General features: G+C 39.0%; 2 protein-coding genes and 1 pseudogene across 2 annotated transcripts; 1 reads left to right on the top strand and 2 right to left on the bottom strand.

The window, feature by feature from the left end:
• Window positions 1-93,801: 93,801 nt before the first annotated feature.
• Window positions 93,802-283,999, bottom strand: PRD1 (putative recombination initiation defect 1). Its single transcript, XM_089396004.1, has 9 exons — window positions 283,426-283,999; window positions 282,618-282,736; window positions 98,111-98,268; window positions 97,707-98,024; window positions 96,644-97,595; window positions 95,741-96,467; window positions 95,290-95,579; window positions 94,464-95,187; window positions 93,802-94,380 (listed from the first exon to the last, which is right to left on the bottom strand). Exons 1-9 carry the CDS (start codon window positions 283,924-283,926, stop codon window positions 94,129-94,131), a joined length of 4,041 nt encoding a protein of 1,346 aa, XP_089252130.1. The 5' UTR covers window positions 283,927-283,999; the 3' UTR covers window positions 93,802-94,128.
• Window positions 99,251-100,261, bottom strand: LOC149266370 (uncharacterized). Its single transcript, XM_089395991.1, has 2 exons — window positions 99,908-100,261; window positions 99,251-99,803 (listed from the first exon to the last, which is right to left on the bottom strand). The coding sequence occupies exon 2, from the start codon at window positions 99,776-99,778 to the stop codon at window positions 99,320-99,322; it is 459 nt and encodes a 152-aa protein (XP_089252117.1). The 5' UTR covers window positions 99,779-99,803; window positions 99,908-100,261; the 3' UTR covers window positions 99,251-99,319.
• LOC149266369 (uncharacterized) lies at window positions 190,933-210,401 on the top strand (annotated as a pseudogene).
• Window positions 284,000-288,358: the final 4,359 nt, after the last annotated feature.

Raw genomic sequence — 288,358 nt, 5'->3', positions numbered from 1 at the left:
TTCAACTGCAACTTCACACTTTTCACGGCTTCTTCTAGGAGATCAAACTTGTGTGAGTGATTATCCACCAAATGAATTGAACACTTTCAATATATAGGCTTTTGGTGAGGTCAAATCACCATTCTTGAGGCCGACTTGGTGTGGAAGTGACATAATTCATTTTTGACTCAAAAATAATTTTTTTATATGATTCAAAATCGCAAGAAGGGTCTATTTAAATGTACAATGACTCTATTGACTTAGAATAAATCCTAGAATTCCTCAATGATAACTTTGACCTAACACATGATGACCCAAGCATGAAACCCATGCTTTAATAAGTCATAATAATAATAATAATAATAATAAATTCTTTTCATTCTTTTTCATAAGTACATTTTATTATGACTCAAATACAATTATGAAGACCAAACCTAGTTACATTTTTCAACACTCCCTCTTAACTAGGGAGGTATCCATCATATACATGTACAAGGAAGATCTCCAACTATGTGAACTATGAAGAGTTTAGGCATGCAATGCCATGGACTAGATTCCTGACCAGGGAAATCTATTCAAGGTCTCTCAACAATTTAGGCACCACGATGCCACGAACTAGATTCTTGACCAAGGAAATCTATCCAGGTGGGACTAAGATGGACTAAATCTTTGAGCCTCTCTAGGTACCATCAAGCTTACTTTCCAATCACCAACCCATGGGTCTAACTGTGTATTCGAGGTCAGAGCTCTATGACCAAAAAGACCCTCCCTACTTTGGGATCTAGACATCAACACATAGTGCCGACCTGATGTTCTCCCAGACAATGCTTCACTCACAAAGCCTCAACAAATCTGATTTTTACAATTAGTAGCAAATCCATCCCAATCAAATAGATCGGTAACAACAAATCTCTCCCGATCAAATTGATCGATAACAACAAGCATGTAAAACATGCTATCAAAACTTCTAAGAGATTTACCTGTACAAACACAACCCCAATCAGTAACAATCTTTCAAATGTACATAAGTAAACACAAACCTCTGGGGTCTTCAGACATATTGATGTTGCTTCTCAACTTTTCACAGTAGGACTTAGAGCTTTCCAAATGAATCTTGATAGAAGATTCCTCAACCATACAACTTCCTTTCCTACTTTACATGCAACAACATATTCTACAACCGAATCCTGCTTTCCTTCTTTCAGTAGCACCTCAAAATGCATTCTCCAATTTCTTATTTCAAAGTAACCATCATGTCTATAGTATGACATCCCTCTCAACTCGAGATTTGTTTCCAAGAGTTATGTGTCCTTTTCTCACTTATGGCCTTTACCGAGACTTATGACTATTAGTCCTGGTCTAGTGCATGACACATGAAGTAGAGAACCATATCCATCACTCCCTCTTAACCAAGGAGGATCTAATCATTCCTATACAAGGAATATACTCAAGCTCCCTCTTAACATAGGGATATCAACTTCTTTTCTACGACATCCGAGAATATTTCATGGCTTCCATCCTTCTCATCAGAGTTATCATGACCAGCATCATTGATTTGATAATCACCCTATGGGTGACCTCAGTTAAAGATTTAATAAATGAAGGTATTACAGACTCATGTGCTGGTGTGTGTCTATGTTATTTAGGCAATGGATCGATCAAATTGCAAATACAAAGACACGTGAAATGGAAAACAACAAAGAAATACAGTAAGCAATTATAAGAACACAAGAATTTAATAAGGAGTTCACCCTATCCTCCAGGGCTACGTCTCCTGTCCAGCTCTCAATGGTGGCCTTCTTTTATTGAGTCTTAAAGCAGAGAATTACAATGAAGGAGCTCAATGTGAGTCTCTTGAAATGGAATTTGCTTGGCAGGGTGGTTCTTGGATGCCCCAAGCCACTAGAGCTCATAGACTCTTTTCCTTACCATATCTGTGACCTTCTGGTCTATAATGGAGAGAGTCCAATGTGGTGCTCAGTTTGGACCGATCCTCTCTAGGATGGCTTGAATCTCTCAAGCTCTCTAGTGCTCGATGCTGCCTTTGGTCAACTCGGCCCTCTGTCTTCCATTCTGCTTTGCTTCACTGTCTTTCCTTTGTTTTCTCTGTCTTCTTACTTTTCCTTCCCGTCTTCCTCTCTGGGTTTCGGTTCTCTTTGTTTCTACTTTACCTGTGCATGGATTTAAGGCCATTTGGTTCCTCTTCCACCTCCATTGGATCGCCTGCTGCAGCTATGCTTGGAGTTCCCTGTTCGACGTCATCATCAGGCTCACAGGGAGTGGCCACATGTCCTCCTGCAAACTGCGCTAGCTTGCTTTGTTGGTTCAATTCTTCGGCTACATCATGGAATGAGTCTTCCGCCACCTTGGCAGTCAAAGCGGACCTCAAATTATTATAAATCGTGGCTTATTCCCTCGTTAAATCCGGTCTTTCCGTTGGGTGCGATGTCAACCGTCATATTTGGATCCCCCAGATCCAACGCCATTCGCTCATTTCGCGCGGTTGACTTGCTCGACCCTTAGTGCGCGATGAGTGGCGGTTTTCTCTCTCCTCTGCTTGCCACGTGTCGGGCACTGAGTGGAATCGCTCTCTTTCACCAAAACTACTTACCTCCCAAAGATGGCCCCGATCAATACCGCTGGTTTCGGAGCGGGTCCCGCCTTTTAGCTTTTAGCCTTTTGTCCCATGGTTTTCCTAACTCCCATGCGACAGAGCGCTCGAGGCCTTCCCATTTTGAGGGATTTTTCCTAGTGGCACTAATCGCGCATCAAAAAATGCCTCTGTTTCCCGATCCGGGCTTCCAACGGGCTAGTTTTGCCTCCTGTGCAGTCTCCATGGGCCTCGGTTAGCGCGCTTTGATAGAGGTCCTCGTCACTCCACGCTGGCTGCTAAATGCCACTGTTTAGAGGTGTTTTTGACCATTTTTTTCTCAACTCTTTGATGTTTGTCCCGACTTGATACAGTCATGGTCTTCCTGACAGTTCTTCATGGATCCCATTTGGATCACTACCTTCCCACTGAAAAAGCTTTTGGACCACCAAAAGTTGGTTTTTAAGCATCAACTAAGTGAGGGAATTGTTTTCTCACTCGCCCAATCTCAATCCACTTTGCACTGCTTGGCTTTAAACCTTTGAGCTCAATCCTGAGGTACTCAACATATCCCCTACATGTTGTCCTCACCTTCCTGTCCAGCACTGTGTCTTCATGTAATTCATTAATATATTCAGGTAGTAGGTCATCAATAGAAGGGAATTGACTCTGCTCTTCAGGGTCCTCAATCATTGAAGGTTCAAACAATCTCAAGCAATCTAAATTTACGACTGAGTAGATGTGCATGTAAGCTGGTAGATTAAGGCGAAAAGCATTTTTACCAATCTTCTCAAGTATCTTGAAGGGTCCATACCTGATAGGCTTTAGCTTTTTACCTTCACCTTGCATCTTGTCCTTGCTGATATACAACCAGACTTAGTCACCAACTTGAAAACTATGCTCCATCCGATGCTTGTCATGCCTAGCCTTGTACTTGGCTTGGCTCTTTTCTAGTTGTTCCTATACTGCCTGGTGGATCTCCTAGATCTGTTCAATGAACCTAGTTGCCATATCCACATCACTGTGTCCATCAACCATGGTATCTTTACCAAAGACAAAATCTAAAGGAGACCTTGGTGTGAAACCAAAATAGGTTTCAAAAGGAGATCTCTGTGTAGAAGAATGTTTTGCTCTGTTGTAAGCATGCCGCACATAACACAAATGTTCATCCCAAAGCTTATGATGTTTGCTGCAATATCCTCTCAGTAACTGGATCACTGTCCTGTTAACTACTTCTGTCTGGCCATCAATTTGTGGATGAAAAGCTGTGCTTTTCTTCAGTTTGGTGTCCATTAGTTCCCACAGACTTGACCAAAACTTCCCCACAAATTGGGTGTCTCAATCAAATACAATAGAAGTGGGTAATCCAAAATGAACCCATACATGTTCAAAGAATAATTTTGCAGTCTGTTCAGCTGTAATCTGTTTATCACAAGGTCAAAATACACATTTTGCTGAACCTATCCACAACAACATATAGATAATCATGACCTTTCCTAGATTTAGGTAGTCCTCCAACAAAATCCATGGAAACAATTTCCCAAGGGTGAGAAGGTACTGGCAATGGAGTGTACAAGCCTAGTTTTCTGTTACTGGGCTTGCTTCTAGCACACATAGCACACCCTCTTACATATCTAGAAAATATCTCATTCATTTTTGGCCAATAAAAAAACCTCTGCAGCTGTGCAACTATTTTACTTACCCCAAAGTGACCTGATATCAACGAAGTATGTGCTTCCCTAATTATCTTTATTCTCTCAGTTTGTGGAATGCAGAGTTTCCCACAATGGTATAAGAGTCGGTCCTTTACATGATAATCCAGTTCTTCTACTCTTTTGCCTTGACTCAAAGTTGCATATACATCTTTAAAGTCTATATCTTGAGCATATTGTTTAATGTAGCTTTCATGTAGCACAAAATTATGCTTAAGTATAGTAGATGCATTTATAATGGGTTTAGATAACATGTCTGCAACTTTTTCATGTATGCCCTTTTTATATCTGATGACTAAATGAAACTGTTGTAGAAAACCAATCCATTTGTAATGTCTTGATTGCTGCAACTTAGTTTGGGAGTGCAGATATTGAAGTGGTTGATGATCGGTATGTATTACTGTCTCTTTGCCCATTAAGTAATGTTTCCACTTTTTCACACTATGAACTAACGCATACAATTCTTTATCATATGTAGGATAGTTAACTACTGCAGGATTAAAAGTCTCAGAATGATAACATATGGGTTTACTGTGTTGTATCAACATTGCTTCCATGGCATAGTCACTGGCATCAGTTTGGATTTCAAATGGTCTTTGCAGATCAGGCAGTGCTAGTACAGGGGCTGTACTAATATTTTCTTTCAAGGTGTCGAAGGCTTTCTGATGTTTGCCTCCCCACTGAAACACCTTGTTCAATCCCGTTAAAGCATGTAAGGGAGCTGCAATTGAGGAAAAGTTAGAAATGAACTTCCTCCAATATTGTGTTGCTCCTAATAAGCTTCTCACTTCTGTAGCAGACTTGGGTTTAGGCCAATTTACAATGACTGCCACTTTAGAGGGATCTATCTTCAATTCACCACCCCCTACTATATGACGCAAGTAGTTTAGAGATGTTTTTCCAAATTCACATTTTGAGAGTTTAACATAAAGTTTTTCTCTTTTCAAAACATCTAGTGTATGGTTAACATTCTTTAAGTGTTCTTTCCACGTTTGACTAAAAATCAAAATGTCATCCAGAAACACAATAACAAAATCATCAAGAAAAGGTTTGAGTACATCATTCATTAATCTCATGAAAGTAGTAGGAGCATTAGTTAAGCCAAAAGGCATAACCAGCCAATCATACAATCCCTGCTTTGTTTCGAAAGCAGTCTTCCATGCATCTTGTTCTGCAACTCTGACCTGATGGTATCCACTGTGCAAGTCTAGCTTGGTGAAATAAACAACTTCCTTCAATTGATCTAAAAGATCATCTATGCGAGGAAGGGGATAATGATTCTTGATTTTTATCTTATTCAGTGCTCAGTAATCAATGCACATTCTCCACAAGCCATCTTTCTTTCTCACCAAAACGATTGGTGACCCACATGGTGATGTGCTAGGCCCGATGAACCCCTTCTCTAGCAACTCCTGCACCTGCTTCTTGATTTCAGCATTCTCTAAGGCTGACAACCTATACATCCCAATGTTAGGAAATGGAACATCTTGCTGCAAAATAATATCATGTACTATTTCCTTTTTGGGTGGCAGACCTTTAGGTTTCTGAAACAAGATATCATATTTTGAAACAACCTTTTCTAAATCAGCTTGCTGCTTAACACTACAACCCTCAAATACATTGGTTTTATCAGGTTTCTTTTCCTTTACAACCATCAGTAAGAATTGTTTGCATGAATTTATCAGTCTTTTCATCTGCCCTGAGTTTATGAGAGTATAATTATTCTTTAGCTCATGAGCTCTTACAAAGTATTCGATTCCATCTTTAACAAGAAAATACTTGTTCTCAGCTCTATAGAAAATAGCCTTTCTATCATACAAGTAAGGACTTCCTAAAAAAATTCCACATATATCCAAAGGAATTATGTCTAACTCCACCTCATCTACAAACGCTGACCCAAAAGAAAACTTAAGTTTGCACTGTCTAGTCACTTGTAGTTGTGCTTTATTATTCAAACATCCTAATGGGTATGGTTTCTTGTGAGGTGTGGTTGCTAATCCCAATTTCTTTACAATTGCTTTAGAAATTAAATTTACTTGTGAGCCACTATCAAACAAAGTATCAATCTTTTGATGTTGGGAAATAACTTGAATATGGAAAAGCTCATGTCTTTTTTTCTCATTTTCCTCATCAATAACAGATTGAGCATAATTACTAGTAGATGCTTCAGAATTCTTACCTTTTATACCAGTGGCTGCAATATTTGTTTCATCTCCCGAGTCTGACCCCAAATCCTTTTGAATAGCTGCAGCAATCTTCTTTTTCTTGCCCTCGAAATTCTTAGGTCTCAGCTCTAGATGTAGAATCCAACAATGTTCATCATCATGCCCATCCTTTTTATAGTGAGTGCAAGAAGCTTTGCTTTTCTATACAGTGTTAGCCTTCCTTGTTTTCCACTTTTGCTTTCTTTTCTCCTTGCTCTTGCTTGCAGTGGGTTGGGATGGTCCCCCAACTTCTGGATTTCCATTCTTTCCTCTAGCTTCTAGATGAGTAGCTTGTACAGATACCTCATCTATATTAGTGGGATTAAACATGAGGATGGTATGCCTCATGTAGCTGTGTAGACCACCAATGTACTTCAAAAGAGTCCCTGGTGAGTCTAATGAGATCCCTAGAATCAATGCTCTCTTTATAAATTCTTGAGTGTACCCTTGAAAACTTTTGCCTTTCAACTGTCGAAGAGTTTGCCAACTCATCATGGCTTGTTGCATGTAGGCCAATGGATAGAACTACTTTTTGATTGTAGAAACAAATTCACTCCAGACAGAGATGGTCTTACCATGTCTTTTCATGTCAGCTTGAGCTCTGCCTTCCCACCAAACCAAGGCAGTGCCTCCTAGGCGTAGGATTGTCAGCTGAATCTTGCTCTTGTCTGAGTCTATGTTCTGTACCCTGCAATAAACTTTAATTTGTGTAATCCAATTGTCCAACTCTTTCAGCATTTAACTCTCCATCATATATATGTAAATCAAATTTAACATCTAGCTTGATCAAAGATGCATTCTTGTTGTGCACATGGCTATTAGGAGGTGTGAGAAAGCTTTCCTCTTTCCCTTTTCCCTTGGAGTGGTCATGGAAGTGAGACTCATCTTCTTCATTATCTTGTTTAGAACCTCATGAATCTTCAACCTTATGTTTTCTAAAGTCCCTATACATTTCTTCTACCATAGACTTTATGGCTAGGAAGCTTTCTATGAATTGAGGGTCTGGCCCTACATAAACTTCTTCTGACATTGTCTTCCGAGGATAGACTCTCCCAATTTCAGGATTAGTTTCCACCAACTCTCCTTCTCCTAATTTGAGCTTTGATCTAGTGAGCATTCAACAGCTAGACCAACACAAGCTTGTCTAACCTTACAGCCTAGAGCTCTGATACCACTTGATCTGATAATCACCCTATGGGTGACCTCAATTGAAGATTTAATAAATGAAGGTATTACAAACTCATGTGCTGGTGTGTGTCTATGTTATTTAGGCAGCATATCAATTAGATTGCAAATACACAGACACATGAAATGGAAAACAACAGAGAAATACAGTAAGCAATTATAAGAACACAAGAATTTAATAAGGAGTTCACCCTATCCTCCAGGGCTACGTCTCTGGTCCAGCTCTCAGTGGTGGCCTTCTTTTATTGTGTCTTAAAGCAGAGAATTACAATGAAGGAGCTCAATGTGAGTCTCCTGAAACAGAATTTTCTTGGCAGGGTGGTTCTTGGATGCCCCAAGCCACTAGAGCTCACTGAATCATTTCCTTACCAGCTTTGTGACCTTCTGGCCTATAATGGAGAGAGCCCAATGTGGTGCTCAGTCCAGACTGATCCTCTCTGGGATGGCTTGAATCTCTCAAGCTCTCTAGTTCTCGATGTTGCCTTTGGTCAGCTCGGCCCTCTGTCTTCTGTTCTGCTTTGCTTCACTATCTTTCCTTTGTTTTCTCTATCTTCTTCCTTTTCCTTCCCGTCTTCCTCTCCGGGTTCCGGTTCTCTCTGTTTCTGCTTTACCTATGCATAGCTTTAAGGCCATTCGATCTCATGGCTATTTGATTCCTCTTCCACCTACGTCAGATCGCCTGCTGCAGCTGTGCTTGGAGTTCCTTGTTCGGCGTCATCATTAGGCTCATAGGGAGTAGCCACATGTCCTCCTGCAAACTGTGCCAGCCTGCTTCGTTGGTTCAATTCTTCGGCTATGTTGTGGAATGAGTCTTCCACCACCTTGGTGGTCAAAACAGACCTCCAATTCTTCTAAATCGCAACTTATTCCCTCGTTAAATCCAGTCTTGCCGTCAGGCACAATGTCAACCGTCAGATCTGGATCCCCCAGAGCCAACGCCATCTACTCATTTCATGTGGCTGACTTTCTCGACTATTAGTGCGCAATGAGCAGCGATTTTCTCTCTCCTCAGCTTGCCACGCATCGGGCGCTGAGTGGAATCGCTCCGCTTTCACCAAAACTGCTTACCGCCCAATGATGCCCACGGTCAATACTGCCGGTTTCGGAGTGGGTCCCGCCTTTTAGCTTTTAGCCTTTTGTCCCACAGTTTTCCCGGTTCCCACGCGACCGAGCGCTCGGGGCCTTCCCATTTCGAGGGGTTAATCGCGCATCAAAAACTACCTTTGTTTCTCGATCCGGGCTTCCCAGGGGCTAGTTTTGCCTCCTGTTCAGTCTCCATGGGCCTTGGTCAACGCACTTTGACCGAGGTCCTCATCGCTCCATGATGGCTGCTAACTGCCACTGTTTAGAGGTGTTTTTGACCACTGTTTTCTAAATTATTTGATGTTTTTCCTGACTTGATACAGTCATGGTCCTCCTGACAGTTCTTCATGGATCCAATTCAGATCAATCATCCATATAAATTTCTTTATCATGTTTATCAAATGAACATCTTCATCATCTTAAAGATTATGTACCTTCATAACTTAGATAGAAAGTACAAACAAATCTATAGAAGCATGAAGTTAACCATATTAGAATCATATAACAATGGAAGCATAATCAGCAAGAGACTTTAATACTATACTTCAACTTCTTGACTAGATTTTGTTACAAATCCTAAATCACATCAACAACTCAAGATGTCAATATCATTATATCTAGGGCTTCAATATTTATTTTAGAGATACGACAAACTCTTTTATAACATATAACAAACCCTAGAGCCTAGTATAACAATGCATCTAACAACTTTCAGAATTCATGTGTTAGACTTCCTACTAGGATTTCATACAAATCCTAGATTTCATACATGATATTCAAAAACCAATCACATCTCAATCAACAACATGACTAGATTTTCATCATCTTAAAGATTATGTACCTTCACAACTTAGAAAGTACAACCAAATCTATAGAAGCATGAAGTTAATCATATTAGAATCATATAACAATGGAAGCATAATCAGAAAGAGATTTTAATTCTATACTTCAACTTCTTGACCAGGTTTTGTTACGAATCCTAAATCACATCAACAACTCAAGATGTCAATATCATTATATCTAGGGCTTCAATATTTATTTTAGAGATACGACAAACTCTTTTATAACATATAAAAAACCCTAGAGACTAGTATAACAATGCATCTAACAACTTTTAGAATTCATATGTTAGACTTCCTACTAGGATTTCATACAAACCCTAGATTTCATACATGATATTCAAAAACCAATCACATCTCAATCAATAACATGACTAGATTTTACTAGGGTTTGGTGTAAACCCTAAATTTTCATTTACTAATTCTCAACAATAATATAATTTTAGGTTTTTATCAACCTTTCATAAATCCCAGATTTGTCAAATCATATACTAGAGAATTTAACTTCTACTAAGGTTTAACTACAAAACCCTAGAATTCACAAACAATATCATCCTAGAATATCAAACTTCGACTAGGGCTTAGTTCCAAACCCTAGGACTTATGACCATTAATAATTAGGTCAACACATATGCATATCTAGGATTTCATCGTCATGCATAAGCATATCATAACAACATATGTGAGGCAAACCCAATGCCACAAACACATTAAAGCCAGACATATAACAAACTTGACAAGATGAACAAACATATACCTGGGGATTCATTCCTAGGTCATAAGGGTCTTGTTCATAAACCATAAATATCTAGGGTTTCAATACATAACATATAAAACACTAAATTACCAAAACTTCAAAGGTTTGGGATTTCAGATATCACCTTTCAACCCTAACAAGTTAGGGTTTTCATAACCATACCAAAACCCCAAACATGACATCATCAAAGCATCAAACATTTTCTTTAGACTTCATCAATAACCCTAAGTAGGCTAGGGTTTCACACATTATCATTGACATACCCTTAAGTTAGGGTTTTACAGAGAACCTCTTTAGGGTTCCACAAGAATAATCAAATATGTGAGGAGGGTATATTTATCTAATGATGAATCACCTAATTCAAGAATATTTATGATTCAAGAGTGCTAGACACAACAATGTTAGTAATGTAGAATAGATTACCAAAAAGAATGAATAAACTTTATCATGAAGAGAACAAAGATTATGGTCTAAGGCACACCTTTGTTTCTTAACAAACCTTGTAATCCTAATGCTTTGTCTCGTGAGGCCTTCTTTCATAATCCTTGAGTATCCAATAAGCCTTTCCTAAAAAAGGAAAATATGATTATAAATGTGATTAGTATTTAATATAAACAATCTTAGATAATTAAGGGAAACCAAATATAAAAGATAATACAAGGAGTAAGATACTTATCTTTGGAAAGTGGTGAGGGCTCCTTCTTAATCTAAACTTGAGGGATACGTAAGGGATAGAGTCCCTAAAAAATAGGTCTTTGACTTTAGATCCTTCCATCTTGTTCTTCTTTGGTGAAACTTCTTCGGCAAAGTTTGCTTGATCCCTGTTCCTTTTTTTATTCCTTGGATTCTTAGGACAATCCCTTTTATAGTGACCATTCTTGTGACAACTGTATCATTGCCCCTTTGGAATTCTTGAAGGTTCCTTTCTTCTCGTGATGAGTGGAAAAATCATTCAAGATTTTATCTTCACTCTCCTTGTTGATTACTAAAGATATACTGACTCCTTCTTGACTCCTTGATTACATGCATTCCATCCACTATTAGGCTCATGGAAAAATCTTTGTTTCTCTAAACTTTGCTTTCTTTGCTTCACTTGATTCATCTGTAGGCTTCTAATTTGTTCTCTCTCTTTATTGAGTTAGAAATTGTATTAAGATTATTCCCTTATAAGGTATCCTTTTATTATTCCTTGATCAACTACTCGAAATTCCTTAGTCTTCTTTTAGTAGACCTTCAAACCACCTTTTTCTTTCTTCTTCACCTTAGCTCCGATACCATGTTAGAAAATTAGAAAGACATAAATATTTTCTTATACTTGATAATTACTTATGATATTATTGTGTTCTTATTAACTTTATTGTGTTCTTATTTTATCTTAGTTCATCAAGCAATTACCAAAACAATAGCACAAAAATCAAGGACACAAGATGTAGGCGGGCAGCCTAGGAAAAACCCCAATCTTGGGGAAACCCCAGTCAACAACTCTTCCTTCAATAGTTTTCGTAAGATAATACAAGAATCTTGACTTAGACACAAACTTCCTCCACACCAAGTCAACCCTTTCCTTTTTCAAAAGATGATCACTTTCCAGTACTTCGACCTAGATGTTGTAGTAGCACTTCGATGCAATAGTATCTTTGACAACTTCGATCTTAATGCAAAAACTTCGACCTTGAAGCACTTCGAATTTGATGTCGTACTTCAACCTTGATGCCGTACTTCGACCTTGATGCCGTACTTCGACCTTGATGCCATAACATAACTTCTTGATGTCGTAACAAAACTTCTTGATGGCATAACCCATAAAATCACATGTTTGAGAGAGAGAGAGAGAGATAACCCAAAACCTTTAATCATGAAATTCTCTTTCTTCCCCTACAACTTCACACTTTTTCACGGATTCTTCTCAGAGATCGAACTTGTGTGAGTGATTATCCACCAAATTAATCAAACTGCTTCAATATATAAACTTCTGGTGAGGTGAAATTACCTTTCTTGAGGCCAAATTGGTGTGGAAGTGACATAATTCATTTTTGAATAAAAAATAATTCTTTTTACATGATTCAAAAGCCCAAGAAGGGTCTCTTTAAATATACAATGACTCTATTGACTTAGAATAAATCCTATAAGTCCTCAATGGGGACTTTGACCTAAAACATGATGACCCAAGCATGGAACCCATGTTTTAATGTCATAATAATAATAATAATTTCTTTTCATTCTTTTTCATAAGCACATTTACATTGAACCTAGTTACATTTTTCAACATGACCTTGATGCAACTTCAACAACTTCGACCTAGAAGAAACTTCATAGCTTTGACCTTGCAGCTTCACATCTTTGACCTTGTAGCTTCATAACTTTGACCTTGCATCTTCACAACTTCGACCTTGAAACTTCACAACTTCCATGAAACTTCACAACTTCTATGCAACTTCATAGCTTCGACCTTGTAGCTTGACGACTTCTATGCAACTTCACAGCTTCGATGCAGATTCAAAACTTCAACCTTGTAGCTTGACAACTTCAATGCAACTTCAAAGCTTCGATGCAACTTCCTAGCTTCGATGCAACTTCAGAATTTTGTCTTGTTGAGTAGTTATAGAAATCCTAACAAAAGAGAGAGAAAGAGAGGCCCAAAACTTCGAGCTTGTTCTTCTTCTCCTTCTTCATCCTTTTCCAGCTTCTATCTTGTGGAGATCAAACTTGCTTGAGTGATTTTCCAAATGAGGTCGAATTCCTTCTTATTTATAGGCTTTTGAGGGGTACGAATTTCTATCTTGAGGCCAACTGGACCTTTGTGCCATGACGACGTCTTGGAGGGTCTTTTGACTCTATTTTGACTCAACAAATTTTTCTTTACAATATGTAACATGCTCAAATGGGTCTTCAATACATGACAATGACTCAATTGAATTTATGACAAACCTAGAAGCACTCAATGGGTGCTTGACCTAAAAATAAATTTCCCTTGAGAAAGAAACCCATGCCTCAAGAACACAATTTTTTATTTTATTTTCTCTTTTCAATAAATACATAAAATCATGATTACATATGTCATTATGAAGACCAAACCTAGTTACATATTTTAACACATCCTTGCACCCTATGTCCTCTTAGCTTCTCTTGAGTGCAAAATTCACTTGGGAAGGCCTAAGATTCATGCCTTCAACCTTCGATAGTGTACCCTATGCCCTCCTTGGTTGCTTGAGTGCAAAACACGCTTCCAAGCCTCAAGTGACCTCTCTTCGTCCTTCTGACCTGCACCCTACACCCTCCCTTGAGCTTCCTCTCCTAGTTGAGTGCATGACACACCCTTGAAGCCTGAAGCACTCAGTCCTCCCCCCTTTGGCAGTGCGCCTTGCACCTAGAATCTTTCGTTTTTCTTCTTGAGCGCACTAATAAATCACAAACATAAAATTTGCATGAGACACATTAGAATAAGAGATTTTTCAGATTGATATTTTCTTGCCATGAGTGATTTTAGTTGTAGGTATTCTAGAACAATATAGAAAAAATGCTTGAAGAGATTGGGAAAAGAGGGCAGTCAAAGGAAGCATTCAAGAACAAAGAACACGTGGTGTAACAGATGAAGAACATATAAATTCTGATGATTGGAGCAACCTAAAAGACTCCATGTGATCAAATAACTTTGGAGGGTGAAGATATCAACAACACAGGAGTTGCATGTGAAATCAAAGACACAAGTGGAAACATTGTCACCTATCAAGAAAGTCCATTTCATCATTCACCATGAGTTTAAGTCATCAATGCTAGGGACTTGTCATGTTCTCACCACATGAATGTGGAAATCATGATGTAATCATGTAATTATTGTAAAGGCAAAGAAGTAGAAGTCCAAGAGTCATGTATGGACAAAAGAGCCATGTAAATAAGTCTAAGAGACATGTAATTCCAAAATTCATTTGGAAGTTCAAGAGTTATATAAGCCCAAAGGTCGTTATGAGTTGAAAAGTCATAAGAGAAACTCAAGAGTCATGAGGATATGAAAGGTCATGCCTCAAGTTATAAAAGGACCCTCATTAATCAAGCAAAAAAAAAAAAAATTCACCTTGGCTTCTCCCGCAAGGCATTAGAGAGATAGAGATAATACTTTTGGGGAGCAAGTAGTGGCTCTAATGCTCCAATATTGGAGCTAGTGATGTTCATTGTACTTATGTACCTTGGACATTTTACTTAATACTTGAAGCCATTCGGCCAACACATTTTCATGCATGGATCATGGATGTTTTAAGATTATTCTTCTAATGTTTATGGTTTATGTTGGATTTCATATGTACTAAAGTAATTGAACTATTTCAATGACTTTGGTGCTAAAATTTTTGGAAATGTGTTGTGATTATTTTAATGATCGTTGCATCTATGTGAACTATTTCACTTGATGTCTAATGATTCTTCCTTGTTTATGTGTGTGCGTCTCCACTAGATTAGTACTATTAATTTTCTTTTAGAGGCTCACTTTTCTTCCTTACAGTGAAAGAACCTTGATACATCTACAATTGAACATTCCACAAGGAACACTCTCTTTCTCATTCAAAAGCACATGCATGCTACTCTCTCATGCTAATTTCTTAAGCCAAGGAAAATATCTAAGTTAATGGCAGCCGAGCCATATTTCCAGATAGGACTCCTACACCAAACAATGTGAGATCTAATTGGGACCTCATATTGGGGAGATCCCTTATATGTTGGCAGGATCCAATATTGTGAACACTTCACTAGCTTGTATAAAGTTCTTGGGATCTATTTTGGATAGAAAAGAAAAATTTGCTTGTTTTGGTGTACTTACCAATCCTCTTAGTGTTTGAACTCCTATATCTATATCGCCAAAAATCTAATTTTATGGATGATACCTTTGCACAAGCCTGGATGGTGTCTTTGGATATTGGTGTTCTATTTCTTCTTGTTCTTTCTTTTACTCTTCCTATTCTTCTTCCTTTTCTTGTTATATATAGATTGTCTCCTATGGATTTTCATTTGTTTGTGACTTTTATTTTTGAGGTATTACTTCATCCACTCTTACATCAATACTTTCTACCACCTTGCACAATATTTTGTTGTAATGTTTGTAGATCTTGCTTCCATATGTATAGCCAAGAAAGACACCATCATCTGTTTTGGAATCAAACTTTCTTAAATTATCTTCATTTATCTTTATATAACACTTGTTCCCAAATACTTTGAAGTATTTGACTGTAGTTGGTCTATATTTCCATAATTCATAAAGTGTCTTGCTAATGTTCACTCTAATTTATGCTCTATTCAATATGTAGATTATTGTGCTGGTTGCTTCTCCACAAAAGGTGTTTGGTAGTTTGGCTTTCTTCATCATTTTCTAGCCATTTCCTATACAATTATGTTATTCCTTTCTACAACTTCATTTTGTTGTGGAGTCCCTTCCATTGAAAAATGTCTCTTGATTCCATGATTCTCATAGAATCCATTAATTTCATTAGAGGTAAACTATCCTCCTTTGTCTGATATTAAGAACTTGATTTTTAAATCAGTATCATTTTCAATTGGGTAGATTAAAGCTTTTAAATTCTCGAATGTTTCATATTTTTCTTTTAGAAATGTAATCCATGTCATTCTTGTGTAATCATAAATAAGCAACATAAAATTACTCTCACGTTTTAAATTTTGTGTTCTTGCTAGCTTGGAGAAGTCTATGTGTACAAGTTACAAAGGCTTGATGTTGAGTAATCCTTTGTTTGGACACTAACTCTTTTTTGCTTCCCATGTTGACATGGTTTGCAAGTAACGTCCATAAGTTTTGAGATCCTTGGCACATCTCTAAATGCTTGTGTTTGGGTGAGTTTTATTAGATGGCCAAAGATTATATGACCCATCCTTCTATGCCATAACCAAATTTCATCTACTTGTCCCACACAACATTTTTCTCCTTTAGATTCATCGAGGACATATACATTTCTCAAGGTTTTGTTTATATTTCCCAACGACTTTCCTTATCTCGCATTCTTTAGAATGAAATGTGAGGTTTTAATCTTGTTCACACATTTGATTGACACTTATAATATTGTGTTTTAACCCTCCAACATACAATACATTATGTGTTTTAGTATTTCCATCATTAAGACTAATCATAACTTTTACAACTATCCTTGTAGAAGCATTATCTCCAAAGGTAACACTACCTCCTTTTTCTTCCTTTAGGGTGAGAAATTTGTTGTGATCCATTATTATGTGCTTTGAACATCCACTATAAGTGTACCAATGGCTTCCTTTTTTTTTATCATACAGTGCAATTCCATATTATTTCTTCTTCTGTTATTCTTTATTCCTTATCCATATCTTCGTGTGTTAGATGTTGTTGTCATTGATGTCAACCTTGGGGTTTGACTTTGACTAAACACCTATCACTAATTTCAAATAGTTAATGAACACTCTTATATTTTTCTGAACTACATCAAGTTGGAAGCTCCATTGTTGGATGGTTGAAATCCCTAGTTCTAGGGTTTGGGTTCCTTGGACTCATGACATCCCCTACATTTGTTAAGGGTTTTGAAGTAACAAAGCATTGAGTTTTTCTTCGAGATCATTGTCACTGAATTCTCCCCGTCAATATGTTTCTGGTGATATGTGGCATGGCCTGTGAGGCCTCGTGTTTTGAGAGATATTCATGTTTGAATTCGAAGACCCCGGTCAATGGGTCAAAACCCCAAGGTGTGGTGATGTGACACCTCATCGTTAAATTAAGGGTTTCTCATCTAGGTTTAAGGATCAATCATCGTATGAAGGGTTCCAAAATGTGTTTGCATCTACAAGCAATGAGCCTCATCAAAACTAAATGCCAAACCCCATCTACAAGCATTGTCCCTCATTAAAACTATATACTAAACCCCAACACCTCAAAGCATATAGCTGATGTGGAAAACTATTTCTAGGCAAGCAAAAACATTAAATCGAGTCCTTGAAGGTTTCAAAATTTAATTTAATTTAAGGGAAAACATCTATCTCCAATACAATGAGTCTCCTAATATAATTCAAGCATTAAAGCCATAATGTTTAACTCCAAACAATTTTATTCCTGGTTTTAATTTAAACAAAATTTAAATATGAAGAGGAAGGATTTCCTTCCTTGAAATACTCTAATGATTTATTTTTCAAGCCCCTTCGATAGCTATAAAAGGAGATATTCTCTTCTTTCAAACCTATGACAAAAATGTGAAATATCTCAAGACCTAGTTTTGAAATATAATTTAGACTTGTGGAAACTATTGAAGATTTGGAGAGGGTTTTCGTTGGGAATATTTTAGTTGTTTTGTTTTGTGATTAGGGATTCATTGGTAGCAAATATTTCTTACAAGTAGAAGACCAAGTCTTTTTGTGTCAAGCCTTATTGATTTTTTTTGTATGACATAAATTATTGTTCAATGAAAATATATCTCTCTACGGTATGGTAAAGGTTCAAGGCATCAAAATTAAGGTCTAATCCTTCGGCCTTTTAAACAGTAGAACATCTATCAATTTCTACAGTCTGTATCAACCTCAGAACCATGCAGATTTTTCTATAAGACCTATGCGAATTTGTCCCTAAATTATGTGCTATATTCTCTACAACCAAGCACTATATTAGGGCATCAAATTTAAGGTACGATCTATGGATTGAATGGTATATATATATATATATATATATATATATATATATATATATATATATATATATATATATATATATATATATATATATATATATATATATATATATATATATATATATATATCTATGTGAAAAATCCACTAAGTAACCTATACCTACGACCCTATGAGGGCACCAAATTTAAGAACTAGAAGTGTGTCATGGGCAGCGAAAATGCCTCAACTATACTATTTATACAGGCCAGAAACATGCATTGAATAAATATAACTTGAGTGTCAATAATGCTTAAAGTGACAAACAATTCTCCATATATGTATTGACTATGACAAGAACTTGTTGTGACAGTTACAAATTAATGTGACTTGATTTATGTTGATGTGATGTTTTAACTTGACTTGACATAGACAATATATGTGACAATAATATTCTTGACAATGATCTTGAAAGCAAACCTTGATGACTGTGAAGTGACAATTTTGTGACTTTTATTGTACTTGACATGAATGTAACAACACTTACTTATCCTTAATAGCTCTTATTGAATCCAAGTCAATAATCTAGACATCTACACAGGGTATGGTACTATATGGTTATAGTGGCTTTATGACAGTGAGTCAATAGTGTTATGAAAATCATCTACATAAGAGAGCACTTGGTATTTGACAGTGTCTTTTGGTACTTAACAATGTTCCTTGTACATGGTAGTTTCTCGATAATAACAATTGTGTGGATGTCATCAAGGGAACTTAGCTCAAGTGGTATGGTTCACGATTTGTGTCCCAAGTAGCATGGGTTCAAGTCTCCGGAGACATGTTGGCCCGTGTTGCATTTATGAAATAGTTTAACTAATGGTGGAATAATGACAACCATTTCTATGAAGTTACCAATTATTCCTAGTGAAAGGTATTCATTACTGTTAAAATAAAATAAAATTGTGTGGATGTTGGATTGATGATATGATAGTACTCGGTGGACAAAGCAATACTATACCAAAATGGAAGTGGATTGTTATTGAACTATGACAATTGGCACAATTGGGTTTTGTATAACAACAATAGTGACATTGTGAATGCAATAGTATTGCGCAATAATTTGATGTGGAAACTAGGGTTTGGTAGTACAACTGATGAAGAAGAAAATTGTCAGTTTGATGTGCAGATTGTGTAGTGGTTTGATTTGTAATTATGATTGAGCAGAGGAAGGTTTGGGTTTGATGATTAATATTGTTTTAGGTACGATTATGTAGCAGTGAATTTGAGCAGAGTTGAGCAGTGACGCTGCCAGGAATTGATAATGATATACATTATGACTAGAGCAACAGGAATTTCATTATATTTTCTTTATATTAATTTTGAGTTTAGGGATACAATTTAAAAATTGTGAAACTTGGTCCACCAGCTGATTAGGGTTGGAGGGTGGCGCAGGCCAGGTGGTTAGAGTCACCTTCAGGTTGGAGCCTGAGAACACTTCAAGGTGGTAGGGTGGTGCTAGGGAAGGTTGTAGCTTGCACAGGACGTTGGAGCATTCGTCCAGTTGCAACTGGTACATAAGGTGTTGGAGCATCCATCAGGTTGGAGTCTGAGATCTAGGGCGTTGGAGCGTCCTCCCAGTTACAATTGGTAAATAGGGTGTTGGAGCCTGTAAATCAGGAGGTTGGAACCTCCTTCAGTTGGAGTTAAAAACTTTATGTAATTTTTTCTAAGACATATATTAAGAAGCACTCGGTGATTTTTGACCCGGAGGGGGTTTTCCACCTAAAAACCTACGTGTCCACTGTCTTGATTATTGTGCATTGTTGAATGGTGTTGTTTATTGTTGATGAATGTTATATTTATTTGATGCTAATGATAATTAAAGCTCTAAATATTAAAATTAACTAATTGGAAATAAATATTGATTCACCACCCTCTTAGTATTTCCAACATTGTGTATTCTTCTAAATGCCTTGTCATAACATCTTCTTCATGTTTTTATTTAGGAGACTTTATTATTTGTGAACTGAGGCTTCCATGAGGAGAGTTGTTTAGATATTGTTCTTCCAGATCCATCACATTAGGATTTATTCCTATCTTCTATGAGGAAATTTATTTAGAGATTCTTCTTCCGGATCCATCACACTAGGATTTATTCTTTTCAACATTTCAAACCAACTAGTGTGGTTCATAATCAAAACTTCTTGAAGATCCATCACATTAGGATTTATTCTTGCCTTCTATGAGGAGATTTGTTTATATATATATATATATATATATATATATATATATATATATATATATTTATTTTTTTTCGGATCCATCATGTTATGACTTATTCCTATCAATGTTTTGAACCAACTAGTATGCTTCATCATCAGGACTTCTTCCACATCCATCACATTAGGATTTATTCTTGTCAATGTGTCGAACCAACTAGCGTGGTTCATCACTAGTACTTCTTCCGGATCCATCACATTAGGATTTATTCCTATAATGGATCCGAAAGAACAACCTCTAGACTTTATTAGGTTGAATCTATGGTCGCGTGCTATGTGTCCATAGTTATTGTACCTATAAAATTTCATATTGTAAACAAGTAAGGGAGCAATGAATTGTAGTTTCTATCAACAAACCCATGAGAACTTCTATTTTTTCTCACATAATCATTCTTTGAGTTCATGTGAGATCCTTTATTTATATCTCTCACATGATCACTTCTTGCATATGCTCTACAATATTTTGCTTTATGACCAAAATTATTTCAAGAAAAACAATAGCTAAGAGATTTTTTTATGGGGTTGTGAAAATCCTTCTTGGTGGAACAACTCTTCTGAATTCATTCTTGTTGTTCTTGTGAGAAGAATCAGGTTTCTGTCGAGATTCATTTTCTTTTTTGTTGCTACTTTCATTATTGATGGATTCTTTGAGAATATTAGCATAGCTTTCAGGCTTTTCTCATTTTCATTTTTTGATGGATTTGTAACCTTAATTCTTGCATCTCCCTCGAGTGTCTCTATTTTTCATCATAGCCAATACTTGTCTTGATGGATGGTGAGCTTTGGTAACTGAGAACATATCTAGGGTTTCAACTCTCTTTCAAAATTTCAAGCTTCTATTCAATTGATCGATTGTTTTCTCTAGTTAATTTCTTAAGGAAATAATTTTAGGCTCTAGATTCTCACAATTTTATTCCTTTTATCTCAACTAGATTTTCACCAATTCTATATTTCTTGCCTCTTCTATTTGAGTCTTTGAGATATTAATTGCTTTTTATATTTCATCAAGATCATGATCCCTTTTTTCATATTGCAATTGCTCTTTTTCCTTTTTATTATTCTCCCAAGCTCATCTATTTCTTCTAAGGCACTAAAGAGTTCTTCTTGAAGATTCATTTTCCCATCAATATCTTCTTCTTCTAAATATGACTTATCTTTCTGACTGTCTTCAATTTTTTTATCATTAGACATTTTATCCATGACTACGAAGAGGAATTATTCTTTGTCAATATCATAAACATATCCATCTCTTTCTTCAGAGAAGTTATTGTCCTCTCTAGAGTAAAAACTCTTATTATCATATTTTCCTCTTTTATGCCTATAGGGTTTTCTTTTATTATTATATTTTTATTCATCGTTACTTTCTTTCCTTTCTGCATATGGACATTTAGCAGTGAAATGTTCTACTATACCATAATTAAAACATTTAAAGGGTAGCTTACCTTTGTAATCTCCATAACCTCTTTTTAGCTTTCTAAAAAATTGTGCTTCTTCTGTATCTAATTCATGGATGACCTAATAACAATATTTGTGTCCTTTTGCCTTCTTTGATGTTTTGAAAACTACTACTTTTTGTCCTGACTTTTCTTTCTCTATCCTCATTTAATATGTAGTGAGAATCCCATGCAACTCATCCATTGCCCATTTCTCTAGGTCCTTCATTTCTCCAGTGACAATTTTCTTGGAATGAAATCTTAGGGAGAGTAATTTTATCACCTTTGTACAATCAATGTTTTTTCAACCTTCTCACCAAGTCCTTCGATGATATTGACACTTTTATGCACGCGGAGGTGATAGGCTGCAACATTTTCTTTGTCTTTCATTGTCAAAATCTCAAACTGTCTTTTATGATTTTGGATCTTTTCCTTCTTCACCTTGCCATTGCCTACATAAATGTTTTGAAGTTTCCCAAATTTGTTTTGTTGATTCATAATGAATTATCTTGACAAATTATGATTTTGATAGACCATACAAGATACCATTCATGGATTTTGCATTATGTTCACTAGCCTTCTTCCAATTATATCTGTTGGAGAAGTTTTTGGGGTTGTATAACCAATCATGATTAATTTCCAAATATCAAACCTAAGAGCCGTTAGAAAATTTTGAATCCTTATACTTTGGAATGCATAGTTTGTTTTATCAAATAATGGGGCCCTGTTTGTGGAGAATCTTCTTGATTGTCTGTGTGTGCTCTCAAAATTTACCTTCCAACAGTTAGGCTATTCTCAAAGAAACCTTCTTTAATAGAAATTGTTGATCACACACTTATGCTTAGGGGGGGGGGGGGAGGTGAACTAGTAATTAGTATAAGACAATTTTCACTTATTTAAATATTCATGTGTTAAATTTTCTGATTGTTCTATACTGTATTAGTTACTTTAGCCCAATTTACTTCTTTATTAACAATGCATCCAATTATTATCAGTATAACCAATCATAAAGGTATTTGAAGAAAGAACAATGTATGCAGTGACAAAGAAGACAATAGCACAACCATAAAAGACAACAGATTGGTCCAAGACTAGGGAAAAACCCCACAAGGGGGAAACCCTTTCAAATATTCTTCTTTAAAAGATCATCATAAAAAGATTTCAGCAGAGAGTACAACGGGCCCAATACATATGTTTGCAGTGGATATTAATAAATCAGATCTACAAATATATATAGCAGTAGAGATATACCTATATCTACCAGATCACTGAAGCCAACTGATAAACCCAAGATCAAAACCCTGGACGCTCTCAACGAAACTGTCTACATGCGTCTGAAACTCTCTAAACGATCTCTCTGCCAATGTGTGAGGGCATCTGTAGCTTCTTAAATGCTCTCAGGAAGACCCTGTCCGTAGGTCCGATGTCAAACCCACCAGATCTGTTAAAAAACCCTCAGACACTCTTCTAGTTTCTATGTTTGCGTCCGAGATGGTTTGGATGCTCTCAAGACTACTCTGTGCGAGTGTCTAGGGACCGACACCTTCATATCTGCCTTTGAACCCTTGGACGCTCCCTAAAGCCTTTGTGCCAGCGTCTAGGGCTCTTTGGATGTTCCCATAAGCCTGTGTGCCAATGTCCAGGGACTAAAATGCCCAGTTCTGTGCCAACATCCAGGGATCAGAAATCCCTAAGTTAGAGTGAACCTTACATCTGTGATTTCAGACCTTTGTACGAACTCTTTCCGTTAAAGCTGTGTGAACCAAGACAAAAGAGAAGAATAGAATATGGATTGATCGTTTTGATGAAATGAGATTGAGGACAATTCTATTTATAGGATTTTAGGAGGGTCCACTTGGGGTTAAGGATGACCTAAGCAGTTACCCATGTGGTTAGGGCCGACCCATTTCATAATGCATGTATGAATAGAATAATTCAAAACTTAACTTTCACTTGAACAAATTGGGTGATCTTTAGGTCGATTTTGGTCCCCTCGAAAAGAGGAATTTAATGCAAGCATCATCTTGGTCATCTAAGCTGTCCATTGTGGAATTTGACCCTAGTTGAAAAAATTAACACTTCTTCTCAACTAGGAAGAATTCCACCTGTCAATATATGTCAGTTGATCTTCATTTCATCCTGTAAGGCTTTGATTGTCTCTGCTCAACTCTATCTACTGAAACTTTCTTAGATCTAAAATAATAAGAATCAGGTAGCAATAGATTCCACCCATACCGAGCAATAGGATAACTCATCATATAGTGGAGCACATCTTCAACCTTGGAATCTCATCGAGGAGCTCATCCTCAACCCAAAATCACAAAAGGGGAGTAACTCTCAACCCAATCCTATTTCCTACCAATCTTCCCATAAATGACTCTCAATAGTCATGTGGTAGAACACCTGCATCATAATCGCCTTGGGTTGTACACCCCAAGTACACTCTCAACTCATTGGCCAAATGAGGAGCGGTATTCCCAACAAGCCTTACTTGTGGGTATGATGCCAACTAGGGTATACTTTACAAAGACCAGACAAGGGAGCAACATTCTCCAACCTTATAAAGCTAGGGGAGAAATATTATTCAACCTTATGGGTAACAGATAGGGGAGTACCATATTATATAGATATGCCTCAACCCCAGGAGCCCTCTATCTCAATTCCTCACCCTGGGAGTTCAAAGAGGGTAGGAAGAGTTGGCTCAGTGTCCTCGATCAACACTGCCCCTTATCCGGAGGGGTCACATCCATCAGTCCAAGCTGCTCTATTTTTTTCCCTTGGAAAAATCTAGGCATATCAACCCCAAAGGGAATATTTTAAAACCCGTTGGCTAGACTAGTAGGGCCTAACCACAAGGGCGTCGAGGAGAATTGACCCTGTGACCTTCCGATCAGCAAGGTACTTAACAACGGGGACTCGACCAACTGAGATAACCCTTGGGGCTTCCAAGCTGCTCTATGAAGACCAAGAAATTTCCTTTTGGTAATGCCTTGGTGATAATATCTACAATCTGTTCATCTGTCGATATGCGATGGAGCCTAACAACTCCTCTCTACACCATGTCTCGAATCTCAATGTGCTTGGAATTGTCATGAAACACTAGATTCTATGCCAAACGGATCCCACTCTTGTTGTTGCATTAGATCAATGTAGTGTCTAGGACCTACTCAAATAGCTCTCCAATGATCTTTCTCAACCAAATTGCTTCGCAACTAGCCATGATAACGGTTATGTATTCTCCTTCGACGGTGCTCAAAGCTACAAACTTTTGTTTCCTTTTCATTTAGTATATCATGGTAGATCCAAGGCTAAAACAACATCCAAATATACTCTTCCTATCAATAACATTTCCAACCCAGTCAACATTAGTGTATCCATGAAGTTGAACATCTCCAACAGAATATGAGTTAGTCCAAGTGTGATTGACCCATGCAAATATCTCAATATGTGTTTGGAAGCTATACAGTGTGTGTGGAGGGGCTCAGTCATGAATTGACTCAATATGTTTACTGCATAGCATATTTCTGGACGGGTGTTCACAAGGAACATCAGAACCCCAATCAGTTTTCTATACTTGGCTGGATTTTCCAAGTTTGGTCCTGTAACTTCTCCACATAACTTCTTGAAGCTCATTTCCATTGGTGTGACCATGGATTTGCTTTCAGTCATTCCAAATCTTTCCAGCATATTCACAACGTATTTTCCTTGTGAAAGGAAAATCTCACGAGGCCTTTGCCATACCTCAAGTCCTAAAAATTAGTGCATAAGAACAAGGTATTTCATCTCAAATTCAGAGGCTAGCTTCCTCTTACACTCGATCATCAGAGGCTCACTACCTGTCAAGAATAGATCGTCAACATATAAAACCAAAATCAATGGCATACCTTGGGCTACCTTGAAGTAGAGGCTAGGATCGACATTGCTTCTTGCGAATCCAAACTTCACTAAGTAACTGTCAATGCATGCATACCAAGCTCAGGGAGCTTGCTTCAAAACATACAGTTCCTTATTTAACCTGCAAACATGTGTTCTTCGATCTACCACTTCAAATCCATGTGGTTTTTCAACACATACTTCTTCCTGTAACATGCCATGAAGGAATCCGGTCTTTACATTCATCTGATGGAGAGTCCATCCCTGACTCGCAACAAGGGAAACTATAGAATGGATGGTTGTATATCGAGCTACGGGAGAAAATATGTCATCATAATATTCTCCCTCTTTATGAGAGAATCCTCGAGCTACAAACCTTTATTTGTATTTCTCAATGCTTCCATCAATTCCATGTTTGATATTGAATAACCACTTTGAAGTCACAACAAACTTCCCATTCGATATAGGTACAACATCCCATAGATCACTTTTCACAATCAATTCGTATTCCTCAGCCATAACATCCTTCCAAATGTGTTCTTTTACAACTTCTTCAAATGAGTATGGTTCGGTTTGAATCATAGTGCTCATGGTTGCAACATATCCTTGATACCTACATGGTTGCTTCCTTTCTATGAATGTTCTATGAATGGGAATATTTCTTTTAGCATTATGTAGAATGTCGCAAAGCCAAAGTGGTATCTTCCTAGTAGGAGGATCAATTGGAGGAGTATCTAACGAATCCATAGGCTCCATGGGATCATCATCAATATCGGACTCAGTTACAGAAGGACCATCTAGAATATCCCAGTCATCATTCTCTTCCTTGGGAGGAGGAGGCAGAGGAAGATCTCTTTCTTTTCCAAGAGCTGCATCTTCATCGAATGTTATGTCCCTGCTAATTTTGACCTTCCTCTGACCAAGAATATATATTCTATATGCTTTAGAATTTTCACAATAACCCACAAACGTACATTTTCTTCCTGTAGCTTCCAATTTGTTCCTTTTTTCCTTTGACACATGAAAATATACAGGGCATCCAAATACATGAAGATGGCTAATATTAGGCTTGATACTTGTGAATATTTCTTCAAGGGTCTTGTTTTCTAATGCTTGATGAGGCACCCTGTTTTGAACATATACAACAGTAGATGTAACTTCGGCCCAAAGGAACTTTGGCACATTTTGATCATGGAGCATGGCACAAGCAACTTCTACTATATACCTGTTCTTCCTTTCATCCAAACTATTATGTTCTGAAGTATATGGCACAATCATTTCCTTCTTGATCCCTTCTTTCTTGCAAAATTATATGAATTCGTTTGACATGTATTCCCCTCCATTGTCAGACCTGAAGAATTTGATTATTTTTCTTAATTGATTTTCGATCAAGGTTTTGAATTCCTTGAATATTTCAAAGGCTCCATCCTTGTGCTTAAGTTAGTATATCCATGTCTTTCTTGAGAAGTCATCAATAAAGTTTATGTAGTAGAGATGACCACCAACATAATGTATAGCCATCAAACCACATATATTGGAATGAATGAGACTGAGGATGTCATTTGTCTTGTTCTTACTAGAGGGAAATGGTCCCCTTGTTTTCTTTCCACTTGCACAACCTGGACAAACTCCATCATGATGAGCTTGAACATCGGGAATACCTGAGACCAATTTCTTCAACTTCAGAAGTGCATCATAGTGTAGATGAGCCAACCTGCAATACCATAACTCACTTAGATGATTGGTATTATGATGGTAATGTTAGAAGAGGTCTTCCGGTGACTCTATATAGTCCTTCAAATATCAATCCTAATGTGAATGCATCTCTCATAAGTGAATCAACAGGCCAGGTCAAAAATTTTCCTTTGATGAAGGAAACCCTCATCCCTTTATCTTCCAATGCAGATATAGATACCCAATTCTTCATTAATCCTGGTACATACATAAAATCATGCAGTAGAACTAATTACACAGAATTCGGCTGAAATTTGATGGACCCAAAGCCTTTCACGAGATGAGTGGAGTTGTCTCCAAGAATGATCTTCAACTTAGTCTCCATCTCTACCAAATTAGAGAGGACTTCCTTGTATCCAGAGAAATGATGAGTGGCCCCACTATCAACCAACCAACTATCCCATGAATATGGTGGAGAAGAACTAGTAAGAGCAGAAATAAGAATGTAATCAAATTTATTTACAACATTACTTTCATACCTGGGAGCCCTTGAATTATTTTGAGGAGGATGATCTTCTTCATAGTCACTTGAGGAGTCTCTTCTTCTTCTTTCATATCTTCTATCACGGTTATTTCTTTGATTGTCTTTTCTTCTTTTGTTATTGTAGTTGCCTCTAGTGTTGTAACATGACCTCTTTCTCTTCTCAGGACAATCACAATCATAATGACCTGTCTTGTGGAAGTTGAATCTTTCAATATGAGATAACGATCTGTCATTCCTTCCTTATGTATTTTGTGAAGGGGACTTCCTTGATGTACCTCCTTTTGCCTTCTTCCTTTTTCCATGAGTGATATATGCAATTTGCTCTCCCTCTTCATGCTTTTGAATCCTTCCTCTTGCTATCATCCTTGACTCTTCTTGAGTGAGCTTCCCAACAATTTCATTAAATGAAAAACGGACATTGTTGTTGCTGATTGTAGTAATGAAGGTTTCCCAAATAGGAGGGAGACCTCTAAGAGTCACAACTAATATCCCCCTATCAAGTACATTTTCTCCAACTCTCTACATTTGATCTCTACGGCGAGAGATCCTGATAATGTAGGATTAAACAAATTCTTCTTTGTTCATCTTGGTGTCCTTGAATTAATATTTCAAGGTGATAATCTCATTCAAGTTGTTGATTTCATACATGTCGACTATCTTGTCATACAGATCATTAAAATTTATTAAATTCCCAACATATGCAAGTAGATGATCTTGTAAACCATCAACTATAATTTTCTTTGCTTTGGACTCACCTTTGTTGTACCTGTTCTTGAGGGAAGCGAAAGCATTTTTTGGAGGCTCAAACATACTTCCTTGAATGTATTCCAGCACAACATCGTTTCTAGCTATGATCTCTGTTGACACCTAATCCTCTGCGATTGGGTGAATTTGGAATGTGAATAGTCATCAAGAAGATGAACTGATCAGTCACATTCATGTATATAACAATAGATACCTAATGAAATAATCAAATCAGTTTTTCTGAGTTTTTCTGCCAAGTCTGGAGTTACTCCTGGCCTGACATGGTATCAGAGCCAGCTCCTTGTTTGAGCTATTATGCTCCTTGTAACTCCTTTGTCCTGACCTCTGCCTCTGCCTCTGCTTTATTCCCTTCCGTTCTGAAATAATCTGCCTCTGCCACTGCGCTCTGTCCATAACACTTGTCTCTGACCTGCATAGGCCTGACAATCTCCAATGTGACTTTCCATGCAACAAAGTTTGATGCATCACCCAAATTTTCATGCTCCTTGAAGGTAGAGGATGACATCTTGACCTTGACTAGGCAATCTGCTTTCTGAAAACGAGGTCTTCAATGCTTGTCCTTTTTGGGGCTTGTCCTTCACCTCAACTCTGATACCATGTTAATATTTATGATTTCTACGTTGTATCCTTTACTTTATCCCAATTTACTTCTTTATTAACAATGCATCCAATTATTAGCAATATAACCAATCATAAACGTAACTGAAGAAAGAAAAATGTATGCAGTGACAAAAAAGACAATATCACAACCATAAGAGACAACAGATTGGTCCAAGACCAGGGAAAAACCCCACAAGGGGGAAACCCTTTCAAATGTTCTTCTTTAATAGATTTTCATAAAAATATTTTAGCAGAGAGTACAATGAACCCAATACATATGCTTGCAACAGATGCCAATAAATCAGGTATACAGATCTATATAACAACAAAGATATACCCAGATTTACTAGATCAATGAAGAAAATTGATAAACCCAATATCGAAACCCTCGATGCTCTTATCAAAACTGCCTACGTGCTTCTGAAACTCTCTGGACGCTCTCTCTGCCACTGTGTGAGGGCATTTGTAGCTGCTTAGACACTCTCAAGAAGACCTTGTGCATGCGTACGGGGTTAAGCCCACCAGATCTGCTCAAAAACCCTTGGATGCTCTCTTCTAGTTTTTCTATGCATGCGTCTGATATGGTCTTGACACTCTTAGGACTACTCTGTGCGAGCATCCAGGGACCGACATCTTCATATCTGCCTCTCAACCCTTGGATGTTCACTTAAGCCTCTGTGCTAGCACCTAGGGCTCTCTAGAAGCCCCCATAAGCCTGTATGCTAGCGTCCAGGGACTAAAAAGCCCAGTTTTGTGCCAATGTCTGGGGATCATAAAACCCTAAGTCAGAGCGAACCTTACGCCTATGATTTTGGACCCTTGCGCGAACTCTTTCCGTCGATACAGTACGAACCAAGACAAAAGAGAAGATTAGAATAAGACTTGATCGTAGTGATGAAATGAGCGTGAGGTCACTTCTGCTTATATGCTTTTCTGAGGGTTCACTTGGTGTTAAGGCCGACCTAAGAAGTTACCGATGTGGTTAGGGCCAACCCATTCCATAATGCATGTATGAAAAAAATAATTCAAAACTTAACTTTCGCTTGAACAAATTGGGTGATATTTACGTCGATTTTGGTCCCCTTGAAAAGGGCAATTTAATGCAAGAATCGTCTCAGTAATCTAAGCTGTCCAATGTGGAATTTGACCCTAGTTGAAAAAATTAACATCATGAACCACAAAATAAAATATATGAGATATATCAAGCTGCGAAACATGAAATAGAAGATTTACATGGAAACCCTTCCGAGAGAAAACCAAAAAACTTATTTTTATAATTATTTGTAAGAAATAACCTATTATTACAAATATTTGCAGACACCATCTACTGGAAACACCAATCCCCACTGCTATAAATATTCCTAGGAACCAACCTACTAAAAACACCAATCCTTATAACTGCAAATATTCATAGGCACCAATCCACTAGAGACACCAATATCCACTATTGTAAATATTCGTAGGAACCAACCTACTTCACTGAGTCTGCTTGTTATTTCTACTATCACCATGTCTACTCATTGCTTCTACCTTCACTAGATCTCCTTGCTTATTCTTCCTTCACCATCTAAACTTGTTGTTTTTAGCCTCTTCCAAATATCTAACTTGTACAACATGCCACATATCCAATTTTGTAATATTATAATTTTTTTACCTAAGGAAATTTTATACGTCCTCAAATTTTTGAAAATTTCACAGTCTAAATTCTTGGAAAATAAGTTAAAACAAAAAAATCCAAGTTGACCTATTTGAAACTGATTTTAGGATCATTTAGAAACCCTAACTTCCACAAGCCATATCTTACGAAGTATAGAGAACCAAAGTCCAAAATTTTTACTGCTATACTCCATAGGTCTCTAAAAATTTCATTGTCTAAAACATCCCATAGTGACAATGCCAAACTAACATGTTTGAAGCTCATTTCAGGATTATTTAGAAACTATAACTTCCATAGCATATCTCTGAAATTATGGCAAACCAAAGTCTAGAACACAAGCACCTAGATATCTCATCTTTGTCTCCTCAAGATTCCATAGTATGGAATATCTCAAAAATAAGTTGTAGGGAAAATTCCAAAATGACTTGTTTGGAGTAGATTTCAAGAGTATTAAGGAAACCTAACTTCCTCAAAGCATGTCTCCAAAAAAATAACAAAAAAATTCCCAAAATTTTTATTACTTGTACACAAAGATCTTGTATTTATCTAATCAAAATTTTATGTTCTGAAACATCCCGGAAGAAAAGTTATAGGGAAATGCTAAGATGACTCATTTACTCCACAAATCACATTTTTGCCTCACCTTAAAAATAACAAGAGTATTCCCTAGCTTCTCTTGCGCACATGAAATCTTTTCTTGCTTGGATGGTCTTCAAATGCACTCATCTATCCTTTATTTATAGGGCTTACGTGTTTACTTATGGGCTCGACTTGTAAAACGGGCTAGGTCAACATAACAAAATATTTATTATCTCCTTATTCTTATGGAGTTAGAGGGAGTGCCATATACCATTGGAAAGGTATCAAAATAAGTGTTTCAACCATACATCTTATGCTTCCTATTTGAGCTACATATTTAGAGTAAAAAGGACTTCAAAGATAGGGTATCCAAACTAGGCATAAAAAAAATTGGAGATTTGTTAAAATTGGAAACTAGGGCCAAAATCCATGTGGGTCATCTTATTTATGGCTGCTGATATTTTTATTGGATCCCTCTCATCAAGAGGTGTAGGATTGATCTAAAGATCATCCGATTCCGAAAAGTATTCATGGAGTTATGAATTTATTTGTGTTATAAGACATATTGTCAAGTCGGACAGCATCTTATGTAGGCTCAGAAGCCCAATAGACATGTCTATTCATCATCTACGTTTTAGTATAAATAGAAGAGGACTCAAAGTAATTTTGACACACACTCTTCATGTGATCTCCTCCTCTCCACGTCTTTGGGTTTTTGGTGAAGGAGAGACACTAAGAAGATACGTTGGGCTAAGTGTATAATGCCCTAGCTGCAGATGATGCCCTAGCTAATGCCCTAGCCATAGTATGATGATCCAACGCAGTCATGAAGACTCATTTATATGCAATCATGAAGAATCTTTATACACAGTCAATGAAGACTCATTTATACGCAGTATTGAAGACTCTTTATATGCAGTCAATAGAGACTCTATATGTAGTCATGAAGACTCATTTATATGCTATCATGAAGACTCTTTATACGTAGTCAATAGAGACTCTATACACAATCATGAAGACTCATTTATACGTAGTCATGGAGACTATTTATACACAGACAATGGAGACTCTATACGCAGTCATGGAAACATTTATACACAGTCAATGGAGACACCTTATGCGCAATCATGGAGACATTTATACGCATACAATTCAGACATCTTTGCAATGAGGTTTAGGATCGGGGATGCCTCTGAAATCTCAAGGAAAATTACAGTGAGTACAGTATAGAGAACTCAGATACTTCTGATGTTTTGAAGGGTAGTTACAGGATGGATGTCGGAAGTTTGTCCACTATATTTATGGCCTCCTCACTGTCTTGTTATAGTTTCAGCCTCCTCCCAATCTTGGTGATCACAGTCATCACTGAAGCAACATTACAGTCTCAACATACTTGCGAAGACGAGGGTCTTGAAGTGACACTCTTTGTCTCAGACTACTTTATAGATAGATTCATAGTCCCGACATAATTATGATGAGAAGGATTCTAGTGATCCCATAGAAATTCACTCTGTCTCATGAACATGGTCATGATCTCGACATAGTGATCTCAGTCATAATGAAGAATGATAAGGATGAACAGTCTCAGATCATGATAACCTACAGTAAGGTGCAGGAATATGTAGAGACCACCTCTGTAGCAATCTCAAAGGGCAGCATGATGATGAATAGGGCTGGATGATGATGGAAGATGCAACATAATGGGCATGTTAAGTAAGGAGCAACATGATGATGAATAGGGCTGCATGATGATGGAAGATGCAGCATAATGGGCAGCATGATGATGAGAGCAAATGAGAGTAGCTTAGTCATTAAGGTCCAGCACTGTGATGGTACAGCATGGTGCTACACGTAAGGTGCAACAAATGGACGAAATGCAACACTACGATAGGTGAATTAGTCACCTTGGAGAATCAGTTGAAGCAATATGTCTTCAACTGATCTCATGTAGATATCAAAAGTCAAAATGTTGACTTCTATTGTAAATGTATTATCTCTCCCTCTCTTTCTCTGTTGAACTATTGAAGAACATAAAAGAAGAAATGATCAAGGGTTTCCCCACATTAGGGTTTGTCCCGCGCTAGCGCCACATCTTGTGTCCTCTTGTCTTGGCTTGTCTTCTGTGATTTATATTTATGTTCTATCTGCAGTTTACTTTAATGCTGATGTGATTGCTAATCTGGAAAAGATATTGAGCTAACTGTGAAAATTGAAATAAATTGCTCTAGCATAGAACATACCCAAAAATTAACATGGTATCAGAGCTGAGGTGAAGACAATGCCCAAGCAAGAGTGAAAGAGAAATCACCGAAGACAGTTGGGAAAGGACAAAAGGATCAATGGGTTCCTCATCTCTCTTCAAATTCACTGAGGTTGAAGTGGAAGCAGAGAATACTATCAGAATGGCGTAGCAGAAGTTTCTGATGGCCTATCTAAAGATCACTTCATTGGGAAGTTTGGATCTAAGTTTGGAAGGAAAGGCAGATGCCTTGGTTTCAACAAGTTCAGCCATTGTGCGAATCAGTGTCTGAATGGTAGAGACACATCTCTTGATGAAATAACAATAATTCCAGGGACATCTTCAATGATCAAAGGAATGACTGGTAATGTAGGTCATCAAGGAAATAGTTGACTCTTCAAAGAAAGCAAGGAACCCCATGTATGAAGAACCAAATGTTGTTTCTGATAAGATAAAGAAGCATTATCCTATATTGGTCCTCTCCTTCAGATTCTTTGGGAATCTGGCTTATTGATTGTAGTGCTTCAAGGCACTTCATTGGATAGATGTGTGCACTCTCTAATCTAGTAGATATGGAAACAATCGTGGGATTATACTTGGAGCCGATTCCACCTATCCTGGAAAGGGTGTAGGGAATGTTATCCCTCAATTGAATGAGGGTAACTCAATTCAGTTACAGAATCTCTTTTATGTACTTGATTGCAAGAAGAACTTGGTGTCCATTCCAGCAATGGAAGTCAAAGGTTTCAAGGTGGCACTCATCGATGGAAAGGTATGTGTTTGAAAATAGAATTTTCAAAGATGTTTTTGAGTTCAGGGTTGTACACTGGGGACCATGTCCATTGACACATAATATCAAAGGTTTGTGAGTTAGATGATGACAGGGATGCCTGAATTCAAAAAGAGCATGAAAGTACATGTCTAAGATGTACCAAAGAAAAATATTACAAGGGGACTGTTATCACTTAAGAAATGATTTCTAAATTCGGAGCATCAGTTCTATTCCAAAGGATTGGTGTTAGTCTTGGTCTAGTCTTTCCATGGTTTCTTTAGTGTCTAAGATCTAGAAAAGAGTCTTGTTGGTATGGTCAAATATGGTCAACACTCCGTTCTTGCCCATCATTGGTCCCACATCATACATTATTTCCATGTGTGAAGCTTGTGTTAAGGTTTAAATTTTACATTTGTTCCTACGTCATAATGCTAGATGCTGGTTAAGTTGCTTTTATGGTTTTTAGAGTCTAATTCATAGGGTTAGAGTCTCATTTCCATCATCAAATAAAGCTCAACAACCTTGTTTTACACTTCATGGATCTCATATCATGTTTCGAAAGTCATGTATTTAGCCATTTTGAATTTTTTTTGAAACTTGCTACGAATCCACGTTTTCGTAGTGCAGACAGTGTAAAAAAATAGTTTTGCGCTACGAAATCACTGAACTAGGAGTTTTCGTAGCACGCTACGAAACCCCTGAAGCAGCTTGTTTCAACAGAAAAACTGTCTTTACTAGTCAACTTCCAGAAGGTTTTCTAAGCAGCTGAAAACTAAATTTTGAAAACTTAAAGAGGCTTTTCTTCCTAACATACTAAAATACAAAATAATCTTTCAGTTTCTTCAAATTCGTTCTGAGGTGGGAGAAATTTATGGTTAAACTTGAGCTACAAAACTATTGTAGGTGCAGTTTTGTCTTCTGGTTTTAGCAGTCTTTTTCAAGATCAGTTTCTGGTTACAAGAAAACTTATTTTGGAATTCCAATGGAGGTTTCTCTTCATCAAATCTCCAGATACAATAACCTATCTCACTTTCTTCATAAGGTTTTTCATTTTGGAGATACTAAGATTTCATTGAGACCCTAATTTCAGAAAACGGATTTTTCCTGTTTTACACGTGTTTTTCAAGGATAGATTCTGGACAGCTGAAGAAGTGTTCTAAAAAAACAAGAGAGGTTTTTGTTCTAGACGTCATGGAATAAAAAAACCTCCTTCAATTTCGAAAAATGTGCCATGGATGAGGAGATAAAGGCTCTGTCCCACGTGCCAACTTTCAAGGATCCTAAACCTAAAAACAGGGAAACATGTTCCTTAATTTCTAGGGTTTGTCATCAACATTCAGGTGATAACGTGGGAGGCTTCATAAAATTCGACTTCATGAGGTTACAATTGTCAAATAATGCATTTAATGTTTAGTTGAGGTGGTTTAATCATAATAAGGAGTTACACTCCTAGTTGTATTAGGTCTCTAGGACTGCTAGTTAGCTGTCAAATGCATTTAAAGGTTTGTTTTATGGTTAGAATAGGTGTCACTGATGGAAAATTAGAATTCCCTTCATGATGGAGGAAGGAATCCAAGATTGTAATGAAATCTATATATGACAAGAGATGTAATGCACTTAGGGTTTTGAATTTTCAAAGAAACAAGCACATTGTGCTATTGTATATGACTGTATGTTTTCAGGTTAATACAAGGAGTTGCTTTCACTACTCAGGATTCAGAAAGGGTTCCAATGCTTGATTTTACTCATGGTTTCCTTCATAGACTTACTTCCAGTGGTATAGACACATGTTACTTAGAATTCATTTTATGATGCTCTAACTTCCTTCATGTGTTTGTAGGTTGTGTTCTCCATATTATATCTCTGTTTTGCTTTTATGTTAAAACCCTCTATGCCCTGATTTCCATGTGAAATTGATCTTGTTGTTGTACTGAAACACACTTTGACTCCATAGCCCAATGGAAGTTTGTTAATTGGTATTTCAACCATTCATATTTTTCACTCGTTTCGTAGAGTTAGCCATCTAATCTTTATCAAAATCTTTAACCTAGTGAGAGAGCCCTCTCAGGTTGAGGAGGCTAAGCCTCAGCCAAAAGTTGGTTTGAAAGAGTTACACAAGGTATTCCTGGGCAAAAGCCTATTAGGGGTCTGATTTTGTGATAACAGGGACCATTCCCCTCATGTAGCAGATCCACAGGTTTGGAACAACCCAAGGGGTTTGAGATTGATGATCAGGAATTTCACGTATGCAGGTGGAAGAAAACCCTCTATGGCTTGAAGCAAAACTCCCTGGGCATAGTATGAGAGGATTGATAGCTGTCAGATGGAGCTAAGATTCACTAGGAGTGAAACTGATCCAAACCATTACCTGAAGGTTGTGGATGATAGACCTCTCATACCAGCACCTAATGAGGACGACCTATTTCTGACAGGTGCAGAACCTCTCATTTGCAGAAGTAAGAGGGAGTTGGATTCCGAATGCGGAATGATAAACTGCAAGCCTATGGCTACCTTGTGGATCTTAATTTTTAGAAGTTATATGGTGGTGATGTCGGACCAGATTTGGGAAATACCTCTGAGTTTCATAAACTCATTCGCGTTGATGTTCTTTGTGAACTTCCGTCCGAACATATGTTTTGCAGTTAGCATGGTGAGCTCATATTTGATTGAGTGTCACTGGATTAATGCCTAGAATCTTTTGAGATATCTTCGGGGCACAATCTCTCATGGATTGGGATACACTGCCGGATTATTTGAATGCTGACTAGGCAGGTAGTGTGAAGGATCACTAGAGCACTTCTCAGTGCTGGTTCTCTTCGGATTCTGCTTTGATATCATGGATGAGTAGGAAGCAGAAGTAAGTTTCTATAAGCACTGCCGAGACCAATACATAGCTACGAGTATGATCTCATGTGACGCTGCATTGCAGAAGCTCTTAAGTGAGCTGTTTATACACATGATGAATACCACTGTGAGTCTCTTATTAAGGAATCCCGTATTGCTCCAACAGATACACATTAGATATTGCCTTATCTGGGATATGGTAAGTTGATGAGCAAGGAGGCTCCATCACACTGAGATGATGTACAAGTCGCTACACTTTGTCAAAGCCCCGGGGAAATATCAAATCTGTGATTTTCCCGAATGACTTGGAGTCGTCGAGAGACCCTTGTAAAAGGGTCTTGCATGTTGCATACATTGAGCTCTGGGAGCTCTGGGGGCTTGGGGTTCTTACTAGAGCAACATATGACCACAGGGTGGCGCGTGATGAACATGATGATTAGTTCTCCTGTGGGCCTAGATGATGTGTTCTCCATGGAGATTGTGGAATAGGATAATTCGTTCTCCTGTAGGCCAGGATGATTAGTTCTTCGTGGCATCCACTAGACAGGATGATTCGCTCTCCTATGGATAGGATGATTAGTTCTCCTGTCGAGGCATCCTACCCATGCAGTCTGGGACTCATGGGAAGTACCTCTCATCTGATCAATGAGCAGGGAAATGAGGATAGGGACCATAGTAGTACTAATGGATGCATCGTTGTATCTACCGTACTCCCTATGCTAGGATGACATTCATTGATCTGGGATCAATGATATTGGTTTGGGACTAGTGAGAGTGGTACACCCTCTAAAACTAACTTCGGGTCAGTAGAGGAATGGTCTGGGGCCAGTGAAAGTGGTACACACTCTGTGACTAACTTCGGGTTAGTGGAGGATGGTATGATACATCCTTGATCACTTCTTCTTCTTCATAGTTCGAGAAGAGCTGAGCAGAGTTGAGCTGAGTTGAGCTGAGCTGAGAAGAGCTGAGCAGAGCAGATCAAAGCAGAGAAAATTAGTGCAGGGCACTGATGGCAGAGATAATACAGTCAGACATATGGATCAATAGATGGAGTTCTCCCTAGTTGAGAGGGAGTGTTAAAATTGGAAACTAGGGCCAAACTCCATGTGGGTCATCTTATTTATGGCAGCTGATATTTTTATTGGATCCCTCTCATCGAGAGGTGTAGGATTGATCTAAAGATCATCCAATTCCAACAAGTATTCACGGAGATATGAATTTATTTGTGTTATAAGACATATTGTCAAGTCGGCTAGCATCTTATGTAGGCTTAGAAGCCCAATGACATGTCTATTCATCATCTACATTTTAATATAAATAGAAGAGGACTTGAAGTCATTTTTACACTCTTCATGTGATCTCCTCCTCTCCATGTCTTTGGGTTTTTGGTGAAGGAGAGACACTAAGAAGATACGTTGGGCTAAGTGTATAATGCCCTAGCTGTAGATGATGCTCTAGCTAATGCCCTAGCCACAGTATGATGATCCAACACAGTTATGAAGACTCATTTATACGCAGTCATGAAGACTCTTTATACGCAGTCAATGAAGACTCATTTATACGCAGCCTTGAATACTCTTTATACACAGTCAATAGAGACTCTATACGCAGTCATGAAGACTCATTTATACGTTGTCATGAAGACTCTTTATACATAGTCAATAGAGACTCTATACGTAGTCATGAAGACTCATTTATATGCAGTCATGGAGACTCTTTATACACAAACAATGGAGACTCTATACGCAGTCGTGGAAACATTTATACATAGTCAATGGAGACACCTTATGCGCAGTCATGGAGACATTTATACGCATACAATTTAGACATCTTTGCAATGAGGTTTAGGATCGCAGATGCCTCTGAAATCTCAAGGAAAATTACAGTGAGTACAGTATAGAGAACTCGTATACTTCTGATGTTTTGAAGGGCAGTTATAGGATGGACGTCGGAAGTCTGTCCACTATATTTATGGCCTCCTCACTGTCTTGTTATAGCTTCAGCCTCCTCCCCATCTCGGTGATCACAGTCATCACTGAAGCAACATTACAGTCTCAACATACTTGTGAAGACGAGGGTCTTGAAGTGACACTCTTTGTCTCAGACTACTTTCTAGATAGAGTCATAGTCCCGACATAATTATGATGAGAAGGATTCCAGTGATCCCATAGAAATGCACTCTGTCTCATGAACATGGTCATGACCTCGGCATAGTGATCTCAGTCATAATGAAGAATGATAAGGATGAACAGTCTCAAATCATGATAAACTACAGTAAGGTGCAGGAATATGTAGATACCACCTCTGTAGCAATCTCAAAGGGCAGCATGATGATGAATAGGGCCGCATGATGATGGAAGATGCAACATAATGGGCATGTTAAGTAAGGAGAAACATGATGATGAATAGGCTGCATGATGATGGAAGATGCAGCATAATGGGCAGCATGATGATGAGAGTAGATGAGAGTAGCTCAGTCATCAAGGTCTAGCACTGTGATGGTACAACATGGTGCTACATGGTAAGGTGCAGCAAATGGACGAAATGCAACACTACGATAGGTGAAGCAGTCACCTTGGAGAATCAGTTGAGGCAATATGTCTGCAACTGATCTCATGCAGATATCAAAAGTAAAAATGTTGACTTCTATTTTAAATGTACTATCTCTCCCTCTCTTTCTCTACTGAACTATTAAAGAACATAAAAGAAGAATTGATCAAGGGTTTCCCCACATTGGGGTTTGTCCCTAGCTAGCGCCACATCTTGTGTCCTCTTGTCTTGGATTGTCTTCTGTGATTTATATTTATGTTCTATCTGTAGTTTACTTTAATGCTGATGTGATTGCTAATCTGGAAAAGATATTGAGCTAACTGTGAAAATTGAATTAAATTTCTCTAGCATAGAACATACCCAAAACTTAACAAGATTTGAACAATATTGCCAATGATCTTTATCTTGCAATGTTTGTCTGGGCATATTTAGTATCCCTTTGTTTTTTCCATGCCAATGAAAACAATATTTCCAACATTTTGTATTTGTAAAAGTAGAATTAAGAAAGGGATTATGAATACAATCTTGTTATAGCACATTCCAAGATATAACAACAAACCTACATTGTAGACCAATAAATAAAATATTCAATAGTTTAATGAGATAAGCTTGTGAAATACCACAAATTGAGCATGGTGACTTCTTACCACAATAGGAAACGAATTAGAAGTATTATATCTATGTTCAAATGGTTGTAAGAAGGAAATAGGCTTCTTGATCAAACCTTTAACTTCTATAATTCTAAAGATTCACTATGAAAACAAGCAGAAGACCACTTCAAGAGCTTGAAATTAGCTCTTGGTGGACTTGAAACTCAAGGAGCTTAATTGGAAGCATTAGTACTATGAAAATCCTTTGTAATGTTCACAAGAATACCAAATTCAAATGAGTAATTGAAAATATATTCAATATGCAAGTTAACTACTCATAAAATGACTCTCAATCACGAGGGTTGAAAATTGACTTAGCCAAAAAGCGTGATCAAACTCGAAAATTTGTTTTGGGAAGTCAATATATGATCTAAAAGCAACAAGTGGTCAAAAGTAAACTGATTTAGATCAAATGTAAAGGATACAAGAAAAATAATCTTGAGTTTCACATATCCCAAGGCAACAGTTTGCCTCAAATTGCCTCTAAATCCTATAAATATTTTTCAAAACATGTTATAAGCCTTGAAAAATTTGGAAACAATGTTAGCACAATAATATTAAGCAAAATAAAGGGGGTCATTTAGCCTTACAGATTTTAGGGCTTCCCAAAAGTAGAATTTGTAGTGATTTATCCAATGAAATAATCAATAAATGGAATTTAAACAAGTTAGTGAAGAAATTCACTATTAATATATGTGTATATATATATATATATATATATATATATATATATATATAATATGTAATTTTGGATGTTTGAAATATATAAATTTTGGTTTTGTCTAATGAGGCCATAATTTCGCCCGGACAACGAATTTCTTATTGGAATCTGGCGATAAATTCTTCAAGAAATTTGACTGTGGGAGTGTTTAAATTATATTTTTAATGGCATACATGGGTTCAACACCATCAAGGACCCTTGGGGTACTAGAAATCTTGATGCTTGACAGTTGTAACCTGGATTTTCAAAAATTTCTGCTGGATTTTCTCAATATCATACCGAATTTCTAATGTTTTTTGGGCGAAAACGTGGTCTGTTTAAACTATACGTATAAATTTTTAGGATTTTTTAATATTTAATGTTAAATACAAATTTACAAAAATACAATAAATTTTAAAAAATAATTTTATAAAGAGTTTAATTATAAATTGTTGGAATAAGGATATGATCCCCTTTTCCATAAGTGTCAAATATAGATAATTATGTCCACTCTTTGATTTGGTATCACAATGTTTGAGGTTTTGATTATAAGTGGAACCACAAGGGATACAAAATTAGCATCAAAACAAGACAACAAATGGAACCAAAAATCCTATTAGGAAGGTAACCCATGAAACGAATCCTTAAACCAACAAATGAACAATTATAGAAGATAAGGTTGCTTGCCATAAAGGAGAGTGCAAAACATGTCCCAAAAGAGAACGACAATGCCTTGTATGAATTAAGAGAATGATGCGAGATAAGCCCTAGACCTTCCTCTTCCAATCCTTTTTGGATTGATTTCCTTTACCTTGTAGTAACTTTGAGTTGCTCCAAAAATTACATTTGAAGAAATTTGATCAACCAAACAAGGGAAGAGCTTTCATGTGTAAACCCTTTTATCTCGCGAAAATTTTCACATTTTATTAGATAACTCAACAAGTTCACAATGGTTTTCAAAGGAGGAGAAGGCCTATATTTATAGATGAGGCTCTTAAAAATTTCCTCAGTATCCCATAAAATAAGTAGCTTTCCATTCAGAAAATGCTTGTACACTAAGTTAAAATTCTAATCTTTCAAATTTACATTGAGTAAACCCCAAATGGAGGCAAAATGATACATATATGTGGCCAAGAGGCACTATTTTGACTCTAAATAACCAAATGTTCCACAAGTGAATGCATGGTTGGATCACTTGCAAAATCATCTCTTCATTGGTGTTCCAATGACTTGATTTTACCATGGTTTGGCCGTCTAACAACTAGGAGAAATGTGGATGACTCCTAAAAAAATAGCTCTAATGAAGGCTCATATAATGCTTATACCCTCCAAGATATGTCTTAAATGAAGGAATATTCCTATACTATAAGTCAAGACACTTCCATGAGGCATGGGAATGATTTTTCAAGCTCAAAAATTGGTCATAAAACCATTAATAAATAAAGTGATTTCAAACATAGAATAAATAGATTTACCCTGAGGATGCAACATTCCCTTGGATTCTCTCTTGATTTGCCTCAAAATAACTGAAATAGCTCTTGGAGGCTACCCTTTATGTATGTCTCCTCTGTTTTCTTGAGAAAGGCTTAACTTTTCTCAAGGGGTGCTCGACCTCCCTCCATGGCCCCAAACTTCCCTACCTTACTTGAGAGAAAATTACTAGGATTTGACATTTAATTTGAAATTACTTTGAATGATTTGGTCGTTGGGTGTTTTCTTCTTCATTTTTACCTTCAACATCTTGCTTGGAGATACTTCTTTTTCTTGATTGGAGAGCTTAACCTCCCTTTCTTCCCTTATAATACTAATGCTAGGTTGATTTGGAGCTCTTTGACCTTTTCTTTGAGTAATTTTGATTTGGAACTTGGGTGATTGGCCCTTGGGGGCTCCAATTTTCACAAATAAACTTCAAAGTCCCAATATTTTCCCTTATATTTACTATTCAATCCATCCAATAGGCTCAAATAAGATCATGTCATGCCCCACATGTGGTATAAATGCTTGGAATAAATTTATTTGAAGTCCGCTTGCTTAAGTGTTGAGTTGATTTTGCTTGGAGATGATACTTGACCTATCTTCTTTGTCCAATTTATCATTTAATTTGAAATTTTGTTGGTTGTAATGCCACATTGAAAGCCTTCTTGCCCCAAAAGTGGGTCCATTGTTGTAACTAGAAATGTGCAAGGGCGTTTTGATTGCTTTGAAAGAAAAGTGGTTCATCTTCAGGTAGAGAATCAAATGGACACCTTCTTTACCTCAAAATATGCAGTATGATCCCTTGTGAGATGTAAATGCATTGAGAACTGTGAAACTATCATGATACATAGCCAAGGCCAAAGGGAAGTGAAAAATACATAAAGACACATGGCACATGTGGAGTAATGGGGGTAAACCTAGATCGTAAGGGATATTGTCAGGGAAACGTAGATATGGTGATCACCCTTACAATATTTTATGATGAAAGTGCCCCCTTAAACCATGAGTCCTAATAGTGTCTAATACATGATTCTCGCAAAACCATCCCAGGATATAAGAATACCCATCAAGGTAGGAAGTTACAACCCACTAAGGGGAAGTCAACATTGCCACAAGGACAAACATACCATGAAGTAAACAAAAACTAGGAGTATCCATGGTTGCTCACACCAACGGGAATCTAAGATTCACTTTCACAAAATAACATACACCCACATAGTTTTATAGGGCCATAAGACACATCCTTTGGGATTATATGGCGTGGCCAAAAAGTTCTAAAGCACACCCACTAAAAGATGAATAAGAGGTTACATTAATTTTTTTTATCCCAAATTGGATTCTTATGTACTCAATTAATTGTCAACACTCTAATCTTTGCTTCATGTGTATTCTCACCAACACATTGGTCGTCATGAATTAGTATCAAGGTCGATCACTACGCACGGGTGCCTATTTTTCTTGAATTTTGAGCTTCTTAACTCGTACTTAGGGTATATTCAAGGAAGTCAATGCTCCAATTCAGAATTGGAGAAAAAATAGAATGTATGTTTAAGATTCAAATAAGTTATTCGAATGAATGAAGAAGGAATTTTAATGACATCCATGAGACAAAGCGGTCTAAGGGACCTAAAGCTCCAAACCAATAAAAAAATCACATTTTAAACTTTCCCTCTACAACAACCCTTTTTCCATGAACCTTAATCAAGAAGTTTTTAGTTTTGTGAAGCCTTTCTTCCTTAAGAAACTTGTTCAAACAATCCACCTTCAGATTGCTTTTATCCTGATTATGAATGTCCTCATAAGCTAGACATTCCATGATGAAGTGCCATTTGGTTTCAACCACTCCTTTCGTACAAAATAATCAGGTTCTTTATTCCCACTCTTCCTTGGTGGTTATCCATCTCCCTGTTTCACATCTAAGATGGCGAGAACCGTTCCTCAGTTGTGCTCTTAAAATTTTAGACTTTCCCTTTATTGTGACACTCAAATAAGTCTTCTCATCATGTGATTGTATTGGGTTGAAATTTTTGAGATATAGTGTTTTTTTTGCCAACATGTTTTTCCCACATGACAGTCTTGAATTTATCAAGCACCTAATTTTTTATCTCCTCTTTAGAGTTAGGAAAATCTTATGAATTAATTACCCATTTTCCCATCCACTTGTTATTTTTCTTCCTACATTTTAGTTCCTTTGCAGCAATCATCCCGGGCCAATGGTTCTCATCCATGCCTTCCACCTTTTTTAAATAACTTAACAAATGGATGGTTGTTGAAGCCTCCATTGGGAACATACCAACCTCAACTAGTAGGATCTCATATGGGACCATTGATTTGACTTTGATGTTACTAGTGATTAAGTGCTTTGGAATTATTTATAATTGTCTCCACTTGTGATTTGACATGCTTCTCCTCGAAACATTACATCCATAGTGGACAACCAAGGTAACCAACACTCCACAAATAGTTTTCTTGGTTTTCCAATCCCATAATTAAGCTTTCACGCGTCTGTTCTAAAGAAGGTAAGACACTCTCCATCCCCTTTGAATCCTTTTAGTTCTACACATCTCCCAATGATCCAGATCTTGGGGGGCCCCAAGATCTGAGGAATTACCTCACCAGGAAAAGAACAAAAGTAAACCAAACTAGAAAATAAATCAGGAACTGACTTTTATTTAATAAAAAAATGACGGTTGCAACTACATTTTGCTGGACAATTTTCCCTCTTACAAAAGGAGGCTTGCTATTTATAACATTTTTTAGTTACATTACCATGGGTGAGTTATTTATAGCCTTTATTTACATTACCATGGTTAAACACATGCTGACACCTATCGAATGTGTTGCAAGTGTTATTCCCAACTCTTGTTGAAGATAAGGATCTCAACTAAATAAGCAACCACATACAAGTTGGTGAAGGGATGTAAGATGTCATCCATTAGCCTCACAAAGGTAGCAGGGGCATTTGTCAACCCAAAGGGCATAACCAACCATTCAAAAATGCCTTCCTTGGATTTGAAGGAAGTATTCCATACATATGTGGGCTCTATTGGAGCCTGCTGATAGACAGACTTCCGATCAATCTTGCTGAAATACTCGCCCCCCTTGAGTTGGTATAGAAGGTCATCAATCTGTGGGATTAGATACCTGTTCCTAAAAATGATTTTGTTTAGTGCCTGATAATCAATGAAAGTCCTCCAGGTCCCATTCTTCTTCTGTACAAGTACATTCGGGCTCCCACAAGGTGAGGAACTTGGTTGGATGTGTCCTTTTTGAAGCAACTCCTGGATTTACTGCTTGATCATTTCATTTTCCAGAATGGAGCAATGATATATTGGCCCATTGGGCAGAGGTGCTCCGAGAGTCAAATTGATCGAATGCTTAACCTGACAGTGCAAGGGTACCCCTGTGGTTGAGGAGATGTCCATGTATTTTTCCACGACCTTATCCACCTGCTTCTTCCACGTGGAGGAACCCTTCTTGGGGGCCATGGATGTGGCCACAATCTTCCCCTTACTTTGAGAGCAAATAAGAAAGAAAACAAATTTCCTAGTCTGGGAGATGATCTTACTGCATTGCTTATCAGAGATCAAATAGATGGCGGTAAGTGGGGCTACCTCCGGTATCCTTTATAACTTATTACCCAAAGAAATAATAACAGTGCAAGGACTCAACTCATACACAACATGACGCTTCCACAAGTATGGTTGGCCTAATAATACATCACAAACTTCAATAGGAGCAACATCACACAATACCTCATCCGTGAAGGGATTGATGATCTAGGGAAGGTAACACTGTTGGGTGATGAAAAGATCTCGTCCTTGGTGAAGCCACCCAATTGTGTACAGTTGCGGGTGTGGTGTGGTCGGTAGGCCCAACCACTTCATGACCTCTACTAAAATGAGGTTATTTTGGCTCCAACTGTCGACAATGAATTGCGGTGGTGATCCCTTCACCCACATATGTGAGTGGAAGAGATGCTCCTCCTCCTCTGGATCTTCGGGCTCAATCTTCTAGATCTTTGTGGTGGCAACAGTGGCACTGGGCTCCACATCAATAATCTGCTTCCCTTTGTCATTCCCCTTGTTGGTTTTTGACTCAGAGTTGGAACATGCATCTGATTGTGAAGCCTTCAACTCGACCACTAGTGATTGCTTGGCTTGACACTCATTTGTGTTGTGAGTGGGGATCTTATGGAACTCACACCACTTTCCTGTGTATTCTTTATCTTCGTGGTGTTTTTATTTACTTGCGGCTTCGATGATTTGTCTTGGGTCACCCCACATTGGATTTGTTCTTTATTCTGTGGTTTGGGTGAACCTTTCCCTTGCTTCGGATTCACAGATCCAAAGTCTCGCTTCTTCTATTTAAACTTCTGCTCAATCTTGAAAACGTATCAGTAGGTGACACCACGCAAGGATATGTCTAATAAATCCATCTCATCCTAGATGTATTTGTGTAGACAAATGTGGTACTTGAGTACTAGATGCCGCTCAAAATCCTTGACACCCAACTTCGTGCAAAGGATATGAAATATAATTGTGAACTCCGACATGTCTTGATCCCTTCTTTGCCGCAGTTTGGTCCATTTTATGTACTTATCTTCATAGCTCCCAACAGGGTAATGCTTCTCCTTGATGGCATCTCGGAAAGAGTTATAAGTGGGTGTGGTTGAAAATAGTGAGGGTTCCCTCTTGTCCTTATACTCATAGTAGGTTTCCCACTAGTCCTTGACGTGGGGGCAACTTTGAGGAGTGAAAAAGTAATCTTTTCCCTATTGGAAAAATCTTGAACTAAAAATACCCTTCCAATAGATTTAACCATCTATCTATGGCGTATGCATCTATCTGGCCTTCAAATATAGGAATTTCAAAGTTGATTTGTACCTTGGAGTGGTGCCTCTAGAGTGGCTTCCAGATGAAGATGCGTCGCATGTGGGCATCTGCCGAAGGATCTGGGCAAAGTTGTCCATCATTTCGTTCATTTGTCACTTGAGGGATTCTTCGAGAAATATTTTGAAGGGATCTCCTACTCCCTCATCTTTCTTTTCTTCCACCATGAGATGTCATTAGAGTTTTCGAGGTTGGTCTTATAAAGGTTCAACCAGTTCAAGACCTAACTCTTTATACCCTAACCTTGTTGAGGACATGCAAAGAAACATAGAAAGAGCAGACCACTCTGATACCACTAATCCAGACTTATGTAGGAATGCAACAAAATACATATATAAACATATACATAGAAATAAAACTTAATTTCATTAATATCAAAGAACTGAAATATGCTTACACACAAAATGGAAATAAACTAGCTCGGGCGATGTTAGCTCATCTCTGAGAAGAGATGTTGCGGCTACATGCCTCTGAATTGTGTTCCAACGAGGCTCGAAGGCCTATATTATTGAGTAACAATGGAAAACCCTAAACATCCAAAAAACTAACCCTAGGAGATGAAGCACCAAAATTATGGGCCCCATTGGGGTAAATTGGTACATCAACTTCCTAGGGTCATAACTTTGGCATACGATCTTTATTTGATGCGCACGATACCTCATTATAAATATCTATCTAAGTAATATAAATTACAACTGCAAACATTTATTAGTCACTCACATTTTCCCGTTTTCCAAAAAAATGTTGTTTAGGGCCTCAAAACGGCCCTGGAAGTTCAAGACTCGAAAAACTGCCAAAAATAGTAAATTGTGCTACAATTATGAAAACTGAAAGAAATAATGGTACAATGGTGGGGTTCAAAGTGGAATAGGTGGGTGGACACCAATATCCAACTGGATCAATCCTCCCCCCTTAGGAAGCAATGAACCCCATTGCATTGAGTGCCTCCATGAGATGGGGAAAATTATGCTAAACTTGGTCCCTAGTGAGCCACTTGCCTTGGTGCAGGAGCTGGGCAGATTTGACAACCCAATGCAATTGGATCTTTCGCTGGCGAGTGTTATTGATCTTCATGTCCATGACTCGATCAGTTGTGGCCTATTCCATACAATTGTGATTTATCTCTGTTGGTGTGAGTTGTTCTACAATGTCTGATGTGTCGAATAATGGTGGAAAGTATGGCCGAAGGTGGTCCACATTGAACACTGGTTGCAAGACAAGGAATGGGGGAATGCTGAGCTCAAAATCATTGTCTCCCACAACCTTGGTAATGGATTAAGTCCCATATCGAAGTGCTTTGAGCTTTCGATGGGCTCTGGTAAGGGGTTCATTCTACAAATGCAACCAATGTTGATCATGCCGCTACTTGTACCAGGCATTGGACTTCTCCAAGATGCCGTGAACCTGCTGGAAGATGTGATGGATAAGTTCAATGAATCTAGTTGTTTAATCAACCTCAAATAGTACATGCCTGGATTTTGTCTGTTTAGTCACATGACGCATGACAACATCAATTAGACACAATGTTTGAAATCCTAGACCCACTTGAAAGGGACTACGATCAATCGAGCTATGGAGAGCTCTACTATAACTCTGTTGCACATAGGAAAGACTCTCATCCCAGGTTCGTGGATGCTTGGAGTTGTACATGCAGAGTATGTGCATTATCACCCGGTTGACGACCACTATCTGGCCATCAGTCCGGGGATGAAATGTAATCGACTTAGTGAGCTTAGTGTCCAATAGCGTCTAGAGGCTTGACCAAAATGTTCTCACAAACCTGCTACCCTGATCTGATATAATGGTCTGCGAGATCCCAAAATGTACCTACACTCATTCAAAGAAGAGTTTGGTAGTGTCCTCTTTTGTGATACTCTTCTTGCAGGATGCCAATATAGCCATCTTAGAAAATCTGTCCATGACCACAAATACACAGTCATTACCATGCTTGGTAGAAGGAAGGCTAGATAGATAGTCCATGGAGATGGATCCCAAGGCTGGCTGGGAGTAGACCAAGGAGTGTACAGACCTTGCTTCTTGATGGTTGGCTTGGCGATGGCGCAGGCAATGCAGGATCTGATATATTTCCCAACATCCTGTAAGAGTTTTGGATAATAAAAGTACTTTTGTAGTACGACCATAATTTTCTCCACACCAAAGTGTCTTGCCACCCAACTATAATGTGCCTCCAAAATCATCTTATCACGCTCGCTTGAAGGAATTTTCGGCCTCTAGTGTAGGTCTGAAATTTTTGGCCCTTGCAACAACTACTGCTTCTACACGTGTGAGAAATTCTATGGATTCCAAAGCTTCCTTTAACCTTCACTTGGGTTTCTTCTCCTTCTAGGGCTTTTAGGTGACCTAATAGTATTTTCTTCGACCTTCTTTCTGCAATTTCCTCAACTTCGACCTTATCACATCAAAACCCTAGCCTTTCTTCTTTGCATGTCTGTGTGTGAGAGAGAGAGAAATAACCCAAAACTTTGTCCTTTGTCCTTCTTTGCTAGCCTTCTTCTGCTTTTCATTCGCGTAGATGATGAGAAGTGAGTGAATTTCCATAGGAGGTCGAGTTCCCTCCTATATATAGACTTCAAAGGAGGACGACGTGCCCTAATGAGGTCGACTTCTTAGTTGTCAGGACGACTTGGTGTTGGAGGGTATTTCGACACTTTTAAATACAAAATAATTATTTTGATGTGTTATAATGTCCCCAAAGGGGTCTTCTGCATATGAAAATGGCTCTATTAACTTCTTGACCCTAGGAGAAACCCTAGAAGCACTCAATGGGTGCTTGAAATCTAAATAAAATGACCTTGAGCATGAAACCCATGCTACAAAAATAACAATAATAAATTTTCTTTCATTTTACTATATATAAGAATGAATAGTACATTTCATATCTATGAAGACTGAACCTAGTTACACATTTCAACACTCCCTCTTAACTAGGGAGGTATTCGTAATGGTACATGGAAATTCTCAAAATAAAGAGATATCATAAAAAGAGTCAGATTGGTAAGCCATCTCATAAGCTATCAATTTGGCTTATCTCTTTGCATCATACCAACCAACATTGTCACATAGAAAGGCCTTGACTAACCACTTTATCTCTCCCCAAGGTAATAGCACAATGTTGGCGAGACCAATGGCTGATAGACAACATCATCATTGTCTCTCAAGGCAGATACCCCACCTAGGTTTCCATAGGGTATGTCATTTTAGGACAATTCCTATCTTGGAATAACACATTCTCAAGGAATTTCCTCTTCGACTACTCTTACCTTTAGATTCCCTACCTCATCCTCAAAGAGTATCAGAAGCTAGAAGCTTACCCAATCGTCCATTCTTTCTTCACTAAGTGAAGACTAGAATGATATGTCTATCTCTCCCTCTCAACTAGGGAGGATATATCAACCAATCCAAGCTTGTCTCTCAAATACTCAAGCTTCTTATTAGGAAGAGATTTTGTCAAAATGTCAGCTACCTGCACATTAATGGAGATATATTGTAGCTGCTCCATCTTGCACTAGCTTTCGTATGTAATGATACTTATTATTTATGTGCTTTGTCTTTCCATGGAATATTGGGTCCTCAGACAACCTTATACAACTGGTGTTATCACAATGTATCATTGTAGGGTCCATAGATCCTTCAAATAAGTCTAACAACAACTTCCTGAACCAGACAACTTCTCTACTTACTTCATAGGATGCAATCTACTTAGCCTCAACACTACTCAATGGATCTATGGATACAATGATACATTATATATCTTAGTATAATGATACATTATATATATTAGTATATGCTTGGATGTCATCCAATCATCATGCTTGGACTCCGCCTAGAAATGACTGAGAATATTCACTGCAAAACAAATGTTGGTTGAGTATTCACCAAGTACATCAGAGAGCCAACCAATTGTCTATACCTTGTCGGATCCACAAGGCTTGAATTGGAACTTCTCAATCTTTTCAAATTTGTGACCATAGGGGTTGTCACAGGTTTGTAATACGTCATGTCAAACCTTTTCATCATCTCAATCATTCCTTGACCTAGATATATCTCATCAGGTCCTTGCCACACTTCCAACCCCAAATAATAGTGAATAAATCTTATATCCTTTATATCAAATTCTAATGCTAGTTGCTTCTTGCATTCTTGAATATGACCTTCCACACCTATCATGAGAAGATCATCCACATATGGAAGAATGATTAACATCTCATCCTTCACAACCTTGATATAGAGTTTTGGATCAGCAGAACTCTTCGAGAAGCCCAATCTTTGCAAATATGTGTCCATTCTAACATACTAAGCCCTTGGTGCTTTCTTAAGGCCATAAAGTTCCTTTTTCATCCTGCATACATGAGTCTCTTTATCCTTCACTTCAAATCCCAAGGTTTGGTCTATATAGACTTCTTCATCGATAGTTCTATTCAGGATGTTTTCTTTACATCCATTTGATGTATGTTCCATCCCATTGATGTTTCCAAAGAGACCAGTGACTGTATCGTTGTATACTTAGTTGTGGGTGCAAATGTCTCTTCATAGTCGATGTGTTCTTGTTGGGAAAACCCCCTAGCCACAAATCTTGCCTTATATTTGTCAATACTTCCATCTGTTGCATGTTAATCTTATAGAGCCACTTGGAAGTTACCACATATTTGTCTTTAGGCCTAGGAACAATTTCCCAACATCTATTCTTCATTATTGATTGATATTCTTCATTCATAACATCTTTCCATTCTTTATGTTTAACAACATCTTCAAAAGTGGATGGTTATGCTTCAATTAATTTTGTCATATAGGATATGTTGACCTTACCACCTACACATACCTACTAGTTAGTGAGAAAAACCTTTAACCCCACATGGTGTGGTTGGTGGCAAGGAACCTAAAGAAGGGGCTATCACACTAATCCCAACTCTCTCTGTTTAAGCTATCTCCTAGGTTAGCTAAGGGGGGTGGTCCCTTAAGGAAAATTAAGTTAAAGATGTGAGTTTTTAGGAGAGTGTTATAGTGTTATCGATTACTCTTAGAGATTTATAAGAAAATGTGATATGAAAAATATGACATCAAATAATTATGAAAACCATCAATACATGAGATGAACATTCAACAATGCCTTCAAATAATATTTCTCTAAAATGAAACTTTATTTTCTTAAAGTAAATTAAATGTTTCCAAAATAGAAAGCAAGAATAACCCTAAAAAAAAGTGAAACAAAAGAGTGTTAGCACAAGATATTGCAAGATACAATTTTTTTTGAGATAAACAAATCTATGAATCAAAGCATGTGAAACTATCTTGCCATAGTTCAAACAATTAGTAATCTACTTTGGAAAGAAAAAAACTTAAATGCTAAACCAAGTTAACAATATGAAATTAGATTTGCAACATGAAAATGAACTCATATATATATATATATCATCCACAAGCATACTGAATCTCAAGAAGATACATGCAAATGACATTGTAAAGGGGTAAGCCAATTTTCAAGTACAAAAGAATTACTTGTTGAAAAATTAAAAGAAATACAATACTTGCCTTTAAAATGTTTCTTTAAATAGAATTTGCATATGAAAACTCAAACTATCAAGATAACAAAAATTTGAATATTTTGCAAGTAAAGTAAATGTGATGAAATAGTGCTCTTGGTTAATTTTATTAGTTAGCTCTAAAACAATATTTCAATTTGAACTCTTGATCCTTAGAGCTCACCCTCGCCCAAAGCTTTGGGTCTCACAGTGAGGAGTCCATAGAGGTAGAGGGTCCCTAAAATGTCTATTCAACCAACTTAAGTTGGAGGTTAATTTTAGTGAGGCTTGGGGCCTTCTATGCTAATATGCCTAAATCAGATGCAAGTTGTGTTAATTTCCCAATTAAATGCTAACTGCAATGCTTCAAAATAGTTCTCATCATAAAATTGCGGTAATGAATTAAATTTGAGAAAATAAAATGGAAATTAGCTTTGCATATATTTCAACAATTTACATAAAGTAGACAAGCTAAATGAAATGAGACACATAAATTGCTTAAGATAAAATTACTCCGAGTGAAGTGTAATGTTTCAATAAAACATGTAACATAAATTGACAAAATAATGAAGCATATATGAAACCGTTAAACAAGTTAAGTGAAAATAGATCAAAACTTGCCAACAAAAATAAAGTGCATATACATAAATGAGATTGTTCAAGATTGCAAATTTTGAAACTTAGGCATGCAAGAACTTAGATATTAGAATTAGCAAAATGAAATCTGAAGTGAGGTTATGTTAACTTAAGCATGCAAATGAGATTAAGTGTGAAAAAACTAGAAAAATGAGAAACAAAATCAATCCACCCACAAAGGTCATTCCTCTAAATGAGGAAGGACGATGCCATGGAACAAATCCAAAGCTCACACAAGTAAAAAAATTGATCTTTTATTAATGGTTACAACGACTGGAAAAACCTCTAAGAGGGTTGCCCAAAGATGAAGGGGAACTTTACAAAGTAAGAGGTTAGCAAAGCCAGAGTCTCCTAAACAATGTCAACCAAATGGCAAATGGAAAACTCTCAAAGTCCAAAATCTACAAGCCCTAAAAGGCCCAAGGCCTAGCCAATTTGCAGTTGTCCTCTAAGGCTCACGACATTCTTGAATTTGATCTTCAATTATGTTGGAGGTCCTGCAATAAATGGTTAGAAGTTTTCCAATATTTCTCTTCAACACTTTTTTTGGCCAAAGCTCCAACGTGGGATGCAATACAAAACAAGACAAAATGTTAGTGGAAAAAGAGAACAAACTAAACAAAAATAAATTACAAATTAATATACAAGACACTAAATCAAGTAATGAGAGTGACCCCCCATACTTGTTTAGCTTAGGAAATGCTCTTGAATAGTTTATATAACCTTGAAAGCTCTAAAATAAAAGAAATACAAAAAAATTAGATGATCAAGTAGATAATGAGTAAGAGAAACTCCCATTTTTCTCTTTTGTAGATGAAAGACTTGGAGTGGAAAATCGATGAGTCTTGATTTACTTTGAATCTAGGAGTGAGTTGATCTAATTGAGATTTCTCCCACACTCAGATGAATTCTTGCACACAAATTCAAATAGATTTTTCCCCCACACACTTGAAACAAATATTAATTTGCGAATTGATTAGAGCAACATAATGAATAAGATAGACCAAATATTCCTCCAAAAATAAATTGGAAAACTCATTCCTAGAATGCTACTATAAATCAAAGATATGTGCAAGATAGCTTGCACATAACAATCCAAAATATATGACAGATATAAATTAACAACATTCAATTATGTAATAAACCTAAAGCATAATAACAAGATCATGGAAGGATATCACTTCAAAACGCCAAGAAAACACCACCAAAATTTCCCCAAAGTCTTTGGTTATATTAACAAAATGTGTGTACAATCCTGCAGCGTGTCCTCAAGCTTAATAGCTCGTATTACATGATTCAAAATGAGAGTCAAAGGCTCATTTAAATAGAATTGTGGGAGAAAATCTCAATTTAGAATGCATCCACAAGTGGCAAAGGATTGACAATCCCAATTCCAAAGTCAAATCACAAGTGGCAAAGATGACTATCCCATGTGTTTGCAAACAACTCTAGGTGGCATCCTTCACTGGCATCGTACACTTCTAACTATTGTGTGTGTTTCTCTTGAAGATCAACGTGCCATCTTTCTATTGACATGTGTGAGTATGAGTGGAGATAATGGGGAGCTTAAGTCCCATCAAATTCATGGCAACCCCTTCCTATTTCACACATGTATAATCAACTGTCAACTGGATGCTAGATATTCCTGCGTATTAGCTTTAACTGGTTGTTGCATATTTCACCAACTGATATGTTAATCTGAGCATTAATTCTGATTAGATGTCTATAGATATCAGTGGGAGACAAGTGAAATCAAGTGGGGGACAAGAACTTTCCCATGTGGCAGTCTTGTCCCCGCTCACCCTTTTACCAATCCATGAGTTATGGAAGCAGAAAAATTCTTGTGTACCTTCTTAATTGACTGCCAACTGAGTAGAGTTTAGTGGGGACAAGAACTGCCTTGTCACTTTTATTGTCCCTCTTTAATTTTGGAACCTTTTTAACGTGTCCACCTTTAGTCTTTTGGAATTTCCCATCCCTTTTTTTGACTTTGAAATAAATCACCACTTTTAACAATGCAATGTGCCTCATAAACTCAATGTGGGCCCTCTTTGACTTTATTGACTTAGAACTTTGACTTTGACTTGTTGTACCTTATTTGGTAGACCCCACATGGTTGCCACATTATCCTTTGCTTATCCACATAATTTTCATGTCAAAGTTTGACTTATTTTGACTTTGTAAAAATTTCTAAACTTTTCCAATTATTCATTTTTTTCCCTCATTTTTTCCACTAACATTATAAAAATCGGCTTTTGAACGATTATAAGTCATTTTCTGACCCTCAAAGTGGGTCCTAGGATAATTTTGGGCCTTTGAGGATGAATTTCGAGTAGTCATATGCCCTAAGGCCAATTATTTACATCATTACATAGATATTAATTAAAAAATCTCGTTTTGCGAGAAATTTTTAATTATTAAAAAATCCTACTTAGACCTAGTAAAATTCAACGAAATTTTAGAAATGACCTAGCATGTTAATATACATTGACTCTAAACACTAAGATGCATTAGGGGCTCAACCTTCAAGCTGTCACCCCGGATTTTGGGTAATGTAGTGAGTGAAAAAACCTAGAAAATTATTCGTTGCTAAAAAGCAGGAATAATTAACCAAGTAAAAATAAACACTCCAAGGTGTACTCGCTTGTTGATTGAGTCCCAAAACCCCATGCATGTTACATGGATTTATTCAGCATGCTAGTGACATTTATACAATATCCCCGTAGGGCTGCACAATCTGAGGACTGAAGAAGAAAATAAAAAGAAGAAGCTAGAGTCGAAAAACTCTAGTAATATGATGATCTCTGGTGGTACAAGTAGCCTTTGGTACATCCTTGGGCATGGAGTCGTCAAAAAATATTCATGTGCCACTCTAGTGGTCAAAATGCTACATACCATGAATATATTTTGGGCTTCTTTCTTTTCCTAAACGTACCTTTGGCTGCTCCATGTCCCTCTCCATCTAGAAGAGTAGAATTTAAATAATTAGGCCTCTTTCTACTCTTGGGGATGATGATTTGTTGCACAGGTTCATTGGGACCTTCTTCTTCATGATTTGAATCCTCTTCCTCCCTAGTGCATTCTTATTTGAATATTGGAAGTTCTTCATCATTAGAGTCAATCTGGAGGTCCTTTGATTTCTTGAATGCAATACTTTCATCAAAGATCACATCTCAGATTACTTCTATTTAATGCCCTTCCTTTATGTAGATACTATATGCCTTAGAAGAGTTACTATAACCAATAAATACACTTGTCATGCTTGTAGGATCCAACTTCTTTCTCTTATATTTCAGAATGTGAATGTAGACAGGACAACCAAATATTCAAAGATGGTCTACACTTGGTTTCTTCCCAGTGAATGTTTCTTCAGGATTCATGTTTTCTAGAGATCTGTGAGGACTTTGATTTTCTCCCCACAGAAATTACGACAAGTCTTGATCATGCATCATGGCTCTAATACTTTCCTCAATCGAGTGATTCTTTCATTCTGCTACTCTATTTTTCTCCGGATTATAAGGGACTATCAACTCCCTCTTAATTACAACCTCCTTACATAAATATATTAGCTACTTTGAAATGTATTCTCCTCCATTATCAAATCTTATTACTGTTATCCTCCTTTCTGTAAGATTCTCTACTCCTGCCTTGAATTTTGAAATATTTCAAATACTTCATCCTTGCTCTTTAGCAAATAGATCCAAGTTTTCCTTGAGTGGTCATCAATGAACTTTACATAATATAGATGACCTCCAAGATACTTTGTAGACATAGGACCACATACATCAGAGTGAATGAGATCCAGGATTTATTTTGATCTTGAAGCACTACTTCCAAATGGTTTCTTAACATTTTCCCCTAATGCACATCCCTTGCACACTCCTTCATGATCCTCCTTCAATTCAAGGATGCCATTCACCATTGAATTTAGATTTGGTAAGATTTTATAGTGAAAGCGTCCAAACCTTTGATGCCAAAGTTCACATAAAATTACTTCAATGTGAACCAATGCTTGAGAGGGAGGTGTCGATAACCTGTAGAGTCTTCCTTCACGAATCCCAATGAATTTTTCATTGTTGATGCTAGTCTTTATCCCATACCACAACCTTTCCATCTATGAAAGAAAATCTATCTCCCTTATCTTCTAGACATGAAATGGAAAGATTTTTTTTGGAAACCTGACATATGTCTAGATGCTCCACTTTCAATTACCCATATATTTCATCTTCAAACGTACTAGTAAGTGCTGAGAAAAATCCTTCTTCTTTTTTAGTGGAAGTCTTGGTCATACGATTATTTATAGAGAATAGGAGATTCCAAAATGCTTTGATGCCTTGCTTGAGGTGGCTTGCTATCATAGAGAACTGCTTCAACGACTTCTTTAACGAGGTAGTGATCTTCATCATGCCCTTAGTCAACCTTAGCTCTGAAACCATGTTGAGAAATCTATAAGGCCGCAATTAGGGTGATTTCTCTTAAACTTGATAACTGCTTGTGATGTCCTTTTACATTTCTTAATTATTAGTTTTTTTCTCTTATTATTATGTTGTTATTATGATCAAACAACTACCAAAATAAGAAGATCAACAGTACACAATAACACAGGATGTAGGTTGTAGGCTAGGGCCAAAACCTCTCCACTTGAGAGGAAAACCCACAAATCTCTTCTCTTCTTATAGATTCTTCAAATGATGAATTCCAAGACCTCTAGACGAAGACCAATACCCTTCTAAGATCAAGCTAGACCTTCTGGATGATGTGCTCCTTCTATCCAAGTCAAACCCAATCAAATCTCTTCCAAGTGCACAACTTTGACCTCCAGCTACAAAATTTTGTCCTCTACTACAAGTCTAAAATTTTCGACCCCTACAACAACAACTACTTCCACATGTGTGAGCGATTCTAGGGCTTCCAAAGCTTCCTTTGACCTTCACTTGGGTTGCTTCTCCTTTTAGGGGTTGTAGGTGACATAATAGTCCTTTCTTCAACCTTCTTTCTGCAATTTCCTCAACTTCAACCTTGCAGCATCAAAATCCTATTCTTTCTTCTTCGCATGTGTGTGTGAGAGAGAAATAACCCAAACCTTCGTCCTTCATCCTTCTTCCTTCTTCCTTCTTCGCTAGCCTTCTACTTCTCCTTTGCTTAGATGATGAGAAGTGAATGAGTGTCCATAGGAGGTCGAGTTCCCTCCTATATATAGGCTTCCAAGGAGGACGACATGCCCTAATGAGGCCGACTTCTTAGCTGTCAGGCTGACTTGGTTTGGGGGGTATTTCGACACTTTTAAATACAAAAATAATTCTTTGACATGCTATAATATGCCCAATGGGGTCTTCTTCATATGACAATGACTCTATTGACTTCTTGACCCTAGGACGAACCCTAGAAGCACACAATGGGTGCTTGATCTCTAAATAAAATGACGTTGAGCATGAAACCCATGCTACAAAAATAACAATAATAAATTTTCTTTAATTTTATGATGTACAAGAATCAATAGCACATTTCATATCTATGAATATCGAACCTAGCTACACATTTCAACAAGGGATTACTTTTTTCGAATGGAGATTTTTAATTTTTCATAGATGATGACTTATGGATGGGTGGAAGCTGAAAAGCAAGAATCAGACATCAATTATTTTAACTAGATTGAAAATTCAAAAAATATATTATCTAAATAATATTTGAAAATGAAAAGTATATATTAGAAAATTAATAATTATATATACCAAAAATCCATTATCGAAGGGAAAAGAGAAGGAGGTTCTGAGGTTCTGTAATGGGTAGAGACAATCAATGATACTTATTTTATTACGAAAAACCAATACTTTTCCAAAAAAAAATTGTTATGGTTCCCAAAAATTTATAAAACAAAAAAGGAGAGCATGCAAGAGGAATTGGAATGTAGAACAAATACACAGACTTCCCTGTACCATTGTAAGCTGATTATTGACGTCTTAATTCAAATTCCACTACTTTACGAACAACCATGTACTACTGTGTGCTCGATCTTGACTTCTTAATTCGAATTCTACAACTTTGTGAACAATCCTCATGCATTAGATATGACCGTGACTAAACCAATGAAAACTTAGAAGATGGCAAGAACACTATTGAATATTTAAATAGACACGGCAATACAACTCTTGAATTTTTAAATAAAGATGAATTATTCTTTTGTGACCACTTGTTCAAAAAAATGGGGGCCATTTTCTCCAAAGTAATCCCAATACCATGAAATATGGGCAAACGAAAGAAATCAACTTTTTTACACCAAATGGGGAGGGCGAAATAACTATCATAAATATGTATTCTTGCAAATTGGGGCAAATGGAAGGTTGTAATTCCTAATTTCAAGGGTTAAAATTATTTTTTTTACCCTCTCCCTTAAAATAAGGTGGGCTAACATCCATACCTAATTTTTTATAAAATAAATTTAGAGGGATTTGTAATAATGTACGATGATACAAAAAAATTGGCCAATAAAAATTTAAAACCTCTTAATTATGCCCAAGTGCGAAAATTCGCCCCTAAAATTTCAATGGTTACATTTTCAACACTCCCTCTTAACAAGGCAGGTATTCATAATGACACAACAAGATACTCTCAAATTGAAATATTTTCATAAGAAGGGATTCAAATTGATAAGCATCTTCATAACATCATAACCAACATTGTAAAAAATAACAATGCTTTGACTAATAAGCTCTATCTCTCCAATAGATCAGAGCACAATGTTGGGAGGCATAAATTTGGACACCACCACCGCCTATCTTTAGGCACGTACCCTATCTGGATGTTCACCAGGTATGTCCTCACAGGACTATTCTTATCTTGGATACCCTATCCTCAAAGAATATCGGTCCTCAAGACTACTCTTATCTTGGATATCGTATCCTCAAAGAGTATCAGTCCTCAGGACCACTCCTATCTTGGATACATTTCCTTGAGAAGTATCGATCCCACATGCTTATCTAATCCACCATTCTCCCTACCAGCAGGGAAAATTTTAAGAAATGGGCGAATCCCCATGATACATAGGAAAAATGGGAGGCGATTTTATCAATAATATAATATGTATATATAATTTTTTTGTCGAATATCTCACCATGTTATATTATCTTGTAAAGTCATGGCGAATCTTTCACTGAATTATAAAATCTTGTAAGATCGCAAATCTTTCACTGAATAATAAAACATTGTGAAGTCTTGGCAAATATTTTGTGAAAGTATGAAACCATATATGATATTAGGAAAACATATTCATTAAACTGTAATATACTAACATACATGTTTGGAAAAAAGAAACATGATTTTCTCTTCCTACAAACAATGTTGCAAGTTTTAGTGGCCGTGTTTGTCAAGGTTCTTACTATACACTCTTTCATATCCTTCTATTAGTTTTGATAATATTCCACAACAAAGTTCTTGTAGGTGTTGATCTTGACCACCAATTCTGTCAAGGTAGGAGAGATTAATCTTTTCTCTACCACTTTTGTCAAGCTATCAAATTTCTTTCTTATTCCATAGACTCCAATTGCGAGACCAAAAAAAAACACGTCAAGTTTGTTTACCCAACACGCCAACAAGTAGCAAGCCCCAACCATCTAATATAAGAAAGTAGTAGGTATCCCAAAGGCCTGAAGGGGATCTAATGGAAAGAAGTGACCATTGTGAGAAGTCTTCCAATCAATATATAAATATATAAAATTATTATTTTAATTGGAAATCTTCAATTAAATAATAAAATTTAATTACGTCTCTCCCAATCTAAATTGCTTATTAGCATAATTCACTACTTTCATACCTCTTTTTTTTAACAACGTTGTAACATGTGGATTAATTTCATTTTTGGTGCATAATCTCCGCCTTTTAGGACAATATGGTGCAGTGGCCCAACCCCTACAAATCATTACGACAAACTAAGAATAACATAGAAGATGAAAGGTTGTACAAACCAACATATTTTTCAAACAACTAATCCAACATCAGTACCTTAACTTTTTCATGAAGATATCATATTGAGAACGTTTGAAAAATGGTGGGAAATCTGGGCAGCAAGTATCTCTCTTCTGTGAGGGTGATGCAGAAAGAGTGATAAGATTTCATTGTTTTGAATTTTTTTTTAGTTAAATCAGAAAAACCAATATTAATGGAGATATTGGTATTTTTTACTAAATTTTGTGAAGTGACTAAATGTAGCTTTAACCATTCACCTTAAGATGTTTTTTACAATATAATTTCCTAAGTCTATTTAATATCTTCATTATCATAAAAACCAACATATATCCATCTTAACTCCACATCTACCACTCTTAGAGGGATGAAATCTATTGAGTGATAAGATTTCACTGTTTTGATTTTTTTTGTTGTTAAATCAGAAAAACCAATATTAATGGAGATATTGGTATTTTTTACTAAATTTTGTGAAGTGACTAAATGTAGCTTTAACAATTCACCTTAAGATTTTTTTTACAATATAATTTCCTAAGTCTATTTAATATCTTCATTATCATAAAAACCAACATATATCCATCTTAACTCCACATCTACCACTCTTAGAGGGATGAAATCTATTTAGACTTGGAATTAAGATGGTTCTAAGCTGATAGAATTTCCCCTTTAAATAGTCTATGCTCACATGAATACCATGGTATTACCATGGGTTATCATAAACCTAGAGCTTAAAAACTACTATCAGTAATTTATAAAAATTAATAAAATTAATAATTATTTTTTTCTTTTTTCAAGTTAAAATGTTTAAGTGACATTAAATTACAAGATCCATTTTTACTCTTGATCTACCAAGCCCCAAGAGGGATCAAATATTTTTTCACTCTATGCTAGTTTGCATATCACGATATTTGATCCCTTTTGGCACTTAGTAGATCCAGAGTAAAGATGGATCTATGCTGGTTTAATTCCCCCCTTTAAATAGGCTACATTCCACGTGAATACCATGGGTCAATACCATGTGCCATATTTATTTTTATTAATACTAATATTAGGGTTAATAATTTTGTCTTTGAGGTTTCTGCGAGTTTCTTGATTCTGTAGCATATCTTCCGGATACATCACATTCATTTTTTTTATAGTCGACATTTCGAACCAACAACGATGGTTCATCATCAGGATGTGAAAAATTATTGAAAGACTAATCTCATTTTTTTAAATAAATAGAGATGTGTGAGATGTTCGCCGATAGTTATAATTTTACTTGTTTTATTATATTTTGTTAATTTTGATTGTATTTGTGAAATATAGGGTTTTATTATTTTATTTTTAATGGTTATGGTTATATTATTTTGATTAATTTCGTAATTATCTAAATTAATAATTTAATTTTGATTATTTTAATTAATTATTTATATTGATTATTTTTAATTATTTAATTTTATTAATTATTTATTTTAATTAAATTTCTTTTAATGAATTCTTGATTTTAATTATTCTAATCATATTTGTTTTAATTTATTTATTAATTATATTTATTCTAATTATTTATTATAGTTAATTATTTATTTATTTATTTATTTTTATTTTTTTTCACTATTATTTTGTATTTGTATTAATTTTAATTATGTCAAATAATTAGAATAAATTTTTATGTTTTTGTTCTAATTATGGTTATATGAATTGAATTAGTATTAATCTTTAATTACATTTCTTTTAATTATTTTGATTATCTTATTTCATTAATATTTTGAGTATTTAATTTTATTAATTATTTGTTTTAATTATTCTTTATTTATTTATTATTCTTATTATTAATTTTTATTTTTTATATTTATTTTTCTATTTGTTTTTAATGTATTTGTTACTTATTATTCTCATTATTTGCTATAGTAAATCCTTAATTTTAATTATGTTTAATATTAATTAGAGTAACTTTTTATGTTTCATTGTAATCATGGTTATATCAATTGAATTTGTATTGATCTTTAAATATATTTATTTTGATTAATTTTATAGTTATTTTAATTGATTATTTAATTTTAATTATTTTAATTTTAATTATTTTAATTCTAATTATTTTAATTACATTTATTTCACTTAATAATGTTTTTTTTTTTTTGCATAATATTAATAATAATTTGGCCCATAAGTTTCACCTAAATATAACGCATTTTTTTAATGTTCATAAATATAAGGTGACTTATGGAGTAAATATAAAAAAATGTTTTATTTATTTACCATACCTCTCGTTTATTTATATTTTTGTTAATTTACCATACCTCTTTTTTGAGCCTTCTTAAATAGAAAGAGTGTTATGGGCTAAATATAAAAAGAAGTTTTATTTATTTATTGTACCTCTAGTTTATTTATATTTTTATTTATTTACCATACCTTTGGAGTAAGTATAAAAAGAGGTTTTATTTATTTACCATACCTCCGCCTTATTTATATTTTTATTTATTTAAACCCTTGTGTGTTCGTAAATACAAGGTGACTTATGGAGTAAATATAAAAAAATGTTTTATCTATTTACCATACCTTTGGAGTAAGTATTAAAAGAGGTTTTATTTATTTACCATACCTCCACTTTATTTATATTTTTATTTATTGGGACCAAATACAACCTCCCAAACCAGAAAATAGGTGATTGCAAACGAATTTAACATTGCAAAGCAAAAAATCGCGCGATTGTAATGGAATATAACCTCCCAAACTAGGCGAATTGGGTCAAATAAGTGTTTTCATATTTTATCCACCCTTTTTTTGGGCTAAAATGAAAAAAGTAATTATTTTTTAAATAAAAGTTGGGCTAAATATATGAAATGGGTGCTTTATAAAATTCGCCCCCTCTAAAATCAAAAACCCCTTAAATTTCGCCCTTGGGCTAAAATTCGCCTCTAAAATTTACCATGCCTACCAGTGCCTTCACTAGGCTCGCTAGGCTTACGATTGTTAGTTATGGCCACAATGCATAACACATGGAGAATACAATGTCCATCCTCACTTTCTCTCAACTAGGGAGGAAATCCTCACTCCCTCTCAAATAGGGAGGAATAACCACAAGCCTAAGCTTGTTTCATCAATGCAACAACTACTTGTTCTTTTGTGGATATCTTCTGTAGCTTCTCGACTCCCATTTGCATCATACTGTCAAATCATAAAACACTTTGACATCTTCCTAGTTCTTTGACAATCTTCATATTGAATCCCACATGTCATCAAATAGTTCATCAGACACCTTATGGAGTTAAACTTCTTCATAGTTGATCGCACAAGACTTCATATCTTCTTTCTTTGTAACAGGGTTCTGCTTTCATGCTCTTTCAAGAAATTATATCAACTTCCAATAGTAATCTCATCAGTACTGTCAACCCAATCAATGTGTTCCTGGATCAAATTAATCAACTATCATAACTCTCAGTCATCTGCTCCTTTTGATCACAAGCTTCTCTAGGTTTTCTGACACACTGCAATTATTATTGTATCCATCCAAGATCTTATAGCTTTGAATTTCAAGTTGTAAGATCCTTTGATTTCTGCCTCTAGCTCCCTCTATCAATATGTTATTGAATTGAACCAATCAGAGCTTTCTCTTTCCAGATGAGGAAGGTGAACATCTAATTGAATTTTTCTTCCTACTTAATCTTCATTCTTTGCCACATTCTTCCAAATCTTCTAACTGTTAGTCAATCTTGGATAATCCTTCTTTTGACCTACAACCTTTGTTAGAATGCTATGAAAGAACAAAAAGAACAAAGTATAAAGATAATAAAAATAGAAGTAAACAAGATGTAGGGTACTTATCTTTTGAGGAAGGTCAGGTCCCTCTTAATCTTAGACTTGTTCACCAGCCTTATTTCCACATCAGCATGATGTCATACTTGTCATTCTCAATAGCTAGGTTTTTCTTTTTACAACATAAATGATTAGTTAGGGTTCCTATTTCTATGGTTTTCTAACACTAATATTTGCTAGGGTTTACAAACCTTAGATTCTCCATAGTCATCAACACCTGCCATTCAAGAAATGCAAAATTATACATGCATACGAGAGAATTAGCTACAAAAACCTTAGAGATATTATTGACAAGGCTTTTTATCCATTTCATTTCTTGATCACAAAATCTAGTCTTTATATGCAATTAAATACTTGATGTGCTAACATATCAACAATCTCTTATATGTCATTGTCTCTAATCTATATTTATGCATGTTGAGAAATCTAGGGCATCGAGATTAGGTGATTTCTCTTCTACTAGTAACTCCTTGTGAATGCTTTTTTATTTAGATTAGGATCTTATTTTACTTATATTATTATAGTGTTATTATTCATTAAACAACTACAAATGCATAAACCATAAAGAGACAAGAGACACAGAATATAGGCTATCAGCCAGGGCCAAAACCTCTCCTACTTGAGAGGAAAACCTAAACAAATTCTTCTTCTTATAGAGACTCCAATTGACGAATACCAAGACCAAGATCAAGACCCTTGACCACAACCCTCCAAGATCAAATCAACCTCTTTGCACAAAGAAAACTCACAAGCCTTCCAAATATGATGACTTCTCCTTCAACGTTCTTTTCATACCTGCAACCTCTTGTATGCACTGCAGAAACCCTAGATAATCCATGTAGTCAAAGTAATGGGAAGAATGCCTTCCTTTCTTCCTCGCTTGATGAGATACATTTAATTCAACTCCTCAGCCTCCAAGATTACTCCTTCTCCACTGAAATTCAACCTTCTATGGTGATTATGATCCTTGCTTCTTGACAGCCGAGAAGTGTGCCCTAATTACAGATCAAATGTATGGAAAACAAACCCAAACAATTCTTCTTTTCGTCCTTTCTATCCTTGTTGTTCCTTCTCTATAGACCGAGACTTCTTCTCCTTGCTGGATCAAACTTCTGTGTTGTCTTCTACGTGTCCTTTGAGAGAGGTCAATTTCTCTTTATATAGGATTTGTTGGGCTTCCAAAATAGGCCGACATCTCTTGGCAGGCTGACTTGACTTGTGGTTTGTATCCTTGACCTTGGAGGGGTTTCCTTTACAATTTTAGGCTCACATTGACTCAAACAAATATGTAACATCCCTACGAAGGGTCCTTCATACATGACATTGACTCAATTTGATTTTATGACCAATCCTCAGGGCTCACAATGGGATCCATTACTAAAAATAAAATTCCTTGCTCATGAAACCCATGAGACAAGCATTACAATAATACTTTTTTTTCTTCTTTACATCAAATACATAAAATCACAATTTACACATGTCATTATAAAGACCGAACCTAGTACACTTTTCAACACTCCCTCTTAACTAGGGAGGTATTCATAATGGCACTTGGTCATTCTCAATCTGAAGAATTCTTATAAGAAGATTCGGATTGGTAACCCATCTGTTTAGCATCATATCAACCAACATTGTCGCATAGCAAGGCCTTGACTAAAAACTCTATCCCTCCACAAGATCTGAGCTCAATACTAGCGAGACCAATGATATATATGCACCCTCATCATTGTCTCTCTTGGAACATACCCCATCCGGGTTCTCAAGGTGTGTTCCACTATGACTATTCTTATCTTGGATTCCCAGTCCTCTACGACTACTCTTATCTTGGATGCCCTAACTCATCCTCAAAGAGCATCATATGCCAAATGTTTACCTAATCCTCCATTCTGTCTTTCCGCGTGAAGACAATAATGATGTGTCTATCTCTCCCTCTTAATTAGGAGGACATATATATTCCAATAAAGGAATGTAATCATTCCTTCGAAAGGAATGTACCTAAGCTCCGTCTTGGCTTAGGAATTTTGCTTTCAAGTTTCTTCCAAGTAAGAAACTTGTTTTTAGACTCCCTCTTAATTAGGGACATATGACAGCTCCTCAGGTGGAGATGATGGGGCAATCAACTACTTGAAGAACTCTTCCTCATGATGTCATGAACTTCTTTTCGTTTATTCAGGAATCTTCATGTTTGGGACTTCTTCATAGGGCACAAACCATCCATCACTTTTATCCATGAATCAGTCATGTCATCATCGGAAAGTGATCCATTAGTTCATATCCGACCTTCCTTCATGCCATGCTGCCTTCTTAATGCCATGTTTCTTTAAGGATCTTTCATCCTACTACATGGGCATCGATGGTTGAAGACATCCATAGATTTTCCCTCGGCAGCCCTGCATAAGCCCATCCAAATATTTTTTCAAAAATAAGAAATGAACAGTTAAATCAAAATTACCTTTTTGATGGTCTTTCATCGTGGCATCTTCTAGTTTGCATCAACATCCTACATACATATTGACACATCTCCCATATATATATATATATTGTCAAGGGCGTCTTTTCTTTTTCCAGACTCCATTAGAATCGTCATATCTTTCATAGAGATATCTTAGTAAAATATTCTTGGTCTTTTGGATGTTGATTTCGTTTACCATGGTTGCATATTCCACGATCTCATCCTTCCTTTCTTCACACATTTCATTCCCAGGAACTTCCAATCAGAGTTCTTCCAATTAATTTCAACCACCTCATACTTCATATGAGGACATATTATATTGATTTCATCTAGTGAATGTGTGACCCATGCATTCCTGCATCCCTTCGAGGGAGGAGATCCTACCTTTTGATTATGCTCTCAAGATAGAGCATTGATCCATGTTACCTGCAACCATTGACATGACTCTACAATATCAAATGTAATCATACATACCTCACTTTTCTTTTGGATCATACAGACTTCCTGCAACAACTTCCTTGATTGAAAGAGCTTCAATCCCTTGATATACTTCACCTTTTATGTCATCATAACATCATCTCATGAATTCCACAAGTTTGGAATTCTTGATGAAACACTTGCTTCCTCTCTTGATCGGTGAACCTTTTAATGAAGATTCCATCAGAGAATCTTGAGGATCTAGAGTATCCCCATCCATCAGATGTTTCCTTTTGATAGATGTATGATGAGCCTTGTACTAGATGACCTTTTTCTTTCTCTTCCATAAGTGCCACCTATGTTACAAATGAGGTTTCCAAGAGATATATCCTTCCATTGTTCACTACCATACTTCGACCATATTTCATGCCTTTTCTATGTTGATGTCACGAGCTCTTGCTTTCAATGCTTCTATAATGCCTTGATGCATCCCATTATTTGTCTTAGTGAATCATGATATCCATATCTTACAACAAAATACTAAGGAACTTGAAAAGAACGTATGTGAGGAAGACTATCTCATTTATAATAGATATCTCTCACATCCTCCTTCTTGGACTTCTTCTTTTCAACTTCCTCCACTTCTTCTGGGATATGGGCTTCTTCTCTTCCTCTTTTTTTATTGTCCTTCTTGAGCTTAGGACAATCTCTCCTATAATTTCCATATTCTTGACACCCATAGCATTGTATTTTAGCCATGTTCTTCTTCTTTTTCTGAGGACCAAATTTTCCAATTTTCCCCTTTCCTTTTGTCATGGTAGCATAAGCTTGATTTTGCTCACCTGCTCCCACATCAAATTTGGCCTTTAATCTAGATTCTTCAATCTTGCACAGAGACCATAAATCCTGGAATGGAGTAGCTTCTTTCTTCCCATAAATACTTCAAGTAAAGTTATCCCACTCCTTCGGTAATGCATTTAGTACAATTGTAGTCATTTCCCTATTAGACATGACTTATCCCTTATCTTGAAGTTGATACTGGATCTCAGATATCCTCATAAAGTATGAGGCTATTCCATCTTCTCTTGACATATTCAACTTGTAGAGTTCTTGCCTTAATGAGATGACTTCTCCAACATTGCTTACAAAATATAACTCTACCAGTTTGTCATAAATTTCTTTTGATTTTTGAGTTTAGATACATATGGGATGACGGGATCCTTGATGTATTCTATGAGAATCCTTTGAGCCCTAACTTCCCTTTTCATATACTTGGCAATATCTTGAGCATCTTCTTTCTTGGTTTAGTGATAGATCCTTTGACATGTTCCATAACCTCATTTTCAATGAGATTCAGATCTGTCCTTTTCTTCCATGCAAGATAGTTTGAAGCCCCAACCAATTTGTTGCTTTGCTTGCAAAAATACATTTTGACATATTCAGAGGTGGATATAAATATACTTACTTGATAGGACGCTCCTTCTTCTTGTTGCTTCCTTGATGTTGATGATGATATAGAGGATATAAAACTTCTCCTTGATAAAGGTAGTTTTCTTTAAGATATATTTAATAGATGTAGGGTTTTGGCCTTCTTTTCTTGATGATGATCCCAATACTTCTTTGTAGATTCCTCCTTCGTTCTAGGGTTATAATGCTTCCTTTGTAGATCTTGGCTTTAAGATGATCTTTGCTTTGATGTTTTTCTCGATATTTGATCCTTGAGTGTCCCTTGATAAGATGCCCTTCCTTGACTTAGTCACCTTAGCTCCGAAATCATGTTGAGAAATATAGGGCATCGAGATTAGGATATTTATCTTCTATTAGTAACTACTTTTGAATGCTTTTTACTTTAGATAAAGATCTTATTTTACTTACATTATTATAGTGTTATTCTTCATCAAACAACTACCAATGCATAAACCATAAAGAGACAAGAGACACAAAATATAGGGTATCAGCCAGGGCCAAAACCTCTCCTACTTGAGAGGAAAGCCCGAATAAATTCTTCTTCTTATAGAGACTCCAATTGACGAATAACAAGACCCTTGAACAAAACCCCTCCAAGATCAAATCAACCTCTTTGCACAAAGACAACTCACAAGCCTTCCAATGATGATGTCTTCACCTTCGACCTTCTTTTCGGACCTACAACCTCTTGTATGAACTGTAGAAACCCTAGATAATCTGTGTAGTCAAAGTAATTGGGAGAATGCCTTCCTTTCTTCTTCGCTTGATGAGATACCTTTAATTCAACTCCTCGGCCTCTAAGGTTACCCCTTCTCCACCGAAATTTGGCCTTCTATGGTGACTGTGATCCTTGCTTCTTGACAACCGAGAAGTGTGCCCTAGTTGTAGATCAAACGTATGGAAAACAAACCCAAACAATTATGATTTTCGTCCTTCCTATCCTTGTTGTTCCTTCGCTATAGAATGAGACTTCTTCTCCTTGCTGGATCAAACTTATGTGTTGTCTTTTGCGTGTCCTTTGAGAGAGGCTGAGTTCTCTTTATATAGGCTTTGTTGGGCTTCCAAAATAGGCCGACATCTCTTGGCAGACCGACTTGATGAAGTTTCTAGGCCGACTTGACTTGTGGTTTGTATCCTTGATCTTGGAGGGGTTTCCTTTACAATTTTAGACTCACATTGACTCAAACAAATATGTAACATACCCAAGAAGGGTCCTTCATACATGACATTGACTCAATTTGACTTTATGACCAATCCTAAGGGCTCACAATGGGAGCCATTACTAAAAATAAAATTCCTTTCTCATGAAACCCATGAGGCAAGCATTACAATAATATATATATATATTTATTCTTTACATCAAATACATAAAATCACAATTTACACATGTCATTATGAAGACTGAACCTAGTTACACTTTTCAACAATGTTATGAAACCAGCTCACAAAAAGATAGAAAAGATAGATCAACGCCTTAGAATTCAACCTCTTTGAGGGGGCAACCTCCTTTACATTACATAAATGAACAATTCTTGGATGATTCAAATGACAAAACCTTCTTTCTATATATAGGATTCTAAGGAGTCACAATATAACCCAGCCGACCTAACAATAATAATATAAAGCCACAAAAATAACAATAGATGGATTCTATTGGGCACAGTAATAACAATATGGGGACAATAAGGGCACAACAATATTAATAAGGGATACAACTACAATAGTAATGGGGTAATCACTAGTATTATAGGGACCTAACATGCCCCTCTCCTTCAAAAAAAGTGTTGTCCTCAACGCTTGAGTAGTTCTGGATGCTTCTGTATAAAATTCTCATCCTCCCATGTGGAATCTTCAGCGGATAAGTTCTTCCACTTGATGAGATACTCCAAAATTGATCGATTTGTAGCTGTTGAGTTCTTGTTTTTGTGACTGCTTCTGGTTCCAATATAATTTTTCCTTCCTCGTCAAGTTCTGGCAATATTGTTTGAACTGGGAGCTTATCGCCTATAACCTTCTTTAAACTTGAAACATGGAAAACTGGATGCACTCAAGAAGCTACAAGGAGCTCCAATTTGTATGCCATAGTACCAATCTTTTGCGACACCTTGTACGGACCATAATACTTTGGTGATAATTTATTATCCTTCTTAGCTTGCTTGAGGGACATTTGTTTATATGGTTGTAGTCGTAGGAATACCCAATCACCTACATCAAAACTTCTTTCACTGCGATGTTGATTTTCCTGTTGTTTCATTCTATTCTGTGCCAACACGAGGTTATCCTTTAAGAGTTGGAGGACTTGTTGTTGATATTCGATGTGATGTTCCACTGCTTGAACCTTGGAATTTTCTCTTAAATATGATGTGATGGATGGTGACTGATATCCATAAAGTGCCATAAATGGGGTCATTTTTGTTGTTGTATGGAAGGAAGTGTTTACCACCATTCAGCCAGAAGCAACCATTTGACCCATTGTCTATGTTTATCAGATACAAAGCAATGAAGATATCCTTCCAAACATTTGTTTACAATCTCAGTTTGCCCATCAGATTGAGGATGATAAGATGAGCTATGAGCTAACTGAATACCAAGACAAGACAATAATTCTGTCGAAAAATTTCCAATGAAAATGGGATCTCTGTCACTAAAAATAATCTTTGGGTTTCCATGTGGCTTTTGAATTGTTTCCATAAATGCAGTAGAAATTGTACTAGCTTTAAATGGATGTGATAATGCACAAAAGTGTACATACTTGGTAGGTCTGTCAAATACCACCATGATGGCACTCTTTCCCTCAGACTTGGGTAAACCTGTGATAAAATCCATTGAAACCTCCTCCTAATGTTGGCTTGGAATGGATAAAGGTTGTAATAGACCCGAGGTCTTAATTGTTTCAACTTTATTTTGTTGGCAAACCAAACATTCCACCACAAACTTTTGAACATCCGATTTAAGGCCATCCCAAAAAATTCCTTCTTAACCCTGTGGTAAGTTTTTAAAAATCCTAAGTGCCCTCCTAAGGGAGAAGTGTGCAATTCCATAAGAATATTTTGTTTGAGTTGGGAATTCTTACAGAGGTATAAGCGATCTTTGTACCATAATGAATCATTTTTCCAGCTAAATGTATCAGATGTACTGGAATCTTGTTGTAACTTTCGAATAAGTGCCCACACTTATTCATCATTCTTCCATTCCTCCCTTGCTTCGTCTATCCAATCTGGTTGGATAATAGAAATGGCACACAACAATGCTTCCACATCCTCATCCTTTCTTGAGAGTGCATCTGCTACCACATTTTGCTTCCCTTTTTTGTAGATGATTTCAAAGTCATAACCCAACATCTTTGTGACCCACTTTTGTTTCTCTTTAGAGGATAATCTTTGTTCTAAAAAGTATTTAAGGCTATCATGATTCGTTTTTACCTTGACGTGTCTTCCCATTAGGTAGGGTCGCCATTTCTTAAGTGCATGTAGTATTGCCAACATTTCCTTCTCATAAATAGCTTTGTGTAAAAACTTTCCCTTGATTGGACGACTTTCAAAAGCAATGGGTCTTTCATCTTGCATTAAAATAACACCAATTCCATTTCCTAAAGCATCACATTCCACAATAAAGGTTTTTGTGAAATCTGGTGTAGCTAGGACCGGTGCTTGGCACATTGCCTCTTTAAGATGTTCGAAGGCCTTTGTTGCTTCTAGAGTCCATAAAAATGCATCTTTCTTCAATAATGTTGTTAGAGGTGCTACTATTCTCCCATAATTCTTAACATACTTGTGATAATACCCTGTCAACCCAAGAAATCCTTGTAGATGCTTTATGGATGTGGGGATTTTCCATTCCTTAATGGCTTTAATTTTGCTAGGGTCTACCTTAACTCCTTCTTGAGATACAATATGACCCAGATATTCCACCTCTTGTACTCCAAAGAAACATTTGGATCTTTTTGCATATAATTGTTTCTCCTCCAATAGTTGTAGCACCTCGTCAACATGTTCAACATGATCCTTCCAAGACTTGCTGTAGATTAGTATATCATCAAAAAATACTAACACAAATTTTCTAAGGAAGGGTTTGAAAATGGAATTCATCAAACCTTGAAATGTAGAAGGTGCATTGGTAAGGCCAAAAGGCATGACCAAAAATTCATAATGACCCTCATGAGTTCTAAATGTTGTTTTCGAAATGTCTTCAGTCTTCATTATGATTTGATGATATCCTGAATGAAGATCCAACTTGGTGAAGTAAATTGATCTATGCAATTCATCCAGTAATTCGTCAATGACCGGAATGGGAAACTTATCTTTAATAGTGAGTTTGTTGAACTCCCTATAATCCTGACACATGCACCATGATCCATCCTTCTTGTGCACCAATACTATTGGAGCAGAGAAAGAACTTTGACTAGGTTGAATTATACCAACCTCTAGCATTTCTGCAACCATACGTTCAATTTCACTATTTTGGGCATAGGGATATCTGTACAGCCTTATGTTTGGAGGAACACTTCCTAGAATCAGATGAATAGCATGATCATGATCACGAATAGGTGGGAGACCTTTGGGAGTCTCAAATACCTTGGAATGATTGTCTAAGAATTTTTGGAGATTTGGAGAAATAGATGATTCCGATGTGGAAACATCTAGCGAACATAATTGTGCAATTACACCTCTTTGTTCCTTTTTTAGAAGCTTTGTCATACCGTTAGAGCTGATTATCTCTCCCGGTTTCCCTGCAATACCCCTTAATTCAATTTCCTTTCCTTCCGCAGAAAATTTCATGAAAAGTTCTTGAAAATTAAAAGCTATTGTACCCAAGGATTGTAGCCATTGGACTCCTAGTACAACATCAGCACCTCCCATTGGAATGGAAAGAATTGGGCTAGTCAATACCTATTCTCCCATGGATAGCTTGATATTATGGAACTTTCCAGAGCAATTTATCATTCCTCCATTTGCAACCATCACTTGACACTCTGGTGTTGGATATAAGAAGCAATTCAATTCTCTTGCTATCTTACAATGAATAAAACTGTGGGTACTTCCTGAATCAATTAATACTATTACCTTTTTCTTATTGATTTGTCCTTCTATCTTGATGGTTTGAGGAGTGGTAATTCCCGCCAATGCATTACAAGATATGGTCGGATTCATTTCTTCTTTATCTAGGCTTTGTTCCTGGAGTATATCCTCTTCTTTTGACCTTTATTGCTCCTTTTCTTCTTCCTCTTCACAATCTATGTAGAATAATTTCTTCTCAGCACACTTATGAACTTTAGTGTATTTGCTATCACAACTATAACAAAGCCCTTTTGCTCTTTTTTCTTCCAATTGTTGTGGTGTCAACCTTATAGGTTGTGGAATACTAGGGGCAACAACATTTCCATCTTTATAGTTGTGAGTGGTATGCTTCTTAGTTGCCATAATTTTGCTTTCCATTTTTTTTGCTAACCTGAATGCCTTCTATAATGAATCAGGTTCCCAAAGGCGAACATCATGTTGGATATTATCCTTTAAAGTCCCTATGAACACATCAATCCTATGCTCCTCTGGAACATTTTTTACCCTTATGTTCAATTTTTGGAACTCCTCAATGTGCTCCATTATTGAACCCTTTTGTTTGAGACTTATCAATTGGCTAAAAAAAGTTTTGCTTTTTGTATCCTCATAATGTGCTGTCAATTCTTTCGTAAAAATTGCCCAAGTGATAATTTGTTTACGAGAGTAAAGCCACTGATACCATACAAACTGATTTGGTTCCAAATATAAAGTTGCAATACGTACATTTTGTGTGTTTTGCACATTATTGAGATTGAAAAATTGCTCCATCTGTAATATCCATGTTGCGGGATCCTTGCCATCAAACTTCCTCATATTGATTTTTGGAATATGGTGGGTCTTCGGTCCAACATTAGAGTCTATGAAATCATGATTAACATTTCTTTTGTTCTCATCGTGAGTTTCCTTTACTACCCTTTCACCATTAGTAAGCATTTCTTGTAGAAACTTTGTCAAATCTGTCTTCAAATCTTCAGTGCATGTCTTCAAATCGTCCATATTAGCTTCCACGTCATTCATCTTAGCTTCTATGCCTTTCTTTAAACAATCCATCTTAACTTCTACACCTTTCTTTAAACCATCCAAATTAACTTCTACATCTTTCTTTAAACCATCCATTTTAGATTCCGTTACTTTTTGTGCAAGTGACACTTGTTGCACTTGGTCTCGTAATTTTGATATATCATGTTGCATTTCTTCCTCTTCTTCATGAGTCATGCTAGAGCTTTCAGGTTGCTTACTAGGTGTTTGCATTTTCTTTCCTCAGGGCATTAATTACCAATAATAATGCTCTACTATGCCCTTTGAATTCCTTCAAACTAATTTTTCAAACCAAGCTTATGCAAAAATTTAAAAAAACTACACACCTTTTTTCACTTTGTAGGAGTTGGATATTGAATCTGATGTATCTCTGTAATTTCGTATCATCTAGTTTTGAAATTGCGACTTGCAGTAGCCCTCTGCGTCCTCTTTCCAATGCCACCAGTCTGATCCAAATTGGATTCTCCAAGGAAGAGTTATGTGAAATCTCCCACAATGACCTGATTATAGACTAGTTTAGTAGAGCGAACTTGTACGACGTGCCACGAGTCATTGTTTCAACCTTTGGCTCTGAAAAATATATACAAGAAACTACACTCCGTGCTCTTTTTGTACCTTCTTACGAAATTTCAATCCAATGCTCAGAGAGAAAGTTGTGACGATTTTCCCCAGGTCACATGTTTGGAATGTAATTCAGGAGTCTGCAAAAAGACCAACTTCCTCAGATCATATATCCGCAAATATAGTGCGAAATACTCTGAAATTCGGACTCGAGGTTCAGTGCGATTTCATCTCAAATGGTTTTTTTTTTTAGCTTCTGAAACGTCGTAGAAAAAAAAGTTATAGTGAAAATTCCACGATGACCTATTTGGAGCAGCGAAACCCTAGAATCCAAAGCTCTGATACCAAATGTTATGAAACCAGCTCACAAAAAGATAAAAAAGATAGATCAACGCCTTAGAATTCAGCCTCTTCAAAGAGGAAACCTCCTTTACATTACATAAATGAACAATTCTTGGATGATCAAATGAAAAAACCTCCTTTCTATATATAAAGTCTAAGGAGTCACAATATAACCCAACCGACCTAACAATAATAATATAAAGCCACAAAAATAACATAGAGGGATTCTATGGGGCACAGTAATAACAATATGGGGACAATAGGGGCACAACAATATTAATGAGAGATACAACTACAATAGTAATGGGGTAATCACTAGTATTATAGGGACCTAACAAACAACGCAGACCCTTTTACGATCTTTCAAATGGTCATCACCATGACCTAGGGAACTTAATATAATTGAAATAGATCATGAAATGCACACAAAAATTATACATACCTATACAACCTTACCTTATCTCTTCTTTTCAAAGATTTGGTCCTTTGTATTATCTTTAAATGCCAACATTCTTCAACAAAGGTGCCTCAACTCCTCCAACCTCAGAAATTTTGTCGAGTTGCTTGCTTTGTCTTGGTTCCTTTCAAATGATTCCTTTCAAACAGGTTGGCTTTATTGATGTGGTTATTCCTTCTACATATAGAAAGGAAGTTATATGTAGTACAATTGCTTCATACATTTGTGCCTAAGAGATGTGCTCCAAATATTTCAGATTCTAGTGATGATTTTGGTTTCTTCCATAGAGTTTCAAACCCTTCCACCATACCATAGACAAAGTGATCTTTTAATCAAAGAAAAAAGTTATAGTTTTGTCCTCCATGAGGATTTGTAACAAGGTCAACTTCAGCATCAATTGTAAGTCTCAGAATCTTAATGACAAACTTATGTTCTTGTACTAAACCTCCAGATTAGACCTGAGGACTTTACACTAATGAAAGTATTCCGGATCACACAATGATGAATTTATATTGTCCCTTGTATACAATGCCTCTGAGTTCACATTCTTTATTTGAGTAAGCTTCGAGTGCTTCAAAAGAGTGTTGCCATCGAGAATAATATAGAGTATATGGTTGTGAGAGAGATCAAATGTTATGCATGTTGTTGACACCTAATCATAAGGATTCGGTGAACAATTGTAATTAGTGTAAATAAATAATAGAGAAAATGGAGAGTCATCGGGAGATGAACTAAACAGTCACTCCCTCTTGTATATAATAATGAACAACCTGAATGAATAATACAATTACATTTGAGGAGTTACCCCCTGGCCTGACATGGTATCAGAGCCAACTCTATTTTCGGTATTGCAGTCTGCCATTGTAACTCCCTTCTTCCATTTTTCAGAAATTTGTAGTCTGCCATATTCTTCAGTTCTCTGCCCTCTGCATAATAATATAGTGTAACGCTTGAAATTCGTCTCACTCCACACAATTGTTTCAATATCATCTCATGCTCTACATTCCAAGCCTCCTTTCCAATTTTGTTGACTATGGAATCCCTGTTTTCAAACCAATAACCCACCGTGCAATGTTTGTTGGGTAGTCCCTTTGCCCTGAAAATGTCTTGTTGCATCACTAATATCTTGTGACCCAACACTGTAGAACATCCAGATTTGAAACGTTGCTGGCAATGCTGCTCCCTATAAAAGCTGCTCTCCATACCTCTCCACACTACCTCCAATATGCTGGCAGCTCCAATATGCTGGTTGAAAGAGCTGCTCCCTCACATCAATACGTTGCTTGAAAGAGATGCTCCCTTACATCAATACGCTGGTTAAAAAGAACGTTGCTCCCTCACATCAATACGCCGGTTGAAAGACCTGGTCCCTTGCATAAATAAGCTGGTAAAAAAAAAAGAGTTGCTCTAGTAACCACAGTGGGAGCCCTTGCACAATAGTCTTGGAGGTTGAAGTTACATTCATCGAGACAACATCTGTATCTTAAGCCAGGGCTGGCAAATTGTTTGCAAGCAGAGCATTGGTAATCGGTAGGGAGAATGTCAATGAATAGTTGGCTGTCATGTAAAAATAAATAAATAAAAAAATCTGCAATCTCATTTAGATCTCATTTTCCTCCATACTGCTCCAGCGTCTAGTGAATGCCCAATATCACAATTTTTTTTAATATCACATTGCGCCTCCACCACATAACCCCTCCCTCATATATATATATATATATATATATACCTATGTTATATATATTAATTATTTTTAAACCAGAAGTGCAATTTCTTATAGAGTATTGGCAGCAGAAGTATATTTTTTTTACAGTACACTGTTTTTAAAATGCATTCATTGATATCTATTGTGGGAGTGGTTCTCACCGGCAAGGAGAACTATCCAGAATGGTCACGCAAAATCAAACACACTCTCATTTTTAATGAGCTATGGAAAGGAGTGTGTGTTGGAAACGGAGACAAAGAGCCAGAACAACCTACCTCAGATAAGGAATTTGCCATTTGGGAAAATAAGAACAACAAAGCTTATGCATTGATTGCAACATCAGTAAATGAAGAGGTGAGTCGCCATATTTCACCATTTTCAAATGCTTTTGAAGCCTTACAAAATATGAAGGAACTCTATGACTCACACTCTGCACTTGAATTTGTTCAACTCATGATTAAACTATTCACCCTTGAATTACAAAATGATGATCCTCTTGCTCTTGCATCAAAAGTAAAATCTATTATGCATGATATCATAGTCACGAATGTTGAACTGGATATTCCTCTGATAGCTTTTCTCAAGGAAATTTATCCCACTTACTCAAATTATCTTGAGTCATTGCAAGCAAATGGAAACCTCAAAGATATTACCTTTGACTCCCTTGTGAAAAAATTTGCTGAAAGAGAGAAAGCTTTTGGGAAGAAGACAACTCCTCAGTCTTCTGAAGAGGTTGTGTGCCTTGCTCATAGAGAAAATAATCTTACTCAAGATTCTTCCAGAGGAAGAGGTGGTCGAAGAGGAAGAGGAAGAAATTTCATAGGCAGGGGGGGCAAACACTCTAAAGGAGAAAAGTCAGATTTGCATTGCATACGCTGCAAAAGAGATGGATCACATGATGCATCCACATGCAAGTTGCCTTGGGACAGAATTGAGCAGGAAAGAAACCAACCCAAAGGTAAAACTAATGACAAAGAGAAAGGTAAAGCACCTGAATCCGCTCACTATGTTGTGGCACACTATAATATTGGAGTAAATGAAGGCTTATTTAATGCTTCACTTGCTTCTTGGAAAAATGATTGGTTTCTTGATTCAGGAGCAACTTGCCACATGACTTTTAGAAGAGATTTTTTTGAAGAATTTACTGACAATGTTGATGGAGCAGTATACTTTGCAGACAAATCAAAAATCAAGCCATCAGGGCTTGGCACAATCATGCTTAAATTGCCTGGTCTTCCAGACTTTCTTCTGCATCATGTTCTATATCTCCCATAGCTGAGGAGAAACTTGTTGTCCTTGGTCCACATCCGCCAGCAAGGACACTCCATTCATATGTTTTATGGCAAGATTGAGGTGAGAAAAGCATCAGACCACTCACTTGTCATGACAGGGATAGAAGAAGAAAGGCTTCTCAAGCTACAGGGTACCTCTGCTCGTGCACAAAATCTCTCATACAGTTCTCATTATGAAGAAGGTACATTTCCATCAAGTTTATTATGGCATGCTAGATTTGGACACTTGAACTATGACAACCTCCGATTGTTGAAGAAAAATGGTGTTACTGGTTTGCCTACAATTCTTAGGAAACTTAAGTAATGTGATGCTTGCATTCTAGGAAAGCATATCAAACAGTGTTTTCATGATTCACATTCCAGAGCACATAGAAAACTTGAACTCATTCATTCAGATTTATGTGGTCCAATGCCTATTCCTTCTACAAATGGAAATAAATATATGATGACATTTATTGATGACTACACCAGAATGTGTTGGGTTTATTTATTGAAAAACAACTCTGATGTTTTTCAAACACTCAAGAACTTTCATACATGGATTGAAAATGATGCACAATCTCATATTGGCTCTATTCACACTAATAATGGAAAAGAATACACTTCAAATGAATTTGAAAACTATCTTTGCCAACATGGGATCAAACATCAAACAACTATGCCTTATAATCCCCAACAGAACGGAGTAGCTGAAAGAATGAATAGGACAATCTTAAATATGGTGCGCTCCATGATGTTTTTCAAAAATGTAAAATTGATGTTTTGGGCTGATGCAGTTCTATGTGCTGTATATGTAAAGAATAGATGTCCATCTAATGCTATTAGAAACAAGACTCCTTATGAAATGTGGTATGGGCACATTCCTTCGGTAAAGCATCTCAGGGTCTTTGGTTCCACATGTTATGCCTTGATACCAAAGGTACATAGAAACAAACTTGGTGCAAGAAGTCGTAAGTGTATCTTCCTGGGGTATTCAAACACCTCCAAAGCATACCGTCTCTATGATGAAGTCAATAAAAAGTTTGTTGTATCTAGAGATGTAATCTTTCTTGAATCATCCAAAACTGACAATGTTGTTGAGCGGCAACTTGATCGCTTGGATAGATTCACAAATGAAAAATCATTTCAAGAATTTGATAATCAGATTCCACATCTTGAAGGGGGGATTCCTATACTAGATCAACATGTGGAATCTTCTTCTGAAGCACTCTCTCCTCCGCATGAAACTCCAACAACGGATGATACTTTGAGTGACGTGATTGACAGAATTGAGAGACTCAATCTTGATTCAGTCCCAACTCAATCAACGGAGCAGCCTGGACCATCTGAGAAAGTGTTAAAATTGGAAAGTAGGGCCAAACTCCATGTGGGTCAGCTTATTTATGGCAGCTGATATTTTTATTGGATCCCTCTCGTTGAGAGGTGTAGGATTGATCTAAAGATCATCCGATTCCGATAAGTATTTATGGAGATATGAATTTATTTTGATTATGGAATTATTATCAAGCCGACCAGCATCTTATGTAGGCTCAGAAGCCCAACCGACGTGTCTATTCAACCTCTACGTTTTTAGTATAATTTAGAGAGGATTTGGAGTCATTAGTGATACACATTCTTCATGTGACCTCCTCTCCACGTCTTGGGTTTTTGGAGAAGGAGAGACACTAATGAAGGATGCCCTAAGATAATGCCCTAATTCAATGCTAGAAATAAAGACACTTAGCCACAAAACGAGGAAGACATTATTACTATGTTCATGGAGATCTATATACCGTTAATAATGTGGAACTGCACGCTGTTCACGCTAGAGACTATTACGTTGTGAATAGAGACACATATACGTTGGCAACAATGAGGATATGTATATATCTGCGGTCAATAGAGATATATACGCACAACATTCATGATACAGTCATGAAGGCAATATATATACGCACAGTTATGGAAACCCTATACGCTGAGCCGACAATGAAGACATCCATGCAGTTCATACCCTATCCAAAAGCCCTAACTCGTAGTCAAGTTATGAACGCAGTCAAGGGAACATTGTCTAGAAGCAACCATAAAAGCACAAAACTCATATTCAGATGGTTCTGAGATTGGAAGAGGAGCCGCTGTGATATGAAGGAACCCACAGTCTATACACACTCTATCACTGTCTTGAAGACTTTAATACGCAAGGCATAAATACGCAATCATAAAGACCTTTCTACGCAGATAGACATTGATACACAGTCAAAGGAACTCCACACGCAGTCATGGAGCAAACGCACAACTACAGGTGATAGCAAACGCAGAGCTACATGAACCCTAATCCGTTGTATATATGCGTTATGAAGAATGTCATGACCATGTGCGCACAACACTATGTCACGATATAACGCAGTCTATACGGGAAACGCAGTCAGTGCATGAAGACTCATGACCTTGAACACTTGATGGGTAGTAATGTTGATATAGCAGTCAATGGTATGACTGTAACAATCTTCAGTGGAATTGTGTCAGCATATTCATTGACATGGCATGGAAGACACACTATGTATAATATGGCAGACAACATATATGGCATGGGCATCATCATGAGGTAGATCAAGCATAATGCAACATAGAGATGAGATCATGAGCAGCATGATATATATATATGGGCAGCATGATGTATGAGATCATGTGCATGGACAACATAATGATACATGGAGCATGGACAACATCATGGTGAATGTAATCATAAGCATGGGCAGCTTGATGATGAATGAGACCATGGAAGATGCAGCAAGATGAGCAGCATGAAGATGAGAGTAGCTCAGTCATCTAGGTCCAGCACTGTGATGGGGCAGCATGGTGCTCCACGGAAAGATGCAGCAAATGGACGAGATGCAGTACTATGATAGGTGAAGGAGTCACCTTAGAGAATCAGTTGAAGCAATATGTCTTCAACTGATCTTTGCAGATATCAAAAGTCAAAGTGTTGACTTCTATTGTAAATGTACTAAATCTCTCACTTTCGCTGCTGAACTTTGAAGAAACATAAAAGTAGAATTGATCAAGGGTTTCCCCACATTGTGGGGTTTGTCCCTGGCTAGAACCAAATCATGTGTCCTCTTGTCGTGGCTTGTCTTTTGTGATTTATATTTATGTTCTATCTGCAGTTTACTTTAATGCTGATGTGATTGCTAATCTGGAAAAAATACTGTGAAAATTAAAGAAATTGCTCTAGCATAGAACATACCTAAAATTAATAGAAAGGTCCCCCAAAGTGGCTGACAAAGACACTTGAAAGTGTTCATCCTGATGAGGTTGGAAAGATAAGAACTAGAAATTCAAATTGGCAAAATGGAGGTGATGTAGATGACTCTGATTCACCTGTTGATATGGATGTTTCTTATGATTGTGAATTGAATTTGTCTACAGATTTTGAACGAACTTCTTTCAAAGAAGCTGCTTCTCATGATGAATGGAAAGAAGCAATGTAAAAGGAGTATGATGCCTTAATAAATAATGGCACTTGGAAGTTGGTGATCCTCCATTAGGAACCAAACCAATTGGCTGCAAGTGGGTCTACAAGAACAAGTATAAAGCTAATGGCTCACTTGACAAGCACAAAGCCAGGTTTGTGGCAAAAGGTTTTGCACAGAAGGAAGGGGTCGATTATGAGGAGACTTTTGCTCCCACAACAAAATGGGCTACCATTCAGACACTCTTTGCCCTAACAGCTCAAAACGATTAGAAAGTCCATCAAATGGATGTAAAAACTGCTTTCTTGAATGGAGATCTAAAAGAGAATGTTTTTATGTCCCAGCCTGAAGGATTTGCTGTGAAAGGACATGAACATAAAGTATGCAAACTTGTGAAATCCTTGTATGGCCTCAAACAAGCACCGCAAGCCTAGTATGAAAAACTAACTGAGGAAAGGTTTTGAAATGACTGATTTGGGCTATGTTCATTACTATCTTGGTATTGAAGTAACTCAACATCCGAAGTCCATATTCCTTTCTCAAAAGAAGTACATTGGAGATCTGTTGAACAGGTTTGACATGACTAAATGCAATCCTCTGACTACTCCAATGGAAAAAAACTTAAAGCTCACATCCATATAACGAAAAGAATTTGAGGATGCAACAAAGTATAGACAGCTTGTAGGAAGTCTCAACTGCCTAACTACTACCAGAACAGACATTTAGTTTGCTATTGGAATCCTCTCCAGGTTTATGCAAAAGCCTTGTGAGGGACATTGGTCTGCTGCAAAAAGAATTCTAAAGTAATTGAAAGGAACTCAAGACTTTGGAATCAAGTATACACAGGTGGGCGACTTCAGCTTGATTGGATACTCTGATTTAGACTTCGATGGAGATAAAGAAACTGGGGTATCTACTTCAAGTTATGTTATGAATCTTGGATCAGGAGCTATCTCCTGGAGATCACGCAAACAATCAGTTCTAGAAAATTCCACAACAGAGGCAGAATATGTGGCAACAACTAAGGCAACAAAAGAAATTGTGTGGCTCAAGAAAATTCTTGAAGATTTGCAGGTAAAACAAGTACAATCGACTCCACTCATGATTGACAATACCTCGGAAATAAAGTTTGCCAAGAACCCAAAGTTCCATGATCGAACGAAGCACATCAATACAAAATATCATCTCATTCGACATCATGTTGAGGCCAAAAAAATCCATCTTCGCCATTGTTCTACTAATGAGCAAATTGCAGACATCTTCACCAAAGCGCTTGGAAGAGAAAAGCTTGAAAGATTCAGAACGATGCTTGGACTCACCAACATCCCTTCAGATTAAGGGGGGGAATGTTGACACCTAATCATAGGGATTGGGTGAACAACTGTAATTAGTGTAAATAAATAATAGAGAAAATGGAGAGTCATCGGGAGATGAACTAAATAGTCACTCCCTCTTGTATATAATAATGAACAACTTGAATGAATAATACAATTACATTTGAGGAGTTACCTCCTGGCCTAACACATGGTAAGTATCAATGCAAAGATAATAGGATTTCTTGTTTGGTTTCTATACTTTTGATAATGTTCATATTGTTTGTTCACCTCAGAAGTTCCACAGAGTACAATGCACATGATGAGCATTCATGACACACTTTTGTCCTTCATACAAACTTTGTCCTTCGTCCCTTAGAAGTCGCATATAAAAAGAGATTTGGATGCCATTGCAATAGTGCTATAGTAAGATTTGAAAGGTCCATGCCATTGACTTTATCTTCGTTGTTCTGGGTAAGAATTTCAGATGCAATAGATATTCAAGAATATGTTGCTTCAAATACTTCAGGGAAGTGCCTTAGAACCTTTTGAATTGAGGAGCAGTGCTTGTATGGTGATATTGCCTCATAGGTCTTAATCCAAGTTGAAGAGGAATGATGCCATGTCATACTGATATAGTGATGTTTTAGATAGCTTGTAGAGGAAATAGTGCAAAAAAAAACTAAGATGTATATCATCATTAGTACCCCAAATAATTTGCATGTGTGCCTCACAATGGTTCGTATTGTTACCTCACGAGTCTTGCATCATAGAGAGAAAATATGGCATGAGAACTTTGCTTTTATAGAGATATGATATGCCTTGAAATGATGCTACTAAAGATACATTCTTTTAATGCCTTAGATATAGACCCAAATTATTCTTACAAACTTCAACTTTCATCCACAAAGGTCAGATAGGTGCTTCACACGAGAAATGATGCCACAAAATCAGTGAATTCATATGTCTCTTTTCCCAAACAATCCTTCTTTCATTGCTTTGATATAGAGAGATATAACTGTTGCAAGGGTGTCCTCAAATGTAACTACAACAAATGTGTCTTGAAAAGGAGATAGTCACTGTAGGAGTAACCTAAAAAATGCCAACTAGATGTGACCTTCAATCTGCCTTCCTTTACCTTAGCTCTAAAACCATGTTGATAAATCAGGAAGCTTGTAGATTAGGGTGATTTCTCTTACTTGTTAATTACTTGTGAATGTTTGTTGGATTTTATTTCTTTTATTATGTTCTCTTCATCAAGCAATTACCAAAATAAATGAAACTTGAAGATCACAGGAGACAAATAACACAAGATGTAGGTTCCAAGCCAGGGAAAAACCCCATAAGGGGGAAAACCCAAAAAAATCCTCTTCTTATAGAATCAAATTGAAGTGAGATATCCAAGACCTAATACCAATACCAAGACTTCCACAAAGTCCTAAGTCAACCCTCCTCCAAACCATCTCCATCAAGTCATAGTCAACAAAATTCAACATGGTCACATCTCTGAATTCTAGTCAATCCCTTAAATTTCGGCCCCTAAAATATCGGGCCTGCAATACCAAAAAAGTTGCCTCATAAAACTTGCATGTGTGAACATAAACTAGGGCAGAAATATCTTCATCTTCTCTCTCCTTTGACTTCGCTAGTTTTCCTTCTTGTCTTGGCACAAAAATCAATGTACATGATGAATGAAAAATGAATGATCTCTAAAGTGGTTGAGTTTCCCTCTATATATACACATCCAAGAGGTCGAATAGTTGCCCCAAGGGCCGACTTGGTCTTATGGATGAAAAAATTGAGTTTTTGACTCGAATAAAATGATTTTTCTTTTTTTGTTTTTACAAATAGTCCAAATGTGAATTTGACTCAAGAATATTTCTTTGACTCATGAAAAAATTTCTTTTGATTCAAATAACCCTACAAGCATGAAGATCATGCTTTGACTAGAAAATAATAATAATACTCATAATAGATTACTATAATAATTATATCAATAGTACATTTGAATTTCATTATGAAGACCAACGCTAGTTACAGTTTCAACATCGACCTCTTGTTGTCCTTCCTTGGCTTCAACAGAACTTCGATCTTTTTTTAACTTCATCAAAACATTGTTAATTCCTCTTGCTAATCTAGGGTTGCAGATCTAAAATGAGGCTACTCTTACACCATAACTCTGATTCCATGTTGATTTTTCATAGGATCTTATAACTAATAATTACATCTTATGATTTCTTACATTAATATTTTTTGGCATTCATATTCATCTTAAAGCAATTACATAGAAGAGCTCAACAAAAGAAACAAAATGCTAGTAAGATCATAGAGAGACAACCAAACAAGAGACACGAGAGTTTATCCTAGGAAAACCCACATGGGGGAAAACCCGACAACCTTTTCCTTGAAGAAATTATTAAGTTCCACAGAGATACATCTATTTCTTCTAGCCAAGAGCAAGGTCAAACTGACCAGCAATATCACTATGGTCAAACCTGGTCAAACTACCCTTAAGTCAAGTCACAAAGATGACCAATCAACTCGGCCTAGTATAACTTGTCAATGTTGAAGTTCGACCTCCCAGAATTTCCAAGAAACTCAGCCTTGCTGCTGCCTAGAAACTAGGGTTTCTACCCAAAAACTGTTGCCCAGAAAACCCTCAAAAACTCACATGTGTGAGGTCAAACAAGAGAGAGAATGCATGAGATATCTTTATCCTTCTTCTTCGTCCTCCTTGTCTTCTTCTTCATTTAGATACCCAAAAAACATCTTTTTGTGAAATTTCAAACTAGAACCCTATTGCAGCAACTGATATTATTTCTCCTAATTGTTAATAATTAACAGTTTATCTGCTACGAAAAATATCAAAGTAAATACATTGCAACCTTCACAAATAAAATTTTGCAGAAAATTAATACACTAGAAGCTGAGAAATGCTAGCACACACACATAAAAAAAAAAAAACACAATTATTGTTGGACAAAAGTCCCTGGAAAAACCCAACTTGGGAAAACCGATGCAACAATGAGGGTTTTATTATTATGCAGCAGTGATAAATTCTGAGTACAACTGGATGCCAAAATTTGGCAATCCTACAAAGAAAAATACTGGCAAAAATCTAGTAAGGAATTTCCTCACCCCACAGGCAATCTCCGACACAACTTGCCTTCAGAAACTCAACCCTCTGACCCTCTACGTCAACCTCTGCGCTGCTCTGTGTAGCCTGTTTGACGTCAAGCCTCGCATTGGTCTCTGATGAAGTTGTTCTGCCCTCTGTTGGCTGGAGAGATGCTTCTCTGACACTCTGGGACTCATTCCTGGCCTATGGAACTGAAGACGTCTTTCCCTCTCAGCAAATCAAACTTGCCTCTAGAAGTTGTTGCGCTGCCCCTACGTCAGCTTCTTTGTGGCTCTTCTGCCTCTCTGCAAATGCACTCACTAGATCTGGAATACTTCCTCCAGCCTCACTGTCTCTGCCCCTCACTCACTACTTCGATCTCTAGCTCTCTCCAACAACTGACTATTGATACTCTGGAAATCGATCTGCCTAGAAATCAAACTACTCAAGTGCATTCTCCATCACCACATCGACCTCCTCTTATAATCCTCTGTTGGAGCACCAACAACCAAGATTAAAACATAATCGATGGCTGGGATCATCTCTGGATTGATCCGTGTGAGTTTCTAGATCATTCTCGCCATAACTCAATTAATATTGATTAATTAACCATACTCCCTAAGTTTAGACTTAGGAAATATTTAAAAAATGGTTAATAATCTTATTGAGACACTTCTAGGAAAAATTTCCATAAACGATTTATGGATTTTGGAGATCTCATGTATTCTAGCCTCTTCACCAAAATTTGTGGCTAGAACACATTTGATGATACAAAAACTAAGACTCCCTCTTAGCGATGAATGTGTTCTAGTGTTGCACTTCTTGCCACAACACTCTATCTCTGTATCATCTCATGTCACACTGTTGATGTCTAGTTGCTGCTGCTCATAAACTACTGCGCAACTCTGATATACGCTGCATTTGTGCTGCTGTTGACTCTGATGTACTGCTGCCAGCACTACATCTGCACTGCATTTCCCTCTCATCTGTTGTTGTTGCAACTGCAACATCTGCAACTGAAAAGCATCCAAAATACTGAATCTGTGTTCAGTATGATGCATCTGTCTCCCGAGTCTCTGACTGCTACTAGCATCTGCACTGTCACTGAAGAATCTGCGTTGTTGCTGACTCTGCATTGTGCCAACTACATTATTGTCAACTCTGCACTGCGCTCCCCAACATCTGACTGCTACTAGTCTCTGCAACTGTCACTCGGTCTCTGATTGCATCAACTACCACTGATCCATCCTGCTACTGAATATTGTGGGCCCCTATAGCCAGGTAATGATCCATGAGGTGGACTCCTCAAGGATCCTACCCAACTGTAGTGCTTTGGGGCTACAACACCAAGTCACCCCACCTCACTCCCGGAGGTATATCGGCGAACATAGTGAAGTATCTCTCCAACCTAGAGGAAAGCCTATCAATCTCTAATGAAGTTGCTTGTTGGTCCTGCTTCTCCTCATTGTCTTTCTTCCTGAGAGAACACTAGGTACTGTAGTGGCCGAGCTCAAACCACCTAAAGCACTTGACCTTTGACAGTTCCTTCTTCTTTCTCTGCTCCCCCTGTCCCTGACTAGGACCCTTTGATGCGAGGGTCACATTCTACTCCTTCACCGTCTTTGATCCACTGCTACTGCCATTGATGGAGTTTTTTAACAAAGCTTGTCTCAACTCCTCCGACTGCAAATCAGCCCACATTCTATCCCTGTTTGGTAGCCTATCTCTGCCCAATATGCTTTGGACGAAGACCTGCCAATCTTCTGAGACACTGTTGAGTTCCAATCACACTAGCTTCGTGGGTTGAGGCGCTGCCCCAACAACTAACAGCTGGTCTCAGACCTCCCGAATCCTATTAAGGAAGGGATCTATGCCTTCCCCCTTCTACATCCAAATGCATCTCAACTTCTCCTCAAGGTACATCTTCCTCTACTCGGAAGTACCCAGATATAACGTGGAGAGAGCATCCCACGTCTGCTTGGCAGTATCTTTGCCAACTATATGTGAGACAACATGATCCCTGACCCCATCTAGGATCAATTGCTTCACCCGCGTCATCTCTTTCTTGTATTCTTTCTGTTGATCTGCATCTTGAGGAACCGCCACTATTGCATCAATATAGGCTTTCATGCCATATTCATCTAGAAGGAAGGACATCCTTGCCTTCCATATGACATAGTTGGAAGCTCCATTCAACCTGTCCTGATCACGAAGCCTAGCAATGGCCACCTCAACAAATTGTTGAAAAATTCCTCTTTCCTTCTGCTCAACTGTTGCTCTGTTAGTCACACTCCCTTCTGGAGTGAGAAGATCTGTTTACAACCACTCTCGATCTACAAGGAAAATCGAACTTCTTGAGACTATAAGTTCCTTGAGGAAAATTTTCCCTCTGTGTGTGCTCTTCTCTCTTCCACCCTGACGCTGGTTCTGCTCTAGCAAACTACTGCAAAAACCATTGTGTCCAGCTAGAGATCTGACCAACGAAAGTACTGAGCTGCTCCCTCTGCCTCTGGAATCACTCGATCTAGAAGGATCGAATTTTTCTGCCCCTCTCGGAAAAATCGATCTTTCCTTAAGCAACTCGACCTCTTGGCAAAATACTGCACCGCCCTTGGGAATTTTGGCCCGCTGCCCTTGCTGAGCAGCGAAATTCCTTTCCTTCGTTTTTTTGAGCTCTCCGACTGATCAACTACACTCTGATACCATGTGAAAATTCCAAACTGGAACCCTATTGCAACAATTGATATTATTTCTCCTAATTGTTAATTAATTAACAATTTATCTGCTACGACAAATATCGAAATAAATACACTGCAACCTTCACAAATAAAATTCTGCGGAAAAATAAAACATTGGAAGCTGAGAAATGCTAACACACACACATAAAAATAACACAATTATTTTTGGACAAAAGTCCCCGGAAAAACCCAACTTGGGAAAATCAGTGCAGCAGTGAGAAATTTTGATTACAACTAGATGCCGAAATCTGGCAATCCTACAGAGAAAAATATTGGCAAAAATTTAGTGAGGAATTTCCTCATCCCACAGGCAATCTCCGGCACAACTTGCCTTCAAAAACTCTTCCCTCTAACCCTCTACATCAGCCTTTGCACTGCTCTACGTAGCCTGCTTGACGTCAAGCCTTTAAGTGGTCTTTGATGAAATCGTTCTGCCCTCTGCTGGCTGGAAAGATGCTTCTCCAACACTCTGGGACTCCTTCCCAGCCTGTGGAACTAAAGACGTCTTTCCCTCTCAGCGAATTGAACTTACCTCTAGAAGCTGTTGCGCTACCCCTGCATCAAGTTCTCCGCAAATGCACTCACTAGATCTGGAATACTTCCTCCAATTTCACTGTCTCTGCCCCTTACTACTTCGACCTCTAGCTCTCTCCTGCAACTGACAACTGCTACTCTGGAAATCGATCTGCCAAGAAATCAAATAGCTCAAGTGCATTCTCCATCACCACATCAACCTCCTCTTACAATCCTCTATTGGAGCACCAACGACCGAGATTAAAACATAATCGATGCCTAGGATCATCTCTGGATTGATCCGTGTGAGTTTCTAGATCATTCTCGCCTTATCTCAATTAATACTGATTAATTAACCATATTCCCTAAGTTTAAACTTAGGAAATGTTTTAAAAATGGTTAATAATCTAATTGAGACACTCTAGGCGGAATTTCCATAAACAATTTCTAGGTTTCAGAGATCTCATGTATTCTAGCATCTGTTGATTTCTGGTAGCATCGGATGTGCTCTAAACCTCAAAATTTGCAGGGAGGCTTGGACACACGTATTCCACAATACCATGAATCGTTTTGGGAAATTCTACCCGAAGACAGTTTTATTAAAATAATTAATTATTTTTAATGGGTGCCTCATCTAAACTTAGGAAATTAAAATAATTAAAGGGTATTAGCCTAACTGTGGGTGAAATTTCTAGAAGAAGATGAGGATCAAGCTAAAATGATCTAAGCCATTGATTAGGATCTAATCTGGGTCATTGGTTCTCAACAGAAGGATTATAAGAAGAGGCTTGATGGGCATTTGGAAGACACATCGAGTGGGAGATCAGAAGATCGAATTTCTAAAGCAGAGCAGCTGCCAAAGAGAAATTTAAAGTGATCTTTTGCAGTGAGGGGCAGGGATAGTTCCAGTTGGAGATTTCTCCTGATCCGAGAATACTCAACAGAGAAGGCAGAGAGAAATCCAGTAGAGGCAACAGAGACTGAGAGGCTAACGCAGGGCCACGCAAAGGCAACGCAAAAGCCCAGAGGGAATCCGTAAATTTGTTGGAGAATCGACTTCCAAAGCCAAAAGTCGGGGTGTGAGACCGGGAGGGCAAAAGTCAAATTCTCAGAAGCAAATCGATCAGTCAGGAGGAGTGACACAGGGCATATGCAGTGATTGCGTAGAGACTGTGCAGAGGCAGCCAGGGGTTGGCCATTCAGTGGCTGGATCAGCCAGGGTCTCCAATGATAGTGTGAGGTAATCTCACTCATCTCTCTGTCAGTGATATTCTCTATACTGGATAGCCAGGAAGGCATCCAGAGATTGTATTTAGAATTACTACTACATAATAATAAAACCCTCAGCTGCTGCAATGGTTTTCCCACACTGAGTTTTTTCGGGGACATTTGTCCAAAAATAACTGTGTAGATGTGTGTAATGTTTATTTCTCTCCTGTGTTGTATTTAGTTTCCGCAGTTTTATTTGGTGTAGGCTGCAATGTATGTATTTCAGTGTTTGCCATAGAGGTCTGCAAATAACTTGTTCATATAATTTAACAAGTAGGAGAAATATAATCAGTTTGCTGCAGTAGGAATCGGGAAACTGATTTTTCACAACCTCTCCACCAAATTTCGTGGCTAGAACACATTCGATGCAACAAAACCTAGCACTTTTGTCATGTGTGATCTCAATTACCCAAGAGGAGGAGGTCGAATGGCATATATATAGTGATTTTGGCTGGCCAAATGGGTGTCTCTCTACCTGGGGTCAAATTGACCTTCTCTAGAGCCAAAAATTCAAAATTTCTCTTTTGAAACCGACATGAAGAACATTTCTTATATTAATTATATTTCAAGGTCTTAAGTTAAAATGACATGAAGAACACGTCTTACATAATTCAAGGGCTAAAATATTAATTATGAAGACCGACCATAGCTACAAAATTCAACAAATATGACATGTGGAAAACTTTGCAAAGCTTTCAACTCAAGCTAAAATAAAAATCCCAGCCTTTTAATGGTTTCCAAACGTGGAACGTACACAAATTAGGGGTCCATCTAAGCAATTTGTAGCAGCAAGTCCATCCTGGTAGTTTTAGAAAAATGTAAATGATCTACAGAATTGTTCCTAGGTAAATAAAATTGAAATGGGTAAATTCAAGTGCTACAAAAGCCTTTATAGATCTTATAGAGTACATCATGCAGTTTATTACTGCATAGGAAATCTTACCAAGTGCAATCTGGTGGCTTATAAACCTAAATGTACCAAATGCAAGCTTGCATATGGCATCACCTAAATGTTATCTTTCCGAATTGAATTTGCCTAAAATACAATGAGCTTATTTAATCTCTTCCTGTCAAAATTTTAAAAAAATATTAACAACTGTCATCAATACTTAACAGAAAATGAGTTTATAGTAGAATTATAGAAACAGTAGACTTTCCACAATTTGAGTATACACAATTTCTTTGTCACTGTCTTATTATCTGCATACATAGTTACTGTAAATATTACTATGCAGCCCCTATAAAAAGCCTAACTTTGTTTAGCTTACATGCCATTGATAAGTATGGCATCCCCTTAACGTACCAGTTTGTCCATAAAATTTCCAGGCAAAGAAATAGATATCGAATAGTGTCTTTCCTACTCACTTATTACCCCCATATTTGGGGGTTTCTATTTTCGTTTTCTAGTGTACATCTCTTTAGTGCCCTACAAAACCATGATTATGTCATCACTGGAGTCAGAAGCAAGAACCTGATTCCTACCTCCCAAACTCATAACTGACTTAGCTCAACTCTACCTAAACATATGCAGTCGACTCTTGTAGGAATTTGTCTATTTCTGCTACCAATCTCATCAAATTAGTTTTAATTTCTTTTTTTCCATCCTGAAATGTATTTGTCTGAAAGCCAGTGATAGGATCAGTCTCCAGAGACATAATAAGATCAACCATCATCTTATTGCAGTTCTGCCCACTGTATCTCCACTTCTCTGCATGATTCTCATTGAATTGGTCCGGAGGATTCTCTACATAAATAGATCTTCGAAATTCCTGCAAATTTACAGAGTGAATGTAAAACCTTAACTGAAAAAATTCACAGTTGTGTACCAGAAAATGATTTTGGCTTCACTGACCTGAAATAGATGATGAAGTTTACTGATGTGGTCAGGTTCCATATAGCCACTACATAAAAGTGTTCTGAATAAAAGCACAATTTCTGGACCAGGTTTTTGGGAAGAGAAATTCTCAATGATACTTGTGATGCACATGGGACTAAAAGCTACTCTGGTCCAGGCAGGAGGGGAGGATAATCTTAACAAAGCAATTGCTACATATGCTGCTGGCTTTTGTTTTGCACTGGGTGTCAAAGAAAATGAAATTGAACTTGGAGTCGCCAAAGACAATGTCAACTCCTCCAGAATTAATCTATACCAGTTGTTACCTGCAATTGCTTTCTGTTGTTCAACATTGAAAAATTCACACCCTAGAAGCCAATATAGACAAGAAGCCGCATTCTTGGCTAGAAAGATATTATCTTGTAATACAAAACCTTGGAGAACCATTAAGACTGATTGCAGGTAATGAGGTGAGCATTTCAATTCCCTTTTTGAATTGTTATCAACTGCTCTCTTTTTTGCAATACATGAGAACACCTCTGCTAGAGAATATGAAGCCACAAGCTTTACCATAGGTGAGCCAAAATATAGTAGCTGGCATAATTGGCGGCATTGGATTTTTATTGTAATCGAACCATAGTTATTGGTGCAGATGTCTGAAGGCAAAGATTGATCATGTTGTAAATCATCGACGAAAAAGAATTCTTGAAAGTATATATCCTCCTGCAAAACAACAGGGACACTGTGAAAAAAGAATTAGGCTTGTACTGCTGACACCTCAATATCAAGATTCAAAAGTCCTCTCTCTCAGGACCAAAAAGAATCTAAATATGACTTAACCTACCGCCTTAGCCAAATGAGATGATAAACCAGTGCAGATATTAAAATTTGCCCACTGCTCGTTTTTTCACTAAGCTGAGCTAGCGCGGCGCCTTTTGCACAAGCATTTTCTACTATATTCTCCACTGCCAATCCCAGATGACTATTTAAAACTATAGCTCTCAACAATTCCAAAAGAAACCCTTCTTTGGGTTTGGACTTCTGCAACATGAGGGAAAGAAGACTGAACAGGAGTACACTTTCATGGCATATAGAGTTTCGATCTTTCAGCCTGCCAACAAGTATATGCATCACCTAAAATACAGGAAAATGATTCAGGTTTTGTTTCTCAGGAAACCACTGTCCACTGAATATCTTTCACATGTCCAAGGCTAGCATGTTTGTAAGATGTTTATAGGAACTGAATATGTTAAGAACCATTACTGTATAGTACTGAAATAAATGACCAGATTTACCTGGTAAGAAATCCCAAGCCAGAACTCTTCTTCTGTCAGAACTTCGATGTTGGCAAAATAGAGTATGATGAAAACCAGCAAAGTAACAAAAGCCAACATTTCCGGGGAAGTGGTAGCAAAGTAAAATTGGTGGAGAGCAGCTATTATACCATTTTCAAGGAAGCGATTTGAAGCACCTGGACAAATTTTAATCATTCTCATTAAGAGGTGCAACAGTGCCCTCAGATCATCTTCCACGTGTCTATATACCATCTGGCTGAGCATTGATACAAACAAAGCTGTACCGCAATCTTCTTGCTCTATCAATTCCGTAAGTACACTGATATTGACATGCAGACAGTTATTGTTTCTGTTGTGTGAATCATCTTCTCTTTCAAATCCTAGTTCATTATCTTTTTTGACATTACAGACACATCTACACAAATTGAGAATCTGTACCATAAGAAATTCTTTGATCTCATTTTGATGGAACAACCATCTCAAGACTGCCTTAGGCATCCTGGCAGACAAGAAATCACAACTACACTCTGCTATAATTCCTAGAAGCAGCTTCTCTGCTTCAGAACTGTATGATAATGTAAAATCCATGCTTGTCTCCCGAATAAATGCATAGAGATCTAAAAGCTGTATTAACGTTGTAGAATTAGCTGATCCGCATAGAAAATTGGAGCCATTCACAAGGATATACTGTTCTAGAGAAGCCAAAACGTGGTTGTCATCTGCAAATCTGCAAACAGAATAAGCAATGTACATTTAATTTCAGATTCAGCTTAGTTAAAAGAATGCTGCTTCTTTATAATTTGAACTGAAACTAGCTTAACACTGGATCACTATTTGCAGTTTCCTTTTATTCGGAAGTAGTTTTAAAACAATTTTTGCAGGAAATTCTGAAGAAGATAATACCTGTCTCCATATAGATAACTTGCATACAAAATTGAGATAATAGCAGATTGACTGCAAAGAAGTTCTGAGTTACAGGAGCTTTTTTGCCCAAGCAAAAAGAGTAAATCAGCAGGATCAGAAGGTAAATTACTGGAGGCCTCCCGAACAGCCTCTCCCGACCCGTTTCCAACAAGCTGGTCAATAAGCAAACTGAAGATGAGGAAAATGTCATTCCTCACATCATTTGATGGATAACGGGCTAGAGACTCAAATGAGCAACTGAACCATGATGAAACCGCTAATTTTTCTGCAAGATTTGTGGCTTGAACCACTGATTTCTCCTGAAGAATGCAACAAAATGTCTTCAAAAATGCATGTGCTGTTTCTTCATTTTCACTCATCCTGGTAACTGAAGGAAGCAGGTGAATTTCACATATTTCTACAAGGCTTTCCTTGGCTATTTCTATATCCGGGTCTTCTCTATCACTTAGTGTAAATATAAACGCCTCTCTGAAGAAATCAAGGGAATGTAATATGTTCTCTTCATGTTTACTATCTGAAGCAGATGACATCACATTCTTTAACAATTCATGGATCGAACTTGCAGCAAAGCCTTTGATTGCACGACATGAAGGTGTCTTCAGTAAGAATCCAAAGACTGAACACGCTGCACTAAATGCATCTGATGACAGACCAACAGCACCAATAGCATGTTGATTTAGCATTTTAGTTAATATTAATAGAAGGTCCTCTGCTTGAGCTGTAGAAATAATGCCTGGACAGTTGGATAGACATGTTGAAATCAGCAGTAATGTGTCTACTTGAATAGGATGAAGGGTTATTTCTGCTGCATAGCCAAGAACTTTGATTACTGTTGGAAATCCTACTGAAAATCGCTGTGTGAATGCTGGTTCCGCCACTGATAATAAGCTCAGCACACGAATGCACCATATGACCAAAGGCTCCATGTTGTCTGTGAAAATTATTGAAACATTATCTGAACTTAAGTTATCAATCAAAATACATTTGGACATAGCCATGAAATGTACCAAATGCTACCATTTATTCTTGTTTGAAGGTTTACCTGATAATCTTATTATCTCAAAGATATAGTCCATAGTTCCCTCTTCTATGAGAATACATAGTTCTTTCGTGATGTCTGTCATTCCAATTTGACAAGCATAATATATTAGTTCTAGAGTACTAATCTGAACTTGGACATCTGAGGAGAGCAATGGCCCTTTGACAGCTTCAGCAAAAGTTCTGACAAAAGAGCCCTCTATGCCTTCCTGCGACCATGTCATTCCTGCAACATGTTCTGCTTCCATAGAATTCCCTTCTTCATCGAGATTTTCCAAGGAGATGTTGAAGACTTCCTGCTTGGCCAGCATTGTCAAAAACGCTGGACAGAGAATGAAGATCAGTTTCAAGAAATTTAAACAAACAGTCAAATTGCCTACAAAGAGGATTCCAAAATAGTGCTCAGACCTAAACAATTTGTTCTGAGCTCGTCTCTTTCAGTCTTCACAAGAGCTTCTACAGACAGATGTATTAATCGTTGACAAAAAGGCAGCAATTCCTCCAGTCCATCTTCAAGATTCAGGAACTTATATAGCACAAACAGTATCTCACCACGTACTTCATCACTGATTTATTCAAACCAATGGAATATACCCTTTTATGTAAATCAGATAAGCATTCAAAAGCAACACAATTATCAAGTGAATATTCTTTATACAAACTGTTCTTGCATTACATAAACTCAGTGAAAAATAAAGCTGTGGAGATACACTTCCAAAGTAAATGCCAGCATTTGCGGTGCATCAAACGTCCTTACACTATAAGTTTAGACTTTAAAATTTTGTAAACTCAACCAAAAAATACAGTAAAAAACACCCTACAACTTTTAAATCATGGATCATGCAAAAATATAAAATAACAGAAGTTGAAGGGAAGGAAGAAATATAGTGGCCTCACTGAAAACAGATATTATGAAGATAGTTATTAATAAAAGGAAAATAACTTTAAAAGAGCCATTACAATATATAATTATTCACGACAATAATATGAAATTATATGTGTAAAAATGCAATATTTTCAATGTATTTTCTAATGGTTGTGAAATAAGTATACTAAACAAATATCAAGAAATGTCATAAGATCTTTCTAGAAGATGATCATAGACACTGTTACATGCCCAAAATTCCTTGTTTAAGAAATAAATGTTCAAGCCTCAATATGATTTAAACTTAAAACTATGAAATGATAACATTATACCAGAAACTTGATTTCAAATCAAGACATAATTAGATCAAACAAAGCAGTGTGGAAAAAGTCGAAGTCGGGATTAATTCGGCAAGGGTCCAAAAGTTGAAAAACTCGGCAAAGTCGGGAGTTTTTCAAAAAAGTCGGCAAAATTAAAAAAACACAATATTATTCATTTTTTTTATTTTTTTTTGACATCTAGAGTGTCCACAACATCAAATAAATGCATTTCCACATAAACATGTAAAGAAAGCTAATATATAATATGTATATGAAGTCTAGTGCTACATCACATATCAAAATAGTGAATCCACTCCTGAATTTTGAGTCCTGTCTGAATCTCAACTCTCAAGAGTCAAAATATCAACAAAAAATATAATAAATGTACATCATGAGTCATCTAAAAGTCATCAAGTAATCACTAATCAGTCACTAAGATCCTCTTCCCCTTTTACGGGAATAGGGAATGGCTTTGCCTTTTCCTCTAGAGGAAGAAGACCCTGCCCCTGGGGATACAAAAGGAAATGGACTCAATCGTCCTCTAGAAGCTGATGGAAGAGGTGGCCTCTGTGCTACGCTGCCGCTGCTGCTGCTGCCCACCCTAGATGGTGTCACCTCCTCCTCAGCATCCTCATCCAGCTCTGCTATTGCCTCCTGACCCTGATGTTGCTCCGCCTCCTCCTCCTCTATCTCTGGCTCTCCCTCCTCTGCAACTGCTACATCCTCTAGATCCACACCTAACCAATCCGGGATCGTGTCCAAGATTGGCCTCTTAGTCTCGACTCTCCATGCAACGGTGGTATCAATATTGTCCAATGAGATGGCTTCCACATCAGTAGGTTTCTGAAGCTGTCTCACCCACAATCGAAGATTGTAGTAGACGTATACCATGTCATTGAGGCGTCGGGATTCCAATCTGTATTAGGGTCATAGATTGTAAATTAGTACTTATAAAATTTAAATATTAAAATTAATCAAACGAATTCAAAAAATTTAATTTGAAATCTTTTTAGTTTTTACCTGTTGCACTTTTTGGAGTGTATTTTGTCAAATACACTCTAGTTGCGCTCACACCCAGAGGAACTGCATGTTTGGCTGAGCACTCGAATGGCAAGCTTTTGGAGATGGGGTACTCTGGCACCATAGCTTGTCCACCAAGCATCTACAAGTTAAAAGAAAAATGATAAAGTTAGAAACATAAAAAAAAACATTGAAATTCTAAACTTGAAAGTTTGAAACAAACTAAAGCTTACCTGGCATTTTGGTCGTCCTATTCTTAATAGCCATGTTAAAACCAAATGTGCCACCTCCCATCCTATAGACCTCCATTTCTTTAGAAATCTCCTCACGTTCTTGCTCAGATGACACCATCCTCTCGACACAAGTGAAGAATCCATCCATCACCTCGGCATCAAATCTGAAACCACAAGCATAAGAAAATGTAGGGTTGAGGTAGACACCTGCAGCATGAATGGGACGATGGAGGGTATTGTTCCATCGCTGATCAATCACTCTCCATATGACCTGTTGTTTCTCTAACCCCTCGTCTCCCTTATCTGCATAATAAGCACGGATGGCTTCTTTGGTCCTATCCATGGCCTCATACAAGTAGCCCATTGCGGGCTTCTCTCCATCAACCAACCGAAGAACCTTTACCAAAGGTTCTGAAATGGCACACACCTCCTCTACTCCTGCCCAAAAGCTCTGATCATATGAAACTAGTCTGCATATGCCCTCTCCCTCTGGTTTGCGGCTAATAGATAAAGAACGCCAATCCGCTGAGAGAAACATGCTCTTCACCTCCCACATAGAATTCAACAGAGACTGAAGAGATATGAAAGTAGTGGCAAATCGTGTAATGGCAGGCCACACCAACTCTTTGTTGTTGGTGAATTTTCTCATCAAGCTAAGCACAGATGAATGATTATAAATAAATTTTGTTATGCTCTTGGCTGATTCAACAATATCCCTCACAGTAGGATTTTTACCTATATCCTCCAACATCAAGTCAATGCAATGAGCAACACAAGGTGTCCAAAACAAGTTAGGATACCTCTCCATAAGCATCTTGCCAGCGGCAACATAATTTGCAGCGTTGTCCGTTATGACTTGGACAACATTGCTTGGGCCTACTTCCTGAATGAAGAGGTCCAACAACTCACATAATAAACGTGCATCTTTAATGTGGTCAGATGCATCAACAGATTTCATAAACATTGTCCCCTTGGGACAACTAACCAAGAAGTTAAGAAGGGTCCTACCCTTCTGGTCAGTCCAACCATCTGACATGACTGTGCATCTAGTGTGCTCCCATGATGCCCTAAACTCTGCCAATCTAGCAGTGCACTCAGTCTTTTCATCTTGAAGAAGAGGCCCTCTCAATTCTGCAAAGGTGGGGGCTTTGTACCCCGGGCCAACGACAGCAACAACATCAAACATAGGTTGGTAGAATGGGTTTGTCTTAGCAATGTTGAAAGGAACATCACTCCATAGAAGACACCTACTGACCAACTTGTCAGCTTCTGCCTTTTCCTTTTTTTTCATTGATGATCTGATCCCAGGTTGTGAACCAGTTGTTGTTCTAGGAACAAAAAAAGATGAGATAGAAGGATGAGTACCCATGGGTGAGGAAGGTGATGCTGTTGTAGAAGCACTGCGACTCTCAATTCCCCCCACTCTTGAGCCCCCTACAAGTTGTTTTGTTATTGCTGCCCTGGTCTCTTTTCCCTCCTCTTTATCCATCAATGATTGAGTGGCCCGTCGGATGATTTCTGGAGTTGTGTTTTTGCAAAGTTCAACATTTTGCCCCGGAATTTGCCCCAAATGGAATTTTAATCTGTTGATGCCTCCTGACATATGCTTGCCACACAACTTGCAAGTCAAATACATTCTATTGACCCCCCCAGTTTCGGGTGTAGCATCAGGCTCACCAAACTCCCACATAGAATCCAAAATCCTCGGCATTTTGTTTTAAACTTTGAGCTGGAATTTAAAGTTTAAACCTGGGCACAATAAAAATTGAAACAAATTCAAATCAGCAAAATATAATTAGTAATTTCAATTTGTATTGCACTCAGAATTTTCAATTTAGAAACAAATTAATAAATTTAAAATTTAAATTACAAATTTACAGTGATTTTAAATTTTAAATTTTAATTTTAATTTTTTTAATTTTAATGTTAACACTGGCTGAATGACCTTAAGTGATAACATGACTCCTAAATATTAGTACCTTGATATGGTAAGTGACGTTGTTTGACATGGCAATAACCTTGACCTTGTTTGATTTGGCAATAATTTTGTTCTGTTACCTGTATGGCAATGATATATAATATATATATTATAAACTATTAAACAGTGACATAAGACAGAAATTCCTATGCTCATGTGAACGATATGTAATGACAAAATGCTCTCACGAGTTACGAGTCACAACTGTGGTATATATCAGTGAAACTTAAGTTACTTAACAGTGAAGTTTGAACACTGGTGACTGAACAGTTATATAATATACACTGTACAGTGTACACATTGCACGCAACACAATACAATTACATATACGCTGTTAATGGGCCATGGCTTTCCGCTGCCCGCAGGGCCGCAATGCTCATTGCGCATAGCCATATATATTATATGTAATAATTTAATAAATATGAAATATATATTATATATTAATCATAATATACGTCAATTTTAAGTTTTAAGTTTTAACATATAACAGCGTATGGTGAATGGTCTACCGTCTGAGGCTCTGAGCAGTGAACGCTGCATACCTTAACCTTGAGGGCCGAGGCTTGCGGGCTCCTGTTGGCAACGTTGCAACTGGAAAATGCACACCGAAAACCTATAGGTTGAAACCCTCGGGCCTCGATTCTCCACAGCGCGGATCCGGAACAAGCAAAAAGACAGTGAAAAATTAAATGAATGATTTCCGGCTTTTTATGCCCGCGGCGAAAATTTTTATAACGCAGACGATTTTTTCAATCGACTCCCGAAAAAATCGGGATTAATTCGATTTTATCGCGATTTTTTCGTTTTTCAAAAAATCGTCAAAAAGTCGGCCGATATAATCGTTTCGGCCAAAAAATCGCATTTTTAGGAATTAATCCCGATTTTTTCGGGACTTTTTCCACACTGAAACAAAGGGTTATAGAGCATACAACTCACTAATAGACATAAATATATACTTTTATCGATGAATGAATGATGTTTGTACATAGAAGGGCCCCTGGCTTATATATTGCCTCGGGTGCCTCTTGGCAAAAGGGCATCTTCTGATCATGCCCTTTTGCCTAATTAACCTATAATTATAAACTTATTAAATTTTTACATAACATTGCCTTCCTCTCGAAAAGATGGGTGTTGTTGACGAAACATTTACATCTCCCAAGAGGCTTCTTCTTCTAGTAGGTTCTTCCACTTGATAAGGTACTCCTTAATTATCGAGATCGTAATTTCCTTTCCCTCGTGGTAACAATTCCTTCTGGTTCTAAAACGAACTTGCTTTCATCATCTAACATCGGAAGCGTTGTCTGTGCTGATTGGTGTTTGCCCAATGCCTTTTTAAGACAAGATACATGGAAAATGTTGTGAACTCGACTATTATCTGGAAGACTTAAGCTGTATGCTACTTGGCTGATCTTTTTGTTAATATGGTATGGTCCAAAAAACTTTGGCGCCAATTTGTTTTTTCCTTTCTGCTTTAGGGATAATTGTTTGTAAGGCTGAAGTTTAACAAATACGCATTCTCCAAATTCAAATTCTCTCTTTGTCCTATGTTGGTTGGATCACTACTTCATGTGATTTCTTGCAATATTTAGATTTTCTTGTAACGCTGGAAAGACTTTTTGGGTTTTTTCTAATTGATCCTTAACTGTTGGAACTTTTGTCTCGATGATGGCTAAGTCCTTCCATTTAGGAGGTTCATATCTGTACAAAGCTTGAAATGGGGTCATTTTTGCAGAAGTGTGATAAGTTGAATTGTACCACCATTCAGCGAGGTGTAACCATTGAGCCCACTTACGTTGTTTGTCTGCTGCATAACAACGAAGGTAAGCTTCTAAGAATTTATTGACAGTTTCTGTTTGATCGTCTGTTTGAGGCTAGGTTGCACGAAACGGGGAAACGGGTATGAGTTTCCGAAACGGGAATCGATACGAAACGCGACCTCCTCAAATTTTGGAAACGGGGAAACGCGAATATATATATATATATTGAAAATATTTAAATATATATATATATATATATATATATATATATATATATATATATATATATATATTTAAATATTTTCAATATATATATATATGTGCAATCATAAAGCATAAATGATACATTATAATTTATTACACTTAAACATTAAGATTTAATTTACATCACATTTACTTATGAATGATCACATAATGAAACTAAAAATATCAGAATATCCAAAAGCAACCTTTATTATATATCCAAATCTCAAAATCAGCGTTTATTTATATTAATATATGAGGTTGCAAGTACAATAAAGACTATAAGGCTGCAAAAGAGAGATCCAAATCAAGATGTTATGCATCCACATCCCATTCTTTAGAAGGACCACTGTTGAATTGGGAGTCTCCTCCTACATAGTCGAACGACCTTAGTGCTCTTGATTAAATACAAGTTTCATACCCTAGTAGGCTAGTACCATACATGATCTTGATTATTGGGAGTTTCCCCTGCATAGAGGGCTTGGTTCTCTTGATTAAATACAAGTTCCATACCCTAGTACATGATAAAATCCAATGGAAACATTGCAATCCCCCCAATCTTGAAATCCTGAAAAATAGATAAGTCTGCTGGATTTTGAGTGAGATCTAAAATTCTACTTTCTCCATATGAAATCCAATGAGGGTGAAACCACTCTCAAACATCCTGAGTCATTTCATGGTAATGTTAAAAATTTAAGTAAAAGGATGAAAATGAAAAATAAAGGAGAATATCACTTTTACTTTAAGAATTTAACATTACCATGAACTGCATATGCCTCAAACTTCCTGATGAACTGCATATCAACACTAGGGAAAAAATTCACTTTTATAACTTTAGACACGCATCTAGAAGCAACTAGAAGTCACTAACATACCCTAGAAATAAATTTAAAAACAAATTTAAAAAAACACAAGTTAATGAGGAAACGTGGGTTGTACAGCCGTGAAATGCATTTCTGGCCGTACTGGCCACGTTTCCATTTCGAGAAACGTGGCAGTACGGCCGTACCAAACGCGTTTCCGCGTTTCATACCAGTTTCCGTACGGAAACAAACCTCTGTACCACGTTTCCTGCAACATAGGTTTGACGATGATATGCGGAACTCATATTTAGGTATGTTCTGATATGTTTGAAAAACTTCTTCCGAAAATTCACCTTAAATTTAGCAGCTCTATCACGAACAATGACCTTGGGAAATCCATGTAATTTGTAGATATTCTTGCAAAATATCTCAACGATCTCTTTTGTTGAATCTAGTTTCTTCATTCCAATGAAGTGTGCATACTTGGTGAGTCTGTCTATACTATGGGAATTTTGTCCTTGTCATTAGACACAGGTAATCCTTCGATAAAGTCCATTGATATTTCCTCCCATTCCCGATTTGGAATGTTTAAGGGATGGAGTAATTTGATTGTCCTAATGTTCTCATTTTTATTCTTTTGGCATGTATTGCATTCAACTACATATTTTTGAATATCATTATTCATTTCCTTCCAGAAAAAAGACTAACGTGCGTTATAGTAGGTTTTAAAGAACCCTACATGTTTGCCTGACAATGAGTCATGGGACTCTTTGAGAACTTTAGCTTTAAATTTAAAATTTGGACTTAGGTAAATTCTATCCTTGTACTACAGAATATCGTTTTTCCTCTCAAAACTTGCATTTTGAGGAAGGTTATTGATTATAGCACTTGTTTATGGATCTTTTGCATGCTCACTTCGAATTTCATTAAGCCATTTTGGTAGCAACTGAAATTGCCAATAATGATGATTCTTTGTCTTTTCTGGACAAAGCATCAGCTACTACGTTGTCCTTCCCTTTCTTATGTAATATATCCATGTCAAAGGTGACAATTTTTTTTATCCACTTTTGTTGTTCTGTGGATAGCGTTTTCTGCTAGAGGAGGTGCTGAAGACTATTATGGTATATTCGTATTAAGAACTTACTTCCCAAGAGATAGTCTCCACTTGGCTAATGTGTGCATAATGGAAAGCATTTCCTTGTTATATGTAGAATTGAGACATTCTTTCTTGTTGAGCTTCTTGCTTTCAAATGCAATTGGGTGACCTTCCTACATTAATACTACTCCTATGCCAAAACTTGAAGCATCACATTCAATTACAAACAACTTTGAAAAATCTGGAGTTGCTAATACAAGTGCATTAGACATAATTTCCTTCAAATCTTCAAAACACCTTCGTGCTTCATCATCCCATTGAAATGAGTTCTTCTTTAGAAGGTTCACTAGGGGTGCGGTTACATGGGCATAGTTTTTAATAAACCGTCGATAGTACCGAGTCAAACCTAAGAATCCTCTCAACCTGGACATGTTAACTGGCTTGGGCCGTTCTTTTATAGCCTTGATCTTATTAGGATCTACTTGTTGAAGAATCTAGGGCAATTAGAGTTAATGTGATTCTTCTTAGCTTGATAACTATTTGTGAGTTGTTTTAAATTTTCTTCTTAGCATTATTATTAGATTGTGCCTTCTTAGGTCATCAAATAGCTACCAAAACAAAGAGACAAGAACACACGATGTTCGCTTTTTACCAAGGCCAAAACCTCTCCTTCTCGGAGAGGAAAACCCGAACAAAATTCTTCTTATAGAGATTCCAATTGACGAATACCAAGACCATGATCCTTGACCTACTATGCCACTCCAAGACCAAGACACCAATCCTCTTCTTTGTCACTACTGAGATCATCATCATCATTGTTGTACCATGACTGCTCCTTCAGCTAGATCACTGTTGTACCATGACTACTCCTTCATTGAGATCTTCATCACTGCTGCAACCTTCATCGAGATCTTGACCTTATCTTTATTATGATCATGACTGATATGAATGCAATTATGCCGAGGACATGATTATATCTGGGATGTATGCTGCACTGAGATCCTCATTAGATCACCATCGAGATCATGATTAAATTGGGATTATGACTGAGTTTAGAAGATATGTCGAGACTGGTTGATCACAAAGATCCTCTACATCAAGACTGCAAGACAATGATGTTTATGTCGAGACAAAGTATCACTGAGATCCTTCTTCTGACATGAGACTAGAACTGTGTCTTCTCCTATACTTTCACCGAGACTGTCACTAAGTTCTCCTTGCACTAAGGTCTGTTGTAGCTATGCTGAGACTGTATCACTGTGACCTTGTAACTAGGTCAAGACTTTTGAGATATATGCAAGGATATTCCTGTAATGATCACATAGATCTCAGATATATGTGAGGATATTCCTGTAATGATCATTGAGATCTCAAAGATATGTCGAGATTTTGTCCTCGTCCGAAGTTGCAAACTTGTCCGAGATTTCTAAGCTTTTGTGGTGACCCTAGCTAGGTATATATAGTTGTCACGTCTCCATAACCGGTGTGTCTCTATTTTTGAGCCGACTTGTCATCTATATATGCTTTGAGGCCGACATGACTGTCTTTCATATTGTGTTGCTGGCAGACTTTTTCTTGGAGGATTGTGCTTGTCTTGGAGTGCTACTTGACATTTCTATAGACTCATATATTTTTCTCATGCTCAAAAAGAGCTTCTTAATACATGACATTAACTCTTTGACTTATCCTAAGGCTCTCAATGGAAGCCACTACTAAATAAATAAACTTCTTGCTCATGAAACCCATGCAGAAAGGTATAATATTAAATTCATTTTTCTTGTTTACAAAAATCAATGTCATGAAGACCGAACCCAGTTACACTTTCTTCAACACTACTTTTACTCCTTTCTTGGATATTACGTGTCTGAGGTACTCTACTTCTTCTTTTCTGAGGTGCATTTGGACATGTTTGCATAGAACTGATGTTCTTCTAATATAATGAGAACTTGCTCCACATGTTGTAGATAATAATATCGTCAAAGAACACTAACACAAACTTCCTTAGATATGAACAACATACCTCATTCATGGTGGCTTGGAAGGTTGATGGAGCATTAGTTAATCTGAAGGTCATTACCTTAAATTCATAATGACCTTCATGTGTTCGAAAAACAGTTTTTGCTATGTCTTCCAACCTTATCCTTATTTGGTAGTACCCTGATCTCAAATCTAATTTTGAAAAGTATTTAGCTCCATGTAGTTCATCCAACATTTCATCGATAAAAGGAATTGGAAATTTGTTCTTAATTGTTATCTTGTTTAGCCCTCAGTAATCTACGCATAGTCTAAATGACCAATCTTTTTTCGAACTAATACAACTAGAGCAACATATGGACTTCTACTTTTTGTGATAATACCACATTTTAAAAGATCATGGACTAATCTCTCGATTTCGGTTTTTTGATGATGTGGATATTGATACGGTTTGATGTTGACGAGATTTGATCCTGATTTGACTTCAATTGTGTGCTCGATTTCTCTTTTAGGAGGCATCTTCATTGGAAGGTCTTGGAACACTTTTTCGTGCTTTTGAATTAGTTCTTGAACTTCAAGTGACTCTTTGTTAACTAGATTTGAAGTTAGCATCTCTAATTGATGACACTGCACTAAATAAGCTAGTGCTCCCTTCCGGATCATTTTCATCATCTGGGATGATGATATAATTTGATTCTCAGGGGTTTGGAACCCATATAACTTGTATTTCTGCCCTCCCATTTAAATCTTATAAATTTCTTTTGATGGTTGCCAGAGTAAGTGCCTAGGGTTTGTAGCCATTGGATACCTAGGACCACATCCACTCCTCCTAATGGTACAATGTAGAACAAAGATTCTAGATTATAGCCTTGAATCTATAATTAGAATTTATGACATTTCCCTACTTTTTCAATTTTCTTACCTCCAGCTACCACAACTTTCATGTTGAGCATGGGAAATGCAAAAATGTTGAGCCTTTTCGCCATAGTTGAGTCCAAAAAGTTGTGGGTGCTACCGATATTAATTAGAACCATTATGTTGCTCTTTTTGATATGTCCTTTTAACTTTAATGTCTGGGGCTGCGATATACCTGTCATGGCCGATAATGACACTTGCAAAATATTCTCGTTATCTGGTTCTAGAGAAAATTGTGGAGAATCTTCAATTTCTTCTACGTCTGATTCTTCACTGTCTGAATCATTGGTTGCTTCACATGTATACAGGTTCTTGGTTTCTTTTCCCTTAGCACATCTATGTTTAGGGTCCCATTTTTCACCACAACATTTGCACTTACCTTCTTTCATTCTTTTCATTTCCAAATTAGTTTTGTCTCCTTCACGAAGATGTGGTGGAACATATTTTGTATTATCTGTGTTCGCAGTTTGGGGAAATCTTTGTCTCGAATATACTCTTTCAACTTTTGGCCATTGCATCTTTTTGTGCTTCTTTTCAACAACTTTTGCTTTCTGTCTTGCTTCTTCTATAGAAGTGATGTCATGAAGCTCAAGCTCAAGCTTAGCCTAGAGATGGGGTTTAAGTCTCGTGATGTATGATTGAATGAGACGAGTTTCTAATAATCCAGGTACTCGTGTAGCTAAATTTTCCCATTCTCGAGTGTATTCATCCACATCTCTTTTTTGTCGCAGTCTGGTGAGTGTTGAAAATAATTCTTCTTTGACACCTTGGAACCTCTTAAGGAATGCATTTTTGAATTCCTTCCAACTGATAGCAAGTGTTTTCTTCTTCCACCACATATACCAATTATATGCTTCGCCTTCCATTTGCATGGATGCATGCCTGATATTTTCATCATCATTGTCAATACCGTAAATCTCGAAATATTCTTCTACTTTATTGAACCATGTGACATTGCATTTCTCGTTACCGTCAAATTTGGAGAGCTCCAGTTTTGCTCTTCGTTGATATGTAGCCACTGGTGGAGTGAAGAAAGGGTATTGATTCGAGAACTACATATTTGAGTATTGATTCCAAAGCTACATATTTTGAAACTTCGTGTTACTGTTTTGTTGATTGGGCGTGGACGATGCTTTTGGAGGCTCAGGGGTCTCATGTGAGTTTGATGAGTTTGATGTATCCAAAGAATTTGGATGTTAAGTAGCTTCAATATTCTGGGGTATTTGATCAGGTGTAATCTTCAACTTGTCACAAATACAGGGTAACATTGCCATTGCTCGATCATGAGCTATTGATGTTGCATTATGATTTCGATCCACCTTATTTGAAAAGATTGCATGATCCTTTTTAAATTCGTTATGATTCTGCTCGAGTTGATTCTCTATTCTCTTTGTTGAATTCGGGAGTTCCTCTATTTTTTAGGCATGTCCAATGACCTTAGTCTCAAGATCTATCAATATTTTATTAAAATCGGCCATCGACATTGAGGAAGACATTGATCGGGTATGAGGTGGAGTATACTTATCCAGCTTAACCTTTTTTCTTAACATGATCCTAATTTTATTTTTTTAATACAAAATTACTCTTTTTTTTAATTAAATCTCTCTTCTTCTTTCTGTAATAAATTTATCTATTTTAATTTAACAATAATAATAATAAGTTGATTAAATATATGTAAATATATAATCAAATATAATTATAGTATATAGTTCTTAAATATTAATTAGTTATATAATTATAAATTATATAACAATTAATATTGCAAACTACATAACAAATAAATATAACTATATATATACCCACGATGCATTAAATAACCAACGTAGTGCGTTTGAACAAGTTCGATGCCAACAAAATGGACGCGACTGTCGAGGTCAACGAAGGATTGATCAGTGACGAAAGAAAAGATATATCATGACCAGATGTATAAAGGTTAGATGGGATGTATACGACCGCAAGGGCATAGGATTGTCGAGGTGGTGACAGTCGAAAGAGATGGTGGGAAATTATCGGGTGAACGACGAGAGGGATGGATAGATGGAAAATGATGGATGCAAGGAAAGACAGAAACAACAGAAGAAAACGCAGGTGGTGACAAGGTTGTGCAGCGATTTTGTCGAAATATCAAACTTGCTCTAATACCAAATGGAGCATACAACTCAGCAATAGATATAAATTTATATTTTTATTGATGAATGAATGATGTTTTTACATAGAAGGGCCCTTGGCTTATATATTGCCTCGAGTGCCTCTTGGCAAAAGGGCATGATCCTTTTATTGTGTCCTTTTGCCTAATTAACCTATAATTACAAACTTATTAAATTTTTACATAACAGGTTATGTACCTGTTGTTGCAAAATCTAGCAGGCCTAGTGCAAAGCTTCACTAGGTGGGGCTAGACCTTATGGCAATAAGAGAAAGGGTTGCCACTATCACCTCAACAACCTTTCCCCTGCTCTTTAGTGGCATTTGACCACAAGGGAGGCTTCCCTAGATCACCTAAAGGATATTGTAATGTTAAGGCTCGAGGTGATGGACAATAGGTCTATAATATATCATAGAGTACTAGCAAAGATTAGAGAGGCCTACATATTCTATTCCACAGCACAAGTATCTATTCATAGACCAAAGTTAAGGCTGAAATAAGTTAGGGTTTGATTGATATGCAATGATAAGGCACACAATATCATATACCAGCCAAAGAAAAGGCATTCCAATGATAATCAACAATTGGGAACAAAGGCCTTCTTATGGACACTAGCATTAGTGTTAGGAAGTTTGTCTTTGCAGCTAAAAGGTATGTGTTACTACGAAATCTAGCAGGCCTTGGAAAGGGAAACCCCACAAGACAAAGAGCTAGACTAAGTGTCAACAATGGGACAATGGGCCACTGTCACCACAACCAAGGTCCCCTGCTCTTTAACGACTTTCACCAATGGGAGGAGTCTTGGTAGGATATAATCACTAGTGAAAGGTATTCTAAGGGTTTCAGATATGAGGTGATAGACTAATACCTCTCAAGAAAGACTCAAAGATATGATATGATGCTTTGAAAGGTACTTTCCTTTCTATGAGAGACCTAATGATAAGGAGCATGAGATCTAGGGTTTCGTGAATTTATTGTGGTTTGAGGCACTCCCAAGATCAAGGCAATGATGGGAAAAGGCTTCTTATGATATACTTCAACAAGTACTAAATACATACAACCTTCAAAAAAGCCCCCAAGTTGAGGAAGAATAGCTAGGGTTTCCCTCTTAGGGCAACACCTAGGGAAAATGATTTTATGGAGTAAACTTAAGTGGATGCCCTCCAAGCTTGGAGAATAGGTAGCATAGACCCTAGGCTTGATGTTTAGGCTCTCAAGTCCTCATAAAACCTCTCCTTAGGAAATTTGCTCAAAGCCCTAGTTAGACGTCCTACCTTAAGAGGACCAAAATTTTAGAGAGAATTTATAGATAAGAAGCAAGGTTGACCATCAAGGACTTGGATTAATGCCTTGTCCTTTGGGCATATGGAGTCTAGGAGGATTTTGATAAGCTATATCCTTTCTAATGAGGCTAAAAATTGATGCCCTAGGTATCAGTTTCTAGCATTTAACCACTTCTAAATAAAATGGAGTTTAATGGAGAGATTTAAGATTTCCTCCACTAGGAACATTCATTACATGTTGTACAATTAACATATTCAATACTCAACTAGATAAGTTTTCAAAAATTAGGGCACAATTTAGCACATTCTAGAAGCAACAATTCCATACATTAAACAATTTCAAGAGAAAAAATTCATCAACATTAAGCACTTACAAGACAACATGTAATATATCCATCCATTATCCAAGAAGTAGCTCCAAAGACAAGATCGAATTAGCTTCTAAACATTGAAATGCATCCAAAATATCTCCAATAGCCAAGAAGAAACAAGTGCGAAATTCTTCTAAGAGGTCGAATTGTCCAAGAGTTCATGATGAAAGACTCAAATGAGGTCTCTCTTATTTATACATGTCTTATGATGTCTAATTTAGCCTAAAAGGCCCTATTAGTTGTAAATTTATGGGCAAAACTTAAAACAAGTTGAGGTTACAAGCCAACCTCATAGCCAATGTAAAATCATAAGAATCAACCCACAAGAGGGCCAAAATACTAACGTCATCAATGCACGGGCCTCTTGGAGGCATGTGTTGAGCTCTTCAAATGGTAAAGTGAAGAGGGCTCCAAAAATCATCCTCTAGAGGTTGGCCCCTAGATCTCTATGCAAATCATCATGTGGACCCTAATTTTGTGTTTGGGTTGCAAAATGGGTCTCATGGGTTTCCTGGTGATAGAATAGCCTGGATCTACTCTAACGTTGAGGGCTTAGAGAATGGTGCTAGCCCTCCCATGTCTCAAGGGTTGAGACAAACCTCATCTGGGCTTCGAATCAACTGCCAAACTGTGTGCACACTGATCCAAGTGCATCATCTCATGAATAGTGTGGGGGAAAAGTATAGACTGTTATGGTGTTAAAGGTGCCCATAGAATGGAATGATGCTCTGCAAGTGATAGGAGTCCCATGGCTCTCAACTCTTCACTTATAGGGTGTCATATGCTCCTCTAGCGGACTTAGGCCCCAATTAAGTGGCCCAAACCATAACGAAAACCACCTACCAATCACACAAGATGTCCAGTGCTGCATCTTCAACATTAGGTATAATTAATCATAGTGCATCTAAGTGAACCAAGCTTGTTAATCAAGGGCAAATCGACACTTCATACGGGGCTTCTCTTCCACATTTGGGGCTTCGATCACGTAATAATGTTACCACCCTAGGTAGGAGAGGCTGAAAAACGACCATATTAAGTGTTCCCATCCCCTAAGGGGAAAGACATGTCTCTGGTACATCCTTCAATCAATAGGTGGCATGTGAATAATGATGGAACCGAATGGGGATGAAGGGGTTTCAGGGCCAAATGTCATGGAAAAGTGGTAGCAATAATGAGTAAGTCCACATATTGGGTGTGCAAATGCGAGGAGATAGTAATCGCGGATGCATGAGTTACCCCAACCTTTGTTTTTCCACCCCTTTATTTTCCTTTTTCCTTTTCTTGATTATTCTTTGTATTACTGCTCGAAGCTCTAGGAAATGAGAGCATGTTGTGAATGATGTATAGTAGTTATTACCCCTTAAAGGTGGGGCAGTTTCTGAAAATTTCTAACACGAATATCTACTGCAATAACTGATTTATTTCTCCTACTTATTTTCCACAATAAGTTATTTACAAAACCCTTCAGTAAACATCAAAATAAAGTCTACCTCAATTGTCACATAATAGCGTAGAGAAACAAGCACAATAGTCAATCACATCAACACAGTTGTTTTTGGACAATAGTCCCCGGAAAAACCCAATGTGGGAAAATCAATGTAGTAAATGAGGGTTTACTTATTATTATTCAGAAACAATCTCTTTACAAGGAATGATTTTGCAGAACATAGAGAAACCTCTGAGAAAACACCTGATATAATTTTCCTCTTATCTTTGGAGAAATTCAGACACCCCAGAGACCCTCCAACCTTCACTGCATCACCTCTACGTCATCTCTACGTGAGGACTGCGTCCCTTGCTATGCTTCCTCTCTGAGTTGTCCCTCTGCGCTACCCCTCTGATGCTCTGCGTCACCTCGTCCTCAGTCTCTAACTGATGTTGACGCCCTCCTCTTCCTTCACCCTGCAACTCTCCCTCTAAAATCGAACTCTTACTCCTTAAGAATTGATTTCCCTCGGGTTACTGAGTATTTGCCCGGTGTGTCTCCAAATGACTCTCAAGTCTTCCTTTATACTTTTCCTATTGAAATATCGACAGCCATGATCTAATCTCTAATCAACGACTAAGATTAAAATAGACTTGATCCTAGACTCTTAGAAGCTTCTCACCCATATTTCATTAATACCCATTAATATTTTAATTTTCCTAAGTTTAGACTTAGGAATCCCATTAAAAATATTAACTATTTTAATAAAATACAATCCCAGTGGGATTTCACCAAATGATTTCTGGGTCTTGGAGATCACGTGTGTTCTAGCCCCTCCACAAAATTTCGGAGCCAAAGCACATTCGATGCTAGCCAAAAAATCACACTCCCTCTTAGCGACGAATGTGTTCTAGCAATACTTCCCAGTATAAGTATCACATTGATCCACGACATCGGTCCTATGCGCTACTAATGCTCGCCCTGATGCCCTTCATCCACTGCGTTGTTGCAACTTGTACTGCTGCCCATGACACTGCCACTGTCGCTGCTACATCTGTACTGTAGCTCCCTCACAATATGTTGCATCATGCTACCCATAGCACTGCCACTGCTAACTGCTGCACTGCAACTCCTTGCACTATCCACTTCTGCTACTGAAATGGATTCCCAATCATCCCCATCTTCTCCCTAAAATAAACAAACTTTTTTCTTCCTAGAGCCATGGTGAGAATGTCTGCCACCTGTTCTCCTGTCGGAGTGTACTATAACTGTACTACCCCTCGTTGGACACAGTCTCTGATAAACTGACACATGATGTCAATGTGCTTCGACTGATCATGAAAAACTAGATTCTCAGAGAGGTTAATGCAACTCTGATTATCACACAAAACATTGGTCACTTCCATCCTTCTCCTAAATAGATTCACAAGCAACTTCCTAAGCCATACGGCTTCACACGATGCTGTGCTAGCTGCCATATATTCAGCTTCAGCTGAGCTCAGAGCTATGGATTTTTGTTTCCTACTACACTAGGAGGTCATTCTTAATCCAATGTTGAAACAGTACCCAGTGGTACTTTTCCGATCTACTGAACTTCGAGCCCAATTTGCGTTAGTGAACCCACTCAGCTTGATGTCATTGCCTTGGGTGTACATTAATCCATGCTCGACTGTTCCTCGTATATATCTGAGAGAATTCTTGGCTGATGCTGCCCAGAGCACCCTCTTTGGTTCTACCATGAACTAACTAAGGGTGTTGACAGCATAACAAATGTCTGGCTTGGTATTGACCAGATACATTAAGGACCCTATGAGCTGCCTGTACAAGGTGGGATCGACTTCTTTATCTTCAGACGCATCAATCTTCTTCCAATTGGTAATAATTGGAGTAGCCATAGGTCTACAGTCCTGCATTCTGAACCTTTTTAAAAAATTTGTAGCATATCTCCCTTGTCCAAGGAAAATTCCATCCTTACTACCAAACTTCCAACCCCAGAAAATAATGCACCCGTCCCAAATCCTTCATGTCAAATTATGTAGCTAGGTTTTCCTTACAATCTTTGATGAGCCTGGATGAACCTGTTAGAAAAAGGTCATCCACATATAACACCAGAATTAGAGGCTCATTCTCTACAATCAGATAGTAGAGGTTGGGATCTGTGTCACTCTTGATGAATCCCATCTTCTGCAAGTAACCATCAATTCGACTGTACCATGCTCTAGGCACTTGTTTAAGCCCATACAAGGCTTTCTTCAACCTGCATACATGAGTTTTCTTCTCATGTGTCTCAAAACCCTTTGGTTGTTCAATGTATACTTCTTCTTCTATCACCCTGTTCAAGAACACAGTCTTGACGTCCATCTGGTGAATCTCCTACCCCATCTGTGTTGCAAGGGATATCACGGATCTAATAGAAGTATACCGGCTTTTGGGGCGAAGGTTTCTTCATAGTCTATCCCTTCCTTCTGAGCATACCCCTTAGCCACGAAAATGGCTTTGTATTTTTCCACACTGCCATCTGCAACATATTTGACCTTGTAGATCCATCTCGAACCTACAATTCACTTGTCCTAAGGCCTAGGTACCACTTCCTAGACATTATTGACCATTATGGAACTGTATTCCTCCACCATAGCATCTACCCATACATGATGTTGAACAGCCTCCTGAAAACTAGAGGGTTCTCCAACCTGAGCCACCAAGCCTTGGTATCTATCAAGTTGTCTACGCTCCATTTTCTCATTCCTAGGAGCCCTAACAAAGTCCTCTGCATCCCGCAGTATCTGTCGAAGTTCTCAGCTCGTTCTTCCACTGATAGTGGGTAGATCTATTTGCTCCTCCTCCTGAGACTCCACTCGCTATGATACCTCTAGATTCTTGTCTTTTGGAGAAATATTGGTGTTGGTTTCTGCTGGTCAAAGTGACTGGATCAATGGATCATCCTTTGACTTCTCTTTGGAAGGCATTTCTCAAGATTTCTTGAAAGCTTTCTCCTCCATGAACTTTACATCCCATCGTACTACAATCTTCCTATTTCTCGGAAGATAGATTCTATATGCCTTAGCATTCTCACTATATCCCACATGATATCCTTTTTCTATAGTTTGATCCAACTTCTTCCTCTTTTCTTCAGGTATATGGTAGTATGACAAACTCCCAAATATTCTGAAATGACTCACCTCAGGCTTCTTGCCGGTGAAGGCACTCTCTGGAGTAATCTTACCTAATGCCCTGTGAGAAGTCCTGTTCTGGACATATACTGTTGTGTTGTGTTGTCCTCTGAGATGACTCTAGGTGAATTAGTCATGCCAGAGCATCTAAAATATTCCGGTTGTTTTTAAAAAAATTTGGATGACCTTAGTTATGAATGATTTGAAAACAAGTGATTGAACCTATTTACTTGCAGAATTAATTAAAGTGGTTGTTTATTTTTCCAAAATAGCAATTTGATTTGAAGTGCATGACTAGTAGAATTTGCTGAAGTATAACTTGTTAAATATCCAAACAGAATATTTAATTGGCCATAAGAATGAATATAAGTAACCAATGTTTACTTACACAACAAAATATATTTAAGAAAATTCAAAGGGTGTGGCAATTCATAGATAAAGGGGAGTTTACAATAACAGATAGGTTCATAAACTAGTCCCTGATTAATATTTATAACTCCACAGGGGATTTAAGATTGACTGGAACTCAGTTTGATGTTACCCAGGTATTTGCATAAAGAATTAAATATATGAAGAAAACATTATGAAATATCACAAAGAAAAACTCATAAGAAGAACAAGCTATAGAAGGCAAATTCAGAATCCTTTTATTAATTGCATCAAATCTCCAATTCAATTACAATTCTTCTCCAAAGTTCATACAAGGGTTCAACCCATAATAACTCAAATGAGGAGCTATTTATACAAAACTAAATATCTATTAGAGATATTTCTTACAAAATTTTACAAAAATAGTACAAAATAATAGAAATTGAAAACTGCTAAGTGGTGGCACTGTTCTTTAGGATCCAATGATGACTAATCCCAAAAAAGTGTTGCCCAGTTGTCTATCAATTGAAGATGAAAGTTACTCAATTACTTCGCAAAAGTGATCCCATATTTGTCCACCTGGTATGGTGAGATTTACCAACTTCATCTACTTCTGTGTATTTCTCAAATGTGGGCTTATTTATAAAAAGCTATTTTATTTCATGCTTAATGGTCAAATCAAAATCTAAAGCTTCCAATGGTTGCTTCCCTGTAATGTGCCCTTTTATGCCTGCAAAAATCGATCTATCAGTTGCTATGCTGTAAAGTTTTTGGCAATAATCCTCCAAACTGATAAGCCTATCATTTGGAGCTACTAGTCCCGGCAATCCTCTTTGATTAAGTAAATTAAACTTAAAGTGAAACCTTTGAATAGAGGTCCTTAATGCTTGACAGTTAGTTTCTAATTGTGTCATGAAGTTCTTCTTTTGGAGAACCTTCTTGATCTCCAAAATGGTTTCTGTTCTGCCTAAATCTGTATTTGCTCCAACTCTGTCCTGCTCTTTGAATTAAGAACTCTGATCATATCGGTAGCTTCACTTGATTTATCTTTAAGAAATTGTTTCACTTCATCAATGGCTACTTGACATTTGTTGATGAGTTCCTCCTGCTCGAAAACGATTTGAATGGATGGCCATATTTAAGTTATGGCTTGACTAATGTCTTCCCAAATGCTTTCCTTGGCTTGGGCCAAGGTCTGTGCCATCAGTGACTGACTCTGCAACTCTTCGATCCTTTTGTTCTACCTGTGTTTTTTCTACATTTCCTCAACATACAAACTGTGATTCTTTACTTTCTGTGCTTCCAAAGTCTAGAATTTCATATGGATCCTTTCATTCTCTTGCTTTTGATGAATGAGTTCCTATGAAAATTTGTTCAAATCCTTTATTGTCGACGTAGATTCCTGTTAATTTATGGTATGTTCTATGCTTAGAGCAATTTACTTCTCTTTCTTATTATTATTCACAGATTAGCAATCACATGTGCATAAGTGCAGATAGAACATTAAACGATCAACAGAAAACAAGCCAAGACAAGAGACACAAGATGTGGCGGCTAGCCAGGGACAAACCCCAATATGGGGAAACCCTTTGATCAAATCTTCTTTTATCTTCAATAATTCAGCAAAGAGAAATAGTACAAAAATATGATTTATATCAGCAGTAGCAAACCCTAGATCAGCAGCATCAGCATTAGCGGCTTCATCATCAAAACTAGGGCAGTCGATATCTCGCAAACCGACCGTCGGATCGGCTTGATTCCACCACCAAAAAATGCGGCCTTCAGAGGAGGTCCAGATGGACCTACAACACAGTTTTGAGGAGGGAGTCTTCTAGTCAACACTGGTCAAACTTTGGTTCTGCAGTTGCAACACTAAATTCTGCGTCCTTCCTTCCACCTGTGTGAGAGAGAGTCACCTACTGCGCAGGAGAGAAGAGACTCTTTACTGTGCTGGAGAGAGAGAGATGTGATGAGTTGAGTGAGTCCAAATGAGGAAAAGTCCTCCTGTATTTATACACATCTGATGATAATTGAATAGATGCGACTGTTGGGCTTTTGAGCCTACATGAGTTGTTGGTAGGCTTGATAATTATTCCATAATCAAAATAAATTCATATCTCCATAAATACTTATCGGAATCGGATGATCTTTAGATCAATCCTACACCTCTCGACGAGAGGAGTCTAATAAAAATATTATCAGCCATGAATAAGATGACCCACATGGAGTTTGGCCCTAGTTTCCAATTTTAACACTCCCTCTCAACTAGGGAGAACTCCATCTGCAATCTGTCTGTCGGTTGCTACTATTCATCCATCAAATGCACTGCCCTGTACAACTTGACCCTTGCCCTGCTCTGCTCTATTCTGCCTGTTCTTCTTTGTCTTGTTCTGCCCTATACTGATCTGTATTGTTCTGCTTTGTTCTGTTCTGCCCTGTACTAATCTGCACAGCTCTGCTCTGTTCTGCTCTGCTCTGCTTTGTTCTGTTCTACTCTGCTTTTGTCCGAATTATGAAGAAGAAGAAATGATCGAGGATGCATCATACTAACTCAAAGTCAGTCTCAGAGTATGTACCACTGGTCCCAGACCAGTCTCAACCAACCCGAAGTCAGCGTCATAGTGAGTACAACTCCTACCACCGGTCCCAATCCAATATCATCCTCCACTGACTCAAAGTCAGTCTCAGAGTGCGTACCACTGGTCCCAGACCAGTCTCAACCGACCTAAAGTCAACGTCATAGTAGGTACCACTCCAACCACTGGTCCCAGATCAATGAAGGTCATCCTAGCATAGGGAGTACGGTAGATACATCGATGCATCCATCGATACTGCTATGGTCCCTAACTTCATTTCCCTGCTCATTGATCATATTAGAGGTACTTCCCATGAGTCCCTGACTGCATGGATAGGATGCCTTGACAGGAGAACTTAATCAATCCTGTCCTCACAGGAGAACTAATCATCCTTCTACAATTGTCATGGAGAACACATCATCCTGACCTCACAGGAGAACTAATCATCCTGCTACATAGTCGCCACGGGGTGATACAGGGAAAATTTTGATTCTTTTACCCTATCGTCATATGTCGCTCCAAGAAGTACCCCACGCCCCCCCCGGAGCTCCCAGAGCTCAATATATCATACAGGACCCTCATCAAAGGGTTTCTGAACGACACCAATTCGTTCTCGGAAAGTCAAGAATTTGACCTTTCATATAAGCTACTAAAACGTTTTTTCCCAAAGATAGTTCTCCGCCTACCGTAGTCGCACCATCTGCCAGAATTTGTCCCTTCTTTACACATTCCCCTTGATGAATTTGAGGTTTTTGATGCGTACAAGTATTGGTATTAGAACGTTGATATATAACCGATTATGTTCGTACAGTGTCTCCATTAACCGATGAAGTTATATTTACAGCATCGATATACTCGATCCTTCCCTCTTGTAGGGGCTTTGTTAGAATGTCGACGACTTGTTCATCTGTACCGATATGTTGGAGCCTGATAGCTCCCCGCTGCACCATATCTCGAATAAAGTGGTACTTGATATCGATATGCTTGGAGTGATCATGAAATACGGGATTCTTTGACAAACGAATCCCACTCTAGTTGTCACATAGGATCACGATGGTATCCAGTGTAAATCCAAACAGCTCACTGAAGAGCTTTCGCAACCAAACTGCCTCACAGGATGCCATGCTAGCAGCAATATACTCTGCCTCATCGATGCTCAAGGCCACCGACTTCTGCTTCCTACTCATCCAGGATATCGAAGCAGATCCCAAGGAGAAACAGCACCCGGAAGTGCTCTTACGATCCACCACACTGCCTGCCCAATCAGCATGAGTGTATCCAAGTAGTCTCACATCTCCGACAGTGTATCTTAACCCATTAGTGATTATGCCACGAAGATATCTCAACAGATTCTTGGCACCAATCCAATGTATGTGGTGAGGTTCAACCATATGTTGACTCAACGTGTTGACTGCGAAGCATATATCTGGACAGGAGTTCACTAAGAACATTAATTCTCAGATGAGTTGACAATACTCGGTGGCATTTTGTAAAACAGGTCCAACATCGCTACCGCTTAGCTTCTTAAAGTCAAGCTCCATCGAGGTAGTTATAGGCTTGCAGTCTACCATACCAAATCTTTCCAATATCTTCACCGCATATTTTCCTTGAGATAGGAAAATTTCCCTTGGCTTTTGCCAGACTTCAAGTCCTAGGAAATAGTGCATCAGTCCTAGGTCCTTCATTTCAAATTCAGAAGCCAACTCCCTCTTACATTTGTGAATGAGAGGGTCTGCACCTGTTAGGAAGAGGTCATCCACATACAGCACTAGTATGAGAGGTTTGTCATCTTCAACCTTGAAGTAGAGGTTAGGGTCGGCTTCACTCCTAGTGAATCCCAGCTTCATCAAGTAGTTGTCGATCCTCTCATACCATGCTCGGGGTGCTTGCTTCAGCCCATAGAGAGCTTTCTTCAACCTGCATACATGAGATTTTTGATCATGAATCTCAAATCCTTCGGGCTGCTCCACGTAGACCTCTTCTTTGATCGAACCATGTAAGAATGTTGTCTTGACATCCATCTAATGTAGATTCCATCCTTGTGAAGCCACAAGGGCTATGATTGAGCGGATGGTGGTATATCTGGCAACAGGTGCAAATATCTCGTCATAGTCTATACCTTCCTTCTGAGAGAAGCCACGAGTGACAAAACGAGCCTTATATTTTTCCGTACTTCCATCTACTGCATGCTTTATCTTGTAAAGCCATTTAGAAGTGACAATTGTCTTGTCCTGGGGTCTAGGAACTACTTCCCAGACATCATTCTTCATAATAGACTCATATTCTTCGTTCATAGCATCCTTCCATACTTGATGCTTGACGGCATATAAGAATGATGAAGTCTCATTTTGTATGATCATGCTCATGATGGTCAGGTATCCCTGATACCTGTTGGGTTTCTTACTTTCACGGAAGGTTCCTCGAGGTGCAGTGTGTCCTTCAGCATCATCGAGTAGCCCCCTGAGCCAAGAGGGCCTCTTCCTGGAAGAGGAGGGTTCAAGTGGATCAATAGGATCCATGGGTTCTTCCACATCAGGGATTATTTCATCATCCTTCTCTTTCGGTTCCCTGGTGTTGGCTTCCTGAGAGTTCTTCAAAGTTGGAAGATTGTCCACCTTGCTGAGGGCCATATCTTCGTCAAAGGTGACATCATGACTAATCACGACTTCCCTTTGACCGGCAACATAGATTCTATAGCCCTTAGTATTTTCACCATAGCCCACGAAGATTCCTTTCTTTCTAAATGCACCCAATTTATTCCTTTTCTCTTTCGGCACATGGAAATATACAGCGCTTCCAAAAATTTTAAAATGAGATACGTCAGGTTTCTTACCGGTGAACATTTCTTCAGGAGTCTTGGAACCCAATGCTTGATGAGGGCATCGGTTTTGTACATATACGGCGGTGTTTGCAGCTTCAGCCCATAGAAACTTCGGCAGTCTTTGACCATGGAGCATGGCACGGACAACTTCCACAATTGTACAGTTCTTCCTTTCCGCCACACCATTTTGTTAAGGAGTATATGGTGTAGTAGTCTCCCTCTTGATGCCAGCCTCTTTACAAAACTCATGAAACTCGTTAGACTCATATTCAGTATCATTATCAGTCCTTAAGATCTTGATCTTCTTTTCGATTTGATTCTCAATCAGAGCTTGGAAGTGTCGAAACCAAGAGAACACTTCATCCTTCCTTTTCAAGAAGTATATCCAAGTCTTTCGAGAATAGTCATCTATAAAAGTAAGATAATATAAATATCCTCCCAAGGAGTTCACAGGCATCATACCAAATATGTCTGAGTGAACCAGTTGTAATATATCAGAGGTCTTGCTTTGGCTTGAGGGGAATGGTCCCCTTTTGAGCTTTCCTTCGGCACATCCCGGACATACACCTTCTTTCTCTACTCGGAATTCGGGCATCCCTATTACTATTTGTCTTACATCGGGTAGAGCTTTATAATGAAGGTGGGCAAACCTTCGATGCCAAAGTTCAGACTGAATAGATGTGTCACAAGACATGACACCTAGCAGACTTCCACCGACCTGATATAATGAATCAACTCGAAACCCAAGAGTGAAGGCATCTTTAACATTATTTTTCCATATATGTACCTTGCCATCGCTGAAGTTCACCTTGTAGCCTTTGTCTTCCATTGTTGAGATGGACACCAGGTTCTTCTTGAGGTCAGGTACATATAATACATCCTATAAGTGGATCGTATTTCTTTGATTCAATTTAAGAGAGACATTGCGCACACCTTTCACGGGATATTTCATATTATCTCCAAGGACAATTTCCAGGTTAGTTTCCTTCTCTATTAGATTATGGAGAACTTCTTTGCAACCAGTGAAGTGCCTAGATGCACCACTATCAATGAGCCAAATTCCCATTGAGTCCGAAGGAGCAGAGGTAGATAGAGTAGCTGGTAAATAATATTCATCTTGCTTATTTTCAACAATGTTGGATTCATACCTGGAATTTTTATCCTTCTTGAATGGTTGTCCTCCTCCTTGATTACTAGCACTCGTTTTACCTTTGCTATTAGATTTCCCATTCCTCTGATTGCCACGAGAGGAATTTTGATCATCGTCCAGGTGTGAGATCTTTCTATCAGGGCACTCCTTTGCATAGTGACTTGGTTTATCGCAAATGTAACATCGTCCTTTTCTTCCACCCTTACGTCGAGCCTTTCTTTTTTATTTAGTCCCGGAATTATTCCTTTTCTTAGCATGAGAAGAAAAGGCAGCAGGAGGACCTTTAGGCATGGGCATTTCTTTCTCTTCAACGCTTGTTTCTTCTTGAATGCATCTAGCCATTAATTCCTCGAAACCAGGAATTACATTATTGTTCAGAAGAGTAGTCCTGAACACGTACCATTCGGATGGTAATCCTCCAAGAGTTGTGAGTGCCATTTCCCTATCAGTAATAGTCTCCCCAATAGATAGGAGATCGTTCCTGATCTCGGTGATCCTTAAGAAGTATGCTTGCATACTCTCATCTTTGCCCTTCTTAATTTCCTTCAGCTTATTTCTAAGAAACAGAACTTGATTTGCATCATTAACTTTAAATAAACTCACCAGTCTATCGTAGATTTCCTTGGAGGTGTTCAGATCGAAGATGTAGGCCACCAAGCGCTTGTCGATAGAGTCCCGGATGATCTTCTTTGTTTTGACTTCGCCAGTTTTCCATTTGTTCCTCGCAGCAGTGGGTGCATTTGATGGAGGCTCAACAATATTGCCTCTCACATGGTCCAACACTCCTTGATCTTCTAAGGTTAGATCGATAGACATCTTCCATCCGTGATAGTTAGACTTCTCACAGAGCTTGTCTTCGGCAGGGAAGAGTGTTGAGGACCCCATCGCTCTTTAGGATAGCCTTGCCAATCTTCTCTTCGGTGATTGCTCTCGCTCTTGCTCGGGCTTTGTCTTCACCTCAGCTCCGATACCATGTTAATTTATGGTATGTTCTATGCTTAGAGCAATTTACTTCTCTTTCTTATTATTATTCACAGATTAGCAATCACATGTGCATAAGTAAAGTGCAGATAGAACATTAAACGATGAACAGAAAACAAACCAAGACAAGAGACACAAGATGTGGCGGCTAGCCAGGGAAAAACCCCAATATGGGGAAACCCTTTGATCAAATTTTCTTTTATCTTCAATAATTCAACAGAGAGAAATAGTACAAAAATCTGATTTATATCAGCAGTAGCAAACCCTAGATTAGCAACATCAGCATTAGCAGCTTCATCATCAAAACTAGGGCAGTCGATATCTCGCAAACCGACCGTCAGATTGGCTTGATTCCACCACCAAAAAATTTGGCTTTCAGAGGAGGTCCAGATGGACCTACAACGCAGTTCTGAGGAGGGAGTCTTCTAGTCAACTCTGGTCAAACTTTGGTTCTACAGTTGCAGCACTAAATTCTGCGTCCTTCCTTCCACCTGTGTGAGAGAGTCACCTACTGCGCAGGACAAAAGAGACTCTTTACTGCGCTGGAGAGAGAGAGAGATGTGATGAGTTGAGTGAGTCCAAATAAAAAAAGTCCTCCTGTATTTATACACATCTGATGATAATTGAATAGATGAGACTGTTGGGCTTCTGAGCCTACAAGAGTTGTTGGTAGGCTTGATAATTATTCCATAATCAAAATAAATTCATATCTCCATAAATACTTATCGGAATCGGATGATATTTAGATCAATCCTACACCTCTCGACGAGAGGAGTCTAATAAAAATATTATCAACCATGAATAAGATGACCCACATGGAGTTTGGTCCTAGTTGCCAATTTTAACAATTCCCCTGTGGCTGATGAAGATGTAATGGGAATAGCTGTGATGGGGGCTATAGATAATTGAGTAAATTGCTCTTTTTCTTTAAGCAACTTCTCAATATGTTCCTCCATGGTTTTAATCTGTACATTTTTCTCAATTATTAGTTTGAGCATTTCTTCCTTATGTTGTTCGGTCTCTGCTATTTCCTTAGTCTGGGGGTCCTCTGTAGAAGGCATTTTCAACTGTTTTCTCAATGCTGCAATATTTATGTTCTTCCTTCTGATTATATCTTCTGCTTCTTTTACATCAGTAGGGTCATATCCTATTTTAATGACTAAGTCCTCCAATGACTTAACCCTATTGTCCTTAGCTAGAGATGATATTTTCTCAATTTTCAATTGAGACTGCACATTTGATAGAGCAGTTTGAAGCTTTGACAATGCCATGGTAGTGTTGGTCATGGTTGAGAACAATATTTCACCAGATTGCCTATGCATGTCCATTTGGTCAATTGGATGAATCTGATTGGCATCAAATGAGAATATAGTTTTCTTATAATCAGAAGAACCTTTGGGAAAAGGTACTTGAGCCTGCAGAAAGGCCATCTGCATTCTTCCCTTCTCGCTGTCAAACGCTGTTAGTAACCTGTGTTGTGAAGTGGAAGTCTGCTTCCAGAACTGTGCATAGACATTAGCCTTTAAAGCTTCATTCTTCTGCTTGATCTCAAGAAAGTTAGTGAAAACATTTGACTCCTCTATTTCACTTGGTCCAGTAGACTGAATAATTTCTAGCAAATTTTGTGAAGTAGAAGAGGACGAGGGAGTAGTAATTACAGGCTCCTCGGTGCCTATAGATACCTGTGAATCATCCAAATTGATGACAATAGGCTCCTTTTGACCTTGAGTTGCAATAGTAGTAGTACCCTTTGATTCAATCCTTGGTTTCTTCTGGTAGTGGATGAATTCCTTTTCTCCAATTGCTGATGATGATGATCCTTCCCTAGTCCTTTTGGCAAGCTTATTTTGAGAAACTGGCGTCTGATGAGTAGAAGGAGGCAAGACTTGTTCCTTTGCTTCTTGAAGAGTATTCTCTTCTCACTGTTCTTGATTTCTAGATTTCTCAATCTCAGGCCTAGGTGTGTGATTATAAGGAGTAGTCTTAAGCTCCACCCTTAAATCTGAAATAATGTTGAATGGATCATAGGACCAAGTGAAGCTGGGTTGAAAACCCATCTGTTTTAGTATGGCATCTTCCTCTAAGCCAGTTGATCTAGTGTTGCAAATGAATGACCCAACCTGTGCTTTAACCTTAAACTATGATTTTCTCTTTCCTGAGATGAAATGTAGCTCATCCATATTCATCATTTGCTTGATATACTCCAAAGAGAAAATTTTCACTGGAGCATACTTTGGCAACTTATATGGAGCCAACCCACACCCATATACTCTGATCTCTGTGTAGTTCTGGTAGAGATACCAGTCTCCTGTTCTGACTTCATCACTAAGGCACAAGATCCTCTTGATTTCGGGACTGGCACTTGGTTCACTTTGACTGGTGAAAAGCTGTGTTATTGGGTGAATGAAACAGTGTATGAAATCTGCAAATCTGAACTCAGTTGAGTTCTTTCTGATCAACGAGGTCCAATGAATAACTAATTGATCTTCTTGCTGCTCATCCTTCTTGTGCAAAACAATGGGCAATTTGTCTCCCTGCTGAAAAATAAACATGTGAAATAAGACAGAAGAGTATTTGAATACTCCTTCAGTTGTGATATTCATAAGCTGCTCATGCATAGCATCAGCCAAAAATTGACTGTAGTTATACATGAAGGTAGGCTTGTTTTCTTTTGAAAAGATAGACAAATAACCTAAGATAGCCTCGTCTACCCATTAATCTAATGGGTAGCCTAACAGGCAGGAAATGAGGGAAATAATTTGCTTGGCTCTCTCTAGAAACATGGATGTTGAGTAAGGAGGATTTTTCTTGGGAAGCTCAGTATATTTAGGGAGAAAAATCTCAAATATCTGAGCTCTCTGAGGGAATGTAAGTTTATGATATAGGTCAATCAGAGTTGCAGGGGAGAAAAAGCTGAGGGAATCACTCTCAGGTATCAAAAGCATTTTGTTTATGGCTTCAGCAGTGATGGTTATCAGAATGTCACCATTCTGAGCCACTATTGTTCTTTGCAAGGGATTATACTTGGATTGACACCAAATAACCAAATCAGGGAAAGAATGAGCTTGGGGAAACATGTACAGAGGAAGGTTTGATTCCCAGAGGTTTATTTCATCCTCTGAATCAAGGTATGTTTGCTTGAGCCAATTGTGCAGTTCGAGCATGTCAAATTCACACTCAGTATCTGTGATTTTGAAGTATTGATCGGCTAATGGGATATGGTCCAGGTCAAGAGGATCGGGAATTTGCGGGTTTTCCTGTACTGAGGAAGAACCAGCGGAAGATTTTTCCTTCTTCTTAGAAGCCATAATATTAGACAAAAATGGTAATTTGACCGAAAGCTGCAGGGAAAGCTGAGAAATGATTCAGGTCACAGACTTGGCTCAATAGCGAATTTGCAGGAAACTGAATAATTTAGAAGCAATGGAACAGTAAGAAAAGCAGTTGTAATGAGGACACTGAGTATTTATACGGAAATTTAAGCTACCATTACAATAGAAGCCGTTAACAACAAGCTAATCGTCAAATTAATAACTTAACGGGAAAGGATTGTAGCAACAGATAAAGCATTTACAGTGCAACGGGAAAGCATTTATTCGGAAATGGATAAAGCATTTATTCAGCAACGGATAGCGAGAACGGTTAACGGGAATAGTTATGAAAATAGGTGGAGGGCATGTGGCACATAAGGATTGGACGTTGGTGGCGCAGAAGAATTGGACGTTGAGGTGGTATCGAAAGATGCGAGAGTGAGAATAGCGGATTTCGGGGGGGGGGTAGTGGTAAGCAGTTTAGAGCGGGATGGGGGGGGTGCGAAGTGTTGAGAGGGTGACACGTAGGTGGGGGGCTCGGGTGAATGAAACCACTTTTCACACCCCCCCTCGCCGTTATTTCATTTTGAAGCAGGGGGGTGCGAAGCGCTTCCCTACCGTTGATCTGAGCGGGAAGACTGGTAACCGTCGATTTGGAATAGAACTTTAGCACTTGCCGACAAAAGATTTTGTCGTATATGAATTTGATCATAAAGCATTAAAACATGTTTAATTACAATAGATAATCACTGCTTAACCGGGGTAATTAACGATAAAATGAAAATTAATCTAATCATGGATGCGTTTAAACTAGTTGCCCTTTATACATTAATCAACTATTCTTAACCTAATCTAATCATTACTTAGGCCAAAATTGAAGCATATTAGGCCTTTTATTTATCCTAATCTATCCTAATTTCTGATTTTCAACCAAGATTAAACTATTTGGTTGAATTTATTCTCTAATCTAATACAAAAATTTAAAATGATATGATCAAGATTAAACAGTTTGATTCAGATCAAAAGAAAAGGTTGTGGCATAAAAACGAACTGCACACAAAACCTTTATTACAAAAATAAATTTATTCATTAAGTGGCATTTAAACAAGCAAACTTATGCAAATCTTTTGACTTTCTTTTGATGGGGTTTTATTTCATTTTTATTTTTTTTTTTTTTTTTCAAATATTCATTTTTCTTTATTTTTTAAAATACCCTCTTTTGTAAAATAAAACTAACTTATCAAAAATAAAGCATGTTACAACATCGGCTCCAACTAGGGACTTCTTCCTCCTGCAAGATACAGAGAACTTACAGATCCATGTGCCTTCTCCTCGGGCTAATGGGGTCTTCTGTTGAAACAAATACACACTGCACGTAAAATAAAACACTCCGGTAAAATACAATGATGATGGAATGAAAACCTCTCAATACTGAATATAATGTTTCAAGTATCTCCCATTGACAGGCAATGAGGAGTATTGTCCTTCCAAATTCTATAAAATGAAAGAGTTGTTTCCCTTGACTTGAGCAATACTAAATGGTCCCAACCAAAGGTTGTCAAACTTGCCATGTTTCCCTTTTTCTTCTCTTCTAGCATACCATCTTAGTACCAAATCACCTTCTTTAAAATCTCTTTCCCTAGCCTTTCTGTCAAACAAGCTTTTCATCTTATTCTGATATTTCTTAAGATTATAATGAACTTCATCCCTGTCTTCATTTAGTTCTATTATCTAATTAATCCTTCTAGTAAAATCATCTAGTTCCTCATTGGATTCTTGCAAGAACTTCATGACAGGAAAAGCTAAATGTGTGGGAAAGATTGCTTCCTTTCCATAAACAAGTTGAAAAGGAGATTTACCTATTGATCTTTTGGGTGAAATCCTGTTGGCCCAAAGTGCATAGTTGAGATGGCTGTCCCAACTCCTTTTATGATCCTGCAACACCTTCTCTATTACCTTAACCAAACTTTTGTTTGAAGACTCTGCCAGTCCATTTCCCCGTGGATAGTATGGAGTCGAATGACGCAACAATATTTGATATTTTTGCCAAAATTCAATCATCTTGACACTGTTGAATGTCACTGCATTGTCAAACACTATCTGCATTGGGAATCTAAATCTAGACAATATATTCTCTTCGACAAATTTGATGACAACTGTATCTGTTGCATTTCTTACTGGGATGGCCTCTACCCATTTGGTAAAGTAATCTGTGGCAGTCAATATCCATCTATGCTGACTGCTGGATGGAGGATGAATTTCACCAATGAAATCCAATCCCCATTGAAGAAAAGGTTCTTCAACCATCACTGGAACCATTGGAAGTGTTGCTAATCTCTGTTCACTGCAAACATTTGACACTGAATACAACTCCTAACTTTGGCTCCCACTTGAGAAAACAAAAGAGGCCAATAGAACCCTGCTCTTAGAATTTTATAAGTTGTTATTCTCCAAGCATAGTGTCCTCCACATATTCCTGCATGGAATTGATCAGTGATGCCTTCAGTTTCATTTTTTGTTAGGCAAAGTAAAAGAATATTAAGAGGATCCTTGCAATATAAATTGGCACTCACAATACAGTGCTTTACAACCTTCAATTTTAGTGTTTTACACTGGTTCTTAGTGAATCCAGTTGGACATTCAAAATCTCTAAGAAAGTTCACAATATTAGAGTACCAATCTAATAATAAAAATTTCTCATCAATGTCAATAGGAATTGATTGATTTGATTCAGAAGGTTCTTAGGATTCTCCTGTGTTGGGCTGTCAGAAGGTTCTTGTGGATTCTTCTGATTTGGGATTTCAAAAACAGAGTTTATTCCCAATATCTTGCAATTGGATTCAGCTAAGAGCTTGGCTAGGCCTTGACCTTTTACCAGTTTGGTAGTCTTGATGATAAGATCATACTCTAAGATTTTAGTTATCCATCTTCCTCTCCTTCCATCAGTTTCTCGCTAAGTTAGAACATTTTTGACAACACTATTGGGTACATAGGCAATGATAGAAGAATGGAGGAGGTAAACTCTAAAGGCTTTTAGAGCTTGGACTAAAGAATATGCTTGCTTTTCAATAATATCATACTTAAGCTTTGCATCTCGCATAACCTTGCTAAAGAAGGCAATGGGTTGGTCATCTCCATCTTTTTTCTTTTGCAGAAGAACAATTGCTAGGGTGGTCTCAGAAGCAAAAGAAAATATACTAAAAGGCTCAGAATAGTCTGGACTAGCTAAAATGGGGGCATCTACAATAGCCTTTTTTATTTGATCAAATGCATATTTGGCAGGAACAGTGCACTTGACTTCATGATTTTTCCTCAGCGTATTTGTAATATCCTTAACAATTTCAACATAGTTAGGGATAAACCTTCTTCAAAAATAATTTTACCAAGGAAAGCTTGAATCTCCTTTTTGTTCCTCGGTAATGTGAGTGCTTGTATGACTAAGACTCTCTTGGGGTCAATGACTACTCCTTCTTTAGAGATGATGTGACCAAGTAGTTTACCTTCTTGAAGTACAAACAATGACTTCTTGGGGTTGAGTGAAATTCCAAATTTTCTGCACCTGTCAAAAACTTTGCTCAAATGTTTCAAATGCTTATGATCAGAATTGGAAAACACAGTCAAATCATCTAAATAAATAACAACAAACTTATTGATCTTACCTACAAATTCCAGATCCATAGCTCGTTGAAATGTTGCTCCAGCATTAGTTAGACCGAATGGCATCCGGGCATACATAAATGTGCCCCAAGGAGTAGTAAAAGCAGTCTTTTCTCTATCTTCTGGACTAACCATTATCTAATTATATCCGGAGAAACCATCTAACATGGAAATCATATCAGCTCCAGAAACTTTCTGAAGTAATTGATCCATCTTAGGCAATGGATAATTATCTTTCAAAGATGATTTGTTCAAATTTCTAAAATCTACACACAATCTAATTTCACCATTCTTTTTTCTAACAGGAACTAAATTAGCCACCCAGTCTGAATATCTTAATGGAACAATTATTTTGGCATCAAGTAGCTTCTTAAGTTCTTTTTCAATAATAGGAAGTAGAACAAGATTAATTCTCCTCAACTTTTGTTTGAAAGGTTTTGCTTCTGGTTTTAAAGGAATTTTATGCTCAATAAGAGATGTGTCATATGTTTTTAATTCATTATATGACCAGGCAAAAACATCCTTGTAGGCCTTAAGGAGAGCTAAATATTTGTTCTTAGCTTCTATGGAAAGTGATGCAGAGATTTTAACCTCTCTGATATCTTCAGAACTTCCAATGTTACAGATTTCAATATTTTCTTCAGGTGAATTTAGTAGTGGTTTTCTAGGAACATCGTTATGATCAAAAATATTCTCAAGAGGGATTAATCCCTTTGGAATAAAATTGTTAGACAGTTGTATAATGCTATGATCAGCAATTTTGGTTTCTAATTGAGATGTTGGATTTTCATTGTCTGCTTCAAGATGGTCAAGTTGTTCTTCCTCAACTTGTAAGTTTGAAAATTCATTAATGACTTGAAGAAAGGATTTAAGTTGTTCATCGTCATAAAAAATTTGCCAGTGCTTAATGTTGTCAGGAATAGAAGGTCTATACTTTACTTGAATCTAGTACTAGACAAGCATTGGAACAGAGACTTTATTGGAACTGGCAGGAACTGCCAAGGAGTCTGCATGTATATTTTGGTCTCTAGGAATAACAGAAATATTAAATGCTGCAAAGAAATTTTCAATTGAATCCTAGATTTCATTCCTATAAGACCTAAGTCTAGGGTGCTTTGCTTGGCATTGATTTCTAGCTTGTTTAACAATAAGTTCAAAATTAGAAAATACACTTAAGTTTTGATCCTTTAAACTTCTAGCTAATTCTAGGCCTAGCAAGAAAGCCTCATACTCAGCTACATTATTAGTTACATCAAATTCAAGCTTTTATGATTGAGTTATATTCTCTTTATCTGGAGAAATTAACACAATTCCAGCTCCTACTCCATCCTTTGAGTAGGAACCATCAAAGTATAATTTCCAGATATCAGTCTTAATGGTTTTAGGCTTGTCAACAATGTTTTCTATGGTTAACTAAGTATTCTGTGAACTATCCGGTGATAACTCAAAACATCCAAAATCTTGGTCCACTGCATATATGGGATGATTCCTTGCTTGGTCAGATTTACAAACAATATGCATAAATCTAACCTCTCTATATAACCTAAGATGTTCACCTCCAAAGACAGGGATAGTTGCATATGACATGTCCATTTGTAAACTTCCTCCTAGCTTTGCACAACAGGATCTTGACAAGAACATGCCAAATTTAGGAGGAATGTATGTGACTACTATGTCTAGCACAACACTTTTGACAGGAATCTGAGCTAATGTGACCACTAGATCCTTTATCAATCCAAGACAGGGTACTTTCTTGGAATCAAAGGTATAGAGATTGTGATAGGTTCTAGTGACTTCTAAATTTAACTGGTCCATGATCACTTTAGGCATTAGATTATGGGAAGCCCCAGAATCTAACATACAATTGTATAACAGGAAATCATGAATCTTAAGAGTCACATAGAATGGTGGGACATTCTCATCTATCATATCAGAGTTAGGGCCAAAGACTACTGAAGGTTTCTCGTCCTGCAAACTAATTACATCCCCTTCAGCATCTACACTGGATGACTGAATCCACTTAGAGACTTGGTTTTTGTAGCCAGGTTTTTTTGACAGTTCAGCTAGGGGAATTGGTATTTTGACTCTTTCCAGCTCTTTTTCAACATTAAAGGTTGTTAAGACAGTTTTATCAATTTGGCTTGTCTCGACTGTTTGGTTCAATGGTTGAAGGATGGTTGTCTGAGTTTCAGGAGTTTTAATGTGAGGTTCATTTATTATGGGATTTTTTGGAGGCCTACCAGGCCCTGCTCTCGGTCTCAAATCATATCTCCTATTTAACTCTGCAATTAAGAACTCTTAAAAAGCCCGATATTTAGAAAATTGAGAATTTTCATGATCTAAAGAAGATTGATTTGAAGGGAGAGAAATAATAGCATTTGGTGAAGACAAATGATCTACATGATTAATTTCTTCATAAATGAAAGGTTCATTATCATCTGGTGGTTGATCATCAATTAACAAAGGGGGTTGAATCTGTTGATCAATATTAGGTCTCTGCAAAATCTGAGTTTGAGGAGCTCTTCTAAACTGACCCTGTGGTCTAGTAGCAGTTTGTTGTACAATTCTTGGTTGGGTTTCTATCTTAGAAATCCTATTAGAAAGGTTCCTAAGTAGAGATGTGATTTCATCAATTTTTTTATCATCATTTTTTGTCTTGGAGGAAGAACCTTCCTCCTTAACCTTCATCTTTCTTTCATCCTTTTCAGCTTTAGCCTTTAGTTTAGAAGATGTTGATCTATTGGCTTCAACCTCTATAGTGTTAGTCTGCATATCTTGCAAAGTACGGGATGTTCTTTCTCTGAGCATGACTACAAAGTCATCATCAAAGGCTTTGGAAAATCTAACTTTGGTTGCTGGTTCACCAAGGTTTCTTTTTAATTCTTCAAACTCAATTAGATAATAGACCGGATCTTTCTTGACACCGCATTGGTTTTTGAAAATGGTGATTAATTCATTCCAAGAATGAATTGAATCAATTGCTAATTGCCTAAACCAAATTCTAGCATTACCTTCTAATGACTATACAAACAATCGCATATATACATCCTCATGCTCTATATTCATATTATCTGCAAAATCTAAAAAGGCAACTAGATGATCTTCTGCAGTCAAACCAGTTTCCCCATTAAACCTAGGCAGATGTTTCAAATATCCATCGGGAAAATTGTTGAGCTGGTTGGAAAGATTCAAGGCAGCATATCTAGCTGGAATTATAGGTTGAAAGGCCATATCTAAAGATGAAGATGAAGTAGTAGGAGATGTAGGAGATGATGTAGTAAAGGATGAAGAAGAAGGTGGTGAAGCTGTTGGTGAAGATGGTGGTGTTATGGTAGGAAGGGGAGGATGAGAAGGAGGAGGATCCCTAAAAGTTTTAAGAGGTGTTTTAATTACCAACTTCTGAAACTCTATTTCAACTTGTTCTTTATTTTCAAACAGGGGGTTTGAATACACAGAAAAAGTTTCCTCAGATTGTACAGAAGTGGATGGAAATGTATAATGAGTGGGGGAGATAAAATCTGTGGGTTTTAGCTCTGGTAAATGTACATCTAGCTCCTCTTCTGACTTAGGAGAATCTGAAAATATTTCAGGAAGCTTGTATGATTCCAAGGATTGGACTAAAAGAGTTGATTGCAGATCAACTCCTTTGTTCAAAAGATCTAGAACCCTAGGTGTTAAATCTGCCAGATTTAATTGGGATGGAACAATCCTAAAGGGATCAGATGCTGAAATTTCTTCAAGTTGTAATGGTACAAAAGAGGAAGCAAAAGCTTCTAATCTCCTTCTAAATGAGGCTTCTCTAACCAGTCTTTCTGGATCAGATAGTAGGGAAACTATGTGGGAATCAGAGTTAGACATGGTATGTTTTGAAGGAGCCATCTTGGTCAGTGGAGTTGCCAGGTGAAAGATTTTAACCTACAGTTTCTTTATTCACCTTAAAGAAATAGTTTCTTAATCATTGTCCCAAGGAAACTAATCAATTTCACTCCTCGACAATGGTGCCAGCCTGATGTTGTCCTCTGAGATGACTCTAGGTCAATTAGTGTTAAGTTATGGTATGTTCTATGCTTATAACAATTTACTTCTTTTTCTTATTATATTCCACCGATTAGCAATCACATGTACATAAAGTAAAGTGCAGATAGAACATTAAACGATCGACAGAAAACAAGCCAAGACAAGAGACACAAGATGTGGCGGCTAGCCAAGGACAAACCCCACAATGTGTTGGGAAACCCTTTGATCAAATCTTCTTTTATCTTCAATAATTCAGCAGAGAGAAATAGTACAATAAATCTGATTCATATCAGCAGTAGCAAACCCTAGATCAGTAGCATCAACATTAGCGGCTTCATTATCAAACTAGGGCAGACCATATCTCACAAACCGACAGTCGGATTGACTTCATTCCACCACCAAAAGTTTCGGCTTCCAGAGGAGGTTCAGATGAACCTACAGCGCAGTTCCAAAGAGGAGATCTTCTAGGCCACGCAAGTCAATCTTTACTTCTGCAATTGCAGCTTCAGTTTCAGCAGTTTCTGGCTTCAAACTAGGGCAGTCGATATCTTGCAAACCGTTCGTCGAATTGACTTCATTCCACCACCAAAAGTTGCGGCTTTCAAAGGAGGTTTAGATGAACCTACAACGCAGTTCCAAAGAGGAGATATTCTAGGCCACGCAAGTCAATCTTTACTTCTGCAGTTGCAGCTTCAGTTTCAGCAGTTTCCGGCTTCACATGTGTGAGAGAGAGAGACCCATTTCAGCGCAGTAGAGAAGAGACTCATATCTGTGCAGTAGAGAGAGAGAGATGTGATGAGATGAGTGAGTCCAAATGAGGAAAAGTCCTCTTATATTTATACACAACGTTGGTGGGTGAATAGATGCGACTGTTGGGCTTCTGAGCCTACATGAGTTGTAGGTCGGCTTGATAATAATTCCATAATCAAAATAAATTCATATCTCCATGAATACTTATCGGAATTGGATGATCTTTATATCAATCCTACACCTCTCGACGAGAGGAATCTAATAAAAATATTATTAGCCATGAATAAGATGACCCACATGAAGTTTTGCCCTGGTTGCCAATTTTAACAATTAGTCATGCCAGAGCATCTAAAATATTCCGGTTGTTTTTAAAAGTTTTTGGACCTTAGTTATGAATGATTTGAAAACAGGTGCTTGAACCTATTTACTTGCAGAATTAATTAAAAGGGTTGTTTATTTTTCCAAAATAGCAATTTGATTTAAAGTGGATGATTAGTAGAATTTGTTGAAGTATAACTTGTTAAATATTCAGACAGAATATTTAATTGGCCATAAGAATGAATATAAGTAACCAATGTTTACTTACACAACAAAATATATTTAAGCAAATGCAAAGGGTGTGGCAATTAATAGATAAAGGGGAGTTTACAATAACAGATAGCTTCATAAACTAGTCCTTGATTAATATTTATAACTCCACAGGGGATTTAAGACTGACTGAAACTCAGTTTGATCTTACCCAGGTATTTGCATAAAGAATTAAATATATGAAGAAAACATTATGAAATATCACAAAGAAAAACTCACAGGAAGGACAAGCTATAGAAGGCAAATTCAGAATCCTTTTATTAATTGCAACAAATCTCCAGCTTCAATTACAATTCTGCTCCAAATTTCATACAAGGGTTCAACCCATAATAACTCGAATGAGGAGCTATTTATACAAAACTAAATATCTGTTAGAGATATTTCTATCAAAATTTTACAAAAATAGTACAAAATAATAGGAAATTGAAAATTGCTAAGTGGTGGCACTATTCTGTAGGAATCTATTGATGACTGGTCCCCAAAAGTGTTGCCCAGCTGTCTCTCGTTGAAGATGAAAGTGTTAAAATTGGCAACCAGGGCAAAACTTCATGTGGGTCATCTTATTCATGGCTAATAATATTTTTATTAGATTCCTCTCGTCGAGAGGTGTAGGATTGATATAAAGATCATCCAATTCCGATAAGTATTCATGGAGATATGAATTTATTTTGATTATGGAATTATTATCAAGCCGACGACCGACCTACAACTCATGTAGGCTCAGAAGCCCAACAGTCGCATCTATTCACCCACCAACGTTGTGTATAAATATAAGAGGACTTTTCCTCATTTGGACTCACTCATCTCATCACATCTCTCTCTCTCTCTACTGCACAGATATGAGTCTCTTCTCTACTGCGCTGAAATGGGTCTCTCTCTCTCACACATGTGAAGCCGGAAACTGCTGAAACTGAAGCTGCAACTGCAGAAGTAAAGATTGACTTGCGTGGCCTAGAAGATCTCCTCTTTGGAACTGCGTTGTAGGTTCATCTGAACCTCCTTTGAAAGCCGCAACTTTTGGTGGTGGAATGAAGTCAATCCGACGAACGGTTTGCAAGATATCGACTGCCCTAGTTTGAAGCCGGAAACTGCTGAAACTGAAGCTGCAACTGCAGAAGTAAAGATTGACTTGCGTGGCCTAGAAGATCTCCTCTTTGGAACTGCGCTGTAGGTTCATCTGAACCTCCTCTGGAAGCCGAAACTTTTGGTGGTGAAATGAAGTCAATCCGACTGTCGGTTTGTGAGATATGGTCTGCCCTAGTTTGATAATGAAGCCGCTAATGTTGATGCTACTGATCTAGGGTTTGCTACTACTGATATGAATCAGATTTATTGTATTGTTTCTCTCTGCTGAATTATTGAAGATAAAAGAAGATTTGATCAAAGGGTTTCCCCACACATTGTGGGGTTTGTCCTTGGCTAGCCGCCACATCTTGTGTCTCTTGTCTTGGCTTGTTTTCTGTCGATCGTTTAATGTTCTATCTGCACTTTACTTTATGTACATGTGATTGCTAATCGATGGAATATAATAAGAAAAAGAAGTAAACTATTATAAGCATAGAACATACCATAACTTAACATGGTATCGGAGCTGAGGTGAAGACAAAGCTCGAGCAAGAGCAAGAGCAATCATTGAAGAGAAGATTGGCAAGGCTATCCTAAAAGAACTATGGGGTCCTCAACACTCTTTCCTGCCGAAGACAAGCTCCGTGAGAAAGCTGACTATCACGGATGGAAGATGTCTATCGATCTAACCCTTGAAGATCAAGGAGTGTTGGACCATGTAAGAGGCAATATTGTTGAGCCTTCATCAAATGCATCTGCTGCTGCCTGGAACAAATGGAAAAATGAAGAAGTCAAAACAAAGAAGATCATCCGGGACTCTATCGACAAGCGCTTGGTGGCCTACATCTCTGATCTAAACACCTCCAAGGAAATCTACGACAAACTGGTGAGTTTATTTAAAGTTAATGATGCAAATCAAGTTTTGTTTCTTAGAAATAAGTTGAGGGAAATCAAGAAGGGTAAAGATGAAAGTATGCAAGCATACTTCTTAAGAATCACCGAGATCAAGAACGATCTCCTATCTATTGGGGAACCATTACTGACAGAGAAATGGCACTCACAACTCTCGGAGGATTACCATCTAAATGGTATGTGTTCAGGACTACTCTTCTGAACAATAATGTAATTCCTAGTTTCGAGGAATTAATGGCTAGATGCATTCAAGAACAAACAAGGGTAGAAGAGCAGGAAATGCCCTTGCCTAAAGGTCCTCCTGCTGCTTTTTCTTCTCATGCTAAGAAAAGAAATAATTCTGGGTCTAAATCGAAAAGAAAGGCTGGATTTAAGGGTGGAAGAAAAGGACGATGTTTCATTTGCAATAAAGCAGGTCACTATGCAAGGGAATGCCCTAATAGAAAGGACTCTCACCGTGACGATGATCAAAATCCCTCTCATGGTAATCGAAGGAATGACAAATTCAACAGCAAAGGTAAGAGGAGAGCTGGGAATCAAGGAAGAGGACAAGCATTCAAGAAGGCTAGAAATTCTAGGATGTATTAAATGCACCTGACCTCAAAAGGAACCTAGTGTCCATCTTGGCAATGGAAGACAGAGGCTACAAGGTAACCTTCAGCAATGGCAAGGTATGTATATGGAAAAATAATGTTAAAGATGCCTTTCCTCTTGGGTTTAGTGTTGATTCATTATGCCAAGTCAATGGAAGTCCGCTAGGTGTCATGTCTTGTGACACAACTCTTTAGTCCGAACTTTGGCATCGGAGGTTTGCCCACCTTCATTACAAAGCTCTACCTGATGTAAGACAGATGGTAACAGGGATGCCCGAATTCCAAGTAGAGAAAGAAGGTGTATGTCCGGGATGTGCCAAAGGAAAGCTCAAAAGGGGACCATTCCCCTCAAGCCAAAGCAAGACCTCTGATATATTACAATTGGTTTACTCAGGCATACCTGAGGTTGGCATTAAGAGGGAGACTTCTACACCACATACTCCTGAGTAGAATGGTGTGGTGGGAAGGAAGAACCACACGATGATGGAAGCTGTCTGGGCCATGCTACATGATCAAAGACTTCCAAAGTTTCTATGGGCTGAAACTACAATCACCGCCGTATATGTACAAAATCGATGCCCTCATCAAGCATTGGGTTCCAAGACTCCTGAAGAAAAATTCACTGGTAAGAAACCTGATGTTTCTCATTTTAAAATTTTTGGAAGCCCTGTATACATTCATGTGCCGAAAGAGAAAAGAAATAAATTGGGAGCATCTGGAAAGAAGGGAATTTTCGTGGCCTATGGTGAAAATACTAAAGGCTATAGAATCTATGTAGCCAGTCAAAGGGAAGTCATAATTAGTCATGATGTCACCTTTGACGAAGATATGGTTCTCAGCAAGGTGATCAATCTTCCGACTTTGAGGAGCTCTCAAGAAGCCGACACCAGGGAACCGAAAGAAAAGGATGATGAATCAATGCCTGATGCAGAAGAACCCATGGATCTGATTGATCCTCCTCCATATGAGCCTTCCTCTTCTAAGAAGAGGCCTTCATGGCTTAAGGGGTTACTTGATGATGCTGAAGGACATGCTGCACCCCGAGAAACCTTTCGTGAAAGTAAGAAACCCATAGGTATCAAGGATACCTGACCATCATGAGCACAATCATACAAAATGAGCCTTCATCATTCTCAGATGCCGTCAAGCATCAAGTATGGAAGGATGCTATGACCAAAGAATATGAGTCTATCATAAAGAATGATGTTTGGGAAGTAGTTCCCAGACCCCAAGACAAGACTGTTGTTACTTCCAAATGGATTTACAAGATAAAGCATGCAGCAGATGGAAGCACGAAAAAGTATAAGGCTCGTTTTGTTGCTCGAGGTTTCTCCCAAAACGAAGGTATAGACTATGATGAGATATTTGCACCTGTTGCCAGATATACGACCATCCGCTCGATCATAGCCCTTGCCGCTTCACAAGGATGGAACCTACATCAGATGGATGTCAAGACTGCGTTCTTGCATGGCTCGATCAAAGAAGAGGTCTATGTGGAGCAACCCGAAGGATTTGAGATTTATGATCGAAAATCTCATGTATGCAGGTTGAAGAAAGCTCTCTATGGGCTGAAGCAAGCACCCCGAGCATGGTATGAGAGGATCGATAGCTACTTGATGAAGTTGGGATTCACTAGGAGTGAAGCCAATCCTAACCTTTACTTTAAGGTTGAAGATGACAAGCCTCTCATACTGGTATTGTATGTGGATGACCTCTTTCTAACAGGTGCAAACCCTCTCATTCACAAATGTAAGAGGGAGATGGCTTCTGAATTTGAAATGAAGGACCAAGGACTTGAAGTGTGGCAGAAGCCAAGGGAAATTTTCCTATCTCAAGGAAAATATGTGGTAAATATATTGGAAAGATTCGGTATGATGGACTGCAAGCATGTGACTACCTCGAGGATCTTAACTTTTAGAAGTTATATGGTAGTGATGTCGGACCAGACTTGGGAAATGCCTCTGAGTTTCAAAAACTCATTCGCATTGATGTTCTTGGTGAACCTCCGTCCGAACATATGTTTTGCAGTTAGCATTGTGAGCTCATATTTGGTTGAGCCTCACTAGATTGATGCCAGGAATCTTCTGAGATGTCTTCAGGACACAATCTCTCATGGATTAAGATATACTGCCGGAGATGTGAGACTACTTGGATATACTGATGTTGATTGGGCAGGCAGTGTGGTGGACCGTAAGAGCACTTCCGGGTACTGTTTCACCTTGGGATCTGCTTCGATATCCTGGATGAGCAGGAAGCAGAAGTCGGTGGCTTTGAGCACCGCCGAAGCAAGATATATTGTTGCTAGCATAACCTCATGTGAGGCAGTCTGGTTGCGAAAGCTCTTCAGTGAGCTGTTTGGATTTACATTGGATACCACTGTGATTCTCTGTAACAACCAGAGGTGGGATTCGATTATTGAGGAATCCCGTATTCGTCAATTGCTCCAGCAGATAGACATCATCTGGGATATGGTAAGTCGATGAGCAAGGAAGCTCCATCACATTAAGATGATGTACAGGTTGATACACCTTGTCAAAGCCCTGAGGAAAGATCTAATCTGTGATTTTCCCAAATGACTTGGAGTCGGCAAGAAACCCTTGTACAAGGGTCTTGCATGTTGCATACATTGAGCTCTGGGAGCTCTGAGGGCTTGCGGTTCCTACTGGAGCAACATATGACCACAGGGTGACTCACCTTCCCCTGGTGGTGCACACTAGAACAAGATGATTCGCTCTCATGTGGGACAAGATGATTCGCTCTCTTGTGGAACAGGATGATTCGCTCTCCTGTGTAGCAGGATTGATGTGTTCTCCTGTGAGGCCTGGATTGATGTGTTCTCCATGGCAATTGTAGCAGGATTGATGTGTTCTCCTGTGAGGCCTGGATTGATGTGTTCTCCATGGCAATTGTAGCAGGATTGATTAGTTCTCCTGTCGAGGCATCCTACCCATGCAGTCTGGGACTCATGGGAAGTACTTCTCATCTGATCAATGAGCAGGGAAATGAAGTTAGGGACCATAGTAGTACCGATGGACGCATCGTTGTAACTACCGTACTCCCTACGCTAGGATGACCTCCATTGATCTGGGATCAATGATACTGGTCTGGGACCAGTGGTAGGAGTTGTACCATACTATGACGCTGACTTCGGGTCGGTTGAGACTGGTCTGGGATCAGTGGTACATACTCTGAGACTGACTTTGAGTCAGTGGAGGATGATATTGGTCTGGGACCATTGGAGTTGTACTTACTATGACGCTGACTTTGGGTTGGTTGAGACTGGTCTGGGACCAGTGGTACATACTTTGAGACTGACTTTGAGTCAGTATGTACATCCTTGATCATTTCTTCTTCTTCATAATTCGGACAAAAGCAGAGTAGAACAGAACAATGCAAGAGCAGAGCAGAACAAAACAAAACAGTACAGATCAGTGCAGGGCAAAACAAGACAAAGCAGAACAGGCAAAATAGAGCAGAGCAGGGCAACGGTCAGGCTGTACAAGGTAGTGCATTTGATGGATGAATAGTAACGACCGATAGACAGATTGCAGATGAAGTTCTCCATGGTTGAGAGGGAGTGTTAAAATTGGAAACCAGGGCAAAACTTCATGTGGGTCATCTTATTCATGGCTAATAATATTTTTATTAGATTCCTCTCGTCGAGAGGTGTAGGATTGATATAAGGATCATCCAATTCCGATAAGTATTCATGGAGATATGAATTTATTTTGATTATGGAATTATTATCAAGCCAACCTATAACTCATGTAGGCTCAGAAGCCCAACAGTTGCATCTATTCACCCACCAACGTTGTGTATAAATATAAGAGGACTTTTCCTCATTTGGACTCACTCATCTCATCACATCTCTCTCTCTCTACTGCATAGATATGAGTCTCTTCTCTACTGCGCTGAAATGGGTCTCTCTCTCTACTGCATAGATATGAGTCTCTTCTCTACTGCGCTGAAGTGGGTCTCTCTCTCTCACACATGTGAAGCCGAAAACTGCTGAAACTGAAGCTGCAACTGCAGAAGTAAAGATTGACTTGCGTGGCCTAGAAGATCTCCTCTTTGGAACTGTGTTGTAGGTTCATCTGAACCTCCTTTAAAAACCGCAACTTTTGGTGGTGGAATGAAGTCAATCCAACGAACGGTTTGCAAGATATCGACTGCCCTAGTTTGAAGCCGGACACTGCTGAAACTGAAGCTGCAACTGCAAAAGTAAAGATTGACTTGCGTGGCCTAGAAGATCTCCTCTTTGGAACTGCGTTGTAGGTTCATCTGAACCTCCTCTGGAAGCCAAAACTTTTGGTGGTGGAATGAAGTCAATCCGACTGTCGATTTGTGAGATATGGTCTGCCCTAGTTTGATAATGAAGCCGCTAATGCTGATGCTACTGATCTACGGTTTACTACTGCTGATATGAATCAGATTTATTGTACTGTTTCTCTCTGCTGAATTATTGAAGGTGAAAGAAGATTTGATCAAAGGGTTTCCCCACACATTGTGGGGTTTGTCCCTGGCTAGCCGCCACATCTTGTGCCTCTTGTCTTGGCTTGTTTTCTGTCGATCGTTTAATGTTCTATCTGCACTTTACTTTATGTACATGTGATTGCTAATCGGTGGAATATAATAAGAAAAAGAAGTAAACTGTTATAAGCATAGAACATACCATAACTTAACAGAAAGTTACTCAATTACTTCGCAGAAGTGATCCCATATTTGTTCACTTGGTATGGTGAGATTTACCAACTTCATCTACTTCTGTGTATTTCTCAAAAGTGGGCTTATTTATAAAAAGATGTTTTATTTCATTCTTAATGGTCAAATCAAAATCTAAAGCTTCCAATGCTTGTTTCCCTGTAATGTGCCCTTTTATGCCTGTAAAACTTGATATATCAGTTGCTATGTTGTAAAGTTTTTGGCAGTAATCCTCCAAACCGATAAGCCTATCATTTGGAGCTACTAATCCCAACAACCCTCTCTCATAAGTAAACTAAACTTAAAGTGAAACCTTTGAACAGAGGTCCTTAATGCTTGACATTTAGTTTCTAGTTGTGTCATGAAGTTCTTCTTTTGGAGAACCTTCTTGATCTCCAAAATGGTTTATGTTCTGTCTAAAATATGTATTTGCTCCAACTCTGTCCTGCTCTTTGAATTAAGAACTCTGATCATATTAGTAGCTTCACTTGGTTGATCTTTAAGCAACTGTTTCACTTCATCAATGGCTACTTGACAGTTGTTGATGAGTTCCTCCTACTCGAAAACGATATGAATGGATGGCCTTGTTTCAATTATGGCTTGACTATTGTCTTCCCAAATGCTTTCCTTGACTTGGGCCAAGGTCTGTGCCATCAATTACTGACTCTGCAACTCTTTGATCCTTTTTTTCAACCTGTGTGTTTTCTGCATTTCCTCAACATACAAACTTTCATTCTTTATTTTTTGTGCTTCCAAAGTCTGGAATTTCTTATGGAGCCTTTCATTCTCTTGCTTTTGATGAATGAATTCCTATGAAAGTTTGTTCAAATCCTCTTTTGTCGATGTAGATTCCCCTGTGGCTAATGACGATGTAATGGGAATCGCTGTGGTGGGGGCTATAGATAATTGAGTAAATTGCTCTTTTTCTTTAAGCAACTTCTCAATCTATTCCTCCATGGTTTTAATTTGTAAATTTTGCTCAATTATCAGTTTGAGCATTTCTTCCTTATGTTGTTCGGTCTCTGCTATTTCCTTAGTCTGGGGGTCTTCTGTAGGAGGCATTTTCAACTGTTTTCTCAATGTTGCAATATCTGTGTTCTTCCTTTTGATTATATCTTTTGCTGCTTTTACATTAGTAGGCTCATATTCTATTTTAATGACTAAGTCCTCCAATGACTTAACCCTATTGTCCTTAGCCAGAGATGATATTTTCTCAGTTTTCAATTGAGACTGCACATTTGATAGAGCAGTTTTAAGCTTTGAAAATACCATGGCAGTGTTGGTCATGGTTGAGAACAACATCTCACCACACTGCCTATGCATTTCCATTTCTTCAATTGGATGAATCTGATTGGCATCAAATGAGAATATAGTTTTCTTATAATCAGAAGAACCTTTGGAAAAGGTACTTGAGCCTACAGAAACACCATCTGCATTGTTCCCTTCTCGCTGTCAAATGGTGTCAATAACCTATGTTGTGAAGTGGAAGTCTACTCCCAAAACTGTGCATAGACATTAGCCTTTAAAGCTTCATTCTTCTGCTTGATCTCAAGAAAGTTAGTGAAAACATTTGACTCCTTTGTTTCACTTGGTCCAGCAGACTGAATAATTTCTAGCAAATTTTGTGAAGTAGAAGAGGAAGAAGGAGTAGTAATTACAAGCTCCTCAGTGCCTATAGATACTTGTGAATCATCCAGATTGATGACAATATGCTCCTTTTGACCTTGAGTTGCAGTAATAGTAGTACCCTTTGATTCAATCCTTAGTTTCTTCTGGTAGTGGATGAATTCCTTTTCTCCAATTGTTGATGATAATGATCCTTCCCTAGGCCTTTTGTCAATCTTATTTTGAGAAACTAGAGTCTGATGAGTAGAAGGAGGCAAGACTTGTTCCTCTGCTTCTTGAAGAGTATTCTCTTCCCATTGTTCTTGATTTCTAAATTTCTCAATCTCAGGCCTAGGTGTGTGATTATAAGGAGTAGTCTTAAGCTCCACCCTTAAATCTGAAATAATGCTAAATGGATCGTAGGACCAAGTGAAGCTGGGTTGAAAACCCATCAGTTTTAGTATGGCATTTGCCTCTAAGCAAGTTGATCTTGTGTTGCAAATGAATGAACCAACCTGTGCTTTAATCTTAAACTGTGATTTTCTCTTTCCTAAGATGAAATGTAGCTCATCCATATTCATCATTTGCTTGATATATTCCAAAGAGAAAATTCTCATTGGAACATACTTTGGCAACTTATATGGAGCCAACTCACACCCATATACTCTGATCTTTGTGTAGTTCTGGTAGAGATACCAGTCTCTTGTTCTGACTTGATCACTAAGGTGCAAGATCCTCTTGATTTTGGGATTGACTCTTGGTTCACTTTGACTGTTGAAAAGTTGTGCTATTGGGTGAATGAAACGGTCTATGAAACCTAAAAATTTGAACTTAGTTGAGTTCTTTCTGATCAACGAGGTCCAATGAATAATTAATTGATCTTCTTGCTACTCATCCTGCTTGTGCAAAACAATGGGTAATTTGTCTCCCTACTGAAAAATAAACATGTGAAATAAGACAGAAGAGTATTTGAATACTCCTTCAGTTGTGATATTCATAAGCTGCTCATGCATAGCATCCGCCAAAAAATTGATAGTAGTTATACATGAAGGTAGGCTTGTTTTCTTTTGAAAAGATAGACAAATAACCTAAGATAGCCTCGTCTACCCATTGATCTAATGGGTAGCCTAACAGGCAGGAAATGAGGGAAATAATTTGCTTGGCTCTCTCTGGAAACATGGATGCTGAGTAAGGAGGATTTTTCTTGGGAAGCTCAGCATCTTCAGGGAGAAAAATCTCAAAGATCTGAGCTCTCTGAGGGAATGTAAGTTTATGATATAGGTCAATCAAAGTTACAGGGGAGAAAAAGCCGAGGGAATCACTCTCAAGTAGCAAAAGCAATTTTTTATGGCTTCAGCAGTGATGGCTATCAGAATGTCACCATTCTGAGCCACCCTGTTCTTTGCCAGGGATTATACTTGGATTGACACCAAATAACCAAATCAGGGAAAGAATGAGCTTGGGGAAACATGTACAAAGCAAGGTTTGATTCCCAGAGGTTTATTTCATCCTCTGAATCAAAGTATGTTTTCTTGAGCCAATTGTGTAGTTTGAGCATGTCAAATTCACACTCAGTGTCTCTGATTTTGAAGTATTGATCGGCTAATGGGATATGGTCCAAGTCAAGAGGATCGGGAGTTTGTGGGTTTTCCTGTGCTGAGGAAGAACCAACGGAAGATTTTTCCTTCTTCTTAGGAGCCATAATATTAGAAAGAAATGGTAATCTGACCGGAAATTGCAGGGATAGCTGAGAAATGATTCAGGTTACAAACTTGGCTCAATAACGAATTTGCAGGAAACTTAATAATTTAGAAGCAATGGAACAGTAAGAATAGCAGTTGTAACAGGGACAATGACTATTTATAAGGAAATTTAAGCTACCATTACAGTAGAAGTTGTTAATAACGGGCTAATCGGAAAATTAATAACTTAACAAGAAAAGATTGTAGCAATAGATAAAGCATTTACAGTGCAACGAGAAAGCATTTATTCGGCAATGAATAGCAGGAACGGTTAACGAGAACAACTATGAAAATAGGTGGAGGGCATGTGCCACGGAAATATTGGACATTGGTGGCACGGAAGGATTCGATGTTGAGGTGGTATCGGAAGACACATGATTGAGAATAGCGGATTTTAGAGAGGGGGTATGGTATGAAGTTTAAAGCAGGGGCAGTGTGAAGCAGTCAGAGGGCGACACGTAGGTGGGGGGCCCGGGTGAATGAAACCACTTTTCGCACCCCCCCTCGTCGTTATTTTATTTCAAAGCGGGGGGGTGCGAAGCGCTTCCCCACCGTTGATATGGGCGGGAAGACCGATAACCGTCGATTTGCGATAGAACTTTAGCACTTGCCAACAAAATATTTTGTCGTATATGAATTTGATCATAAAGCATTAAAACATGTCTAATTACAATAGTTAATCACCACTTAATGGGGGTGTTAGAGTCGGTCTAGTAGCCCTCCACCAGAGATCAAAACTCTTTGCATTTCATAATTAGGTGTCTCATCAGTGTGATCATGTTGCATCCCGTTAGGCATGCCATAACCCTGGTGGAGAAGCTTATGTCTTTTATTCCCCTCTTGTTTGGCACTGCTGGATCATGTTTTCTTGAGTAAATAAAATCTTCACAAGGTCATTTCCCTGTTTCAAATGTCAAGGTCTTAGGTCTAGGGTTGAGTCAAGCTTTGTCTTGAGATGTCATAAAGGACCAGCAGGCCAGAGGGATGTCCATCATAAAGCATCATTTTAATAACTCTTATCATTGTACAGCTAATTTTTACCTTGTTTTCAAAAACCCTGTTTTTGAAGACAAAGGTCATTATCTCATTTTTGTAAAAATTTGTAAAAAGTTCAAATTCTCCGAAAGTTGGCATGCAGCCTTGGTCTCCTTTGCCAAGACATCTCAGAAGCTATCCCTGCAAAAATTTTCAAGAGAAATCATCATTTCAACCAATTTATTTTGAAAAAAGGAAACTAGAAGTCAGCAGCAATTAATTTTAAAAAGTGTCATTTCAAAAACATTATAAAGTGGGCTTTGGGCAAATTAAATTCAAAAGTGAGCCTATAAAAGCCCCTCCCTCCTCATTGGTAACTCATTTGCCTCTCAAAACTTCAAGAGAATACTTGTCAAGTCGATTTCAAAGTTCATTGGGCGAATTGGGCAATTACAGCGGCGCGCTACGCATCAGAGGAGGCGCGCTACGCGTTGGGGGCGTGCTACGCATCAGCGCGCATTTTCCAGTGCAAATTAACTCAGGCGCTACGCGTTGGAGGCGCGCTACGCATCAGGCTGGGCGCGCTACACGTAGGGTTTCTTGCTCAGGAAATCGCCAGCAAGCCACCAAAACTACTTCTCTCTCAAAATCTTTTCAGGTAGGCCTCTAATCCATGGTGATTTTGGTTTGGCTAAGATGAATGAGCAATGAACATGCAAAAAATGCCATGCTAATATGGAGTAAAAACCCTACCTTGCTGTGTCAAAATTTAAAAATGTAAATGTGCTAGGGTTTCATTGAAATTTGCTGCCCAAGGTTACCCATTTTCCATTCCTCTTTTCCCATATTTTCATCACCATTTTCCTTGACATTTTTCCATGCAATCATATGATTTCCCTATTAAAAATCATTAAAATCCCTAAACCCTACTAATTCCTAAAACCCTATGTAAATTTCCTAAACCCTACTTCCCATTAAAATCCCACAAATTATGATTGTATATGTTCCATGTTCCTTTCCTAAAATTTCCTTTCACATTTGTTTTCCCTAATCCCCTCAATGTTCCCTTTTCCCTAACATTTCCCATGTGTGTTTGTCCCCTTGGTAACAGCATTTAAACAAGTCAAAACAGCAGTTCATTGGGTGCACAGTCAGCATTATTTTTCAGTCACTTACCTCCAAAACCATGTCAGAAACTGAAACAGATTATGAGCAAAGTGATGACCGTGAATCAACACCAGAGGTAGAGGTGCCAAGGAGGCATCACAGGGGTGGTAAAGGTGGTCAGCATGTCAGAGAGGAGCCCACCTCTTTGGCTTATCTACAAGCTTGTCCACTTGCAGTGACATGTTTCCGATACCAATCATGTTATGAATATTGCGAGAGAATCTCCCAAATTCAACACCACAGGGAATTGGTCCACTTGTTTGTCCTACATTTGCACAATGGGCATGTGAATCTTGCAGGAGTGGACTTCACATTGTCACCCGAGATTGTTGCTCAAGCAACAGGGATACCCAATATTGGAGAAGAGTGGAACAAGCGCCAGCAGTTGGACAGATTTCATTATGAGACATATATCAAACCTGTATATATGAGGCACCTAACTGCTGTTTTTCCCTTCAGATTCTTAAGATAAAAGTATGCACCTTTGATGAGGATCATCATTCGCTATTTCACTTGCGAGGGCAGATTTTCACGTTTATATTCGTACCATATCCGTTTGTTGATGCATTTCACACGGGTACGAATGATGAACATTCCATTCTTCATGTGCCGAAATATAGAGAGGATGGTACCCTTGGTGCAAAGAAAGAGCCCAGCACAGCAACACAAGAGCATCTATCATTATGCACTGATCAAGATTGTGGTCATGCATCAGTTGGCACAACAGGGTATTCCATGGGAGGATTTCATTTCTCGTGACTTGTTCACAGTGCCACAGCCACCTCCTGAGGTTGTCCGTGATGAGGGAGGGTCTTCACATCAGTTTGACATTCCAGAGCCCGAGCATGTCAGCTCCCCTCCATTTGTTACATATCAGAGAGGCCACAGGGCCTTATTTGCATCTGCACGGCGAGTATTATCTTCACACCAGGTGAAAGGGGTCTCGCCTTCTTCATCAACACAGCGAGTGTTATCTCCACCTCATGTGGAAGGGGCCTCGCTTTCGACAGCAGCACAGGTACCGGAGAGAGGCAAGCAGCCCATGATTGAGGAGGGACTGTCAGGTGATCCAGACATTGACATTATTGACCTTGACATCAGTTCTCCTAGCTCGGAGCTAAAGGAGATCATTCAGCAACAAAAGGCTGAAAATCGCTTGTTGCAGCAAAAGTTGGAAATGGCAAATTGGACAATCACCTACTTAGAGCAGCACAACAAGCAATTAGAGGATGAGCACACTCTTGATGAGTTGCGGAGGATCCATGAAGACCGCAACTTGGCTCGCAAGAGACCCGGTGATTTGACACCCATTGAGCGAGAGGCTATGCTCATCCGGGTCAATACTCATTTGGAGAAGTTGCTGGCCAAGGCAAACATGGAAAAAGACATGCTCCGACACATGAAGAATCACTATTGGGCTCGAATGCATGTGTGTAAAGCAAGAATGAAGGTACTCAAAGGACGGTTGGCCAAGGCACTAAAACAGAGAAAAAGGCCCGATCCCCTTCATATTTTGGCTGAGGCTTCCTTGAAGGAGCATGGCACTAAATGACACACCTTCAGCTCAAATTTTAGAGAATTTGGAGCAATTTTGGTCATTTTTGAAATTTTTTTGATCAAAAAACAGGTTTTTGCCCGTAGCGCGCCGCGCGCTACCCTGAAGATGGGTAAGTCCATTTCTCAAAAACTCAGCATTTTTGGATTTGTCATGACAAATTACACTTGCTCAGCAATTGCCAAGACATTTCATCAGGTTTTGAGCTCTCAGAAGGTCAAAAAACATGCAAAAAATGACTTTCTACCACTTTTTGGACACACAGGAAGCAGTCTTGGGAGATTGCAATTTTGGAGGGGCAAATGGACACCAAATTGAGAAATTCCACTTGGGTTGGAAAGTAGACATCCAGACCTTTCCAACAAGCCTACTTTTGCCTCATTTGGATGCCGGGAAGTGCCTCAAAAGTTGGCTCAAAGGCGCGCTATGCGTAGAGAATTGGGGCACTACGCATCAGGGAAATTTGCCAGATTTTCACCTGCAGCTCAGCAAAACGCAGACTTGACTAGTTTTGACTTTTTGGAGTGATTTTTCATCCTCCTTGATGTAATTGATGTAATTTTATGATGTCATGGCACTTATTTATCTCTTCTAGAAGATTCATTCATAAAAAGTCAAATTTAATTAATGAATTGGTTTCCTAGCTTATAGAGGCAAGTTGTTTTGACTGCCTAGATTTAGTGCTCATTTTAGAATTGGTTGAAACAGCTCCTAGAAAGATGAGCTCGACCCCTAGAGGCAACGAAAGGTGTTAGCTTGCCTATATTATGTATTTTCTTAGTCATTTTCATGGTTGGACTCTTGAGGGATAAGCTTCTATTGTATTACACTTTGTATCTCTGCAATTTTGGTAAAGGAAAGACCAGGGTTTTGCAACCCTCTTTGGGATTCCTGTGGTTACTTGTGTTGATGGTGTGCTTCTCTTATGTACTTGTAAGTTTTATTATGTGTATCATTTTCTCACTTTTCCTTCTACAAATTAGGCAAATGAAGTGATAAGGTAGAATTCATGATTGTTATGCTCTGCCTTTAAGTTTACTTAATATCAATGTTTTCATCTGTTTAAGGAGAACTCATGGTGATTCTTGCTCTCCTTAGCTCCTCACCAATCATTCCTATCCACCCAACTCTTTCAAAGGCATCAAGACAGTCTCCTACCTTGCCCCAAAAAGACCTCTGCAAAAGCTGTGTCCCATCCCCGCACCCAAAATTGCTTTCCCCCTGTTTTCCACCAAAACCCTAAAAATCTGAAATCAAACCTTCTCTATCAGTTTACTAGCCTAAAATCAGTGTTCTTTATTGGTTATCTCTGCCCTTTGAAGATCTTTGCCGAGATAGACCCGGAGAGAGCCCTCTCCTGTCCTCGTAGGGCTAGCTACGAGGCTAAGTGGTTTGATGTTGCCTTGGATTTTGCCTTCTTCAACCTGAGGCCAGATTCGAGCGCTAACAGGGGGTATTAACGATAAAATAAAAATTAATCTAATCACAAGCGCGTTTAGACTAGCTGCCCTTAATACATTAATCAACTATTCTTAACCTAATATAATCATTAATTAGGCCAAAATTTAAGCATATTAGGCCTTTTATTTATCCTAATCTATCCTAATTTCTTATTTTCAACCAAGATTAAACTATTTGGTTGAATTTATTCTCTAATCTAATACAAAAATTTAAAATGATCTGATCAAGATTCAATAGTTTGATTCAGATAAGAACAAAAGGCTATGGCATAAAAACAAACTGCAAAAAAAACCTTTATTATTACAAAATAAAATTTATTCATTAAGTGGAATTTAAACAAGCACACTTATGCAAATATTTTGACTTTCTTTTGATGGGGTTTTATTTCATTGTTTTTTTTTTCAAATATTCATTTTTCTTTATTTTTTAAAATACCCTCTTTTGTAAAATAAAACTAACTTATCAAAAATAAAGCATGTTACAACATGTTGCATGCTTCTGCCCATATAAATATGGGCATATCCTGATCATACAACATTTCCCTTGTTGCTTCAACAATAGTCCGGTTCTTCCTCTCTGCTACTCCATTTTGCTCTGGATTATATGGAGTTGTCCATTCTCTTCTAATGCCTTCCCTTGCGCAGAAATCAGTGAAGTCCTTATCAATGTATTCTCCACCATTGTCTGAGCGCAACACTTTTATCCTCTTCCCTGTCAGATTCTCAACCAGAGCCTTAAACTCTTTGAATCTATCAAAAACCTCATCTTTGGTTTTTAGAAAGTAGATCCAAGTCTTCGTGGAATGGTCATCAATGAAGGTGACAAAATATTCGGCACCACTAAGAGCTTTTGTGGACATGGGTCCGCAAATATCTGAGTGTGTCAATCCCAGAACACTTTTTGCCCTATTGTTACTTCTGGAATAAGCCGCTTTGGTGTACTTGCCTAGTACGCAACCTATGAATACATCGTCTCATTTGGGTCTTAATTCTGGAACTCCTGTGACGGTTCTTCTGGGGATTCTTAGAACCCCATGGTGTAAGTGCCCCATCCTCTTGTGCCATAGTTCATTCAAACCTTTTTCCTCACTGCTACCTATCAGTGCCATTGGAGATTCTAGCTATAACTTATACAGTCTGTTACTTCTAACACCAATTTGGGCCTTCTTCTTCCAACTCGGATGTTTGACATATACTTTCTTCCCAATGAAGAAAACATGATTGCCCTTGTTTTGTAACTGAGATACAAAGAGTAAGTTCACCCCAATCCAGGCACATGCAACACATTGGTAGCTCGAAGCCGATACCCTGCTTCTGTTTGAAAAACTATAGTACCTCTTCCTACGGGGGTACATTTTGACTTATTTCCCATGGTGATTTGGAAGTTCATTTTTTCTTCTTGATAGCTCGAGAAACATTCTCATATTCATGTCATGTGCATAGAAGCTCCACTATAAATATACTAAACCTCAGAGGAAGCAGAACTTGCCAAGCAAGCGACTTCTTCTAGTCTGGAAGCCAACATAGAATAGTCGTGATCCATTATGTTCTTCGTGCTTTCCTCTTTCACGGGAGAACTGCATGAATCCCTTGTTGCTCCAACGTCATGCTCCCGATTCATTACAGATTCTCTAATCTTATTGCCCGATCTCTGCTCTAATACTGTGAAAATTTCTAAACAAAAATTCTATTACTGCAGCAACTGAGTTATTTTATCTAATTATTTCTCAATAAGTTATTTATGAAATCCCTTCAGTAAATATTAAAATAAATTCTACTGCAGATGTCACACCATTATACAGAAACAAATATATGCACAAGAATCAGACACATTAACACAGTTATTTTTGGACAATTGTCCCCGGAAAAACCCAATGCGGGAAAACTAGTGCAGCAGAGGAGGGTTTTTATTAATCTTCAACAACAATCGCTTTTACAGAAATATTTTACATAGACACTGGGAGAAAACACCTGAGACCTTTCTCCAAGACTTTCTGACACCCTAGAGGACTTTCTTTCTTAACTGTGTCAACCCTGCGCCATTCTGCTTGGCTCTGCATTGCTCCGTCCTTCACTGCATCATCCACTGCGTCCCTGATCTGTGTCTCCCTCTGTGTTGTCTCTCAGAGCCCCTGCGTCACCCTTTCTAAGCTTCCTGACTACTGCTAGTCACCCCCTCTTCCTCCACCCTACAACTCTCCCTTTGAAATCGATTTTTCTTCCTCTCTGAGAAAATCGATTTTCCTTGGGATATTGAGTATCTGCTGGTGTGTCTCCAAATGACTCGCAAGTCTTCTCTTATAATTTTCCTATTGATGAATCAACGGCCAAGATTAAGTCCCTAATCAACCGCTAAAATTAAAATAGTCTTGATCCTCGTCTCTTAGAAGCTTCTCATCCTTATCCTTATTAATACCCATTAATATTTTTATTTTCCTAAGTTTAGACTTAGGAACCCATTAAAAATATTAATTATTTTAATAACTCCTCATCTGGATAGAATTTTCCAAAACAATTTCTGGGTCTTGGAGATCTCATGTGTTTTAGCCTCTCCACCAATTTTTATGGCTAGAGCACATATGATGCTACCCCAAACCAACACTCCCTCTTAGCGAGGAATGTGCTCTAGTAATGCTCCACCATTGAACATTAGCTTGATCATCCGACACCAGTACCTGTGCTGACGCTTGGCCTGTTGTTCAACATCCTCTACACTATTGCCTCCTGTACTACTACCCATGGCTTCCACCACTTCCACTGCTACATCTGTACTGCAACTCCCTCTGCATCCATGCTGCTGGTGGTCCTTCCTCCCAACACTGCATTTGCACTGTAAGTCTATTTCAAATGCTGCATCATGCTACCCATAGCACTGCTAACTGTTGCACTACAACACCTGACACATATCCATTTCTGTTACTGAAATGGATTCTTTATCATCCCCATATTCTCCCTGAAATAAACGAACTTTGTTCTTCCAAGGGCCTTGGTAAGGATGCCCACCACCTATTCTCCTGTAGGAGTGTAGCTCAATTGTACAGCTCCTCATTGGACACAGTCTCTGACAAAGTGACACCGAATATTAATGTGCTTTGACTGATCATGAAATACAGGATTCTCAAAGAGCTTGATGTTACTCTGATTATCACACATGATCTGGGTCGCCTCCATCCTTCTTCTAAATAGGTTCACAAGCAATTTTCTAATCCATATGGATTCGCACGAAGCTATGCTAGCGGCCATATATTCTTCTTCAGCTTTCTGTTTCCTACTGCACCAAGAGGTCATCCCCGATCCAAAGTTGAAACAATACCCAGAGGTACTTTTCCGATCTACTGAACTTCCAGCCCAATCTGCATCAGTAAACCCACTCAGTCTGATATCATTACTTATATCATTACTTCTAGTGTACAAGAGTCCATACTCAATTGTTCCCTGTATATATCTGAGAACATGTTTGGCTGCTTCCCAATGCGCCCTCTTCGGTTCCACCATGAACTGACTGAGGGTGTTGACAGCATAACAAATGTCTGGCCTGGTATTGACTAGATACATCAGGGACCCTATGAGCTGCCTGTATAAGGTGGGATCAACATCTTTGTCTTCTGATGCATCAATTTTCTTCCAGTTGGTGATCATTGGAGTAGCCATAGGCCTACAGTCCTGCATCCTAAATCTCTTCAGGATTTCTGTAGCATATCTCCCTTGTCCAAGGAAGATCTCACCCTTCTGCTGCCAAACTTCCAACCCCGGGAAATAATGCATCTGTCCTAAATCCTTCATGTCGAATTCTGTGGCTAGATTCTTCTTACAGTCCTCAATGAGCCTGGATGATCCTGTCAGGAAGAGATCATCCACATATAATACTAGGACTAGAGGCTCATTCTCTACAACCAGATAGTAGAGATTGGGATCTGCATCACTCTTGACGAACCCCATCTTCTACAAGTAGCCATCAATTCGACCATACCATGCTCTAGGTGCCTGTTTGAGCCCATACAAGGCTTTCTTCAATCTGCATACATGAGATTTCTTCTCATGTGTCTCAAAGCCTTCTGGTTGTTCAATGTATACTTCCTCTTCTATCACCCGTTCAAGAATGCCATTTTGACATCCATCTGATGAATCTCCCACCCCATCTGTGCTGCAAGAGATATCACGGTTCTAATAGATGTATACCTGGCTACTGGGGCGAAGGTCTCTTCGTAGTCTATTCCTTCCTTCTGAGCATACCCCTTGCCCACAAACATGGCTTTGTATTTTTCCACACTGTTGTTTGCAAAGTATTTGATTTTGTAGATCCATCTTGAACCTACCACTGATATGTTCTGAAACCTAGGTACAACTTCTTAGACATCATTCACCATTATAGAGTTGTATTCCTCCACCATCGCATCTATCCAAACTTGATGTTGAATGGCCTCCTGAAAACTAGAAGGTTCCCCAACCTAAGCTACTGAGGCTTGATATCTGTCTGGCTGTCTTCGCTCCCTTTTACTATTCCTGGGTGCACCAATGAAATCTTTTGCATCCCGTAGAATCTGTCAGAGTTACCAGCTCGTTCTTGTTCTGGTAGTGGGTATATCTGCTAGCTCTTCCTCTTCTTGTGATTCCTCCTATACTAAGAAAGAATTTCTGGTACTTGCTTCCGCTGGTTGAAGTGGTTTGACCAACAACTCATCTTTTATCTGCTCCTCAGAAAGCATTTCTCGAGATTTTCTGAAGGCCCTATCCTCCATGAACTTCACATCTTGCCGAACTACTACCTTCCTGCTCCCTGGAAGATAGATTCTATACGCCTTATCATTCTCGCTATATCCCCTAAGATATCCTTTCTCTGCAGTTACATCTAACTTTTTCCTCTTCACCTCAGGTATACGGCAATATGCTAAACTCCCAAATATCCTAAAATGACTGACTTCAGGTGTCTTCTCAGTGATGACCTGCCCTGGAGTAATCTTGCCCAATGCCTTGTGAGAAGTTCTATTCTGGACATAGACTGTCGTGCTGCATGATTTTGCCCACAGGAATTTTGGCATATCTTGATCATACATCATAGCCCTAGCTGCTTCCACAATAGTCCTATTCTTCCTTTTTGCTACTCCATTCTGCTCTAGATTGTAGGGAATTGTCCACTCTCTTCTGATGCCCTCCCAACGCAAAAATCAGTGAAGTCCTTGTCGACATATTCTCCACCATTGTATGAGCGCAACACTTTTATTTTCTTTCCTGTTAGATTCTCCACTAGAACCTTGAACTCTTTCAATCAACCGAAAACCTCATCCTTGGTTTTCAGAAAATAAATCCAAGTCTTCTTGGAGTGGTCATCGATAAAGGTGACGAAGTATTCAACACCACTAAGAGCTTTTGTGGACATCAGTCCACAGATATCTGAGTGTATCAATCCTAGTACACTCTTGACCCTATTTCTACTTCTAGGAAACGTTACTTTGTCATACTTTCCTAGAGCACACCCTCTACATACATCATCTCGTTTCATACTAAGATCTGGAACTCCTGTTAACGTTTTCTTGAGAATTCTCGGAGCCCCATGGTGCAAATGTACCATTCTTCTATGCCATAGTTCATTCAAATCCTTGTCTCCATTACTACCTATCAATACCATTGGTGATTCTAGCTGCAACCTGTACAACCTGTTACTTCTGATTTCGATCTATACCTTCTTTTTCCAACTCGGGTGTTTGACGTATACTTTCTCCTTAATGAAGAAAACGCCATAGCCCTTGCTTTGAAGTTGAGATACGGAAAGTAAGTTCATCCCCAGTGCTGGCACATGCAGGACATTGGTAGCTCGGAACCACTCTCTTGTCTCTGTTTGAAAAACTATAGTACCCTACCCTACTGGAGTACACTTTGCCTTGTTCCCCATTGTGATCTGAAAACTCATTCTTTCCTCCTGATAATTTGAGAAACATTCCTGGATTCCTGTCATATGCCAGGAGGCTCCACCGTCTATATACCATACCCCTGACAATGCAGAGCTTGCTATGCAAGAAACTTCTTCTTCCAATCTGGAAGCCAGCATAGAGAAATCGAAATTTCTATCTCTTGTGCATTCTTCTGAAAATTTGCACGAGTCTCCTGACGTGGATGCCTCTGCATCATGCCCTTGACCCATAACTGATTTTCCCTTCCTGTCTCTGAATCTTTGCTCTGATACCATGTGAAAATTTCTAAACAAAAATTCTATTACTACAACAACTGATTTATTTTACCTACTTATTTCTCAATAAGTTATTTATGAAATCCCTTCAGTAAATATTAAAATAAATTCTACTGCAGATGTCACACCATTATACAGAAACAAATATATGCACAAGAATCAGACACATTAACACAATTATTTTTGGACCATTGTCCCGAAAAAACCCAATGTGGGAAAACCGGTGCAGTAAAGGAGGGTTTTTATTAATCTTCAGCAACAATCACCTTTACAGAAAGATTTTACATAGACACTGGGAGAAAACACCTGAGACCTTTCTCCGAGACTTTCTGACACCCTAGAGGACTTTTTTTCTTAACTACCTTAGCCCTACGTCATCCTGCTTGGCTCTGCGCTGCTCCGTCCTTCACTGCGTCCCTGATCTGTGTCTCCCTCTGCATTGTCTCTCAAAGCCCCTACATCACTCTTTCTGAGCTTCCTGACTGCTGCTAATCAACCCGTATTCCTCCACCCTGCAACTCTCCCTCTGAAATCGATTTTTCTTCCTCTGAGAAAATCGATTTTCCTTGGAATACTGAGTATCTGCTAGTGTGTCTCCAAATGACCCGCAAGTCTTCTCTTATACTTTTCCTGTTGATGAATCAACAGCCGAGATTAAGTCCCTAATCAACGGCTAAGATTAAAATATACTTGATCCTCGTCCCTTAGAAGCTTCTCATCCTTATCCTTTTTAATACCCATTAATATTTTTATTTTCCTAAGTTTAGACTTAGGAACCCATTAAAAATATTTATTATTTTAATAACTCCTCATCCAGATGGAATTTTTGAAAACGATTTCTGGGTCATGGAGATCTCATGTGATTTAGCCTCTCCACCATTTTTCATGGCTAGAGCACATCCGATGCTACACCAAATCAACAGATACATCGTGAAAATTTTGTAACACGAAATTCTACTGTAGTAATTGGTTTATTTCTCCTACTTATTTTCCATAATAAGTTATTTACAAAACCCTTCAGTAAACATCAAATAAATTCTACTGCAGTTGTCACATAATAGCATAGAGAAAAGAATAGTGAAATACAAGCATAATAGTCAATCACATCAACACAGTTGCTTTTTGGACAATAGCCCTCGAAAAAACCCAATGCGGGAAAACCGGTGGAGTAGATGAGGGTTTATTTATTATTCTTCAGCAACAATCTCTTTACAAGGAATGATTTTGCAGAACATAGAGAAACCTATGAGAAAACATCTAAGATAATTTTCCTCCTGCCTTTGGAGAAATTCTGACACCCTAGAGACCATCCAGCCTTCACTGCAACCCTTGCTGCGCTGCCTCTCTGAGTTGTCCATTTGCATTGTCCCTCTGATGCTTTGCGTCACCTCCTCCTCAGTTTCTGACTGATGTTGATGCCCTCCTCTTCCTTCACCCTGCCACTCTCCCTTTGAAATCGAACTCTTACTCCTTTAGAATCAATTTCCCTTGAGTTAATGAGTATTTGCCCAGTGTGTCTCCAAATGATTCTCAAGTCTTCCTTTATACTTTTTCTATTGAGATATCAACGGTCGTGATCTAATCTCTAATCAACAGCTAAGATTAAAATAGGCCTGATCCTCGTCTCTTAGAAGCTTCTTGCCAATATTTCATTAATACCCATTAATATTTTAATTTTCTTAAGTTTAGACTTAGGAACCCCATTAAAAATATTAATTATTTTAATAAAATACAATCTGGGTGGAATTTCACCAAACAATTTCTGGGTCTTGGAGATCTCATGTGTTCTAGCCCCTCCACAAAATTTTGGAGCTAGGGCATGTTGATTTGGGGTGGCATCAGATGTGCTCTAGCCACGAAAATTGGTAGAGATGCTAAAGCACATGAGATCTCTAATACTCAAAAATTGTTTGGGCAGGTTCTAAAGAGTTTGGGAGATATTAAAATAATAAAATATTTTTAATGGAGTCCATAAGTCTAAACTTAGGGAAAATAAAATATTAATGTGAATTAATATAAACCTGTGTTAGAAGGGTCCAAAAGTCATGGATCAAGCCAGACTTAATCTTAGCCGTTGATTAGGGACTTAATTTCGATCGTTGATTTGTCAACGAGAAAAGTATAAGAGGAGGCTTGAGAGTCACTTGGAGAAGACACTGAGGGAGACCAGTCAGTTCAATTTCTCGAGCGGGGTTAGCTGAGAAATTCGAACTAATGGTCTGGTGGGCAGTCAGGAGGCAATAAGTACAAAACAGAGAGATGGGATCAGGCACTAGAGACCAGCGCTGAGGCAGGAGAGGCAGACACAAGGCATTTCAAGCAGACACAGAGGCAACAGGAGACTGCGTAGTCACTAGAGGGCCTGCGAGGGTGACGTAGAGAGGCCAAGGGCTGACATAGTCAAGTAGGGGCTGACGCAGAGTGTCTAGTAGTCACGCAGAGGTCAACCAAGCTGACACTGGGACTGGGAGAAGTGATGGAAAAATTTTCTCTCTGTGGGTAAACCAGTTTGGCACCCTGTTGTACTGAAGGATTGCTGAATAATAAAATCCTCCCTTGCTACACCGCTTTTCCCACATTGGGTTTTTCCGGGGACTGTTGTCCAAAATATCTATGTCAATGTGTTGATTCTTGTACATGTGTTTGTTTCTGTATTATGGTGTGATATCTGCAATAGTTTTTATTTTAATGTTTATTGAAGGAATTTCATAAATAACTTATTGAAGAATAAGTAGGAAAAGTAAATCAGACGTTGCAGTAATAGAATTTTCACAGAGCACATCCAATGCTACCCAAAATATCAACACTCCCTCTTAGCGAGGAATGTACTCTAGCAATACTTCTCAGCAGAAGTATCACACTGATCCACAACATCGGTCATCTGTGTTGTTGATGCTCGACAGGCTGCCCTTCATCCACTGCGTTGTTGCATCCTGTATTGTTGCCCATGACACTGCCACTGTCACCGCTATATCTGTACTGCAACTCCCTCTCAATATGTTGCATCATGCTTCCCATAGCATTGCCACTACTAACTGTTGCACTGTAACTCCCTGCACTATCCGCTTCTGCTACTGAAACGGATTCCCAATCATCCCCATCTTCTCCTTGAAATAAACAAACTTTGTTCTTCCTAGAGCCTTGGTGAGAATGTCTGCCACATGTTCTCCTGTTGGAGTGTACCGTAACTATACTGCCCCTCATTGGACACAGTCTCTAATAAAGTGACACCTGATGTCAATGTGCTTCGACCGATCATGAAAAATTGGATTCTTGGAGAGCTTGATGCAACTCTGATAATCACACGAAACATTGGTCACTTCCATCCTTCTCCTAAATAGATTCACAAGCAATTTCCTAAGCCATATGGCTTCACACAATGTTGTGCTAGTTGCCAGATATTTAGCTTCAGCTGAGCTCAGAGCTACGGATTTTTGTTTCCTACTACACCAGGAGGTCATTCCTGATCCAATGTTGAAACAGTACCCAGTGGTACTTTTCCAATCTACTGAACTTCGAGCCCAATTTGCATCAGTGAATCCACTCAGCCTGATGTCACTGCCTCAGGTGTACATTAATCCATGCTCGACTGTTCCTTGTATATATCTGAGAACATGCTTGCCTGCTAACCAGTGCGCCCTCCTTGGTTCTACCATGAACTGACTGAGGGTGTTGACAGTGTAACAAATGTCTAGCCTGGTATTGACTAGATACATCAAGGACCCTATGAGCTGCCTGTACAAGGTGGGATCGACTTCTTTATCTTCAGACACATCAATCTTCTTCCAATTGGTAATCATTGGAGTAGCCATAGGTCTACAATCCTGCATTCTGAACCTTTTCAAAAAAATTGTAGCATATCTCCCTTGTCAAAGGAAAATTCCATCCTTCTGTTGCCAAACTTCCAACCCCCAAAAATAATGCATCCATCCCAAATCCTTCATGTAAAATTTTGTAGCTAGGTTTTCCTTGCAATCTTTGATGAGCCTGGATGAACCTATTAGAAAAAGGTCATCCACATATAACACCAGAATTAGAGGCTCATTCTCTACAATCAAATAGTAGAGGTTGGGATTTGCATCACCCTTGACAAAGCCCATCTTCTGCAAGTAACCATCAATTTGACCGTACCATGCTCTAGGCGCTTGTTTAAGCCCATACAAGGCTTTCTTTAATCTGCATACATGAGTTTTCTTCTCATGTATCTCAAAACCCTCTGGTTGTTCAATGTAAACTTCTTCTTCTATCACCCCATTCAAGAACACAGTGTTGATGTCCATCTGGTGAATCTCCCACCCCATCTGTGCTGGAAGGGATATCACAGATCTAATAGAAGTATACCTCGCTATTGGGGCGAAGGTTTTTTCATAGTATATCCCTTCCTTTTCAACATACCCCTTAACCACGAACCTGGCTTTGTATTTTTCCACACTGCCATCTGCAACATATTTGACCTTGTAGATCCATCTCGAACCTACAATTGACCTTCCTTGAGGCCTAGGTACCACTTCACAGACATCATTAACCATTATGGAACTATATTCCTCCACCATAGCATCTACCCATACTTGATGCTGAATGACCTCTTGAAAACTAGAGGGTTCTCCAACCTGAGCCACCAAGGCTTCATATCTATTAGGTTGTCTACGCTCCCTTTTCTCATTCCTAGGAGCTCCAACGAAATCCTCTGCATCCCGCAGTCTCTGTCGAAGTTCCCGGCTCATTCTTCCACTAGTAGTGGGTAGATCTATTTGCTCCTCCTCCTGAGACTCCACGCACTGTGATATCTCTGGGTTCTTGTCTTTTGGAGAAACATTGGTGTTGGTTTCTACTGGTCGAAGTGGTTGGACCAATGGATCATCCTTTGACTGCTCTTCAAAAGGAATTTCTCGAGATTTCCTGAAAGCTTTGTCCTCCATGAACTTTACACCCCATCGTACTACGATCTTTCTATTTCCCAGAAGATATATTCTATATGCCTTAGCATTCTCGCTATATCCTACAAGATATCCTTTTTCTGCAGTTTGATCCAAACCCTTCCTCTTGTCTTCGGGTATATGGGAGTATGCCAAACTCCCAAATATTCTGAAATGACTCACCTCAGTCTTCTTTCCGGTGAAGACACTCTCCAAAGTAATCTTACCTAATGCCCTATGAGGAGTCTTGTTCTGGACATACACTGTTATGTTGCATGCTTCTGCCCATAAAAATTTGGGCATTCCTGATCATACAACATTGCCCTTGTTGCTTCAACAATAGTCCGGTTCTTCCTCTCTGCTCTTCCTCTCTGCTACTCCATTCTACTCTGGATTATATGGAGTTGTCCATTCTCTTCTAATGCCTTCCCTTGTGCAGAAATCAATGAAGTCCTTATCAATGTATTCTCCACCATTGTCTGAGTACAACACTTTTATCCTCTTCCCTATTAGATTCTCAACCAGAGCCTTAAACTCTTTGAATCGATAAAAAACTTCATCCTTGATTTTTAGAAAGTAGATCCAAGTCTTCCTGGAATGGTCATCAATGAAGGTGAACATGGGTCTTCTTCAATGAAGGTGAACATGACTCCAATTTGGGCCTTCTTCTTCCAACTCGGATGTTTGACATTTACTTTCTTCCCAATGAAGAAAACATCATAGCCCTTGTTTTGTAACTGAGATACAGAGAGTAATTTCATCCCCAATCCAGGCACATGTAGCACATTGGAAGCTCGAAGTTGATCCCCTGCTTCTGTTTGAAAAACTACAGTACCTCTTCCTACGGGGGTACATTTTGACTTATTTCCCATGGTGATTTGAAAGTTCATTTGTTCTTCTTGATAGCTTGAGAAACATTCTCGTATTCCTGTCATGTTCGCAAAAGCTCCACTATCAATATACCAAACCTCAGAGGAAGCAGAGCTTTCCAAGCAAGCAACTTCTTCTTCCAGTCTGGAAGCCAACATAGAATAGTCGTGATCCATTATATTCTTCGTTCTTTCCTCTTTCCTGGGAGAATGGCGTGAGTCCCTTGCTACTCCAGCGTCATGCTCCCGACTCATTGCAGATTCTCTAATCCTGTTGTTCGATCTCTGCTCTGATACCATGTGAAAATTTCTAACACGAAATTCTACTACAGTAACTGATTTATTTTTCCTACTTCTTTTCCACAATAAGTTATGTACAAAACCCTTCAGTAAACATCAAAATAAATTTTACCACAATTGTCACATAATAGCATAGAGAAAAGAACAATGAAATACAAGCACAATAGTCAATCACATCAACATAGTTGTTTTTGGACAATAGTCCAGAGAAAAACCTAGTGCGGGAAAACCGTTGCAGCAAATGAGGGTTTATTTATTATTCTTCAACAAAAATCTCTTTACAAGGAATGATTTTGCAGAACATAGAGAAACCTCTGAGAAAACACCTGAGATAATTTTCCTCCTGCCTTTGGAGAAATTCTGACACCCCAAAGACCCTCCAGCCTTCACTGCATCATCTCTGCGTGAGGACTGCATCCCTTGCTGCACTGTCACTCTGAGTTGTCCCTCTGCGTTGTCCCTCTGATGCTTTGCGTCACCTCCTCCTCAGTCTCTGACTAGTGTTGATGCCATGCTCTTCCTTCACCCTACAACTCTCCCTCTGAAATTGAACTCCTACTCCTTGAGAATCAATTTCCCTCGGGTCACTGAGTATTTGCCCGGTGTGTCTCCAAATGACTCTCAAGTCTTACTTTATACTTTTCTTGATGAGATATCAACGACCGTGATCTAATCCCTAATCAATGACTAAGATTAAAATAGACTTGATCCTCGTCTCTTAGAAGCTTCTCACCCACATTTCATTAATACCCATTAATATTTTAATTTTCCTAAGTTTAGACTTAGGAACCCCGTTAAAAATATTAATTATTTTAATAAAATACAATCTGGGTGGAATTTCACCAAACGATTTCTAGGTCTTCGAGATCACATGTGTTCTAACCCCTCCACAAAATTTCAGAGCTAGAGCACATCCGATGCTACCAAAAAAATCAACACAGTTCATTGCCCACCAGGGGTTGGGACATGCATGGGTTCCTTTAATGATGTGATGGGGCAACTAGTGGCCCTAGTAACCAAGGTGATGGGCATAATGATAAGGGCTAGAGCTCATGCCTGGTTTTTTCCCACTTGCTATATTACATGTCCCGACCATCTTTTGAATTTTATGATTTTATTTTCTTTTGTTTCTTGCTTGTGGCCATGATATGCTTTTAACTTTCTTTTAGTTGCATCAACCTCTGGGGCAACATTTCCAGGCCTGACCTGTTGATTCCTAGTAGCATCAAATGTGCTCTAAGTCTCAAATTTTGCAGAAAGGCTTGAACACATGCATTCTCCGATACCCATAAATTGTTTTGGGAAATTCCACCTGGAGACAGTTTTATTAAAATAATTAATTATTTTTAATGGGTCCCTAAGTGTAAACTTAAGAAATTAAAATAATTAATGGGTATTAATCTAAACTGTGGGTGAAACTTTTAGAAGAATGTGGAGATCAAGTCAATATGATCCTAGCCATTGATTAGGATCTAATCTGGGTTGTTGATTGATCAACGAGAAGATTACAAGAGGAGGCGTGATGGCCACTTGGAGAACACACCAGAGGCAAACACTTAGTTACCCGAGTAAGATCGATTTTCTCACTGGTGGAAATTCGACAAGAGAAAATCGAATCAAAGGGAGAGTTGCAGGTGGAGAAAAGAGTGAGGGTAATCAGCATCAGTCGGGAGTGCAAGGGAAGAAGACGCAGAGCAGAGGGAGGACAGCGCAGAAACTGTGACACAGGGAGAGACAATGCAGGGGAAGTTTGACGCTGGGACTGTGTGGGCAATATGACTTTGGGACATCATGGGAAGGTTGATGTTGGGAGGCAATGAGACGCGGAGGGAAGAGAAGCACTTCTCCTGGATCATAAACTTGTCAAGAAGCATCTGTAAATTTTCTCACAAAAAATCCTCTTCTATTCTGCTGGTTATAACTTGTACATGAGATTTTTGTTGAAGAATAATAAAGAAACCCTCATCTGTTGCACTGGTTTTCCCACATTGGGTTTTTCCGGGGACGATTGTCCAAAAATAACTGTCATCGTGGTTGTATTTGTGCCAGTATTTTTCTTTACATTTACTATCTGCAGTATTTTAATTGTGAAGGTTGTAGTGGAATTTATTTCGATATTTGCTGTAAGAAAACTGTGAATAACTTATTTCCGAGTTAATAAGTAGAAGAAATAATATTAATCACTGTAGTTGGATTTCTATCTAGAAATTTTCATACAACCTAAATATGTGGATAGGGGGAGGGGGGTGTGTCAGTGCCCTGTGGACCCAGAGAAGGGAAATGGTGGAATAGGGCTTGTAATGTGCAGAAGGGAGTGAAAATGTCGAACAGGAAAATGGGACCACACTACCAAAATCAAGGTTTCCCAAGTAGTGCCCTTCCTAAATCCATAGGCAATTAGGGGATATCCCACGGGACTAGGGTTGAAGATTAAACCCCCATTTAAGGTGAGGGAAAAAAGCCACGATCAAATTCCTTCCTTCTTACAAGTCACCCAATAATCCATGCCAAAGATGCCCAAATAAAAAACAAACATAAGCACCTGATTGCACAATGAAAAACACACCCATTGGATCGGATTCCGCACCTTTTAACATGTGCTCTCGAGAAATGGGTGAGGAAACATACAACTGATGCAGGTGTTGGAGATAAAGCGGCACATTCGCAGCAACTACAAATTGGTTGTTAAGGGTTGTTGGTTGTCCGCTAGAAGAAGAAGAATAGGAGAAAATCGCTCCTTATGGGTAACAATATGCATAAAGCGAAGTGTGACATCAGCCCTAAATAGGAGGGATTAACCATGCAATATGCTAGCTCTTGCTTTTACGTATTTAATAGATGCAATTCCTAAATTATGAGCCACAAACTCACTTTCTAGGCATAAATCTGCCCTAAAACCCTAACGACTAACCCTAGACATCTAGGAGCAAGTAAAAGAGAAGGAAATTTAACAAAGTTTATGGATGATCAACACAATAATGATTAGTATTGTATCCTACAAGTGTTTAATGGAGTCTTCTAGGGCCAAAATTTCATGGAAAGGATTTGAGTGAGTAAGGGGGGTAATAAAAGCATTCACTTTTAAAACCCTAACTATTTTTCTTCTGAGGGGAGAAATTAAATATAAGGAATGCACTATTAAAGTTTCCTTATATGCTTCAAATAGAACAATTTTGCTTGCAATAGTGGAGCATGATTTCAACATAAATTTAGCATTTAATCATGGTACAAGTAGAAACCCTACTTCACACATACAATGTGCAAAATATCAAAGATAAAGCATGAAACTTACCAAATTCTCCAAAGAAGCACTTCCTTAAATCCCAGAAAAACATCTCCCTTCCTTATAAGAAATTCTCACCATAGAAAATCACATCTTGCCAAATGTAGCTAAAGAGACTAATTCACACTCTTAGAAGAGAAGAGTGATAAAATGTATAATGATGAAATGAAATGAGGGGAAGCCTCTATTTATATGAGACTTAACACTCATTTTAACAAAAACAAAAGTAAGAGCCCTAATCACAAGTTAACTTCAAGTGCTCCACAAGTGTGAGGTTACAAGCCAACCTCATAGCTCAAAAACATAAAAAATAATGCCAAAAATGCCCACACTTCTGGGAGAAAGACATCCTCCCCTATGATGTCGTCCTCCAAAGGGGCTCAAAATGCCACAAGAAAGTGTCAAATGGGCCAATGAATGCAACATACTCCAAAAATGTATCTCTCTGTCCATGGGCATGCCTCCAAAGTGCCTCCAAACCAAGAAGTCATAACCAAAGCGCCCTATGTCATTCTCTAAATGTTAAAATTGGCAACTAGGGCCAAACTCCATGTGGGTCATCTTATTTATGGCATCTGGTAGTTTTCTTGGATCCCTCTCATCGAGAGGTGTAGGATTGATCTAAAGATCATCCGATTCCGATAAGAATTCATGGAGATATGAATTTATTTGTGTTAATGGGACAATTCGTCAAAGTCGGCTAGCAACCAAATAACGCCCATGTGTGCTCAACATTTTAGTATAAAAGGAGGTGACTTGATAGTCATTTCTACACACTTCACTCTTGATTTCTCTCCACTTGTTCTGGGCTTTAGTGGCAAGAGAAATCTAGATGATGAATCCCTAGACACAGGAGGAAAGGAGACTAAGGGAGCTGCCCTAGAGATGATGCCTTAGCAAAGAAAGATGCAGTCATGTTGTGAAGAAGGGATGCCCTAATCCTCTACGCTATCAAGGAAAATTGCCCTCATCTATACACTGTCCCAAAGGTGATCCTAAGTTGTCTATAGGACGCCCTAACCACAGTCAACAGAAGTGTTGATTTGGGTAGCATCGGATGTGCTCTAGCCACGAAAATTGGTGGAGAGGCTAAAGCACATGAGATCTCCAATATCCAGAAATGGTTTGGGCAGATTCTAAACAGTTTGGGAGAAATTAATATAATTAATATTTTTAATGGAGTCCCTAAGTCTAAACTTAGGGAAAATAAAATATTAATGTGAATTAATATAAAATTGTGTTAAAAGGGTCCAAAAGACATGGATCAAGCCAGAGTTAATCTTAACCGTTGATTAGGGACTTAATCTCGGCTGTTGATTTTTCAATGAGAAAGGTATAAGAGATGCTTGAGGGTCACTTGGAGAACACACCAAGTGGATCAAGATTTCGATTTTCTAGGTAGGGTTTGCTGAAGAAGTCGAAAGAGTGATCAGAGTTGCTACTGAGGGGCAGTGAATACAGAAGCAAAGAGGCAGAGATAGTACCAAGAGGATCAACGCAGAAGCCGAGAGAGAGGGATGCAGAGCCAGCCAAAGGTTCATGCAGAGCCAGCGAGGGCTCACGCAGAGGCAGCCAGGAGTTGCACAGTGCCTCAGAGAGCTAGCGTGGGCGACACAGAGGCTCTAAGGGTGACGCAGTGCCTCCAGAGGCTGACGTAGGGCGAGCTAGGGTGACGCTGGTCCAGAAAGGGCTGACGTAGTCCCTAGAGGCTGACGTTGGGGTTTTCGTGGGGCAGATTTGGGCTGGGAGTTGTCGGAGTGTTTATCTGGGGTTTCGGCCAGAATATCTACCTCTGAAGGAGAGGTACTACTATTGAGATTATTCTCTATTTGGTGAGCTGGTTTTGGCACCCAGATTGTATTATGAAACTGCTTAACAATTAAAACCCTCAGATAGTTGCACCGGTTTGCCCGCATTGAGTTTTTCCGTGGACATTGGTCCAAAAAAAGCGGTGTCACTTGTGTGCTTGGTTTGTTTCCTTCAATTGATGATCTGTAATGTGTTGAGCAGGTACTTGTATTTATTTTCGGTATTTACATGGTAAATAACTTGTTAATTTAACGAAACAAATAGCCAGAAATAAATCAGAAAGTACATGAAGGGTTTCTAACAGTTAGACTTAGAAATTGCAACATGGTATCACAGCGTGGTTGCAGATCACAGGAGAACTAAGGACATCAGTCGAACAGAGCAACAACAACAAAAAACAGCTATCCCGAGTGACAGAAGTTGTTCCTAGCAGAGAAACAGCAAGGAAGGGGTGACGCAGTGCCTACGTCATCAAGTTTGAGTTGGAAAGAGGATCAGCACAGTGGCAGAGGGGAGCAGACTCAACCTACATAGTGCCCGGTCATCATTCTCTGTCAGGAATGATTGACACCCATGCTCAAGAGATGGGATTTTGTTGGTGCCAGGATTGCGTAGAGCCTAGAAACTCTAACCTTCAGTTTGTTGGGGCTTAGGAGGTTGTGGGTAAGTTGCAGAGTGAAGATGGTGGGGTAATGTATTTAGAACAGTACCAAACAGGGCAAGACCAAGGAGGAGGGAGTTGCTTTCGAGGATTTCTAGCCAAGAAATCTGGATCAGTGGTGCAGCTGCACTAACGATCGAAGTGGGGGCATCTCGACATTGGCAGAAGGGTTTCTAGGAGGGAAATCGAGGCTCAGAGGGAGTCACACCAAGAACTTCCAGGAGGGAAGTAGAGGAGCAACGAGATGGCAGTGAACGGGATAAGAGACCAGGACAGACTGGACAGAGCCTCAAACTTCATAGTCTAGAAGGCCAGAATCTTATCCATTCTACACAGGAACCATCTCAAGCAATTCGCTTTGAAGACAATAGCGATCCCAGTTGACCCGGTTGATAACGATAGGTACGAGGATGCAATGGCGAGGGCCAAGAGCATCATCCTTGATGAGGTCAAGGACCATGTAGTACCACATATTACCGAGAAGAATACGACAAATGAGATGTGGGAGGCCCTAACAAAGTTGTATCAGCATACTTCCGTGCAGAGGAAGATGCTACTAGAAATCAGTTGCGGTCGTACCAGACACAGAAGTGAGAATAGATCGACACCTTCCTCAGTCGATTGAAGGAGATCCGGGATTAGCTCACTTCCATAGGGGCCACGCCGAATCAAGAATTGATGGTGAGAATAGCCCTGAATGCAGTCTCATAAGACTGAGAGGTGTTTGTCCAGAGCATACTAGGCAGGGTGACCCTTCTAGATTGGGAGGAAATGTGGGCAGCTCTTCGCCAAGAAGAGATCAGAAGGCTAACCAAGGAAGGAAGCAACAGCAAGGGGGTCAGAATCAAGAAGGAGGAGGAGGTGGATGTTGCCCTAGCATCTAAGTGAAAGCAGAAGAAACGGAAGAAGAAGGACCTCTCCAAGGTCAAGTGCTTCCACTGTGGGGAACCGGGTCATTATGCGACCCAATGTCCAAGGAAGAAGAGCAAGGGAGAGGCTTCTAAGAACAAGGCTACGCCAGCAAGGCAGAGAAGGAAGTGGAGATAGATGATGACTGTGCCATGAGTGCTCACACGCCACTTGAGCGAAAGTGGGGAGACATCAAGCTGTAGTCAGACGAACTACAGGCGATGAGGGGCAAGATCCTCGAGGTACCTAGCCTCTTGGATTATACCTTGCTACGAGAGCCCCGAAGAGGAGTAGTAGTACTGGCGGATGTCAATAGAGACGGATGCGGATGGAGCGAAAAAGGGAGCTGCAGTGCAGGATTCCCAGGACAGCGTGAGGCAACAGTGCGAGATGCATGGAGTTGCTGTAGCAATGCAAAGATCAGAGAAGGGGCACTTGTCAGCGACAGAGGGAGTTTCAGCGTCAAGGGTGGCTCTAGCCTGACAGAGATGTCAGATTTGGGAGATCAGTTACTTACTTCTCAGTAACTGAGTTACAGTGCAGCAGTTAGCAATGGCAGTGCTATGGGAAGCACGATGCAGCATGATGAGAGGGGATGTTGTACAGATGCAGCAATGGCAATGGTAGGGCCATGGGTAGCACTACATGATACAACAATGCAGAGGATGTTGGGAAGCAGGCCTAGCATCAGCACAGGGACCGATGCCAGATGATCAGGGTAATACTCAGTGAGGAGTATTACTAGAGCACAATCCTCGCTAAAAGAGAGTGTTGATTTGGGGTAGCATCGGATGTGCTCTAGCCACAGAATTGGTGGAGAGGCTAAAGCACATGAGATCTCCAATACCCATAAATGGTTTGGGAAAATTCTAAACAGTTTGGAAGATATGAAAATAATTAATATTTTTAATGGAGTCCCTAAGTCTAAACATAGGGAAAATAAAATATTAATGTGAATTAATATAAAACTGTTTTAAGCCCCATGGGGTAGGCGAGTTGGTAATCGCGTTGCGATGTAGTTCGTCTGTAAAGCGAACTCCGTATTTGAGGTCACGAGTTCAAATCCCCGGACTTACCTGGAGCTGTGTTATAGCGGGCAGGCACAGTTCCCAAGGGTTATAGTGGTGGCAGCCAAAATTGACCCCGTGTTACGCGAGTTGTGAGGCTGTCCCAGTGGCTGATTCCCCTGTCAACAAAAAAAAAATATAAAACTATGTTAGAAGGGTCCAAAAGTCATGGATCAAGCCAGAGTTAATCTTAGCCGTTGATTAGGGACTTAATCTTGACCGTTGATTTGTCAATGAGAAAAGTATAAGAGGAGGCTTGAGGGTCACTTGGAGAAGACACCGAGTTGATCAAGATTTTGAATTTCTGGGGCAAGGTTTGCTGAGGAAGTCAAAAGAGTGATCAAAGTTGGCGCTGAGGGGCAGTGAATACAGAAGCAGGGAGGCATAGATAGTAGCAGGAGGATCAGTGCAGAAGCCGGGAGAGAGGGACGCAGAGCCAGCTAGAGGTTCAAGCAGAGCCAGCCAGGGCTCACGCAAAGCCAGCCAGGAGCTGCGCAGTGCCTCAGAGAGCCAGCGTGGGTGACACAGAGGCTCTAAGGGCTGATGCAGGGCGAGCTAGGGTGACACTGGGCCAGAAAGGGCTGACAAAATCCCTAGAGGCTAACATTGGGGTTTTCGTGGGGCAGATTGGAGCTGGGAGTTGTCGAAGTGTTTATCCGGGGTTTCAGCCGGAATATCTGTCTCCAAAGGAGACGTACTACTGTCGAGATTATTCTCTGTTGGGTGAGTCAGTTTTGGCACTCAGATTGTATTATGAAACTGTTTAATAATTAAAACCCTCAAACAGTTGCACCGGTTTTCCCGCAATGGGTTTTTCCGGGGACATTGGTCCAAAAATAACGGTGTCACTTGTGTGCTTGTTTTGTTTCTTTTAGTTGATGATCTATAATGTGTTGAGCATGTACTTGTATTTATTTTCAGTATTTACATGGTAAATAACTTGTTAATTTAATGGAATAAGTAGGCAAAAATAAATCAGAAAGTACATGAAGGGTTTCTAACAGTTAGACTTAGAAATTCCAACAAGAAAGTCTTAGCGGCAGCAAAGGAAGGTCTGTTTCATGGGTCTTTTAGAGGGTCGAGTTGCTGTAAGAGAGGCTGAGGTAACACCCTAAAGGGCCGAGATAAGGGCAGACTGTTTCAGGGCTGCGTAGAGGTGTCCTTGGGTGCATAACTCTTGGTGAAGGGCAGTGTAGGCTGTTGTGGGTATGTCGCAAACCCTATGAGCAGTTTGGAGGGAAACGTAAGGTGTATTGAGTGGGCTGTAGGAGGCAATGGAGGTCTGTGGTAGGCCGCAGGCCTAGCCACTCCAAAACAAGGCAGCGTGGAGGTGTATTGAGGGTTGTCTATGCCCAGAACAACAGTGAAGGGAGCCACCACTTCTTCAAGGGTAGGCCGCAACTAAGGAGGGTTGTCTTGGTGACTGATTAGAGGCTATTACAGTAGTCAAATATACCCTAACCAGTCATAGTCATAACAGCAGCAAGGTCACATTGTGCAGCAATGATACATGGGACAACAAGGTCACATTGTGCAGCAATGATACATGGGACAGCAAGGTCACATGGTGCAGCAATGATACATGGGATAGCAAGGTCACATGGTGCAGCAATGATACATGGGACAAAAAGTACTTGGTGCAGCAAGTACATGGTGCAGCAATGGTTCATGGTGGATACATGGGATAGTAAGTACACAGTGCAGCAATGATTCTTGGTGGAGCAATGGTACATGGTGCAGCATTGGTACAACAATGGTAGATGCAAAGAGTACATGTTGTACAGTGTAGCACAGTGCACATAGGAGCAGCAATACATAGCATAGCTCAGCATAGTACAACAGTACAATGATAGGTACAGTCATGATTAGTGAAGCATGATGAGATGCAGCATAATGATGATGGATGCAGCATGGTGCAGCACAGTAAGGCACAGCATGATGATGAGGAGAAACACAGTGAAACGTGCAGCATGGTGATGGAGTCACCTCGGAGAATCAGTGGAAGCAGCATGTCTTCAACTGAGTTCAGCTACCTCATGTATCATCTTATTAGAGATGATCGATGCTCTTATTTAGATAAGTCAAAGTGTTGACTTTTGTTGTATATGTACTATCCCTCTCTCTCTTTGTTGAACTATTGAAGAACATATAAGAAGAATTGATCAAGGGTTTCCCCACACATTGGGGTTTGTCCCTGGCTAGCGCCACATCTTGTGCCCTCTTGTCTTGGCTTGTCTTCTGCGATTTATGTTTATGTTCTGTCTGCAATTTACTATTATGTTGATGTGATTGCTAATCTGGAAAAGATATTGAGCTAACTATGAAAATTGAAATAAATTTCTCTAAGCATAGAACATACCGAAAATTAACACGGTATCAAAGCTGAGGTGAAGACAAAGCCCAAGCAAGAGTGAAAGAGCAATCACCGAAAACAGTTGGGAAAGGACAAAAGGCTCAATGGATTCCTCATCCCTCTTCAAATTCACCAAGGGTGAAGTCAAAACAAAGAATATTATTAGAATGGCACAATGGAATCTTCTGATGGCCTACCTAAATATCTCTTCAATGGGAAGTCCGGATCTAAGGGTGGAAGCAAAGGCAGATGCCTTGTTTATAATAAGTTCGGCCATTATAGTGTCTGAATGGTAGGGACGCATCACTTGATGATGATAACAATCATTCCAGGTACTTCTTCAATGATCGGAGGAATGACAGGTAATGCAGGTCATCAAGGAAATGGCCGACTCTTCAGAGAAAGTAAGGAACCCCAGGTATGAAGAATCAAATGTTGTTTTTGGTAAGATAAAGAAGTATTATCTTATATTGGCCCTCTCCTCCAGACTCTTTCGGAATCTGGCTTATTGATTGTAGTGTTTCAAGGCACTTCATAGGATAGAAGGGTGCACTCTCTAATTTGGTAGAGATGGAAAAAATCGTGGGCTTATACTTGGAGTCAATGCCACCTATCCCGGAAAGGGTGTAGGGAATGCTACCCCTCTATTGAATGAGGGTAACTTGATTCATTTATAAGAATCTCTTTATGTACCTGATCACAAGAAAAACCTCGTGTCCATTTCAGCAAATGGAAGTCAAAGGTTTCTAGGTGGCATTCATCGATGGAAAGGTACGTGTTTGATAATAGAATTTTCAAAGATGCTTTTACTCATGGGTTCAGGGTTAGCAATTTGTAACAAGTTGCAGGAAGTCCATGGGGACCATGTCAGTTGACACATCTCATCTATAGCACTGGAGGTCTACTTATTATGGGGCCCTACCCAATGTGAGTCACATGGTGATAGGGATGCCTGAATTCAAGAAGAGCACGAAGTTACATGTCTGAGATGTACCGAAGGAAAATCATACAAGGGGACCATTCCCCTCATGTAGCAGGTCCACAGGTTTGGAACAACACGAGGGGTTTGAGATTCATGATCAAGAATCTCATGTATGCAGGTGGAAGAAAGCCCTCTATGGCTTGAAGCAAAACACCCCAGGCTTAATATGAGAGGATTGATAGTTGTCTAACGAAGTTGAGATTCACTAAGAGTCAAGCCGATCCAAACCATTGCTTGAAGGTTGTGGATGATAGACCTCACATACTAGCAACTTCTGAGGACGACCTCTTTCTGACAGGTGCAGACCCTCTTGTTGACCACTACCGGTCAACTACCTATGCAGTACCCCCCCTTTTCTTGGCAGAAAGGGGTAGCACCTGATCGACGTGTCTGTGCCATCCTGCAGTCATCAGCAGCTTGATCATTTTAATTGTAAACCCAGTCTGCATGTATGAATTGTAAATAATCTTAGCAGATATGAGTCGTGTATGTAAAATTGCCTAGGTGGACCTAACTTTCTAATGATAATCTACGTCCCGGAAGGTTTTTCGTCTCACCGATCTATGATCGGCAGAGTTTTCCTTCAGCCTGACCCCAAAGCCGGGATGCATTTTGTCATTAGAACTTTAGGAGAATCCTAGTGTGTTGATCTGCTAGATTATAGTTGTGTCGCAGAACTGGGTGGTTTATGAGGGTCTATGATAAAGGGGTTTTCCCCTTAAGATGTAAATTGTAAAAGTCATGATGTAATGTGTCTTGAGGGTTGGAAAATGTTTTAAATCCCCTCTTGAGTCCTAAGTCCTAGGTCCTAGGTTATGTTTCCAAAGGCTTAGATCGATGATCCATTTAATAAAATAAATAAAATAATAAAAAATTAAAAAAATGAAATAAATAAAAAATTATAAAATAAAGCAAAAACCCTAAATAATAAAATAATAATATTTTGAGTGAATGCATGCAAAATATTATTTTTGATAATAAGTTAACAATTTCGACGGATGAGATTAAGAGATGTCTTGATCCTCATCGACAGTCGAGATCCTTTCGACATGGATCACTCGAACTAGCCGTTGGGATCATTTCCTTTAAATAGGGTGCTAGGGGTCATTTCAGATCATTGGATCTGTGAGTCTTTTACCGAAGAAGCTCTCTTGTAATCTGTTCTCTGGTTAATAAAAGAAGACTTTGGGGTCCAAATCTTGCTGGTGTTACTCTCTGGAAGTGCTGTGAGCTAATTTAGTTTCTGCATATTTTATGTTTCAGCCATTAATAATAGCTTATTGTAGAGTATTGTGAGCACAGGTATCTTGTTCACTTGCTAGGGTTTGAGTGGTGTTAGGGTTTCTGAAGTAATGGCAGGTATCTCCATTACTTTTTGAGATCTAGCAACATTTTTTCCCTCTTTACTGATGGTTGAAGTGAGTTGTGTAGGAAAACTCTTACTGAAGAAGATTGTCGGGCGTTAGGGAAAGTTCTCGGCTGAACCAGACAACTCCCGCAAGCATTTTTTGCTGAGCCCAGTTGGATTTGATCCTAGGTCTATCATTCAGTTTATTTTTCTAATTTGCATGAGAGATCTTATGAAGTTCTTCACAGTGAAAACCTGAAGTTTTTATTCTTTAAAATATTTATGTGCTTATTGCTGAATCTGGCCGTTAAGGGGCCAAAATCTGTAAATTAGTCAGGTTGTTCTAGAGCTGCAAATTTTTGTGATTCTAGGTTAATTTTTAAGGGTTTTACTTTGAGGTTTTGCATATATCTATCGGGTTCTTGTTTTTTGTTTTGCAGGGTTATCATTGCGCAATCTAGGGTTTTGCAGTCTCACGCACTTCTGATCTGAGGCTGTAAAACATGTGCTAAAATTGTGTTGGGCATCATTTCATGCATCAGTGCATTAGTTGGATAAAGGAGAACGCATTCAATCCATCTGTCTATCACTATACTCAGCAAACCAGAGGTGGGAATTATTGCGTGGAATCTTCAAGCTAACCAAGAAATATCTGAAAAACATCATAGGCTCTCAAAGACCCACGTTGCTGCTACAGCCAAGAAACTTGTTCATAAAAGCCTCCGCCATTTGATATCAGACTTCTCAGTCCCAGCGACAAATAAGGATTTTAATTCCAAATTTTTTTGAGGATCATCATAGATTCGGGATACGCCTGGGTTTATTACTGAGAAGTTAAGCTCCTGAATGGGATCTGCATGAGAGATCAAGCCGCCTTGCTATCTGATGTCGTCCATTTGCACAGTTCATAGATCGCATTACCTGCGGAAGGAATACTCGGAAGATCTCAGGGCGTCAGTTGACAACGAATCCATATTTTCACGCGCAGAGAGCAAGTTTTATAGTGTGGGGAAAACAACGTATCTCAGGCAGCCGACAAACAGCCTCAGCATTCTCCAAAACCGCAGAAAGATCCGCCATTACAGATCCCTGAGCTCGAGCCATCGTGTTCACGCTTGGGTTACGATATCGTTTTTTTGCATTACCTTTCAGCGTTTTGGTTATACGTTTCTTTGACTACTTAATGCTTGATGATATACGATTTTCAGCTCAAGGTCTCCGTCAGTTTCGTTTCCGGACCAGGTATTCCCTTGAAGTGTCTACATATTGTTTTCTCCAGAGAGAGCCTCCGGCGATTTTTCTCTTGTTAGGTATCGTTTTTCGTTTACTTTTTTTTTTTATATGTATATAGTTGCGTAGGTTAGTTTTAGTCTAGGGTTTAGTTCTAATTTCGATTTCCCTAAGTTTTTCTTTTATGAACCTATAAAAAATCAAAAAATCAATTTTTAAATTTTTGTTTGTAGTTGAGCGTAAGTGTTTTCTTGTTTGGGTTTTATAAAAATTAAAATTCCATTATCATTTTTTTTTTTTTTTTAGGCTTTGTTTTCATGCACAAGATTGACTTTTTATTTAGTTTTAAATTTATTTAAAAAATTTTAGGTTTTAGTTAGCATAGTTAGTTGTATATTTAGATTTGATTTTTTATGATTTTAGTGTTAGCTTAGTTTAACTTTAAGCTTATTAAAATTTGGTTTTAGATTAGATTTAATTTTATTCTAACTTTTAGTTTCATTCTAGTTTAATCTTTATCTTTTAATTTAGTTAGTTTAAAAAATTTTAAAATTTAAAGAAAAAAATAATAATAAATAAATAAATTTGAAAAAATATATGTATTGTGGAAATTTTTCCTTTTTGCCAGATTCAATTATTCTCGGGACATTATCACGTTTTATTTCGAGATTGAAATTTTCAATTTATGCAAACGAATGACCATCTTAAAAGTGATATCCGGTTAATGATTTATGATTTGCGCGATTGTTTAAAGCATTTATTGAAATTTCCGTAAATTGCTGATCATTGTGGTTTTACTGGACATCTTGCATCGTTCAGGTTATTTGATGACAAATGATTGTTGTTCATGGTTTATATTTTTTTACATCGTCTAGCAAGTAATCGTTTAAACATCAATCTCATGAGGCACTGGTCTTTTAAATTCTAAATCCATTCAGTGCTTTTCATATCGTGTCTCCCAGCCAACTGGTCGACAGTTGGTCTTCATCACCTCATAGGGTCTACCCCCCTTAGCCGCGGGAGACAGGCTTAAACGGAGAGATCGGGGATCAGGGTGACAGCCCCCGGTCTGAGCGTTGTCGTGTCAATCTGCGCGACAACATTTTTTGGCGCCGTTGCCAGGGACATTTTATTCTCGGCGTTTCAACGACAATCATCCTTCTCATTTCTTATTTTTTCATCTGTCCCGGCAACGCCAACATTTTTTGGCGCCGTTGTCGGGGACAGAGTTTTTCTGTTCCTGGAGTTTCATCGACATTCATTTTCTCATCTTTCTCATCTCTCATTTTGAGCTGGCAGATTCAACCTTTCGGGTTATCATTTAGATCTTTTATTGCCTTATTTTTCGTCATATCAGTAGCATCTCTTCGTTTTGTTTCTTGTTTGGGTGGCGACTCCATTTTCTCATTTTTCCCAGACAAGAAGCTTTCCTCATATCTGCTTGTGGTTAATTTTTGGATCCTAGAATCAGATTCATTGTTCAAGTGGCGACTCCACTTCTTTCATCTCTTGATTTTCTTGAGCAGAGATCTATTTCTATCATCCATCTGATCCCTTATTATTCATCATGGATTATTCATTTAAACCATGTCGTTTTACTGACCGTTGCCATGATTTTCCGGAGGAGGCCATTTCTAAATTACCTATTTTCTCGGGTGGTGATTCAATCGCTGTTAGAAGGCATCTAGGCTTGTTTACTCGCATAATGATCATATATTGTAGACCCCCTCAGTTTAATCATGAAGATATCAAGATGCGTCCTTTTGTCTTTTATTTAGAGGGTGAAGCTTTGAATTGGTTTAACAATTTTCCTAAGGATTCTTTCACTTCTATACAAGACATTGTCAATGCTTTCAAAGATAGATATGGTTATCCAAACAGCTTTCCTTCTGCCTCTAAAATTGTGCAAAAGGAAGAAAGTAATCCTATTAAAGGTCCAGCTCTTGAAGAAAGATTTCAAGATCAGAATGTGTCATCCACCAATACTATTGCAGATCAAGTCCATGATAGTGGAAAATCAGGGACAAATGACAATGAAAAGGAAGAGCAAAAGCAAATTATACAAGAACTAATGATGCTGGTAAAAAATATGGAGGCTAATCAAACTAATTATGTCAATGATGTGAGAACTTTGTGCACCCACCTGGAAAAACGTAATAGGGAGATAGAGATTATGCAAAATCAGCATGCTAAAGAAATTGAGACCATGAAGACTAATCATGAAACAGAATTTACATTCGTGCAAAGCAAAATGTCAAGCTTAGAGGAAAATATGACGACCATGAAAGCTGATCATGATAGGGAAATTAATTCTATGCAAAACAAGTTATTAACTATGGATGAAGAAATGACTATCATGACGTTCAATCATAATAATCAGTTGGCCACCATGCAAGCAAATCATAAAGAAGAAATAAACTCCATGCAGTATTGCTTGATGGACATAAAGGAAAAGAACGATAAAGTAATAAAAGATATGGAAGAACGCCATGCCAGGCAAATCAGTGATATAAAGGTTGAACACTCTAGTCAGATGGATGCCATTAAAATACAGGTTCAAAAGTTTCAACAATGGTCAGAGGATAAGAGAAACCAGGGGACATCAACAGATCAGGAGCCTTCTCATTTGTCGCAACAAGTTCCATCTTATTATGAGGAGGTCATTGGTTCGATTGAAAGATGGTTAATTGAAGGTGATCCAGATAGACTTAAAAATGATAAAGATCAGATGCAGGATAAAGAAAGACATGTCACGCATATCTTACATACTTCATCTGATAGCTTTGAAACAGAAAGTTGCATATCATCAGTAATACAACCTGCCACAAAGAAAAAGCGCAAGAGAAAGAAAATGAGAAGAAGATTTGATGCATCAGACGGCCGTGAGCAGCTTGATTTTCGGATAGGAAAAAGTCCTACCATATGTAGAATTGGACATGGCACATCCGACAAGCAGTCGACAGATTTGCCTGAAAGCAGGCAAATGCTCAGTATACACTATATTGAACACATCTGATGCCATGGGGCATCCTTTGTATTGTATTTCTAACCCTACTCCTTGTTTTTCCGCATTTTCATTTATGTTTTAGGATTAGATTTGCTTTTCTAGATTAGTTAATAAATGAAGAGCTTATATATTTCCTGTGCTTAAAGTTATATGATGATTTTTGGACGGACGCTACTTATATTTTATTGTGTGTTGCGTGGATGCAGATTCTGGATTCTCACATTCCTACAGTGCAGCAACGTGTCCCCAAGTAGAGCCAGATGTTGACCACTACCGGTCAACTACCTATGCAGTACCCCCCCTTTTCTTGGGAGAAAGGGGTAGCACCTGATCGACGTGTCCGTGCCATCCTGCAGTCATCAACAGCTTGATCATTTTAATTGTAAACCCAGTCTGCATGTATGAATTGTAAATAATCTTAGCAGATATGAGTCGTGTATGTAAAATTGCCTAGGTGGACCTAACTTTCTAATGATAATCTACGTCCTGGAAGGTTTTTCGTCTCACCGATCTATGATCGGCAGAGTTTTCCTTCAGCCTGACCCCAAAGCCGGGATGCATTTTGTCATTAGAACTTTAGGAGAATCCTAGTGTGTTGATCTGCTAGATTATAGTTGTGTCGCAGAACTGGGTGGTTTATGAGGGTCTATGATAAAGGGGTTTTCTCCCTTAAGATGTAAATTGTAAAAGTCATGATGTAATGTGTCTTGAGGGTTGGAAAATGTTTTAAATCCCCTCTTGAGTCCTAAGTCCTAGGTCCTAGGTTATGTTTCCAAAGGCTTAGTTCGTGATCCATTTAATAAAATAAATAAAATAATAAAAAATTATAAAAATGAAATAAATAAAAAATTATAAAATAAAGCAAAAACCCTAAATAATAAAAGAATAATATTTTGAGTGAATGCATGCAAAATATTATTTTTGATAATAAGTTAACAATTTCGACGGATGAGATTAAGAGATGTCTTGATCCTCATCGACGGTCGAGATCAATTCGACATGGATCACTCGAACTAGCCGTTGGGATCATTTCCTTTAAATAGGGTGCTAGGGGTCATTTCAGATCATTGGATCTGTGAGTCTTTTACCGAAGAAGCTCTCTTGTAATCTGTTTTCTGGTTAATAAAAGAAGCTTTGGGGTCCAAATCTTGCTGGTGTTACTCTCTGGAAGTGTTGTGAGCTAATTTAGTTTCTGCATATTTTATGTTTCAGCCATTAATAATAGCTTATTGTAGAGCATTGTGAGCACAGGTATCTTGTTCACTTGCTAGGGTTTGAGTGGTGTTAGGGTTTCTGAAGTAATGGCAGGTATCTCCATTACTTTTTGAGATCTAGCACCATTTTTGCCCTCTTTACTGATGGTTGAAATGAGCTGTGCAGGAAAACTCTTACTGAAGAAGATTGTCGAGCATTAGGGGAGTTCTCGGCTGAACCAGCCAACTCCCGCAAACATTTTTTGCTGAGCCCAGTTGGATTTGATCCTGGGTCTATCATTCAACTTATTTTTCTAATTTGCATGAAAGATTTTTTGAAGTTCTTCACAGTGAAAACCTGAAGTTTTTATTCTTTAAAATATTTCTGTGCTTATTGCTGAATCTGGCTGTTAAGGGGCCAAAATCTGTAAATTAGTCAGGCTGTTCTAGAGCTGCAAATTTTTGTGATTCTAGGTTAATTTTTAAGGGTTTTACTTTGAGGTTTTGCATATATCTGTCGGGCTCTTGTTTTTTGTTTTGCAGGGTTATCATTGCACTGTCTAGGGTTTTGCAGTCTCACGCACTTCTGATCTGAGGCTGTAAAACATGTGCTAAAATTGTGCTGGGCATCATTTCATGCATCAGTGCATTAGCTGGATAAAGGAGAACGCATTCAATCCATCTGTCTATCACTATACTCAGCAAACCAGAGGTGGGAATTATTGCGTGGAATCTTCGGGCTAACCAAGAAATATCTGAAAAACATCATAGGCTCTCAAAGACCCACGCTGCTACAGCCAAGAAACTTGTTCATAAAAGCCTCCGCCATTTGATATCAGACTTCTCAGTCCCAGCGACAAATAAGGATTTTAATTCCAAATTTTTTTTAGGATCATCATAGATTCGGGATACGCCTGGGTTTATTACTGAGAAGTTAAGCTCCTGAATGGGATCTGCGTGAGAGATCAAGCCGCCTTGCTATCTTACGCCGTCCATTTGCACAGTTCATAGATCGCATTACCTGCGGAAGGAATACTCGGAAGATCTCAGGGCGTCAGTTGACAACGAATCCATATTTTCACGCGCAGAGAGCAAGTTTTATAGTGTGGGGAAAACAACGTATCTCAGGCAGCCGACAAACAGCCTCAGCATTCTCCAAAAGCGCAGAAAGATCCGCCATTACAGATCCCTAAGCTCGAGCCATCGTGTTCACGCTTGGGTTACGATATCGTTTTTTTGCATTACCTTTCAGCGTTTTGGTTATACGTTTCTTTGACTGCTTAATGCTTGATGATATACGATTTTCAGCTCAAGGTCTCCGTCAGTTTCGTTTCCGGACCAGGTATTCCCTTGAAGCGTCTACATATTGTTTTCTCCAGCGAGAGCCTCCGGCGATTTTTCTCTTGTTAGGTATCGTTTTTCGTTTACGTTTTTTTTTTATATGTATATAGTTGCGTAGGTTAGTTTTAGTCAGGGTTTAGTTCTAATTTCGATTTCCCTAAGTTTTTCTTTTATGAACTTATAAAAAATCAAAAAATCAATTTTTAAATTTTTGTTTGTAGTTGAGCATAAGTGTTTTCTTGTTTGGGTTTTATAAAAATTAAAATTCCATTATCATTTTTTTTATTTTTGTTTTAGGCTTTGTTTTCATGCACTAGATTGATTTTTTATTTAGTTTTAAATTTATTTAAAAAATTTTAGGTTTTAGTTAGCATAGTTAGTTGTATATTTAGATTTGATTTTTTATGATTTTAGTGTTAGCTTAGTTTAACTTTAAGCTTATTAAAATTTGGTTTTAGATTAGATTTAATTTTATTCTAACTTTTAGTTTCATTCTAGTTTAATCTTTATCTTTTAATTTAGTTAGTTTAAAATTTTTAAAATTTAAAGAAAAAAATAAATAAATAAATAAATTTGAAAAAATATAAAAAATATATGTATTGTGGAAATTTTTCCTTTTTGCCAGATTCAATTATTCTCGGGACATAATCACGTTTTATTTCGAGATTGAAATTTTCGATTTATGCAAACGAATGACCATCTTAAAAGTGATATCCGGTTAATGATTTATGATTTGCGCGATTGTTTAAAGCATTTATTGAAATTTTCGTAAATTGCTGATCATTGTGGTTTTACTGGACATCTTGCATCGTTCAGGTTATTTGATGACAAATGATTGTTGTTCATGGTTTATATTTTTTTACATCGTCTAGCAAGTAATCGTTTAAACATCAATCTCATGAGGCACTGGTCTTTTAAATTCTAAATCCATTCAATGCTTTTCATATCGTGTCTCCCAGCCAACTGGTCGACAGTTGGTCTTCATCACCTCATAGGGTCTACCCCCCTTAGCCGCAGGAGACAGGCTTAAACGGAGAGATCGGGGATCAGGGTGACAGCCCCCGATCTGAGCGTTGTCGTGTCAATATGCGCGACAACACCTCTCATTTGCAAAAGTAAGAGGGAGTTGGATTCCGGATTTGGATTGGTGAACTGCAAGCTCGTGACTACCTCGATGGAGCTTCACTTTCAGAAGTTATGTGGTAGGGATTCCGGACCTTATTTAGGAAATGCCTCTATATTTCACAAACTCATTCTAGCATTGATGTTCTTGGTGAACTTCTGTCCAGATATATGTTTTGCAGTTAGCATGTTGAGCTCATATATGGTTGAGCCTCACTGGATTGGTGCCAAGAATCTTCTGAGATATCTTCGGGGCACAATCTCTCATGGATTGAGATACATTGTCGGAAATGTGAAGCTGCATGATTATTCGAATGTTGACTGGGCAAGCAGTGTGGAGGATCGCAAGAGCACTTCTGGGTGTTGGTTCTCTTTGGGTTCTGCTACGATATCCTGGATGAGCAGGAAGCAGAAGACGGTTGCTTCAAGCACCGCTGAGACCGAATACATAGCTACGAGTATGACCTCGTGTGAAGCTACCTAGTTGGGGAAGCTCTTCAGTGAGCTGTTTGTACACATGATGGATACCACTGTGATCTTTTGTGTCAACCAGAGGGGAAATTCGAATATTGAGGAATCTCGTTTCTATGATCTCTCCAAGCATATAAACATCAGGTACCACTTTATCTGGGATATGGTACATCGATGAAAAAGAAGGCTCCATCGCACTGGCACTGATGTGTAGGTTGCAGACATTCTATCAAAGCCCCGGGGCAAGGTCAGATTTGTGAATTTGCAGAACGACTTGGAATCGTTGAGAGACCCTCTTATGAGGCTCCTGTGTGATGCATGCATTGAGCTATGGGAGCTTCGGCGGGCTTGGGGTACTTCTTGGAGCAACAAGCGACCATAGGGCGACTCACCCTCCCCTAGTGGTGCGTTGTGTACAGGGTGAATGGTTCAGCCTTCCCCTATGATACCCCGTGGCGACTTATGGACAGGATGAGTGGTTCTCCTGTCAAGGCATCCTACCCATGCAGTCTGGGACTCATGGGAAGTACCTCTCATTTGGCCAATGAGTAGGGAAATGGGATTAGGGACCTGTTGAACACTAGAGTGGCACCTAATGATTATATGAAGACTCCATGCCCAAGGATGAACTAAAGGACACTTGTACCATCAGATATCATCAGTCAAAAGAGTTTTTTAACTCTACTACTATTTTCTCATCATCTTTATTGTACCCAGATTCCACACCCTGTGGGGAGTTTTAATAAGTGATACTAGTAATGATGAACTTTGAGTCTGTAACAGGCCTAGAATGTTGGGACTCGATCAACAAACGAGTACACCTTGGAGCGTTTTTTTTATCTAGTTAATTATCCCTTCGTTTTTAGAGGTAGATAATTTTCTCGGCTTTTTCACTCACTTTTACCCCAAAGTCGGGGTGACGGTTTGAAGGTTGGGCCCCTAACACATCTTAGTGTCTAGATTCGATTTATATTACCATACTAGATCACACAAAAAATTTCGTGGAATTTGGTTAGTTCTAGGTAGTCATTTTTTAATTTTTTAGATTTCCCTCAGGTCAAAAATTGCAAATAAAATTGTATTTAAATTGTAATAAGTGTAGTCTAGAGAAGTTGTATGGGGTATGAGTAATCAAAATTACACCTCCCACCCTCAACTTTCTATTATGACACACTTTGAGGGGTTAATAATGTGTTTTGGACCCTCAAAACCCACTTTTCCTAAGTTTAGTGGGAAATTTGGCAATTAATTAAGCCAGAAATTAAATAAATGGAAAAAAATAAATACCCACACATGCTAAATGTTGTGGAAATGAGGTGGAAAATTATTGGGGAGTTAAAGTGAAGTCCCAAGGTGATGTGAACTCCTAAAATCAAGGAAAGGACGTGTGCTCAAATAAAATCGAATTTCTCGCATTAAATGAGAAGGCTTCTTACTTGGAAATTCGAATTTGTGAAGTTAATGCACATCTGGGAGGATTTGGGAGAATATTTGGTGGATATTTTTGTGGGAAATTGTCCCCATATGGGTTACCACCCATCTACACTTGTCATTCTATCATAAAATTCGAATTTGGCACATAAGGGAAGAAGAAAATGATGTCCACTTGCCAGAATTCGATTTTTACACATGGCATTGGAGCTCCATTCAACAAATTTGAATTTCTCTTTGGGATTGTCACCTCATGCCACTTGTTTAATCACTTCTACATTGGGATTGGCTCCAATGCCATTTGTCATTGTCATTCTTCGTTGGGATTTGCTTCCAACTCTCTATATAATAGAGCCATGCGCTCTCATATTGTATCATGTAATACGAGCTATTGTGTTTGAGAAGACTCTGCAGGATTTTATTCACTACTTGCAATATAATACAACAGCCCTTGGGGTAAAGAGTGATGGTGTTCTTCTCCTTGCATGTGTGGTAAATTCTTGACTTGTTGTTATGCTTCTATTTATTTCGTCATGTCATTATTGCTTTCATGCTTGTTTCAAGTTATGTTAGTTTGTAGCTATCTCATATTAGCATAAAAATTAATTATTTGTTTTAGGAAAATAAATCTTCTAGTGGATAATAAATGCATCTCTATCAATTTTTTCCATTGCACTTATTTAGTTTCATGTCGATTTAATGATTTGTGGTGAAGTTTTGTATTATTTGGTCAAGTTTTTCAAACGTGGGGAAATTCTCGGAGGAATCAACCCATTCTTGAAAATATTCAAAGAGAACCCACATGTTTTGAATTCCAAAGTCTCATCTATATCTTATTTGTGTCTTGCATGGATTCTTTCAAGTTTCCTAAAGCTTTTATTTCTTGCATCAAAATATCAAACTTGGAAAAAAAAATATTTTTTATGTATTGTACTTCATTTATCAATATCTAGGTATTTCAACGAACTAAGTCATGGCTAGTCAAAGTAGAGAGTCTGCTCATACTCTTTGGCCTAGCCTCTTGTAAATTATTTTTGTAACATCCTTTATTGTCAACTTGGTCTAACATTTGAGTTATTTTCGTATCGTTTTGAGCAAGATAGTTTCCATGCTTTGATTTGTAGACTTATTCATGTTGAAAGCATTTATAATATCTTGTGCTAACAATTTAGTGTTTCACTTTTCAGGGTTATTTTGGCTTTCCATTTGAAAGCATTTCACTTCATTTTAAGCAAAATACAATTTCATTTCTTAAAGAGCAAATACTTGGAAGGCATTGGTTGTTTATGTATTTCATGCTTATCTTATGATGGTTATTGCTCATATCAATTTTTTGCTTATAAATCTTAAAGAGATAATCTATTTAATTCAAACAATTCTCCTAGAAATCACATCCTTTTTAAATTAACTTTTCATTAGGGGCCACCCCCTTTAGCTAACCTAGGAGATAGCTCAAACGGAAAGAGTCAAGATTGGTGTGACAGCCCCTTCTCTGAGTTCCCTACCACTAACCACACCTTGTGGGGTTGAAGGATTTTCTCACTGACTTGTAGGTAAGTGTAGGCGGCAGGGTCAACAGGACCATAATAGTACTACCGATGGACGCATCGTGTATCTACCGTACTCCCTATGCTAGGATGACCGACATTGATCTGGGATCAATTGGAATTGACTTCGAGTCAGTAAGAGTGATATAGCTCACTCTCTTTTGGCACTGATCTGGGATCAGTAAGAGTGATATAGCTCACTCTCTCTTGTAACTGATCTGGGATCAGTATGAGTGGTTTGAGACACTCTCTTTTGATATTGATCTGGGATCAATGAAACTGACTTGGGGTCAGTATGAGTGGTTTGAGACACTCTCTTGTGATATTGATCTGAGATCAATGAAACTGACTTCAGGTCAGTAAGGGTGATATAACTCACTCTCTTTAGGAATAGATTTGGGATCAGTAAGTCGAATGACACACTCTTCATATGGGACTGACTTCGAGTCAGTAGAGAATGGTATGAGACATTCTCGATCAATTCTTCTTCTTGACGGTTCAGCAGAGCAGTGCAGGGCACTGATGGCAGAGATAGTACAGTCTGGCAGATAGATCAACAAATGGAGTTCTCCCTAGTTGAGAGGGAGTGTTAAAATTGGCAACTAGGGCCAAACTCCATGTGGGTCATCTTATTTATGGCAACTGATATTTTTCTTGGATCCCTCTCATCAAGAAGTGTAGGATTGATCTAAAGATCATCCGATTCCGATAAGTATTTATAGAGATATGAATTTATTTGTGTTAATGGGACAATTCGTCAAGGTCGACCAGCAACCAAATAACCCCCATGTGTGCTCAATGTTTTAGTATAAAAGGAGGTGAATTGATAGTCATTTCTACACACACTTCACTCTTGATTTCTCTCCACTTGTTCTGGGTTTTAGTGGCAAGAGAAATCTAGATGATGAAGCCCTAGACACAGGAGGAAAGGAGACTAAGGGAGCTGCCCTAGAGATGATGCCCTAGCAAGGAAGACACAGTCATGTTGTGAAGAAGGGATGCCCTAATCCTCTACGTTATCAAGGAAGACTGCCCTCATCTATACGTTGTCCCAAGGGTGATCCTAAGCTGTCTATAGGATGCCCTAACCGCAGTCAACAGAAGGTCTTAGATGCAGCAAAGGAAGGTCTGTTTCATGGGTCTTTTGGAGGGCCGAGTTGTTGTAAGGGAGGCCGAGGTAACTCCCTAGAGGGCCGAGATAAGGGCAGACTGTTTCAGGGCTGTGTAGAGGTGTCCTTGGGTGCCTAACTCTTGGTGAAGGGCAGTGTAGGTTGTTGTGGGTAAGCCGCAAACCCTATGAGCAATTTGGAGGGCAACGTAAGGTGTATTGAGTGGGTTGTAGGAGGCAGCAGAGGTCTGTGGAGGCAGCAGAGGTCTGTGGTAGGCCGCAAGCCTAGCCACTCCAAAACAGGGAAACGTGGAGGTGTATTGAGGGTTGTCTATGCCTAGAACAATAGTGAAGGGAGCCACAACGTCTTCAAGGGTAGGCCGCAGCTAAGGAGGGTTGTCTTGGTGACTAATTAGAGGCTATTACAACAGTCAAATATACCCTAACCAGTCACAGTCATAACAGCAGCAAGGTCACATTGTGCAAAGGTCACATTCTACAGCAATGATACATGGGGCAGCAAGGTCACATGGTGCAACAATGATACATGGGACAACAAGGTCACGTGATGCAGCAATGATATATGGGACAGCAAGTACTTGGTGCAGCAAGTACATGGTGCAGCAATGGTTCATGGTGGATACATTGTGCAACAATCATAGTGTAGCAATGGTACTTGGGACAGCAATGGTACTTGGTGCAGCAAGTACATGGTGCAAAAATGATTCTTGGTGGAGCAATGGTACATGGTGCAGCATTGGTACAGAATGGGAGCTGCAAAGAGTACATGTTGTACAGTGTAGCATAATGCACATAGGAGGAGCAATACATAGCATAGCTTAGCATAGTACAACGGCACAATGATGGGTACAGTCATGATTAGTGAAGCATGATGAGATGTAGCATAGTGATGATGGGTGTAGCATGGTGCAACACAGTAAGGCGCAACATGATGATGAGGAGCAGCACAATGATAGCTGCAGCATGGTGATGGAGTCACCTCGGAGAATCAGTTGAAGCAGCGTGTCTTCAACTGAGTTCAGCTACCTCATGTATAATCTTCTTAGAGATGATTTATGCTCTTATTTAGATAAGTCAAAGTGTTGACTTCTATTGTATATGTACTATCTCTCTCTCTCTCTGCTGAACTATTGAAGAACATATAAGAAGAATTGATCAAGGGTTTCCCCACATTGGGGTTTGTCCCTAGCTAGCACCACATCTTGTGTCCTCTTGTCTTGGCTTGTCTTCTACAATTTATGTTTATGTTCTCTCTGCAATTTACTATTATGTTGATGTGATTACTAATATGGAAAAGATATTGAGCTAACTGTGAAAATTGAAATAAATTGCTCTAAGAATAGGATTTACCTTAAATTAACACTAAACAGCAAGAGGGGTGAGGTGGTACCAATATACTCAAGCGTTGTGGTCAAAAACTGATGTGTGATCCCTCCCCTGTCATCTCAAAGATAACCATCATCATCTGAGCTCTAGAAGAAGCAATGACCATCAAACAGTGTCAAGGCTGTGAAAATTCCTTAAAATCTAGCAATTGGAATTAATTCTCCTAACTATTTATTCAATTTATTAATTTTCTGATTAATATCGAATTAATCACACTATAATTTCTTCACAAAATAAAATAAATGTTGTGGAAATAAAAATGATGGAAACTGAGAAACGCTAGCACACACACATAAAAATTATCACACCGTTATTTTTGGACAAATGTCCCCGGAAAATCCCCATATGGGAAAATTGGTGCAGCAGTGAGGGTTATTATTATTATGCAACAATAGAATCTCCGAGTACAAAAAAATGTTGCCAAACTGGGGATTCTATCTGAGAGAAATATTGGCAAAAATGTCTGAGGGAATTTCACACTCGCTCCAAGCAATCCCTATTAGTTTTTGGTAGCATCGAAAATGCTCTAGCCTTGAAAATTTGGTGGAGAGGCTAAGGCACGTGAATTATAAAGAACCCAAAAATTGTTTGGTGAAATTCAATCTGGATTGTATTTTATTAAAATAATTAATATTTTTAATGGGGTTCCTAAGTCTAAACTTAGGAAAATTAAAATATTAATGGGTATTAATCAAAAATATGGGTGAGAATGATCTAGAAGGCGGATCAAGTCATGTTTTAATCTTAGCCGTTGATTAGAGACTTTATCTCGGTCGTTGAAGACTCAACAGGAAGAGTAAAAAATGGAGGCTTGGGTTCATTTACAAACACACGGAGAGAACGAATTGATCTGGAGTTCGATTTCTGGGGCTAGGAAGCTGAGAAATCGAACTAAGTGATCATTCTGCAGCAGAGGGGCAGGGATAGTTCGGGAGTACTGACAGAGAGGCAAAGAGACGCTAGTGGAGGCAGCGCAACAGCTAGAAGGACTAACGTTGGACCAATCTGGGCCCACGCAGGCCTAACGCAGAGCCAGAAGGGCCAGCGCAGAAGCAAAAGTTTCCCTCACGCAGAAAGCCGAGACTATCGGGGAACTGTTGGAACAGCCGAGAAGGTTGACGCAGTAGGTAGAAGAGACAGCGCGGTGCTGACGCAAAGCCTATAAGGTTGACGCAAGGCCAGCGCAGAGATAGCCAAGGTTAGCCAGTTCTGCTGACGGATCAGTGGGAATCTGCCGGGTGAAGTGAGGTAAAACTCACTCAGTTTTCCGCCATTATATTTTCTCTATCACTGGATTGTCGGGAGGGAATTCAACATTGTATTCAGAATTACTGCTTAATAATAGAAAACTCTCAGAGCTGCTACACCAGTTTTCCCACAATGGGTTTTTCCAAGGACTATTGTGTCCAAAAATAAGAGTGTCCTATGTATCTTGTTCTTTTCTCTATTTTTTGTTTCATGAGATCAAATATTTAATTAGTGGAGGCTGCAAAAGTAATTTGCTTCAGTATTTAGAATAACTTGATGAATGTAATTTTAAAATCAAGTAGGTGAAGTAGATTTAGATTCGCTGCAGTAGGGGTTCCTAAAGTGTAGGAATTTTCACATGGCATCAAAGCGTTGATTTTGAAATAGGAAGAGCAGATCCAGTGCTGAGTAGTGAGGCCGAAAGCTACATTTGGCAGCAATTCGAATCCCCTTGAAGGGATTACGCAGTCCTTGCTGGAAAGCAAATCCGAGGAAATCTCTCTTTGAGTGAGATGATAGAGAGGTACGATTTCCAGTTCGTGAGGTTGCAGAGGCAGAAAGCCTCAGTGTAGTGCTTGAAGGGCACAGTTTCTGCCAGGGCAGAAATCTGCTCGAAAAGAACAAAGACACGTAGAAGGGGAATTTTTTCCTCAAAGAAATTTCTACCAGAAAGTTTGAATTTCTCACTTGCTGAGCAGCTGAGCAATGCTAAACAGTGACTAGAGGATTTTGTTCAACAGTTGGGTGAAATGGCATCACATGGGCTCATATCAGGATAGGTTGGAGGCTTATGTCTTCTGGAAGACCAGAATCTTAGTTGTTCTAAAGGAATATGATCTCGACGCCTACGTCAAAAGTGTTGTAGTTGTTCCTGCTGACAAAGATCAAAAGAAGAAATACAAGGCCGAGCAGGGGAAGGCAAAGAGGTTCATTCTCGATGGAGTTTGAGATCATGTGGTCTCACACTTGCAAGGCAAGGATACAACCCGGGAGATGTGGGAAGCCTTGTCATCTTTGTATGAAGGCTCTTCCGAACAACAGAAGATGTATTTAGAGTAGAAGTTGCAGCGGACCTTGATGCAGAAAGGAGAAGAGGTGGACCTCTATCTTCAACGTCTTCAGGACACTAGAGACCAGCTTGTTGCAGTGGGATCCACTCCTCCATCAGCCACGATGGTGAGGATAGCCTTGAATGGAGTCTCGTATGAATGGCAAGTCTTCTTCCACAGTGTATTGGGCAGGGAAAGACTACCTTCATGAGAGAAGATGTGGATGGCTCTTCAACAAGAGGAGTTAATGAGGGACTAATGAAGGTCAACCTCAATGGCAACGGTGGGAGTGGCACAAAGATGGAGGAGGAGGAGAACATAGCTCTAGCATCGAAGGGACAACAGAAGCAAAAACGAAAGGAGGACATTTCGAAGGTGAAATGTTTCAGATGTGGCGAGACGGATCACTTTGCATCTCAATGTCATTTGAAGAAAAAGGATAAGGAGGAGAAGCATGATCCAAAGGTTGTAGCCGCGAAGATAAATAAGGAAGAGTATGCCATGAGTGCCCACGCATCTCGAGGAGGGAGATGGGGCAATATTGAGTTGTAGTCGGGAGGACTACATGTGGGCAGGATCGTTGAGGAGTCCACCTCTTGGATCAATTCCTTGCTACGAGAGCCCAAGATTCAGCAGTAGCGAGATGGACTTAGTGTCAGATGATGCAGTGGAGTGCAGTGGACTCAGTCTGACCTCTGAAAAGCAAGTCGTCCAAACCTTCTACACAAGCCCTATAACGCAGCCCAGAACTATTGTAATCAAGTCATCATGCCTGCTGCTTACTGGGAAAATGTCTCTTTGGCACTCTAGAAAATCCCCCCGGCCTCTGGAACTGCAAATGACCTTCCCTTTAGCCAAATCAAACTGCCTACCTTAAGGCTCTACACCGCCCCTGTGCAGCCTCTTGGAGAATACTTTTGGCCTCCTCTTTCTGACTCTCTGGAACTGGAAACTCCTCCAAAATACCGCTATGCTACCCATCTGCCCGCTACTACTCACCCACTGGGTCGACCTCCATTGCTAAATCACTCCTGCTACTGGGAATTTGAACTACCTAGGACACTAACTATTTGCAATGGTGTGTTCTCCATCTACCCATCGAACTCTTCTTATAATCCCCAATTGGGACTCCAACGACTAAAGATTAAAACTTCATTGATGGCTGAGATCATCTCCAAGTCGATCCATGTGAGTTTCTGGAGAATTTGCACCTTTCTCAATTAATTACTATTAATTAACCATTTTTCCTAAGTTAGTAAATTTTTAATGATGGTCAATTAATTTAATTGAGCTATCTCTAGGTGGAATTTCCAAAAACAATTTCTGGGTTTTGGAGAAGTCATATGTTTTAAACCTCTCCATAAAGTTTAAGACTAGAACATCATCAGATGCTACAAAAACTAACACTCCCTCTTAGCGAGGAGGGTGTTATCTAGCATTGCACTGCTACAACCCTTTGTCCCTACATCATCCTCCCATACACGTTGCTGATGTCTGACAACTATAGCTACCTTCCATTGTCCACCAACAACTAAGCTAACTCTGATTCATCTGCCACTTACTGTAGTTGAACCAAACTGTTGCATTTGTGATATTGTTGGCATTGCACTATACAACCTGTATTACTGCCAACTCTACATTTGCACTACAACTCCCTCTCACTGTTGTTGCGGCTACTACAACTGAGAAGCATCCAAGATACTGAATCAACTGTCTCTGTGTTGCAACTGTCTCTTGAGCATCTGACTGCTACTAGCCTATGTATTGTCTATTGAGAAACCTGCGTTGTTGTTGACTTTGCTACTGAGCCTCCTGCTTTGCTAGCAACACTGCTTTGCGCTCCTCTTGACTGCAACTAGTCTGCAATTGGCACTCTGAAACTGAATGCACTGATTGACATTGATCCTCCTGCTACTTGTTGATTTGTGGTAGCATCAGATGTGCTCTAGACATGAAAACTGGTGGAGAGGTTAAGGCACATAAGATCTCCAAGACCCAGAAATCGTTTGGGGAAATTCCACCCAGTTGGAGAGATATTAAAATAATTAATATTTTTAATGGGGTTCCTAAGTTTAAACTTAGGAAAATTAAAATATTAATGGGTATTAATATAAAACTAGGTGAGAATGTTCTAAATGACATGGATCAGTCCAAATCTAATCTTAGTCATTGATTAGGGACTTAATCTCGGTCGTTTAAGACACAACAGGAACAGTATAAAAGGAGGCTTAAGGGTCAGTTGGAGACACACCAAGATTGATCAGTTAGTGCGATTTTCTGGAGCGAGGTTTTGCTGAGAGAATCAAGCTAGTGATTTGTTGCAGCGAGGGGCAGTTCGGCACGAGGCCGAGAATACCTAGAAGAGAGGCGGAGATAGTGCCAGAGAGATAGCGCAGACCCTGGAGAAGCTGACGTAGAGGCATCAGTAGTTGTGCAGAGGCTAGCAGTGTTGACGCAGAGCCGAAAGGCAGCGCTGGGTGATTTTCGTGGGGAAGACTAAGTGCTGGTGAGCTGGGAAGGGTGATGCAGTCCCTGTAGAGTGGCACAGAGCAGTGGAGAAGCTTGGAGCAGCTTTCGCTGTCTAGCTAAGGAGCTGCCATAGTTGTTGTGGGATCATTCATCCGATGACTGATCAGCCAAAATATCTGTCTCCAAGAAGAGGCATTATTGTCGAGGACAATTTCTCTTGGGTGAGCCATTTCTAGCACCCTAGTTGTATTCAGCAACTGAATAATAATAAAACCCTCATATCTGTTGCACCAGTTTTCCCGCATTGGGTTTTCCCGGGACGATTGTCCAAAAATAACGGTGTCCCTTGTGTGTTTGTCTCAGTTATTTTAGTTGTTGATCTATATATGTATTAAGGCTGCATTTGTGTTTATTTTCAATATTTATATTTATAAATAACTTGTTAATGAAAAAACAAGTAGGAGAAAACAAACCAGATAATGCAGTAGGGATTTTTGACGTGTCAAACTTAGAAATCTCAACACTACTGAATATTGTGGGCCCCTGTAGCTAGGGTAATGATCCATGGGGAAACACCATTCGATGCTTGCCTCACTAAATCCTGCCAAAATCTCTGCACAACTTTGGGACTAAAGCTCCACATCGCCCCACCTCACTCCTGGAGGTATAACTGCAAACACGGAGAAATCTTCCTCCAATTTGGATGACAACTTGTATATCTTTGTGGATGTTGCCGCCTGATCCTGCTTCTTCGACTTGTCCTTCTTCCTCTAAGGGCAATGAGTATTGTAGTGGCCAAACTTGCCACACTCGAAGCACTTAATCTCAAATAGATCCTTTTTCTTCTTCTTCTCTCACTGCAAGCCTTGTCCCTGATTGGGAGCTTTTTCTTTCCCCTTTGATGCAAGGGCCACATTGTCATCCTCCTTCACATCTTCTGATCACTTGTTTCTATCGCTGCTGATGGAGATCTTCACTAGAGTTCATCTCATCTCTTCATGTTGTAGGTTTGACCACATTCTGTCCCACCCTAGTAATGTAGCTCGTCCCAAAATGCCTTGTATGAAGGTTTCTCATTCCTTAGAGACATTGTTCAGGGCCAAACGTATAAGCTTTGTATTTTGAGTCACTTCTCCTATAGCTGCAAGCTCATCCCGGATATCCTAAATTCTAGTGAGAAAGGGATAAATGCCTTCACCCTTCTGCATCCTTGTGTTCCTCAGCTTTTCCTTCAGAAACTTCTTTCGTTGGTTTGAAGGATTCTGATATAGCCCTGAGAAAGTATCCCATATCTCTTTGGTAGTTTTCTTGCCAGATATATATGAGACTATATGGTCCTAGATGTTGAAGTTTCTAAGTCTACTTAGTTAGAAACCCTCCATGCACTTTATCTTATTTATTCCTACCTACTTGTTATGTTACTTAACAAGTTATTTACAATGTAAATACTGAAAATAAAGACTAGTGCATGCTCAACATATTACAGATCAAAAACTAAAGGAAACAAAAACAATCACACCATATGACACCATTATTTTTGGACCAATGTCTCCAGAAAAACCCAATGTGGGAAAACTGGTGCAGCTATCTGAGGGTTTTCTTATTAAGCAATATCAGAGTACAATCTAGGTGCTGAAACTGGCCTACCCAACAGAGAATTTCCTTGGCAGTAACACCTCTTAGTTTGAGACAAATCTCTTGGCTAAAACCCTAGATAATCCTTCTGGCAGCTCCTTAGCACCAATCTGCCCTAGAAACCCCAACATCAGCCTCTCTCTGGACTACGTCAGCCCCTCTGCCTAGCGCTGGCCCTGCGTCACCCCGGATGGGTTTGTGTTAGCCTTAGGAGGCCCTACGTCAGCCCTCTGCGTCAGCAACGCTGGCCTCTCTGAGGCTCTGCACAGCTCCCCGCTGCCTCTGCATGGTCGTACGTGAGCCCTGGCTGGCTCTGTGTTACTCTCCCCGACTACTGCGCTGCTCTCCCGACACTATCTCTGTACTCAATGCCCCTTAGCTGCAACTCTCAATCATTAATTCTATCTCTTAGCAAACCCCGCTCTAGAGAATAGAATGATTGATCACTCTAGTGTACCCTCCAAGTGACTCTCAAGCCTCCTCTTATACTTTTCCTAATGACATATCAACGGCTAAGATTAAGTCCCTAATCAACGACTAAGATTAGATCTGGCTTGATCCTTGTCTTTTGGACCATTCTAACACAGTTTCATATTAATACACATTAATGTTTTATTTTCCCTAAGTTTAGACTTGGGACTCCATTAAAAATATTAATTAATTTAATATCTCCTTAATTGTTTAGAATCTGCCCAAAGCCTTTCTGGGTATTGGAGATCTCATGTGCCATAACCTCTCCACCAAATTTTGTGGCTAGAGCACATCCGATGCTACCCCAAATCAACACTCCCTCTTAGCGAGGAGTGTGCTCTAGTAATACTCCTCACTGAGTATTACCTTAATCATCCGACATCGGTCCCTGTGTTGATGCTAAGCCTCCCTGCCCAACATCTTCTGCATTGTTGTATCCTGTACTGCTATCCATGGTTCTGCCACTGCCACTGATGCATCTGTACTGCATCTGCAGATGCTGCTGCTGGTCCTTTCTCCCAGCACTGCATCCACACTAAACCTCCTCTTATCATGCTGCATCGTGCTGCCCATTGCTGCACTGCAACTCAGTTACTGAGAAGTAAGTAACTGATCTCCCAATCTGACCTCTCTGTTGGGCTAGAGACCCTCCTGATGATGAAGCTCCCTGTGCCGCTGACAAGTGCTCCCTCTCTGACCTCTACGCTACTGCAACAACTCCCTAAATCTCGCACCGTTGCACACCTCTCTATGCCATTGTGCACTGGTGCAACACTCTTGTGCCTCTCGCACTGCTGCAACCCGCTAGCCTCGCGCTGTCTTGGGACTCCTGCTTTGTAGCTCTCTCTGCCGCTCCATCTGCATCCGTCTCTACCCAACTCAACCAGTCCTGCTACTCCTCTTCGGGGCTCCCGTAGCAAGGTCTAATCCAAGAGGCTGGGTCCCTCGAGGATCCTTTCCCTCATCACCTGTAGTCCGCCTGACTACAGCTCGATGTCTCCCCACTTCCGCTCAAGTGGTGCGTGTGCACTCATGGCACAGTCATCGCCTGTCAACACTTCCTTCTCTGCCCTTGCTGGCGCTGCCTTAGTTTCAAAAGACTCTCCCTTACTCTTCTTCCTTGGACATTGAGTCGCATAATGACCCAGCTCCCCACAATGGAAGCACTTGATCTTGGAGAGATCTTTCTTCTTCTACTTTTCCTGCTTTCCCTTAGATGCTAGGGCAACATCTTCCTCCTCCTGCTTGACTTTGATCACCTTGCTGCTGCTACCCGTCTTCAACTACCGTCTGATCTCTTCCTGGCGAAGAGCTGCTAACATCTCGTCCCAAGGTGGGAGAGTCCCTCTGCCTAATATACTCCAGACAAATACCTCCCAGTCTTTTGAGACAATATTCAGGGTTGTCCTCACCATCAACTCCTGATCCAGTGTGACTTTTAGAGGAGTCAATTGATCTCGGATCTCATTCCGTCTTTCGAGGAAGGTGTCAATCGGTTCTCCCATCTTCATCTGATACGACCTCAACTGATTCTCAAGTAGCATTCTTCTATACACAGAAGTATGGTGGTACAATTTCTTGAGAGCCTCCCACATCTCATATGCCATTTCCTTCTCGGCAATGTGTGGTACTACATGATCCTTGACCACATCAAGGATGATGCTCTTGGCCCTCGCCATTGCCTCCTCATACTTGTCATTATCATTGGGGTCGACTAGGATAGCTATTACCTTCAAGGCGAAGTTCTTGACACGATTTTTTTCAAGTACGAATAAGATTCTGGCCTTGCAGACTGTGAAGTTCGATGCTCCGTCCAGTCTATCCTGGTCTCTTACTCCGTGTAGTGCCATGATGCTCCTTTATTTCCCTCCTGGAAGTTCTCTATTCGACTCCTCTGAGTCTCTACTTCCCGTCTATAAGTTCTCTTCTGGACTCCCTCTAAGTCCCGATTTTCCTCCTAGAAATCCTTATGCCGCTGTCGAGATGCCCCCTACTCTGATCGTCTTGTGCAACCGTACCACTGATCCGGGTTCCTCGGCTAGAAACCCTCGGTAACAACTCCTCTTGGCCTTGCTCTGTCAGGTACTATTCTGACTACAGTACCTCACCAGCTCCACTCTGCAATATTCCCACAGCCTTCTAAACCCAAACAACCTGAAGGTGAGAGCTCCTAGGCTCTGTGCAATCTCGGCACTAGCAACCCGGCCTCCTCAGCGAACTGCATCAGCCCTCCCAGCTTCTGCGTGGCTCTACATGAGGCTCCCTTTGCCTTAGTCTTTGTGTTGCCTCTTCCTGGCTCACCCTTGATGACGCAGGCACTGCGTCACCCTTCCCTTGTTGCTGTTATGCTAAAAATAGCTTTTGTCACCTCGAGACAGTTTTTTTCTGCTGCTATTGCTCTACTCGGCTGATGTCCTTAGTCCTCCTGTGATCTACAATCACGCTCTAATACCATGTTGAAGTTTCTAAGTCTACTTAGTTAGAAACCCTCCATGAACTTTATCTGATTTATTCCTACCTACTTGTTATGTTACTTAACAAGTCATTTACAATGTAAATACTGAAAATAAACACTAGTGCATGCTCAACATAGATCAACAACTAAAGGAAACAGAAACAATCACACCATATGACACCATTATTTTTGGACCAATGTCCCCAGAAAAACCCAATGTGGGAAAACTGGTGCATCTATCTAAGGGTTTTCTTATTAAGCAATATCATAGTACAATCTAGGTGCCAAAATTGGCCTACCCAACAGAGAATTTCCTTGGCAGTAATACCTCTCAGTTTGAGACAAATCTCCTGGCTGAAACCCCGGATAATCCTTTCGGCAACTCCTTAGCACCAATCTGCCCCAGAAACCCTAGTGTCAGCCTCTCTCTGGACTACGTCAGCCCCTCTCTGCCCAGCGCTGGCCCTGGATCACCTTGGATGGGCCTGCGTCAACCTTAGGAGGCCCTACATCAGCAACGCTGGCCTCTTTGAGGCTCTGCGCAGCTCCGGGTTGCCTCTGCATGGCCCTGCGTGAGCCCGGCTAGCTCTGCGTCACTCTCCCCGGCTACTGCGCTGCTCTCGCGGCACTATCTTTGCCTCTCTGTCTCTCTGTACTCAATGCCCCTCAGCTGCAACTCCCAATCACTAATTCTATCTCTCTTAGCAAACCCCGCTCTAGAGAATAGAATGACTGATCACTCTAGTGTACGCTCCAAGTGACCCTCAAACCTCCTCTTATACTTTTTCCTGTTGACATATCAATGGCTGAGATTAACTCCCTAGTCAATGGCTAAGATTAGATCTGGCTTGATCCATGTCTTTTGGACCATTCTCACACAGTTTCATATTAATACACATTAATATTTTATTTACTTAGGGACTCCATTAAAAATATTAATTATTTTAATATCTCCTGAACTGTTTAGATTCTGCCCAAACCCTTTTTGGGTATTGGAGATATCATGTGCCCCAACCTCTCCACCGAATTTCGTGCCTAGAGCACATCCGATGCTACCCCGAATCAACACCGGACTCCATCCAAGATCATCTGCTTTGCCTTGGCCATCTCTTTCCTGTATTGTTTCAGCTGATCTCATCAGTAGGTCCTGCCAAAACGTTATCTGCACAGGTTTTCATGCCATGCTCATCTAACAGGAAGGACATCCTGGCCTTCCAGTGATATAGTTGGAAGCTCCCTCCAACCTGTCCTGATCTCTAAGCCTGATTGTGGCCATCTTTGCAAAAACTCAAACTGGGATGGAAATCTCCCTCTTTCACTTGCTCGGCTGCTAATTCTATTATTTGCACCCCCTTCTAGTGTGAGAAAAATTGCCTGCTGCTACTGCCTACTACAACTGGAAATATTGGATTTTTGAACTAGAAACCCTCTGAGAGAAATCTCCCTCTGTGTGTGCACTTTCTCTTCCACCCGGTGATGATTTTACTCTAGTAACCTGCTGCAAAACCCTTCTGCGCCCAGAAAAGAAATCTGCTCAACGAAAATAATGAGATTCTACTCCCTCTGCCCGTTGGAACCGCTTTTCTGAACAAATCGAACTTTCCTACAACTGCAACAGGAAAACCGAACCCTTGCCCAACAATTCGCACTACCTGGCTAGGCATTGTGTAGCCCCGAAAATTTCGGCCTGCTGCTCCCTCTAAACAACAAATTTTATCTCTTCCACCTCTGAGCCTCGTGCCTGTCAAATATGCTCAGATACCAAGTGAAAATTCCTTGAAATGCAGCAACTGAAATTAATTCTCCTAACTAGTTATTCAGTTTATTAATTTTCTTATTAATATAGAATTTAATCACACTACAATTTCTTCGAAAAATAAAATAAATGTTGTGGAAATGAAAATGTTGGAAACTAAGAAATGCTAGCACACACATAAAATTAAGACATCGTTATTTTTGGACAAATGTCAGCGGAAAAACCCAATGTGAGAAAATCAGTGCATTAGTGAGGGTTTATTATTAGGCAGCAGCATAATTAAAATACTGAACAAGAAAGAAATACAATCTACGCAGTTATTTTTGGATGTCCGCCAGCTTTGAACAGTAGTAATTTCTGAATACAATCTCTGGATGCCTAACAATCCAGAGAAATATCATTGACAGAGAGATAAGTGAGGTTACCTCACACTATTACTGGAAATCCTACCTGATCAAGCCACTGAATGAACTGCCTCTGCACAGTCACTGCGTCAGCGCAGCGTCACACCCTCTTGGGACTGCATCACTCCTCTAGGCTGATCGATTTGCCTCTGAGATTCTGATTTCTTCTCTCCTAGTCTCACACCCTGGAATCCAGCTACAGAAATCGATCTCCTCAGCAAATTTTCGGACTTCCTCAAGGGTCTACGATGCCTTTGCCTCAACCTGTGTTGCCTCGGCGTGGCCCTGCGTTGTTCTGTGTCAGCCTCTCTGGCTCTACACTGCCTCTGCTGGATCTCTCTCTCTCTTCTCTGCTGAGTATTCTCTGACCAGGAAAGATTTCCCTTCGGATACTCTCCCTGCCCCTCATTGCAAAAGATCACTATTGAAAATCTCTCCAGCAGCTGCTTTGCTTCAAAAAATTGAACTTCTGATCTCCCCTCTATGTGTTCTCCAAGTGCCCCTCAAGCCTCTTCTTATATATTTATGTTGGACAACCAATGACCCAAATTAACTTCTAATCAATGGCTTAGATCATTTTGGCTTGATCCTCGTCTTCTTCTAGAAGTTTCACCCACAATTAGATTAATACCATTTAACTATTTTAATTTCCTAAGTTTTGACTTAGGGTCCTGTTGACCACTCCATGTCAACTACCCCATAGCTATACATCTTTTCGCGCATGGATTTCCATCATATCCAAGCACTCTGATGATCCACAGATTCATCATTATCAGCTATATGTACACTGGAGTTTTGTAAACCCATGCTGTAGTTTGTAATATAAATGATCCTAGTAAGACAAATGTATGTAACAACCTAGGTAAGTTTATTTTTCTAATGATGATTTCTATCCTCAGAGGTTTTTAGTCTCACTGAATCATGTGTGTTTCTAAACATAGATGATTGGCAGAGTTTTTCCCTCCAGCCTCACCCCAAAGCTAGGGTGGATTTGTCGTCAAGATTTTAAATGAGTTAGTGTTATTTATCAGGTCTCTGTAAAAGTGATTTGGGAATAATTCTAGATATTTGGTTAGATTATTTTATTACAAGTCACTTAGTTTACTAGATCATATTTTGTGTCGCAGAAATGGATAATTATTGAGGGTCTATAACAAACGAGTGTCCCCCCTTAATGGGTTAGAAATGTAATATTTCATGTAAAAAATATTCAGTGCATGGTCCCTCATAGTTAAACACCATGGCTAAATATTAAAGGGTTGGAAAAATTAAGAATCCCCTCATGAGTCAATTATTTAAAATTTCTGGCTAAAATAAATTAAAATGCTAAAGCCAGAAATTTAATTAATTTAGGTCCTAGGAAAAACTAAATTCTTCAACATTTAAAATTCGTGGGTTTAAATTTTTTAATTTTTTAAGGTCCCTGACCAAGGGAATATTGAAAATTTCAAGATATTTTGAACCATTGGGCCATAGTAGTTAAGTCAAAGTCAACTTTTTGCAGGAATTAACTCAAAATAATCATTTTTGAGTTAATTAAAAGTGAAATTCGAATTTCCTCAAAAAGTAACTTTATTTAATGGTGGTGATTAAAAGATCATTTGATTTCATCAACAATTGAGATTTCTTTGACAGGGATCAAGCTAACTAGATTCAAGGATAATTTTCAGCTAATGTTTAAATTTTTTAAACCCAGTGGGCAAATATTTTGTATCATAGTACATTTTTACAAATCACCTCAAATAGTATTTTAAGGCAGAGGGTAAAAAAGGTAAATTTAGCCCTTGAAATGAGGACTTACAATTCCATTCGCCCATTTTCAAGAATAGTTTTATTTAAGTGAATCCATTCTTTCAAGAATAGTTTTATTTAAGTGAATCCTATGGCCAAATACCATATTGAGGTATGGTAAATTAATAAAAATATAAATAAATGAGAGGTATGGTAAATAAATAAAACATTTTTTATATTTACTCCATAAGTCACCTTATATACATGTAAGGGTAAACACATAAAATATAAGAAAGTGGAGGTATGGTAAATAAATAAAATCTTTTTATACTTACTCAAAAGGTATGGTAAATAAATAAAATATATAAACTAGACGTATCGTAAATAAATAAAACCTCTTTTTAAATTAGTCCATAATAGTTCTATTTATGAAGGCTCAAGAAAGAGGTTTTATTTAAGTGAATCCTATGGGCCAAATACCATATTTGTAAAAGAGGTATGGTAAATAATAAAAATATAAATAAACGAGAGGCATGGTAAACAAATAAAACATTTTTTTATATTTACTCCATAAGTCACTTATATTACGAACACTCAAAAATGGGTTCTATTTAGGTGAAACCTATGGCCAAAATACTATGGGACAAATACCATTGACTAGATTGTTATTAATACCATGAAAAAAACCATTATTAACCCTAATATTAGAATTAATAAAAATAAAAATGGCACATGGTATTGACCCATGGTATTCACCAAAATGGCACATGGTATTGACCCATGGTATTCACCTGAATGTAGCCTATTTAAATGAATTAAACCAGCATGTAGCCTATGCTAAGATTCACTAGGACTTTACAAAGTTTTATTATTTAGTGAAAGACTCGCCAAGATCTTACAAGATTTTATAATTGAGTAAAATATTCGCCATGCCTGGTGAGAGATTCGCCAAAAAATTATATATTTAATTATATTATTGATAATATCGATTCCATTTTCCTATATACCATGGAGATTCGCCCATTTATTATATTTATAAATTTAGGGGTTCTTAAAATTTTCCCTGCGTTGGAGAATTTTTCTATAAATGAGAGGTCTCTCTCCATTATTTGGATCTGATCTTTGAATCGTGTACTTCCTCTAAAAAAGCTCTTGTAACTTTTTCTGGTTAATAAAACGCAAAGACTTTGAAGAAGAATCACAAAGTCATATAACTATATGCACAGCAAATTAACACACAAAAATTAAACTAGCGGAAAAAGCAGAAAGCCATCATGTGGTTTCTCGTGCTCATGTAATTCTCATTATTCAAATAATTTAATAATACATTTAAATACATGAGTAAGTGGTCTTAAGATAGTGCGTCTATCTTAGATTCACTTGGTTGAGACAATTTCTCAACTTACACACTAATTTAGGAGAGCTAGTTGGAGAGAATCTCTCATCCAAACTAGACTCTTTAGTTTGAGGAATTCTCATGATTTTATTTATTTAATTTAATAATTGGATTTATTATTGATTTTTAAGAGAGTAAGGCTAACATTGCCCCCAATGATAAATCCAAAACGAACAAGGAACCATATTCCAAGTTCTCAAGTTGATTCTCAAAAAACATTTGCCTGAAAAACCGCCAAAGCTGGATGTTGAAGAAACTACAATATGAAGAGACCATGAGTCAGCTGCATGACTGATTCATCTCTGAATGTCGCTTGACAACTCCATCATGTGCCAAGCCACAAAAGGATCCAACTATCCTTTGCTTGAAAACAACATCTGGTGTCCACTGACACAATTTGATGAACGCCCATTGGCGTATTTGCTGATGATGATCGCCCACTGGCTGATGAAGATGCCCATTGGCTGCTTCGCTGATGTTGTCGAGACTTTCAGTCTGACAACCACTTGTCAATTTCATTGACATTTTCCCCCCTTTGTTAGCTGAAAGGAGAGGCAATCTTCTCCAAATTATATCTGAACTCCCCCTTGTAGGTGGAGGAGTATTTCACTAGTGTACTCCCCCGTTCAACAGCACAAGAGTACTATCTTCATTTGATTGTTGGCTGCAATATATGTGAGTCAATTCAATTGTAAAACTTACACAATCTTCTGGCTGTGGATGACCATTCCCAGGGATCAATCCATGAATAATTTATCTTCAATCTGGTTGACTGTCGTTGGTTGCAACATTTCTCTGATGTATGATTTGACTTGCCGCAATGGCTATAAGTATGGAGATCAAAACACTTATCTTCCAGATGACCGGCTCTTTGACAATGAGAACATGTCGGTTTGTCTGCAACTTGAGTTTGTGTGCAATTTTGTTTGTCGGCAACTTCAGTTTGTGTGCATTAACGTCAGCTTGCGAGTTGCTGAGAACTTGCTGAGGTGATTTGTTCAAGTAATCCAACACTGACGAACTGAATGGGCTTTGAATAATCAGGTATATGTAAGTTGTCATTATCTTTGACATATCCTAAGTCGCGTCGATTTCGATTACTTTGAATTTCTTCCCATGGCTTGATGATGGATTTGGAAGAAAGGTGAACTGGAACAACTTCAACACTTGAAGTTGGTTAGATCAATGAATTCGAATGATCAGTTGTCTCTAGATAGGTCAAAGACTTGGAAGCAACACGCTTCTCTTGCAACTCATTTCTCTACAGTTGCGACTCCAGTTGAAGGAACTCAATCGTTTCATGTGCATGTTGAATATGCACTTGAATGTCGACAAGAGTGGTTTTGTTGATTTGTACCATGTCTTCAGCAGTTGAGAGGATCAAATTGTTAAGAATCTTTAACAACTGAATGCTTTTCGCCATGTGAACTTGTTGGAACTCACGCTCGCTTGCTTTTAATACTTGTTGGATTTGTAGAACTCGCTCGCTTGATGTTTGATTGATTGTTGCACGCTCGCTTGAACTTGTTTTAACAATTGATTGTTTGAACTCACACTTGCTTGCTTTCATGCTCGATTGATGCTTGCTAGATTTTCACTTGCTTGAACTCACACTCTTGATTGATCAAAAAAAGGGTGTCGAATACTATCGAAAATGCACCCAAGAGAAATGCTTACAATGATTTGAATGACTCAGTTAAAAAACAATGGATTCACTTGGTTTAATTGATTCCCTATCAATTCAAAGCTTGGGTGTCGGTTTCAACCAAGAATGTACCCTTACAATTCAGTGAAAAAATGTATATCTACAAGTGATACAAAAAGTGTTGATGATGTTGATGTCATTAGGCTTGAAGTGCTTGATTTGTAGCATCCTTAATTTGATGGCGTGAATTAGCTATTGTGAAATGTTGTTGCAGAATATTACTTTTATCAATTCGATGATGTGACGCTTTGTGCTTATGAACTTAATTGATTATGTGCATGCAATTCGCTAATTTGTTGTGTGCTACATGTGTACCATATTAAAAGGATACCACATGAAGGTTAGTGTCAAAACTAGACACAAAACAAAAACAATATCAAGTAGCATGTGCCATCACAAATATACACATGGTGTACCTAAGATCCCCTTAATCAATTTCGGGCGGATCTAGGACACAATCACCACCAAAAATCTATGTTTTTATATAAGTATGGGAGTACATCAACCTTCACCTTCACAACATTGTGAATGAAATTTCACAAATAATGAAAATGCCAAGCTCACAAATTCTTGAAGCAGCTTGTCTTCAAAAATAAAAGTACACTCTACTAAAAAACTTTCTTCAAAATACAACAATGAGCTTCCTTTTAAAAATCCTCACTTATCACTCCAAATTTAAAAAAATGCCGTATCTCTCCAAAATAAAAATTAATGCACCTAATGCACAAATCCTTTTTCTTATGTCACTGGATCTTCAATGTATCGGGTGCATTCACTAAGTCTCCCATGCTCTCAATACGAACAATTTCATTCATATTTAATTCAATATAAAGTATGCAATCTGATACAAAAAACTCCATTGCTATCCCTTTGAAATCTAACAATTCAAATTCCAAGCATTTGATGACCCATCAGATCGATTCTTGCTCAACCATAAATACCCCATTACCATCATATTCCCTTCCAAATCGAACAACAAAACAAGTATTAAAACTCACAAATAAATACTCTATTCCCACATCCTTCAACTTAATACGTTGAACAGAACTGGACTTGTATAAACTAATGAAAAGCCAAATCGTAGAGCTATAACCTTACCAAGCTGCATTTCTATTGAATGAATTTTTCCTCTGTGATTTTGCAACTCAAATCTTGACCATGCCTTATCACATTTTGGTTGTTGAGTGATCCGAAGAACCCGAGGCTGTCAATTTCATCATCAGTTCACCGTGATCTCAATAATCCCCCGCTCTTCCATCCTTCTCAATGTCCTCCACGAAATATTAATAGGCCATTGCCCTAACAATTTAAGGGCGCTTTCAAACGATGCATCCTCTTTCTTTGATCCATGAAGATGTGAAGCCGAAGCCCACACAGACAGGCTCGCAACAGAAGCACACCGAGGAGGAGAAAAAGACGACTCATGACATCAAAGACGATCAGACTCGAGTTCTGCAAGCGGCGCTTGAACATGTGCCAAATTTGGGATGGATAGAGGAAGCGATGGTAGCAGGCGCGAGAGAGGCGAGTCTCTCACCTTCAATCGCGGGTGCATTTCCCAGGAAGGAGGTTGCCCTTGTTGAGTACTTCATGGATGATTGTCTGCAAAGGCTACTGGGGGAGATTGAATCCCGTGAAGAAGAACTATCCCATCTGGTGCTTCATGATCGCCTAGCCAAAATCATTTGATTTCGTCTAGAAATGCAGGTCCCCTACATTTCTAAATGGCCTCAAGCATTGAGCATTCAGGCAAATCCACCCAATCTTCCAACAAGCTTTAAGCAAAGGGCTATTTTAATGGATGAAATTTGGCATGCTGCTGGTGACCGCTCAACATATCTTGACTGGTATGCCAAGCGTACCCTTCTAGGAGGAATTTATGTAACCACAGAACTTTACATGCTAACAAATTACTCACCAGAATTTAGGAACACCTGGACATTTCTAGATCGTCGAGTTAGTGATGCAGTTGATTGTCGTAAAACTGTTCAAGAGGCAACACAACTGGCAACAGCTATTGGTGCAGGCATAGGAAATACAGTGCATGCATTTCTGCGGAGACAAACATGGACAGTTCAGAAGAGTGATTTTGTGGCCCTTGTGGGCAGCCAATTTCACTGCGCAGGAGTTGCTACTCCTAAACAACACACACAACCAGCAATCTTGGCTCTAAACAGCTCGCACCAACGAGAAGACTTTGCCTCCGTCTCCTTAAAATGCAACAAGAAACTCGACTTGTCTCCTTAACATCTTTGTTAACTTGGCTCTGATACCACATGAAGAAGAATCACAAAGCCATATAACCATATGCATAGCAAATTAACACACAAAAATTAAACTGGCGGAAAAGGCAGAGAACCATCATGTAGTCTCTCATGCTCATGTAATTCTCATTATTCAAATAATTTAATAATACATTTAAATACATGAGTAAGTGGTCTTAAGATAGTGCATCTATATTAGACTCACTTGGTTGAGAAAATTTCTCAACTTACACTAATTTAGGAGAGCTAGTTGGAGAGAATCTCTCATCCAAACTAGACTCCTTAGTTTGAGGAATTCTCATGATTTTATTTATTTAATTTAATAATTGGATTTATTATTGATTTTTAAGAGAGTGAGGCTAACATACTTTGGGGTTTCAGATCGTGGTGTTCCTCTTTTAGATTTATGTGATAATATTGTTCTTAATACTTGTTGTTTCTGTTTGCATTTGTTGGTTAATAGTCTTTGAGATTGATATGTGTACAGGTATCTTGCACAAATTTCTAGGTTTTTAGAATATCATTTTAATTTGATAGAAGTAGCAGGTATCTCTATTTCTTGATGATTTTATGATCATTTTTAAATCTCTATTAATCTAACAATCAGATCTAAGTGTGCAGAAGTTATCATTCAAGATTTGGGCGTTTGGAGAAGTCCTCAGCTGGACCAACTGACTCTCAGTTTGCAGAATCTAAAAGAGCCCACTATCTTTTTAATTTCTAAAGTCATTTTATAGAATATCTTACTTACAGGGTTTTTCTTGGGCTTGTGCCTCTTTAAAATTTAAAATTTATTTCTAAATATTGTGCAAAATTTGTTTAAATCTGTCTAATAGAGGGCTTTGATTTGCAGATCTACTAGATCTATAGAATATTATTGTAGATTTGTAAATAGAAAATTTATAATTCATTGGGGTTCTGGTATTTCATATTTTTGTATATACATGCTTTGGGGTTTCTGTCTTTTATTTGTGCAGGAAAAAATCTGAAAATTGCAGGTGATTTTTGTGGATTCCGGAGAGAGATCTGAGCCCTAGTGGGCATCTCCATTTTGTTTGCAGGTTGAACAAAAATTTCAGAAGGATCGTGGGAAAAAAAAAAATTAGGGCCTTGAGGCCCAGCGCTGGCCATCTCCAGCCTCATTCTCAGCCTCTACCATTCCACCCTCAGGCCTCTTATCTTTGCAGCCTTCTTCACCATAACTTTCTCACTAAATTTTTCTTAAAATTTCCCAAAAATTTTAACAAAATTTTCTGAGTTCAGCATTTGCATTGGATAATTTTCAGTGACTTGGGTAGCCCATCTTCAAGTGTCTTCAAACCCCTAGGGGCTGACTAGTGCACATCCTCTAAACCCTTACCTCTTTTATTGATCTAATTGAAAGCAAAATTAATATTGACATAAACTTTTAGTTATCTAAAATTTAGTAGCAAATTAATTTGCATCTTTCACTACATTACATTTCAAAAATATAATTACTTTCAGAAACTTTTGCATGCTATTTTATGAATATTATTCCACTGTTTATTTTTAGTAATTTTCTGAGTTATTAGATCAAATACATCAATAGATCAGAACGAATTAAACTATTGTTTGTGAAATTTACATTTTTACTATTGTTTAATTGCAGAAATAAAAGTTAGTTTCAGTAACTTTTGTAAACAAATTTATGAAAATTGTTTTACTTTTTTTTTCAGTAGTTTATTTCTGAATTTTTTAGATCAAATACATCAATAGATCAGAATGAATTGAACTCAAAAATTTTCTGAATTGTAGTTATCAGTGTGTCATTTAAAATTTTCTGTTGTTATACATAGAAATTTATGAATATTGCACGGTTACTGGACTGCTGATTTAAAATATATTGCTAGTATTAACACTTGTTTTAAAAGCAGATTTCTAGACTGATGTTTCATTGATGTAATCTAAGTTTAAGCACTTAGTTTAATTTTGGAAATACATTTGTTTTTTTACATGCTCATGCGAGTTTTACTTATGCATCTAATGATCTTTGATTGAGTATTTCATACAAATGAATTTTTGAATTTAAAAGTGTTTTATTCCAGCATTTTACATTTCAGTCCATTGTGCATTTTGCAGTGCTGGTATAAGTACCTGCTTTCACATTTAGATCACCACCTTTCTGAGCCTTAAGTTAAGTAACATTTAAGACATATTTCAGAAATAATTTTAGGCCCTCATTTAACTAAAATTAACCAAGTCCCTGCATTTCACATAGTTTTAAATTTTGCATTTGCATATGAGACAGTCGAGTCTTTTCAGTAGTAGTTTCCCATCCTTTACTTGAACCTTATTTTCTTCACAAGATAGTTGACTCCACAAGGCACTGGTATCATTTTCTTCAAATCATTTTGAATCCTTAAAATCTTGCACAATCTAAAACAAGTATTGGTTGCTTAGCTGTGTCTCCCAGGTTGGTTGGTTCCCAACTAATTTTTCCTTTTTCCATTTCCATAGGGTCTACCCCCCTTAGTCTGCTATTGGGAGACAACTCAAACGGAGTGATTGGGGATCAATGTGACAGCCCCCGATCTAAGTCATTGTCGCGATGCCCAGACATTTTGTGCGACAACATTTTTTGTCGCCATTGCCGGGGACATAGTTTTTCTGTCCTTGGTCCTCACAATATTTTTCTAATCATCTAAGCTTTCATCATTTCTTATCCCATCAACGCCACGTTTTCTAGCGCCATTTCATCTCTTCATCTTTTCATCGCCTTATCTTTTTCCTCTCACTAATCCTCTCATCTTCTCTATATGCACCTTTGGCACCTGGACATTTCGTTGGTTTCTTGTTTGGGTGGCGACTCTACATATTCATCTATTATTTATCAAATAAGAAACCCTCCATGATATCCAGTTGCTTCTCCCGGACTAACCTTTTGATTTTTGCCTTTTGGATCTTGGAGCTAGATTCATGTTCAAGTGGCAACTCCACTTCTTTCATTTTTTTCAAGAATTTATGCGAGAAGCTCACTTCTTGTGAATCTATTGATTTTCTTGAGCAAGGATCTCTCTCTCTAGCATCTATTTGGCCCCTCCTTCTCCCTTTGAGCAAGACATCATGCACTTGTTCACCCCTTGTAACTTTGCTAACATTCAAGGTTATCCAAATGACCTCCTAACAATGGCCTTGAAAAGTTCACTTATTTCCAAGGAAATAATGTGGTTAGTGCTACGACTCGCCTAAAAGCTTTTAGCTCTTAGTTGCGTAATATGCTGGAGGTGCTGACTATAATCATGAAGATGTGACAATGAGCCTCTTTGCTCTTTCCTTAAACGAAGATGCTCTGAATTGGTTTTTAGAAAAGCCTGATAATTCGTTTAATTCATTGCAATCGATTATTAATGCCTTTAAGGACAAGTATGGAGACAAAAGAGAAGAAAGACATTTGGTTAAAGCTATCAGCATCATAGAGAAGGAAGAAAATGAAATCGTAGAGGAATTTAATAAGAGGTTTAATGGTATTATTAAATAATTACCTCAAGATTATAGACCTCTTGCCAAGTCTCTTTTGGATTTTTATGCTGGTGCCTTTGATGCTGATACTTCTTATGAGGTGAGGCGAGCTAAAACTAATGATTATATGGTTGCCCAGGTTTTCGCTGAGGAAATTGAAAAGGATAAGAAAGCATCTGGGAAGATTGAAATTTCAAGTTTTGATGAGGGTCTAAGTAAATCGAAAGAATCCAATGAATCTGATGATGACCCTATGCAAATACTGAAGCAGAAACTTGAAAGCATGGAACTTAATCAAACAAATTTAATATCTAATAATGCTAAGGAAATAAGTGCCATGCAGGCTAGGTTGGTCCAAAAGGAAAGATCTCAAGCACAGAGTTTCCAACCTAGAAATAATAATAATGTCTGGCATAATAAAGGCCCATCTAGTGAGCAGAGACCACCAAATGCACTTGAGTCTGCCAATCTTCTGGATGAGGCTCCGCCTTATTGTAGAGCCTGTGATGCTATTCAAGAAGAGGCTACTTGCCTTGTTGTCAAAAGAATCATAGATAGTAGAATGGCAAGGACGAGCAATCAAATTAATGTTGTTGGTAAGAAATATCATTTGCCTATAGAAGATCATGAACATCCTCAGACGATTAAGAACAGAAAACTCAATTATACACAAATGATTTAGAACATTGAAGTTAACTAGATCAATCTTCAAAATAGGAAAGAAGCCATGGAAGCAGATCATGACAAAGAAAGGACTTCCATGCAAAATTGTTTACTTGTCATGAGAGCAAAACATGCTAAGGAAATGGAAACCATTAAAGCTAATCATGACAAAGAAATGAGCTCTATGCAAAATTGCTTGATGACCATAAAAGCAAATAATCACAAAGCAATAAAAGATATGGAAGATGGTCAGATATGTCTTCAGAATAAGTTATTGACCATGGAGGAAAACCATGCCAAGGAAGTCAATGCTATGAAGGTTGAACAGTCTAACCAGATGGATGCCATAACAATTGAAAAATCACTCTTCAGAATAAGTTGCAGGTAATGGAAAAGATACAGATACAGGGATTTCAGCATGGGTCAAAGGATGAAAGAAACAAGGAAACATCAATAGATCATAAGGAGGTCATTTGTTCCATTGAAAAGTGGCTAATTGAAGGTGACCCAGATAAAAGGGAAATTGATAAGAACCAGGTTGATGCTTGCGAGGTTGATCCACCAATCTGTTGTAGCAGCTACAACCACCCTCCAAAATTTTTCCTTAGCCTATTTTGGAGCCTCCCCTACCAACCTTACACAACAATTTGTCTTGCTTCATCAAGTACTCAAGCTTCAGTGTTTTCCTCGCACAAAGGCAGCCTGTCGATCATAGTCGATCCATTCCCCTCACGGGTTGCATACCCGAACTTGGTCCAGCTGCAAGCTGAGCAGCTTCCCCTTGAAAATTGCGCATTCTTGGAGGGCAACTAGCCTTCCCTCCAGGAATTGCGCAATCCTCTTTGACAGCCTACTAGTCTCCAGGATTGCGCAATCCTACCAGCCAACCCTCCCAGCAGGATTTGCACAATTTTTCCCATCAACAAGTTGTTCAGCCCAGGATTTGCGCAAATCTGGGCAGCAGTCAACTGCTTTGCCCAGAAATTGCGCAATCCCCTTGGGCAGTCAACCCAGCTTACAATCAGGAATGCGCATTTTTCCCAAGCAGTTGAGCACTAGCATGCATGGACAGTCCGGTTGACTAGTTCCACCCGGGACCAAGGAAACTTGACTTGCATGCATGCATGACTTGATCTTCCCGGAATAGCAAGAGACAACATGCAAAAGGCATCCCATGATTTAGGGAGCTATTTTTAACAATCAGGGGTTACATGCAAAGTTGTTTTAGAAGTTTCCCTCCAAGTGTCGCTTTTTCCTAGATTTGTGGCATGCGTGTCTTGAGACCAAACTTATTTATTCAACGCATCAAAGCTCATTCATTCACATCGATCTTGGAGCTCTGACATCCCATAGCACATCCAGGACTCTTCGACACATCCGGCTCAACTATTCACGAGTAAGTGGCCTCAACTTGTCTTTTTTAGCATTTTTGTCGCTTTTTGTGTATTCGCTTGTGTGAGTGTTGTTTGCTTGATTTCTTTGAATGCTTGCCGTCATTTACATATATTCTAGCTTGTCCTAGCTCTGTTTCAATTTTTGTTGCTATCTCACTGTTGTCGCATGCATGAAACTGTTTTGCACGGATGTTCGCCCAACCGGCAAATGACCTCACCCACATGCATGTTGATCTGTTTGTTGAATCTTCCATTCATGTTTTGCATGCACTGTTTATCACTTCTGCTATCACTTAGTGTCGCCATGCATTTCATCGACTTACTTGATTTCAATTGCCCACCGACGAGCTTTCAGTTGCCCACCGACGAGTCGGGCCAACCTTGGCTCGGTCTCTGCCTTCACCAAGGCTGCATTGCGCAATCTGGAGAAGGAAGGTTCACCTTCCTCTCCAAATTTGTGCATTCTGGCCCAACACTGGCCTCCTGGACTGATTTGCGCATTCCTGGAGGGCAATGGCTGCTTGGCCCAAGAATTTGCGCAAATCTGTCCCTGGGCCAGCAGTCCTTCCCAACTGGGATTGCACATTGCGCAATCCCAGCAGCCAACTGCCCAACTAGATTGCGCATTTCACAGATCCAGCAGCCAGTCCAGCCTCCCAATTAGTCCAGACTGCCTTTTGTGCAGTTCTGGCAGCCAATCACTCAGCCTCCCAGTGAAATTTGTGCAATCTTGCTCATCAGTTTCCCAGGTATGTGTTGTGTCCTTCCCCGGATTTGCTTTGTTTTCACTGACATATTTCTTGCCATGCATGCTGCTTGTTTCCAAATCTTTCAGGTGTTCATCTGTCTCAATGGCTTCCAAGAGAACAGGATCTCAGGACACTGATGGTATGGCAGCTGAGCAGGTGTCCTCTGGTCTGCCGATCTATGAAGATACGAAGTTGTATCTAGAGAAGGACATCAAACTGAAGCGGCAAGAGGTGAATGAAACATTCGCAAGTACTTTTGGGGAAGACCTTGAAGATCTTCAGGTGTACGTAAACATTTGTAAATCCAGCTTGTACCGAATTGCATGCAGATACCCCACGTTCCCATGCGTGGACATGATTCACTAGATCGTGTCTCACACTAACCCTAAGACGATGACCTTGAGCAGTGTTAGTGGGATGAAGCTTGCAACCTTCTGGGCACGAGATTACGATGAGATGTATTAGATGACTGAGCCCATGACTGTCATGACTCCCTCGTTCAGCTTGCCCAACAGCAGAGGCCACTCCAGAGACATTCTGAAGGATTGGGTAAAGGAGCCAACTCGTTTCAGGATGACCCCCAATCAAATCTATAAGACGAAGATATTGAGGAAGGCATACCAATACTTGGTCATATTCGCATGTCGACTGAGTGGCCAAGCGAGCACTGAGACCTTCCCTCAAAGTTGGGTGGTCGTGCTGGACCAACTAGCTAGAGAAGGAAGACCGTGCAACTGGTCCAGCATACTGGCTCATCAGCTGAAGGAGAAAGTCACGAAGGCTTGACAGTCACCCAAAGGCATGCATGCAGAGATTTACATGTCCGCCTACATTCTAGATGCAGTATGTGCCCGACATGAGTTCCTGGGCTTAGAGTGGGCATGGTCACTGGCGGAGACTGTTGTGAGCACATATTTCAAGTTATTGTCCAAGTGCAGCTTCAGAGGAGCGGTTGTCCGACCATCTTATCACCCTAGTGTACAGGTTGATATTCGAACAGGATCCACCCTGCATGTCAGAAGAAGTGATGAAGGCATTGTTAGGCATTACAGATTGGTATGCCTCACCGGACAGCACGTTCATCCGAGTGTTCAGTGCGGAGAAGCCTCCGCATGTTCTGCCAAAGTTTGCTTTGGACATGCTTGTCATGCAGGAAGTAGCGTATCATATCTCAGCAGGATTAACAGCTAGGCTGCAGCGGAAGAAGAAGGCACCTTGGCCCACTCTTCCATTGTGGATTGGGTTATACGAGATCCGGAGCATCAAGCAAGCAGATGTCGAAGCTGAACAGATGAAGAAGTACATGTTCGACCTCCGAAGCTTCAACCCGTATGACCCACATTGCATTGTGAAGGATCACTACATGAGAGTTCAGTTCAATTGGATCCATGGGGCATGTCAATGGGCCAAGGAGGACTCGTGGAGGTATTGCTACAATTCCTCCAGACCCAATGAACAAGTCGGTTTCGTCGTAGAGTGGTTAGCACAGCGGCGTGAAGCAGCATCACAGAGAACACCAACAGTAGCAGCAGTAATAGAAACAACATAGCCAAGCATACCTGCGCGCGACAAAGGGAAGAGAAAGATTGTCGACCGCATGGAGGAGGAACAAAGTCGCAAGTTTCGAGCAGATCCACTTGTAGAACCAGCAGCTACGGCTATTCAACAAAAGAGGCAGTAGCGCGACAAGTGAATCACGCGAAGGTAGAGGGATAAGAAGAGAATAGAAGAAGCAAAGAGGGAGTTGCATGAGCTGAGGGAGAAACTCCAAAAAGAACAAGACTGCGCCAACATAAGAAGAAAGCGCAACAGCAGCAGATTCAACAAGGGGCGCATCATGTGCAGACAGACGAAACAGCACCCGTACAAGTAGTTGATTCTTCTGAACAGCTAGTATCAGGCGAACAGGGTGAACCCTCACAGGGGCAAGACTTTGCTCATGAGATAGAACAGGTTCTTGAACAATTGGATGTAGACATGGAGCAGCAGGAGTTGGAACAGGACACTGACCTCATGCCTCACCAAAGAGAGGTCGACTCACCTGCTTCAATGCACCCAGACAGTGAGCAAGTCTCGGATGACCAAGGAGGCACTGAGATCCTTAGTGGTCAACCGGAAGTAGAGATGCACAACATCTCCTTTGACGAATCTCATCACAGAGTTATGCAGTCTCAGAGATTACCGACTCCGGAAGACAAAACATCCCCTGTGCAATTTGAAGAGAAAGTGATCGTGACTGATGTGCACAAGCATCCAGCTGCATTGGCCGATGCAACTAGAGTGTATGCTGAAGCCACTAGCTCAAGTGTTCGTTTTCTCATAGCTGAGAATGAGTGAATGGCGAAGGAACTACAGGTGGCCAAGCAGGGAGGAGACTTGGTGACAATGTCTGCCCGAGCTGAACTGAAGAAGCAAATACTGGATGAAGTGTTGTCCTTGGACACAGTTATGCAAGCATTGTACTCCAAGTTTAGTACCGTGCATCAAGCAGTCGTTCATCTGGCAGCAACGATGTGCAAGAAGAGTACGCATCTTGAAAAACATACATACTGTCGTTGATAACATGCGAGCATGGACGATGAAGTACAAGGGAGCCCCGCTTCACTTGCCAAAGATGATGAAGGCTAATGCGGTCGAGCTGCAAGCACGTATCCGGAGTCAGATCCGAAACTATGAAGACCTACCGCAACTCATCACTAGCATACAAGCTTCCCATGCACGAGTATTCAAAAGCATGGAGGTTATAGTGCACACTCATACAATCCCATCACTTAGGACCCTGACTCAGGCGAAGACCAAGAAGCAAGTCCAACAGGAGCTTGCTTCGTACTTTGACGAGTTTATGCACACCGCCCTTGCCTATCAGTGCAGACATCATGCGCAAGTACATTGCTGGTCCGGCTACACTAAAGACAATGATGCACATGCTCACAGACAAGTTGGACAGAGGAGCCCGAGCAATGTACCCAGATGCTATGGAGGCAAGATTCAGGTTTGAGACGGATGTCATAGCAGAACACGCGGACACTCTCAAGGACTACCAATCTTGGCATCAATATGTCACTGTTGATCAGCATGAGGATGTCGAGCAGTTGGACTTCTATGGTTGTCAAGGTCCGAATGATGTCTAGTTTGGCTTGTCCAAGCCATTATTCACATGGGTACATGTGCATTGTAATGTTGAGTCATGTCAAGTGTAAGTCAAGTGTCAAGAGTGGATGTAACAGCCATAAAGTAGGTGAAGAGTCATGAGGGTAGTTGAATGGTCACAAAGGGGAATGTCAAGGGTCACCCCACACTTTGCTATAAATAGTCCCTCATAACTCATTGCATAGGCTTTTGGTCAGCCAAGTTTCTACTAAGACTATCTTAAAGAAGGCTTGGATACTATTGTAAGCCTTGTCTTCTCCACTGCACGGAGCTAGTACATCTCTTTGGAGGAGCAGGCAGATGTGGCTGTAATGTTCCACTATTGGGGCTAGCAGGTTTACATGGATGTATTGTATGATTGTGACTTACACTTATTTATATAATAAGAGCCAGCACATTTTCATCAGGGTTGCACGAAACGGGGAAACGGGTACGAGTTTCCGAAACAGGAAGCGATACGAAACGCGACCTCCCCAAATTTTAGAAACGGGGAAACGGGAAACGTGAATATATATATATATATATATATATATATATATATAGGACATTTAAGAAATATGTGCAATCATAAAGCATATATGATAAAATTGTCAATTGTCAATGCATAAACTATAAGTATCTAAATTTACATCACATTTACCCATGAATAATCACATAATGAAAATAGAAATATCCAAAATCAGCCACAAGAAATTTCTAATTTTTTGTCTCGTGCTTGATTGGGAGTCTCCTCCTACATAGTCGAATGACCTTAGTGCTCTTGATTAAATACAAGTTTCATACCCTAGTACCCTACATTCTCTTGATTATTGGGAGTCTCCCCTGCATAGAGAGCTTTGTTCTCTCGATTAAATACAAGTTCCATACCCTAGTACATGATAAAATCCAATGGAAACATTGCAATCCCCCCAATCCTGAAATCCTGAAAAACAGATAAGTCTGCTGGATTTTGAGTGAGATCTAAAATTCTACTTTCTCCATATGAAATCCAATGAGGGCGAAACCACTCTCAAACATCCTGAGTCATTTCATGGTAATGTTAAAAATTTAAGTAAAAGGATGAAAATGAAAAATAAAGGAGAATATCACTTTTACTGTAAGAATTTAACATTACCATGAACTGCATATCAACACTAGGGCAAAAGTTCACTTTTATAACTTTAGATAGGAATCTGGAAGCAACTAGAAGTCACTAGGCTAACGTAAGAATAGATTACAAAACAAATAACAGAAAAAAATAATAAAAAAACACAAGTAAATGCTGAAACGTGGGTCGTATGGCCCTGAAACGCGTTTCAGACCGTACTGGCCACGTTTCAGTTTCGTGAAACGTGGTAGTACGGCCTAAAACGTGTTTCAGGGCCATACCAAACGCGTTTCAGCGTTTCGTACTCGTTTCCATACGGAAACACCCTCCTACCCCACGTTTCCTGCAACATAGATTTTCATGCATATGTTGTTATTCTAGTTAGACTATTCCGGTTTCCTTAATGATATATGTTGTTTAACTTACGTACTTCTGTATGAACTGATTTGTATGCAATTATATGAATCTTGTTGTTAATGTGTCGCATATGTTATTAACGTTGTCACTGTCCGTGTTGACTGCTCTGCCAGACATCAGACAGACCTTTCTCATGAACCTTGCTATATCAACCAGTGTTGAAAATATCGGTATCGGCAAAATATCGGCAAGGGTCCAGAAAATATCTTATCGGCAATATCGGCAAAATATCGGCAAGCATAAAAAATAATTTTTTCAAATTTTTAAATATAGCCGATATTTTGCCGATATTTTCAAAATATCGCGATATTTTGCCTATATTTTCCGATATTTGCCGATATTTTGAAAATATCGCGATATTTTCTCGGCGATATATCGTTTTGCCGAAAATATCACGATATTTTCAAATATCGCCGATATTATCAACAGTGATATCAACCATCACACTTGTCTCGAACTGATCCGTGAGCGTTGTTCGTGTTATCTTACCTTGTATGTTGTGACCGCCGCATCTGAGTGGACTGCTCCGCCGGAAGCTGTGCATGTCCTTTGTGTGGTGTCTTCCTAGCCGAGTTGGGACTAATCCATTTCAACCTGAAACTCATATTCACCTTCCTCTCCCTTCGAAGTGTTGGAACCTCTCGTACACATTCCTTGACTCTCTGCATCAATCACACCCTTGCTACTGACAGAGTTATCTTACTTGCCTTTGTGTGACATCGCGTTCAAGGCATTACCTTACGACCCACTGCTGGGACTCCTACACCAAACGGTCTGAGGTCTAATTGGGACTTATTACCGGGAAAGCCCCTTGACATGTTGGCAGGTCCAACACCGTCAACACAGTCATAACAAATCAGGTTCATGAAAATAAAGAAGTGCAGGTCACAGAAGTCTTGAACATTCCAAATTTTCCATATGAGCATTTTTTGAATCAAGAAGGAAGCTGCGCGCCGACCACATCGTCATCAACATCACATCCTAAAGATAGCAAACGTACAAAGCGGAAGAGAAGAAGGAAGAGGTTTGATACAACTGATGGCCGAGAAAAACACAACATTGGGATAAGTCAGAGTCCTTCAATATGCAGGATTGGGCATGACACATCAAAGAAACAACCCATTGACCTACCTGAAATTCGGTAGATGCACAGTATGCACTATATTGAACACATCTAGTGCCACAAGGGCATCCTTTGTATTGTATCTCTAACCTTACATCTTGTCATTTTAGCATTTTATTTATGTTTTTAGATTAAGTTTACATTCCATGTTTGTAGAATTGTTACAGAGCTTCTATTGTATATAATGTTATTTGATGATTTTTGGATTATATTTGGATGGACACTACTTATGTCATTTTGTGTTTTCTTTGGGTGCAGATTCTGGATTCTCACATTCCTTCTATGAAGCAACAAGTCCCCAAATAGAGCCAGATGTTGACCACTCCATGTCATCTACCCCGTAGCTATACATCTTTTCACACATGGATTTCCATCATAACTGAGCACTCTGATGATCCACAAATTCATCATTATCAACTATATGTACACTAGAGTTTTGTAAACCCATGCTGCATTTTGTAATGTAAATGATCCTAGTAAGACAAATGTATGTAACAACCTAGGTAAATTTATTTTTCTGATGATGATTTCTATCCTCGGAGGTTTTTAGTCTCAACGATTCATGTCTGTTTCTAAACACAGATGATCGGCAGAGCTTTTCCCTCCAGCCTCACCGCAAAGCTAGGGTGGATTTTGTCGTCAAGATTTTAAATGAGTCAGTGTTATTTATCGGGTCTCTGTAAAAGTGATTTGGGAATAATTCTAGATATTTGGTTAGATTATTTTATTACAAGTCACTTAGTCTACTAGATCATATTTTGTGTCGCAGAAATGGATAATTATTGAAGGTCTATAACGAACGAGTGTTCCCCCTTAATGGGTTAGAAATGTAATATTTCATGTAAAAAATATCTAGTGCATGGTCCCTCATAGTTAAACACCATGGCTAAATATTAAAGGGTTGAAAAAATTAATAATCCCCTCATGAGTCAATTAATTAAAATTTCTGGCTAAAATAAATTAAAATGCTAAAGCCAGAAATTTAATTAATTTAGGTCCTAGGAAAAATTAAATTCTGCAACATTTAAAACTCGTGGATTTAAAGTTCTTAATTTTTGGAGGTCCCCGACCAAGGGAATATTGAAAATTTCAAAATATTTTGAACCGTTGGGCCATAGTAGTTAAGTCAAAGTCAACATTTTGCGGCAATTAACTCAAAATAATCATTTTTAGTTAATTAAAAGTGAAATTCGAATTTCCTCAAAAAGTAACTTTATCTCAACGGTGGTGATTAAAAGATCAATTGATCTTCATCAACTGTTGAGATTGTTTTGACGGGAATCAAGCCAACTAGCCGTTAGAGAATTTTTCTATAAATGAGATGCCTCTCTCCATTATTTGGATCCGATTACTAAATGGTGTACTTGCTCTAAGAAAACTCTTGTAACTTTTTCTAGTTTAATCAAACACAAAGACTTTGGGGTTTCAGATCGTGGTGTTCCTCTTTCAGATTTATGTGATAATATTGTTCTTAATACTTGCTGCTTTTGTTTGCATTTGCTAGCTAATAGTCTTTGAGGATTGATCTGTGTACAAGTATCTTGCACAAATTTCTAGGTTTTTAGAATATCATTTTGATTTGATAGAAGTAGCAGGTATCTCTATTTATTAATGATTTTATGATCATTTTTAAATCTCTATTAATCTAACAATCAAATCTAAGTGTGCAAAAGTTATCATTCAAGATTTGGGCGTTTGGGAAAGTCCTCAACTAAACCAACTGACTCTCAGTTTGCATAATCTAAAAGAGTCCATTGTCTTTTTAATTTCTGAAGTCATTCTATAGAATATCTTACACGGTTTTTCTTGGGCTTGTGCCTCTTTAAAATTTAAAATTTATTCTAAATATTGCGCAAAATTTGTTTAAATCTGTCTAATAAAAGGCTTTGATCTGCATATCTGCTACATCTCTAGAATATTATTGTAGATTTGTAAATAGAAAATTTCTAATTCATTGGGGTTCTGGGTATTTCATATTTTTGTATATACATGCTTTGGGGTTTTCTGTCTTTTATTTGTGCAGGAAAAAATCTGAAAATTGCAGGTGATTTTTGTGGATTCCGGAGAGAGATCTGAGCCCTAAAGGGCATCTCCATTTTGTTTGCAGGTTGAGGAAAAATTTCAGAAAGATCATGGGCAAATTTTTTTTAGGGCCTTGAGGCCCAGCGCTGGCCATCTCCAGCCTCATTCTCGGCCTCTATCATTCCACCCTCAGGCCTCTCATCTTTGCAGCCTTCTTCACCATAATTTTCTCACTAAATTTTTCCTAAAATTTCCCAAAAATTTTAACAAAATTTTCTCAAAATTTTATGAGTTTGGCATTTGCATTGGAGAATTTTCAATGACCTGGGCAGCCCATCTTCAAGTGCCTTCAAGCCCCCAAGGGATCACTGGTGCACATCCTCTAAAGCCTTACCTCTTTCATTGATCTAATTGAAAGCAAGATTAATACTGGAATAAAATTTTAGTTATTTGAAATTTAGCAGAATAATAGTTTGCATCTTTCACTGCATTACATTTCAGAAATATAATTACTTTTAGAAACTTTTGCATGCTATTTTTTGAGTATTTTTTCACTGTTTTTTTAGTAATTTTCTGAGTTATTAGATCAAAAAGAATTAAACTCATAAATTTTCTGAATTTAGCAGCAGATTTAATTTACATTTTTATTGTTGTTTAATTGCAGAAATAGAAGTTAGTTTCAGTAACTTTTGCAAACAAATTTTCTGAAAATTGTTTCACTGTTGTTCAGTAGTTTATTTCTGAATTTTTTAGATCAAATACATCAATAGATCAAAAAGAATTAAACTCCGAAATTTTCTAAATTGTAGCTATCAGTTTGTCATTTAAAATTTTCTGCTGTTATACATAGGAATTTCTGAATATTGCATGGTTATTGCATTGTTGATTTAAAATATATTGCTGGTATTAACACTTGTCTTAAAAGCAAATTTTTAAATTGATATTTCATTGATGTAATCTGAGTTTAAGCACTTAGTTTAATTTCGTAAATACATTTTTTTTTACATGCTCATGCGAGTTTTACTTATGCATATAATGATCTTTGATTGAGTATTTCATACAAATGAATTTTTAAATTTAAAAGTGTTTTATTCCAGCATTTTATATTTCAGTCCATTGTGCATTTTGCAGTGTTGATATAAGTACCTGCTTTCACATTTAGATCACCACTTTTTTGAGCCTTAAGTTAAGTAACATTTAAGACATATTTCAAAAATAATTTTAGGCCATCATTTAACTAAAATTAACCAAGTCCTTGCATTTCACATAGTTTTAAATTTTGCATTTGCATATGAGACAGTCGAGTCTTTGCAGCAGCAATTTCTCATCCTTTACTTGAACCTTATTTTCTTCGCAAGATAGTTGACTCCACAAGGCACTGGTATAACTTTCTTCAAATCATTTTGAATCCTTAAAATCTTGTGCAATCTAAAACAAGTATTGGTTGCTTAATTGTGTCTCTTAGTTTGGTTGGTTCCCAACAAATCTTTCATTTTTCCATTTCCATAGGGTCTACCCCCCTTAGTCTGCTATTGGGAGACAACTCAAATGGAGTAATTGGGGATAAAAGTGATAGTCCCTGATCTGAGTCGTTGCCGCGATGCCTAGACATTCTGTGATAAAAACCCATTGGTCTAATCGCTCCATTACATACTTAGGTTCTTCACTTGTCTTCTGTGCAGACAACCAACTCGCATACCACAGGTCCTAGCATGTGACAAACCTGATATATTCAACGTACTACCTTCTAGCGCTACGTCTGTGCACTGGTGGCAACATGCTTGATTTATGCAACTTAGTCGTTGTTGGCCAATCGGGTTGGTCACCGGCACCCTGCGAGATCCACGTGTGCTCAAAAGATTTACTCCCCAGTCGAGTCGCTACCCACGTAAACTTAGAAATCAGAATGAATAGTGTTAAAAGAGTGCCTCAATTCAGTGATTGAACTCAACAAATTGATATCGTCTTTAGCTCGAACACGATTCAGCAGAGAACTCAAGCTACGATTCGAACGATTCGTCTTTTCTAGAAATTCAATTCAAACCCATGATCTGATAACTTGACAGTGCAATTCTGGATGTCTCGCAAATTGGTATATTGTTCCGATTGATTTGTCAACTTGCGTTCAACCCAAGTCACACCCTCACGATTTTCCCCACACACGCAGCATTCAGTAATTCTGCAAAGTCTCGTGCTCATTTTCCAACTATTGATGATTACTTCTTTGAATTTGATCCTAGCTCCTATAGTTTCAAATAAAGTTGTTTGTCGGATACGTCGATCTTCTCACATATATGATTTGGTTTCGGATGGATTAAATTGCCCTGGCAATTGGAGACATCAAATTCTAGTGGCGTCAATCACAGCGTATGGAACACAATTTTCTAGAGTCAACAATTAATACCGATCCCTTTTGCGTGCAGAGTCAACAATTAATACCAATCCCTTTGTCATGTGTTCATTCGTGGGGAGTAGTCGAGCTTTTCTAGAACAACAAGAATAATTCACTAGTGCAACTACGTGCCTTTTTAATAAACAAAACACCACTGCCAGAAGCACAATTCTATAGAGGGTTCAAACACGATTCCAAGAAGTCCACAAAATTTTTTGTCTCACTTCTTGTTAAAACAACATTTGACGACTTTTCATAGCAATAAGTTTTGATGACAATTTGGCCAAGAATTGGCACATGATAATTTGAGCCCTCCAAGAATGTCAATCTAACCTTCAAGGGTTAAAACGGTCCTTAGGAGCAATTTATCAAACTAATATTAACTTTGATGCCTCAAAATTAAGTCAAATTACCCTCAGGTTAGCAGGATGCACAACTCTGATACCATTGTAATATCCCGAACAGGATATTTGACTAATTTTGCAGAAATTTAACTCAACAAAAATTTCACCATAAAATTACTATTCAATTAACAGAGGATTGTCATGTAAAATATAACAAGTAGAGTGCATGCAATTCGATAACACAATGAGCAGACATAATCTCAACTTTCATTATAATAAATAACTAAAAGAGTGTACACGATGATATAACTGAAATAGCTGAGATAGATAATCTGGTCTCCAAAATTGACATGCTGCAATGCTAAAGTCGACACTCCCAAAACTGAACTGAAATCAATCATTGCACATATGAATTCTAGCTGAATCCACCAAGGAGATGAGGTGAGTTTTCGTCCACTCTCACCAAAATCACCCAAGGGTTTCTGTCTTGGGGCTACCAATGAAGTAGAGAATCGGGTTCTCAACCTCTCATACAAGAAGAAATATGAAATGCAAGATGTCCCCTAATGGCCTCCTCTTTTATAAATCTGATGGACCCCTCTAGAACCTCCTATTATTTTAATCACGGAGCACTTTTCCCTCTTTTATTTCAATTAAAATATTATTTTTAATGTGAGAAAAGGGTAAATTGGCCACCATGCCTCCTCACATCACTGAAAATTACTTTTCACCATTCCATCTTGTAGATCTTCTCGTTCTGGTTCCAACGAGCTTTTACACTAAGGTGTTATGCCAAGTATTCCTCCCAAAATGCCACCTTAAGCGTAATTAATTGAGTCAGACACATTAATAACTCTGTTTTTTAAAAGTTATCGAAATGCAACAAAACGAAAGGCAAATTGTGTGGATGATGGAATATACAAAGCGAATGCCATTGAACCTCATAAAAACTCCTCAAAGCCCCTCCAAAAACCCTTGGGCCCGCTGAGGATGCCAACTTGCACCTGTGACATCTCTGCCCCCAACTCTGAAAGTCCATCCTATCCATGCCATAAGGAACACCAGAAAAAGGAACATCACAAATCCCAATGCTCCTTCATGCAAATTTGAATTTCCCAAGTGGCATCAAGAATCCCTCAAGAAAAATGGAATTCCATGATGAAATGACAAGTGTAGAAGAGTAGGGACCCATGTGGGGAAAATTTCCCAAAAAAATCTCTGCCAAATATTCTCCCAAATCCTCCCTAATGTGCATTAACTCCACAAATTTGAATTTTCCAAGTAAGTGGCTTCCTCATTTATTGCCAGAAATTCGATTTCCTTGAGTCGAACATGTATTTATGATGCAAGGTGCCAAATTATCCTCCACTTGTCCTTTGACTCACTCCTTGGACTTGAGATAATTTCCAAGTCATTTCCATGTCATTTTGTCACATGGAGCTATTTATTTTTCTCAATTTAATTTATTTATGGTTTAATTTATGGCCAGATTTCCCACTAAACTTAGGAAAAGTAGGTTTTGAGGGTCTAGAACACATTTTTGACCCCTAAAAGTGGGTTATAGTAGAAAATTGAGGATGAGAGGTGTAATTTTAATCACACATACCCCATACAACTTCTCTAGACATCACTTATTACATTTCATATACAAAATTTATTCCAATTTCGAGCCTGTTGTCGCTCAGATTGTATAGGCACCGCGACAACGTGTTGGAAAATGTAACTATGTTCGGTCTTCATTAATGTACTTGAGTCATCATGTAATGTACTTGTCAAAAGAATAAAAAGAATTTATTATTATTATTATTATTGTGACTTATTAAAGCATGGGTTTCATGCTTGGGTCACCATGTTTTAGGTCAAAGTCCCCATTGTGGACTTCTCGGATTTATTCTGAGTCAATAGAGTCATTGGACTTTTAAAGAGACCCTTCTTGGGCTTTTGAATCATGTAAAAAGGTTAAGTATTGAGTCAAATATGAATTATGTAACCTCCACACCATGTCGACCTAGAAGAAGATCAAGTCGCCCTAAGGACCTTATTCGACCCCACATGAAGCCTATAAAAGCAAGCTCATCAAATTCATTTGGAGCATCATTCTCTCACACAAGTTTGAAATCTCTTGTAGCTGAAAAAAGTGCTAAATTCTCTTATAGCTGGAAAAGAGTGTGAAGTCTGTTGTCGGGAAGCCGAAGTGAATGCGAGTTTGGGAAGTCTAAAGAGAAAGGAAAAATCGAAATTTTGGTGCCTCTCCCTCTCTGTTTCGTGGTCTGGATTGGGAGATGGAAGTCTCCTGAGTTTCGTTGTTGCCAGAAACTACCTATTGCCGAAAGCTGCAACCTAGTCGAAGTTGTTGGAAGCGGTCAAAGATCTGGGAGGATGACTTGGTGTGGAGGGAAAGTCTGGTCTTGGTCTAGAGTGAAGAGTCTCAAAGAATAATATTGAAAGGAAGAATTACCTTGACTGAGTTTTCCCCTCAAGGGAGGTTTTCCCTGGCATGTGCCTATATCTTGTGTCTCTTGTTTTGTGATCTTCATACACACATATATGGTAATTGCTTGATTAAAGATAAGATAATAAATAAGTAAAAGAAGCCAACACACTCACAAGTAATTATCAAGAAAGGAGAATCAAACCCTAATATAATTACTTTGATTTTCCAACACAATGCTCAGGACAAGGGCTATCACTTTGATCCCCACCCACTTTGTTCTAGTTGTCTCCCAACAGCAGGCTATGGAGGGTAGTCCCTATGGAATGAGGTGAAGGAAAACAAATTCGAAACCAACTTGTTTGGGAGACACGAATGAGTGGCCTAGACACTTGGTTGAATTTAAGCAAGATTATTATTTCGATTAGCTTTTTAAGTATGAGACCAGTGCCTTAATGGAGTCACAAGTTCTTGTTTATAGTAAATTGGAACCAAATGATCGGATGGACACCCACTGCTTGAGATGATTAACTAACCTAAATGATGTGCAAGTCCTATGACCTATGTGTGATGTAGTGATCTTAGTTATTTTTAGTTATATGCCTAATCTAAATGTAACCTTACCTTAACTATTTTGAAGTTGGGCTCCAAGGTAGGTTGTGGGAAGGAGGCCAACATGAAGCAGGCTAGGGCTTGATTAACGATACCTTCTGTTGTGCTCCTATGCCCTGATGTCTCTGGCGTTGCATAAATTGTGGCTCTAACGACTGCAAAGTCACTGTGTTAACCAACAAAGAGTTGTCGAGGCCCCTCAAGCTAGATGAGAACGGTTGCCCTATATTTCTATCAATCTAGCTTATGCTAGGAGGTAAATTATTAATATAAGCTAGATCTAGAATGCTTAATGCAAGATGACGAGTGGAATTTATCTTGAGTTAAGATTGTTTAAGTTACTTAAGTAATTAGTGAGAATTAACTTATTACAAGAGTACTTGACAATGATGATAAGACAATCTTGAACAAGATAAAGTGTTTTAGAGATACAAGTGCAAACTTCAATAAATTCCCACTAAAGTCATAACCAATTAGATCAACTTATCCACAATCACAATAATACCAATGCGCAAAACCACTTTAGATCATCAATGAGAAAAGAGTCAGATGTGGAGTGCTTTTAGTGCAAAATTAAAAAATCTTTGTAAACCAAATAAGTGTTAGATCCAATAGTCAAATCAGCAGTATCACTTCAGAAAATTCAGCATTCGTTAATGTTATGACAACAGTAAGGAAATGTTAAATCAATAATGCTTATACTTGCTAGAATATGTCTAATTTCCAAGTAAACTTAATTAACTGAAAAACCAGATGAATTAGCCTTCTTAAGATGTATTCTTCAGCAAATTTTCAGATCTAAAATATTAATTACAGTAGTAAATAACCACAGATCAGCAAGCTAATGATACCAAAAATAGATTACCAGTATGCCTAAAAATAGCCAAAATGCACTAGAACTTGAAAAATTCAATTTTTTTGGCTTTGAAAGAGTATGATTTAGAAAAATTTCAGAATTTATATGTTTATTACAGCGGTAAAACAGTGACAGATCAGCATGCTAGTCAAGCCTAAGACAATGCCCAATATGTCTAAAAATAGCAAACATTCACCGAAACGGAAAATTTTTAGATTTTTGACCTTAATTAAGTGTGTTCTTCAGAAATTTCAGATCTGAAATTTTCAGTATGCAGTAAACTCCAGCAAGCATAAAATTTAGATCTAGGTCAAATCCAAGATGCCCAAGAAGCCAAAATTCATGAAAATCTAGATTTAGTAATTTTGACCAATTTTGACCATTTAATATGTGATTTTAGGGCTTGATCATTAATGATTTAACTGTTGTAATAAAACAGACATTAGACTAGGGTTTAGAGGTCAAACCCTAGGCTTTAAGCCTTGAAGAAGCACTTGTCCAAGTGACCCAAAATTTGTGGATGAATATGCCACATGAAAATTAAGATTTTGGAAACCAAATACCTGCAAAACCACCGAGAGATCAATCTCAAGTGCTTCAGAAATGGACAAGGGCCAAACTAGGGCTAGATGAAGGCTCAAAGCCAAGGAAAATGCCAAGGAAGACCATGGAAGAGGCAAAGATGACAAGAAAGGCTAAAGTCTTCTTGAGGAGACCTAGGAAGGCTAGGAAAAGGGAAGGCCCTAGAGACCTAGGAAAGGCCCTAAGGCCTAGGGCCTGTGATATTCCGTCTTAGCAACATTGCTGAGGGAAATATCAATTTTGCCCAGTTTTGGAAAAAATCACACTAGCACTTAGGAAGTGTGGGTTTAGAGGCCCCACATGTATTTTGATTAAAGTGAGCCCAAACATTAGAGGATGAAAGAGGAAACTCGAGCCACTATTGGTACATGGGAGCCACCCATAGAGAAATGCAGCCCACAAGGGAAACACGCACTCATTGGAACATGTTTGATGAGGTAAAGTCGAGCTAGGCTCACATGGGCATTTTGGAGGCTCTTTGACAAAAAGAGCAAGAGGCACTCATTTTGGTCATTCATGAATATTTGAGAATTTGTCTTAGACTAGCACGCTTGAGCTGAAGCCAAGTCTGCAAGTGTTGTTCAGCACAAGAGTGTTTCTGAGCGGAAATCTCAACATTTGCTTCGGTGGACTTCAACTGCTAGCCCAAGGAGGAAGTCCCATCCATTCCAATTCGAACTAGCAACAGAGAGAGCGAGTTTGTGGAGAGGTTCCAACAGCAACAGCACAGGAATTGCGCAGTTCTTGGAGGAGTCACACTTGGAGGTTGAAGAGATAAGGGAGTTTGGGGTTGAAACTTGAGGAGGAGTCCGAGGGAGGTCTTTTTTTTGGTGATTGCAGCCATTTTGGGGGCTTTTTGCAGTAGGATGGACAGGTGGTTCAAATTACCCAATGTGCAAATACGAGAATCCCCGAATCACTACTGCAGCAAACTGGTATTACTTCTCCTACTTGTTAATCCATGCAAGTTATTTACTGTGTTCTACTGTAAATATCAAAGTAAATACCACTGTAGCCTTCACAACTTTAAATAATATGCGGAAACAAGAATCTGGACAAGAATCAAATAACACACACAAATGATACCGTTGTTTGTGGACCAATGTCCCTGAAAAAACCCAATGTGGGAAAACCAGTTCAGCCGCTGAGGATTTCAATTATTAAGCAGTGGTTTCTGAATACAATATTTGGATGCCTTACTAGCTATCCAATATAGAGAATTTGGTTGGTAGAGAATTAGTGAGAAATACCTCACACTATCACTGGTGATCCAATACTAATCCAGCCATTGAATGGCTAGCCCCTCGCTGCCTTTGTGCAATCATTGCATTGCTTTGTGTCACAGTTTCTGGAAACTGTGTCACTCCTTCAGGCTAATCGATTTGCCTCTGGAACTTCGACTTTCTACCCTTCCGATCTCACACCCCAGCTTCTGGCTCTGGAACTCGATTCTCTAGTAAATTTTGGATCTCCTCTCAGGCTCTGCGCTGCCTCAGCGTGGCCCTATGTTGCCCAGCGTGGCTTTGTGCTGCCTCTTTTGGATCTCTCTCTGCCTCCTCTGTAATGTATCCCCGGATCAAGAAATCTTCCTCAGGAAACTATCTTTTCCCCTCAATGCAAGAAATCACCTCGATCACTTCTCCAACAATTGTTGTGCTGCTCTCTTCAGAAATCAATCTCTTGATCTCTCACTCGATGTGTTTTCCAAATGCCCATCAAACCTCTTCTTATAATCTTCTCGTTGAGTAACCAATGGCCCAGATTAGATTCTAATCAATGGCTCAGATCATTTTGGCTTGATCCTTGTCTTCTTATAGAAGTTTCACCCCCAGTTTAATTAATACCCCTTAATTATTTTAATTTCCTAAGTTTAGACTTAGGCCTCCATTAAAAAAATTAATTATTTTAATAAAACCTTCTCCGGGTGGAATTCCCAAAACAATTATGGGTATTCTAGAATACATGTGTCTTAGCCTCCCTACAAATTTTGAGGCTTAAAGCACATCCGATGCTACCATAAATCAACACCCAGCAGTAGTGCCATTGCGAAAAAATAGAGCCGAAATTCCAAGATCAACCATCGGCAAATTCCTTCGTGGTTTTTCTGGGTACTTGGTGGAGAGCCTGGGGTTAATTTCCTGGAATTTTCTGAGCATCGGAGGAGGCCCTAGCAACTATTCTACACAGCGAGCAGCTCATTTTCTATTCATTTCAGCACAAAGCCAAGGAATACTAGCGAGTCTGCTTGGGGGAATTTCACATTCATCTTTTGGGCTTAGCTTACTTGTCTTGGGCAAGCCCAGGTGCATACTTTCCAAGCACCCATTGTACTTCATGCTTAATCAATAAAATGGCTCAGCAGCGCAGTTTTCGGCTCTATTTGGTGAGCTGATGTTTGAGTAATTTTTATGTGTTTATGTCTACGCATGCTTTGTTTATTACTGTAAATTTTCCTTAGGGATATTATAGTGGTATCAGAGCTCATAGTCTTGGCTCAGCCTGTGGGGAGCAGCATCAGTCTATGACACCAAAAGACCAACAAAATGTAACTTGCAGGAGGCAAAGGTACAGAAGCAGAGAAAGACAATTACAAATCACCCAAGATCTAGATGTTACTAAACCAGAGGTCGAAAGGCCAAACATAGGGGATAACATGGGAGACAGGGGGGTAAAGAGGAGGATTTTGCCCAAACTCTTCTCAAGTTCGTGCAGAATTTGTCCAAAGGTATTGAGGAGTTGAGGCAACAAAATTGCAGCAACAACAGGGGCAAAGGGATTCAAGGGGAATTTCAAAATGGTGAGGACTCTGGTACTTCGCATCACCAAGGAGGTCATGGCCCCAACGCATACCTCATTCCCAACACACCACCTAGGTCCACCATTCCTACATTTATAAAATTCAATGCTAGAGGGTTGCAAGGGCAAGAGGAGATGCCCATAGGGAACTATTTTATAGAGTATCAATCATATGGGCCTAACTTTAGAGAGGCCATTACCTTCAGGGACTTTTGTCAGCTGAAAGGTAATAACAAGGGAAAGGGACAAGGTGGAGGAAGCTACACTCATGGCACCGATCTACAACGCACCATGGGGAGATTGTTCCTCCCAACTTTCGATGGGGCTTCCAAGAGTTCAGCAAGAGCGTGGGTGGAGAAGCTAGATGTCTATTTCCAGCTCAATCAGATGATGGAAGGAGAGGCAATTAAAATTGCCACTTTGCATTTAGAGGGAGAAGCCCATGATTGGTGGTTCCATGGGCTAACCACGATGGGGCATGTCGGAGTGGCAACCTATGAGGAGTTCACTAGGAGGGTGTTGGAGTGTTTTGAGAGGAGAGAGGAGAGAAGCATTTTGGGGTGCTGACAAAGCTCAAACAGACGAGAAGCATTGAGGCCTACATTTCAGAGTTTCTAAGGTTGTCAGTGATGGTGCCTGATCTATCAGAGGCCAGGAGGGTCTTCGTGTTTGTAGAGGGGCTAACAAAGCCACTGAAGGGACTGGGGAGGTCCAATAGGCCAACTACCTTGAAGGACGCAGTGGGGAGGGCCCAAGATTTACAGGATGCCATACCCAGGGTTAGAGCACCATTTCCACCTAGACAGGGATTCTTACAGAGGGGAAGAGACACGAGGGCTCCACCATCAAGAGCCAACCAAGGGCGAGGACAGCTAGATGAGGAGACCAGGAGGGACCTCCAAAGGAGGAAGTTGTGTTTCACCTGTAAAGAACCATGGGCACCAGGCCATAGATGTACAGCAGGCAAGGGCCATTACATCAAGGTCTTTTCCGATAGTGACCTAGAGGATGAGGTAGAGCTGGAAGTGGGTGGAGATGACAGTGTAACACATGTGAAGAGGGGACCACCACCACCGGGGGGGAGCTCCTTTCACACCAACAGGAGGGGTCCTTGCATCTTTGTGAAGGGTACCCAAGTTTTTGAACTTGAGGATCAGGGGCACGGTGTAGGGGCAGCACATTTCAGTTTTGGTGGACAGTGGGACTACCCACAACTTCATCGATGCATAGATGGTTCAGAGGAGGGGCATCACAACCGAGGAGTTTGAGGGATTTTCAGCTCTTGTGTCGAGATAGAGAACCATGCAGTGCACTCACTATGTTCCCGCCTTGACAATCACCATGGGGAACTATTCAGTGACACACCACTTTTTTGTGGTAGATGTACCGGACACCAACGTGGTGATGGGTGTCCAATGGCTCTATTCCCTTGGCCGAGTCACTATAGATTGGAGGAAGTTGGAGATGGCGTTCACAGGGTTGGATGGCAAATTAGTTTTGCTAGGGTTACGCACTCCTACCCTCCACAAGTTGTTTCAGCCCACAGGATGGAGGTTGATCTGAGGCACGGTGATATTGAGTGGGTCATGGAGTTGAGGGTTTATGAGGCTAGGGGTCAACCCAAGCCACCACACCGAGACATACAAACTATTTTGGACAGGTACCCAGTGGTGTTTGGGGACATACCACCCGAGCAACCTCCTAATCAGGGCTTTGAGCATACCATTGAGTTGGAGCCGGGGGTACAAGTTGTGACTACACCATATAGACATCCCAAGGCATACAGGGATGAGATTGAGAGGGCCATCCATGAGTTGTTGGAACTTGGGCACATCAGGCCTAGCTCCAGCCCTTTTGCTTCATCAGTTGTTTTGGTGAAGAAGAAGCATGGGTCCTTATGCATGTGCATAGATTATCGGGCCTCAACAAGAAGACCATGAAGAATCGTTACCCCATCCCACGCATAAATGAGCTGATGGATGAGCTGAGGGGGGCTAAGTTCTTCTCGAATATTGACTTGCACTCGAGGTACCACCAAATCAAGGTGGGGGACCAAGATGTCCCTAAGACAAATTTCAGGTGCCACTATGGGCACTTCGGGTTCTTGGTTATGCCCTTTGGGCTGACCAACACACCAGCCACCTTACATTCTTGCATGATGTTGGAAATACTGGGGGGGTGAATTAGTATTCCTAAGCAATTAACACTTTTAAATCTTTTCAAAGCATTAGTTAATCTTCAATTATTATTAATGTTTATGTAGTGATAACAGTAAATAAAAGAACGCAGTAGGCACAAAAATTTTAGAAAACCCCCTCTGGGTAAAAAATCACCGAACGCTTTTCTAATAAATTCTTTAATCTTCAGCCCCAACTGAAATGAAAGCAACAACTCCCTAGAATTCTAGAAAAGCATTATTCTCTAGCTCCCACTAGAAGGACGCCCCAATGCCCTAGTTTCTTTAGTAATCAACTGAATGGATGCCCCAACACCCTAGCAAGCCACAACTCGCCCTAGCACCACCCTACCACCCTGAAGTGTTCACAAGCCCCAACCTATAGGCGACTTCATGCACCAGCCTAGCACCTCCCTGCCACCCTATAATGACTCGAATGAGACAAGAGTTTGGATTCCCATACCAGGGACAACGATCCACAATACAATATGATTTACAATGATTTTGACCGAACACCCAATCACACTATGACCTACAACCCAACCATGAGATCATCCCAATAGAGACTCCTATACCTCCCAATTATGCCTTTTCGACTCTAGGCAGATTGACTCTTTTACAATAATGACTCTTCCAATGATGACACTTCTACAATTACTCTTTTACAACTTTACAATAATGACTCTTGGCCTTGACACTTCTTCACAATATACAGATGGTTGTCATGTCTTCAAAGGATGTTCCCCTACAATGCTTCCTTTGATTTGATACTTCTACTCTTGAATTCTTACTTGAAGTTGTACTTCAATCTTCTTCTACCTGCATGCAAAATTTGTCTGACGAAACCAATCCCAAAACAAAACAAAATACCCTTCAACTTACCTCTGCCTGCAAAACACATGTAAGTGCATAATAATGAATAAATACAAATTAAAATTACAATGCGTACCTGAAGTGTGCTTGTCACTTTTGTTGTTGACTACTTGCATCGGTAGACAAAGACTCCCACTCTTGATATAGGTCTAGACTCTATGCAAGACTATATCCAAAACTGACCTAAAGATATATACAATAAAAACTAATCACAGACCCTAGACTTGTGATGGACCAAGTTCTAAGTACAACAACAGAGACCATTATATCAACTATGACAAGACAAGTAACATGAACTTACAACATCATATAGATTTAGCAGACTTGGTGTAGCATCAAGAATATGTAGCATCAAATGTGTAGTATCAAGAATAGGACATCCGAAATGTGGTATCAAAGCTAACTATGACATATAGAGACAGAGATATAACCGAGACCCTGTATGTACTTACGTTGTCCTGCAAAAACATATGTCAGAGAAGATACTGGTATTTCAAATGTAAACACTAATCATACATACCTTGCTGTAGGAGACTTACCCTTGACTATTCATGTGTAGTCCTTACTGCAGTGATCCTTGAATGCATGATTTTTCTTGCCTTCTAGGAGCTCGATATTGAATCTGTTGTATCTATGTAATTTCGGATCTCCGAGGTCTAAAATTTCGTCCTATGGTATCCCTTTGAGTCCTCTTTCCAACCCCATAGGTCTGATCAAGATTGGATTCTTCAACAAAAATTTGTGCCCAATCTCCCACGATGACCTCATTATAGACTAGTTCAGTAGAGCGAACTTGTATGAAGTGCCACATGTCATTGTTGCGAGCTTCGGCCCTGAAAACGCTACTCAAAAAACTACAGTCTGTCCTCTTTCTGTGAATATTTATGAAATTTGAATCCAATGCTTAGAGAGAAAGTTATGACGATTTTCCCGACGTCACATGTTTGACATGGAATTCGGGAGCCTGCAAAAACCCTAACTTCCTTAGATCATATCTTCGAAACTATAGCGAACCAAGATCTAAAATTCGGTCACGAGGTTCATCAAGATTTTGGCTCAAATGGGTTTTAATTTCAGTTTCTAAAGCTTCGCAAAAAAAAAAAAAAAAAAAAAAAATTAAAATTAAAAAAATAAATAAATAAATAAAATAAAATAAAATTTATAGAGAAAATTCCATGATGACCTATTTGAAACGACAAAATCCTTACTAGAGGAAGATATGAGGGTCATTATTTATATGAATGTTGAGTTGAGAGGGTCCTCAACAAATAAACGTTGCAGGGATTTTAGGAGAAAAAGAATATTTATTAATTATTGATTATTCAATGACCACAACCAATTATGAGTGCCATGCCACAACCCCATAGGGTTTTAGCCCACTAACTGGGGTTACTAACTTCAAACATAAATATCTCTCAAACCGTGAAGAATTACTTGGTGTGCCATATATCAACGGAAACATCTCGACGAGTAGAATCCATCTAGAAGATCCTTGACTCAGAATAGAGTAAGTTGTCAATTCAAAATTTCCATGCAAGATCGGGGTAGCCCCTGGTGCAGCTTGGGTTGACATCAATGACAACCATTGACCAACAATCTCCCCCTTTGGCATTGATGGCAACACAAGTACTCCCCCTATGATCATGACACCTCTTCCTGCTGTCTTCTCTCCCCATTTGTCATCAATGGCAAAGGGTAACTCCCCTTGACAAACAGCCATTCGGCAGACTTGTACACACCTCCACTCGCCCTTTCTACTCGAGTGGATAAGAGAAAGAATCTAATGAAAACCTAGGAGAATCCCAAGCTTTTGGCGAAGATACTCAAATGCTTCACGAGGTAATGGTTTGGTAAATATGTCAGCAATTTGTTCCTTTGTGCCAACATATTCAAGCTTGATATTCTTTTCAGCGACCTACTCTCTAACGAAATGATATTTAATCGGAATGTGCTTCGTTTTGGAATGCATCACAGGATTCTTGGAGATACTGATGGCGCTAGTGTTATCGCAAAAGATGGGAATAGGTTCATCGAACTTGACTTGAAGATCTTGCAAAGTTTGCTTCAACCAAAGAACTTGATTACAACAAGTTGTTGTCGTGACATATTCTGCTTCTGCTATGGATAACGAGATTGAAGACTGCTTTTTACTTAACCATGAAACAAGACAACCGCCTAGATAGAATGCTGCTTCACTGGTACTCTTACGATCATCAACACTTCCTGCCCAATCTGCATCTGTATAAGCTTGGATGACCAGATCAATTCATTTGGGATACCATAGACCATATTTCGTTGTGCCCTTAAGATATCGAAGAATTGTTTTGACGGCAATAATATGAGATTTTTTTGGTGTTGCTTGGTATCTTGCTACTTGTCCAACTGCTTACACCACATCAGGCCGGGAGGTTGTCACATATAAGAGACTACCAATCATGGATCTATACAACCTTTGGTCCACATCCTTTGACGAATTTTCTAAGCTTAACTTGCAACATGTTACCATGGGGTTAAGGACTGGCTTGCAATCTTCCATCTAGAATTTCTTGAGCATTTCTTTGATGTACTTGTTTTGATATATGAATATTCCTTTATCCTGCTGAGAAATCTAAAGCCCTAAAAAGTATGTCAGTTCGCCAATCATAGACATTTCAAACTCACTTTGCATTTTTGTGGCAAAGTCTTTACTTAATCTGTCATCACTGCTTCCAAAGATTATATCATCCACATATACTTCGATATTGTTAGGTTATCTCAATCCACTTTCACATAGAGATTGTTGTCAGCACTTCCTTTCTTGAATCCCTATTGATGTAGATATCTGTCAAGACAAGCATACCAAGCCTTGGGAGCTTGCTTGAGACCATACAGAGCCTTCTTTAATCTGCATACGTAGTCTTCTTTGTCAAACAGCAGAAAACCTTCGGGTTGTTCAATGTAAACTTCTTCCTCCAATTCACCATTTAGAAAAGCTAACTTAACATCCATTTGGTAAACCTTGATTTTTCTCGAACAGGCATAAGCAAGAAACATCCTGATAGCTTCCATTCTGGAAATGGGAGCAAATGTTTCTTCAAAATCGATTCCTTCAACCTGTGCATATCCTTTGCAGAATAATCTTGTCTTGTTCCTGGTAACCTGTAATCCTTCAATTGTTTTTCTCCCCACCTGTAATGAAACTGCCATCTTGTTCAAACTACCTTCTTGTCAATCGTAGACTTGTGCCATATACTGCTGCATAGACTCCTCCTCTACAAACATTAAGGAGTCAACAAGCCAGATTGTTCAAAATAGTGAGTCACCTAACGGGCCATCTTGACTTGAGTCATTATCTAAAGCAACTGCTAATTCCTCATGACCTTTTGCTTTTACAAATCCTGAAAGCATAATTGTTGAAACCTTGTTATCTTCTTTGTCTTCCTGTACCTGTTTCTTTTTCCAGACCTTCTTATTCTTGCAATCTCAAGCCATGTGCCCATAGTTATGACACTTGAAGCATTCAATGTTGTCCATAGGTGATTCCATCTGATATCTGCAACCGTGAGCGCTATGGCCATAGTTATGGCATTTGAAACATTCAATGTTTGGCCCATCTAGCACGTATTCTCTTCTGACAAAATCATCGTGGAACCTATCTCGTGATCCTGCAAACTTGCTTCTAGGGTTTTGCAGATAATGATTGTACCTGTCAAAAACTTCACAATCCCTAGCCATATGTCCATAGTTAGCACATAAAAAGCAATAACCATTAAATAAATGTGTGTACCTAAATGGTTCATTCGGATGCGATGGTCCTTGATAGTTGTACCTGTCAATAACTTTACAATCCTTGGCCATATGTCCATAGTTAGCGCATGAAAAACAATAACCATTAAATAAACGAACATACCTGGAAGATTTTTCATTCTTATTTGGAGGCAGTGTTGTAGTTTGTTGTGGTCCTTTGTTCTTGATTGCTTTGGTCTTGTTCTTTGGAGTTGCAACATTCTTCTTTGGCTTTTCACTTTGATCAACTTCCTTCTTAGAATCATCCTATGAAGATGTGGAGCTTGTACCTTCATCAACTGAAACTTTACCATCTTTAATTGCCTTCATTTTTGCTTCTTCATCTGTCTTATCTTGTAAGTGTTCTTTTTGCGATCCCTTGAGTTTGTTGATCTCATCACGGGTAACATCAATTTCTTCCTACTTTTGAGCAAGATCTTCTTGAAACCATCTTTTCAAGATCTTCCTTCTTTTTTCTGCCTCCTCAACCTGTAGCTTGAGAAGAGTGGTCTTCTCTACTTCTTTGTTGAGAACATGTATATGTTCCTTCTGCTTCTCATTTTCAATCCTAAGCCTGCTTTTTTCTACTGAAGATGTTTCTAATTCCTTTTGCTATTGGTCAACAATAGATATGTATCTTTGATCAGATTCCTTCCTTTCAATTTCTACTTCTTGCATCTATTGAGTGATCCTGCTAATCTCTACAAACGTTGTGTTGAGTTTTTGTTTCTTCTATTGGACTTCTCTCTTGAGGTCTTGTGTCGTTGTATTCTTGATTTCTTCCAATTGAGTTCTAAGACTACTAATCATCTTCTCAAACTCTTCATTTTCTTTGATGAGTTCTTTTGTTGTCTTCAATTCTGCTTCCAAAAGTCTTGTCTTTTTCTTTTGACTATTGAGTTCCTTTATCAACTTGATACTTGATTTTGAAACTATGTTTTACTCATTTCTCCCATTTCTTCATCATAATCAGAAAGATTTGAATTTTCAATAGCATCTTGACCTGATTGCTTTGTTGAATAGAGATTATGAAGCTTTTCCCAAAGAGCTTTAGTTGTTGAACATTGACCAACTTTTGTTTTCACAGAATTTGGCAAAACATTCAAAATTACATTCATGGCCTTCGAATTGTACCTTTTAGCTTCGTCGGTACATGTGTCTCCAGAAAAAATTGATTCCCATACTTCATGTGCCTACAAATGTACTTCCATCCTGGATTCCCATATCCAATAATTATTTGCATCAAAATCAGGGGTTGGTACACAATACTCACTTTTTCAAATTTTGTTGTACATGTACTTCCCTTTGAAATCCTTGTAACTTGCTTCTTTGACTTTCCCATCTCTATGCTCTAAAAACTGACTTCCAGCGGTTAAGTTGTTACTAAAGAAACCAAGCTCTGAAACCAATTGTTGGAAATATTGAAAGGCAGGGTGAATCAGTATTCCTTAGCAATTAGCACTTTTAAATATTTTAGGAGCATTAGTTAATCTTCAATTATTATTAATGTTTATGCAGTGATAACAGTAAATAAAAGAACACAGTAGGCACAAGAATTTTAGGTGGAAAACCCCCTCCGAGTAAAAAACCACCAAACGCTTTTCTAATAAATTCTTTAATCCTCAGCCCCAACTGAAATGAAAGCAACAACTCTCTAGAATTCTAGAACAACATTCTTCTCCAGCTCCCACTAGAAGGACACCACGATGCGCTGGTTTCTTCAGTAATCAACTGAATGGATGTCCCAACACCCTAGAGAGCCACAACTCACCCTAGCACCACCCTACCACCCTGAAGTGTTCACAGGCCCCAACCTGTAGGCGACTTCATGCACCATCCTAGCACCTCCTTGCCACCCTATAATGACTGAAATGAGACAAGAGTTTGGATTCCCGTCATAGGGACAATGATCCACGATACAATATGATTTACAATGATTTTGACCGAACACCCAATCACACTATGACCTGCAACCCAACCATGACATCATCCCAATAGAGACTCCTATACCTCCCAATAATGCCTTTTCGAATCTAGGCAGATTGACTCTTTTACAATAATGACTCTTCCAATGATGACACTTTTACAAATGACTCTTTTATAACTTTACAATAATGACTCTTGGCCTTGACACTTCTTCACAATATACAGATGGTTGTCATGTCTTCAAAGGATCTTCCCCTACAATGCTTCCTTTGATTTGATACTTCTACTCTTGAATTCTTGCTTGAAGTTGTACTTGAATCTTCTTCTACCTTCATGGAAAATTTGCCTGGCGAAACCAATCCCAAAACAAAAAAAAATACCCTTCAACTTACCTCTGCATGCAAAACACATGTAAGTGTATAATAATGAATAAATACAAATTAAAATTACAATGCGTACCTAAAGTGTGCTTGTCACTTTTATTGTTGACTTGTTGTAGAAGTAGACAAAGACTCCCACTCTAGGTTTGGACTCTATGCAAGACTATATCCAAAATTGACCTAAAGATATATACAATAAAAACTGATGACAGACCCTAGACTTGTGATGGACCAAGTTCTACGCACAACAACAGAGACCATTCTATCAACTATGACAAGACAGGTAACATGAACTTACAACATCATATAGATTTAGTAGACTTGGTGTAGCATCAAATGTGTAGTATCAAGAATAGGACATCCTAAATGTGGTACCAAAACTAACTGTGACATATAGAGACATAGAGATATAACCGAGACCCTGTATGTACTTACGTTGTCTTGCAAAAACATATGTCAGAGATGATACTCGTATTCCAAACGTAAACACTAATCATACATACCTTATTCTAGGAGACTTACCCGTGACTGTTGATGTGTGGTCCTTACTACAGTGATCCTTCAATGCATGCTTTTTCTTGCCTTCTAAGAGCTCGATATTGAATCTATGGTATCTATGTAATTTCGGATCTCCAAAGTCTGAAATTTCTTCCACTAGTAGCCCTCTGAGTCCTCTTTCCAATCCCACAAGTCTGATCAAGATTGGATTCTTCAAGAAAAATTTATGCCTAGTCTCCCATGATGACATAATTATAGACTAGTTCAGTAGAGCGAACTTGTACGAAGTGCCACGTGTAACTGTTGCGAGCTTTGGCCCTGAAAACGCTTCTCAACAAACCACAGTCCGTCCTCTTTCTGTGACTATTTACGAAATTTGAATGCAATGCTTAGAAAGAAAGTTATGACGATTTTCCCAACGTCACATGTTTGACATGGAATTTGGGAGCCTGCAAAAACCCTAACTTACTCAGATCATATCTCTGAAAATATAGCGAACCAAGATCTGAAATTCAGTCACGAGGTTCATCAAGATTTTGGCTCAAATGGGTTTTAATTTCAGCTTCTGAAGCTTCGCAGAAAAAAAGTTACAGTGAAAATTTCATGATGACCTCTTTGAAGCCACAAAATCCCTACTAGAGGAGGACATGAGGGTCATTATTTATATGAATGTCTTGAGTTGAGAGGGCCGTCAATAGGTGAATGTTGGAGAGATTTTAGGAGCAAAAAATATTTATTAATTATTGACTATTCAATGACCACAACCAATTATGAGTGCCATGCCACAACCCCATAGGATTTTAGCCCACTAACTGGGGTTACTAACTTCAAACATGAATAGCTCTCAAACCGTGAAGAATTACTTGGCTTGCCATATATCAACGGAAACATCTCGACGAGTAGAATCCATCTAGAAGATCCTTGACTCAGAATAGAGTAAGTTGTCAATTCACAATTTCCATGCAAGATTAGGGTAGCCCCTAATGTTGCTTGGGTTGACATCAATGACAACCACTGATCAACACATGAACCACGTATTTCGTGAGTAGTTGCGGAAGTTCATGTTGGTGTTCTTCGATAACATACTGATCTATAATCGGACCTGGGAGGAGCACTTGCAGCATGTAGAGACAGTGTTGCGTATTCTGGAGGAGCAGCAATTCTATGCTAAGTTGTCCAAGTGTGAGTTCGGTTTGATAAAGATGCTCTATCTAGGGCACATTATTGGAGAGGATGGTGTGAGATTTCATGAGGAGAAGATCAAGGCCATCCAGGATTGGCCAGAGCCCTGGAATGTGACGGAGTTGAGGGGTTTTGTGGGCATTTGCAACTACTATATGAAGTTCGTGAAGGGATTTTCATAGTTAGCAACTTCTCTCACTGATTTGATGAAGAAGGGGGCATTTGAGTGGACAGATGGGGCGCAGGAGGCTTTTGAGCGCCTCAAATAGGTCATGAGCAGTTGCCCAGTGTTGGCACTCCCTGATTTCGCACAACCCTTTGTGCTTGAGTGTGATGCATCAGGGGAGGGTGTAGGAGCAGTTTTGATGCAAGGGGGACACCTGATAGCTTTCGAGAGCCGGAAGCTACTGCCCCACAAGAGACTGCACTCCATTTACGATAAGGAGATGCTAACCATCATGCATGTGCTAGCCAAGTTCAGGCAATATTTGGTGGAAAACAGGGTCAGAGTCAAGACAGATCACAACAGTCTCAGATTCTTCTTAGAGCAGAAGCAGTTGCAGATGCAACAAAAGTGGGTGAGCAGATCCAGGCATACGACTTTGACATTGAGTATGTCAAAGGGAGCACAACATGGTATCTAATGCGTTGTCCAGGAGGTCAACTACCCTTTCATTAATGAGCATTGCATCGGATTGGCGGGCACAGTGGCTGGTAGAGTATTCCAAGGACCATTGCATGTGAGGTCTTTGACGGTGCAGTGGTGGATGATCAGTACCGAGTGATGAACAAGGTGATCTACTTCCGGAACCGGATTTATTTGGTACCCAGCTCCCAATTGAGGGAGAAGATCTTGCAGGCAGCCCATGACTCACCATTATCAGGGCATCAGGGGTTTACCAATATTTACAAGACCGTTAGGGACTGCTTTGTAAGGAAGGGCCTCAAGGCTGATGTTCTGAGGCATGTTCGGGAGTGTGACACATGCCAGAGGAACAAGGGTGAGCAAACACACCCTACTGGGCTACTACGGCCTCTTCCTATTCCTAAGGGGAAGTGAGAGAGCGTATCGTTGGATTTTATCACTAGATTGCCCATAGCGCAGGGCAAGGACTGCATGTACATGGTGGTGGACCGGTTGACGAAGTTTGCACACTTTTTTGCCATCTCAGCCCGGTCCTTGGCCTCACAAGTGGCCGAATTATTTTTCAGAGAAGTATTTCGACTTCATGGTCTTCCAAAGACCATAGTAAGTGATCGAGGCAGCAGGTTCATGGGAGGATTTTGGTAGGATCTGTTTCAACTAGTGGGCACAGAGCTCACTCTGAGCACCACTTATCACCCCCAGATGGATGGGCAAACGGAGATTGTCAACAAATGGTTGGAGGGTTACCTGCGTAACTACATCACAAGACAACAGCGTGCATGGATACGGTGGTTACACTTGGGCGAGTACTGCTATAACACCACGTATCACATGTCCATGGGTATGTCCCCATTCAGAGCTCTGTATGGTTACGATGCATTATCTTTTGCTGAAGTGATGTTTAGGACAGCAAGGCCCCTAGGGCCAAGGATTGGATACAGGAGAGCCAAGATATCTTGAGGGATCTCAAAGATAACTTGCAAACTGCGCAGAACCAGCAGAAGCTCTACGCAGACAAGGGTTGAGTAGAGAGGCAGTTTGAGGTTGGGGACTTAGTCTTCTTGAGGCTCCAATTGCACAGGAAGTCATCACTCAAGCAGAAGGGGGACAAGAAGCTCAAGCATCGCTTCTATGGGTCGTATCGAGTCACTAAGAGAGTAGAGGAAGTAGCATATGAGTTGGAGCTACCCCCGAGGAGCCGAGTACATAATATTTTCCATGTGTCTTGCCTGAAAAAGGCACTGGGGCAGCAGGTGACAACAGCTATAGAGCTACCACCTATGGATGATGAGGGGCACTTAGTTCTAGAGCCAGAGACTATTTTGGACACCCGTGAGAGGCACTTGCAGAACAGGGTCATCAAGGAGTTTTTTATCAGATGGAAGAACCTACCAGATGAGGATGCCACTTGGGAGGGGGAGCAAATACTTCAACATCCTTCATTACAGTTGCTTGAGGACAAGCAATGTTTTGGCGGGGAGGACTTTGATATTCCCTCTTAGCAACATTGCTAAGGGAAATATCAATTTTCCCAGTTTTGGAAAAAATCGCACTAGCACTTAGGAAGTGTGGGTTTAGAGGCCCCACATGTATTTTTTATTAAAGTGAGCCCAAACATTAGAGGATGGAGGAGGAAAATCGAGCCACTAGTGGTACGTGGGGGCCACCCATAGAGAAATGCGGCCCACAAGGGAAACACGCACTCATTGGAGCGAGTTTGGTGGGGGAAAGTCGAGCTAGGCCCACATGGGAATTTTAGAGGCTCTTTGACAAAAAGAGCAAGAGGCACTCATTTTGGTCATTCATGAATATTTGAGAATTTGTCTTAGACTAGCACGCTTGCGTTGAAACCAAGTCTGCAAGTGTTGTTTAGCACAAGAGTGTTTCCGAGCAGAAATCTCAACCCTTGCTTCGGTGGACTTCGACTGCCAGCCCAAGGAGGGAGTCCCATCCATTCTAGTTCAAACCAGCAGCAGAGAGTGCGAGTTTGTGGAGAGGTTCCAGCAGCAGCAGCACAGGAATTGCGCAATTCTTGGAGGAGTCACACTTGGAGGTCGATGAGATAAGGGAGTTTGGGGCTGAAACTTGAGGAGGATTCTGAGGGAGTGTTTTGTTGGTGATTGCAGCGATTTTGGGGGCTTTTGCAGCAACATTGACAGGTGGGTCAAATTACCCAACAGTAGAGCCATTGAGGGAAAATAAGGTCGAAATTCCAAGGTCAACCATCGGCAAATTCCTTCGTGGGTTATTCTGGGTATTTGGTGGAGAGCCCGGGATTAATTTCCCAGAATTTTCTGAACAACGGGGGAGGCTCTAGTAATTATTCTACACATCCAGTAGCTCATTTTATGGGTATTTCAGCGCAAAGCCAAGGAAGACCAGCCAGTACGCTTGGGGGAATTTCACATTCATCTTTTGGGCTTATCTTGCTTTCCTTGGGCAAGCCCAGGTGCATACTTTCCAAGCACCCATTGTACTTCATGCTTAATCAATAAAATGGCTCAACAGCGCAGTTTTTGGCTCTATTTGGTGTGCTGAGGTTTGAGTAATTTTTCTATATGTTTATGTCTATGCATGCTTTGTTTATTACTGTAAAATTTCCCTAGGGATATTACAGAGCTACAAGCCCTTAGAGAGTTGTGGCTAAGGGAAGAGTGGGAGAGGAGACCGAGAAGGGAGGTCGGGGGAGGACGGAGGAGAGACGAGGCCTAGAGGACGAAGAGGGCAAGAAACCTAGACGGTGAGGGCTAAAGGAGAGACGCTGAGGCTTAGGAGGGAAAAACCAGGGCTAGAAGCCCTAAAAATTTTGAAAAACCTTGCTCAAAAAAAAATATGCTTCCACTCTTTGATTTTCTGAAAATTCTTTCGTTGGTAGCCCTGCAAATTTTTCATGAGGCTAGATCTTACCCTCAAGGTCCTAGATCTAGCTCTTCTTCCACTTGATCCCTTGATCCAACCTGCAAAATGAAAAATTACAATACCCAAACCCCAAATATATACAAAATAAATCTAAAAACCCCAACCCAAGTTATAAAAATAATTTACAATTTAAATTATAAAATTATTTTACAAATTATACAAGGATTTTTGAATGAATTTTGAGAGAATAGTTTTTATAATACTTTTCCATTGAAGAATGACTAGAAATGCTTCAGAAAATTTATGCTCACTAGCCTTAGCGAAGACTTAATCCACTATATAAAAACTAGAGATCCAAGCAAAATGTTCATTGCCCACATTCTATGAGACCAAGGATTTAGTACCTGCAAACACTATGTATTATCTCAAAATAATCACATGAAGCACAACATAGGAAGCTCGTAGTCAATATATACCACAAATCAACGAACAAGAACACCTCGAGTTGCACCCCAAACTCTTTTATTATAGCAGAAAAAAATTGTTCCCGGTGGGACAATAGTTTACAAAAATGCTTCAGCAACAATATTCTAGCCAGAGATTAAGATGCCTAGAGACTCAAATGAATCTCTAATTTATAGATAAATCCTCCAAATGGAAAAATAATGGATAGTTTTTTTTATCCTTGTCAAAATAATCTTGGTCATTGATAAACACTTCAAGATCTTTTAATATTGGCCCTTGATTTTTTATTTTTTAGGAATTTTTGAATTTATCAATTAATTTCATTTTAATTAGCGCAAAATTAATTATTTTGAGTTAATTTCCTCAAATCCGACTCTGACTTAACCACCAAAGTCTAAGGGTCCAAATTTTCTTGAAATATATAATATTCCCTTGGTGGAGGACCTTTAAAAATTGACTCTTTTAAGACTCACAAATTTTTCCATTTAGAGAATTTATTTTCCTAAAACAATTTAATTTGACTCTAATTAATTAATTTTCTGACTTAGGATTTAATTTTATTTTGCCAAAAAATAATTAATTTACACATGAAGGGATTTAATTATTTTTCCAACCCTCTAATACACAATATTTTTCATTGATGAGACTCAATGAGGGAATACACATTTGGCTTAGACTCTCAAGACACATAACCCATCTGCGACACAATATGATCTAATAAACCAAGTGATTTGTAATAAAATAATTAAGCCAACTAGCTTAAATTATTCCCAAACCACTTTTACATTAGACTCGACTAAAAACACTAGGACTCACCTAATAATTTGACAATAAATTTCACCCTAGCTTTGGAGTTTAAGCTGGAGGGAAAAAATTATTTTGATTAGACTTGTTTAGAAACACAAGGAATCAGGGAGGTTAAAAAACCTCCTAGGATGAAATTCGTCATCAAAATTATAGGCTTACCTAGATTGTTACAAAGACTCAAGTTTTTGCTAATATCATTTACATTACATAACTTGTAGAATGGGATAACCATGACACATGGACTGCTGATATGTGATCCGATCTTTGTTGAAAAAATTGGTACTTCCGCTTCCCTGGAACTTTCACAATTTGAGTGCAACATCTAGCTCCATATGGGGACACGTTGCTTCCAAGAAGTAACGTGAGAATCCCATAATCTTGCATCCAATGAAACAAAATTCCATCAAATAGATATCCATTCAACATCGAAATCATCATGCATATATATAAAATACCGCTGGATAGAAAAATCTACTCTAACAGACTAAAATAAAAAGACAGTATAAATGCGTGAAATAAAACTTACTAATAGCATGAAATAAAAGGGAGTAGGGTTAGAGATACTATACAAGATGCCCTGTGGCATCAGATGTCTTCAACATGGTGCATATTGAGCATCTGTCAACTCTCCAACAACTCTGTGGGTTGTTTCTCAAATGTGCCATGCTGGTTTCTAAAAATGCTTGGACTATGACTCATCTGAATATCAAGTTGCTCTCAGCCATCAAATTCATCAAACTTCTTCCTTTTTCTTTTCTTCTTGGTGGGTTGTGATGTCAATAATGAGACCACTGTAGATTTCTTGTTCTAATTCTAAGAATGTCTGGATGAAGGATCTGAAGAATCTGAAGTATGCCCAATCTTATTATGTATGTACTCTGTCAAAGGTGACACATAAGCTTGACCATTCTTAGCTTCTTTTCCAATTTTGGTACTTCCAACTGACTTGTATTGAGTGGGGCAAGTAACCTCCTTGCAATGAGATGAGAACTGCTCTAGCGGACTGAGAGGGTTGTGATATGTCGAAGGCTCTTTGTTTCTTTCATTATTTGATCTATGTTGAAGTTCTTGTAGCTGTATCTTTTCCATTATTTGTAATTTATTCTGAAGAGTGATATTTTCAATTCTCATGGCACCCATATTCTTAGAATGTTCATCTTTCATAGTGTTAATCTCTTGGGCATGGTTTTCCTAATAAACCAAGTGATTTGTAATAGAATAATTAAGCCAACTAGCTTAAATTATCCCAAACCACTTTTACATTAGACTCGACTAAAACACTAGGACTCACCTAATAATTTCACAATAAATTTCACCCTAACTTTGGAGTTTAAGCTGGAGGGAAAAAACTCTTTTGATTAGACGTGTTTAGAAACACAAGGAATCAGGGAGGTTAAAAAACCTCCTAGGATGAAATTTGTCATCAAAATTATAGGCTTACCTAGGTTGTTACAAAGACTCAAATTTTTGCTAATATCATTTACATTACATAACTTGCAGAATGGGATAACCATGACACATGGACTGCTGATATGCGATCCGATCTTTGTTGAAAAAATTGGTACTTCCGCTTCCCTGGAACTTTGACAATTTGAGTGCAACATCTGGCTCCATATGGGGACACATTGCTTCCAAGAAGTAACGTGAGAATCCCATAATCTTGCATCCAAGGAAACAGAATTCCATCAAATAGGTATCCAATCAACATCGAAAACATCATGCATATATAGAAAATACCGCTGGATAGAAAAATCTACTCTAACAGACTAAAATAAAAAGACATAGTATAAATGAGTGAAATAGAACTTACTAATAACATGAAATAAAAGGGAGTAGGGTTAGAGATACTATACAAGATGCCCTATGGCATCAGATGTCTTAAACATGGTGCATATTGAGGATTTGTCGACTCTCCAGCAAGTTTGTGGGTTGCTTCTCAAATGTGCCATGCTGGTTTCTAAAAATGCTTGGACTGTGACTCATCTGAATATCAAGTTGCTCTCAGCCATCAAATTCATCAAACTTTTTCCTTTTTCTTTTCTTCTCGGTGGGTTGTGATGTCAATAATGAGACCACTGTAGATTTCTTGTTCTAATTCTGAGAATGTCTGGATGAAGGATATGAAGAATCTTAAGTATGCCCAATCTTATTATGTATGTACTTTGTCAAAGGTGACACATAAACTTGACCATTCTTAGCTTCTTTTTCAATTTTGGTACTTCCAACTGACTTGTATTGAGTGGGCAAGTAACCTCCTTGCAATGAGATGAGAACTACTCTAGCGGACCGAGAGGTTTGTGATATGTCGAAGGCCCTTTGTTTCTTTCATTATTTGATCTATGTTGAAGTTCTTGTAGTTGTATCTTTTCCATTATTTGTAGTTTATTCTGAAGAGTGATATTTTCAATTCTCATGGCACCCATATTCTTAGAATGTTCATCTTTCATAGCGTTAATCTCTTGGGCATGGTTTTCCTCCATGGTCAACAACTTATTCTGAAGACATATCTGACTAGCTTCTATATCTTTTATTACTTTGTCATTATTTTGTTTTATGGCTACTAAGTGATTTTGCATATTGGACATCATAACCTCCATATTTTTAGCACATTTTTCCTCTATGGTGACTATCTGATTGGAGCGATTAATTTTCATGATCTTTAGCTCCTCATCATGTTTTTCTTCTATAGCTGACAACCTGCTCTGAAAATCGATTTCCATGTCCTTTATCACTTTATCATGATTTACTTGAATAGAACTCATTTCTTCTTTATGATTTGATTCCATGGTGATCAAATAACTTTGCATGGTGGCCATTTGATTGGAATGATTGACCTTCATGATTTCCAGCTCCTCATCACGCTTTTCTTCTATGGCTAACAATTTGGTGTACATGGCTCTCATATCCTTGGTGTGATCTGCTATCAATTTATCTTGATTAAGTTCCATGGTTTTCATTATTTGAGTTAACTCATTCATAAGTTGCTTATATTTTTCCATTTCATCATCAATACCAATTCGACAACTTGTCCTTGCCTTTTCACTGTTGCGGATTCGTCTTGCAATGACACAAGCGGATTCATCATAAAATTTCTCGCAAGGTTTGCAATATGGCATATTCTCTTGATGACCATTTTCAGCTTTCTTCCTAGTAAAAGAGGCACAAGGTGGGCCCCTTTGATTTCCATATTTATCTTCAAAGGCCTCAATAATTGATTGTAAAGAGTCAAAGGTTTCATCAGGGAACTCCCAAAACCAATTCAACGCATTGTCTTCTAACGAGAGAACAAAGAGTCGCATCTTGACATCCTCATGTTTATCATATGCATAGCCACCGAACTTTTCCATACAAAAAACGAACTTTGTAAGGTACTCAATAGCAGTAACTCCATTATTACCCTTACAAGAAGGCAAATTATCAATGGCAACTCCCAGAAGATCATGAAGAATGTAAGTAAAGCAACAAGGGACGAAAAAGTCATCCATGATGACTTGCTTAAGGGGAAAGGGAAGTTGATGGATGTCAAAGAGAAAGATTCATGTTCAAGAAAAATAAGAGATCCACAAGAAGCGAGTTTCTAACAGAAATTCTTGTAAAAAATGAAAGAAGTGGAGTCGCCACTTGAACATGAATCTAGCTCCAAAATCCAAAAGGCAAAAAACCGAAAAGCTAGTCAAATACCAACGAAAGCTTCTTGTCTGGGAAAAAATGGATGAATAAGTGGAGTAACCACCCAAACAGAAAACCAACCAAAATGTCTAGGTTTTAAAAGTGAGAATGAACAAGATGAGAAAATTAATGACAGGAAAAAAGATGAAGTGATGAAGATATGAAGAATGATGGAAAGAAGGCGCCAAAAATGTGGCATTGATGGGACAATGAATGAAGAAAAATGGAAAGATCGAAAGATTGAGATATTGTCGTAAACCCCGGGAACGAAAAAATATATCCCCAACGATGGCGCCAGAAAATGTTGTGGTGTTGACGGCACACGGAATGAAGAAAGATGGAAAGATTGAAAGATTGAGAAATTGTTGTAAACCCCGGAACGGAAAAATCTATCCCCGGCAATGAAGCCCAAATATGTTGTCGCCCGGATTGTATAGGCACCGCGACAACGCTCAAGACGAGGGTTGTCACTCTGATCCCCGCCCACTCCGTTCTAGTTGTCTCCCAACAACAGGCTATGGGGGGTAGTCCCTATGGAATGAGGTGAAGGAAAACAAGTTGGAAACCAACTTGTTTGGGAGACAAGGATGAGTGGCCTAGCCACTTGGTTGAATTTAAGCAAGATTATTAATTCGATTAGATTTTGAAGTATGAGACCAATGCCTTAATGGAGTCACAAATTCTCTATGTTGCCAGGAAACGTGGGTGCGGGGACGGGGACGGCATTTTTGGAAACAGGGTGCGTGGGTTCGTCGGGTAATATAATAATATTGAATTTTAATAATTATATTTTATAAATTTATAATTAATAACATATATGAAATTTGAATTTATATATTTTTTCAACTTTAAATTTTAAACAAGAAAACTTTAATGATAATCATTTAAACATGCATATTATTAATTAATATTTCATATATATATATATATAATTAATAATATATATGAAATATATTAAAGTTGAAAAAATATAATTAATAATATATATGAAATTTGAATTTGTATATTTCTGATAATGCATAAATGGACCTGCTTACCATTTTCATCTGATGGCAGTCTGGCACATGCCTTCAGAATAATAGTGAAGATCACCTGGTTTGGATTTATGCCAAACCAAAGCATTCTGCCACAAATTGGAAAGCATCCATGCAACAGTTGTGGTCAGCATATCCTGCTGTCATTGAGTTCCACGAAACCGCATACCACGCAAGCATCCTATCAAATACAGTTTTGCAGGTCAAACTTGTTCCCTAACTCTATATTGCCATATTAACATTGCAGGCATCATTGTTTGTCTGATCACACTGCTATAATGTCCATCCTTTTCCATGCTTCCAATTTCTCTTCCTATGCTTATCTTTCATTTTATTTTCCAAATCCAACAGAATTTCAGACCTTTCTCAATTGTTATGTTACCTGTTTGACCCTCAAACACAAGTCCCCAGTATTAGCTACCATAAAAAAGAGTGAAGATATTAACTATTGTTTTATACAGACAAGCATAACATCTATTGCTTGATGCAATTAACTTATTCAATTTAGAGCTGCACCATATTTTCATCCCAAAATGAAACACATGAAATCAGTACAAAGTCAATTATACAGCTTGCTGGCAGGCGTCTTTTGTCAAGCCAACATATGGAATAATACATTACAACTATAAACTATAATTCTTGTGTGCATCTCTCTATGTCCATTAATGTTTGTTCTCTCTATGTCCATTAATGTATGTCTATGCGTATGCATCGATTTGCGTGCATATATCTACATCTTATATGTATTTATGTGAGATTTGAATTTCAACACTTCTCATCATGAGCAAAAACAGAACAAGAGTGTCTCTGAAAATGCCTTTACTGCTATTTATAAGTCATTACCTGAAGCTCCAAGGAAACAAAAAGGTCTCTAACTGAAGCCCGATCCCTATTCTGCCCAGACAAGCTCTCTGCAATCATATATCCAACGAGGTCGATAGTCCACGCGCATCTTTTGTTCACTTGAATATCTTGATGTAACTTCAACCTAAAAATTTTGAAAATACCCATGCTACTTCAAACTTGTTGTATGGGCTCTTGTCCTTGAGAAATGCCCTAGCGATATATAGCCTTTAGCATGATACATGAAAATGGTAAACAATCCTCAAACCTCCACTCCCTTTGTAGAGACACCAACAGAATAATATAGCACTTCCAGCTAACTTATTTTACTTAAGCCTCAATATAAATCCCAAAAAACAGAGTTGAGGAAATAATGAAGTGGATTAAATCACTCAAGACGGTTTTCTGCATGGTGACCTCATAAATGAACTTGGCAGAATAGTGGCAATTACGACATATGCACTTCTTGCGCTTTTGATGAGACTTCAGTGGTCTTTACAACTTGCTGAAAAGCACAAACAAAATGTAAGCTTCTTCCTCTTGTAAAACAATGCAGATTCCCACCACTCCTATTGCACATCATGTGATGATCACTACCACCTGCTCATGTTTCTTATCATGCAGCATAAAGTGCACATCAGGTACATCCCCTGCTTCCTTCATCAACCCTGTCAGTCACTGCAATTCTGCATAGATCTCCTCTGTTTGTGGGTGTGATCTATCTCCTACAACAAATGTATGCACTTTGTTCTTAACCTCAATCCAACTATATATTATTAATTATATTTTTAATATAGTTTTTTTATGAAGAACCCAAAGAACCCGAAGAACCCAAAGAACCCAACCCGAAGAACCCGAAGAACCCAAGAACCCAAGCACCCGAAGAACCCAAGAACCCGTTAAAGGAAAAGAACCCAATTTTTTTTTTGAAGAACCCGGTTCTTCTGGGTTCGTCTAGGAAGAACCCGTACCCGAATCCAGTACTTGGGTGCGGGAACCCGGGACGGGTTCGAGAACCCCACCCCCGGGTGCGGGTACCCGTGCAACACAGCAAATTCTTGCTTATAGTAAATTGGAACCAAATGACCGGATGGACACCCGTTGCTTGGGATGATAAAACTAACCTAAATGATATGCAAGTTCTATGACCTATGTAATGTCCCTTATCAGGAGTATCCCTCAAACACAAGCAAACTCCAACCAGAGATGGACTGGGAGGGCATTTACCAGACACGTCGCCTCTGAAAAGAGGACGAGATCTAGAGGCTACCTAGCCCTTTCCAGACTCTGTCTAAGAGTATAGGAGAAAAACACACAAGTAGTATAGTAGCTGGGGAGCTCAAAGAGATAAAAACGATAACAGTAGTGCAACATACAATAATGTATACATGGAATATAAGCATATACTCGAGAAATGCAGAGAGAAATACTAAGCCATTTTATTATACTGAGTAATGGAAAGAGTACAAGAGGTGATCAGAAAGATAGCACCTCGACTTGCACAAGGCAAGTGAAGAAATACACTCAGAATGGAAGGAAATGGCCTCTCTCTGAACTGCGTCCAAGTTGCCAGAGAACTGTTGTGTTGTTGCTACTGCTGGAATCAAGTGAGGATTTGGGGTTGCCCCCCCCCCAGAAAATGCTGAAACTCTGGAATCAACCTCTGCTCAATAAACCCAGAAAAGCCCAGAAAGCTTTTCTAAAATAGCTGACCCCCGAAAATCACCCCCTTGAGGATCTACGCTATCCCTCAAGGCTCTGCGTTGCCCCTGAAGAGAATCCTCCAAAACTCTACCCGAGACTCTGCCAAAATCCTCCAATATGCAAGGGTTGATCCCTTGCTTAATCTCCAATCTCAATCCTCCACATAAACCCAATCCGGAGCTCCTACCAAAAGAGACTGCGTCCTCCCCTCTCAAGGTTGTGTAGTCATCAAAATGCTCAGTTCCTCCTCAACTCCAGAGATTGCTCCTCCTGCAAAATACTGATGAAACTACCTTGCTCAAGCAGGCACTCGAAGTCCCCCAGGGCTAAGGGTGAGATCTTCGAACGGAGACACTCGATGCACTAAACAGTTTTGCAGACAGGCTAAATAGCCAGCGTGCTCTAAGTCTAAGTGACTAGCTCAAATGCAACATAATCCAATACCCAAATGAGGAGGCTCCTCCCTCCTTTATAGCGTTGGCCTCTCTCAAAACCCTAAAGCCCACCTCCTCCAACGTAGCCTCTCTCTTGCCACGTGCTCCTACTCCATCTGCGCGGTCCCTCCAAGTGTCTACGTGGGCCCCCTTCTCTATGTGGTCCTTTGGCCCCCTTGGCTCCCCTTTTAAGTTACAACGTTGTGCTACTAGGGAGTGACTTTATTCAAAACGTGAGTTATGTCCCCCCTTTCCTCACTTTTTTATTTATAAATAACTATAGAAGGAAAAATTGAGCAAAATCTAATATTCCAATTAGCCATGGCTAATTAGGAATATTACAGTATCCCCCAGCAAAATGTTGCCTGTCCTCAAGCAACTGAAGTGATGGATGCTGCAAAATTTTCTCTCTCCCAAGTGGCATCCTCATCCGGTAAGTTCTTCCACCTCACCAAGAATTCCCGAACCGTCCTGCTCCGCAGTTGCCTCTCCCTGGTATCAATAATAGCCTCTGGCTGCAACACCAAATGCCCCTCATCATCCATGGGTGGTAGCTCATGTGTCACTGTTCCCTGCTGCCCCAATGCCTTCTTCAGGCATGATACGTGAAAAAAGTTATGAATCTTGCTACCTTGGGGTAGCTCCAATTCATAGCAACCTGTCCAATCTTGCGTATCACCCTATATGGCCCATAAAAGCGGGGTTTGAGCTTCTTAGCTCCCTTCTGCTTCAGTGACGACTGTCGGTATGGCTATAATCGTAGGTAGACCAAGTACCCTACCTCAAACTGTCTCTCCACCCGACCCCTGTCAGCATACAGCTTTTGTTGGTTAACTTGGTTTTGCGTTGTAGCCATATTATCCTTGAGAGCTCGGAGGATATCCTGACTCTCTTGGATCTAAATCTTGGCTCTCGGAGCCTTGCTAGCACCAAACATCACATCAACAAAAGATAAAGGATGATATTTGTTGTCGCGCAGATTGACACGACAATGCTCAGACCGGGGGCTGTCACTCTGATCCCCGATCCCTCCGTTTAAGCCTGTCTCCCGCGGCTAAGGGGGGTAGACCCTGTGAGATGATGAAGGCCAACTGTCGACCAGCTGGTTGGGAGACACGATAGGATAAGCACTAGATGGATTAGAAGTTAAAAAGACCAGTGCCTTGAGGAGCAAATGTTTAATCGTTTAATTACCAGATGCTGCGGAAAAATAATCTCAGTAGGAGCAATCATTTATCATTAACTTTTATTAAGTGAGAAAAATGCTTAACGACTTAGTGATACTCCAGCAAATTAAGATTTTTGAAAGGTAAAGTGTTTTGCATGACCATGTAAAATAACAACAGGAGGCCACATTCATGCAATTAATCATCAGCTGAAAATTGAATCAAATTAAACACTAATTCCCACGTTAAAAATTTCAATCTCAACATAAAAGATGAAACACAGGTAATTTCCGAGTCAACACTGAAATTTTTTATTTTTATTTTTTTATGCTTTTCAATTTTTTTTTTTTTTTTTTTTTTTTTTATATATATATAAAAATGAAAATTAAAAATCTTATAAAAAAAACTTAACTTTTAACTTAAAATCTATTCTAAATATAAGTTAAAACCAAAACTAAAATCAAAATCCTAAATCTAAAATCTACGTTAATCTAAAATTATAAAATCAAAATCCTAAAAAATAACAATAAAAAAAAACTGAATGCTACCTTTTTTATTTTTTATTTTTTTATATTTGAAAAATCCTAAAAAAAAGGGCAAACGATTTATCATGAAAATTGAAATCTAAAAAATTAAAATCTAACTAAACTTAAATCTAAGGAGTAAATATTAAAATCTATTTTAAATATAAACAAAACCATACGAATTTTAAATCTAAACATCTAAACCTATCGAGACCTGAACTAAAACTACGCTAAACCTTTTGGATTTTAAGAATCTAAAGGAAATAAAAAAAAAAGGAAACTAAACTATAGCGAGAACCCCAAGGAACAAGACGCATACAACGCAATGAACAAGACATACGACATAATTTGAATGAGTTCGCCGACTGCAAAAAAATGAAAACCGCAGACTTACGATGAAAACAAAAAACCCACGCGATGTTTCTCAGCATGATTTAAACTGTTACCTGGCGTGATGAAAGGAAATTGTTGGTCATCCTTGAAATACGCAGACGGCAATCACGCATACGCTCAGAAACCGTGAATCGATTTTACCATAGCCGCATACCTGATACGCAAACGCATTAACGATATTGTTTTGTGTAATATGCTACCTGGCTTTGTTACGCCCACGCAGAAGAACGCAGTGATGGTGGTCTTGAATACGCAGGCTTCATGGAACATCTGCTGATCGGATCTCGTCAAAGGCATGCTGAATCCCTGCTGCCAGCGTGTTAAAAATTTCGATGCCCACGCAACCACGTTTCAGGATATCACCCTTTATCTTTGATTAATGCAGAGAATTTGTCAGCGGCTGACAGCGTGGAAAAAATGAAGATGACGGCGGATCAGTCTATGGAAAAGCTTATGCCGGATTTATACTTGCTGAACAGTAAATCAACCATATTACTGCTGCCACTTTCGGTGATTTATAACACGCATGGACATTTCTAACGCTTGTATCTATTGCATGAAAACTGATGGTGCCGGGTAATTTGATCCTCGCTTAGTCCCAAAGGATCAATCATTCTTGTTTTTGAATGGGTGTCGTTTTCATCATACTGTGGAGGAGAGATTATGCCGTGACAGCCTCACTGATCAATTCCATTAACATGATACAGATTCGACTTTCATGATAATAATGCATAGGTGACTGCGTAGTATCGAAAGGCATGCGAGTCCACAGGTTTGCTGGCTTGCTGATCACAGGTTCATGTCATTGTTTCTGGTAACCTGAAAAGGACAAAATCACTGAAAACCCTAATTAAACCTATATATCAGCAAAACCCTAAATAAACTGCATAAAGCAAAAAAAAATTGAAACCCTAGTACAGCTGATTAATGTACAGATTTGGCCCCTTTACAGCCAGATTCAGCAATAAGCACGGAAATATTTTTAAGAAAATAAATTTTAGGTTTTCACTGTGAAGAACTTCAGAAAGTCTCTCATGCAACTTAGAAAAATAAACCGAATGATAGACCCAGGATCAAATCCAACTGGGCTCAGCAAAAAATGCTTGCGGGAGTTGGCTGGTTCAGCCGAGAACTTCCCCGAACGCCCACAAATTTCCTTCAGAAAATGCTTTCTGCACAGCTCAAAACAACCATCAGTAAAGAGGGCAAAAATGCTGCTAGATCTCAGAGAGTAATGGAGATACCTGCCATTACTTCAGAAACCCTAACAGCACCCAAACCCTAGCAAGTGAACAAGATACCTGTGCTCACAATACTCTTAAAAAAGCTATTATCAATGACTGAAAATAAAATATGCAGAAACTAAAACAATCTCACAGCATTTTAAGAGAGTAACACCAACAAGATATGGACCCCAAAGTCTTCTTTTATTAACCAGAAACAGATTTACAAGAGAGCTTCTTCAGTATCAGACTCACAGATCAGATTAATCTGAAAATGACCCCTAGCACCCTATTTAAAGGAAATGATCCCAACGGCTAGTTCGAGTGATCCATGTAGAAATGATCTCGACCGTTGATGAGGATCAAGACATCTCTTGATCTCATCCGTCGATTTATTCACTTAAAATATTATTATTTTATTAGTTAGGGTTTTTGCTTTATTTTTTTTAATTTTTTATTATTTTTTATTTATTTCATTTTTTTTATTTATTTTATTATTTTACTATTTTTATTCATTTTGTAATTTCTTAATTCATTTTAAAATGGATCATCGAACTAAGCCTTCGGAAACATCACCTAGGACCTAGGACTTAGGACTCATGAGGGGATTTAAAACATTTTTCGACCCTCAGGACACATTACATCATGACTTCTACAATTTACATCTCAAGGGGATAAACCCACTTAATACAGACCCTCACAAATCACCCAGTTCTGCGACACAACTATAATCTAGCAGATCAACACACTAGGATTCTCCTAAAATTCCAATGACAAAATCCATCCGGGCTTTGGGGTCAGGTTTGAAGGAAAACTATGCCGATCCATGGATCGGTGAGACGAAAAACCTTTCGGGACGTAGATTACCACTAGAAAGTTAGGTCCACCTAGGCAATTCACATACACGACTCATATCTGCTAAGATTATTTACAATTAATACATGCAGACTGGGTTTACAATCAAAATGATCAAGTTGTTGATGATGGCAGGATGGCACGGACATGCTGATCAGGTGCTGCCCCTTTTTGCAAAGAAAAGGGGGTGTACTGCATGGGTAGTTGACTGGCAGTGGTCAACAATATCCATACAAAGCATAGAATGGTGACATACCAATGGACATGTGATGTGTAGTGTTGTAGTAGTACTCCCCCAGATACAGCCACTTCAGCCATGCTCGCTGCTACCCACTGACATAGTTACGCAAGTAGCCCTCTAGCCACTTATTAACTATCTCTGTCTGCCCATCCGTCTGTGGGTGATAACTGGTACTCGGTGTCAACTCCGTCCCCACCAACCGGAAAAGCTCCTGCCAAAACCCACCCATGAAACAACTATCCCTGTCACTGATGATGGTCTTAGGAAGACCATGTAGCCTGAAGACCTATCTGAAGAACAGCTCGGCCACCTGCGCTGCTATGTAGTGTGCAGATATGGCGAAAAAGTGTGTATACTTTGTCAGTCGATCAACGACGACAAAGATACAATCCTTGCCCTGCACCATGGGCAACCCTATGATGAAATCCATAGAAATATACTCCCATTTGCCCTCCGGAATGGGAAGAGGCTGCAATAATCCTGTGGGATGGCTCATCTCCCCCTTGCTCCTCTTGCAAATATCGCACTCCTGGATATGCTGGAGTACGTCCTTCTTGAGGCCCTTCCATGAGAACCTCTCTCTAATGGCCCTGTAGGTTTTGGTAAACCCCTGATGGCCGGCCAATGGTGAATTATGTGATGCCTGAAGTATCTTCTTCTTGAGCTAAGATCCCTTAGTCAAGAAGATTTGGTCCTTATAGTAGATGATCTCATTGACTACCCTGTACCTGTCATCCGCCACCTGCCCATCCAGAACCTCACATGCAAATCTGTCCTTGGAGTACTCTACTAAGAATCGAGCCTTCCAGTCTGTGTCCAAGCTCATAAGAGACAATGTGACTGGTCTACGTGAAAGGGCATCTGCTACCACGTTGTTCTTACCCTTGACATACTCAATGTCAAATTCATACGCTTGGATCTTACTGATCCACTTCTGCTGCCTCTCCTGTAGCTGTTTTTGATCCAAAAAAACCTGAGGCTGTTGTGATTAGTCTTCACCCTGAACCTGTTACCCACTAAATACTGTCGCAATTTGGCCAATGCATGCATAATGGCCAGCATCTTCTTGTCATATATAGAATACAACCTCTCATGCGGAAGGAGCTTCCGGCTCTCAAAGGCTATAGGGTGACCTCCCTGCATCAACACTGCGCCGATCCCCTCTCCCGACACATCTCACTCCAAAACAAATGGCTGCGAAAAATCCGTCAATGCGAGCACTGGGCAGCTGCTCATAACCTCCTTGAGCCTGTCAAAGGCTCGCTACGTTGTATCCGACCAACTGAATGCCCCCTTCCTCATCAGATCTGTCAGGGGCGTAACAAGCTGTGAGAAACTCTTGACGAACTTCCGGTAGTAAGTACAAATGCCAATGAATCCCCAAAGTTCTGTCACATTCCTCGGCTCTGACCAATCTCTAATGGCCCTGATCTTCTCCTCATGGACTCTCACTCTGTACACCCCTATGATGTGTCCCAAGTACAACATCTCTGTCAACCCAAACTCACACTTGGACAGCTTGCCATAGAACTGCTGCTCCTCCAAGATGCACAACATTGTCTCAATGTGTTGGAGGTGCTCCTCCCAAGTCCTGCTGTAAATGAGAATATCATCAAAGAACACCAACACAAACTTCCTTAAGTGACTGCGGAAGATGTGATTCATGCAAGACTGGAATGTAGTTGGGGCGTTGGTTAGCCCGAAGGGCATCACCAAAAACTCAAAGTGCCCATAGTGACACCTGAAGGCAGTCTTGGGAATGTCCTGCTCCCTCACGCGAATCTGATGGTACCCAGATCTCAAATCAATCTTTGAGAAGAACCGTGCTCCTCTCAACTCATCGATCCTGGGTATGGGGTACCTGTTCTTCAGGGTCTTCTTGTTCAGGGCCCTGTAGTCAATGCACATCCTCAATATGCCGTCCTTCTTCTTCACCAACACCATGGAAGAAGCAAAAGGACTCGTGCTCGGCCAAATGTGCCCAAGAGCTAGCAACTCCTGAATGGCCCGCTCAATCTCATCCAGATAGGTCTTGGGATGCTTATAGGGGGTAGTAATCACTGCCTGTATGCCCTGCTCAAGCTCAATAGTGTGCTCAAACCCCCGGTTCGGTGGCTGTCCCGGCGGAATCTCCCCAAACACTGTGGCAAACTAGTCAAGGATGGACTGTATCTCTGGGTGCACCGTCTGCCCTGTAGTCCTTGCCTCTGATGCATGCAGCTCCACTGCCCACTCTACGTCTCCCTTCCGGAAGACTGCCTCCATCTGATGAGCCGAAACAGTCTGAGGCGGATATGTGTGTTGTCCCCGTATCTTCTCATGCCTCCTTGTCTTCACATCATCCCACTCCATCTCTAGGGCCTTCCAATCTGTCGTGACCTTCCCTAGAGTAATAAGCCACTTAACACCTAGTATCATGTTGGTGTCTGAAATATTGACCACGAAAAAGTGGTCAGTCAATGTGTAGGTGCCCATCGTCACTGATAACTCTGGGACATAGCGAGCACTCACCATGGTCTGATCTCTTGGGACCAAAACTGAAAAACCATCGAAGCTCTCTATCTGTATAATTCTCCGCTCAACCATTTGTGCATCAATGAAGTTGTGGCTTGCCCCACTGTCAACCAAAACTGATACTTGCTGGCCACGTACTGTCCCTCGTACGCACAACATCAAATACTTGGGAAATCCTCACAATGCTGCAAGGGCCCCTCCAGTAGGTGCAAAAGATGCACCCCCTACTGCTAGTGGTGGAGGTGGCAAAAGATCCTGCACGGCATGACTATCTCCTGCCTCCACATCATCCTCCTCATCCTCTTCCCCGCTGCTCTCGGAGAAGACCTCAATAAAATGTGCTTTGCCAACAACACATCTATGTCCCGGTGCCCATGGCTCCTGACAGGTAAAGCAAAACCACTTCTTCTTCAGCTCCCTCCTAGCATCATCATCAATATGTGTTCGTCCTGGATTCCCCTTTGGAGGCGGAATCCTCACATCCTTCCCCTTAGGCTGGAAAGCCTATCTCTAGGTGTGAGATGTCTGGGTCCTGGGTAAGGCATCATGTAAGTCCCGGGTCCTGCTAATAGCATCCTGGAGTGTGACTGGTCTAGTGGATCTGACTAGACCCCGAAGTGGCTCTACTAACCCCTCAACAAACATGTAGATCCTTCGTGCTGCGGATAGATCTGGCACCATCATTGAAACCCTCAAGAAGTCTGCAATGTAGGTCTCTGGGTTCCCGATCTGTTTGAGCCTCATCAGCTCAACAAAGTGTTGTTCCAGATCCCCCCGGTCAAACCTCTCTATCAATCTCCTGGTGAACTCGGCATATGTCGTCACTGTGGAGTGTCCGACTGTAACCATCCCATGGAGCCACCAGTCCTGGGCCTCACCATCCAAATGTAATGTCGCCACCTTGATGGCCTTTGTCTCCGACATCTGGTTCAGCGGGAAATAGATGTCTAGCTTCTCCACCCAAGACTTTGTCAGACTGTTTGATGAGCCATCAAACATAGTCAAGTGGAATCTACTAGTTGTGCGGTGGGTGTCTCCATCATGATAATGCCGGTATCCTCTATGATGGTCGCGGGGTCTACTATCCCGCTGGAGCTGAACAAAGTCTCTGAATGAGAGAGCATCCCTGAACTCCTGCCCATAGGCCTGGTACTCTACAAAATAATCGCCCATATGACTGGGCTCTGCCTCCTGCTGGGCTCTGGCCCCCGTGTCTGCTCCTAGGAAAGTGGGCATGGTAGAGCGTGTAGGGGCATGTGAGGCCATCTGCTGAGTAGTATCACGCTGAGTGGCACCCTGCTCTGGTAAATGGTGGGATGCACCCAATTCCTCACCAACCTGGAAAACCCGCGGTTTCTCACGCTGTCTAGCCTCCACCGCCGTGAATCTCTGCCCCATCACCTTGATCTGCCTCGACAGATCCTGCACTGATTTGAGGAGCATGTCCGCAAATCTCTTCCCGTCCTCATCTGCCATCGGATCCTCCTGCTCTGCGTCCACCACAAGCTCCTCCTATTCTGTGTTCACCACAAGCTCCTCCTGTTCTGTGTCCACCACCCGAACACAGTCTCCCTCTCCATAGGTGTTCTCCAACCTACACTCAATATCTCTGTATTTCCTACCTCTGTAATAGATGTAGGGCTTCTCCCTCGATGTCGTAGATTGCTAGCTCCACAGGCTGAGCCAGATCTATGCTCTAATACCACTGTAATATCACTTATCAGGGGTATCCCTCAAACACAAACAAACTCCAACCAAAGATGGACTGGGAGGGTGTTTACCAGATATATCCTCTCTGAAAAGAGGACGAGATCTGGAGGCTACCTGGCCCTTTCCAGACTCTGTCTAAGAGTATAGGAGAAAAACACACAAGTGGTATAGTAGCCGGGGAGCTCAAAGAGATAAAAACGATAACAGTAGTGCAACATACAATAATGTATACATGGAATATAAGCAGATACTCGAGAAATGCAGAGAGATACCAAGCCATTTTATTATACTGAGTAATGGAAAGAGTACAAGAGGTGATCAAAAAGATAGCACCTCGACTTGCACAAGGCAAGTGAAGAAATACACTCAGAATAGAAGGAAATGGCCTCTCTCTGAATTGCGTCAAAGTTGCCGGAGAACTGTTGTGTTGCTACTACTGTTGGAATCAAGTGAGGATTTGGGGCTGTCCCCCCCCCAGAAAATGTTGAAACTCTGGAATCAACCTCTGCTCAATAAACCCAGAAAAGCCCAGAAAGCTTTTCTAAAATAGTTGACCCCCGAAAATCACCCCCTTGAGGATCTACGCTATCCCTCAAGGCTCTGCGCTGCCCCTGAAGAGAATCCTCCAAAACTCTACCCAAAACTCTGCCAAAATCTTCCAATATGCAAGGGTTGATCCCTTGCTCAATCTCCAAGCTCAAATCCTCCACATAAACCCAATCCGAAGCTCCTACCAAAAGAAACTGCGTCCTCCCCTCTCAAGACTGTGCAGTCATCAAAATGCCCAGTTCCTCCTCAACTCCAGAGATCGCTCCTCCTCCAAAATACTGATGAAAATACTTTGCTCGAGCAGGCACTCGAAGTCCCCCGGGGCTAAGGGTGAGATCTTCGAACAGAGACACTTGATGCACTAAACAGTGTTGCAGACAGGCTAAACAGCCAGCGTGCTCTAAGTCTAAGTGATTAGCTCAAATGCAACATAATCCAATACCCAAATGAGGAGGCTCCTCCCTCCTTTATAGCGTTGGCCTCTCTCAAAATCCTAAGGCCCACCTCCTCCAACGTAGCCTCTCTCTTGCCACGTGCTCCTACTCCATCTGCGCAGTCCCTCCAAGTGTCTACGTGGGCCTCCTTCTCTACGTGGTCCTTTGGCCCCCTTGGCTCCCCTTTTAAGTTACAACGTTGTGCTACTAGGGAGTGACTTTATTCAAAAAGTGAGTTATGTCCCCCCTTTCTTCACCTTTTTATTTATAAATAATTATAGAAGGCAAAATTGAGCAAAATCGAATATTCCAATTAGCCATGGCTAATTAGGAATATTACAACCTATGTGTGATGCAGTGATTTTGGTTATTTTTAGTTATATGCCTAATCTAAATGTAACCTTCCCTTAACTATTTTAAAGCTGGGCTCCAAGGTAGGTTGTGGGAAGGAGGCCAACACGAAGAAGACTAGGGCCTAATTAACGATACCTTTTGTTTTACTCCTATCACCCAATGCCTTTGGCGCTGCAAATACTGTGGCTCTAACGACTGCAAAGTCGCCGTGTTAACCACCGAAGAGTTGTCAAGGCCCCTCAAGCTAGATGAGAAGGTTTTCCCTATATTTCTATCAACCTAGTTTATGCTAGGAGGTAAATTATTAATGCAAGCTAGATCTAGAATGCTTAATGCAAGATGACGAGTGGAATTTATCTTGGGTTAAGATCATTTAAGTTACTTAAGAACTTAGTGATAATTAACTTATTACAAGAGTACTTGACAATGATGATAAGACAATCTTGAACGAGATAAAGTGCTTTAGAGATACAAGTGCAAACTTCAATAAATTCCCACTAGATGCTTAACCAATTCAATCAACTTATCCACAAAGATATAAGATGCCAATCACAATAATACCAATGCTCAAAACCAATTTAGATCATCAATGAGAAAAGAGTTAGATGTTGGAGTGCTTTTAGTGCAAAATTCAAAAATCTTTGTAAAACTTAGAGCAAACCAAATAAGTGTTAGATCCAATAGTTAAATCAGCAGTGTCACTTCAAAAAATTCAGCATTCATTAATGTTATGACAGCAGTAAGGAAATGCTAAATCAATAATGCTTATGCTTGCTAGAATATGACTATTTGCCAAGTAAACCTAGTTAACTGAAAAATTAGGTGAATTAGCCTTCTTAAGATGTATTCTTCAGCAAATTTTCAGATCTGAAATATTAATTACAGCAGTAAAGAACCACAGATCAGCAAGCTAATGATACCAAAAATAGATGACCAATATGCCCAAAAATAGCCAAAATGCACTAGAACTTGAAAAAATCAAGTTTTTGGGCTTTGAGAGAGTATGATTCAAAAAAATTTCAGAACTGATATGTTTATTACAACAGTGAAACAGTGACGGATCAACATGCAAGTCAAGCCTAAAACAATGCCCAATATGTCTAAAAATAGAAAACATTCACCGAAACTGAAATTTTTTAGATTTTTGACCTTAATTAAGTGTGTGCTTCTGAAATTTCAGATCTGAAATTTTCAATATGTAGTAACCTCCAGCAAGCATAAAAGTTAGAGCTAGGCCAAATCCAAGATACCCAAGAGGCCAAAATTGATGAAAATTTAGATATAGCAGTTTTGACCAATTTTGACCATATAATATATGATTTTAGGGCTTGATCATTAATGATTTGACTGTTGTAATAAAAGAGAGATTAAACTAGGGTTTAGAGGTCAAACCCTAGGCTTTAAGACTTGAAGAAGCACTTGTCCAAGTGACCCAAAATTTTTGGATGAAGACACCACCTGAAAATTAAAATTTTAGAGACCAAATACCTGCAAAACCACCAAGAGATCAGTCTCAAATGCTTCATAAATGGACAAGGGCCAAACTAGGGCTCAAAGCCAAGAAAAAATGCCAAGGAAGACCACGAAAGAGGCAAAGATGACAAGAAAGGCTAAAGGCTTCCGGAGGAGGCCTAGGAAGGCCAAGAAAAGGGCAACACTAGCCTAGTGAGGCTAGCGTTGGGGCTAGGAGGGCCCTAGAGGCCTAGGAAAGTCCCTAAGGCCTAAAGGCCTAGGGGAGCCGCAAGCCCTTAGAGGGTTGCGTCCAAGGGAAGAGAGGGAGAGGAGGCCCACAAGGAAGATCAGGGAGGACGGAGGAGGAGGCCTAGAGGAGGGCTAGCGGAGGAAGAGGAAGACCGAGGAGGGGGACAGAGGAGCCGAGGAGGACTGAGGAGGAAGCCACAAGGACTTTTAGACCTGCGGCAAGTGCAAGGAAGGGATTTCACAGTCCCTAAGGCTCACGGCTAGCCCTGGGAGGGCTAGGAACCTAGACGCTAAGGGCTAAAGGAGAGACGTTGAGGCTTAGGAGGGAAAAACTGGAGCTAGAAGCCCTGCAAATTTTTCAAGAGGCTAGATCTTACCCTCAAGGGCCTAGATCTAGCTCTTCTTCCACTTGATCCCTTGATCCAACCTGCAAAATGAAAAATTACAATACCCAAACCCCAAATATATACAAAATAAATCTAAAAACCCCAACCTAAGTTAGAAAAATAATTTTTTAAATTACAAAATTATTTTAAAAATTATACAAGGATTTTTAAATGAATTTTGAAAGAATCATTTTTATAATATTTTTCCTTTGAAGAATGACCAGAAATGCTTCAGAAAATTTATGCTCACTATAGCCTTAGCGGAGATTTAATCCACTATATCAAAACTAGAGATCCAAGCAAAATGATCTATGGCCACAGTCTATGAACTTGGAGACCAAGGATTGAGTACCTGCAAACACTATGTATTATCTCAAAATAATCACATGAAACACAACATAGGAAGTCCGTAGTCAATACATACCACAGATCAACGAACAAGAACACCTCGAGTTGCACCCCAAAGACTTTTATTATAGCAAAAAAAATAGTTCCCAAGGGAACAATAGTTTACAAAAATGCTTCAGCAACAATATTCTAGCCAGAGATCAAGATGCCTAGAGACTCAAATGACTCTCTAATTTATAGATAAATCCTCCAAATGGAAAAATAGCAGCTAGTTTCTTTGATCCTTGTCGAAATAATCTTAGCCGTTAATAAACGCTTCAATATCTTTTAATCTTGGCGCTTGATTTTTTATTTTTTATGAATTTTTGAATTTATCATTTAATTCCATTTTAATTAGCTCAAAATTAATTATTTTGAGCTAATTTCCTCAGACATTTGACTTTAATTTAACCACCAAGGTCCAAGGGTCCAAATTTTCTTGAAATATACAATATTCCCTTGGTGGAGGACCTTTACAAATTGATTCTTTTAAGACCCACAAATTTTTCTATTTGGAGATTTTATTTTCCTAAGACAATTTAATTTGATTCTAATTAATTAATTTTATGGCTTAGGATTTAAATTATTTTGCCAAAAAATTAATTAATTTACACATGAGGGGATCTAATTATTTTTCTAACCCTCTAATACACAAGATTTTTCATTTACAAGACTCAAAGAGGAAATACACATTTGGCTTAGACCCTCAAGACACATAACCCATTTGACACAATATGATCTAGTAAACCAAGTTATTTGTAATAAAATAATTAAGCCAACTAGCTTAAATTATTTCCAAACCACTTTTACATCAGTCTCGACTAAAAGCATTAGGACTCACCTAATAATTCGACAATAAATTTCACTGTAGATTTGGGGTTTAAGCTGGGCGGAAAAAACTCTTCTGATTGGCCATGTTTAGAAACACAGGTAATTAGGGAGGTTAAAAAACCTCCTAAGATGAAATTCGTCATCAAAATTATATGCTTACCTAGGTTGTTACATAGACTCAAGGTTTTGCTAAGATCATTTACATTACATAACTTGCATAATGGGATAACCATGACACATGGACTGCTGATATGGGATCCAATCATTGTTGAAAAAAATGGTACTTACGCTTCCTTGGAACTTTGACAATTTGAGTGCAACACACCCTGCAGGAAATTTTAAAAATTAGAAAATGACCCCCTAGACCTAATCAAATTCACGAAATTTTTTCCGTGATCTAGTATGGTAATATACAATGACCCTACACACTATGACTCACCCAAGGTCTCACAAGTCACCATCAAGCCGCACTTCGGCTTTGGGGTTATTCTTGGAGGAAAAAACTCAATTAATTATTAAGTTCTAGTAAGGATATGATAATTAACCAAGTGAAAAATAACTCCCAGAGTCAACTCACTTGATGACAAAGTCCCAAGTTACCTAGGCCTGTTACATGACTTGACTCCTCATACTAGTATCACTTTTACATTGTCCCCGTAGGGCTTATGGAATTTGAGTACAACAAAAAAAGATGAGAAGAAGTAGAGTTAAAAAACTCTGGTGATATGATGATATTTGATGGTACATGAAAGCTCTGATACATCCTTGAGCATGGAGTCTTCAAAAAATCTTCAGAGGCCACTCCCATGGTCAACACAACCAAAAATAGTCAATCATCCAATTCAACCTCTGATCCATACTAGAATGACCTTAAAGATTACATGAAAGCACTTGACTAAAAAAATGGTTAATGAACCTCATATTTGATGACCCACCTTCATCAAATGAGTAGGCTATATATAGTAAAATCACTGACCAAGGCATAGATGGCAAGAATTTGAGGATGGAAATTTGTAGATTCATAAGGTTGCTAGTAAACAATAGGAGAAAATTTTGTTCCTATGGGTTACCCACTTGGGTGGGTAACAATACCCCTAACTTGAACTTTGCTCCTTGGAGGCTCTCACTTTGAATGCCCCCTTGGGTTATGCACAATGTTCGTTCTTAGAGGTGGCTTGGCTTCTCCAGTCGATGAATATCTTCCCGAAGCACCTTCCCCCATCCCAATTCTCTCTCGCAATAAATTTTTAAACCCAACGCCTAGCAAATAAACTCAAATCTATTGAATAAAAGCACACTAGTTGTTTAACATAAATAAAAATATTTAGAGAAAGCACAACCAATGTCAATCACACATTACACAAACAAATTTTGCCCAATTAAATTAGTTCTTCATTAATAATGATTAGAACTTACTTGGGCTCCCTTACTAGAAAATGGCCCAAACTAAGGAAAAAATACAACAAATCTAGATCCAATCCAATTGATCAAGCCCTAATTTTCGTTGATTTAAAGGTCCTTGTTGCACCCTAGCATCTTCCTTGGACCCAGCACATTTGAGTGTATGTCCTTCATCACACAATCACTAAGATGTCCTTCTCTTAATGTCTTCTGGCCACTCACTATTTTTGTGTCTTCTCCCTTGGCCTAACCCTTCTTTTATAAGCTTTAGTTATGATTGAATCCCTAACCCTAATCTCCAAAATGATTAATGATTAATATTAGATCTCACCTCACTTGAGATATACAATTGAGATTCATCTAATTCACTAATGCAAAAACCTTTGCATTTATTAGATTAACTCACTTTATCTTATAAAAAAAATTATTTTAATTACTTAAGTAATTTCTAAGGTCTAAGAGTGTATTAGGCGACTTTTGCACAACCACACACTTAGGCCTATGCAGAAGTACCTACCCGAGCTATAAACATCAACACTCCCTCTTAGCAAGGGAGGTACTTCCACCACCCGGAACAGGCTCTACCTCTCATCCTCGAACAATGTCCCACACCCCATCTGTTACCATAGTCAATCCCTTTGAATTGGAACACTTCCCTACCACCTAGTTTAGAATCTTCTTCAATGGTCTGCTCACTTTAAACTTGCCCCTAGAATCCTCCTACTCCTGAACATCTTGCAAAGTCATTTCATACCATTAGACCTTCTTGATAGACTTATAAGGATCTATAGACTACTCCTCCCCACCTAAATCTGAAGGTTGACTCTCTCTACTCTATTCAACCTTCAAAGCTTCTTGCTTCTTGTTCTCTATCATCATCTTGTTGTTTGCCATTTCTTGAATAAGTTGGCCCTTTAGCCTTCACATGTTTCCCTCTCTAACTCCAATAATGTGGCCATTGTTAGAGCTAGATCCCACAGGTTTGATCAATGTCTGTCCATCTTGAAATGCTACAATAAACCACTTATTCTCTATCATAGAGACTGAGAGCAAACTTCTCTTGAGTTCTAGGACCCATAACACGTCCTTTACTTTCAACACATCTTCTAACTCAAGCTAGAATAACATTGTCCCAACTCCCTTCACTACATGTTTGGTATCAACACCAAACTCCATATGCATCTTTGGACAAATACTTGCAATTCTTCTAAGACTGAATTCAAGGCCAACCTCACCATCTCTGTAAGCTAAGGCACTGATCCTATAGCTGCCAACTGATCTTGGACTTCCTGAAGCTTCGATAGGAATGGATCAATGCGCTCCCCCTTCTACATCCTCGTGGATCTCATTTTCTCCTCCAAGTACATCTTCCGCTGCTCGAAAGATGCTTGATACAACGTAGCCAAGGCATCCCACATCTCTTTGGTCATCCCTTTGCCAGTAATGTGACATACAACGTGATCCCTCATTCTGTCGAGGATCAACCGCTTGGCCTTCGCCATCTCAAACTTGTACTTCTTGAGCGGATCTTCATCGACGAGTAGAGCTAACACACTATCGACATAGGCTTTGAGATCATGCTCATCTAGAAGGTAGGAGATCCTAGCCTTCGAGATCACATAGTTGGATGCTCTGTCCAATCGATCTTGATCTCTCAGTGCATTAGCTGCCATCTCTGCCAACAAAAGTCGAACTGCTCCCTCTCTCCTCTGCGCAACTGCTAGGCTGGCCTACGCACTCCCTGCTGAAGTAAGTAAATTTGCTCCTTGCTACTACTACTCAAAACTGAGAAATAGGATTCCTTGGCTCAGAATTCACTGAGGAAGAAATTCCCTCAAAAGGTGTCTTCTTCCTTCTTCTAACGCTTTTCTAACCCAACAAACGCTGCAAAAAACTGTGTCCTACCTGAAGACTGCTCTACACTGAATCTGCTGCTGCGCTACTCCCTCTGACACTGACAAATCACGAACTGGAAATCTTACCTCTCTGTCAACTCACTTAGAGATATATTTTCCTTGAGAATCCTAAGCAATCCCTCTGGGGATTCAATATGCTGCCTATGCAGCACTTCCATCTCCCTCCTTCTCTTCAATGATGGGCTCTTCTAGTGTTCTCTCTTGCTTCACCTGCGCTCTGATACGCTGTGAAAATTTGGAGACCCAAATCCCTACTGCAACAAACTAATATTACTTCTCCTACTTGTTAATTAATACAAGTTATTTACTGTGTTACATTGCAAATATCGAAGTAAATACGACTACAACCTTCACTAATTAAATTATATGTGGAAACAAGAACTAAGCAAGAAGAAATAACCACACACACAATTGACACCATTGTTTTTGGATAAATGTCCCTGGAAAAACCCAATGCGGGAAAACCAGTGCAGCAGCTGAGGGTTTGTATTATTATGCAGTAGTTTCTGAATACAATCTTTGGATGCCTTACTGGCTATCCGATACAGAGAATCTGACTGGCAGAGAAATTAGTGAGAAATACCTCACACTATCACTAGCGAACCGACACTGATCCATGTTGATTTTTGGTGGCATCGTATGCGCTCTAGCCATTAAATTTGGTGGAGAGGATAAGGCACATGAGATCTCCAAGACCCAGAAATCATTTGGAGAAATTCCACCCAGATGAAGACATATTAAAATAATTAATATTTTTAATGGGTCCCTAAGTCTAAACTTAGGAAAATAAAAATATTAATGTGTATTAATAAAATATGGGTCAGAAAGTTCTAAGTGATGAGGATCAAGCCAATTCTAATTTGAGCCATTGATTAGGGACTTAGTCTTGGCCATTGAATCGACAACAGGAAAAGTATAAGAAGAGGCTTGAGGGTCAGTTGCAACGAGGGGCAGTTCAACAAGGGATTTTCATCCAAGGTTGAAGAATACATAGCAGAGAGACAGTGAAGTGCCGGGAGAGACAATGCAGGCCCAAGAAGAGCTAACGCAGAGGCCAAAGGAGCCAGCTCAGAGGACGTAGAGGGCCGTAGAGGCTGACGCAGAGGATGCAGAGGGCTTTAGAGGTAGCGCTAGGGAGATCCTGTGGGGCAAACTGAGAGCAAATCAGCCGGGAGAGGGTGACGCAGTTCCAGAGCAGTGCTTGGAGCGGCTTTCGTTGTCTAGCACAAGGAACAGTCGGAGTCGCTGTGGGGTTGATCATCCAATTGCTGATTTGTTGGAATATTTGTCTCCGGATAGAGGTACTACTGTCAAGGACATTCTCTGTTGGGTGAGCCATTTCAGGCACCCTAGTTGTATTCACGAATCTGCTTAATAATACAAACCCTCTATATGCTACACTGGTTTTCCCAAATTGGGTCCGGGAAGATTGTCAAAAATAATGGTGTCCCTTGTGTTATTGTTTCTATTTACTTCAGTGCATGATCTGTATGTCTATGAAGACTGCACTTGTGTTTACTTTGATATTTATGCAATTAAATAACTTGTAAATGTAAAGAACAAGTAGGAGATAGTAAACCAGAAATTGCAGTAGGGGTTTCTGATGTGTTAGATTCAGGAATTTCCACATGGTATTAGAGCGATTGCAGATCAGGAGCGACTAAAGACACCAGCCGAGAAAATCTGATAATTTGCAATAGAGAAGCAGTTGTCCCAAGAGACAACGCTGATCCAGAGCCAGAGACGCAGAAGGAGGAGGACATAGTGCAGAGAAGGTGATGCAGAGGCTCACACAGTGCCTGCATCAGCACTCTGAGTCAAGTGAAGGTGACGCAGTAGCTAGGAGGAGCCCACACGGTAGCTGCGTCAACTATCCAGGCCAGCGTAGAGGCAAGGGGGGGATAGATCAGACCTACGGAATGCCAAGTCATCTTTCTCAGCCAGGAAGGATTAACGCAGTGGCAAAGAGGAGCTGATCTAGCTCTCATTGTGAGAGTGCAAAGTCAGAAGGGCTCAGATTCTTCAGTTGTCTGGGCTAAGGGAGCTTAGAAGATTTTGATTTGTGGAAATGGTGGGACATTGTTTCTGTGAGTGCAGAACAGTGTCTAAGGAGACTGAACCAAGGTACAGGGAAGCACTACCTCGACAGATTTCTAGCCAAGAAATCTAGATCCGAGTTGCAGCGGCAAAGGAGGATCAGAGAGGAGTGATTCGACAATTGGCCGAAGGATTTCTGAGAGGGAAATCATGACTCAGAGGGAGTCTAGTAAAGAGGAGCAGAGATGGCAGTGAACAGATTGAGGGATTAGGACAGATTGGACGAACCCTCCAATTTTTTCATTTGGAAGGCCAGGATCCTGGCAATCCCGGATAAACATCGCATCAAGGACTATGCCTTGAAAACTGTAGTTGTCCCAGTTGACCCCTAATGCAAATGAGAAGTATGAGGAGGTCGAGGCGAAGGTGAAATCCATGATTATAGACGGGGTCAAGGATCATGTCATACCACATATTGCTGAGAAGAACATAGTAAGGGAGATGTGGCAAACGCTGACCACCTTATACCAAGGTTCTTCCGTGCAGCGAAAGATGTTATTAGAGAATCAATTGAGGTCATATCAGATGCAGAAAGGAGAGGAGATAGATTTGTTCCTTCTCAGGTTGCAAGGAATTCACGACCAACTTACTTCCGTGGGGTCTACACTAGATCCAGAGTTTATGGTCAGGATTGCTCTGAATGTAGTCTCCGAGGACTGGGAAATGTTTTTCCAAAGCATTTTTGGCAAAGCGACTCTCCCCAGTTGGGAGGAGATGTGGGCAGACCTTCGACAGGAAAAGATCAGGAGGTTGACCAAGGCAGGGAGTAGCGGTAAGGGAGTTCGAATCAAGAAAGAGGAGGAGGAGGAAGCAACTCTAGCTTCTGCGGGACAGCAGGGGGTTCAAAAGAGGAAGAAGAAAGATATCTCCAAGGTCAATTGCTTCAACTGTGAGGAGCTGGGACATTATGCCTCTCAGTGCCCCAAGAAGAAAGGCAAGGGAGAAGTTTCCAACTCAAAGGTTGCTCCAGCAAAGGCGGAGAAGGATGTCAAGACTGATGACGATTGTGCCATGAGTGCTCAAGCGGCTCTAAAGAAGAGGTGGGGAGACATAGAGCTGTAGTCGAGAGGACTACAGAGAAGGGGTAGGATCCTTGAGGTGCCCAAACTCTTGGATCACATACGGCTACGGGAGCCCTTAACGATAGTAGCATGATGACAGGTGTCGAGTGGAGCAAGGTGTGATGGAGCAACAATGGCAGAGATAGAGTGCCGAAATCTGAGACATCGTAGTGGAGGTTGCAGTAGCGCAGTGGCGCAGTGGCAATAAAGGGAGCACAGGATAACAGCTGAGGTAGCTTCAGCATCACAAGGCTTCCCGACTGACCAAGTTGTCAGTGTTTGGGTGAAGTCAGTTACTTACTTCTCGGTAACTGAGTTGCAGTGCAGCAGTTAATAGTGGCAGTGTTATGGGCAGCATGAGGCAGCATTTTTAGAGGGAGTTGCAGTACAGATGTAGCAATGGTAGTGGCAGTGTCATGGGCAGCAGTATAGGAAGCAGCAGTGCAGTGGATGTGGGGCAGCAGGCCAAGCATCAGCACAGAGGACCGATGCGGAAGATCAGTGTGATGCTTCTATGGTGAAGCATTGCTAGAGCACATTCCTCGCTAAGAGGGAGTGTTGATTTTTGGTAGCATCGGATGTGCTCTAGCCATGAAATTTGGTGAAGAGGCTAAGGCACATGAGATCTCCAAGACCCAGAAATCGTTTAGAGGAATTCCACCCAGATGAAGAGATATTAAAATAATTAATATTTTTAATGGGTCCCTAAGTCTAAACTTAGGAAAATAAAAATATTAACGTGTAGTAATATAATATGGGTGAGAAAGTTCTAAGTGACGAGGATCAAGCCAATTCTAATCTGAGTCGTTGATTAGGGACTTCATCTCGGTCGTTGAATCGTCAACAAGAAAAGTATAAGAGGAGGCTTGAGGGTCAGTTGGAGATACCCCAAGAGATCAAAGAATTCGATTTTCTAGGGTGAGGTTTGCTAAGGAAATCGAGTTAGTGATCAGTTGCAGCGAGGGGTAGTTCAGCAAGGATTTTCATCCAAGGCTGAAGAATACATAGTAGAGAGACATTCAAGTGCCAAGAAAGATAGCGCAGGCCCAAGAAGAGCTGACGCAAAGGCCAAAGGAGCCAGCATAGAGGACACAGAGGGTCGTAGAGGCTGACGCAAAAGCCGTAGAGACTAACGCAGAGGATGCAGAGGGATTCAGAGGCAACGTTGGGGAGATTCTGTGGGGCAAATTGAGAGTAGATCAACCGGGAGAGGGTGGCGCAGTTCCTGAAAAGTGACGTAGTTCCAGAGCAGTGCTTGGAGCAGCTTTCACTATCCAGCACAAGGAACAGCCGGAGTCAATGTGGGGTTGATCATCCAGTTGCTGATTTGCCAAAATATTTGTCTCCGATAGAGGTACTACTGTCAAGGACATTCTCTGTTGGGTGAGACATTTTAGGCACCCTAGTTGTATTCACAAATCTGCTTAATAATACAAACCCTCTATATGCTGCACCGATTTTCTCGAGTTGGGTTTTTCCGGGGAAGATTGTCCTGAAATAACGATGTCCCTTGTGTTATTGTTTCTATTTACTTCAGTGCATGATCTGTATATCTGTGAAGGTTGCACTTGTGTTTAGTTCGATATTTATGCAATTAAATAATTTGTTAATGTAAAGAACAAGTAGGAGATAGTAAACCAGAAATTGCAGTAGGGGTTTCTGATGTGTTAGATTCAGGAATTTTCACAATCCAGGCCCTGGATGGCTGGCCCCACGCTGGCTCTGCGTTAGCCTATGCAGATTTGTGTCAGCCTCTCTGGGGCCTGCATCACCTCTTCCACGGATCTTCTATTGTCTGTAACTTCGTTCCTCTGGCCCTTCAGTCTCACACCCCGGCTTCTGGCTCTAAAATTCGACTTCCCAGCCGAATCTCGGACTCCCTCTGAAGCTCTGTGCTGCCTCTGCGTGGCACTGCGCTACCTCTTCTAGATCTCTCTCTACCTTCTCTGCAGTGTATACCCGGATCAAGAAACTCTCCAACCGGAATACTATTTATGCCCCTCACTGCAAGAAATCTCCTCGATGACCTCTGGCAACTACTACGCTACTCTCTTTTGAGAAATCCATCTGTTGATCTCACTCGATGTGTCTTCCAAATGCCCATCAAAGTACTTATTATAATCTTCTCGTTGAGTAATCAACGGCCCAGATTAAATTCTAATCAATGGCTCAGATCATATTGACTTGATCTCTGTCTTTTCTAGAAGATTCACACCCAATTTTATTAATACCCTTTAATTATTTTAATTTCCTAAGTTTAGACTTAGGCATCCATTAAAAATAATTAATTATTTTAATAAAACTGTCTCCGGGTGGAATTTCCCAAAACGATTTCTAGGTATTCTGGAATACAAGTGTCCTAGCCTCCCTGCAAATTTTGAGGCTTAGATCACATCCGATGCTACCACAAATCAACAGATCAAGCCCTAATATTGGCTCATCTAGATCTCCTTGTTGCACCCTAGCACCTTCCTCGAACCCAGCACACTTGAGTGGAAGTCCATCACCACCCATATCACTAAGATGTCTTTCTCTCAATGTCTTTTTTTCACTCACTATTTGTGTGTCTTCCCCCTTGGCCTAGTGCTTCAGCCTTCTTCTATAAGCTTGAGTTATATTGAATCCCTAACCCTAATCTCCAAATTGATTAACAGTTGAGATTAGATCTCACCTCACTTGAGATTAACAGTTGAGATTCATCTAATCCACTAATGCAAAAACCTTTGCATTTCATTAGATTAACTCACATTATCTTATAAAAATAAATTACTTTATACTACTAAAGTAATTGTTAAGGTCTAAGGGTGTATTAGGTGACTTCAGCATGCGTAGACACTTAGGCCTATGCAGAAGTACCTTCCCGAGAAACAAACATTGACACTATGATGCATCAATCCATCTCTTGCCGACTACACAAACACTGAATCGGGCTATCAGAGAGGATATCTATAAATTGTACATTTAGGTCATTTTAACCTCTCCTCCGAGGAGCGTGGGCTCAAACATGTCCTTCTACCTAGAGAAATTTTTGGAGCTACAAGATGGCATCATTGTATGCCCCTTTAAGCATTGAATGCACTTGCTCAAGATCCCTTTGGGACAACGTCGGGTCCTCATCAACTTCAAATGGAGATGGACCACCATATACCATGGTCTCATAAGATTAGCTAGATATGCCACAACAAGAACCAGAGATAGAGATGCACCTCATTTTTAGGTGTCCCCTATGCTATGAGATCACAAGATAGTATCAGTGTCCCTGTAGGGATTGGTGGGGCTCCCTCTCTACTTTCTTCCAGTACCAAGATCCGAGATGCATAGCTCTCTTCATTAGGGAGATCTTTAACCATAAATCTCAGTTTGTATATGCATGCCCCACCTTGGGATAACCAAGATAATCACCTCATACTTTCACATTAATCTGTTAGATTGAAGCAACAAGCAGTGGGTAGAGTTCCATAGTGCACAAAACAATAAAATGGTGAGCATAGTTTTAAAACTCAGACTTCAAATTGACCACTTATCAACTCGGGCTTTGACTCGAACTCGAATCGACTTGCACTCTATTACTCAATTTAACAAAACATACAATAATTAAATTTTAATTTCAAAAATAATTTTTAATATTCTAAACCATTAGGGACAAAATATTCAAAGTTTGTTCATCTATATACCATGTAAGGGTGAGTATATCAAAATGGTACCAAGTGAACAAGCAAAATACATAATCAATGACTCTAAATGGGATCTAGAGTCCAAAAACTATGCTACAAGCCACTGGCCTACTGCAAATCACTAATCAACATGATCACTCATCACAAGATTCACCACTAATAGAAATGGGATCAAAAACTGATCACCATCTTGCTTAGATTCTTCAAACTCCTCAAACTAATTAGGGACATTTGCAACCTCAATAGTAGTAGTAGTAGTAGTAGTAGTAGGCCTAGCAAAAACACTAATTGGCCTAAAAGCCTTGTTGACTCCACACTAGTTGTCCATGAATGGCTCGACTGGTTTAGAGAAGTTCGTCCCAGTTTCGTAACAAATTGGTACACCAATTTGGTTTGGTGACCAACGAGACATTGTGCCCTATTCGCTCGGCTAGTTTGATCAGTTCCAAGTCCAACCGGGCCGGTTTTTGAAACTATGATGGTGAGGCCTCGAGTTTCTCCTCAACCTCCCCCTCGGGGAGATCAACGTGTATCATCGATATTGATTTGGAGGTGTTGAATTGTATATCAATTCACACATCGTCATAGCATTAGAGGGATTAGCTCCAGATGGATCCAAAGCAAGGTGCCTCCTACCCACAGATTACCTCCTTGTTCTAGAGAAGAAGCCAAAGATATATTTTGAGTTTTTTCTTTTCACCTCAAATGCTAGGAGTATTCCCCACTCCTATATTCCCCCCCATGATCATATAGTTGAACCCCCTGATGGCTCCAAAGAACTTTGATAGTGAGCCAATGTCTAGTTTGCCTCCCTCGCCCTTGGCCATTAGACTTAGGAGACCTTGACATCACTTGCCTTCATCATCAACTCTCTCTCTCTCTCTCTCTTGATAGGCTCTTGAGTATTTTGTTATCATTGTACCTTTGTCACGGTTATATATATGTGTTTTGAGGCTATACTACTGCAGGTTTCTTTCTTTATGTTATTTCCAGCATTCTCTAGGAGTTTTACTTGCATTCCCACATTGTATTCATACTGGTTGTATTCTTGAATCCTATTGACCTACTTTTGTGGTCATTTGTTAGACATTAATAATCTTATCTTATCATATCTTATTATGTGAATTAATCTATAAGGCATTCAACATCAGTACATATAAACCTGCCTCACACTATTTTAGATGGTCTTACAGTTAAGAAAGTCATTTAACATAGTACTCTGTTAGATGAACAGAACAGAACTGAAAGCTCCCCCCCCCCCCCCAAAAAAACTACGGAACTGTAAAAGAGACTCCATGTTCATTTAAAAAAGGTGGGAAGCAAGAAATAGTTAGACAAAAAAACAATACATCACAAGTTCCCAGGCCTGTAATATCCCAAAAACATATTGGAAACAGTCTTTAACTGATTGAAAATATTTTACCTCGGAAGGCGTAATCCGTGTGCGAGGTTAAACATGAATAATTTCTGATTTCTCACCGAACTCGGCATTGTATTAAAGTTATTGCAGTGAAACTCCAACAGAAGACCTAAACAATGCAGCTGCCTCACAAAACAAGCAAAGTCACCTTTAGCTGAGACTAAATCACAGAGGAAATTTGCAATAAATCCAGAGAATGAAGTGTTCTTTAAGCTTTGAGCTAGTCACCGATAAATTACAGTGACAATTTGCAAACGAAGCAACAGTTTGCGGAATAAAGATTTCTTAAAGCTTTCAGCCAGTTAATTTACAGATAAATCACAGTGAAAATTCGCAAATGTAGCAATAGTTTGCACTAAATCCAGAGAATAAAGATTTCTTTATGCTATCGGTCAGTTAATTCACCGAACATAGCTTTCTATAAGCTATAGTTTGTAATACATCCAGAGAGAATTATTTATTTAAGCTTTCGGTCAGTTAATTCCCCGATCATGGATTTCTTTAAGCTATAGTTTACAGTAAATCCAGAGAAGAAAGATTTATTTAAGGCTTCAGTTAATTTATATATCACGGCGAAATTTGCAAACGAAGCAATATTGCAATAAATCCAGAGAAGAAAGATTTATTTAAGGCTTCAGTTAATTTTAATATCACACCGAAATTTGCAAACGAAACAATATTGCAATAAATCCAGAGAATAAAGATTAGCTTTCAGGCACGTAATTTACTGATCATTTAAGTTTTCAGTCACTTACTTTACCGATCATAATTTTTTCCAAGAAATTTAAACGAATTTTGGCAGTAACGTTACCGCATAGGTTTGACCCCGAGTCCAGACGATCGCAGACGAAGCAAGCTGTATCAGGAGATGATGTAAAAAATCTTGGAGAACCACGGCGCAATCGTCATAGACATTAATCGTACAGAGCTTCACAATCACGTCTGTTATGTCCTTGGCGAGAATTTCGTCCGAGCAAGTGCATATGGCGTGCGATAGCGGAGATACCAGAAAATGGCAGTGATTTTGTAATAGATTGTCTTTGAACATGACGTCGTCCAGAGCCTGAAGAAGCTGGGTGACGGCATAAGCTCTGTGTATGAGGAGCGTTGAGGGTTCAACGAGTAAATTCGAGAAGCAAAGAAGGCAAATGCGTCCTCCTGGACTCGTGCGAAGCTGAAGCGAAGCTCGGTGACCTTGTTTACAAGGCCTCTCTTGTGCTGCTGCTTCTTCTTCGGCTCCATCATCATCTGCTAACTTTGGCGTTTGTTGAAATGGAGCGTAATGCATGGAAGGGTAAGGTGCAAAGTCCATATTTGCAGGGAGGCTGCGTCAGCCACTGCCTTAACCGGAGGCGTTAGCAGATATCAGTGCTTTAGAATATCGAATTGAGTTGGTGAAAAAGTGCGGCTCCTGTATCATAGTTTAAATTTGAAAAAGGCAAAAAAAAAATGCTTAATTTATTTATTTATTTTTGTGTCATGAATGTTGTTTTTCAAAGAGAAATTTTGCATTTGAGTGAAAGCCTGCCTTTACACATTACCAGGGGTGTTTACAACAAATTGCATGGTCACAGGTTCGAATTCAGGGAAGTGTTGCTCCCCGTTACCCGCGCACGAACCGTGTGGACACAGTGTGCACGGGCCCTAGGGGATGAGAATAAAAACATCTGTGAATGAAAACATCTGTGAACATGATTTGATTTAAGCGTTTTATACTAGAGACCGAGTAAGCCGTTAGTAGACTATTATTTCAGAAAAATTGTGCAAGGGTGTATAAGCGGTCGTCTAATTTTGAAGCTATTTTTTTGGGGATTTTGAAATTTTAAAATGGAAAATAAATCAATAGTAAATGTTAAATAGTAAATGGCATAAATGGCAAAGAAATTTCAGATTGTGTAAAAACAAATTATTGGGCCAAGTCAAAATTGTTTGAGCTGACAAATTAGGGAAGTGGATTTGGGTAAATGCAAAACAATATCAGAGCATTTTAAAGAGCAAGCTTGCCCACTTTAAATGGAAACAAAAAGAGAAAAACAGTCTCAAAGAAAAAAAACAAATAAGAGCAGCAAAAATAAAGAAGAATCAACAGTTTACAGTTTCACATCTACACCTCTTACTTGGTCATCAAATCTTTATGCCCAAGAATTGATGAAGGCCACTGCAAGGCTGGAAATTTTGGAAGCCAAAGAACAGGAAAGAGACCGCAAACTTTCAGAGATCACGGAAAGAGACCGCAAACTTTCAGAGATCACATTTGCAAATCGACGTTTAATGGAAAGTAATAGAATTTTAAAAGAGCAAGTAACTATGTTACAAGATGCTTTAGAGGCAGGAAAACAAGAATGGGAAAACATGAAGGCAGCATGGCAAACCATGAATGAATCAATGGCAGCCAACAAGGATGTGATAATCTCTAAAACAACTCAGGTAGATACAAACAAGGATGTGATAATCTCTAAAACAACTCACGTAGATACACAAATAGTTCAGTAAACAGTGATTTCCAAAAAGAAGGTAAACGAGAACAAGAGGACATACATTCTAAAAGAAATCAAAACTAGAGCTAAGAACATTGGTGGTTAGAAGATAGAGAATGAAAACACTTTCAATTTGACAAGGAACTTTTTGAAAGAGAAATTACAGTGGAGAGGGCAAATTTGCCAAGCAAGGAGGGTGGGAAAGATATGTGAAGAGAGACCTTGACCCATAAAAGTCAACATGGCAAGTGTGCAAGACAAACACCATCTCTTAAGCAAAAAGAAACTCTTGAAAGGCTCACACTTCTTCCTAAATGAAGATTAACTGGCAAACAAGAAAAAGAGAGAAGAAAAGAAGTGGAGAAAGTTAGAGCAACGAACGAAGGGAAAAGAGCATGGTTGTACAATGGTAAAGCAGTTATTGCAGTGTTTGGGCCTCATGGCAAAACAAGGCAGCAAGCTAACAGTAAAGAAAAAACAAGTAATTCTATAATAGGGAGGAAAACAACAGGATCAACATAGATGAAAAGGGGTGAAGACTCAAATTTGAGTTTTGTGTGCCAAACCGCGTAGCAGTCAAATCCTACTCAGGTCTACCTAAGTCTAGTTTGTTGGAACTTTAGAGGTTACCCTTTGAGGAGAGGACCTTGGATAGGGCCTATTGCAGAAGGTAGAGACATAATTTGTCTCACAAAAACTCATGAACATGATGGTTGCAAAACTCCTATGTTTGACAGTTATTTGAAGTTAGCAGTTTGGAACGAGGCAGCAAAAAATGGCAAAGAGTACAAAGGAATATTGGTTTTAGTGAAAGAAAAAAATGGTCGTCACATTTAGTTAGTAAAAGGAGATACAAATAAACAATATTTATGGTTGAAAATAATAAAGAATGAGAACCACATAAGAATTGCAGCATGTTATTTTGCGCCTCAAGTATCAAAAACTTACAAAAATAAGGGGTTGGACAACAAAGATCCATATGCAGCTTTAAAGCAAGATATTGCCGCATATTCTTAGCAGGGAGAAGTTCTTTTAGTGGGAGATTTCAATGCTAGAACAACAAATCAACAAGCTAGTATTCTTTGTTGCAAAGAGGATCACAATCCTATCAGGCTCATTGAAGAGGAGAATCCCCAATGGTTGAGATGTTCAGAAGACGACAAAGTTAGTAATCATTTGGGAGAGGAATTGCTTACGTTGTGTGACGCTTTGAACTTAATTATCTGCAATGGTCTAGATAGATGGAAAACATTTGGGAACTTCACTTGCAACACATACAATGGGGCAAGTGTCGTTGACTATATTATTTGTTCACAAAGCTTAATAGAAAGGATAAATGAAGTTAAGATTGGAGAGCATATTTGGGACTTAAAATTAGATTATAACCGAATTTATATGAAGTTATCTTGGTTAGAAGAAAAACAACATAGGAGGAAAACCCAATGTTCTTAACAATCGGCATCAAGGGGTAAAAATATTCTAACACAAGAAAATTGCACTATTTTCAAAACAATGCTGGAGTGATCAATTCAGAATGAAAAACGTTGTCCCCAAAGCCTTAACAGGCATGAGTTAACAAATATAATTCAGGGAGCACTTGAGAAGTGCAAAAGAGCAAAAAATAGAAAATCAGAATCAAATTGTTTTCTTGTGAATGATTGGTTCGATGAGGAATGCAAAATGGCAAGGAGAACCTTGAAAAAGGCAGGCGAGGAGAAGATGAATGTAAAGTTATATAAGCATATTTTAAAAAGGAAAAAAGGCAAGTCCATGCAAACAAGATGGGAGAGTTAATATATATAGGCAAGAATAACCCAAAGGAAGACTGGAGAGTTCATGCAACCAAGGAAGAAGAAAATTGAAAATAATATTACAGCCAATCAGTGGTTTGACTATGCAAGACAACTCTATGAAAAAGAATTAGAGGTTGAGCCTCCTCCCACGATCAACATAACTACAAATCCTTTCACATTACAGGAGGTGGAGGTAGGAATTTAACAGTTAAAAAAAGGGAAGGCAAAGGACTTGGTTGAACTTCAAGCAGAATATCTAAAGTGGGGAATGATAATTCTCGCATAGCACATCATGGAAATATTCAACAATGTCATTCGGTAAGGATTCCCAAGAGATTGGACAACTAGTCTAGCAATACCCCTTTTTAAAAGTAGACATTAATAATCCTTCCAACTATAGAACCATCATGATCAATCCTTTGTTTGCAAATCTTTTCAACGGCATGGTAGAAAATAGAATCAGTGAGTGGCAGGAGTAAAAGAAAAGAGGGAAAAAGGGCATGCAGGTTTTAGGCCGAAACATTCTGCAGTAGATCATGGTATCACGTTGAGACACATTATTGAAAAGGTTTGGGGGGATAAAGAAGAAGTATTTTGCTACCTTGTTGACTTCAAAAAAACATTTGACACAGTCCCTAGAGATAAGTTGTGGCGTCGAATGGAAGAACTTGAAATTCCTTTGCAATATAGAGTTGTTGTCCATAGGCTTATGAAGAGGTGAAAGTCAAAATTAGAACTTCAGAGTCAAGCAAGGTTGTCCTTTATCCCCTACCCTTTTTGGTTTATATATTGACAAATTGGAAGAGTGGCTAAATCTGTGAGGTAGGAATGGTGTTTGGTTGGGGGAGTTTGTGATAAAACTTCTTTTATATGCTAATGATCATGCATTGATTGCTAAATCGTCTCATAGATTGCAAATGCACCTATATTCCCTTGAGAATTTTTGTAAAGCAGTGGAAATGCAAGTCAATACTAGTAAGACCAAAATAATGATTTTCTCTAATAAAAGGAAGCAAAACCAGCATACGTTCTTCTTTGAAGGCAACATTCTTGGAGAAGTAAATGAATACAAGTACCTCAGGATTGACTTCAACAACAAGCTTAATTGGGAGGACTACAAAAAGAAGAGAATTTTAGGAGGGTGGAAAGCATTATATGCACTTCAAAACAAATGTAGAGAGGCGTAGTTATGGGATTGGAAAACGATTAAAGTGCTCTTTGGACTCCTAGTTTGTCCAGTGATATTATATGGGTGTGAATTTTGGGCTAGCAACATCCTTGTTTCAAAATAGAAACAAATTGAGAAAATCCAAAAACACTTGATCATGAGCAAGTTCAAAATAAAAAGTTATGTTCTTTATGAGATAATATTGAGTGAAACAAGAGCGCAACTCCCATCGAAGCAATTGTCATGGTGTGTCTTATAAGGTATCTAAAAATAATTGAGAAAATGGGAGTAGGTAGATGGCCTAAA

This window comes from Pinus tabuliformis, chromosome 6, assembly GCF_031772625.1.
Source record: "Pinus tabuliformis cultivar Carrire ecotype Pingquan chromosome 6, CPIR1, whole genome shotgun sequence".
In the NCBI taxonomy this organism is placed as follows: domain Eukaryota; kingdom Viridiplantae; phylum Streptophyta; class Pinopsida; order Pinales; family Pinaceae; genus Pinus; species Pinus tabuliformis.
Note: the sequence above shows the minus strand (reverse complement) of the source record. Positions and strands in the feature narration are given on the sequence as shown.

Bases quoted from the DNA above. Each gene is read 5' to 3' on its own strand.
- LOC149266370 (XM_089395991.1), bottom strand. From the start codon at position 99,778: ATGGTATACGTCTACTACAATCTTCGATTGTGGGTGAGACAGCTTCAG.
- PRD1 (XM_089396004.1), bottom strand. From the start codon at position 283,926: ATGGACTTTGCACCTTACCCTTCCATGCATTACGCTCCATTTCAACAA. The intron at 98,269-282,617 runs GTAAAATATTTT...TGAATAAATCAG, and splicing joins CACGGATTACGCCTTCCGAG to TGATGAAGTACGTGGTGAGA. The intron at 94,381-94,463 runs GTCAGTGAAGCC...GTAAATTTGCAG, and splicing joins AACTTCATCATCTATTTCAG to GAATTTCGAAGATCTATTTA.